General features: G+C 42.6%; 1 protein-coding gene across 2 annotated transcripts; it reads left to right on the top strand.

Moving 5' to 3' along the window:
* Positions 1 to 57,502: 57,502 nt before the first annotated feature.
* On the top strand, positions 57,503 to 287,592 carry prex1 (phosphatidylinositol-3,4,5-trisphosphate-dependent Rac exchange factor 1). Of its 2 annotated transcripts, none has more exons than XM_070896114.1 (40): positions 57,503 to 58,093; positions 120,284 to 120,355; positions 122,005 to 122,127; positions 128,893 to 128,997; positions 129,779 to 129,880; positions 146,998 to 147,159; positions 152,782 to 152,915; positions 154,305 to 154,420; positions 159,493 to 159,642; positions 178,256 to 178,403; positions 180,214 to 180,314; positions 191,824 to 191,927; positions 193,184 to 193,233; positions 194,733 to 194,808; positions 197,365 to 197,437; positions 198,930 to 199,072; positions 204,736 to 204,828; positions 210,815 to 210,963; positions 215,535 to 215,620; positions 222,359 to 222,495; positions 225,113 to 225,227; positions 229,869 to 230,035; positions 233,212 to 233,373; positions 234,470 to 234,680; positions 248,209 to 248,485; positions 253,130 to 253,333; positions 261,164 to 261,252; positions 262,297 to 262,379; positions 264,370 to 264,460; positions 265,527 to 265,655; positions 267,480 to 267,521; positions 269,905 to 270,122; positions 271,328 to 271,430; positions 275,222 to 275,365; positions 275,967 to 276,072; positions 276,851 to 276,917; positions 277,589 to 277,779; positions 281,109 to 281,211; positions 281,337 to 281,404; positions 283,930 to 287,592. In XM_070896114.1, exons 1-40 carry the CDS (start codon positions 57,953 to 57,955, stop codon positions 283,970 to 283,972), a joined length of 4,878 nt encoding a protein of 1,625 aa, XP_070752215.1. In that variant the 5' UTR covers positions 57,503 to 57,952; the 3' UTR covers positions 283,973 to 287,592. The 2 variants fall into 2 exon arrangements, with proteins under 2 accessions (XP_070752215.1, XP_070752214.1); XM_070896113.1 differs by having other exon boundaries at positions 225,113 to 225,299.
* The last annotated feature ends 766 nt before the right edge of the window (positions 287,593 to 288,358 follow it).

Genomic DNA, 288,358 nt, shown 5'->3' with positions numbered 1-288,358 from the left:
CCCCACTTCTCTCTCTCTCCACCGCCCCACTTTTCTCTCTTCCCATCGACGCACTTCTCTCTCTCCCCGCTGACCCCCTTCTCTCTTGGGGCTGCAACGTGGTGTTTGGGGCCGGGGTGCATGCGCAGAAAAGTGCTGGTGTAAATTGCGCTGGGGGGCGGAACTGGTAACTATATGTCCTAACTCTTCTAGTAATGCGCAGAAGTGAGAGTTAGGAGAAATAGTCACTCCGGTATTGTATTGGCAGCTGGAAAAGGTAAGTGTTCTATTGGCTGACATCTGTGAGACGGAAATTAGCATTACTAACACCTGTGAGACAGAAAGTGAGAGAGAGGCAGACAGAGAGTATGAAGTTCCTCAATCTAATTTGATTTATTTTGAACTTCTGTCTCCAGATCATTAGTCCAGACCTTGTCCAGTAAGATAACCACTATGCTACTGTACCACTTGGTGCTAGTTATACTGTTGAAGGTGAGGGGTCCTTTTCTTGTTGGAGATGGTCATTGCCTGCCTTATGTGGCACAAATGTTACCTGCCAGTTGTTAGCTTAAGCCTAGATTTTGTCAAGGTGCTGTTGTCGGCTGACGTGGGATCTTTCATTAATGGACAAATTGTGAAATGAGCTGAACATTATAGAAGCTTCAGCAAGCAGCCCCACTTCTAACCTTATTGTTTATAGTTAAATAGAAAAACCTATATCCATTTGGGAGTTGTTTGGAGCATCAGAGCTTCTCTGCCATTTCGAATGACAAGCTGGCAGAAGCAAACCTGAAGTGCTACAGTGTCACCACTGCCGGGAGGGTGTAATTAAAAAAACTTGGGCAGTTTCTGATGTAACTGTGGAACAATGTTCCCTGTTGGCTGTGCAGCCGTGTAACTGTTCACCGGTCCCGCACAGACCGGGACCGGCATTTTCAATGTTAAGTTTCGCACATGCACAAAACTGTCAATGGGCCATGCACCCAAAATAAATTAGGGGGAGCAGTTCTGTGGACATAAGATTTTATAATGGGAAAAATATGGCAAAAATATAACAGCTGGCAGTAAGGTTTTGTAGATAGGAAGTGCATGCGCATACAGATGTAAATTTTAAAATATATTATTGAGCTACTGTCATATAACTTCTCGGCTCTAAGACTGATGTTGATTTGTTTTTAAATTTAAATACTTAGGACTTGCAGCTTTCAGCTGAAGCTGTAAAGCAACTTATGTGTGCCGAATTCCACAGAATGTGCCCATCGTCCTCTGACCTCTATCATGAGTCAGTTAATCTTTTCACTTCAAAAGGAAAGAATATCCTCCATACATTTATTTTGTTTATTATGCACTTTCCTTCCGACTGACAAAGCCCTCTACCTAAAGTATCGGTAAAGATTTATGTGCCGATTACGATTTTGTGAACCTGCAGGAAATCTGTCCATAGTGGGTATTGTTTGCTGATTTAATACCACCTGAGGGCAGTGTAGCAGAATGAATGACTTAGGGCTCAATTTTCCACATGGCCGATTTTTGGCACAGTTGCAGAGGTACGTCCAATTTTTTTGTGACCTGTCTGCCAAAAAAAGTACCGAGTTTCGCCGGAAATAACTTTGAATTTGGCACGGCACACATTGGCCTTAAGCTCTGTGAGTGGAGCTTAAGGCCTGTGGCAAAAACTGATGTTGCCTGGGTAACGAGGGACGCTTTGAAGGGCTGAGGCTAGAAACTGAAACTGACCAAAAGCTGAGGCTGGACTGGAAACGGAAAATGACGCTGCTCCTATCCCAGGCCGAATGGCCTCCCGCCCCCGGTGCCGTGCCGCTCCTATCCTGGGCCGAATGGCCTCCCGCCCCCGGTGCCACTGTCATCCTGGGCCGAAAGGCCGCTCCCGCCAGTGCCGTGTCTTCAGCTCGCCTAAAACAATGGCGTCTTCTCTCCGCCGATTTTCTCTTATCTGCGCTGATTTCCTTGTGCAGGTAAAGTTTTTCAGAAGGGTGCAGTGTGCTGTTTTAGAAAAAAATCTTACTTGGCTAAACTCTCTTAAATGGCCAGCAGTGGCGCACCCAGCAGGTTCCGCCCCCAGTAACGTAAAAAAATCGGACGTACCTACTTTAGAACGGCACAGAAACTGTGGCGAAACTTGCAGATTCTTAGTCTGCTCCAAAAAGCACAGCGTATGCCAAAAAAACGGCGCAGAATGGTGGCAAAAATTCAACCTAAAGTACTGACTGTTCATTGTAAAAAGTAGGTTTTTACCCCTTTTCTTAAATACATCCATGAAGCAACATACTGTGTGTAAAGTTAAACAGATCATTGAAGACAAAATGATTAGTGCAGATGGAGAAGACAAGAAAATATTTGTGCTCAGTTTATTTCTTAGTTACGTTATTGTTTTGAATGCCATCCAATATCTATTTAATTAATTGCAAAAGTAAGTTAGAATTCTTGACATCTTTATCCCTGTGGTAATATTGGAAAATATACTTTATTTGGCCGATTGCATGAACAATTAAACAAACATCTTTTGTCAGTAACTCTCATTGGGGAAAGTTTAATGAAGCTACATTTTTCAGGCCTTCCCTTTTTTGTGCCCATGCTAATCCCATGATGACTTCACCATATTTCCTTTATTCCTGTTATTGTAATGAATTACAGCTGTGCTTCTGTTGTGCCATGCTGATATGTCACATGGCCTGTGGGCATATTTCATTATTTTCATCACATGAGGTGCTGAGGAGTAATAATGCCCACAGGGAACAATAGTGACTGAAGATACTGAAGCCTCACTGTTGGGATGGAGACACTACTTTGGGAACAATTGGATGCAAGGTACTGGGTTATTTCTGGTTTCCCAGTCTCGGCTAAGATGGATGCAGAGTTTGGCGAACGCATCGATTTTCTCCCACCTTTCTCCTTCACCTTTTCACAAGGCACACGTCAGGAGTGTGATAGCATACTCTCCATTTGCCTGGATGAGTGCAGTTCCAATAACACTCAAGAAGCTCGACACCAGCCCGAACAAAGCAGCTCCCTTGTTTGGCACAACATCCACCACCTTAAACGTTCACTCCCTCCACCATAGGCGCACCGTGACTGCAGTTTGTACCATCGACAAGATGCACTGCAGCAACTCACCAAGGCTTCTTCGTCAGTACCTCCTAAACCCATCTAGAAGGACAAGGGCAGCAGGCGCATGGGAACACTATCACCTCCACATTTCCCTCCAAGTTACACACTATCCTGACGTGGAAGTATATCGCCGTTCATTCATCATCGCTGGGTCAAAATCCTGGAACTCACTCCTAACAGCACTGTGGGAGTACCTTCACCGCACGGACTGCAGCGGTTCAAGAAGGTGGCTCACCACCACCTTCTCAAGGGCAATTACGGAGGGGCAATAAATGCTGCCCTTGTCAATGACACCCACATCCCAGGAACAAATAAAAACAAACTTCCTTTCGTTAATGTGGTGACCAGTGCAGAGGTACAGTTCACAGTTAATGGCAGCATCTGAGTGAAGATCTGTATCACAAATTATTCTGAAAGGTGTTGCTTCATTAAATTTTCCCCAATAAGAGTTACTGACACAAGATATTTGCTTAATTGTTCATGCAACAGGACAAATAAAGTATATTTTCCATGTTACCACAGGGATAAAGACGTATGACAAGAATTCTAACTTACTTTTGCAAGTAATTAAATATACATTGAATGGCATTCAAAACAATAACATGACTAAGCAATCAGGTGAGCACAAATATTTTTCTTGTCATATTCATGTGTGACTCCATATAGTGAGTGTAGAAGCGCTGTTTTCATATGGAAGGCTTCACAGTTGAGCATATCTTTATCCTTACCCACAGTTCACATATGCATATGTCACTGGGCAGCAATCAGGAATGAGAACCTAAACTGAATTTTTTCCGCACCTTAGCCCAAAGAAACTCAAATAAAATGGCAATTCCTCATTGCCAGTTTGTCGAACTTGTTAGTTGCTCCTTTCGTTCAGTCACAATCGATAGGGTAGGGTTGCCAACCCTCCAGGATTGGCCAGGATTCTCCGGGAAGTGTCAAATTCAATCTCCAGGGCAAATACTGCGAGCAATCCTGGAGAAAAATCATAGGGGTAGAAAAAGAAATGTGTTTTCTATTCATTTTCTTTGAACACTTCTGTTTATTAGTTATAAAAATATTGTTTATTAGTTACAAAAATCATCCGATTGGATAATGAAAATTTTTTTCGATTGATGTGGGAAGGTAGTACGCCGAGAGGATGGACGTGTTTGGCGACCAGTGGCGGGAGCATGGGGGCGGGGCAGTTAGAGGCAGGAGGTCATGTGTTGAAACCTCCAGGAATACATCAAGCCAGAGTTGGCAACCCTAAGATAAGGGGCCTGAAATTGCACAGGGGATCTCCCGGTCGCCTGTAGTAACTTCGCCAGGAGACCACCGGAACCCCGAGGGAAATGAAGTAAACGCCTTTGTTTATGATGTTGCTTTGGGAATTCTTCTGGTTTCTTCTGGTGAGAAACTGGGGCAATGCTCACGGAATTTCACAGCCAAGAAGTTTAAATCCACCTGGATTCACCATCATGTCTCCAGTCTAAATTGACACAAATATTGCAAGGAGAATTTGGTTGTGTTATGTATGTAAACATCACCAATGTGTAAGACTTGCCACCGGGGGTGCACCTGTGGGAGATCCAAGGGCCACCTGCATGCCCTGGGCAAGCAGGTATAAAAGGTAGTCTTCCATGCTGCCTCCTCACTCTGGAGTTACAATAAAGAGACCAATGCCACAATAGTTTGAGCTTAACATATACAGTCTTGTGGAGTTATTCTAAATGTAACAATTGGCGACGAGTAATAGATCACGAACTTTCACGCAATTATGGCTACCGTTGGTATTCTTGAGAGATTTGTTGAGGGTATAATTAGAAAGCCTTTGTTGAGCGTCTTGACAGTACTTCATGTCCAATGAGCTGGAAAAGGAAGAAACTGCGATCAAGCGCAGGGCAATTCTCCTCACTGTTTGCGCGTCCATGATATATGGCCTCTTGAAAAATCTGCTAGCACCGACGAAACCAACGGACAAGACATACGAAGAGTTGTGCATGCTGGTTCTGGAACACCTCAAGTCAAAGGAGAGCATCTTGATGGCTTTTATATGCGTCACTGCTCCGAGGGCCAGGACGTGGCGAGCTATGTCGCCGACCTAAGATGCCTTGCGGGACTGTGCGTATTTGCTGGATTTTTGGGGAAGTGTTGCGGGACTTTTTCGTGCTTGGAATTGGCCACGAGATCATTCTTCACAAACTGCTGTCTGCTGAATCCCTAGATTTGAGCAAGGCCATCACGATAGCCCAAGCTTTTATGTCCACGAACGATAACACTAAACAGATATCATTGCAGCATCGGAACTCACCGGCAGGTACTGTGCATAAAATAACGCTTTCAGCAGGCAGAACTGTACATGGCAGAGCCTACACGCTTGCAGAGGCCAGACCTAAGGTGACTCAGGGGCGTGAATGCAAATCCATTTGCACCATGTTGGTGCTGCGGGGGTAATCATCGAGCCCATCAATGTCGATTCAAGCACTATATGTGCAAGGGCTGTGGAACAATGGGGCACCTCCAGCGAATGTGCAGACACGCTGTGACTCACCACGTGGCAGAGTCGGCAGAAGATGACTGACCCGGTGCGGATCACGCTAAACGAGTCAGAGAGGGGACTCAACCCGAGGCTGAAGAGAAAGTGTATGGGGTACACACCTTCACCACCAAAAGCCCTCCGATAATGTTAAAAGTCAACTTAAATGGCATTCCCGTTTCCATGGAATTTGACATGGGGGTGAGTCAGTCAATTATGAGCCAGAAGGCTTTTGAGGAACTGTGGGGCAACAAGGCACAAAGATCAAAAGTAAGTCCGATGCACGCCAAGCTGCGCACTTACACCAAAGAGCTCAGACCACTCATTGGCAGTGCGGCAGTGAAGGTATCATACGATGGAGCTATGCATGATTTACCACTATGGATTGTACCAAGCGATGGCCCAACGCTGTTCGGCAGAAGTTGGCTAGGAAAGATCCGATGGAGCTGGGACAACATCAAAGCACTGTCTTCGGAGGATGACGCCTCATGCGCCCAAGTGCTAAACAAATTCCCGTCGTTATTCGAGCCAGGCATTGGAACTTCACTGGCGCCAAAGTGCAGATCCATCTAGTCCCTGATGCACGACCCGTTCATCACAAGGCCCGAGAGGTTCCATACATGATGCAGGAGAAAGTCAAGATCGAGCTGGACAGACTTCAACGAGAGGGGATCATATCGCCAGTCGAGTTCAACAAGTGGGCCATTCCAATGTTCCGGTGTTGATGAGCGATGGGATGGTCAGAATCTGCGGGGACTACAAGGTAATGGTCAACCGAGTCTCGTTACAGGACCAGTACCCACTCCCAAAGTGGATGACCTGTTTGCAATGCTAGCAGGGGGGAAGTCATTCAAGCAAGCTGGGTGTAACCTCTGCTTATATGATACAGGAACTGGCTGAACCTTCTAAAAAATTGACATGCATCAACACACACAGAGGTCTGTTCATATACCACAGATGCCCCTTTGGGATTCGTACGCCGGCGGCCATCATCCAGAGGAACATGGAGCGTCTGCTGAAATCAGTTCCGCGCACCGTGGCGTTCCAAGATGACATCTTGATCACTGGCAGCAACACCACCGAACACTTGCAGAACAGAAGAGGTTCTAAAGCGACTGGACAGAGTGGGACTCAGGTTGAAACGCTCCAAGTGTGTTTTCCTGGTGCCAGAGGTCGAATTTCTGGGGAGAAATATTACGGTGGACGGTATCAGGCTCACGGACTCCAAGACGGAGGCCATCAAGAATGCACCTAGACCACAGAATGTGACGGAGCTGCGTTCGTACCGGGGTTGAGCACCTTACTGGAACCAATGCATTTATTGCTACACAAGGGTGACGACTGGGTTTGGGGTAAACCTCAAGAGACAGCCTTTAACAAGGCCAGAAACCTGCTATGTCCTAACAAGTTACTTCTATTGTTTGACCCGTGTAAATGTTTAGTACTAGCTTGTGATGCACCTTTGTACGTGGTCGCTTATGTGATACAGCAAGCCAATGGGTCAGGCAAACTGCAACTGGTTGCATATGCGTCCAGAAGCTTATCTAAGGCTGAAAGAGCCTACAGTATGGTTGAAAAAGAAGCATTAGCATGCATATACGGGGTTAAGAAAATGCACCAATACCTATTTGGGCTCCGGTTCGAGCTCGAAACCAACCACAAGCCGCTCATTTAGTTGTTCTCAAGGTATTAACGCCAATGCTTCATCCCGCATCCAAAGATGGGCACTAATGTTATCTGCGTATGATTATGTAATCCGCCACAGACCAGGCACTGAGAACTATGCGGATGCTCTCAGTCGGCTACCATTGGCCACCACCGGGGTGGAAATAGCGCAACCCGCAGACTTGCTCCTTGTAATGGATGCTTTTGAGAGCGAGGGATCACCTGTCACGGCTCGCCAGATCAGGACTGGACTAGCCAGGACCCGGTACTATTCACTGTTAAAAAGCTGCGTCCTCAATGGGAGCTGGTTGGCGGTCCCAGGGGAAATGTAAGACGAAATTAAGCCGTTCCACCAACTTAAGGACGAAATGTCCATCCATTCGGACTGCCTCCTATGGGGGAATCGTGTAATTTTGCCAAAAAAAGGCTGGGAAACGTTTATACGCGACCTTCACAGTACCCACCCAGGCATAGTCATGATGAAGTCTATCGCCAGGTCGCACGCCTGGTAGCCTGGCATTGACTCGGAATTGGAGTCATGCGTACACCAATGCAACACTTGCTCACAGTTGAGCAATGCACCAAGGGAGGCCTCACTGAGTCTGTGGTCATGGCCCTCCAAACTGTGGTCAAGGGTCCACGTAGATTTCGCTGGCTCCTTTCTAGGAAATATGTTCCTAGTAGCAGTGGACGCTTACTCTAAATGGATTGAATGTATAATAATGTCGTCATGTACATCCACTGCCACCATTGAAAGCCTCCGGGCCATGTTCACCACCCATGGTTTGTCCAACGACCTTGTTAGTGACAATGGATCATGCTTCACCAGCTCGGAATTCAATGAGTTCATGACCCGCAATGGCATCAAGCATGTCAGGTCTGTGCCATTTAAGCCCGCATCCAATGGTCAAGTGGAACAGGCAGTCCAAACCATCAAGCAGAGCTTGAAACGTGAGACGGACAGTTCCCTGCAGACCCGGTTATCTCGGATTCTGCTCAACTACTGCACATGACCCCATTCGCTCACTGGGGTTCCCCCTGCAGAATTGCTAATGAAGAGAGCACTCAAAACCAGGCTCTCCTTAGTCCACCAGGATCTCAGTGATCATGTGGAAACCCGGCGTCACCGGCATAACATGTACCACGATTGCGCGGCTGTATCACGCGACATTGAAGTTACTGACCCTGTGTTTGTTCTTAATTATGGTCATGGTCCCAAATGGGTTGCTGGCACTGTGTTAGCCAAGGAGGGGAATACAGTGTTTGCTGTCAAACTTTTGAACAGACAAACGTGCAGAAAGCACTTGGATCAGACCAAACTGCAGTTCACTGACAACCAAGAACAGTTTGAAGACGACATTATCATCATTGATCCACCCACACACACCGAACCAGCAATCAACCTCGCGGTCAACAACGAGGATGAACCCACCATGCCCGACAGTCCGATCAGACCAGCCACACTGCAGTGCAGCAATGATCCGACTGACTCACCCATGCCAGGACTTCAACTCAGGCGATCAACCCCGGAACGCAGAGCCCCGGATCGCCTCAACTGGTAAATAACTTGTACATAAGACTTTGAGGGGGAATTATGTTATGTATGTAAACATCACCAATGTGTAAGACTTGCCACCAGGGGGCGCACCTGTGGAAGACCCAAGGGTCACCTGCACACAATCTGGGTAAGCAGGTATAAAAGACAGTCTACCATGCTGCCTCCTCACTCTGGTTACAATAAAAAGACCAATGTCACAACCGTTTGAGCTTGAGATATAGAATCTTGTGGAGTTATTCTAAACGTAACAGGTTGTTTCCTGGGCTGTTGGCTTGAGGGGACCAGTCAACCAAACCCTTCAAACACTAACAGTATGATTTGTTCAATTATCTACACAAATGACAGCTTTTACTGAATTTAGCTGATAGTTATTTTTTTCCAATCAGTACAGCAATTGTTTTTTGGAATTATTACAGAACCTGAAATGAGTTGCCTGGAACTAACGAAGGGAACAAATCAGGCATGTTAGCTCCCACAATTCGCACGAACAAATCAATATATATATCTCTCTCTCTTAACTAATCCCATGGAGTTGAGGATGACTTGCTTCCACACTAAAAATGAGTTCTCAGGTGACTGAAGAGTCCAATGCGGGACCCACAGTCTCTTTTACAGATGGGGCAGACGGTGGTTGAAGGAACAGGTGGGTGGGGTGCCTGGGTTGCCGCACGCTCCTTCCGCTGTCTACGCTTGGCTTCAGCTTGCTCTTGGCAAAGAGACTCGAGGTACTCAGCGACTTCCCGGATGCTCTTCCTCCACATTGGAATATATATATATAGAGCGAGATATAATTTAGTATTACAAATTGTGAACCATTTTATTATTTTCCTCATATTTGCTGGTCGCTTTCATGTGGCATTGCACATGGGTAGTCAAGGCCAAGTGTAATTTTTAGGTGAAGCACAGATAGAGGGTAGAGCATACCTGGTCCAGGGCATGCAATGTAATTCAGTCATCTTTTTAAAGTCATGTATTCTCCACTAGGGCAGGAGTTGCTATCCAGTGGCCCCATGTTAACACCGATACAATGTGAATACAAAAGATGCAATAGCTATATAAAACCAAAACAAGAGACAAAAATAATAAATCCTGCTCAATGTACAAGTTCAAAACTGAATAATATGTCTAATATAATATATATATTTTGCATACAGGATAATGCATTATTCTAAACTTTTTGAGTTAAATTGAAGTAGGTTAATTTGCATTGATTCTGACTATACCTCTAGGACATTTTTGTGGAAGCTAAAGTCAAGTTAGAGTCAGATTTCATGTCTGACTACAGTGTAAAGGAGCTGTTGTCATCGCTACAAAAAGGTTAGTTAGTAATACTCAATTACATTTAAAACATGTTGCTCTTTTACAAAAGTATCAGGACTATAAGAATTAGGACCAATACACTGCATATCCCACAGCTAGTTTTAGTGACCTATAATTAATGTAATTGGGCTAACTAGTATAGTTCAGGGGAGCATGATGTTGGTAGCAGGACGACAAACGTCTTCTGAGGATGCAGTAATATGCACTCCAACCTGCTGTTCATGGTGTGAATTGAATTTAGAAGTCGTGAAGGAATTTGGGGCTTGTGTCAGATGATGGAGGTAGCTCCAAGGAGAAGAGGAAAAACTAAATCAAACAAAATATCAGTCAAGTTATTATATCTTATCATTTTTGACTTTTTGAAAATATATTTTTAGGTCAATAGCTTGTATCTAGTTCTGTCGAAGACAGGCTCAAGCTGCAAGGGGAAGGATATCCTGCCAACAATGCATTTCCTGACTACTTACTTTGACTTATTCTAAAGTCTAAGATGGCAAAGTTTGGTGACTGAAAACAAAAAGATTATCAATGCATATTTTGATCTAACTCATTGTCATGCATTGATAGCGACAGAATTGTATCATGTATTTTCATAGTTTACTCCTGGAAATACAAATGTTTTGGACATTTAGAACAAATAAGGAGTGAATTACTAAAACAATGTTACACTGTAATTTGGTTTTTATAATTAATTTTTGATTACTTTAATACTCCCCATGACTGCTCAGCCTCTTTTGGCTTCACCTCAACCTCATATAGCCAGCATTATGCTGACAACAAACTTCTTCAATAGAGTTTGACCTGAAGGTTTGAAGCTACATGCAGTAATTGCACCATTTTCTCTGTGAGAGGCAAAGGGACACATCAAGAATAAATACAAATGAGAGATTTTAACAAAAACACAATCAGCAAAGTTAGTAAAAAAAAATGTACAAGACATCAAATGGTTTTAGTGATAGACAAGAGCTGCAGGAAATAATGGTTGCACAATCTAAGCACCTTATCCGATAAATACCTTGCTTGTCATTCAGATTGAAAGAAACAAGACTTAAAGAGGAGAAGGAGAGACAAAGATGAGAAAAATGTGCTGTCTGTGCATAACAAACTTTGCAGAAGTTTCAGAGTACTTTGTGAGAGTATGCTTTGTAAATTGCATTTTTGTACATATTCATTGGACAATCAGCAAGGATAAGTGGACCAAGAACAGATGTCTCATGAATTTGTACTGCTGATTCCTGGGAACACAGAGAGACTTGGGGTAATTGTACCACAGCACTAAAGGTAAGAGAGACATTTCCCATAATGCAATGCACGCTCCACGAACCTTGGGTCAAATAATGGCTGCCTTTGTGTACAAGAGCCAGAACTTCAGGTGATGGCACTGTCTGACAGAGAGTGCGACAGGCAGCTGAACAGTATTTCAATCATGCTCCATTCAGAATCTTTGTATTGCTAAAATATGTTGCCATGGTATTGCAGCAGGTGTTTGCATGGCATGAAAATGAAAGTCTGGCAAGTTTCAGGTGCTGTTCCAGAGGTTTGCAATTTCAGCTACAGACCTTTGATTTTATACTGGTTATACTTAGGTATGGAAGGAACATCAAACAACAGGACCATCAGAACCAAGCACCAGGGTTTATTTCCAGACGTGTAGAATTGAAAAGTTGCGAATTTATGCTAAACCTGTATCGAACCTTGATTAGACCACACTGAGAGCACTGCGTACAGTTCTGGTCACCATATTATAAAAAGGATATAGAGCCACTGGAGAAGGTGCAGAGAAGCTCTCTGATAAGAAGAATGATACCAGAAATGCGAGGGTATACATATCCGAAAAGGATGAAAAGGCTGGGTCTCTTTTCTCCTGAAAAAAGAAGGCTGAGGGGGTGACCTACTTGAGGTCTTTAAAATTATGAGAGGTTTTGATAGAGTGGATACTTTGGGCTCAAGTTTCGGACCCCCACTAGAACGGCGCACATCGGAGAGGCTCGCCTAATTTGCAGAACAGAAATTGCGCCGAATACTTACCTCGCGATCCTCTGATAGCTATAGGCCCCATATCCGGCGCGGCGCGGCGGAGCTACTGCCCTGCGTCAAAAACAGTGCCGGCAGCTGCGCGCGTGCACAGTGGCTCCTGGCCCTCCCAGCGCATCCTGTCTCCGGGTGACGACCTTATCCCAGGTCAAAGAGACGTCGCCCCTATCCCGGGCCGAGTGACCTGACACCTCTTACCTTGTCAGTGGCGGGGCCCGCCCGCCCGGCATCTCCGACTGAAGTTCTCTGCGGCGGCCTGGCTTCTTGTTCGTCATCAGCGGGGCCCACCCACCCAGCATCTCGCTGGGGATGGGCCCCGCCCGAAGTGTCGTCTTCTTCTTCATCGGCAGCAGGGCCCATTCAGCACCCCCCCCCCACCATTCAGCCTCCCCACCCTGCTCTCTACCCCCTCCTCCCCTCCTCTCTCCCCCTCCGCCCTCCCTCCCATTCAGCCTCCCCCCCTCCCCCCTCTCCCCACTCCTCTCTCCCCCTCCCTCCCCATTCTCTCCCCCATCCTCTCCCCCCTCCCTCCCACCACCTTTCCTCCCTCCCCCCTCCCTCACCCCGCTCCCTCCCCCTCCTCTCCCCTCCCACCCCCTCCTCTCCCCTCCCTCCCCCATCCTCTCCCCCCTCCCTCCCACCACCTCTCCTCCCTCCCCCCCTCCCTCACCCCGCTCCCTCCCCCTCCTCTCCCCTCCCTCCCCCATCCTCTGCCCCCTCCCTCCCTTCTCCTCTCCCCCCTCCTCTCCCCCCTTCTCCCCCTCCTCTCCCCCCTCCTCTCCCTCCTCTCCCCCCACCCCCTCTCTCTCCCCACCCCTTGCTGTCAGACACAGAGAGAGAGACACTGACAGAGAAAGAGACAGAGAGAGAGAGACACTGGGGGGGGCCCCATCTAAGCACACTGTTGGAGGGCTCCCAGTGCTGCAGTAGATGAGTAGAAACTTAATTTTTTATTTATTGATTGCTTTTTTATTATTTTTTTTATTTTTAATTTTTTAATTTTTTTTGGATTGATTTATTGGTTGATTTATTGATTTATTTATCACTTATTATTGATGATGGCTCTTTATTTTTAAAAGTTAAGTGTTTAATGTTTATAAACTTCCCTCCCCGCACCTCCCCCGCCCCCATCTTTCATTCCCTATGTCTGATTTATAAGTGTAGGCAAGGTTTTTCTGAGCATACAAAAATCTACACTTACTCCATTCTAAATTAGTTTGGTGCAAGTTTTCGCTGCCTAAACTTGCCAAACAGGCGTAAGTGGCCGGACACGCCCCCTTTTGAAAAAAAATCTGTTCTAAAATGAAACTGTTCTAACTCACTAGAACTGGAGCAAACCAAAGGCCGAGAATTGCAATTTCTAAGATACTCCATTCTAAACTAATTGCTCCAAAAAAATAGAAGCAACTCAGGCCGAAACTTGAGCCCAGAGATAGTGTTCCCACTTGTGGGGAAGAGCATAACTAGGGGCCATCAATATAAGATAGTCACTAAGAAATCCAATAGGGAATTCAGAAGAAACTTCTTGACCCAAAGAATAGTGAGAATGTGGAACTCGCTACCACAGGGAGTTGTTGAAGCGAATAGTATTAATGTATTTAAGGGAAGGCTAAACAAGCATATGAAGGGGAAGAGAATAGAGGGTGATGCTGATGGAGTTAGATGAGGATGCTCAAGTGGAGCATAACCTTGGCATGGACTGGTTGGGCCGAATGGCCTGTTTCTGTGCCATCTATCCTATGTAATCCTATGTAATCCTACGTAATCATCTTAGCATATAATTGTTTTGGATTTTGACAATATGGATGAACTTAATTTGAAAGATATATTAACATTTAGAGGTTTAATTTGCTTTCAATTTGCTCTCAATGGCAGATCAAATGCTTACATTATGTGTATATTTAGGTGTGGTAATGTGGGGTAAGATCTCCAGTAGCAACACTGTAAATCCATTTCCTTTATAAGTTTGCAAAAAATAGATGTGTGATTTGTACCCCTGAGTTCATTACCCAAATGGTCTGCTGTGTATAATAGGCTGCCGGATTCTGCTGTGGGGCATCTGTGCACTTTGGTGTCACCCTTGGCTCACTGGCAGCATTCTTGCCTCTGAGTCAGAAGGTCTTGGCCCATTCGAGAGACTTGAGCACGTAATCTTAGTTGACACTCCAGTGCAGAATTGAGTAAGTGCTTTACTACTGAAGGTGTCATCTTTCAGATCAGATGTTATCTGAAGTTCCATCTGGCATCTCAGGTGGAAGTATAAGATCCGATGGCACTATTTAAACAAGATCAGGGGAGATTTTCTGGTGTCGTGGCCAACTTTTATTGCTCAACTAACATAACTATTCAAATAAGAGCCGGGGAATTTTTCTGGTGTCCGAGCCAACATTTACCATGCAACCAACAAAACTAGCACTTCATCATCATGGGTAGTCCCTCGGGGTCGAGAATGACTTGCTTCCACACTAAGAATGAGTACACCTGATGAACTTATTTTAAAGGGTGGCATGAATTCTTTTAACGTGGGGTAGCCGATGCACACCAGCCACCACTTGGGTTTGACAGAGCAAAGTCTTGGTCCAGTGGCAACGGGTCCAAGATGACTGAAGACCAAGCTCCACCACATGTGCCCATATAAACACACAAACTCAAACATACACCTACTGTCCTTCTGCCTTCCTCCTTACCACAGGACCTCGCTCCGTGGAATTCATAGTACGCAATGTGAGCCTCACGACCTCACAGCCTCGCTATTGGCCCGTGCTGCACCTTCCCTTGGTCTTGTCCACGTTGCTCTACCTCTGGGCTCCGGCCTCTCCGCTCCTCCGTGTCTCGTCTGTCCTCTCTTCGCCGGTCCCGAACTCCGGACCTCGCCGCTCCCGACCGTCGCTCCCGATCTCTGCTCCACGCCGCTCCCGACCTCCGCATTGTTGATTCTGCTGCTGCGGTGGCTAGCTAGCACACAATGTGGCTGAATGTGCAGCTTCTACGGGCATGTATGAGGTGCACACGCATCCGTAGCTGTCCCGTACTTTCTGGGTGTAGGCATGCACTGCGCATGTGCTGAAACCCGCAACTTGCGATCTGTCAAGAATCCTCTTGACGAATCTGACAGAAATGGGCATTCATTGGAGGAGAGTTGGGCTACTTGTCCAACTTCTACCCAGCGAATGCCCTTGAAATTCTTAAGCCTGGTAAAAGCAGGCGTAAAGCCTGTTTTTACCAGCGTAAGACTTTTAAAAATATAAAAATAAAATGTTTTCACTCATTTATATATTAAAAACCCTGTCCATTAAGGTAAGTTTATTTTAAGCCTTGTTAAAAAATAAGGGGCTAGAAATTGACCAGCCTTTGCGTCCGTTTTTTCGGCGATATTTCGCCTTTTTTGACGGTAAAAAGTACTCACCTAAATTGGCCAAAGTTGTGCGCCGACGGTTTTGAAATACCGATGAAAAGTGGACCGCCGGTGTGCAACACTAAAAAAAATGCGACCGCTTAAAATTGGCCATTCAGCGCACCCATAGTTAGGAAGAGAAAAAAACGCCCAAGAAAAGCCTGCTGTGCAGCCCCACAAACAGTATGAAGACCTGCAAAAAAAGTAAGGTAAAGTTTTTATTTTTTAATTCTTTTTCAGTGACTCACTAGATAAGTGTCTTGTGAATGTTTTGTGATTTTTTTTTATTTTTTGTTTTTTGCAATTTTTTGGGGGGTGTTTTCCCTCCTCCCAGGGCCTGTATTTTTAGCGGTAATCGGCCTCGGGCTAAAATTAGTGAGGACCGCGGTTTTCACCGCAAATCCTTGTGCAACACCGCTTTTTTACCATTGGGCGCATTTTGTTGCCAATTTTACCCCTTTAAAAAATAGCGGTATTTTTAATGGTATTTTTGGAGAAAAATGCCCCCAAAAAATCCGTTATCACCAAAAGACCAATTTCTAGCCCAATAATTTTTAATCAAAAAAAAATTTTTTTGCAATATTTAATTAAGTATCATTTTAATTCATTTTAAATATGTAATGTGTTTTTTAAAATTTGTTTTGTGTGTTTGTGTATTTTTAGGGGTATTCCCATTCATACTAAAAACTGAACTCACCATTAAGTATGAATCCCCCTACTTTCATTGGTTGGACTGGCCTGCATGCGAACTTGTGGGGCTGCAACGCAGGCTTTTCTTGAGCGTTTTTTTCTCTTCCTAACTATGGGTGCACTGAATGGCCAATTTTATGTATCCTGTGATACATGGGCCTCTACGAAGGCCTACGCATAGAGGCCCAGGACCACAAGTCGCCAAACCTCCCGGACCACCAGGTAAGTTTGTAGAATTTTACAGATCAGAGCACACGGGAAGCCTCCGAGCACAAATTCTACCCCATTATCTGGTCATTTATCTCATTTCTCTTTGTGGGACCATTCTGTGTGCAAATAGGCTGCCATGTTTCTCAATAATGACTAGACTTCAAAACGACCTTCTTTGGTAGTGAAACACTTTTGGTCATCTTGAGGTCATGAAAGGTGCTATTTAAATGCAAATTCTTTCTTTTTGAGCTGCATTTCCGATTAGTTGCTGAGAGGTACCTACTGCCAAGAACAGGTGGCATCTTGAGAGCCACAACCTATTCCTGTGCCTGCACGCCACACAAGACCCACTTGCATGAAGGTTGTAAAATCTTGTGGAGTAACTGATTATAGGGTAACTGGTATCCATGCCTTTGTGACCTTTAGATGACTATTTCAATGCTCTCCTGCACAGACTCCTATCTTCCACCCTAACAAGAACTTGTATTTATATAATGCCTTTAAAATAGTAAAACATTCCGAGATGCCTCATAGGAGCGTAATCAAACCTCATCCAAAGTACTGCTGCCCGTACCCTAACTTGCCCCAAGTCCCATTCATCCATCATCATCATCATAGGCAGTCCCTCGAAATTGAGGAAGACTTGCTTCCACTCTAAAAGTGAGTTCTCAGGTGACTGTACAGTCCAATACAGGAATTACAGTCTCTGTCACAGGTGGGGCAGACAGTGGATGAAGGAAAGGGTGGGTGGGGAGCCTGGTTTGCCGCATGTTCCTTCCGCTGTCTGTGCTTGGTTTCTGCATGCTCTCGGCGACGAGACTCGATGTGCTCAGCGCCCTCCCAGATGCTCTTCCTCCACTTAGGGCAGTCTTGGGCCAGGGATTCCCAGGAGCCAGTGGGGATGTTGCACTTTATCAAGGAGACTTTGAGAGTGTCCTTGAAATGTTTTCTCTGCTCACCTGGGGATCGCTTGCCATGTAGGAGTTCTGAGTTGAGCGCTTGCTTAGGGAGTCTCGTGTCGGGCGTGTAGACGATGTGGCCCGCCCAATGGAGCTGGTCGAGCGTGGTCAGTGCTTCGATGCTGGGGATGTTGGCCTGGACGAGAACACTGACATTGGTGCGTCTATCCTCCCAGTGGATTTGCAAGATCTTGCAGAGGCAGCGCTGGTGGTACTTCTCCAGCACTTTGAGGTGTCTACTGTATATGGTCCACGCCTCTGAGCCATATAGGAGGGCGGGTATCACTACAGCCCTGTAGACCATAAGCTTGGTGCCAGATTTGAGGTCCTCGTCTTCAAACACTCTCTTCCTCAGGCGACCGAAGGCTGTGCTGGTGCATTGGAGGCGGTGTTGGACCTCGTCGTCGATGTCTGCCCTTGCTGATAGGCTCCCGAGGTATGGAAAATGGTCCACGTTGTCCAAGGCCATGCCATAGATTTTGATGACCAGGGGGCAGTGCTGTGTGGCAGGGTCAGGTTGGTGGAGGACCTTTGTCTTACGGATGTTTAGTGTATGGCCCATACTTTCATATGCCTTGGTGAAGATGTTGACGATGGCTTGGAGTTCAGCCTCTGAATGTGCGCACCCATCATCCTTGTGCTCGCTGACTTACATTGGCTCCCCATCCAGCACCGCCTTGATTAAAAAATTTTCATCCTTTGTTTTCAAATTCCTCCATGGCCTCACACTCCCTATCTCTGTAACCCCCTCCAGCCCTACAACCCTCTGAGATCTTTACGCTCCTCCAATTCTGGCCTCTTGTGCATCCCTGATTTTAATCGCTCCACCATTGGTGGCCGTGTCTTCAGCTGCCTAGGCACTAAGCTCTGGAATTCCCTTCCTAAACCTCTCCGACCCTCCACTTCTCTGTCTTCCTTTAAGACGCTATTTAAAACTTACCTATTTGACCAAGTTTTTGGTCACCTGTCCTAATATCGCCTTATGTGGCTCGATGTCAAATTTTGTTTGATAACGCTTCCGTGAGGCATCTTGGAATGTTTTATTATTTTAAAGGCTATATATAAATGCAAGGTTTTGTTATTGTATTCATATTTATGTCCCAAAAGCTGCTCTACACATGGGGAAGGCAGAGTGGGGAAGCATTGAAGGGAGCAAAGTGCTAGGAATCAAGAAATTGCCTTGGAGCCGTCCTTCTGATGATGGTGAAAAGAATTCAGTTTGAGACACTGAAGAGTGCAGATGTGTTTTCTATCCACAAGAAAGGGGATCCTTGTGTGCCTGAAAACTGCTGAGAAATGTCACCAAAACCAATGGTTGTTAAGGTGGTTCTTTGGGTCAAAGCATACACAGAAGATGCTCTTCACAACAGAGTAATCAGAACACAATGGGCAGAATTTTGTTTTGATGAGGAATATGTAAAACAGACTGTAGCTTTACACAAAATATTTAAACATTTTAATCCATTTTCCTACTGCTTTTAAACCCATCATCATCACCGTCATAGGCAGTCCCTCGGAATCGAGGAAGACTTGCTTCCACTCCTAGAATGAGTCCTGAGTTGGCTGAACAGTCCAATACGAGAGCCACAGTTCCTGTCACAGGTGGGACAGATCGTCGTTGATGGTAAGGGAGGGTGCGACAGGTTTGTCGAGTGTTCCTTCCGCTGCCTGCGCTTGTTTTCTGCATGCACTAAGCGATGAGACGAGGTGCTCAGCGCCCTCCCGGATGCACTTCCTCCACTCAGGGCGGTCTTTGACCAGGGACTCCCAGGTGTCGGTGGGGATGCCGCACTTTATCAGGGAGGCTTTGAGGATGTCCTTGTAACGTTTCCTCTGCCCACCTTTGGCTCGTTTGCCATGAAGGAGTTCCAAGTAGAGCGCTTGCTTTGGCAGTCTCGTGGACAACGTGGCCTGCCCAGCGACAGCGAGTCTTTTAAACCACGGCATTATGCAGTCCATCATGAGGAAGCTGATATAACTTCATGAGCTAAATCTTGAGTTTTATCTGCAATGTGCACTTGGTTGCCAAGATCTGTGTATGGAAAAATGAGCAACTCATTGAATCTATCTCTCTCGAGTGAGGAATGAAGCAAAGTAAGTTGTTTACTGTCGCTCATCCTTTTCAATGTCTTCATTCATTCTGTGGGATTCATAATTGCACACAAACTGACTTCCAGCTTCCCAGGAAAAGAAACAAGAGACTTGCTCGTCACTACATTCTCCTTCATTTCATCATTATCCTTGTGAGATCGCCCTCGGCTGGGATTGTGGCCGTGCTTTACCCCTACACCACAACATGCGCTCATTCTTTAACTACTTCATGTGTTTTTTTCTCATCTGAAAAGTAGCAAATGGAATTTAATCCGGAAAAGTGTGAGGTGATGCATTTGGGGAGGGCAACAAGGCAAGGGAATACACAATAAATGGGAGGATACTGAGAGGTGCAGAGGAAAAGAGGGACCTTGGAGTATATGTCCACAGATGCTTAAAGGTAGTACGACAGGTCGATAAGGTAGTTAAAAAGGCATACGGAATGCTTTACTTTATTAGCCGAGGCATAGAATACAAGAGCAGGGAAGTTATGCGAGAACTGAATACAACACTAGTTAGATCACAGCTTGAGTACAGTGTGCAGTTCTGGTCACCACGTTACAGGAAGGATGTGATTGCACTAGAAAGGGTGCAGAGGAGATTTACGAGGATGTTGCCTGGATTGAAAAACTTTAGCTGTGAGGAAAGATTGGATAGGCTGTAGTTGTTTTCCTTGGAACAGAGGAGTCAGAGGGGAGATTTAATTGAGGTGTATAAAATTATGAGGAGTCTAGATAGAGTGGATAGGAAGGACCTATTACCCTTAGCAGAGGGGCCAATAACAGGGGGCAGAGATTTAAAGTAGCTGGGAGAAGGATTAGAGGGGAGATGAGGAAATATTTCTTCATCCAGAAGATGGTGGGGGTCTGGAACTCACTGCCTGAAAGGGTGGTAGAGGCAAAAACCCTCATCACATTTAAAAAGTACTTGGATGTGCACTTAAAGAGCCGTGACCTACAGGGCTACGGACTTAGTGCTGGAAGGTAACATTAGGCTGGGTCGCTCTTTTCCGACTGGCACGGACACAATGGGCTGATTGGCCTCCTTCTGTATAAAAATATTTCTATGATTCTATCGATAATAATTCACTCACCCCGTGCTCCCTCCTCAAACTCACTCATACCTTCCTAGGTTTGTGTGATTGAACTGGCACTTGCTCCAAATACAATGGGTGAAGCAGAGTGCTGAGGTTATTGTGAAGACCCCCCAGGACTAGTTTCCTTTGGCAGTTCTTGAAAAAAGTAGATGGCACAGGATGGGCACAAGGGCATTGTTATGTATATTGGTGTTGATAGTAGATGCAGTGTTTTGTGGTGGAGCACAAACACTGCCTTGTACCTGCTGAAAGCAAAAATCGTTACCAGAATTAACATAATTAGTTCTCATTGCACAACCTAGGAGCATTATCATTTTCACGAATGTCAGCGTCCCCCAAGTGGCATCCGTGTAAAGGATTTGATTTCCCAAATGCCACCACAAATCCTCACACAGTAGCACCAGTTGAAGGCTGATTTCTTCTGCAACGATAAGAACATTATGCATTGCCTGAGATTAAATGTTTAGAGTGAGGCAGTGTCTGCATTGCTAGTCCAAGTAGCATATAAATGCGAGATACTTTACTCACAGAAGTTACCAAAGCAGAGTCAGTCGTTTTGTTTCGTCATCTCTATCTATGCATAAGGCAAGTTAATGAGCAATCTTTATCAGCTGTTGGCAAACATGTCTGCCTTTTGTAGATTGTTGTGGTCCTTCTGAATTATGCCCAGTGTCTCATTTTGTGCTTGACTTCCAGCAAGATACTGGATAAATTCCAATGAACAATATTTTTTTGTGAGACCGTTCTTGCAATCATAGTTGACACCGACAACCTCTTCATATTGCCATTTCCAATAATCTAAGATCATTGCCAGGCATTTCCATAAATGACAAAGTAATCTGTACAATACAGTTATACCCTTATACAGTAGTGTGAAATATTGACTTTGCTGCTCATTGCTTACCATGGTACATTTCTTCAGATCAGACACCTTCTTCCACACATTCTTTCAAGTACGGTGGATTGTTATCAGTATGTTTCATCTCATAGGCGGTCCCTTGAACGAGGATGACTTGCTTCCATGGGTTCACAGATGTCTCGATGAAGGACCCAATGTTCCAGTCCTGAACTCCAATTGAGGGGGTGGAAGATGCCTGTGCGTGAATTTTTTTAACGTGTGGTGACCGTTGCACACCAGCCACCACACGGGCTTGACAGAGCTAGGTCTTGGTCCAGTGGCAAGGATTAATCAAGACGACTGGAGACCTGCTCTGCTGCACGGACCTAGCACACATATCACAGTGTGGGCTGGCCCATGCTGTCCCTGGGCCCCCAGCTCTTCTGGGCCCCGTACCCTCATCTATCGCACCTCTGTTACGATCTCTCGCCACTACTCCGCCATAAACATTCACCGCATCTCGCCACAAATACTCGCTGCTCCTCCGCCCCGACCCTCCTACTCCTCTATAACTGGGCCCTGTCGATGTTTCTGCCCACGCTCCAAAACGGCGACCACGGTTATGATGATGTCACCCAATCGTCCATCTCAAAATCGTTGCACATCCTTTCAAGAATGGTGGATTGTTATCAGTATGTTTAGCTCCCACACAGTTACCTCCCTTGCTTGCTGGACAGTTTTGTAGGGGTTGTCTTTCTGACCTGCAGAAGATACTTCACTATTCTTTCCTGTTATCCATAGTGATCTGCAGGGTCTCATCTGTGAAACAATCTTTTCAGGATTTCCTTGCTCACTCCATTTATGTTCTAATTAGATTGACACACTGAATGTTCGTTATTTAACTTAAAACATAGTCAATGTGACAAGAGAAAATTAAATTAGTATTCTATTATAAAGTGCAATGAACAGAAACAAATGGATCACCAGTCTAAGGGATTTTCATCTTTATCTATTTTAAAAGACAAAAGTTACAAAGATCTGTGCAACAATAATCTTGTTTTCTTATATATTTTTGTTTGTTTTAATCATTCAAGAAGACATAGACAGGCTGGTTGTAATGGGTGAACACGTGGCAGATGAAATTTAACGTCGCGAGTGCAGAAAAGATTTACGAGAATGGTTCCAGGGATGAGGGACTTCAGTTACATGGATAGATTGGAGAAGCTGGGGATGTTCTCCTTAGAGCAGAGAAAGTTGAGAGGAGATTTGATAGAGGTGTTCAAAATCATGAGGGGTCTAGACAGAGTCGATAGAGAGAAACTGTTCCCATTAGTTGAAGAGTCGAGAGCTAGAGGACACAGATTTAAGGTGATTGGCAGAAGATCCAAAGGTGACAGGAGGAAAATCTTTTTTACACGAGTGGTTCGAATCTGGTGGCTCACTGCTTGAGAGGGTGGTGGAGGCAGATTCAATTGTGGCTCTTTAAAGGAAATTGGATAAATAATTACAGGGCTACGGGGAAAGGGCGGGGGAGTGGGATTAGCTGAAGTGTTCTTGCAGAGAGCCAGCATGGGCTTGACTGGCTGAATGGCCTCCTTCTGTGCTGTAATCATTCTATGATTCTTCTATGATTTTTGTTGACAGTGAGTGAGTGAAAGAAAAATGAATTAATATAAAGTTGAAATTAAAGGATTGCTGAAAGAGACAGGGTATCTTTATCTCTACTGATGTTTGATTTCATCTCATAATGTTCTCCAGCTAAAGACACTGGCCATTACTGCATAAAAAACATATATTTTTTAAAATGAGAATGAAATGCAGAAGTGAAAAGATTTTGAAGGTGAAAGGAAACTCCAGGCTCCACAGGGCATTCCTCCAACATCTGCTGCCTAATTCAATATCACTACACAGTAAAAACAAGTTTCAGAATGGACTTTTTGAAGTTGATTATGGTGCAGATATTGTTACCAGATCATAACTCTGCCCAGCCAATCACTGAAATTATCTGGAAGTCTAGGAGTTCTGGTCTTTTCTTTATTCATTCACCAAAGCACAGGATAGCCATTAATGTGCGGAAAACGCTTCTTTGGTCTAGTTGCTTGTAAAATCCTGTTTTTGCAAAATCTTCCAATTAAAGAAACTTCCTACATTGAGATTTATAGTCTCCCTGTGTATTTAGCCAGCAGCAAGCAGTGCGACATCATCATCTGGTGACAAGGGGCTGCTAACAATCTCTCCACAGCAGTAAATAACTACTTCCACTTAAATGAAAAATAATTACTTTGAAACTTGATTTTCCACTGTAGATGAAAAGATAAAAATGAATAATTGTTGGGAAATAAATATTCGAGGAGCAGCTCCTTTAATCAGAATCCTTTTTAACTGACTTTTAAAAAAAATGGTTACTCATAACATGACTCTATCTTTATAGACATGAAATATTTTTTTCTGAAACTGCCCCATTTATTTGCTTCGCACACAACTTTTGCACCTGGCACAGATGTTACAATGGGGCCATATGGTGCACAATCTGAATACAAACAAATCTTTTTACAATCTTTACTTATCCATGCCACATAGAAATCCAACCAATATGGCAGACTTGTTGTGAGCATTGTATTAATTTTATTCTGCAACCAGTTCCTCAACAGGATATAAGAATTGCCCAGAGAAGATTTTTCCTCTGATTTTCATTCCCTTCCTATTCACATCTCCATTACTCACATGACTGAGTTCACAGGCTCATAGAAACGACAGCACAGAAGGAGGCTATTCTGCCCACTGTGCCGTCCTGATGCTAATTCTTCCAACTCAAACCTAATTTCTCTGCCTTTCCATCCATCTGTATTCTTCCTTTACAAATACTTTTCAAATTCCTTTGTAAAGAAGGTTATAGGCCCCGATTTTAATGTGAGTGCGGGAATGGTGCGCACAGGCCCCGAAGCAGGCGGCACACCTGGGAGCAAGAGTGCCGCCGAGACCCGGATCATTTTAACTGCTGGGCCTCATTTGCGTGCCGCTTGCTGACTGCCCGACCGAACTGGCTGGGAAGTCGGTGGGAAACAGCTGCCTGTCTGTTATTAGAGCTTTTTAGAGCTCGGCTGTTCAGGGATATGGAGCAACGGTGGGTAAATGGAGTTCAGGTTCAGATCAGCCATGATCTAACTGAATGGCGAAACAGGCTCAAGGGGCGAACGGCCTGCTGCTATTCCTATGTTCCTACAATGTTGCTTTGTACCAATAATAAAAATAACAAATTATGTCAATAAATGAAGATATTTGTCTCCAAGTTTTTACATGTAAAAGTGGATGGTACTTTACATCTTCAACAATAATATTTGAACCAGTTGTGTATCTTTTAACTGTCATATTAATTGAGTATGATTAGTGAGCAGTAAATACTAGTGCTTTCATTTTAAACAGATTATAGTTGTAATTAAATAAGATCTTTGTAAAATGAGCAGGCTTAAGCCGTGAGTCTCCTTTTATGCTACAAACACTGTGCACATCCTGCAGCACATCTGGTAAAAATCAGAGATGAAAACAGTAATTTACTGAGCTCAGCTTGGGCTGGGCAACACCTGGACCATTTTGTTTTGTATTGATTAGCATGTTTAACATATATAAAACATATTCCAGTCAGTGAAAACAATGCTCAGTGAAACCCTTTTTGTTTTTACTGAACAACAAGCCTTTTCTTGCTGGGAAGGTTTTTTGCTGAATCCACACGGAAGAGACAGCATTCTTTCCCTAGCCATATTACAGATCATTTCAAACTTTCCCAAATCATTAGAACGCTTCCCAGCTTTATTTTCTCAATGTTAGTTTATTTCTCCCGTCCTCTCATCTGTCCAAGCCATATAATATTCCTCAACAGGGCAGGTCATGGGATGCTGAATTACATATGGTTACGTGAGACAGACTCATCATCCCTCACATCCTCTCTGTGAGGAAGTTTTTGGTTTCTGCTGAGCACTTCCCTCTATTAGCATGGCTGAGATGGGGAACTCAGAATGATTACAATCTTGGTTTGGAACCCACATTGTCCCTTCTGTGGTCAAGAAACAATGTAGTGTGCAGAATGGGACACCGTGCAGTCTTGTGCATCAGGCTTTTCAAACAGTCTCCTTGTAACTTGTTTCTTTAAAATTTCTCGAGTATATTTTTCTGGTTTTGGCAGTAAATACTGCAACTAATTTCAACAAAGCTACTTCATTTAACAAAGAAATATAGCTCAGTATTTTGTGCTTGAAAATTATAGTAAGATAAGAATGTATTTTTCTCTGCGCTTTCCCCCTTCAAAGTTCCTGAGGCCACATACACTGAAAGAGTGGGAGAGAACCACAGAGAATGCTGACCTTTGCCAAAGATGATCTGTGGCTAGTTAACAGAGGGTGCTGAAGTACAACTTGAAGTGAAACCAACATCAATTTTCCTCCTTCCTGCTGGCTAAGCAGGGAACTTTTTCTCAGTTATGTGCCTGAATCTGGCTAGGTTGGGGCTATTTGATTATGTGCAGTAGCTGGGGCTGGGTTTCTAATCTGGGTCACCCAATTCATGTTGCACATGGATCTAGACTTTGGACCACTGCACTGGCCAGGCTTTTGGCTCTTATTTATTAGCTCAGACAACGTAGTTTATGCCGTAGCAGTTATGCTGGACTGCCTACAGAGAATGACAAGAAGACAAACATCTTCCTCATGTAGGCAGACAAACACTATGAGAACATAAAAACATAAAAAGTAGGATCAGGAGTAGGCCATCTGGCCACTTGAGCCTGCTCCGCCATTCAATAAGATCATGGCTGATCTGATTTTGGCCTCAACTCCACTTCCCTGCCCTCTCCCCATAACCCTTGACTTCCTTATCTTGTGAAAATCTATCGATCTCCACCTTAAATATATTCAGTGACCCAGCCTCCACAGCTCTCTGGAGTAAAGATTTCCAAAGATCAACGGCCCTCTGAGAAGAGATTCTTCCTCATTTCCATTTGAAATGGGCGACCCCTTATTCTGAAACTATGCCCTCTAGTTCTAGATTCCCCCTCGAGGGGAAATATCTTCTCTGCATCTATCCTGTCAAGTCCCCTCAGAATCTTATACGTGAGGCCACACCTGGAGTATTGTGTACAGTTTTGGTCTCCTAACCTGAGGAAGGACATTCTTGCTATTGAGGGAGTGCAGCGAAGGTTCACCAGACTGATTCCCGGGATGGCGGGACTGACCTATCAAGAAAGACTGGATCAACTGGGCTTGTATTCACTGGAGTTCAGAAGAATGAGAGGGGACCTCATAGAAACATATAAAATTCTGACGGGGTTAGACAGGTTAGATGCAGGAAGAATGTTCCCAATGTTGGGGAAGTCCAGAACCAGGGGTCACAGTCTAAGGATAAGGGGTAAGCCATTTAGGACCGAGATGCGGAGGAACTTCTTCACCCAGAGAGTGGTGAACCTGTGGAATTCTCTACCACAGAAAGTTGTTGAGGCCAATTCACTAAATATATTCAAAAAGGAGTTAGATGAGGTCCTTACTGCTAGGGGGATCAAGGGGTATGGCGAGAAAGCAGGAATGGGGTACTGAAGTTGAATGTTCAGCCATGAACTCATTGAATGGCGGTGCAGGCTAGAAGGGCCGAATGGCCTACTCCTGCACCTATTTTCTATGTTTCTATGTTTCTAATAAGATCACCTCTCAGACTTCTAAACCCCAATGAGTATAGGCCCAACCTGCTCAATCTTTCTTCATATGAAAGCTCCTTCATCTCAGGAATCAACCTTGTGAACTTCCTCTGAGCTGCCTCCAACGCAAGTATATCCTTCTTGAAATAAGGAGACCAAAACTGCACACAGTACTCCAGGTGTGGTCTCACCAACACCCTGTACAGTTGTAGCAGGACTTCCCTACTTTTATACTCCATCCCCCTTGCAATAAAGGTCAACATTCCATTTGCTTTCCTGATCACTTGCTGTACCTGCATACTAACCTTTTGTGTTTCATGTACAAGGACCCCCAGATCCCTATGTACCACAGCATTTTGTAATCTCTCCCCATTTAAATAATAATTTGCTTTTTTATTTTTCCTGCCTAAGTGGATAACTACACATTTCCCCACATTATACTCCATCTGCTAAATTTTTGCCGACTTACTTAGCCTATCCAAAATCCCTTTGCAGATTCTTTGTGTACTCCTCACAATTTGCTTTCCCACCCATCTTTGTATCATCAGCACATTTGGCTACATAACACTCGGTCCTTGTCAATCAGGCTGCCTGTGGGCGGGTAATCTGTAGAAAGTAACTGCAGGACTTCCGGGTTTCCCAACCTCAAAACAGGCACCCCGCACAGAACATGCCTCTAAGCTATAATCCAAAGCAGACTGACTCCTGCATTTTATAATGTATATAGGAAGTCACTCCTAAGTTACCCACTCTGCCTGTCTAATACTCCCCCAAACCAAGGATTGACTCCAACTTAGTCAACCGTCAATGCATAGTGCTACCACAATGTACAGTTGCAACAACATGCACACATATAGTGCCTTGTTTTCAAATCCCTCCGTGGCCTCGCATTTCCCTATCTCTGTAACCTTCTCCAGCCCCCTAAGATCTAGGTGCTCCTCCAATTGTGGCCTCTTGTGCATCCCTGATTTTAATCGCTCCACCATCGGCAGCCGTGCCTTCAGCTGCCGAGGCCCTCTCAGGAATTCCCTCCCTAAACCTCTCCACCTCGAGCCCTCTCTCCTCTTTTAAGATGCTCTTTATAACTTACCTCACCTGTCCTAACATCTCCTTATGTGGCTCAGTGTCAAATTTTGTTTGTTAATAATTCCGTGAAGTGCCTTGGATGTTTTGCTACATTAAAGGCGCTATATAACTGCAAGTTCTTGTTGTTTAGAGTAGAAAACCCCCAAGGACAATCCTGGTCTGCAACTGCAGTGCCACCATCCACCCTGCTCCCTCTCCGTGAATCCTGCCTGCTTTCCACAGTATGGGCCCAAGTTTCGGGCTGTGCCTAAAACGGCGCAGCCCGGACCTAGACGCCCATTTTTCGCGCCAGAAAGTGCATCTAAAAAAAACGTACCTATTCGCCGGCTCCTTGCAGGCCCTCTGGAGTTGGGCGCGGCGCAGCATGAGCTGTGGGGGGTGGAGCCAGGTCCCTGCGCTGAAAACTGTGCCGGGACCTCTGCACATGCACGCTACAGTGGGCGCGCATGTGCAGTAGCTCCAGGCGCCCAAAACTGTGGGAGGGGCCCGAAGCACGCAGCCCCTAGCCCTGGCCGAATGGCCTCACTGGGGCTGCATGGATAAGGCTCCTCCCACCCGATCGGACCCGACCCGACCCCCGCTCTCCACCCCCCCCGGACCTCCGTGACTCTTCCTCCCCCGGACCTCCGCGACTCTCCCTCCTCATCCCCCCCCCGGACCTCCGCGACCCCCCCCGAGACCCGACGCCACCTGTCTGTAAATCCAGTCCGAAGTCTTGGGTCCGGCCGTTCAGCCTTCTTCTCTCCCTCCCCCCCATCTCTCTCCTTCCCTCCCTCCCTCCTCGCTCCTTCCCTCCCTCCCTCCCTGCCTCCTTCCTCTCTCCTTCCCTCCCTCCCTCCTCTCTCCTTCCCTCCCTTCCTCCTCTCTCCTTCCCTCCCACCCTCCTCTCTCCCTTCTCCCTCTCTCTCCCCCCCTTCTCCCCCCTTCTCCCCCTCTCCCCTCCTCCCCCTTCTCCTCGCCCCTCCTCTCCTCCTCCCACCTCCCCCACCCCCCCACCTCCTCCCCCACTCCCCCACCTTCTCCCCCACCCCACCCCCCTCTACCCCCACCCCAACCCCTCTACCCTCTACCCCCTTCCTCCCCCTCTCCCCCACCCCCTTTCTCCCCCCCACCCCCCTTCTCCCTTCTCCCCCCAACCCCCCTTCTCCCCCCCACCCCCCTTCTCCCCCCCACCCCCTTCTCCCCTTCTCCCCCCACCCCCTTCTCCCCTTCTCCCCCTCCCCCCACCCCCTTCGTCCCTTCTCCCCCCACCCCCCTTCTCCCCCCCACCCCCTTCTCCCCTTCTCCCCCTCCCCCCACCCCCTTCTTCCCCTCTCCCCCTCCCCCCAACCCCTTCTCCCCCTCTCCTCCCCTCGCTGTCAGAAACACAGTCACTGACAGACAGAGAGTGAGAGACACACACACAGACAGACAGATAGAGACACTGACAGACACAGTGGGAGGCCCGTCCCAGCACGTTGTTGGAGGGCTCCCGGTGCTGCAGTCAGTAAGTAGAAAATGTTTTATTTATTGATTTTTTAAAAAATATATATTTTTAATTAATTTTTTTGATTGATTTATTGGTTGATTTATTGATGTATTTATCATTTATTATTGATTATGGCTCTTTATTTGTAAAACTGAAATGTTTAATGTTTGTAAACTTCCCTTTAAAACCCGCCCCCCCCATTCCCTACGCCTGATTTGTAACCTACGCCTGATTTTCTAAAGTGTAGACAAGGATTTTTTGAACGTACAAAAATCTTCACTTACTCCATTCTAAGTTAGTTTGGAGTAAGTTTTCATTGCCTAAACTTTGAAAACAGGCGTAAGTGGCCAGACATGCCCCCTTTTGAAAAAAAAATTCTGTTCCAAAGTGAAACTGTTCTAACTGACTAGAACTGGAGCAAACTAAATGCCGAGAATTCAAATTTCTAAGATACTCCATTCTAAACCAGTTGCTCCAAAAAAACAGGAGCAACTCAGGCTGAAACTTGGCCCCTATGGATCAGTCTACCACCCACCCTGCTCCCTCTGGCTTTGCCTCCTGCATGCAGACCCACCCTGTTTCTATTTCACACTGAGTGAGCCTATACAACTGCTTAAAACTGATACTCCCATGCCTGCTGTTTATTATTGGGATTGCAAACATTGCTGCAAGATATCCCCTAATAGGTCTGATTTTTTTTTAAAGTGCAGACCATTTTGTCCTCTGTAGTACCATTAACTGATGCTTGGAAATAATCCATGTGAATGGGCAGAACTATTTCGCACTAGATGCAAATGGAGCTTGTTATGTACTGTTGAAAAATAGCTTTCAGGTGAAGAATGAAGGCAGACCCTTGCAGCAGTACAGTGTAGGGCCTGTGTGAGTGTAGCTGATTTCTGCGTACTTGGTCTTTTTGCCGACTCGGCAAGGATCCTCTTGTATTGCATCAGTGAGAGTCTGTTCACCTCCTGAATAAAATGGCTCATTTCTGTGCTGTGTGGAGAAGCCATTCAGCTAAGAATTATTCATCAAAGAAAGGAGGCTGTTAAAATTACAGATGTAGAACATGAAGATCTTGCATTGAAGATATATTCCTTCCGTAGTTACTTCAGCTAGCTCTTCCATGGTGATATTTGGCTTAGAAGCTTGTACCAGACATATCACTGTTATATCTCTGATAGGCACGTTGATTTAAAATGTGATTTTTGCAATACGAAAAAATAGATACACTGCATTACTGTTCTGTTATAATGTTCCCAGTCATGGAATTCCAGACAATGAACATTTGAAGATCAAATCAGCAATGAAGATCCAATCATCAAGACAGCATTTTGCTAGAGATTACTACAGTGAGGATGCACTGTACTGCAAATCCAAGGAGATAAACTAACAGTTTTAAATAAGCCTCCTGAAAAAATCTTCTTGGTACATGTGATAGACCTCCATTAGTGTCCTACACACCTGCAGAGGCTCAAAACGACTTTGATTTATGGTGAGCAGATGTATCAGTGTATTAATAGTCTGTCTTTAATCTAATTCTTTGGTTTGATTCCAATATCTATATGGTCTCAGAAGCAGCTGAACTGTCATGAATGTCGAGAAAACACTTCAAAGTACAATACTTCAGTAATATATAGTTGTGAGGAGGAGAAGTTAGCTAAGTGGATTTGTGTAGAGTAGAAATTCATGGGATCAAATACTCAATCAGAGGTGAAGTGGATCTTGGTCCTTTATCTCATGAATACAACTTGGTCCATAATTCAGACCTAGTAGCCAGAAGTTACAGATGAGCGTAGGCTTCATAATCTGGGCACAGCATTAAAATTTGTTACCTTCTGAATCACCGACCTGTCTCAATTTGGACTGTAGGCTTCTTAAACAAGGCACACTACAGAAATAGCCACGCGTGTTCCTTGCATTCCTAGTCACCAGTTGCTGGTTTGATCAATTATTTGCCCATCAGCTTGGTTGATTTAGTTAGCAATATACTAACTTTAAAAGATTAATAAAACCTATGTAAGAATCTTTGGCATTGCTTTTGGATTTGTATGGATTAGACATATATCAAGTCTGCCAGTGTTGGCGGCCAGTGCTCATTCTTCTGAGAGAGTGTAAAGTCAGTGCTGTGTTGATGTCATGGCATCTGTATCCAGTTTTGTCAACCAGGGCAAGGAGGGAATGGAGGCCAGGCCATGGGGCTGGGATGCATTTGTTGCTTGTGATTTATGGTGCAACTGTCTCTGTTGCACCAGATCCAGAGCCATGGCTCTAATTGATATTGGCACATATTACAATCTATATTAACTACTTGGAGGAAGGGAACTGAGTGGAAAGTAGCCAAGTTTGCCGATAAAACAAAGATGGGAGGAAAAGCAATGTATGAGGAGGACACATAAAATCTGCAAAAGGACATAGACAGGCTAAGTGAGTGGGCAAAAATTTGGCAGATGGAGTATAATGTTGGAAAGTGTGAGGTCATGCACTTTGGCAGTAAAAAATCAAAGAGCAAATTATTATTTAAATGGAGAAAGATTGCAAAGTGCCGCAGTACAGCGGGACCTGGGGTAATTGTGCATGAAACACAAAAGGTTAGCATGCAGGTACAGCAATTGATTAGGAAGGCCAATGGTATCTTGGCCTTTATTGCAAAGGGGATGGAGTATAAAAGCAGGGAAGTCTTGCTACAGTTGTACAGGGTATTGGTGAGGCTATCCCGGAATACTGTGTGCAGTTTTGGTTTCCATATTTACGAAAGGATATACTTGCTTTGGAGGCAGTTCAGAGAAGGTTCACAAGGTTGATTCCAGATATCAGGGGGTTGACTTATGAGGAAAGATTGAGTAGGTTGAGCCTCTACGCATTGGAATTCAGAAGAATGAGAGGTGATCTTATCGAAAAGTATAAAATTATGAGAGGGCTTGACAAGGTGGATGCAGAGAGGATGTTTCCGCGGATAGGGGAGACTAGAACTAGAGGGCATAATCTTAGAATAAGGGGCTGCCCATTTAAAACTGAGATGAAGAGAAATTTCTTCTCTCAGAGGGTTGTAAATCTGTGGAATTTGTCGCCTCAGAGAGCTGTGGAAACTGGGACATTGAATACATTTAAGACAGAAAAAGACAGTTTCTTAACTGATAAGGGGATAAGGGGTTATGGAGAGTGGACAAGGAAGTGGACCTGAGTCCATGATCGGATCAGCCATCATCGTATTAAATGGCGGAGCAGGCTCGTGGGACCGTTTGGTCTTCTCCTGCTCCTATTTCTTATGTTCTTATGTTCTTATATGGGAGATTCAGGAATATGTGCGGGTGAGAGAGAAACAGCAGAGTGGGGAGGAGCAGGGAGCTCATGTCAGGAAGATAAAAAGATGCATATGGAGGTGTGCAAGCAATGGACAGTCTGGTTAGGTTCTGTGGATGGGGAGAGTGACAGTGGAGGCTTTGGATCTGAATTTATAGGCGGGAAGGTCAAGAAGTCTGAGCATGGATGTACTAATTGTTTTTTCTGGAAAAATTACCTGAAAAAAGTTGAAAGGTTCTTGCTTTACCTTGTTAAAAAAAAACTTTGGTTCCTCACCGAAAGATGGTTTCTCTGAACGTTTCGGTTCTCAATAATTTCCATTGGAGGAGCTAACTGTAATGGATCTTGGGGCTAGAACTTCCATTTTTTTTGCATGCTTAACACCCACTTAATGCCATTTTACCGCTGAAATTACATATAACGCCCATATATTGCCCATTTTGGCACAAAATGGAAATTGGCGGGCATTTTTTGGAAACTTATCGCTGAGCATTACTTTCCCCATGTGTTTAATGCCGAGAAAAAATATTACTGCCCGCCCACTTTTTTGGGGCAGAATCAGCAGAATGGGCGAATTCAATGCCCATAATATCGCCCAGCCTTATCTTCCACCGAAATTCAATATTAACGTCCGGCAATTGTTTTTTGTCATAAAGAGCATATTTACCTAAACTGGCGGCCATGGAAATCGGCCATTTTCAATTTCACCACCTCGCACACATATCGCCCACAATATCACTCGCCCAAAAAACCGCCCTCAAAAAGTGGAACTAACCGGAACTAATCACAGCGTTATGGACGCCATGTTGTAGATCACATGTCGCATCCTTTAAAAGGCTGCTGTGCTTCAACCTCGGCGGAGTTCGGATATACTCTGCAGGTCATTGGAGTTGATGTGAACATCTCTAAAAATATCTTGACCATACTGTGACCAATTGGAATTGAAGAAGTGTCTTCGTCGGGACATTCCTTGTTTGTGACCAATTGGTGGAAAACAGAGAGCTACTGAAATGGGGCCTGTCCTTTCTCACCCTCTCTTGGTGACCAAATACATGTAGCAGTTTTGACATCACTGAAGGGACGCTCCACTGCATTATGTGCCCAATGTAAGATGTGACAGACTGATGAGGAGGATGAGACGTTACACCCCCCGCAAGTACAAGGAGAAGCATTCTTACTTCGACTTGCCCGACAGCACCTGCCTTCGGAGACTGTGCTTCCACAAAGAGGTTATCACTGAGGTATGCCAGCTGATAAGGACAGATCTGCAGCCTGCCAGCACCATCAGAACTGCACTGTCTGTTGAGGTCAAAGTCACCGCAGCACTGTCGCTCTATGCCTTGGGTTCGTTACAGGCCAAAGCTGGAGACATTTATGGACTTTCTCAGCATGCCACACATCGCTGCATTAGACAGGTTACTGAAGCCCTCTACACATGCAGGAGGGACTTGATCAGCTTCCCTATGACCAAGGAGGCAAAGAATGAGAGGGCACTAGGATTCTCCAGAATTGCAAACTTCCCCAAGGTGCAGGGAGCAACAGACTGTACGCACATCGCGATGCGGGCACCTTTTCCGGATGCTGAGGTTTTCAGGAACTGCAAGTGATTCCACTCCCTGAATTCCAACTGGTTGTCGACCACTCGCAAATTATACTGGCAGTGAATGCTCAATTTTCTGGCAGCATCCATGATGCTCACATCCTGCATGAGAGCACTGTATCTGACTTGTTTAACAATGAGCCACAAGGTCAATGTTGATGCTTGGTGACAAAGGATATTATTTTGTATGATAACTTTTACCTGCCACCAGAGGGCGCAATTGTTGTAGTCCTAATGGTCACAGGCAGACACGTGCAAGCCGTGTATATAATGTTGGCAGCCATGTTGAATCCTCACTTTGAGAAAAATAAACTGGAGTGAGGTCATGCCTAAACTAGCTCACCGTACTTAGCCTCGTGGCGTTATTTGATATGTAACAATTGGCGCCGAGTTAAAAATACGAACTTTCATGCAATCATGTCTGTTGGAATTTTGGTAAGATTCATGGAAGGGTAGGACTGGGAGATTTCACTGATCGCCTCGACCAGTACTTCGTAGCCAATGGATTGGAAGCAACCAATAACGCAATTAAGCGCAGGACGGTTCTCCTCACCTTTTTTGGGTCAAACATTTATTGCCTTATGAAGAATCTACTCTCACCGACTCGACCAATGGATAAGACTTATGATGAATTGTGTACGCTGATTCGGAACCACTTTAAACCGAAGGAAAGCATCACCATGGCGAGGTATCGTTTCTATACGCACAATCGCTCCGAGGGCCAGAATATGGCGGAATTTGATGCCGACCTGAGACGTCTCACTGGGCCGTGCAATTTCGGAGCTGCATTGGAGGAAATGCTGCGGGACTTTTTCGTGCTTGGCATTGGCCACGAGGTCATCCTTCGAAAGCTGCTGGCTGCTGAATCTCGAGACCTGAGCAGGGCCATCATAATCGCCCAGGCATGCATGTCCACGGACAAAAACCCGAAACAGATATCCTCACAGCATCGAAACTCACTGGCAAGTACTATGCATAAAATAATATCATCGGCAGGCAGAGCTGCATATGGCAAGGCTTACTTGTCCGCATTTGTACGACCTGTAACTGCTCAAAGTCCACCATCGGGGGTGAATCAAATCTCACCTTGTTGGCGTTGCGGGGACTATCATCAATGCCAATTCAAGCAATATGTGTGCAAAGGCTGTGCAACAATGGGGCACTTTCAGCGAATGTGTCCACAACCGAGCAAGCGTGCTGCGACACACCACATGGCTGAGGATGATCGATCCAGCGTGGATCAAGCAGCACAGACAACTCAACCCGAGATACAGGATGAAGAAGTGTATGGGGTACATTCTTTTACCAAAAGTTCTCCGATAATGCTGGAATTAAAACGAGGTTCCCGTATCTATGGAATGGGACACGAGTGCGAGTCAGTCAATAATGAGCCAGAGGGCTTTAGAAAAGCTGTGGGACATGAAGACAAAAAGATCCAAACTGAGCCCAATCAATGCGAAGCTGCGTCTCTACACCAAAGAGCTCATACCAGTCATTGGCAGTGCGGCAGTAAAGGTATCGTACGATGGAGCTGTGCATGATTTATCATTATGAATCATTCCAGGCAATGGCCCAATGCTGTTTGGCAAGAGTTGGCTTGAGAAAATTAAATGGAACTGGAATGATGTTAAAACTTTATCATTAGTGGATGACGCTTCGTGTGCTCAAGTGCTGAGCAAATTTCCCTCGTTGTTCGAACCAGGCATCGGCAACTTCATGGGAGCCAAGGTGCAGGACCACCTAGGCCCGGATGCAAGACCCATCCATCACAAGGCTTGGGCGGTTCTGTACATGATGAGGGAGAAAGTCGGATCGAACTGGACAGATTTCAACGGGAAGGAATCATATCACGAGTCGAGTTCAGCGAATGGACCAGTCCAATTGTCCCAGTGTTGAAAAGTAATGGCACGGTTAGGATCTGCGGCAACTACAAGGTAATGATCAATCGAGTCTCGGTACAGGATCAGTACCCGTTACCCAAGGCTGACGACCTGTTTGCAATGCTAGCGAGGGGGAAGTTGTTCACCAAATTGGACCTGACCTCCGCTTACATGAAACAGGAGCTGGTCGATTCTTCGAAAAAACTGACGAGCATCAACACGCACAAAGGACTGTTTATATACCACACTTGCCCTTTCGGAATTCGCTCAGCAGCAGCCATATTTCAGAGAAACATGGAGAGTTTGCTGAAGTCCGTCCCGAGAACCGTCGTGTTCCAAGATGACATCTTGATCACCGGTCACGTCGCCAACGAACACCTGCACAACCTGGAAGAGGTTCTACGTCGTCTGGACAGAGTGGGACTCAGGCTAAAACACTCCAAGTGCGTTTACATGGCACCAGAAATCGAATTCCTGGGGAGAAAGATTGCAGCAGATGGCATCAGGCCTACGGACTCGAAGACAGATCAAACCAACGGACAATCTTACACAGAGCTGTGTACGCTGGTTCGGGAACACTTCAAGCCGAAGGAGAGCATATTAATGGCCAGGTATCGCTTTTACACGCACTATCGCTCCGAGGGCCAAAACGTGACGAGTTTTGTCGCCGACCTAAGACGCCTTGCGGGACAGTGCGAATTTGTAGGATCCTTGGGGGAAATGTTGCGGGACTTTTTTGTGCTTGGAATCGGCCACGAGGTCATTCTTCGTAAACTGCTGTCCACCGAATCCCTAGATCTGAGCAAGGCCATCACAATAGCCCAAGCTTTCATATCCAAGAGCAATAACACAAAACAGATATCTTCACAGAATCGAAGCTCGCCGGCAAGTACTGTGCATAAAATAATGTTTTCAGCAGGCAGAACTGTACAGGGCAGGGCCCACACGGCCGCAGAGGCCAGACCTAGGCCTCGAATGACTCAGAGTCCACTGTGGGGCGTGAATGCATATCCATCAGCACCATGTTGGCGCTGCAGGGGCAGTCATAGAGCTCATCAATGTCGAATCAAGCCCTATGTGTGCAAGAATTGTGGAACAATGGGGCACCTCCAGCGAATGTGCAAACGACCTGTGACTCACCACGTGGCAGAGTCAGGAGAGGACGACTGATCCAGCGAGGATCACGCTGTATGAGCAGGAGAGGCAACTCAACCTGAAGGTGAAGAGGAAGTATATGGGATACACACCTTCACCACCGATAATGTTAGAAGTTGAACTCAATGGCACTCCAGCCTCCATGGAATTAGGCACGGGGGCGAGTCAATCAGTTATGAGCCAGGAGGCATTCGAGAGGCTGTGGAGTGACAAAGCACAGCAACTCAAGCTGATCCCGATTCAGGCAAAGCTGCGCAACTACACCAAGGAACTGATACCAGTTATTGATAGTGCGGACATAAGAGTATCCCATGAGGGAGCGGTGCATGATTTACCACTGTGCATTGTTTCAGGTTATGGGCCAACGCTACTTGGTAGAAGGTGGATGGGGAAGATTCGATGGAACTGGGAAGTGTCATGTATTTCACCATTTTGCAATGACAATAGTTATGTAACTGTAACTCATGCACACTGTACCTGTATCCCTGAAATGCACACCCTGACCACAGGGGGTGAGCTTGCAGGAGACGCTCCTCACCTGGGCTTCCAGGTATAAAAGGGGAGGTCCTACCCAGGGTCAGCACTCTTTGGTCCTGGGGAATAAAGTGAAGGTCACAGAGTGACCATGTCTGATATATCCATGCCTCGTGTGAGTTTGTAACAAGGTGCAGAGAAACTACATCTGGCGACGAGAAATGGGAATCACCGAACCACGAGGATGGCCACCGGTGGCACAAAGGAATGTCACTGAGTGGGTGAGGACTGGGATGACTTTGTGGAAAGACTCCAGCAGAGCTTTGTCACAAAGGACTGGCTGGAAGAGACAGCGGCTGACAAGCGGAGGGCACAGCTACTGACCAGCTGTGGTCCACAGATGTATGCGCTGATGAAAGACCTGCTCCACCCCAAAAGCCAGCGGACAAGTCCTTCAAAGAGCTCAGCCAGCTGATCAGTGAGCATCTCAAGCCGGCAAGTAGCGTAAACATGGCCCGGCACCGGTTCTACTCTCACCGGCGTCGTGAGGGACAAATGTCTCGGACTTCGTGACGGAACTGCGGCGTTTGGCCAGTCTCTGTAAGTTCTCCGATGCCTGCAGGGGGCAGATGTTAAGGGACTTTTTCATCGAGGGTATTAAACATGCCGGCATTTTCAGGAAGCTCATAAAGACTAAGGACGTGATTTTAGAAGGGGCGGCGTTGATAGCTCAGACCTTTATGGCAGGGGAAGAGGAGACCAAGCTAATTTATGCACGCAGCCCTGGTTTTAATGTTGCGATGAACCAGGGAGTTAATGTTGTAAAAGTGATACAGAACCCAGAACACAGAACCACAGGCAGGCAAGGGCAATTCAACACCGCCCAGGCAGGCAGGCAAGGGCAATTCGACACCGCCTAGGCAGCAGCAAGCTCCAGGGTGGGCCCGCAACAGGGACAATGGAAAGGGGATCGGCAATTCACGCCATCACGAGGAACAGTGCATCCCGTGATGGTACCATTCAGAGTGCTTAGAAACAGCCAAATGGGCCATCAGAGAGGAATGCCTGGGAATAGTCCTTTTGTTAACAGCAATCTCAGCTCATGCTGGAGGTGTGGGGGTAAACACACTGCCAAAAGCTGCAGGTTCCAGCTTTACACCTGTAGGATTTGTAATGTCAGTGGACACTTGGCCAGGATGTGCAAAAAGGCAGTAGCGAGGCTAGTCTGCGAGACAGAGGAACCAGACGAGGGGTCTGCAATGCAGGATGAGGCCTGGGGAACGACCATGGATGCGGAAGTTCAGAGAGTTCATGTGGCTGACGTCCACAGCTCATACACTAAAACGCCACCCATGATGATGAAAGTTTTACTGAATGGCATCCCGGTGCACATGGAGCTGGATACGGGAGCTAGCCAGTCTCTCATGAGCGCCCAGCAGTTTGATAGACTATGGCCACACAGAGCTAGCAGCCCAAACTGGAATGCATTGGGATGCAGCTATGTACGTACACCAAAGAGATAATCCCAATGCTGGGCAGTGCAAACTTGATGGTCACGCCTAATGGATTACAGAACCGGCTGTCACTCTGGATTGTTCCGTGAAATGGCCCCGCGCTTTTGGGGAGGAGTTGGCTAGCTGAGATGAATTGGAAATGGGGGGATGTGCACGCCATTTCATCCGTGCAGCGAAGTTCATGCTCGCAGGTATTGCAAAAATTCAAGTCACTCTTTCAACCCGGTGTCGGAACGTTCAAGGGCACTAAAGTAGTGATATGCATCACTCCGGACGCCAGACCAGTGCACCACAAAGTCAGAGCGGTGCCGTACGTGATGCATGAGAAAATTGAAAGTGAACTGGACAGGCTGCTCAGAGAGGGCATAATTTCGCCCGTTGAATTCAGCAACTGGGCAAGTCCCATCGTTCCCATCCTCAAAGCAGATGGCTCGGTTAGGATTTGTGGCAACTACAAAGCCACCATCAACCGAGTGTCGCTACAAGACCAATACCCGCTTCCGAGAGCGGAGAACCTCTTTGCCACGCTGGCAGGTGGAAAGCTGTTCACGAAGCTGGACCTCACTTCGGCCTTCATGACTCAGGAACTGGTTGAAGATTCCAAGCTTCTGACCACCATCACGACACACAAAGGATTATTTGTCTACAACAGGTGCCCATTTGGCATTCGTTTGGCAGCGGCTATCTTTCAGCGAAACATGGAAAGCTTGCTCAAGTCCATACCTGGAACGGTCGTATTCCAAGACGACATCCTTATAACGGGTCGAGACACCGAGGAACACCTCCGCAACCTGGAGGAGGTGCTACGCCGATTGGATCGGGTAAGCTTGCGGCTGAAAAAGGCCAAGTGCGTGTTTTTGGCCCCAGAGGTCGAGTTCCTGGGCAGGAGGGTTGCCGCAGACGGGATCCGGCCTACTGAATCAAAGACTGAGGCGATTCGTCGGGCACCCAGGCCCGGCAACACGTCGGAGTTGCGATCATTCCTGGGACTTTTGAACTATTTTGGGAACTTTCTGCCGAACTTAAGCACATTGTTGGAGCCGTTACACATGCTCCTCCGTAAAGGTTGTGAATGGTTTTGAGGGGATTGTCAAGAACGGGCTTTCAATAAGGTGAGGAACCTGCTGTGTTCCAACAAACTGTTGACTTTGTATGACCCCTGTAAAAAACTGGTTTTAACATGCGATGCGTCATCCTACGGGGTTGGGTTTGTGTTGCAGCAGGGTAACGATGACAGCCGACTCCAACCGGTGGCTTACGCCTCCAGGCCGCTCTCCCAGGCAGAGCGTGGATATGGCATGGTCGAGAAGGAGGCACTCGCGTGTGTGTACGGTGTGGAAAAGTTGCACCAGTACCTTTTCGGGAGACAGTTCGAGCTATAGACGGACCACAAGCCATTAACATCCCTGTTGTCCGACAGCAAGGCTGTCAACGCTAACGCGTCAGCTCGCATACAGAGATGGGCCCTCACGCTGGCTGCGTATGACTACACCATACGGCATCGGCCAGGCACCGAAAATTGCGCTGACGTGCTCAGCAGGCTCTCACTGGCCACCACAGAGGGGGCGTTGGAGCAGAGCGCCGAGATGGTCATGGTTGAGGCTTTTGACACTGTGGGCTCCCCCATCACAGCTCGACAGATCAAACTCTGGACCAACAGGGAACCCTTCCTATCCATGATAAAGAAATGTGTCCTGACTGGGAATTGGGCGCCCACACACAGGGCGTGCCCCGAGGAAGTCAGGCCGTTTCAGAGACGGATGGATGAACTCTCCATCCAAGCCGACTGCCTGTTATGGGGCAGCCGGGTAGTCATGCCCCAGAAATGAAGGGAAGCGTTCATCAGGGAACTCCACAGCGAGCACCCTGGCATCGTGTTAATAAAGGCCATTGCCCGGTCACATGTATGGTGGCCGGGGATTGACTCAGACCTGGAACACTGGGTTCGCAGGTGCATGACGTGTGCCCAGCTGGGCAATGCCCCCAGAGAGCCTCCACTCAGCCCATGGCCCTGGCCCACCAGGCCATGGTCACGCATTCACGTAGACTATGCAGGCCCGTTCATGGGGAAAATGTTCCTGATCGTTGTCGATGCATAGTCGAAATGGATCGAGTGCATCACATTGAACTCGTGCACAACATCCATCACCGTGGAGAGGCTGCGTACGGTTTTCGTGACCCACGGCTTGCCGGACATCCTGGTCAGCGACAATGGCCTGTGTTTTACCAGCCATGAATTCCAGGAGTTTATGTCGGGCAATGGGATCAAGCACATCCGGACAGCACCGTTCAAGCCGGCTTCCAATGGCCAGGTGGAACGGGCGGTCCAAGTCATGAAGCAGGGCATGCTACGCATCCAAGGACCCTCCATTCATTACCGCTTTTCGCGCCCCCTGCTGGCCTACAGGTCCTGGCTGCACTCGCTCATGGGAGTCCCGCCAGCGGAACTGCTCATGAAACGCACGCTCAAGATGCGGCTGTCCCTCATTCACCCAGACCTGGCAGACATTGTTGAGGGCAAGCGCCAGTCCCAAACTGAGCTCCATGATCGAGGCTCAAGGGGGAGGTGTATAGAAATAGATGACCCAGTATTTGTTCTTAACCATGCTTTGGGACCCAAATGGCTTGAGGGCACTGTAATCGGCAAAGAAGGAAACAGGGTCATGGTGGTCAGACTAAACAATGGGCAGATATGTCGCAAACACTTGGACCAAGTAAAGACAAGGTTCAGCATAGACACGGAGGAACCGGAAGAAGAGCATGATGAGATAGCACCCACACCACTGTCAGCGTACGAGCAACAAAGACAGCCCTCAGCATGCACAGTCCCGGCGGCCAGCCCGGACAGGCCAGAATCACCTCAAGTGATAGAGACACATGCTGAGGCTCAGCCACCAGAGCCACCCGATAGACTTAACCTCTGAAACTAAAAGACTTAACGGGGGAGGTGATGTCATTTATTTCACCATCTTGCAATGACAATAGTTATGTAACTGTAACTCATGCACACTGTACCTGTACCCCTGAAATGCACACCCTGACCACAGGGGGTGAGCTTGCAGGAGACACTCCTCACCTGGGCTTCCAGGTATAAAAGGGGAGGTCCCACCCAGGGTCAGCACTCTTTGGTCCTGGGGAATAAAGTGAAGGTCACAGAGTGACCGTGTCTGATATATACATGACTCGTGTGAGTTTGTAACAAGGTGCAGAGACACTAGAGGAAGACCTCTGTGTACCTTCTCCAGCGAAAGCTGTCTCCCCTGCTCAAAGGCTGAGCAATGCCTCAGCTTCAGCTCAACCAGGCATCGAAGTGCAGATTCATTTGCAGATCCCCGCACACAGGCCGCTTATCACCACCACGAGGAGGCGAAGATCAACCGAGCAGCGGTACAGGCGCAGTACCCACCACCCAATGCCCATGACCTCATCGCGACGATGGAAGAGGCTCCAGGTCGACCATGCACCGTGGGACTCTGGCCGGAATGATCCGAATGCGTCTTCCCGATGTCAGAGGCAAAATCCCTGGGGAGGAAGATTGCAGCAGTCGGCATCACGGACATGGACGAGAGTGCGTCCAGACCATGGGACAAGAAGGCGTCCAGACCATGGGCTGAAAGTACTTCCAAACCACAAGACGAGAGAGCGTCCAGACCACGGGATGTCGCCGCAACGGAACAGAGGCATGTGTTGCCCAGCAAAGAAGACAACTGGGTTTGGGGAAAACGTAAAGGGACGGCCGCTGAGAAGGCCAGGAACCCACTACGTTCCAATAAGTTGTTTGCACTATGTAACCCATGTGAGCGTTCTTTCGCGGCCAATGATGTACTATCACATGGGGTTGGGGTGATCTTAAAACGAGCCAAAGTAGTAGCCGAACACCAACCGGTCGTATATGTATCTGACAAAGTACTTGTAACAAGTGATGTGTTATCACACGGGGCCAGGTGTGTTGTACAGCAAGCCAAAGTAGCGGGCGAACCCCAACCAGTTGTATATGTATCTAACAAAGTATTCGTAGCAAGTGATGTGTTACCACACGGGGTCGGGCGTGTTGTGCAGCAAAACAAAGTAGCGGGTGAGCCCCAATCGGTTGTACATGTATCCAATAAGTTAACCACGGCTGCAGCTTGGGTTCACGGGACAAAAGAGACGTACCAAAGAGTGTCCCAATATTTGCTTGAGTCAGACAAGCTGCCCATCCCACGGTTTTGGGAGAGCAGAGGCACCATAATCGATGCATTATTTTGAGAATGTCTAACATTGTCTGTGCACTGCAACATGATCCGCCATGGGCCAGGCATTGAGAACGGCGTTAATGCCCTCAGTTGGCTACCGTTGCCCACTAGCGGGGTGGAAACAGCACAGCCTGCAGACCTACTCGTTGTTGTGGAAATGCTAGAAAGCGAGGGGTCAACCATAATGGCCCCCCAGATAAGGACCTGGATCAACCAGGATCCCACGTTACCGCCTGCCAACGGTGAACCGCTAAACAGGATGTTGCAGCTTATCCGTCGCAAAGACGAAAGGCTCATCCCACCTGATTTCCCCCTATGGTGCAACCCTGCAACGTTGCAAAGAAAGGCAGGGAGGCCACACACAGTCGGCGGTCCGGGGCCTCCATACCATGGCCCAGGATCTGTGGGGACCACGAGGTCTCCCGCCACTACTGAAAGTCTCAAGGCCATATCGGCCATCCTTGGCTTGCCAGACCTTCGGGTCAGCGACAATAGTCTAGAGCGGACAGCCCAAATCACAAAGCCAAGCACCGCACATGTCACGGTAGACTCCCTACAGACCCGGCTATCCCGGGTGCTAGAAGGTTTTGTTAAATAAAAAATATTTAAACCGATCATTAGTCTGAAATCATCAGTATTTCTATACAAACCAACCCTTCTCCACCCCCCACCCCCGCCTTTTCCTCCCCGCCTCTACCCCTTCCCCTCCTGACTCCAAGCCGCCTGGCCGAGGAGGTCCTCAGGCAATGCTTCATTGCTGCAGGGGGTGGGGGGGGGGGGGAGGGGCAGTGACGGCCAAAGCGTGGGGAGGAGGGGGGTGGTGATGGATACGGGAGAGGATGGTCCCGAGTTGGGAATGTGCTCCGAGCCAGAAGCAAGATGTTGCTGCTGGCTCTCATATACGGTTGGCAATGGGGGTGCGTCAACTTGGGGTGCAGTGCAGCGCTCCGGGACCACAGGGAGCCTTCTGCCACCAGTGTTCCTGGCTACCATCTCCAGGGCTTCCTCCATCCATTCCATGTTATATCATATTTGTTGGACAAAAACTCGTTGACAACTATGTTCTTGGTGCTTAGTAGGCTTTTTGCTACTGGTGAATCTCCATCGTGCCTCCCACAACAGCCAGACAAGCACACTCCACAGCCACACATGCTTTCAGTCTCTGAGCTTCCTCTCTCTTTGTCTCCTCTTCTGCGCATGTCATGATAATCCTTGACCTCCTGAATCGCGGGAATCGAGCGTTGCCATGCCGTTGCTAAGGACGGCCACACTTTACGGCAGAGGGTCAAAAAAATGTAATGCTACCGCCCATTTGATATCGCTCGTGGTAATGCCCATTTTCAAAAATGGAAACTAGGTGTTTTGAGAATGGGCGAGAAGTCGGCGATCTGAAAACCCGTTTTTAACACACATGCCGGAACTAACGCCCATTTTTGGGTGATAAGCACAAAAGTGGAGGTTCTAGCCCTTGAAATCTAAATGAACTGAGGGTGAATTGTAATTTGTATGTTCATTACCTCTTTCGTTCTTTTTTTCTTGCTCTTTGATCACAAAATTTGAGGCAATCAAATACAAGAAATGTGTATATATGCGTGTGATGTTATAGAAACATAGAAACATAGAAAATAGGTGCAGGAGTAGGCCATTCGGCCCTTCTAGCCTGCACCGCCATTCAATGAATTCATGGCTGAACATGCAACTTCAGTACCCCATTCTTGCTTTCTCACCATACCCCTTGATCCCCCTAGTAGTAAGGACTTCATCTAACTCCTTTTTGAATATATTTAGTGAATTGGCCTCAACAACTTTCTGTGGTAGGGAATTCCACAGGTTCACCACTCGCTGGGTGAAGAAATTCCTCCTCATCTCGGTCCTAAATGGCTTACCCCTTATCCTTAGACTGTGTCCCCTGGTTCTGGACTTCCCCAACATTAGGAACATTCTTCCTGCATCTAACCTGTCTAACCCCGTCAGAATTTTAAACGTTTATATGAGGTCCCCTCTCATTCTTCTGAACTCCAGTGAATACAAGCCCAGTTGATCCAGTCTTTCTTGATAGGTCAGTCCGGCCATCCCGGGAATCAGTCTGGTGAACCTTCGCTGCACTCCCTCAATAGCAAGAATGTCCTTCCTCAGGTTAGGAGACCAAAACTATACACAATACTTCAGGTGTGGCCTCACCAAGGCCCTGTACAACTGTAGCAACACCTCCCTGCCCCTGTACTCAAATCCCCTCGCTATGAAGGCCAACATGCCATTTGCTTTCTTAACCGCCTGCTGTACCTGCATGCCAACCTTCAATGATTGATGTACCATGACACCCAAGTCTCTTTGCACCTCCCCTTTTCCTAATCTGTCACCATTCAGATAATAGTCTGTCTCTCTGTTTTTACCACCAAAATGGATAACCTCACATTTATCCACATTATACTTCATCTGCCATGCATTTGCCCACTCACCTAACCTATCCAAGTCGCTCTGCAGCCTCATAGCATCCTCCTCGCAGCTCACACTGCCACCCAACTTAGTGTCATCCGCAAATTTGGAGATACTACATTTAATCCCCTCGTCTAAATCATTAATGTACAGTGTAAACAGCTGGGGCCCCAGCACAGAACCTTGCGGTACCCCACTAGTCACTGCCTGCCATTCTGAAAAGGACCCATTTACTCCTACTCTTTGCTTCCTGTCTGCCAACCTGTTCTCAATCCATGTCAGCACACTACCCCCAATCCCATGTGCTTTAACTTTGCACATTAATCTCTTGTGTGGGACCTTGTCGAAAGCCTTCTGAAAGTCCAAATATACCACGTCAACTGGTTCTCCCTTGTCCACTCTACTGGAAACATCCTCAAAAAATTCCAGAAGATTTGTCAAGCATGATTTCCCTTTCACAAATCCATGCTGACTTGGACCTATCATATCACCTCTTTCCAAATGCACTGCTATGACATCCTTAATAATTGATTCCATCATTTTACCCACTACCAATGTCAGGCTGACCAGTCTATAATTCCCTGTTATCTCTCTCCCTCCTTTTTTAAAAAGTGGGGTTACATTGGCTACCCTCCACTCTATAGGAACTGATCCAGAGTCAATGGAATGTTGGAAAATGACTGTCAATGCATCCACTATTTCCAAGGCCACCTCCTTAAATACTCTGGGATGCAGTCCATCAGGCCCTGGGGATTTATCAGCCTTCAATCCCATCAATTTCCCAACTAATAAGGATTTCCCTCATATGTGGATAAAATGTGTGCCAGGGCAACTTATAGATATATAGCAAATCTCCTGCTGTGTAGGTCATGGTGAGTCAGAGAATGTTGCAAGCAGATAGAGGTGCATCTGGGCATTTCAAACAGAAAGAATGACATTTGGAGAGATGTGCTCAGAGACAGTTAAGGAAGTGCCCTTTCATTAGTTCCTGGAAAGTTTGAGGTAATTGGGACTTACTGGATTAGAAATTGGAGCACACTTCACCCGTAAAATAAGCGTTGAAGAGTCCAATGTGGCGGGTGGCATGCTCATTTTACACCGGAAGTACACAATCTGCCATCTTGGCAAAGGCGTCAAGGGTCCCCACGTGAAACAGGCATTAGATTCTTTGCTTATGCAAATGAGGGGACCTAATGCCTATTCGTAGCCCTTACTGTAAGATTGGTTTACATTCAGGAAAACCAGACCTACATGTGGCCGAACAGGCAGTCCTGAATGGGACTTTAAAGGGACCACCCATTATTTTGCAAACAACATGCTAAGTTTTTAAGTGCTGCTCCCGACCCCACATCTGTTGCCTTACATTGATTACCCCCCAATAGATACCGACCACTGACCACCCACCCATGAACATCAATCCCTCACCCCTGACTGTCACCACTCCGCCTCTTGGTTCACACGACTGTCTTGATCGCTGCCACTCCCCCTCAGCCACTGCCACCTCGTGACCCGGACACCAGCAGCTGCCCGTTCTTCCATCATGCTTCGTTGGTTGTAAAGTTCTTCGGGATGTCCTGAGGTTGTGATAGACACTATTGCTCTACGGGTGGGTACGAGTTGCACACACGCCCGTAGGAGCCCCACAAGTTCCTGGTTCAGGCATACACTGCGCATGCGCCTAAACCCGGAACTTGCGATCTGTCAAGAATCCTCGTATGATTCTGGCAGAAATGGGCATTTGCAGGCGGAGAGTTGGGCTATTTGCCCAACTTCTGCCCAGCGAAAGCCCGTGAAATTCTTACATCTGATAAAAGCCTGCTTTTATTAGATTAGGGCTTTTAAAGGACAGAAAAATACTTTTTTCCCCCAATAATTTAAACATTTAAAACCCTGTGAAATAAGGTCAGTTTATTTCTAGACCCTTTAAAATGTATACATTTATTTTTTTTTAAATTTAATTTTTGTTTTAAATAATTAAGTGAATTCCATTTTTATTAATTTTAAATATGTGGTGTTTTTAAAATTTATTTTACGTGTTTTTGTATTTTTGGGGTATTCCCATTCATACTTATGGTGATTCCATACATACGGAACTCACCACAAGTATGAATGGGAATACCCTACTTTGATTGGTTGGGCCAGCCCATGTGATCCCAGGGACGCTTGCAAATGCCTGCGCCCCTGGGATACGTGGGCCTCTACACAGGCCTACGCATAGAGGCCCAGAACCGCAAGTCACCAAACCTCCCGGATTACCAGGTAAGTTTGTACATTTTTTGGGGGTCAGAGGCTAACGCCCTCATTCAGTCCTCCTAAACTCTCTCTCTGACTGAGTGTTCCATTCCTCTTATCAATCCGTAAATTGTCTTCGGACATTTTGAATGTTAAAGGTGCCACAATACAGCAAGTTGTTGTTGATGTCTGAAGATCACGGGGAGGGAGGCAGATTGTGGCAGGTTTACTTGAAGGGCAGCGGGAAGCAAACCTGCTGCTCCTGGCCCATGAGCAGTGCTCTATAAAGCACTGAGCTACTGCAGCCTCCTTTTATGTGCCAGGTTTCCTGAGCCCTGGGAAATCCGGTCGCCCAGCACTAAATTAATACGGTTCCCAAAATCTGAGCAATGGAGTCTCATATTATAATCACGTCTCTCCAAAGTTGGTTACTCGGACATCCCCAAACCCGCTGTTAAACCAGAAGACTGTACATTCATGGCGGGTTGGAGTTGGGCTTCACATATTACCGATTTAAATCGGTAAATGTGTGACCCTCTCCCACCCGTTGTGGAGGGATTAAACTGACCTCCTTTATCTCACTTTTCACAGCTATTTTCAAGAAGTTCCTGTTCCTCCCTTCCTGCTTTCAGAATACATTTATGTTTGTCAGAAATTTCTACCTATGACAGGAAGTCTCTGAGAGGAGCTTCTTGAGATGTTGCTTAAAAGGAAAGGCTCAATCAATGTATTTACATGAAGGAGAAAGACAGATTTACTGTCATGAACAGTCCCAAATGCTCAACCTATATTGGTTACTGTTTTCATGTCTTAGCACTCTTCCCTTGAAGAATAGTATGAAGTAGTGGAACGAGTCATCAGCTGAATAAGAGTCTGACAGGCCATGATGTACACGTTCCCTCCATTGCCATAACCATCTTAATCTTTTGTGGGCTTGGAAAACTTCCACCCCAGGCGTACAGGAAGCTGTGGTCCGAGATTGCGGACAACGTCTCCTCAGCGTCCCAGGAGGCGAGGGGGCCCGTCCAGTACTGGAAGCACTGGAACAGCCTTGTGACGTCAGCTAGAGTAAGTACAGATTTTATATTGTATTGATGAAGATTGTAATTAAAACTGTAATAGTAAATCTCCTGGATTGAATTAAATTTTGTAAATTCTTACATACATACATATGTACGCATATATACATATGCAGATCCAAAACACGCTGATCTTTGTTATAACCGTGCATCAATTGTGGATCTCATTTGCTTGTAGCATTTGAAGTTGTTGTCTACCGAGTCAATTAGCTTATGCTCTTTTCACGTTTGCCAAACCTTAGCCCATTCGCTTAACCTATCTAAATCTCTTTGCAGCCTCTCTGTGTCCTCTACACAACCCGCTTTCCCACTAATCTTTGTGTCATCTGCAAATTTTGTTACACTACACTTTGTCCCCTCTTCCAGGTTATCTATGCATATTGTAAACAGTTGTGGCCCCAGCACCGATCCCTGTGGCACACCACTAACCACCGATTTCCAACCCGAAAAGGACCCATTTATCCTGACTCTCTGCTTTCTGTTAGCCAGCCAATTCTCAATCCATGCTAATACATTTCCTCTGACTCCGCGTACCTTTATCTTCTGCAGTAACCTTTTGTGTGGCACCTTATCGAATGCCTTTTGGAAATCTAAATACACCACATCCATCGGTACACCTCTATCCACCATGCTCGTTATATCCTTAAAGAATTCCAGTAAATTAGTTAAACATGATTTCCCCTTCATGAATCCATGTTGCGTCTGCTTGATTGCACTATTCCTATCTAGATGTCCCGCTATTTCTTCCTTAATGATAGCTTCAAGCATTTTCCCCACTACAGATGTTAAACTAACCGGCCTATAGTTACCTGCCTTTTGTCTGCCCCCTTTTTTAAACAGAGGCGTTACATTAGCTGCTTTCCAATCCGATGGTACCTCCCCAGAGTCAAGAGAATTTTGGTAGATTATAACGAATGCATCTGCTATAACTTCTGCCATCTCTTTTAATACCCTGGGATGCATTTCATCAGGACCACGGGACTTGTCTACCTTGAGTCCCATTAGCCTGTCCAGCACTACCTCCCTAGTGATTGTGATTGTCTCAAGGTCCTCCCTTCCCACATTCCCATGACCAGCAATTTTTGGCATGGTTTTTGTGTCTTCCACTGTGAAGACCGAAGCAAAATAATTGTTTAAGGTCTCAGCCATTTCCACATTTCCCATTATTAAATCCCTCTTCTCATCTTCTAAGGGATCAACATTTACTTTAGTCACTCTCTTCCGTTTTATATATCGGCAAAAGCTTTTACTATCTGTTTTTATGTTTTGCGCAAGTTTACTTTCGTAATCTATCTTTCCTTTCTTTATTGCTTTCTTAGTCATTCTTTGCTGTTGTTTAAAATTTTCCCAATCTTCTAGTTTCCCACTAACCTTGGCCACCTTATATGCATTGGTTTTTAATTTGATACACTCCTTTATTTCTTTGGTTATCCAAGGGAAGGTTATCCCTTCTCTTACCGCCCTTCTTTTTCACTGGAATATATTTTTGTTGAGCACTATGAAAGAGCTCCTTAAAAGTCCTCCATTGTTCCTCAATTGTGCCACCGTTTAGTCTATGTTCCCAGTCTACTTTAGCCAATTCTGCCTTCATCCCACTGTAGTCCACTTTGTTTAAGCATGGTACGCTCATTTGAGACACTACTTCCTCACCCTCAATCTGTATTACAAATTCAACCATACTGTGATCACTCATTCCGAGAGGATCTTTTACTAGGAGATTGTTTATTATTCCTGTCTCATTACACAGGACCAGATCTAAGATAGCTTGCTTCCTTGTAGGTTCTGTAACATACTGTTCTAAGAAACAATCCCGTATGCATTCTATGAATTCCTCCTCCAGGCTACCCCGTGTGATTTGATTTGACCAATCGATATGTAGGTTAAAATCCCCCATGATTACTGCCATTCCTTTTTCACATGCCTCCATTATTCCCTTGATTATTGTCCGCCCCACCGTGAAGTTATTATTTGGGGGCCTATAAACTATGCCCACCAGTGACTTTTTCCCCTTACTATCTCTAATCTCCACCCACAGTGATTCAGCATTTTGTTCATTCGAGCCAATATCATCTCTCACAACTGCCTTGATATCATCCTTTATTAACAGAGCTACCCCACCTCCTTTCCCTTCTTGTCTATCCTTCCAAATTGTCAGATACCCCTGTATGTTTAATTCCCAGTCTTGGCCACCTTGCAACCACGTTTCTGTGATGGCCACCAAATCATACCCATTTGTAATGATTTGTGCCGTCAACTCATTTACTTTTTTTCGAATGCTGCGTGCGTTTAGGTAAAGTGTTTTAATACTAGTTTTTAAACCATGATTTTTCGTTTTGACCCCTCCTGCAGCCCCTTTATATTCATACATATTGTCCCTTCCTATCATCTTGTCGGTAATATGCACCCTTCTGATCTAATAAGCTCAATAGGCTCAATTGTGCTTTGAAGGTCAGCCAGATGCGCAAGCGGAGGCCGCACAGGAGGAGAAGGATACAACCGAGCCAGAGGAGGAGGAGGATGAAGAAATGGAGGAAGTCACAGAGGGGGATGAACCTGCGGCCACTGTGGAAGTTGCTATTGCCATTGCCCGCTGCATGCCGCGTCATCTCGGTACTGGGGGACCAAAACGGGCAGGTGGGGTCCAGGATCTAGAGGGAAATGTGACCGCAGGTAGGGAGGGGGCTGTTATTGTTGTTTTTCTTGTTTTTCTTGTTGTTTTTCTTGTTACTGTTGCTGTTGGAGGGGTTGAGGGTGGGGGCTGGGTGGGGGCGATTGGTGTTTAAAATTGAAAATTGTTAATAATAAAATTTTGTTGAATCTTACAATTGTTGTGCATTATCTTTTAATAATGTAAGCAAAGTTAAGTTAAAACATTAATACAACTGTTGTACATTTAAATATAAATATAAGTACAATTTTGAGTGGATCTATCAGTAAAAGGATGTTAAAAACCCCTTGTTTTAGCAGCCTTCTCCCTTCCTCCGACATTCAAAATGGTGTCCGTAGTGCCATGTTCTGTGAGGAAGGCCAGGAAAAAGCAAGCAACTATTCTCCAGCGATGTTCTCGGCGAGCTATCAGCCGGTGCTGTGCTGGTGCTGTGCCGAAAGTTGGCTGGGCGATGTGCAGGCAATCACCTGAGCGTTCAGCTCGGCGCGATGTGAGCTGAAAGTCAGGGGGATAATTTTTCGGCCTGAATTTCCACTTTTTTGTCAAAATGGATGATGAAAGGCCGTTTTGGGCGATATATGGGCGATATATGGGCGATGTGAAGTGGAAAGTCTAGCCCATAAGATCTTGCACTTTCTGATCTTGATTGAAAAGCAGCCAATGATTTTGCTTTGCTGAAACACCTCCTTCAACTGCCAACATCAATGTCTTGGTTTTTCCTCAAAAATGGCAACCAATTTCTGCTGCCAGCAACAGACAAGAACTAATAGGAAGTCACATTACAAGATATATTTGAAACATAACGTGTAAGTACATGTTTATTTCAGAAGCAGACTGAATTTGCATGAGAGAAGCATGAGATATGACTGTTTAAAACAGGAGAATTTTTTTTGATTCATTCATGGGATGGAAGCGTTACTGGCAAGGGCATAATTTATTGCCCATCCCTAATTGCCACCTTCTTGAACCAGTGGAGTCCAGTGCTGTTCGGGAGGGAGTTCCAGGATTGAAATAATTGCAGAGGGGCAGCAAAGCAGACGACTGCAATTGCAGAAGAATAAAATATGGAAACTACACAAAGGATGATGGTGAGATTGAGAGGAAGAAATGTGGTCATGGAGAGATTGAGGACAGAGATAGAGTTTGGAGAAATGCATCAAGGAAAAGAAACGAGAATAAAAAAATTACAAAAGGAAGAAATGAAAGAAAAATCATCCATTTTCAGAATATATTTTTATAAATACTAAACTTTGTTTGAAGATGCTAATCATTAAAAATAAACACATTACAAACCATAAAATAAAACTATTGAACATGATAAAGTTCCACACAAAAGGCTATTAGTTTAGCTCAATGTTGTGGGGATCAGGGTAAATCTTGGGTCTGGATAAGAAATTGGCTGAAGGGTAGAAAAGAATGGGTACTTGTTTGAGGAGTTTCATCAAGGCAGGAGTAAGCGGTGAGTGGAGTGCCCGGGGATTGATGTTTAGAACTTGCAGCAGGAACCTAATGCAAATTGTTCACATTTTCAGATAATATTAGGAGGAGCAGTGGAGTCAGAGGAAGCAGCTCAGAAATTACAGAATGAGATGGACAAAAAATATTATTGGGCAGAACAATGGCAGATGAAATGCAATACAAACAAATGTAAAGTCCTGCACATAGGACGGAAAAATGGACAACATATCTGCTGTTTGAATGGTGTTAAAATAGTTCAGGATGAAATTGTGATACCTCAGAATCTTAGTAGATTTGATGCTCAAAATATCCAACTGCTGCAGAGCAGCAATCAACGAGCCAATAGAATATTGAACTATCTAGCCAAAACAGTAGAGGACAAGTCGGAGGAAGTTATCATTACGCTCTGTATAGTGCTCTGATCACACCAGACTTGAATACTGTGTCCAGTTCTTTATTTTATTTGTTCATGAGAGTGGGTAACACTGGCTTATTTATTGCCCATCCCTGGCAGCCCTGAGAAGGTTGTACATTTTCCCCTTGAATTGCTGAAGTCCTTGTGCTAATGGTGCTCTCATGATACAGAGTTCCAGGATTTTAACTCACTGACAATGAAGGAATGGTAATACATGTTCAAGTCAGGACAATGTGCAATTTGGAGGGAACATTGAAGGTTGATGGTGTTTGCAAGCTCTTGCTCATCTTGTCCTTCACGGTGGTATTGGTCACTAGGCTGAGAGGCGCTGCTGAAGTAAGCATGGCCACCGAGACACAAAGGAGATATTTCAGTACTGGAGGCACTGTAAAGAAAAGCAACAAGTGTATCCTGATTCTTAGAGGTCTAAATTATTACATAGTATATATAGCAGAGAAACAGGCCATTCAGCCCAACCAATCCATGCCGGCGTTTATGCCCCACTCTAGCCTATGAGGAAAGCCTGCAGAAACTTGGACGTTTCACTTATGAAAGGAAGCATCTAAAAGGTAATCTTACAGAGATAATTAAGATCATAAATGACACGGAAAAGATAAATCCATAAAATTACTTAAAATTAAAATGCAAGAATCGGACAAGGGGCACAGGCTCAAACTAATAAAAAGATAATTTAACATGGACATCAGGGAGTTCTTTTTCATACGAAGAGTAAACAAAATGTGAAATGGACTTCTAGATAGAATTGTGGAAATGGAAATCCTGCAATCATTTAAGAACCAATTGGATGTTTCAACGGGGCAATTTTAGAATCATTCTGTGTGAATGAACCAAATGGCCTTTCTGATCTGTAGTTGTTGTGAGCTGGTGAGGTAACATTTCAGAGTCATTGAATAATTTTTTTGTAAAAAAGGAAAATTTTATGCTGGTTTACTTATTGGAGTGTTAGTAGTACAATGTCTTAACAGTTGTTGCAGGAGGTATTTCTAATGGAGGTGGGTTCCATGTTATTTTAAAGTTCATTTTATTCTGTGGTCGAAGTAATTTTCGGGTGTGTATTGCTCTTGTTCTTGAATGATTCATAAAATGGAAACTAAGGATGCTAACATATTACAGATACCAGTTTGAAACTGCTGAGAATGATATCGCACTTGGAGACCTGAGTTATATTGCCAAGTATGTACCCATCCCCAACCATAGAAAATGGAGTGCCTGTGTCGAGAATTTCACTTGCTCATACCACACGTTGTTAAATTTTGAATCTTAGCAGCGAGCTGACCTGTTGGCTCTCCAGTAATATTTAAAAGATTGGAAACATGACTGAACAGTTGGACTGCAGCCAGTATGAAGCTGAAGTGATACAAGATTATCTCCTGGAGGTTTTCTCACTCTGCCTCACTTTGGATTCTGCGTACTTAGCACCAAATTACATTATACGGTTGGCATCGATATGAAGCAGAAACACTGATGCAAACTGTGCAATTTAACTGGCCTAAAAGCATTTGAGCAGATGGTGCTTGAACCTGGAAAATTAACACTGGGTTCAGAAATGATCCGCCATAAATGCACCATGAATATTCCATTTACACACTTCCAGCTATAGATTGGTAGCACCCTGGACTAAACCGGTTAAACAGGCACAAAAGCAAAATATTGTGGCTGCTGGAATCTGGAAAAAAAAACAGAAAATGCTGGAAATCTCAGCAGGTCAGGCAACATCTGTGAAGAGGAAGCAGTTAAACAGGCTTTGACTTTGTGCTCTAACCCTCATTCACCCAACCAACCTGAGTAGTCCAGTTGGTTGCAGTGTCAGATGAAATTGTGCAGGCGCTCAAGCTGAACGGGTTATCCCAAAGCTAAATACAGATGAGGGAATCCACTTTGCCCATCTGGATCATTATTACAAAGAACTTCTGGTCCCTCCATTGACTGCTTATGCAGAGCCCAAGGTTGAAGCCCCCTTATCATTGCTTGAAGTAGTTCTCCATTTTTGGCTGCACTTTCCCCTAGATGCTCATCTTTGGTCACCTGGTGCACAGACCCAGCAGATATTTCATCAGAGGCACCCTCTCAAATTTAGAAGGGTGCTTGCAGAATATCTGGTGGCATTCGGTACGTTGGTGCCACCACTCTAGCCTTTCTAAAATAGGGCATCTGATTCGCTGTTCAATGACTCCAGAGGTTTTGTATCCATGACCCTACCCAAAAGATCACCCCAGCTACCAGTTACTCTTTGGATGGAAACATGCTTTCTCACATCAATCTTGAACTTGCCCTTTACCGACTTGTGCCTATATCCCTTTTCCTACAGTCATGGTGCGACTGAAATGCTATTCCGCTTAGTATCTTACACATCTCTCTAAGAATCCTCTCATTTGCTACCTTGCGAGGCTGGAGTCTTAAGTTTTTTCTAAGCTGTTCTCATAACTCATTAATTTGACATTCGGATCAGTTTCAGTCACGTTATTTCACCAGAGGGTGGGGGGGGGGGGGAATTGTACGTGTGTCCAAATCCTATGCAGTTCGAAGTTAAACAACCTATTTTACTTAAATGTACTTAATTTTCACAATCTTCTGGCAATATAGGTTTTCTTCACAGCTGGGGATTGTACAGATTTTAGGCAAGTCAGTCAATGAGATCGGTCGACAAAATGCATCTGTAAAGATCGCCCTCTAGAGTAGCAGGGACATAGTCTTACGAATATTAATTATTTGTGTTTCTGAGTTTCTTCCTATGTTTTACCTACGCCATGATAAAATTTAAAAACCTCCACTTTATATTAATGCACACTTCCTCGTTGACAAAGAAGGATCGTGTTGTTACAGAACAGAGCAGCAGATTTATAGACAACATGAAGTCTAAAAGTAAGGGACCATCTCAAACATTACAATTTTCAGAGTTATTCAGAATTATTTTAACTTTAAAATAAAACTTCAACTGGTAAAACTTTATCTTACATTAGATTAGATTTACTGCAAAAGTTAGTTTAGTTATTTAAACCAGCCTTGCACTGGCAGCTTTGGACTTGAACTCATCCAGCTCCATAAAAAGTTTGACCGTATACGACAGGGTCTTTTGTTCTTGATATGAAAATCTCCTGCTTTGAATTTGTCAAAAGTAGAAAATAATGTGCTATTTAAAAAACTGAAGCTTTTAGATGTTGACGCGTTCTCGTTTTAACTAAGTTGCTTTCGGGACCCTCACTGCATGATTCGGCTTGAGTTTGAAATGAGATTTTGGAGACGCTCCCTTCACTCGGTTTCCTGACCATGTGCCTGTTGTCTCATTGGTAAAAAGCGGAATTCGGCTCGACGGTAGCGTTTGCTGCAGATTTCGGCAATTTGTAGTCCGTCAGTTCCATTCTCTCTCTGGGATTGTGTTATGGTGCTTGTTTTTGGCTTTCTTCCGCCAGCTGAAAGCAAGTTGGGCGGAAGTTTGAGAACAAATGTGCAATAACTCATCAGTTTCATGTTGAGTGACTTCTAACGGAGTGCAGTTGGGACTTCTCAAAAGAGCAGTAAAACCGAGCCCTGCTGCCTTCAGATCTCTTGCAGTGTTATTGAACAGAACAGAACGGAATAGGAAAGCCAGCTCAATCAGCCCAGCACTTTCCATATGGTCAGAACCCGATTACAAAATGCGAATGGATCTGAACCAAACTGATTCACAAGTTTTTTAAAGAAGCCGCCAGTTGTGCAACGGGAGAAAGCTGCATTCTCGGTTTTTTCTCCTTTTGAACAGTCTTGTTTACTTCTAATAGCACAGGAACATGGATGAAGAAAGTCACCAAGAAAATGGAGTGGAGAGTGGAAAGGACACGGATCGCCAGCTTCGGTTACGAGTTTGTGTGATGAATGAGATTTTAAAAACGGAGAGGGACTACGTGGGCTCCTTGAAATTTCTAAAGTCTGTAAGTTTTTTTTTGGATCCCGCTGTTCTCCAGTCTCTGTGTAGTTGTCTTGCTTTAGTAACTCAAGGTGGGCGCACCGACATAATGTTAGCCCCAACTTCATTTCAGATGGCCAGGGCTTTGTCATTCTCGTTCAATTACTAACCTATTAACTCCTAAATTGCTGCAATCGTTGTCATTTGAAACTCCGTGTCAAGAGTCAAACTTTCTTTTCAGGCCGATGTGCGTGCTGCTGGGATCAACATAACTGTAAGATACTTCATTAAAAAGGACTTCGACAGTGCAATTTGGGGAAGTGGCGCTTCAAGTTCCTGCAGTCTGGTTAATTTTAGATCAGGGGAGATGCACCAATTCAGCCAGTGAGCTCAGACAGAATGAGGAATCGATCCATCGGCCAGCTGGAAGCCTCTTGAAATCAAAATTAATAATGGACGTGCAATGAATGTACATCTTTAAATAGGGTTAGCTAACAAAAGCCCAAGACTTTGCGGAGTTGGGCTTTTGGAAGCTAACCCTATTAGCTTAGTTGCATTTCAGTTTAGCAAAACATTTACTAAACTGAAATACAACTTTTGTATCTTCCACCTTTTTAAAAAAAAAATTCAATATAACCACTCACTTCACATTTTTCTACTGGATTATTGTGGGATAGCCATTCCGAAATCGGTTTGCTGTGTCCTTATTCTGGTGCAGTAATGAAGCCTACTTGTTATTATGTGGTTTCCTGTTGAGGGAGAGCGACATCTATTAGAAGGTTCGTTTGCTGCGATAAGGCGTACTGGGGGCTGCAAGGTGTGCCATATGGTTTGTGTAAAGTTAAATGCGCGCTCTCCAGACACAATGAGGTTAAAGGGAAAGGCGCTGTAAATCAGTCTCAGTCCTTCCTGATTGAACATCTGAGCATTTGGCCGCAGCCCCTCGAGCAGTCTCTTGGGACCTAAATCAACCTGAGTCCATTTGCAGCATCTCTGACTGAACAACCCGACAGCACAACCAACATCAGATCTGCAATACTGATCATCTATTATATAATATATATATTTTTATATATGGGTAAAACTAGGTTAAGGTTTCATTTAGAATCTGATTTGTAATGGATGTGAGGGAGCATCTGGTGAGCGTTTGCCTCTCCCTTGGCTCTCTTCTTTCCTTTTCCCCCTCCATCAGTTCGCTAAGCGGAGTGGATTTCATAGTGCATTGCCCCGCTAATGGTTGGCTGTCAAGCATGGATGATATTTATACCAAATTCCTAAAAGCTGCTCTAAGGGAAGTGTTGGAAGTGGGGTTGGGGAGCTGATCTTTGAGATCAGTGTTGGGAATTGCCAACTTACTTTGGAGCTATCCAGGATGCACGAGTTAATGCAATTGTTTTGTTGGAGTAGGCAGGTGAATGGTAGATTTTGTGAGGTGTTTACTCCAGCTCGAAGACACTTTGGTGTAAGTGTAGTTAGAAGGTTCAAATGGAAATTACAAAATGCTTCAGTACAGCGGGACCTGGGGGTCCTTGTGCATGAAACACAGTTAGTCTGCAGGTACAGCACTAATCAGGAAGGCAAATGGAATGTTGGCCTTTATTGCAAGAGGATGGAGTATAAAAGCAGATAAGTCCTGCTACAACTGTACAGGGTATTGGTGAGACCACACCTAGAGCACTGCATACAGTTTTTGGTCTTCTTTAAGGAGGGATATACTTGCATTGGAGGCAGTTCAGAGAAGGTTCACTATGCTGATTCCTGAGATGAAGGGGTTGACTTATGACAAAAGGTTGGGCCTATACTCATTGGAGTTTAGAAGAATGAGAGGTGATCTTATTGAAACATACAAGATACTGAGGGGGCTTGACAGGATAGATGCAGAGAGGATGTTTCCACTCGTGGGGGAATCTAGAACTAGGGAGTATAGTTTCAGAATAAGGGGTCGTCCATTTTAAACTGAGATGAAGAGGAATTTCTTCTCTGAGGGTCGTAAATCTGTGGAATTCTCTGCCCCAGAGAGTTGTGGCGGCTGAGTCATTGAATAAACTTAAGGTGGAGATAGACTGATTTTTGAGTGATAAGGGTTATGGGGAGCAGGCAGGGAAGTTCAGCCATGATCTTAGCGAATGGTGGAGAAGGCCCGAGAGGACAAATGGCCTACTCCTGCTTCTATTGTTCTCATTGAAACTATTACTGAAAGAAATTAAGCCAGATTGGCTAGTTTCACCGTTTGTTTGCTATCTTCATAAATTATATTTTCCAAGTGCCCATTCCCAGTATTTCTGAAGGAACTGCATTGTTTTTGTTGCAGGTGTTGTGTTTGTGGATTGACCTGGGATCAGGTATACTCTACTGACTCTTGAACAGTGAACTTAATGGTGGGATATTGTGCCAGGTGCAAAAATGCCATCGTTTGGCTTTTCACTATTCAAGTGGGAATTTTGAAGGTATCGACTGGAAGACACAAGGGACGTCTGTCCCAATTGTTGATGCATCAATACCGGAGATTCTGGTAGATGTCGCCAGCAGCTCAGACAGAGTTCTTTGCAAGTCCACTGATGAGCGATCCAAGGTGCATTGAGTTTTCTGTCATTTTTCAGTAACCACAAAGTCCTAATGCAGGCTAAGCTTGTAGTATATAAGGTATGTCCAAATAGTTGTACTTAATATTTTAGAAGTTGAAGGTATGCAATCAAAGGGTTCCATGTGGCAAGTGCTGAGACCAAGCTGTGAGGTGAATTTCGGGTTTAAAAATTGGCAGTTGTTGCAGCACGAGTGGGCTCTGGCCGACATGAGACTCACTTCATACCCTAGAGGGGGAGTTACCTTCACAGTGGACGCACCACTTTGTCAAAACTTCTTGTACAAGAACTTGCATTAAACAGTTGGGTATAAGTAGCCTAGTACCTAGCATTGTATGTGGATGCCTGGAACATCAAAGTGGCTGTGTGTCAGTGTCTTGCATCAGTCTTTGAAGGCACATCTCTGTCATGCAGCTGATGAGGAAATTCTAAGCCTTGGCACAAGAGCTGCTGGTAGGTGTTACTTATAGGCTGGTTCTAAAATGATTGCCTTTGCTTCTAACTCCAGGGTTTTATGTGTACCATGACTGGATTGCAGAGGTAAGCAGTTGTTGCCTCATGTGTTAAATTGGTGGAATCATGTGTGTATTTATGGTGTGTTTGGGCAGAGGGTGATGTGCACTTTGAGAATTTCTTGGAATTTACTGTCTTTCAAATGGAGCACTGAGCCTCGAGCTCAGTGGTTGTCCAATGATCAACTAGTGACTTTCCTCTGGAGGGTGGGGGATGGGTAGGGTTCGCTCTTTGCTATCATGTTCACCTGTAATACAGCGCACCTGCTGATGAACAATTGGAACTGAGCCAAGCCTCTGTGGTCATCTGAGCCACGAAGGTTGGCATTTGTCCCGTGTACTGTTAATGTAGCTTATTAATAGGACATAGAGGGGTAGATCTGTCATAGGAAGCTGGAATTTTTCCCACTCTGCTCCAAATAACCCTCTGTGCTGTACCTGGTAGAATGGTCCTAGCTGGACATGTAGCTTTGTGCTGGTAAGCCATGTGCTTTTAGGTGGTTAAACTTCCAGTATGAAAGTACACTTTTCAGGATTCCCAATCCTTGGCTATTGTCAACCTTTGTCCAAATTCCCTAGAGCTGGCTAAGTGTGTGTGTGTTCCATATTGACAAACAGAAATTTTACTTGTGTGAATTTCTCAGTTTGGTTTGGAGACTCTTAAACATAGTGAGAAGTTTTTGAGTGGGTCAGATTCCTGGCTGGGGAAAAGAAGGTGGTACTTTACATTTGACACTCCATCCTCCTTAACCTCTGCTTTCAGTCCAGTGTGTTGGAGCCTAGAATCTTGTGGCTGATTTAATTTAAAATGGGAAAATATGGTTTATTTTACTTGTATAAATGAAGCCATTGATAGTGCAGCACTTAGCTTCCAGTGTGCATTTTACAGAAAGGCTGCAGGGGGAAGTTTGCACATTATAAATTTGTTAAAATGGAGTCCTGGGTTGAAGACTGTTAAAGTTAGAAAATGTGCTGTCCAGAAGGCAAAAATAGTTTTTTTTTGCCTTGGCATTTGGAAAGTAATTTTGGGTATTGTATTAGCATTGTTAAAATGAGTTTTTAGAGTCAGTTGGTCAGATTGGAAAATGTGACTGGATTGTAGTGCAAACCAAAACAACAGAAACCCACAACGCCCATGTGTAGAAGTTTTAAACTTGACTTATAAACTGTAATTGATCGGTTCCCAGACACCCTCTTAAATGCCAAGGCTGGTAAAGGAAGGCTTCAGTATCGGATTGTGGGCCACTTGACTTTTCTCGGGACGATATGAGAAAAATGACATGGGTACATGTTTGAGATTTATTGGTGGCCAATAATTGTTTGACCTATTATATATTCTCAAATAATGTAATTGTACAATGGTGGCATATGTTGGTTGTGTTTAAAATGCAGTGCTTTCTTAAATACATAATTGGTTTGTGCTGGTGAAGTATTTTTCAAGTTACTTGTATCCTTACAACCTCTGGGACGTCTTCTGGCATTTTATGAAGCAGAGTTGTGATACTAAATAAAATTTCCAGCACTCAATAAGAGATCTTTGTGTTTTTTCACATTTTGTGAGCCTTGATATGGTTGGTCACCTTCATGTTTAACTGTGTTCATTCAAAGGGTCTGATCCGCATCTGTTTAACTCTTTGAGTAAAGCTTTTTCTATGGAATAAAAGCATGCCAAAAAGCCCTCCTTTTCACAGTCGAGTGATCAATAATTCCTCCTTTAATTAAATCAATAACTTGTCAAATTACACCGACTGATCCACTTGCCTGTCTTTGCTGTTGAAGATTTGAATTTCTCTGTTTTTGTGCTTTTGGTTCCTTGGTTTTAAATATCAATTGATTTTTTTTTAAAAGGCTTGACCATGTGCATTATTAATGCATTTTGAAATAATTAAGAAGATATTGACCTCTGGCTAAGTTATCTTTGGCTCCCAGTGAGTGGTTACCAACTGTACCAAATGCAACATGAATGAATATCTATGTATGCTTTTTTAAAAAATGATTTGACACTAGTTTTAAACTTTTTGTTTTGAGCTTCAAAAGCTTGCTGCGGGCTCTTTGCAAATTGTTTAACCTGTGTATTATCAGCATTAACATTTGATGACGTCCATTAAGCCCCATGACTTGGTGAGTAAACGCACTGTATGATACTGTACTCAGCCATACCAGTCATGAAGGTTTAATTTTCAATCCATATTTTGTACTGTATGATATTGCAAAAGATATCACCTGAGGCACATCCTCAGTACACTGGGATGGGGCTGGAGGGAGATTGATATGGATTCCTGCTCCCATTTAATATTTAACCCTGTGCTGGAGATGCATCTGTGGGACATTGGTTCATGATAAGGCTCAGTTTGGTTGTGATGTTAAAATAGCCATCCAGCACTTGGTATCCAGGTTCTTGAAGAATGGCCATTTGGGTGAGGTATTGGGTGCTGGTACTGTTCTTGCATCACTGCCTTCAGGAGAGAAATGCGAAGGCCAGAAAATTGGAAGGGAAAATTTAGCAAAGGTTTCTAAGAGGTAGATATGTTCAGTTTTGATCTTAAAAGCTGCATATTTCTCTCTTTCTAACTTTATTTTATTATTCTTTGACTTTTAATTCAACCCCTTGTCAGTTTTAAACATTTTTTTGCTTCATGTGCTTTTTTGAAGGGTGTTAACATGCTCAAAGCTGTAAAGCTCCACAAGCAGATTTTGTAGTCTTGATTTTGAAAGTTAAATCAAAAGCTGTTTTGAACCTCACTACTGTGTATGCTTACAAATGTCACTTGTCATCTGGTTCTCATTCCTTCAACGAGAATTCATGATAAATGGGGAGTATTGCCACGTTTTTAGATTGTACCATAGGGAGCAATATTGATTGCATATGACTATTGTACATTTTCAAACAAAATCTAACACTTGGCCTTTTTTAAAAAAAAAATGAGGATACAGGAGTTTGCCTGGCTGCGAAAGCTATCATGTAGTGCTATCCTTTACTACTCTGGCATTGTTTCTTGCATGTTACAATTATCGTTCCTTTTTATATATATGTAAGCGAGTGGTTCACTTCAGAGAATTGGGATCGATTTGTGTGATGTATCCGTTTCTCCATACGGCTAGCGTTTGTAATCTATAAGGGTTTGTCTAACTGATGCATACTATCATGTAATATTCATAGATTTAACCTTGACTAATTTAAAGTGCAGTTGCCCAAGTCATGAGTATGCTAGCTAGCTCTGCTTTGTTTACTGGTACAGGGCTATATACTTTGATAGAAAGTATGCCTGTTCTTGGACACAGTGGTTTCAGCATTGGGGTGGCTGGTGGGTAATCCTGCCATGGTAAATTGTATTTAAATTAACTGGCTGCCTTTTTAATAAATTCATACACCTCAAGAGACTGCTGAGTCTGTGATTGGTCTTCTATACATGGAAAATTTGCCTATTCATTTGAAAATAAGATAAATACTAGACACAGTTCATGTACGTCATAAATAAAATTGTGCATGGATTGATTGAGTAATGGTGCAACAAATCCTGATATTCCCATGTTTTTCAAATACAGGCACTCCTTGTCATTGTTGGTACAAAATATCTAGCCATGATTTTAGTCTTTGAGCTCTTGATGTTGTGCGCCATTGGCCTATGTCACTCCAGAAGTCCGATTTAATCATTTAAAATAGCCCAGCTTATATACAAGTGTCGTTTTGATGCTGGATATAGAGTTTCAATGTTGTAGTAGGTTGCGATAACAAAGTTCGCATTCATTAATAAAAACTGCCTGGTTGTGTGAGTCAAAGTACAAAGACATGGTTTGTTTGCAACTGCTGAAATTGGTGTCAGAAGAACACTAATATATTTAAAAACTTGTCAAAACTATAATCTTGAATTGTAATGTTTCTGTGAATAATTAGGGAAGGAAAACTCCAAATTTAACATACAAGTTGATTAACAATATTCGTACAACTGCTATTTCAAGCCGATGTGCCATTTTATGCTTGATGCATGCATTTATATTCCTTGAAAATGAAAGGACACATTTTTCAAGTGTAAAAGGCCAATTGCATATCAAACATGCAGCAGTCTGAGGTGTATATACGTTTCTGAAATTGGTGACACAATTTTTCTAATGAAGTGATATATGTGCAATTTAACTACTTGTGCATATGCTTCAGAATTTGTCCTGTTTATGTAAACAATTAGTTTAATAAAGATCACTTTTTGCCTGGTCAAGTTGCATTAACATTAATAAACATTAACTTGGAAATGCAAACTTCACATGCATAAACTGTTGCTTTGTATTTACCTTCATGTGTTTGTCAAATCGCCTTAGTTATTTTTGATGGGATATTACTCTGCCTGGAGCTTACTGACCAGTTTGGTGATGAGAAACATGCCATTTCTCAATGCGACATGTCAAACTTTTTACATTGACCACAATTTTCCTGGAAAAGGTGATTTGGTAAAGTTATTACTTTTGGATGGGAGAAGACCTTTTTGGATGATCTGTGATTTGTCACCACCATATGTATCTGCAAACAGATGAAAAAGGTTTGCCAGACATATATTCTTTTCACAAAGACATCGTCACTTTAAGTTTCCTTCAGTAGGAGGAAAGCGTGCATCCAGTTTTAACTGTTCAAAACTCCAGTCATGAATAAATACTTCATTTTCTGGTATTTGCCAAGGAACACTGTTGGCTATTGGAGTGAAAAGGGGGAAGTTTGCTGTCATTCACACACACCATGGAGCAACTGGGCCTTTGTCCGACTCTGCTGGGCTCTTGGACAATAGGGTTTTTATTCCATTTCATGCCAAAGAGCAGACAGGCTTCTTTGACAAGAGATGAGTTTCATTAATGAGCCAAAAATGGACTCAGTTAAAATAATGAGTTTATTGGTAGTGCATTTTCTGAGTAACTGGTTTTGTTGAACAGATTTAAGTTTTGTACATGCCTGTAAACAAGATGGCAACTACTGCTTGTATGAAAACAAAACATTTCTTTTGATCAGCTGTTCTGTACAATGTTGTAGATCATAAGAGCTCTCCTGTGATTCATTGCTTAGTTACCAGATTTACTTTAGTAATGAGTTTATATTGTGTGGAGAAAAATGAATTATTCTGGAAACTGTACATCAAGAATACTTCCAAGGGGATTTATGTGAGAAAGACCCTGTATTATTCCCAGTTGTTCCATACACTCTTTGAGACATGCACTGACTTTGCGTGCATGAATTGAAGAGTTGATCAACAACGCCCTGTATTATAGGAAGGCTGTGGCATGAAGAGTGGCATCGATCACAGTTTTGATTGGTTTTAACCATGTTTTTTTTTGGTCAGACTTAAATTTGTCTAATTTCTTCTTTAAACTGATTGCAATAAGTTGAATAGTTAATATTTCCCACTGCACTATTTTGAAGAGCAGCAAAGTTATCCCCGGTGCCCGGGTCAATATTTATCCCTCAATCAACATAACAAAAACAGCTTATCTGGTCATTATCACATAGCAATTTTTGGGAGCTTGCTATGCACAAATTGGCTGCCATGTTGCCAACATTGCAACAGTGACTACACTACAAAAAGTACTTCATTGGGTGTAAAGCGCTTTGAGACGTCCAGTAGTCGTGAAAAGTGCTATAGAAACGCAAATCTTTTAATGCTTTGGAATGAAAGCAGTACAGATTTAATCCTGCATATGTATAAAATCCAGGATGAAGAGCATTAAGAAAATATTAGTTGTGAAGCTTGCAGTTTACCATTATGACTATTGTATTGGAATTATTTAAAAATGTAGTCCCTTGCATTGTAGCACGTGTCATTTGAAATGCACGATTCCAAATCTTTTGATTAAATCCTTCCTGCTGGAGGTTTAAGCTGGATTTCACTTCTTAAGATGAGAATTCTTTCTTTCGTTTGAGATGTGAACGGTATCAAGTACGGGTATAGTATTGGATGCTCAGGCCTTATTGGTCACTGTACTATTGGAAATTCTACATTTTTGCTTCTTGTGGCCGCCCTAATTTCTGCTTGCTGTGCGCTTTGCCTTTGGCTGTAGAAATAGAATGGCTGTCCGAATGCAAAATTAATGCCGTTATGCCAGCAATACTGACATTTTTAAAGTAAGGTTCTGATAATGGATTCAATCCATCATGCTAATGGCAATTCTGGGTAAATGAGTTGCTAGCATTGCCAGTAAACAGCCTTTTAAAATTCAGCGGTTTGTGTCAAGAGTAGATGTTAAGCCAAGCAAAATTGATTCCAATTTCCAAACAAGAAATGTTGAAGTGGTGGTGAAGGAGAATCTTGAGTTGAAGGGCTTAAAAACAAGTCATGCCAATCTGGGGGACTAACAAAATCTGACGAACCACTTCAACAACAACAACAACAATTGTAATTATATAGCTCCTTTTTAATGTAGCAAAATGTCTCCAGGTACTTACCGAGCGATATCAATAAAAACATTTTTGACATGAGCCACTGAAGGCGATATCAGGACAGATGACCAAAAGTTTGGTCAAAGAGGTATATTTTAAGGCGGGAGAGTGGTACTAGCTGAGGTCCTCTTATTGAGAGTTGGTAAGGGCTCGATGGGCCGAATGGCTGCCTTCCATGCTGTAATCATTCTATGATTCTAAGAAGTGTCTTAAAGGAAACGAGTGGTGGAGAAGCTTAAAGAGGAAATTCCAGAGCTTGAGGCCAATGCAGCTGAAAGCACAGCTGCCAATGGTGGAATGCACAAGAGGTCAGAATTGGAAAAGCATAGAGATCTCAAAGGCATAGGTTTGGAGGAGGTTATTGAGATGGGGAGGGGACGCGGCCATAGAGGGATTTGAAAATGAGGATGAGGATTTTAAATTTGAGGCAGAGGGGTGATGGATGAATGCGACTTGGAATGAGTTAAGATGTAGACAGCAGAGTTTTGGATGAGCACATGTTTATGCTTCAAAAATGTTCACACAATCCAAAAAAGCTGACTCTGCAAAAAGTGTCTTCAAGACTTAAACGAGGAATTTATTGAAAGTGCAGAGGGGCATCAGTTTTTCATAACTTAAGACACCGATATGCCCAACATTCTATTACACGGGGTGGGAGGGGGAACACTGAAGTGTATGAAAATGAAACTTACGGAAGTGGTGAATTTAGGAGTTATTGAAGGGATTGCATGAGATGTATTTCCCAAAAAGGTCCGGAGGCAACCCCCGCACCCCTGGCTCTTAATTGTTGCATTTTGAAGCTTTCTGTGATCATATTAAAACTAAAACTATTTTAGCCTTGAAGTTACATATATTTTAAAAGTATAAGAATAAAAGTGGTTTCATTGAATTCAGTACAACTTTACAGGATCCAGTTCCTTTTGAGTGGGCATCTAATGTTCAAACACTGTTAACTTGTGAACTGAAACCTTTAGCAACATGCGTCTCCAATAACCACAACCAGCAGTGCCTTATACATTAACACAATATAACTAGCTCCCTGTCTCGTCTGTCCCTGTCCTCGCCCTCGTGATAGCCCAGAGGTTGGTTAGGAATGCCTGAATTGAGGGATCAAACTGTGCAAAATGATAAAATATACATTTTAAGTAGCTTTAGGATGGACTAAAATTATCCATTACTATTGGATGAAAAGATTAGAATATAGTTCTGATGAAGGGCCACAACCAAACATCAATTTGAATTTAAAAAAAAGTTGATGAAGTTGTGCATTTCAAAAAAATCCTGTTGTGAAACTCCTTAAATCATGAGGCCAGAAATTTCTGTTGACAAGAATAGTATGTGAAATTCCTCTGTTACTTTAATGGTTTAAACCTATTTAAATAAACCAGTGAATGTTGCATTTAAGATAGCAAGAATAACATAAAATGTATTGTGTTGGTCCACTACTATTGGCAGCAGTAATTTCTAGCCTAACTTGCTCTTTTGATCCTGTTGAAAATGTTTTTCTGTACTAGAAATAAAATATTCAAGTACGCCAAAAATGTAGTTAGTAGAGACAGCTACAGCGAGCTGAATTGTCTGCTGTCATATGGACCTGACTCCTGACTGCAGTTACAGGTTGAATCTCCCTTATCCAGAACTCCCTTATCCGGAACCACCCCTCATCCTGAACCATTCCCGCGGGGTGGCACATGCGCAGAACTCCGACATGAACAAATTGAAGTCCTTCCTCGCTGCTAACTCCCACAATCGCTGGCCTGACTCCGCGACCCGCACCCTCCTCCATGATCTTTTTGCTGCACTCCCAGCCCCAAGCCAGCCAGCCCCGCTATCCCCTTGCTCCGTGCCTGTACCATCCAATTGAACGTGACCACCCCTCATCCTGAAAAATCCCTTACCCAGAACAGGTCAGGTCCCAAGGGTTCTGGATAAGGGAGGTTCAAGCTGTATACTATTTCATTGATGCTACTCCTGTTGACTGCTCTATTGCAGACGGCGCAGGCTAACAAAGGGGTTTCCATTACAAATGCATGAAAAACAAAATCTTAAAAACTGCTTTCAAAGTTAGTGAACAGTCCAATGGTTTGCATCAAAGCGATACATTTGAAAAAACCTAAATAAGTGAATCTCCAAGTATTAATAAATAAAATTCCACCATTCCAAATTCATTTGCTTTGTTTTATTTCCAAGCCTTGACAATTCTGTTGTAGTTACAGGAATGTCCAAATAAAGCCAGATAATATATTCATAGGTAACTTTGGCCTTGTCTCTAAGAAGTGGCTACAGTTAGCCTTGAAGAAAATAAACCTTCATGAAAGTTGCAACAGCTGGCATGCTAAACAAGTTTTTAATAGCTGCATTTCAGCAGCTTATTTGTTGTATATAATTTGGGAGCCAAACACCATGGCCCCAAGTTTCCACACGATAAAAAACGGGTGCCCCTCCGAGCTGAGCTCCCGTTTTTCGCGCCAAAATCGGCGCCGGAAAAAAAACGTGCGATTCTGGAGCGCCCTGCAGCTCCATGTCTGCTTGGCGCGGCGCCCAGGGGGGCGGAGCCTACACTCGCGCCGATTTTGTAAGTGGGAGGGGGCGGGTACCATTTAAATTAGTTTTTTTCCTGCCGGCAACCCTGCGCATGCGCGTTGGAGCGTTCGTGCACGCGCAGTGTGAAGGAAACATTGGCACTCGGCCATTTTTGTAGTTCTTTGTAGCTGTTTAATTTTTGAACATTTTTTAATAAAAGCACATTGCCATCAGCACATCAGCACTGAGGCTTCTTGCAGCAGTGAGAAGGCTGCAGGAAGCCTCAGAAAGTTGAGGCAGTCATTTCCCGATGGCCTCCGCCCCCCCCCCCCCACCCGCCATCGGGAAATGGCTGGTGAGGCTTCCTGCAGCCTTCTCACTGTCTTTCCCCCCGCCCGCTGTCGGGAACGGCTTCCTCCCTCCCCCCCCCACCCCCCCCCCCCCCCCCCCGGCGGGAACGAAAGGCTGCCTCCTCCCCCCCCCCCCCCCCCCCGCGGGAACGAACGGCTGCCTCAACTTGTGAGGCTTCCTGCAGCATTCTCCCTGGCTGAAGCACTTTCACACAGGTAGGAAGATGGTTTATTAAAATCTTTTCTTTGCTTATAAATTTTTATTCAGGTTGGATTTATTTGTATAATATTTGTATAAGTATAAATAAGGATTTATTATAGAATTTAATGACTTCCCTTCCCCCCCCCACCTCGTTCTGGACGCCTAATTTGTAACCTGCGCCAGATTTTTTAATGTGTAGACAAGGTTTTTTCAGTTCTACAAAAATCTTCACTTGCTCCATTCTAAGTTAGTTTGGAGTACGTTTTCACGGTGGAAACTTTGAAATCAGGCGTCAGTGGCCGGACACGCCCCCTTTTGAAGAAAAAATTCTGTTCCAAAGTGAAACTGTTCGAACTGACGAGAACTGCAGAAAAAAAAATGTGGAGAATTGCGATTTCTAAGATAGTCCGTTCTCCACCAGTTGCTCCTAAAAATCAGGCGCAAATCATGTGGAAACTTGGGCCCCATACACCTGCAACTCCCAAATTATTAGTTTATCTTAAATCTTTCTACTTGAAGATATTGTGCAGTTAACAGTGGGAGAAAGTGATGGCTGCTTGGTTATCAGCTGTGTAACGAGCTGTAGTCCTGTCTTCAGTTAATTGAACCTGACAACCTCCAATCTCAGTACCAAAAAGCACATTTTTTTTTTATTAACAAGCTAACACGTGGGTTCAAATGCTGAGGGTTGTTTTCTATGCAAATACAAAGCCTAGTCATTATTACTGACCCTTCTTCAAATAGCAGGCCACAGACTGCTATTTCAGTGCAATAGCGAGAGCTATGTCGGGAGTGAAATCTGATACAACAGTCAAATCAGCTGTAGAAGAGAAGATGGACTTGTTAATTATCTAAATCTTGATTCTGGAGAAACTGGAAGCTTGGCACAGAAGAGAACTAGGAAGCTGTGGGAACTCGGGACAGTTAAGAAGCAGCAAGAGACGAGGGCGAGTTTAGGCTGGGAACATGGAAACTCTCCAGCAGCTGCAACCTTATTTTCAGAGGTAGTTCAGGAGCAAGCGTGAACATTGTTGTGTTCTTCTTGTGATTGCTTTATGCTAACCATGCGATCAATAATACTATATGGGCTCCCCAAGACCTACCGATTTCATTCAAAAACAACATTTAAAGCAAAAACTACATTTTTCTCAATAACAGATTTTTTTTAACATCTCCATTTGTGCCACCATTTTTGTTACTGTTGAGTGATGAATGCAAAGATGTCATTATTCCATATTGCATAGTAATTTAATATTTTGTACAATACTTTATTACTTTTAATGCTAAAGCCCTGCTTAGAACAGTGATTAAATGAATGGCTGCTTGATATGCTAGGTGTTTTTGTCTGTTGCTGTTCCATCCAGAAGTTTTGACATCTGTTCATTGATTAAAATTCTCTCCCCCAGCCTCCAGCAATGGGTGAGTTTTGCTCGGTCTTTCTTGACTTCTTGGGCCAACAGATGAAATACTTCCAGTGACTTGAGTGTTTGATCTCTGTGCCTGGAGTGTGCTGAGTGAAAGATGATGCACGACAAAGATCAGTGTTGGTATGCAGAAGTACATTTCCTTCTAAACAATCGCTAGCATTGATAGCTGCAACAGAGCTGTCTGCAGGTCAGACCATCCTGCTCTAAACAGAAAGAGGTAGATGGCAGAGAGTTTGAAGAAGCTAAAATGCTTAAAATACAAATTTAAGGCACCCCTTTCAAGATAAAATGTCATGTCTTGTATTGGATGTTCTTTTGCTTATTGTGCTTACAAGAAACTTCAGAATTTCTAAACTTTTTACGATTATGGAATCCAATATGAATGCATGAAAAAAAAACACTCAAGCCTCATTATTGCTTTGTAACTCCCAAAATGAGAAACTATACAAAGGAAGTTTCTGAGCAGTGCTTACTGGTGCCAGTAAGTGGTGAATCTGCTTTTTGTTATTGTACTGGGTCTGGAGTTAGCTCTTTCTATGTAATAAAAGTTTCAACGTCTGCTCTGAGATACACCAATACAAATGAAAAGCACGATTTGTTGTACAAATAATGTTGGCCATTTGTAGGGGTGTATGTGTGTGACCATGTTTATGCATGATGAAAACGATCTCGAGGCTCACTCCCATTTAAACTGCAATTTTACCATTCTTCTTTCTTCTTTCTTCCTCCTCCTAAAAAATGATACTTCCATAATTAAAAAATCTTATTTTTCTCTGATTCCAGTTAAGTTCTGTTTAAAATTAAGGTGCTTAAACCTTACTAAAATGCTGAACTATGTATGATCTTTCTAATTCCCTAGAATTTGTAATAAAGCAGTAATTCATCAATGTGGTAATTGGCAGTACTACTGATCTTGTAAACCACACGAATAAAGCTTGGGATGTTTTTAAATGACCTCTGAACCCCAATAGCTTTAAAACATATTCCCTGTAACTAGGTCAGAGACACTTTGAAGGAACTGTGGGTCTTTTTTTTTTAACGCAAATTACATTCAGAATGACATGAAGTTTATAAAAGCTGTTCTTCTCGGCATTTGTGACTTTAATGTAGGTTGAATTATAGGGAGCAGTAAGCTTCTCCTGCAGAATTTGAGCAGTTGTTTCACTGACCCTTTTCTAAATGTAGAATCCTGCTTTCTCCCTCCTTATGCTACCAAGTGAAACACAGATGGCTACGTCTCGGGGTTTGACTCCTTTTTAAATTTAAAGTTGGGACAAAAAAAATCAAATATTTTAGTAACATTAATTGGTGTAAGTTTTCAAATTCGGATCGGTGAGGTCAACGTCATGTCCCATCTAGGGCCATGTACACTGCAATTCCCGAGAAATCCCATCATATTTTTCTGAATTTTGTTGAGTTACCAGCACACAATCTTTGTTCTCGTATACAATGACATGTTAGCACAATTCTCCTTTGGGCAGCTGACACTATCTTTCACAAGTTAAGACAGCAGTTCCCTGCTATTACATCAACAATAACAAGTTGCACCTAGAAAGGGGACTCACAGAAGCTTTTCGACAAGGCAATATATCGTTGTTCCTTCATAGTTGCTGGGTCAAAATCCTGGAACTCCCTACCTAACAGCACTGTGGGTGTTCCTTCACCACACTGACTGCAGCGGTTCAAGAAGGAGGCTCACCACCACCTTGAGGACAATTGGGGATGGGCAATAAAAGCTGGCCTTGCCAACGATGCCCACATTGCATGAATGAATAAAAAAAAGTTTAATAGAGCAAAATAAATACCAAGCCAAAAATAAGATATTGAGAGTAATAATTTAACCTTGATCAAAGAGGTGGACTTTAAGGCGGGTGTTAAAGGAACAAAGGAAGTTAGAGAAGCGGTTTCGGGAGGTATTTCAATGTGAGGGTCAAGATGGCTGAGGGCACACCTGCCCATTGTGGGGCACAGCACGTGAGAGCCACAAAAGGGCAGAGTTGGAGGAATATAGAATTCTGAGGGTTGTAGTTCTGAAGTGGCTATAGAGAGAGGTTGGGATGAGGCCAGTGAAGGATTTGATCACGAGGATAAGACTTTGAGCGACGTGAGCCAATGTAGGCCGACTAGCAGAACCTGGTGTAGGATAGAGGTTTGGATGAGCTAAAGTTTATGGAGGTTGCAGGATGGGAGGCCAGCCAGCACAGCATTGGAATAGTAAAGTCTGGAGATGACCAAGGCATGGATATGAGTTTTAGCAGCAGCTGGATGGAGACTGACTATGTTATGGAGGTGGAAGTAGGTGGTCGTTACTGAATGTCATTATGATGGAGAGAATATGGGGTCAAATAGTCAATATTTGAGGAAGATCCTCACCCATCAGATTGTGTTTTGACATTCAGTAGAGACTTAAAAATGATTTTACAGATGGGGCCCAAATGGCTTCAGATTTATCATGTCATTTTTGTTTGGCTGCTGAAACTTGGATTGGTTTTACTGTGTTTTAATCTGTGGTAACTTGCATATGTGTTGGTCCTTTTCTATGTTCGTTTTCTGGCTTGTCCATTAAAAAGTGTAATTTAAGTGGCAAAAATAAGGTTGAACTTCCATATGATTTCACTCGGCCAATAGCTCATCTTGGATTTTCTAACGATGAATGTCGCTCTGCTTTATGCTTTTGAACTAAAACAAAGCAGCTACGGAACGTCTCTGTGCTTCTTTAGCCGAGACTATCCTCTCCCTTGAAACATTGGTTTGCAGGGTTATCTGGAGCCAAATGGTAAGAATCCCAACTTCTCAGAAAAATGTTTACCCCAATGAGTTTTAAAAAAAAAATTCATTCAAGGGATGGAGACATCACCAGCAAGGCCAGCATTTATTGCCCATCCTTAATTGCCCTCTAAGGTGGTGATGGGTCATCTTCTTGAATACAACTGAGTGACTTGCTCGGCCATTACAGAGGGCAGTTAAGAGTCAACCACATTGCTGTGGGTCTGGAGTCCCATATAGGCCAGAACAGGTAAGGATGGCAGACTTCCTTTACTAAAAGACATGAGTGAACCAGCTGGGTTTAAACAACAATCTGGTAGTTTCATGGTCACCATTACTGACACAAGCTTTTTATTTCAGATTTATTTAATTGAAGTTAAATTCCCCAGCTGCCATGGTGGGATTTGAACTCCTGATGATTAGTCCAGGACTCTAGATTACTAGTCCAGTAACATAACCACTATGCTACCGTCCCCTGTACCTTGAACGAGCGAAGATGGCTGATCAATCATTAATGATGCCTTCGAATCTTGCGGACTTGATTGTTGCAGAATTGGTTTAAAAAAAAACCTGAATCAGAGATTTGATATGGTTCCAAGCTTTCATCAGCAGATCTGTCCTCTTGGAGCCATCTTGACCACAGAGACTCCACCTACCTCTTCCCCTGAAGGCTGGCACATTGAGGACGCAGCAATTCTCCAAGATGTTGGAGCATAAGATAGGCTCGTATTGCCTGACCTCCTTTCCCAATTCAGTCTATAGTTGATGGAATGTAAGACAGGGAGAAGGAAAATGTTTTTCAAGGCTTGGAACAGAGGAGGAAATAACTCTTACCACTTTTTTGTTACTATAAAATAAGGCACAGTAATATACATGTTTCAGTGGCATGCGGATAGGAATTAATGCCTGAACTTGAATTTGTATCTTGCTGGTCATGACCTCGGGGCGTCCCAAAACATTTTACAGCCAATTAAGTACTTTTTTTTGTTGTTGTGGTCACGATTGTAATGTGGGAAATGCGGCAGCCAACCTGCTCACAGCTAGGTCCCACAAACAGCAAAGTAATAATAACCAGATCATTTGTTTGTCATGTTGGCTGAGGGACAAATATTGGCCAGTTTACTGGTTGAACTCCTGTGCTGCTCTTCAAAATAGTGCTGAAATTTTTTACATTCGCCCAAGAGAGCAGATGGGTCCTCGGTTTAACATTCTCGCCTGAGGACGATACCTCTCGCAATGGAGCAGACACTCAGGACTGCACTGAAGTGCGAGATTTTGTGCTCCGTTCTCTGGAGTGAACTAAAATCTGTGACTAATTCCTATTAGTGTGCCACTGAGACATGTATATTACCGTGCCTCTATGGTGCTGGAAGAGGAGACCTTGTTTGAATTTGAGGATTTGATCAATTGACGGGGAGAAAGAATGGCCTAATTTAGATTGTAGATAGGTCTGACATGTTCAACTTCATCACCCATTTGATAAAAAACCCTATAGAGAAGAAAAATGAGTTTATCTATGAGTAACGTACTGTTTCATGCCAAAATAATTTGTTGTTATAGGGTATGTTCTTTGTGGTCACTCTATGTAGGTCACACTGACAGTAGCAAACTACACATAATGTCAAAATGACCACAAGTGAGGTAAAGCTGCAGAAAAAAAGAACCAAAATTACTGATGACTGATAATTTAATGCCAATCAGTCATTACTTTGCTGCAAGCACTGCAATTAATACATTATCTACAAACTGGTAAAGGTTAAAATAAAATAATGTAATTGCTCTAGAAACAGGAAAATGAACTGGAAGCTGAAATGGTCAATTCAGAGACTGAACCTCCTGAATTTCCCATCTTGTCTTTTTGTTTAAACTGAGAATTACTGTGCTAAGCAAGACCACTGACGACTGCTTCAGGAAGACTATTTGACTCTCAACAATATATCCCAAGTGATTTTTTTTCCAAAGTTTGAAATTTCAACTGCAACTTCTCTGAATATTATGTTAAAATAGATGCTTGAATTGAGAAGTTCAACTGCTGAACAATTATCCTTCCAAAATACAGATAAACTGCCAGTTTTTTTGGCAGATTCCCAATATTAAAAAAACCCACAGCAGCTGACATTTGTATAAATGGGTGCCAACAGCTAAGTGCTTTCAGTGGGAAGTTGAAGTGAAGTGTTAATGGCTGGGCAATTACAGACTACTGTCACTACAGGGTTGTAATTATTCTTTATCCCCACCCCTTTCCTCGGACCACCTCAGAATATTTCTTTTAAACTGGGTCTAAGGCGGAAGTTGTTTATTGGCCTTTGATAACCAACTTGTTCAGTGAGTAAGATGAGAGATTTTTGTTTGAGGAAGATTGTGTTTTGTTTCATGTTAGTTGGCCAGTCTTAATCTGATTGATTGAACCAGAGTTGTTAGAATATGTCTCAGTTGTACCATTTTAAATCTCCGGTTTTCTTTGTTTCACTCCTGTTTTGTTTTCTTATAGCCTTTTTTAAAAACAAGGCATGATATTTGTGGTGGAAACTCAACTTTCTTGGGAAAAGTTTGGTTCACTTTTAAATGATCGTCAATTGAAAGAAACCAATTTACATAATTTGAAAGTTACTGTGGGTTTGAAATAAACATATTTGTAATATATTTGAATTTATTTCCACTTTGATTCATTTCATGTGACTCCTGTCTTCAGTCAGGCGGGTACGATTATCTGAATCTGAGGTATCCATGGCAGTTATCAAAAGCACTGTAATTGGGTGGGAGCAGCTGCTTCAAGGTAACTTGAGCCTTCCCATATTTGTCCACTTCCTCAGCCGAGAGAGATCTTTGCTGTGTTGTGTTCCAGTTGGCGAACTGTTGGAGGCACATCAAGTTTGGAGGAATGCTTTTGGCTTGGTAGTCTGACACACTCATATTCGAGTTCTGTGCTGGTCATCTATACTGCATTTGTGTTTTTTACCATCCAAAGTACTGGTTGCTGGATGTTGCCCATAGATTCTTGCATGAACAGTCTGTACTACATCAATCTTGTATTCAGACTCTGATTGAGAAGGCTCGAGTTAATGGCCATGTTAATGGTGACATCATCCAGAATGGAAACTAGATTGAAGCTGCCCAAACTCATATTTTATTTGGAACTTTAAATCACCAAGGAGACTTTCATAAACTTAATCAATAATGTATGCCAACTGAACTGATCTTCAGCATTTAAAAATGTTGCCACAGAATCTTCACAGAAAAAGGGGTGGAATCTCTCATACTCTTTCTCACCCCACCTTCTCCGTCAAAAAACTGTTGAGGTCAATTGGAAAAGTTAAAAACACAGATTGATTTTTTTGTTAGGCAAGGGCATTAAGGTTATGGAACCAAGGTGGGTAGATGGAATTAAGACACAGATCAACTATGATCGAATTCAGTCGCTGAATGGCCTACTCTTCCTAATCTTGACTTGAGAACAAATTAATTTTACACATTTCACATTATAGTCTGAGGTTTTTTTTAAGCAAGGAAATAGATTTTTTTGATTTTACTTAACTTGGCTCTAGAATTCCAATGATTACAATTATAATGTAAATTTATTTTCCTTGGCAGTTCTTCAGGATTCAACCTAGTATTCATTAACAAACTCCATTCTGTTTGACTGTTTCTGGTAAAACTAGTTTGCGTCAGTGAAATGACATACTGACTGAAGGACCAGTGGACTTGGGTAAAACTGGTAAAGGGCATGTTCAAGACTGATATATTAGGAAGTACTTCATGCAGAGAGTGGTTTTAATACCTGAATGGTTTCCCAGCTAGGATATTGGAGGCAAAATCTGTGGGACCAGCCAACATACAATTGGCAATGATGAGGACTGTAGATTGCTTTGGTCAGGATGAGCTAGATGTGCTGAGTGGCCTGCTGTTGTGAAAGGAAGTCGACTGCAGTCACCTTGTGCTTGTTCTTCTGTCCCTCAATGATTTATTGGAAACCCTGAAAATAACCATCTACATTGTCTCTAATGTATACATCTAGTGATTTTATTCACCCTGTACTGCATGAACTGGGTGTATGGTCAGCAAAGATAGATCACAAAATTAAGTACAGGTAAGGAAGGCCATTCAGTCTATCTAGCTGATCCTTGTATTCAAACCTACAATTCACACCCCCACCCTGATCACACAAGATCTAACTGCCTCTTGAATGACTTTTTAGAGCTTTTGCCTACAATATTTGATGTGGAAGATAATTATTTTATTAATCGCTCATTGTATAAAGAAATTCAGGACTCTTGTGCTGCAGTCCTGTTTACTTAAAATAGTGCTGTGAATCAACCTTTTCAACTCCTACATTACAACAGTGACTACATTTCAAAAAGTACTTCATTAGCTGTAAAGTGCTTTGTGACGTCCAGTGGTCGTGAAAGGTGCTCTATAAATGCAAGGCTTTCTTTTTCATACACCTAGGCCAAAGAGTCGAGATTTAAAAAAAAAATATATATATATTTTCCTCATAGCTCAGTCCTCCAATAATAGGGATCGGCCTCATGTCTTTCCTACCATTTGCAGTGGATAGTGGACAGATAGATGGTTCGCACATAACTCCGTTTTGGGAGTTTTGATCAATTTGAAGTGTTTTGTCCAGAAGTATTTCCAAGAAATTCAGACAGTTCCTGCTCCTCGGGCAAGGGAGTGAGACACAACTGAATTTGAATGAGACAGTTTGAAACGGCTTAATGTGAGAATTGTGTACTCATGGCTTGAGCAACCAATATAACTCGACTCTTGGATACGTTAAGCAGTTACTGCTTCAAGAGGTATTGCAATCTTCAGTTTTATTCTGTGACATCGGGGTAATTATATAACATGCAGGGTATGTAGTAAATTGACTGGCACATGGGTAGGTTGTGACACTTTAGAGTTAAAGTGCTTAAGGCATTCTACATTTTGGTTATGAAACTGTGGCACAAAGGCATTCCACCTCAAAGTAATGAGATGATGATGATTTCCATGTATTAGAAAGTTTAGTGATTTAAATTGACTTAAATAGAATTATAGAATGAAGTAGCACATAAGGAGGAAATTTGGCCCATTGTGGCTGCGCTGGCTCTTTTGAAAGGGCTTTGCAATTCGGTTCTCTCTTCTGCTCTTTACCCATTGCCCTTCAAGGATTTATCAATTCCCTTCTGAAAGTTACGATTGAATCTGCTTCCATCACCCTTTTCAGGCAGTGCATTCCAGATCATAACTTGCTGTGTAGTTTTTTTTCCTCATGTTGCCTGTGGTTCTTCTGCCAATTACCTTCGATCTGTGTCCTCTGGTTACTGATCCTTCTGCCACAGGAAACTCTTTCTTCTTATTTACTCTCATCAAAACCCTTTATGATTTTGAAAACCTTTATCAAATCTAAAGAGGCTTCTTTAGTCTTCCAGATAACTGAAATACTGCACCCCTTGTACCATTCTAGCAAAACTTCTCTGTACCCTCGTCAAGGCCTTAACATCCTTCCAATAGTGTGGTGCCCAAAATTGGCCATAATACTCCAGCTGGGTTCTAACCAGTGTTTCATAACGTTTTAGCATAACTTCCGTGCTTTGGAACTCTCTGCCTCTATTTATAAAACTATTGGTCCCATATGCCTTTTTAATGGTCTTCTCGACTTGTCCTGGCACCTTCAAAGATTTGTGTGAGTACACCCCCAGGTCTCTCTGTTCCTGTGCCCCCTTAAAATTCTACCATTTAGTTTATATTAATTATGGTAGGACGATGAGGAGAGGTATCACTTGACACTTCTCTGTTAAATTTTGTCTGTCCATTTTACCAGTCTATGACCTCCTGAAATCTGTTAATGTCCTCCTCACTGTTTACTACATTTCCAAGTTTCATGTCATCTACAGACTTTGAAATTATGCCTTGTATACCAGATACAGAACATTAATGTATATCAAAATGGACAGTGTCACTAATACAGACCCCTGGGGAACACCACTGTATACTTCCTCTCTGAAAAACAACGATCAACCACTGCTCTCTGCTTTGTCTCTTATCCAATTTCATATCCACACAGCCACTGCCCCTTTAATCCCATTGGCTTGAATTTTACTAACCAGTTCATTATGTTGTACTTTGTCAAACATCTTTTGAAAGTTCATATACACATCAACTGCACGACCGTCATCAACCCTCTCCATTACTTCACCAAATAATTCAATCAAATTGGTCAAACACGATTTGCCTTTAACAAAACTTGGCTTCCATTTATTAACCCATATTTTTCCGAGTGCCAATTATTTTGTCCTGAATTATTGTTTTTACAACGTTTTCCACTACTGCCGTCAGGCTGACTGGCCTGTAGTTGTCAGGTTTATTGTGCTCTCCTTTCTCGAACAGGGGTGTAACATTTGCAATTCTCCAGTCCTTGGCAGCATCCCCATATTGGAAAGGAGGGTTGGAACATTGTGGCTCGAACCTCTGCAATTTCCATTCTTTCTTTTCCTCAGCAACCGAGGAGGCATCCCATCCGGATCGGGTGACTTTTCTACATTAATACATCTGTTGAGCAGACCTATATTTCTTGGGGTTGGTGGATTAAAACTTGAATGCTTGGTTTTGAATATTTATATCCTGGAAAATTAGTAAAAATATTTTCACAGAGCTTGTGACTAAGTGAGTAATCACCTTTTTTTGTATTGGGATTAATGTTTTTGAATTTTCTTTGTTTTAAGAACAATTTCAGGAAATAGTACAAAAGCTTACCCTTGCGACTGACTGACTGGAGAGTTTTTGGAAGTCAAAGAAGACATTTCCTAAAAAGATGTTTCTGACCCAACAATAATACTCCTTATTCAGTAAAGATCAGTGAAATGTTGATGTTTTTTGTGGCTGTTAAAGGTTACAAAGGCTATGTAAGCTGTCTAAACAATGTCAAGTTGCAAACAATAGCAAGCCAGTTCTATTGGAAAATGTGCAGCTTAGTTATTACAATTCTCTTGATTTTTTTTTAGAACAGAATACTTGAGGGAAATGTTTGTTTTTCCATGTACTTGGGATTGTGTATGTGCATTTACTGATGGTTTCTTCTTTGCCCCACCTCTCTCATTTAAAACTGACAATACACAGGTGTTGACTGATTGTGCTGATTTGATGCAAAGCAATGTCAGCTTTACGTCCATGGAATATGTGTACAACTCCGTGCTGAGGCTCCTCAAATCAAATTAAAACAAAGGAGTACAACTGCAATCGGCATAAATATAAGGACATAAGGACATAAGAACATAAGAAATAGGCCATCTGGCCTCTCGAGCCTGCTCCGCCATTCAATAAGATCATGAACTCAGCTCCACTTCCCTGCCTGCTCCCCATAACCCTTTATTCCCTTATCGCTCAAAAAAATCTGTCTATCTCTGCCTTAATATATTCAATGGCCCAGCCTCCACAGCTCTCTGGGGCAGAGAATTCCGTAGATTTGAGAGAAGAAATATCTCATCTCAGTTTTAAATGGGCGGCCCCTTATTCTGAGACTATGTCCCCTACTTTCAATATCCCCAATGAGTGGAAATATCCTCTCTGCATCCACTTTGTCGAGCTCCCTCATTATCTTGTATGTTTCGATAAGGTCACCTCTCATTCTTCTGAACTCCAATGTGTATAGGCCCAACCTACTCAGCCTATCCTCATTAGTCAACTCCTATGGGCACCAGATTAGCCAGTTTCCAATCTACAGGTACTCTCCAGTTTCCACTGACTTTCTCCTGATTGCCAGCGCTGCACAAGTTCCCACCCTGGAGTCTCTTAGCACTCTGGGATAAAGACCATCTGTGCCTGGGCATTCATTTGTTGAGTCCTTTTTAGCGAGTTCAGGACTTCCATTTCATAATAGATGTTGGTTTTACTTGGGTTGGCTTTATTTGGGGGAGCATATCTATTTGGAGGAAGCAATCTTTCAGAATGTTTGTCCACAGTTTCAAGTCCATTTTGCATCTTTTCACTGCTTCTGACTGCCGCCCCCCCCCCCCCCCCCGCCCCGGCCCCCATTGTTGTACAACTGAGTTTTTTTAACAAAAGTTTTATTTAGTCTTGCTAGGTGTCTCTAACCACTCTGATCACTCTCTACCATCTTCCTGTATTTTTTTTTGTGACACCCCCTTTCCCCCCCCGCCCTTCCCCTTTTCTCCTGGAACATTTGTAAAGGTTGTATTTCCTCATTTCCATTTTAATTTGTTTGCAAATGCGTTTAGGGTTATGTTTGTTTTCAGTATGCTTGTTCATTTTAGGAATATACTTGTCCTGCATGCTCAGCAATATTCATTTTGTCCTTTGCTGAATTTTCATTAGAGAAACCCTATCCCAATCCATTTGCTTCAGTTCCTTTTTATTTATTTGAATTTGGTCCTTTTTAAAGTTTATATAGTTGACTCCTGGTTGTGGGTATTTGTGACTCATAGATCATATTGAACTTGATCATTCTGTTCCATTGCCATCAGGGGTATTACAGCTTCTATTTACGACACATTGTCTGGGTCCTTACTAAATAACAGTGCACTGCCTCTTGTTACTTCTTTGACACGTTGAATCATGGAACAGTGGTGCATAACATTGACCAACATTGACTCCAAATCACTTGTTTCCCACTTTATATCTGAATCATTGAAGGCTCCTATGACAATAACTCTCAAATACCCTTCTTGCCTCTAAAGCAAATGGCCCATTTTTTTTTTTAGGCAGATACCTAGTGTAACCTTGGATTTAAAAAAAGAGAAGTTTGCAGTTTTCTCCCTCACCACAAGATCACGTTTTGACTCCTGGGAGTCCCTTTTCTGTGCACATAATTTATTTTTGAGCATCCTACACTCCTGAATATTTAACTCATTCCCATCCTCTGGTTTTAGCCACGTTTCTCTGGTTTATCTTACCTATACCCACCATTTCCTACCTTCTACCCTGTAATCCATCATATCTAGTCTCCTTCCTGTCCCCTCCATTAAATATTGATTGCTGCCTCAATGCTCTCCATAAGTTTTTATTTCCCTGCTGCTTGTTTTTTGTGCAGCCTGCTCTCTTCTACCAGTCCACTTTATTCTGAAAATATTTCCCATTTATTTATGAAGGTGCCTTTGTTATCTCACCATGGTGGCAGCCATTTATTTATATCTTTAGTTTTCTTGGTGAACTGTCCTCCTTTCCCAAACACTGGAAGTGTATCAGAGCTTTCCTATGTATCCTTATCTTTTGATCTTGGAGACCATTCTTGTGCATGTGACTTTTAAGGCTGACATATTACATCTCCGTCATTTATCCCTGCTTGGATTTAACACCTCTGCACCTTTCCCTGTCTCATTTAAGTATCGTTTCTAACTTTTCCTCAATATGTACGTTTAAGCTCTAGCTAGACTATCTTTACAACACGTGGGTATCGACTTTCCTGAGCAAAGAATTCTCTGTGTAAACTGCGTCTTTGTTAAAGTTGTCCTCTCACTTTCCAGTTCCCTATTCTTTGAGACCACCTTTCCTTTTGCAATAATAGACCCTGGGATCTGTTGATTGGTGCAATCTCATAAGTAGCTTTACTTGTTTTCGTACTACATTTACTGCTTCAATCCATCCACAACTTTAATTTTTTTGGCTTGGCACTAGTTTTTATTTCATAGCAGCTCTGTCCCTGATGAAGCTGATTCCCTGCTCCCATCACTGATGGTTCACCTGTGAGGTAGGATGTTATTTTGGGCATTTCACTAACCTGTAATAACTTTATTGGTGCTTTCTTTCTTGTTTTCCTTCTTTGTTGCCTTTGAACCCATGTGACCCCTATTCCTCTTCCTCTGCTTCAAGGTCTTCCTTGTTTCTCAGTGGCCAGGAGTGAAGCACTGTACAATTTGATTATGATTTCCTGTGACTTTACAGTACAAAGCCAAAACAGTAGAATTTAGCAGTCTATTGGCTTTTTTTGATTGCTCTACATTGGTTGAATCTTGGGACAAGTAAAGCTCTTGGGTCTCTTTGAATTTGATCTGTAGATGTTTCAACATCATTCGTGGAATATATGTTGCTCATTTTCCGTTCTATGTGCTGAACTTCACTGATTTAAGTATTAAGTTTTGCCCCACTCAAATATGTTCAGATAATTCAATAATTTCAGGGCTGTCTTCTTCGATTCCACTGCCCTTCAAGGATGATGAGTGCAACTTTGACTACTTGGCAATGATTTTCTGAATCCAAGTTATTGACCTAAAAGTTTAGAAACAGCAGTGGTTCCAATATATTGATCCTTGTGGCATCCTACTTCGTACTTCCTCCTTCCCACCCTGATATTTGCCTTCTGACTATTGCCTATTGTTTTCTACCCTTCAGCCAATTTTTCCCCAAGTCCCCAAAGTTTTGAGTTTAGTAATCTTTTGTATGAAACTATTAAATGTTTTTGGGAAGCTGAAATACACAACTTCGTAGGGTTTACCACAGAATTGTCAGTTCCTCAAAAAAATCGAGGATGTTGGTCATTTGTGACGTCATTTCAGACGTCTGAATTTTTTTTAAAGCAAAATAAGACCGCAGCATGGGCTGGCAGGATTGTGCTTTGAGCCACTGTGACAATCTGACCTGTAACAAGTAATTAATCTTAACATGTATTCTGGGGCATGTAACATGCTTTCCTGAAATTAGACTTTTTTTTCTTGCAGTGTTTTTTTAAAATACAGTCTCTTGATGGACTATATTGCACAATGCTTCATTGGTTCTGTGTTTGTATTGAATTCTTGGTAAATGTACTTGTAATCAGTTATTATACATTATCAAGCAAGAATATATCAACATCGGCTATTGATTCTCTTTTGGATGCCTTTATTGTAGATGATTTGAATTTGAGGTAAATGACTTTTGTGTGTAAATAACGTGTCATGAAACCCCATGCATTTTGAGTATGCCAGAACTTGCAGTAAATGCAGAGCCCTTAAATGATAAGTGTGCTGCTTAGGGACAGTACTGCATCTCTTATCTGGAGGGAGGAGAGCATGCTGGGGGATCTGAGATGCAGTGATCGTGACCCATCTTCAAAAAAGGGGACAAGTCAACTGCAGCAACTACAGAGGAATCTCACTGCTGTCGGCCATTGGGAAAGTCATTGCGAGAATCCTCCTCAACCGTCTTCTCCTTGTGGCTGAAGAGTTCTTTCCAGAGTCACAATGCGAATTCCGTCCACTAAGGGGTACAATGGACCTGATCTTCACCGCGCGACAACTTCAAGAGAAATGCAGGGAACAGCACCAGCCCTTGTACATGGTTGCCTTTGACACTGTCAACCATGAGGGACTATGGAGTGTCTTCCTCAGTTTTTGCTACTCCCAAAAGTTTGTCACCATCCTCCGCCTGCTCCACAATGACATGCAAGCCGTGATCCTGACCAACGGATCCACCACAGACCCAATCCACGTCCGGACTGGAGTCAAGCAAGGCTGCATCATGACACTAACTATGTTCTCGATCTTCGTCGCTGCAATGCTCCATCTCACTCTCAACAAGCTCCCCGCTGGAGTGGAACTAAACTACATGGGAACCTGTTTAACCTTCGTCGCCTCCAGGCTAGATCCAAGATTGTCCCATCCTCTGTCGTTGAACTCCAGTACGCGGATGACGCTTGCGTCTGCGCACATTCAAAGGCCGAACTCCAATCCATCAACAGCATCTTCACCGAGGCGTACGAAAGCATGGGCCTTGCACTAAACATCCATAAGACAAAGGTCCTCCGCCAACCTGACCCCACCTCGTAGCACTGGCCCCGGTCATCAAAATCCATGGTGCAGCCTTTGACAACGTGGACTGTTTTCCATACCTCGGGAGCCTACTATCAGCAAGGGCAGACATCGACAATGAGGTCCAACACCGCCTCCAGTGTGCCGGCGCAGTCTTCGGTTGCCTGAGGAAGTGTGTGTTTGAAGACCAGGACCTCCAATCTGGCACTAAGCTTATGGTCTACAGGGCAGTCGTGATACCAGCCCTCCTATATGGCTCAGACGTGGACCATATACAGTAGACACTTCAAAGCAATGGAGAAGTACCACCAGTGCTGTCTCTGCAAGATCCTGCAAATCCACTGGGAGGATAGATGAACCAGTGTCAGTATTCTCGATCAGGCCATATCCCCGGCATCAAAGCACTGACCACACTCAACCAGCTCCGTTGGACGGGCCACACCATCTGCATGCCCGACACTAGACTACCAAAGCAAGCGCTCTACTCAGAACTCTTAGAAGGCAAATGAGCCTTGGGTGGGCAGAGAAAATATTTCAAGGACACCCTCAAAGCCTCCTTGATAAAATGCAACATCCCCACTGGCACATGGTAATCCTGGCCCAAGACTGCTCTAAGTGGAGGAAGAGCATCTGGGGGGGGCGCTGAGCCCCTATCTCGTCGCCGAGAGCATGCAGAAACCAAACTCTGACAGCGGAAAGAGCGTGTGGAAAACCAGACTCCACACCCACCCTTTCCTTCAACCACTCTTGTTCCACCTGTGACAGAGACTGCAATTCCCCTATAGAACTGTTCAGTCACCTGAGAACTCGCTTTTGGAGTGGAAGCAAATCTTCCTCGATTTCGAGGACTTCCTATGATGTACTGCACCAGAGAAACTGACTGCTCGGACACAGGTTCATGTCTATATTCTCCCACATGTGATTCCCTACCTCAATCCTGCTCCTATTGGGAGTCACCAGAGACCAGATACTTTCTCATGACAGAAGTGGATGATTTGATTTGGTGTCCTTTTTCCAGTTGCAAAGTATGAAGTGATGTGGGAGACTAGTGATTAGTCAGCTTTCGTTTAAAAACCGTGGTAATCATTCATATTTCTGATTGTGAAAGGGGTTCAGAACTTAAAAGATCAGTTACAACCTGTTCTGCCATGCCCCTCACTGTAATATGCCTTTGTATGGCTCTGAGACAGCCTACTGGCGAGGGTCAACTATGTTGCAGTTGCTCGATAATTAGACTGCAGCGTAATGTGTTTAAAATGTTTTGTGGCCATTGTTCTTATTTTGCATATTCCAATTTGCATTAAACGAACTGGTAAGCTTGATGCAAGTGGAAGTGACTGCAATGTAAAGCATGGTTGTACACTTGCCAGGGTAAATATTTGAGGCAGTGTTGCAAGTTCTCACTCCTACCAAAACATGGTGTTTTCCCGTAGAACCACCTTTTACTTCAGAATATGCTGCTGTGTATCGTTTTGGGAATTTCTGCAAAAATACATTATTTTATATTCCTTAACCCAAGAGTTTTAGAAATTCCGTTTTTTTTCTTGCTGTTTAATTCTTCAAATCTGTGGCTTTTCTCGTGGACTGTGATTGCAGGGTTTTTTTCTTTTTCTTGGAAGTTGTTTGCTAATCTTTGCGGGGGGGGCCGGGGGAGGTGAGGGTTTTAACTTACAAAATTGGAGGATTTCATTCCTGTTTGTTTGTTGCTACATTAATTATCCATGGAGTTATGACTTGTTCCTGTTATGAGTATATGCAATTTGGCCTAGTAATTGCAAGAGATTTGCATATGCATTAGTGTGACAGCACAATGTGTGCTCAATGCAACATTTTGTTATGAATTTTTATTGCACGTATAAACGATGAATGAAAAGGTTTGTAACCATTCACCTAATTATAAACTCTACATTTTATGATAACAATGAGGGCTTTTGCCAAGACCACCCTGAAGTAGCAGACATGAGCAATATTTAATTACAGAAACATACTTGTGAAATGTATTTTTCAAAATGGGTGAAATGTTATTTTACTTGTTCCTCCCTGCTCTCATCCTGAGTGAAGAAGATCAAGAGCAGGCAATCTGCCAATGTGGCTGTGTAACACCTGTCGGGAGTAGGGTGTGAGTGATGCTCTGACAACATCTGCTTAAACCTGGGTTCACTCCTTCTGAGTTTGGTACATGATACCAGCGTGTCCAATAATTTCATGAGCTATTGCACATTGTTATGTGAAAGGGTTAAATCTCTAGCTGCACATATCATTTCATAGACCATCAGTGCTATTATTAAAAAGACAAGTTTATGAGGAGGAACAGCTGTGCTGTTTCTGTTTTTAAGTAGCCTGTACGATACTAGAATTGGCAATTCACAACTCGAACATGTGGGTTCTCTTTTTGTTATTGACATCACTCTTTTTAGTTCAGATACAGTGTCATTTTCAAAACTGTTACAAATTTTAATTGTTTTGTATAGTTTCTGGGCATGTAGTAAGGTTGATGCAGTGGGAGACATGTTCCTGTTTCAAGTGGTATCAATATTTTTAAGTCAATGGTCCCAAAGGAGAATCTGAATATTTAAGTCTATAATTGTAAATATAAAATATCATTCTTTACAAGTGATCTCAAACTTGCAACTTCATAGGATACATAATCTCATTCACAACAATATAGATAGTACTGCAGCTGTGTTATCGCCACCACTCTGAAATTATGTAATCGTTCCACTGTGATACATCCAAAGTAATAAAACCAAAGAAAAAAAAAATTAACTATTTCAGCCCCTCTCCAAGTTTCCCTAAAATGTTGTTTTGAAGTTGGAACTTTCTTTACATCAACAGTATTATATCTGGCATAAGAGTGTAGATTTGTTACTGTAATCAAGCTATAGAGTTACTTTGCAAAATGGTTCGTATTTATAACTGGTTTACAGTCACTGGAAAACTAGCTTGTAGTACTTCATCCAGTTTGAGATACATTTAATAAACATTGTGCACAGCAAGGGGGACTGAAGTTATTGGTCACAGAAGCAATCCGCTCCACAGCAAAATGACCAGGATTCTACAGCCGTATCTGCTCACCGGTGTTAATTTTACCTGCTGTATTGGCATACTCTTCATAATGGTAATGACTCATAAATTCACATATCTTTATAAGCAAACATTAAAATAGTTTGTTGACTTAATTGTGTTTTAACTAGACTTGAGATGTTGCCATTATCCATGGGATTCAATCCAGATCTTCCATGCATCAAGTATAATGCTGACCCTTCTTCTGGAACACGAGGCCAGTCCTGAGTCAGACAGGAGTTCTGGTCCATGTGATCTTGAACTCTGCAGGATCCTGGAAGCCAAACAAGTTGAACTATATTGGAAACAGATGACCATTTAAAATGTTGTGCAAGCTCCAATCGTGTCCTTTTTTAATATTAAAAATTAATTATACAACTTTTGTACTGCTGTTTTATAGAATTTTTATACGAATGTGTTGCAGTTGCTTTTTGGGAGCAAGTGAACTGGTAGTAGCAACAGCTTGCATTTACACAGCACCTTGATTGTAATGAAAAGTACCAACGTGGTTTACTGAAATAATGCCACGAAACTTGATCTGGATGTGGCTACTTTCCCCAACTACACACACAACTGTGTCATCATGGTGCCACTTTACCAAACCAAAGATACGACTTCCATGGGTATCAAAGTTGTTTGAATTGTTAATGCTGCAACTCCTTCATGTAAAAGGGCAGATGGAACTTGTCCAGGGAACGATAGACCAGTTAGCTTAACATTGGTCGTAAAGAAAATATCTTTACTCAAAGATGGAATAGAAAAACGTCTAGAAACTGAAAATACAATAGAGTACTCAACGCAGATTTGAAAAGCGAAGGTCATGCTTGACCCTATTAAATTCTTCGAAGAAGTAAGAGAAGGAATTATCCACCATAATGCAGTAGTTCCAATATACTTGGATTTTCAAAAGGCCTTTAAGGTTTTGCATAGTAGACTCATGACCAAGTCCGAGCATGTGGAGCCGGGGATCAAGTAGTAGAATAGATAGTAACCTGGCTACCAAAACCAAGAACAGAGTAAGGGTTGAAGGTAGTTACTCAGATTGGCGTAAAGTGGTGTTCTACAGGAATTGGTGCTGAGATCACTGTTGCTCACCATTTACATAAACGATTTGGACTCAGGAATCAGAAGTACAATTTCAAAATTTGTGGCGACAAGGGATCTGAGGGTACAGATTCTCATCATTACAAGCAGCAATGGAAGTCAACAAGATCACAAAAAAAAATACATACAAAACATTGGGGTTCATTTTTTTTAGAAATAGCATTGAAAAGCAGGGAAGTTGTTAAACTTGTAGAACCTTAGTTTGACCACACTCGGAGCACTACACTTTTTTGACTCCATATTACAAAATGATAGAAGCATTGGAGAAGGTGCAAAAAAGATTTACAAGAATGATACCAGAACTGATGAGTTATAACTGTTGGGAACGATTGATCAGGCTGGGGCTCTTGTATCTGGAAAAGGGAAGGCTAAGGGGTGAACCAAGAAAGAAAGACTTGGATTTATATAGCACCTTTCACGACCACCGGACATCTCAAAGCACTTTACAGCCAATGAAGTACTTTTGGAGTGTAGTTACTGTCTTCAAAGTTATGAAGGGGTTTGACGGGATAGACCTAGAGAAGATCTTTCCACTTGTGGGAGAAGACCAAAACTGGGGGCCATAAACAAAAGGTAGCGACTAATAAACCCAATAAAGAATTCAGAAGCAAGTTTTTTTTTTACACGTGGCGTGATTAAAATATGGAGTTGCTATCACGTGGAGTAGTTTAGGTGAACAGCATAGATGCATTTTAGGGGAAGCTGGACAACTACATGTGAAAGGAATAGAAGGATGTGGAGATGGGGTTATATGAAGTAGGGTGGGAGGAGGCTTGTGTGGAGCCTAAACATTGCCACAGATCAGTTGGGCCAAATGTTCTGTTTCTGTGCTGTAAATTCTATTTCATCCATTCATATTCTGTTGACCAGTTGACACTTCCATCCTGGAAGGTTTGAGGATGCAAAATGCAGCTATTCATTTCAGAGCAATAGTTTTATGAGCAATTGGTGTGAAGTTACACCAATATTTAATTTGAAAATATAAAAAATTATCATGAGTTCTCATTCTGATGTAATTTCTAATGAATTTAATTCAAAAGCTTGTGTTTCACAAACGCCCACAATTAAAACTGATTTGGAAACTTACCCCATATGGAAAGATGCTGTTCTCACTGCTTTATAGCTCACAGAATTTTATACAAGTGCAACACTAAAGTTATTTAAATGTCATGGTCGAAGACTTGTATATCTAATTAGGATGTCGAACAGGATTAGCGGAAAGGTGTATTACACGGTATTAAATATTTTCTCATTTATTTATGTACGTGTGTGCCAATTTTCATTCATGAATAAGAACATGGGAACTTTGGCCCAATTTTAACTCCGAATGGGTTGTCCCTTTTTAAATGTAATGGTGCACCACTCTCTTTCCTAGTTTGCACCTTTTCTGCTTGTGCATAATGTTTTCCTATTTCTACATTGCTGTTCTGCGAGCAGAAGATGTGAGTTTTTATTGAATTTGAACATCTGCTTTTCTGCCTTTCGAGTGGCTTTATGTCTACTTGTGCATGCATCTACATTGCTGGCAGCTTTGTTTGGGGGTGTGTGGCAGGAGAGACAAAGGGAATATGAAGGAATTATCCAACAGACTCTGGTGATGTAAGAATGACCGAGCTTTGTCCATGTTTTCTGACTGCTGGGGACAATATTGGTAATTGTGCTACACGTGGAGTTTTTTTTAGATTTGAAGTTTAAAATGCTCATGCTTTGGTAAAATATCTACTGACCAACTTTCTTGACGAATTATCTAACTGTCTCGATGGTTCCCTTACATTATGCTAAGAAGTAATTGCTGGTCTTTCCTTTTTGAGAAAATATGAGTTTATGGACATTTAACTTTGTAGAAGCTTTGTAACCACAGGTCTGTTTTAACCACGTACCTTGTTGAAATTCTACAGCTGTTGTTAAAACTCCGTCGTCTTGAATTCTGGAATCCTAAATTTTTGTAGCAAAATGTGTCTATTCCATCTGCACTATTTCACTGGATGATGTTACAAGCTGGACAGTGCCTTTTGGAAGTTTTACTACAGTAAAGGTGCTAAATAAATGCAGGTTGCTGTTGCATGGTCTTCAGTCCACTGTAACAGGCATGTCCAAGCTGTGGTTTGTGAGCCACTGAAGTCAAACAATTTGGCCTACAAAGCCCAGACAAGTTGGCCATGTTTGTATTCCTATTTCTTACTCACTGGTTTGTTCTGTTTGAATTTTGCAGACCTGATGATTTGGAGAGGGTTGTTATTCGAGCTGTTGTCTCATTGATATATGAATCCTAAATTAGAATCTGGCTACAAATTCGGTTCTCGGCAATAATTGTATTTTTTCGCCAAAATTACCGTTATCGCAACGGTATCGCTAAGAGGCCGTAAATTCAAGGTTTAATTTGCACAGTGGTAAAAATCGGCGTTGCATAAGGATTCATGGCACAAACTGCGATCCTTGCCAACTGTCGTCCGAGGCCGATAACGCTGCGAGTTGGGCCTTCGAAGGGCGGAAAAACACCTGAATATAAATTGGGGGGAGAAAAGAAAAAAAAATTCACAAAGCATTTACAAGACACTTACCCAGCGAATCGCTGTAAAAGAATTAAAAAAAAAAATAAAAACTTTAACTTACTTTTTTTTTTTGCAGGTCTTTGTACTTACCGCTGATCCAAAGGCTGCAATGCAGCTTTTTCCCTGGCGGTTTTTTCGTCCTAAATATGGGTACGCACCAAGCCAAATTTTTGGTGAAAACGATATTTCGAGTCTTGCACGGCGGTGCTCCTCTTTCCAGCGATATTTGAAAAGCGCCACCGCAAAATGTCTTCGGGTTTTCGCCAAAAAAAGGTGAAATAGCACCAAAAACCCAGTCGCACAGTCGCCGAATTTCTTGCCCAAGATCTCTAGTCTCAGTAGCTTGAGGTGTATGCAAACTGATGTGAATTTGGATGTAAATTTTATGTGGCTGGAGGCTAATTGGCCTACAAAATGCAAGGATTCTGCTGCATTATAGCACAAGTGGATTTGTCATTTCAGTGTGAAGAAACTGCTTAAATCTGATAAAACTGGAGACACAAAAATAAGAATTTAACCCATTTTTTAAACATTGAGGTTTAATTAAAAGTCTGTGATTTAGCAGCATTTCAAAAACCTGTAGTTTGGGAACGTGGTTTAAAAAAAAATCATATGTTTAGAATGTGATGCCAAATTAGGGAAACCAGGCTTTGCAGAAAGGTTACAATATAGTGCAGTTAGGTGAGATAATACATTTGTCTTGTGCTTCTAATTTGTGTTAGGAGCAGTGTAATTCTACCCAGGAGGAGAGGCAGTTTACATAGTATATAGTACAAAATTGGGTGCAGTAATTGAATTGCTTGGAAATTGAAGGTAATGTTTCCTTAATCTGATTCCTGAACAATAACTATTGTTCAAGAGTTGTCTATGTCTAAAAATAAATCTGAATCTGTCGAAGCTTAGCAGACAAGAAGATGCAATTTACTGGACCGAGACAATGGGGAACTCCCTTCAGTTTGTCCCCTTTTGTTACCAAGTTTATTTTGTCAAATTGCTTGTGAAGTGACCACTCTAAATTTTATCATTTTCTGGCTGCCTCAAATGTGTATTGTTCACAGCTGTATCTTGTCTCCTTTCATGAGGCAGATGTATCTTCCTTCAACACTTCATGTTCAATTTCTTTGTTGAGGTTAAACAGTGTTGCATTCTGAATGAGTTTGGGGCTGTTTGTAGCAAACGACTTGCTCTAGCTAAAGGCTAGAAATATTACCGAATGGATATTCAAGCTTTAAAAAAAAATTAGGAGAGAACTTTTTTGTTTTGAGAGATTGGCCTGGTTCCAACAGCTCGGGTTCATCAAATCATTCTTGGTGGTCAGGGGTTTTATTTTGGAAATATGTAAATGATAAATCAGTGCAGTGAATGTGACTGCATTGGCTGGCTGATTCACAATCCAGTCTATTGTTCTAACAGTCATTTCTGTCAACATCTGAACAGGAGATCTGCCAGTGTTGTTGTTACATTAAACCTCAAGTATCACTGGAGGTCTGTCAAACTTTGAAGATAATGTGGTCAGGACTGGCATTATATTATCAGCTGAATTAGAGTTGCCTGCAGTCAGTGAACTTGATTCCAAAAAAAATGAATTTGACTCTTTTCAGTGAGGTACTTATTGGAAGGGAATTACTTGTTGCACAAATTGGGCTGTTAGGTTGAAGTAGATTGAAGCATGTTGTAGCCTGTTGGTGCAAAGAGATAATGGTATTCTATCACTGATATTTTAAGAAATCCAATCTCAATCTATACATGAAGACCTGTGAAGAATAGTAATATTCAGTTTGGGAGGAAAATCGTTAACTGGGTCTATTATTCCTTTCTGCATGATTGCTAATGTTTAATTAATTACAAATGAGTGAAATTTTCCAAGATAATTAGCTACAGAAATGCTGGTTGTCAATGTTTTCCTAAGGGCTATTTAAAAGTGTATCTAATTAGTACAGTGATAGTATGATTTGGCTCACTGGTTTAATTTTGTCACCTTTAGGATTGGGTGCGATTAAGTCTCCAATACTTGAATTAAAAAAAATCTACAGCTGCTGGCTATCAGGGCTATATCTGAAATTAGTTTGAGCAATCTGCACCAAATTCCTAGTTTGTGTGTGTGTGTGTGTGTGTTATAGCTCAGACTACTTGCAAATGAATAATCTTCCTCAGAATTCATAATGGCTGTTGTGGGAATTGGAAAATGTGAGACTAGTGCAGCAACGACTGCTCTAGTGCGTTGGTGTTCACCCCATACAAATTTTAAGTATAAAGCAGCTATGACTACTGTTTTTCTGGAAACCTGTTGGCTTACTATTTATCTAAAAAAAAATTTAAGCAGCATTTTAACTTTGATTTAATTGATCAACTGACTGGAGGCAGAGGCGCCATGAATATCCCTATCCTCAATGATGGCAGAGCCCAGCACATGCGTTTGCAACAATCTTCAGCCAGACGTGCCGAGTGGATGATCCATATTGACCTCCTGAGGTCCCCAACATCACAGAAGCTAGTCTCCGTTCACTCCACATGATATCAAGAAATGGCTGAGTGCACTGGATGCAACCAAGGCTGAGACCCCCGACAACATCCCGGCTGTCATGCTGAAAACTTGTGCTCCAGAACTAGCCGCGCCTCTAGCCAAGCTGGTCCAGTACAGCTGGAATACTGGCATCTATCAGACAATGTGGGAAAACTGCCCAGGTATGTCCTGTCCAAAAAAGCAGGACAAAACCAATCCGGCCAATTACCATCCCATCAGTCTACTCTTAATCATCAGCAAAGTGATGAAAGGTGTTGTTGACAGTGCTATCAAGCAGCATTTACTTACCAATTACCTTCTCACCGATGTTCAGTTTGGGTTCTGCTAGGATCACTGTGCTCCAGACCTCATTACAGCCTTGGTCCAAACATGGACAAAAGAGCTGAATTTCAGAGGTGTGGTGAGAATGACTGTCCTTGACATCAAGGCAGCATTTGACTGAGTCACATTTGACCGAGTGTGGCAACAAGGAGCCCTAGTAAAATTGATTTTAATGGTATTTTGGGGTAAATTCTTCACTGGCTGGAGTCATACCCAGCACAAAAGATGATGACTGAGGTTGTTGGAAGCCAATTATCTCAACCCCATGACATTGCTGCAAGAGTTCCTCAAGGTAACCATCTTCAGATGCATCATCAATGACCTTAACTCCATCGTAAGGTCAGAAGTGGAGATGTTCAACAATGGTTGCAGTGTTCAGTTCCAACTCCTCAGTTAATGAAGCAGTCCATGCCCGCATGTAACAAGTCCTTGAAGACATTCAGGCTTGGGCCACATTTGTGCCAGGCAATGACCGATTCGCTCTAGTTGGAGATTAACGACCGCCCCTTGATGTTTAACGGCATCATCGCCGAATCATCCACCATCATCTTTTGGGCCACCAATGACCAGAAACCTAACTGGACCAACCATAGGATTAGATCAGAGGCTGGGTATTGTGTGGCAAGTAATTCACCTCCTTGATGCCCTAAAGCCTTTCCACTGTCTACAAGGTACAAGTCAGGAGTGTGATGGAATACTCTCCACTTACCTGGATGAGTGGAGCTCCAACAACATTAAAGAAGCCAGGATAAAGCAGCCTGCTTGAGCAGCACCCCATCCACCACCTTAAACATTCACTCCCTCCACCACTGGCGCACAGTGACTGCAGTGTGTACTATCTGCAAGATGCACTGTAGCAACCCGCCAAGGCTTCTAAGACAACACCTCCCAAACCAGTGACCTCGACCGCCTAGAAGGACAAGAGCAGCAGGCGCATGTAAACACCATCACAGCCAAGTTTCCCTCCCAGTCACCCACCATCCTGAATTGGAAATATATCACTGTTCCTTCATTGTCGTTTTATTACAATCCTTGAACTCCCTCCAGAACAGCACTTCAGGAGTACTTTCACCACATGGACTGCAGCAGTTCAAAGTGGTGACTCATCGCCACCTTCTCAATGGCAATTGGGAACGGGCAATAAATGCTGGCCTTCCCAGTGTCGCCCACATTCCAGAAACACATTTAAAAAATAGATCCTGAATATTTACTCCTATTTTTATCAGGTTATAAGTTTTTGATTTTGGTTTCGCTTGAGCATATGTTGGGATTTGCCTGTTTTGGACATACTTTTAAATTATCTGTTTCTTCATGGCTTTTAAATACAGTCCTGGTAGTTTAGCAAATGAACATCAGATCTTTCAGTGCTCCTGTGTTTGCAATTATGTTTTTGTAATGCACTTCAGCTTTGCATTTTCTGTTTTCTATGCTTATTTTGTCATGCTGAGCAATGAGATCTTTTTATATTTCTTCAGAAGACCAGTAAAACACCCATTGTCACTAATAATGTGATTTACCTCCTTGTGAGTAAATACATTCTGTCTAGATTGTATTTCAGTGCACATACTTCAATTATTTTAAGTGAGGAAATGGCGAAGAAAGATTAATGATGTGTTTCTGCAGTGCTATGTTTGGGCATTATTGGCTGCTTGACCTGCAGGAGGTTTTCGTTCCAATATGTTTGTGAACTTGTGGTCAGGCTTTTTGAGAGTTAATTTTTGAGGATCTAGCATCCATTCTGTCACCTTGATGGGGCGAGGCAGACTGGTGCTACAGAGACAGTGTGGTTTAACATGTTAATGGACTTGTCTGAGATTTGATGAGGTAGTTATTGGAACAGTTATTTTTGAATGAGGCAAATGGATAAATCATTTAAATACTTCCAGTAAACATGCACATTAAAAACTATAATGTTTTATCTTTATTTTATTTCATGATGCCCACACCTGGGCGAAAGCAGTAACCAGTTTATTTGGCAGCAATACTGGTCAACCCCTGGACAAGGAAGGAGTCTGGGTCTAACTTCCAAATGACCTGCTGACAGTCACCACAAAAGAATAGACCTACATTTTCCGAATCTGTTGAACCAGGCAGCCAAGGTCTAGGCAAGTCTACCTTTAGAGCTGACCACTCTGAGCCTGATTCAATGATGGGGCTGAGCAAATAAAAGCATTAATAAACAGTGAACCAGCACAGTGTGATATATATTTTTTTTATTTTTTTTTGCATGGAGACACACTTCTCCAGAACTCATCACAGTCTTGATCCAGGCTGAATGCCAGCGGAGAGGTGAGAGGAGCTGCCCTTGCCAACAAGGCAGCATTCAATCGAGTATGGCACCAAGATCCTCCAAGACTCTAATGAATGGGTATCAACGGAGAAACTCTCCCATGGTTGGCGCCCTAACTGACGCAAAGAAAGATGGTCGTGGCCAGAATCACACTCCCAGGGCATCACGGCAGTAAGCTCTGCAGGGCAGCATTCTAGGCCCAACTATTTTCAGCTGCTTCATTAATGGCCTATCCCTCTGACAAACCCGCAGTATTCAGCTCCATTCAGAACAACTCCAATAATGAGGCACACCATGCCAGCCTACAACATGACCAGGATAACATCCAGAGTTGGGCTGATGAGTGACCGGTAATGTTCATACCACTTTGAAGGGTAATGACTACCTTTAACAAGTGCAAGCCCAGCCAGCTCCCTTTGATGTTGAATGGCACAGTCTTTCATCTGCAACACCCTGGGTGTCGCCATTGACTAGAAACTGAACAAGCAGCCCCATCAACACCATGGCTTAATGAGCAGGACAGAGGTTGGCTACTTGGCAATAAGTTGTACTGACCCCTCAGTCACGCCACCATCTATAAAACTCAAGTGAGTGTGATAGAATACTGGCCACTCTACTAGATTGATGTAGCTGCAACAACACTGAAGCGCGACAGATCAGCTCAATTAATGGTACCACTGGACTCGATATTTACCCCTTCCACTACTGCCACATCCTAGGATTCTCAAAGAATTGTCTGCAGAAATGGTGGATGCATTCGATGTGAACTTCCAAATTCCCTAGATTCTAGCATGGTCCCAGCGGATCGGACGGTAGCAAATGTAAACCCGCTATACAAGAAAGGAGGGAGGGAGAAAACGGTAACTACAGGCCGGTTAACCTGACGTCAGTTGTCGAAAATGCTGGAATCCATTATCAAGGAAGTGGTAATAGAGCACTTCGAAAATCATAAGTGGACAGAGTCAACATGGTTTTATGAGAGACAAATGGTGTTTAACAAATGTATTCTTTTTGAGGATGTAGAGACGATAAAGGGGAATCAGTGGATGTATTATATTTGGATTTCCAAAAGCCATTCGCTAAGGTGCCACGTAAAATGTTGCGATGCAAGATGAGGGTTCATGGGATTGGGGATAATATATTAGCATGGATAGACGATTGGTTAATGGACAAAACAAAGAGCGGGGATAAATGGGTCATTTTCTGGTTGGTAGGATGTAACTAGTGGGGTGCAGCAAGGATCAGTGCTTGGGCCTCGGCTATTGACGATCTATATTAGTGATTTCAATGAAGTGACCGAATTCAATGTATCCAACTTTGCTGATACAAAGCTAGGTGGGAGAGTAAGCTGTGTTGAGGACACAAAAAGCTCATTGAGTGAGTGGGCAGTAAGGTGGTAGATGGAGCATAAAGTGGGGAATGTGAGGTTATTGGATTTGGTAGGAAGAATAGAAAAACTTTTTTTTAAACGGTGATGTACTATTAAATGTTGGTGTTCGGAGAGATTTGGGTCTCTTCGTACAGGAAACACAGTTAACATGCGGGTACAACAAGCAGTTAGGAAGGCAAATGGTATGTTGGCCTTTATTGCAAGGGGGTTAGAGTCTAGGAGTCGGGAATTGTTGCTACAGTTGTACAGGGCTCTGGTGAGGCCACACCTGGCAAACTGTGCAGAGTTTTGATCTCTTTTAATTTAAGTAAGATGTACTTGCAACGAAGGTTCATTAGATTGATCCATGGGATAAGAGGGTTGTCATATAAGGCGATATTGAGTAGATTGGGCCTATACGCGCTGGAGTTTTGAAGAATGAGAGGTGATCTCATTGAAACATACAAGATTCTGAGGGGGATTGACCAGGTAAATGCTGAGAAATTGTTTTCCCTGGTTGGAGAGTTTAGAATGAGGGGGCATGGCCTCAGGATAAGGGGTCGACTGAAATGAGGAGGAATTTCTTCACTGACGGTTGTGAATCTTTGGAATTCTCTACCTCCCAAAGGGCTGTGGATGCTAAATCGGTGGGTATATTCAAGTGTGAGAGAGATAGTTTTGGACTTTAGGGGAATCGAGGGATATGGGGATTGGACAGGAAAGTGGAGTTGAGGTTGAAGATAAGGCATGATCTTATTGAATGGTGGAGCAAGCTCGAAGGGCCATATGGCCTCCTCTTGCTCCTAATTCTTGTGTTCTTATGGCTGCAGTATGTATGATCTACAGGATGCATTTCAGCAATTCACTCAGAGTTACTTCAACACATCTCCCTCTTCTTTGTCGTGCAGAGGAATGAGTAGTAATGTTGTGGGACGACCATTGCCTTCAAGATTGACTCCAAATTGTGCACACCATTATGACATAAATGTGCATCGCTGTACCCTTATTGCCAATGGATCAAGGTCCTGGAGTTCAATCCTAACACTGTGGGGGAGTACCATCAGAAGAACAGCAGTGGTTCAAGGAGACAGCCCACCATCCCCACCATCACCAAGCAATTCGCAACCGACCATGACTGTACCTTGCCCGGTCACCCACATCCCAACAACAAATTTGAAAAAAAAAAAGTCAAGTTGAAGTAAGGCGAGATAAGATATGACTCTTGTATGTTCACTTACTGATTGAAAAATGAAGCCGCATAACTGTTTGAATCTGGTCTTGTCTCATCTGAGTGTTTATCAGCCTGCCTTTTGGAAGATTGGAGATGTGATTGTGAAGATGTGTATGAGGATCACTATGCGCAGTTTATACAACAAGCCAGTCTCATTGTTAAATTGTTTCAGGTTATGCTATCCTATATCTAGACATCGGGTAGCAAAAGTGACCGAGGGTTGCAGGTTCACGAATGGAATAGACCATTGAGGTTAACTGGAGAGAATATTTTGGGCAGATTCAAAATTTGTAACGGGTGCATAAAGATGTCCCATAGTGTTTCAGATCCAACAAATTATTTTTGAAATGCAGTCACTGTTGTGTAAACAAACATGGGAGATGGACGATTGGTCCACTTGGTTTTGATGGTGCTGGTTGTGGGAAGAACACTGCCCAAGATGCTGGGAAAACTCTCTGCTCCTCTTCAAATCGTGTTCTTTTGCGTCCACTTGAACAGGGAGACAAGACCTTGGTTTAAAATCTCATCCGAATGATGGCATCACTGACAATGTATAAGCACTGAAGTCTTGGAAGGGGCTTGAGCCCACTACCATCTCTCTGTGTGAGGGTACGACTGACTGAATTGACCTGAAGTTCATTATATCAGATATATAAAGTAGTATCAGTTTGGTTGGTTGCACTTTTAATCTGGAATTTATATATTCATCATTGGAAATCAAGCACTTGTCCCAGTGTGAACATGTACTTATCAATAATTTTACCTGTAAAGTGCTCATTCTACTGACCCCCACAATGTGGTTTGGTATCGTTATTGTACCAGCATGAGGTCCACCCCCACGCTCAGACTTTGAGCTTTGAGTAACATTGTCAATTCAATGCTAGTTAATGCTGTGGACTTGGATTCACTAAACCATTTTACACAGTAAGTAGATGGGAGATTTCCATCTCATCAACCTCAAGGTGACGTGTTACTGCAAGTCTATTACAAAACTGTTACAATATCAAACAGTCACTTTATGAAACTTTAATCATTCCTGTAATACTGCAATATCATTTGGAACAATTTATTTAAGAATCTTTTATAGAACTTCAGAAGGTTCAAATTACTGCTTCCTGGGGGTTAATGCTGAAGAAATATTTAGAACACAGTTGAAATGTCAGCCAACAGGATGTGGTAGTAATGGAAAGTAGTCTGCAAGTCCTATCTGTGTTGTAGTTGTGTTTCATCTCAAACTTTCTTTGAGGCATTTTTGTGCTGCAGTCTGATGCTTCCATTATCGGCTTTTCCAAAATGAACTAGCTCAAAATAACTGTGTAAATAAAGTGTGAATACTTTACATCTACTTTCTCTGACCCACATTCATCGCACACTTAAATAAAGTCCTCTGATTGGACTTGGATGACCAATAAGGATTGAAATTGAATAAATTCAGACTTTGAATTGAAATTGGATTTAGCCTTGCCAAAAAAAAACATAAATTCAATTCAAAGTCTGAATTTTCAAAACAAATGTTAGTTGAGCTAGTTTATAGCGAGGTCCTTTGCTCACTACCACATAACATGGTCAGTTATGGATGGACAATGCTGCACACAGCCAAGGAAATCCAATGCAGTGGCTGGAAAGAAAACCCTTTTCCACTATGAAAATATACTCAGTTGGTCAAATGGCAGACCAATGCAAGAAATAGCTTGGTAAACACACTTGCTGTTGTATACTACTATTCCAGTTGTTGACCCGATAAGTCAAAACAGCTTTCTGGCCTTGTGCATTCAAAAGCTGCAATTTATCTTGAGCTTGCTCTATATTGTTGTCTTAAGGGAACAAACTGCAGCATCTCAACAGCAACATCCCAAGTGAGTCATGTTTGGATTTCTCTAAGTTTTGAAAAAAGATAGTGGAGATTTAATATTGCTGTTCGAGTTTGTGGAACCATCTTGGTCACTTGTAATTTTGTTGTGCTTTTTGCAGTAATTTTGGATGTTAAGAATATTCTTAAAATAAAATAATGCTTTTATATTGTGCTTTTTCTTTAACCACTGAGCTCCAGTATCATTTGCAAAGGAATTAAAATCATTGGGCTGGCAGTTCAGGGAGGTGACCAAAGGCTTTGAGGTGACTCTTGAAAGCCAAGACTGTAATGAATTTATATTGTCTTGGTAATCATTCTAAAACTCAAATGATCCAGCAGCTGCCTTCAGGAGTCAATAAACTGATGAAAATCTAAGGTAGCTGCTTTATTGATAACTGTCGGCACCATATTTGCAAACCGTTTGAAGATCAATGTGTTGTGCACTTCTGTGCTGTACTTGCAGTTATTGTAAACAGTGAATATTTTGGCAAGACATTCTGTGGGTCGAGGTTGAAGTGGTAGTTTTACTTGACAGTAGGAATTAAGTTGGATTTTTGAACACATCATCTATAATTTGTTCCATTTAAATGCAACTGCTCTGGAGGATGAATAGTTCTAGAGGATGAATTTATCGTACTGCAGAAGCTTAAAATTCCTGGCAGCTATTTATGTGAGAGACTGCGTGGGCTACATAATTTCCTGGCCGCTTGTGCATTTGGCTTTGAAAGTATGCAAGAATAAGTGGTATCCGCCCTACTAATTTCTACCTATCCAGATGCCACGCACTGGCAACTGCTGTCTTGTATGGATGAATGTTTTTTTCTATGCACACACTTGGTTTACTCAGCATTTCAGATCAATAGATCCAATTATTAATGATATCCCTTTGTTTGTGCTTGAGGTGAAACATGAAAGGGGGAAGTGTTCCGATTTAAGGAAGGGAAATTGTAACCATACAATTAAAATAAGCCTTTCTGTGACTGGTAGGTGTTAGTCAGCTTGTGTGGATGTAGCTGGTGGACTGAGGCAGAATTGAACAGCCTATCCAACTGGATGAAATGCAAAGAATTCGGTCTAGATTTTCTTTGCTCCCCGCAGCCCCCCTCCCACCTCTCCCCCTAACAATTTTCTGCTGACCAGATCTGGCAGCTTCAACTGCACCTGCCTATAGAGGGCAGGCACATAAAAATTTAATTGAAGTGAGGGAAATATGGCTTCTGTTGTTCATCTTGATCGAACACTGGAGCCGTTTGTTAGGCCCCTTGTCACGTGTTTAAAGGTCATTGGAGCGGGCTCCGGAGGCAGAATTGTCCAGGGGTCTGTGCTGGTGGCTGTGCAGAGGTTCTAACAACAGCACGATATATTTTTTTTAGGTTCAGCTTTGTGGCTTTCTTCTTACTTCCCCAATCTAGCACAACTCCCCAGCCCACCTTCTGTTTGTGAATGATCAGAAATACAGCCAGGGTCAGAGAGGCATCTTGGGGCCTTGCAGAAGTTTCGCCATACTGGAAATGCTCTGTTAGTACTTAGTTGCGTAACCCCTTGTGCTCTCTAACTTAATCTTCGTTTCTAAGGGCCCAAGTTTCGGGACGCAGCCCGGACCTGGACGCCTGTTTTTCGCGCCAGAAAGTGCACCTTAAAAAAAACTTACAGATTCTCCGGCTCCCTGCAGGTCCTCTGGAGTCGGGAGGGGCGCAGCATGAGATGTGGGGGCGGAGCCAGGTCCCTGCGCTGAAAACAGTGCCGGGACCTCTGCACATGCGCGCTACAGTGGGTGTGCATGTGCAGTAGCTCCAGGCGCCCAAAACTCTGTGGGAGGAGCCCAAAGCACGCAGCCCCTAGCCCTGGCCGAATGAGCTCACTGGGGCTGCATGCATAAGGCTGCCTCCCACCTCCTGCTTCCTCCTGACCCAACTCGACGCCCGCGCCCCCAGACCGGACCTGACCCCGACCCAACTCCCACTCTTCCCCCCCCCCCCCCCCCAGACCAGACTGGACCCGACCCGCGCTTTCCCCACCCGCCCCCCCCACCCGGACCCGACCCAACCTGACCTCCCTCCCCCCTACCCGACCCGACCCGCGCTCCCTCCCCGAACCAACCCAACCCCGGACCCGACCCGACCCAACGCCATCTACCTGTAAATCTGGTGCTGGGGACGGGCCCTGCTTGAAGTCTTGGGCCCGGCCCATTCAGCCTCCCTCCCCCTCCCCCCTCCCCTTCTCCCCCCTTCCTTTTCTCCCCCCCCCTTCCTTTTCTCCCCCCCCCCTTCCTTTTCTCCCCCCCCCTTCCTTTTCTCCCCCCCCTTCCTTTTCTCCCCCCCCCTTCCTTTTCTCCCCCCCCTTCCTTTTCTCCCCCCCCCTTCCTTTTCTCCCCCCCCCTTCCTTTTCTCCCCCCCTCCTTTTCCCCCCCCTCCTTTTCTTTCCTTCCCTTCCCCTTCTCCACCCTCTCCTTCCCTCCCTCCCCTCGCTGTCAAAAACACAGACACTGACAGACAGAGAGTGAGAGACACACACAGACAGAGAGATAGACACACTGGGGGGGATCCCAGCACGCTGTTAGAGGGCTCCCGGTGCTGCAGTCGGTAAGTAGAAATTTTTTTAATTATTGATTTAAAAAAAAATTCTTAATTTTTTTAAATTGATTTATTGGTTGATTTATTGATGTTTTATCATTTATTATTGATGATGGCTCTTTATTTGTAAAACTGAAGTGTTTAATGTTTGTAAACTTCCCTTTAAACACCCCCCCCACCCCCCCCCCATTCCCTATGCCTGATTTGTAACCTACGCCTGATTTTCTAAAGTGTAGACAAGGTTTTTTCGAACGTACAAAAACCTTCACTTACTCCATTCTAAGTTAGTTTGGAGTAAGTTTTCACTGCCGAAACTTTGAAAACAGGCGTAAGTGGCCGGACACGCCCCCTTTTGGGAAAAAAAATTCTGTTCCAAAGTGAAACTGTTCTAACTGACTAGAACTGGGGCAAACTAAATGCCGAGAATTTGAATTTCTAAGATACTCCCGTTCTACACCAGTTGCTCCAAAAAATCAGGAGCAACTGAGGCCGAAACTTGGGCCCTAAGATTCTAAAATGCATCTTTGCAATCCACTTCATCCCACCTCCCAACACTTGCTGTTTGAATCGCCTTCACTCTGATTTCTATGCCACCTGCAGAGACTGCCCTGCCCAAAGTCTTCAATGATATTTTATGTGATCATGTGCATTGGCTCTCCTTGGTTTCAGTTTGGTTGACCACTCCATTCTCTTCCTGCTTCTCCATTTTCTCTGGTCCACTATTGTTGTTGTTCCCTGTTATAGTTAATCTCCCAAGCTGTATGGTTGCTGGTGTGGCCTCCTTTGTCGTTTCCTATTCTGCATGCAGCTTCTTGATGACGTTATCCACCAGAATGGCATCAAGTTCCATATGTATGTCAGTGACACTAGGTTTACCTTTCCACCACGACCTTTGACTCCACAAATGTTGCTGCTGTTTGCCATCAAGTTGGGATTTCTTCCAACTCTAAATTGGCAAGACAGAAGTGATTCTCTTGGGCTTCTTGCAGAAACTTAGCATTTTAATCCCAAATTCTCGGTCTTTCTCTTCACTGAGGCTGAAACTAATAATTGGCAATCTTCCGCTGCTCCCAAAACCCTCTTGCATGTTTTTCGCTAGTTTCTGAGGTTTCATCTTCTAGAGACTCTGACAAATACCAATCTATCATAGATTCATTCTTGGTTTCAGTGTTGCTGTTTTTGTTTTGTAACTGTATCACATGGCGGAGCAGAATTGTGGGGCCGTATGGCCTACTCCTGTTCGTATTTCTTGGGTTCTTGTGTTCATGTACCTTATTGACTCTCACTGTCCACATGTAATGATTATGTTACTGGACTAGTAATCTACAGGCCTGGACTAATCACCCAGAGGAAGTGAATTCAAATCCCACCATGGCAGTTTGATAATTTGATTTTGGTTAAATAAATAAATAAAATCTGGTAATTTAATAAAATCTGGTATCTGAAGATGAAACTCACACTGTTGTAAAAACCCAACTGATTCGCTTATTTCCTTTTTAGGGAAGGAAAGCTACCACACTTGGTCGGCCTGTATGTGACTCCAGTCACGTGTGTGTGGTTGGCACTTAACTGCCCTCTGAACTGGCCTAACAAACCACTCTGTTGTATCAAAAGATGAATTGGTAATAAATGCCAGCGACGTCCACATTCCGAGAATGAGTTGTGTTTTTTTAAACTATTTACTTGTGTGATGGCAGAACCCAGGGATGTAACAATGTGTCCCCTTGGCAAATGAACGAGACATTTTGTCTTTCGCATGTACCAGCAAGTGTGCTGCTTCAATCTCTGTCGGTAGACTGTTTACACCCAAGTGCAATGAGGCCAGAACAAACCGTTAAGTTGTTTGATTTATCAATTAGAGAGAGGCTAATGAATTGATTTTGTCTCTGGGGAAGTTCATTAGCATTTTACACAATTTTGTCTTGTGTGAATACACTAAAGCAACATTGCCAAATATTTGCTGTGGAGAAATGGCCAAAAATGGCTAAATGTAATTCTGCAATTTGTCGATAATTAACTCATTTCGATTACTCATCTATATTCCCTATTCTCCTTGAACCCACTGGCTACTTCTTCCCAAACTTCATTCTTTGAAAATAATTTCTCATCACTTCGCCTTGTTCTGCATCTGCAACTGTCTTTGAACTCTCTTTTCGATTGCCCTGCCCTTCTGACTCTGGCCTTCTATCTCCTCCTCCCTTAACCCATTGGTGGTACGTCATTCAGTCATCATATCCCGAAACTCTGCCACATCTCTCTGCTTTCAAAAGTTCCCTCAAAGCCTTTGGTCACCTCCCTTCACTGCCATCCCAAACTCCTGCTCATGGTATGATTTTTTTTTTTCCACCCCCAACCCTCCTCATTCAAGTTGCTATATATTCGCAAGTCACTGCAGAAGACATATTTTGGGAATATGATTTTTTTTTAAATGTGAGCTGGTAATGTCCTTTCCAATTGGCATTATATTTTCTAAGTTTATGTTTTTTCAGTTTTTAAAAACTGCATTAAATTGTCGGAAGCAATTTTCCTCGGTACTTTGATTTGTGTTTGAGCCTTTGAAAAAGTTAATTTAAAAACAGCCTTAATTGTAGGAATGAAGATTTGTCTAATTTAATTATATAGTTCATGTCCCTGCAAAGAATAGTTTATCCTCACTTAACCCTCTTTCTGCTGGGAAAAGAGATGGTCTTCGGTCAAAGACTGCTGAATGACTATTGTAAACAAAACTTGTGACTCGCTCACCAGTGGTTTGTTGATAGCAGCTAGTATAACACCCATTTATCCTATAATGAGGTATTTGCTTGCAGAGGATTCCCAATCCAGGGTGAGGAATTCTTGGCTAATGAAGGCTTGAGTGACCTTAAATGATTGACAGCATTTAGGCCTGCATCCTTGACTAGCCAATTAAGGTGTTTTCGGGTGTTCCCAGATTGAGCTACAGAAGTTTTGAGCATTTTAAATTTCCCAGATTTTTCTAATAGATCTGCCCCTCGGACTTGGTTCAGTTTGTTAAATGATCGCAGCTAATAACACAAGAACATAAATAGGAGCAGGAGTTAGGCATGCGGCCCATTGAGCCTGCTCCGCCATTCAATAAGATCATGGCTGATCTCCTACCTCAACTCCACTTTCCTGCACTATCCCCATATCGCTTGATTCCCATAATATCAAAAAATCTATGAATCTCTGTCTTGAATATACTCAATGACTGAGGAGCCCACTATATGGATAGTAGAGATGTTTATTAACTAGTAATTTGGCAAGTTGATGGTCAGAAGACAATGAGGTGCTCTGTGAAATGCTGTGGATGAATAACATGTTAAATTTGCAGTCAAAATACCGCAGAAGCTACAAATTGGTCTGAGCAGCTCGATGTAACTAACTTATGAAGGGTAAATGTAATCCATGAAAAGGACAAGAGAATTGTTTGAGTGGTTAAAGTTGATTTTTGTGCATTGTGATGTCATTCACCCTATTCAATGCCATATTTGTCATTAACAGGGTGCTTATGTTTTCATAATATTATACTTTTATATTGCACTTAAGTTTGGTTTGACAAGCCTGACACGTCGAACCTGGCTCTTCTTGTTAACTGGTTAGCGAGCATACGGAGTGCGTTACAAGGCCAGAGTTGAAGCAGGGCATGGAGCTGGGTGGATTTTGCATTTTCTGACGACTCTCCGCGACAGTGTCTCTGGCCCAAAATGTTCTTGGAAGTGTTCCTGGGGTGAGACTGGAACAAAGGCTGATGAGAATAATGGAGGTCAGCACCGAATTATATTTAGGAGCATTACGTTATTGTTTGTTACAGGTCTCTCTGAGGAATGACCATTGAGTTAAGGGAGTGGCGGGGAGGGGGGTACACAGTTGGTTATTGTCATCCTATCTTTTTCTATTTGAGAGGATAGAGCTTGTCCTGGATGGTCCATGAATGACCAGCCCTGCTGTCAATTATAACATGCCTTAGACATCCACTTGCGTCTCAAAATGTGGAAGTCATTTATCTTGGAAAGGAGGAGTCTTAATTGCTCCTGCACCTGTTTGCTCCAGCTGTAAAATTTTGCAGCACAATTGATGTGCAGTAGGTGGGCAATTAGCCCAACATTTTCAATTTCAGTGAGGAATTGAAAGTCGCAGCAGATCATCTGTTTATTTGGAACTTGACAGATCACAAGTTTGGGATTTGTTGCCTGCGCCCGAACGTGTGGACAATTTCAAAGCTGGTATGACTAGGTACTATGAGTACGTTGTCATACCGACCGCAAACACAGGGAGAGTATGTTTAGTTGTGAACCTGGCCTGTCCCTTTTTTAAGTTTGTTAAAAAGAATTTCAAAGCTTCACTTGATGTAACAAATGAAACTCCCTGTTACGTGAACTTGCACGTGTCTCACACCCGCCTAGTATGTTTTTCATATCTTCCAAAAGATGGCCTGACAGAGACTGTTTTTTGAAATTAGGCCAATTAGAAATGAATATAAGAACATAAGAATTAGGAACAGGAGTAGGCCATCTAGCCCCTCGAGCCTGCTCTGCCATTCAACAAGATCATGGCTGATCTGGCCGTGGACTCAGCTCCACTTACCCGCCCGCTCCCCATAACCCTTAATTCCCTTATTGGTTAAAAATCTATCTATCTGTGACTTGAATACATTCAATGAGCTAGCCTCAACTGCTTCCTTGGGCAGAGAATTCCACAGATTCACAACCCTCTGAGAAGGAATTTCTTCTCCCAACTCGGTTTTAAAATTGGCTCCCCCATATTTTGAGGCTGTGCTCCCTCGTTCTAGTCTCCCCTACCAGTGGAAACAACCTCTCTGCCTCTATCTTGTCTATCCCTTTCATTATTTTAAATGTTTCTATAAGATCACCCCTCATCCTTCTGAACTCCAACGAGTAAAGACCCAGTCTACTCAATCTATCATCATAAGGTAACCCCCTCATCTCCGGAATCAGCCTAGTGAATCGTCTCTGTACCCCCTCCAAAGTAAGTATATCCTTTCTTAAGTAAGGTGACCAAAACTGCATGCAGTACTCCGGTGCGGCCTCACCAATACCCTGTACAGTTGCAGCAGAACCTCCCTGCTTTTGTACTCCATCCCTCTCACAATGAAGGCCAACATTCCATTCGCCTTCCTGATTACCTGCTGCACCTGCAAACTAACTTTTTGGGATTCATGCACAAGGACCCCCAGGTCCCTCTGCACCTCAGCATGTTGTAATTTCTCCCCATTCAAATAATATTCCCTTTTACTGTTTTTTTTTTTTCCCCAAGGTGGATGACCTCACACTTTCTGACATTGTATTTCATCTGCCAAACCTTAGCCCATTCGCTTAACCTATCCAAATCTCTTTGCAGCCTCTCTGTGTCCTCTACACAACCCGCTTTCCCACTAATCTTTGTGTCATCTGCAAATTTTGTTACACTACACTCTGTCCCCTCTTCCAGGCCATCTATGTATATTGTAAACAGTTGTGGTCCCAGCACCGATCCCTGTGGCACACCACTAACCACCGATTTCCAACCCGAAAAGGACCCATTTATCCTGACTCTCTGCTTTCTGGTCGCCAGCCAATTCTCTCTCCATGCTAATACATTTCCTCTGACTCCGCGTACCTCTATCTTCTGCAGTAACCTTTTGTGTGTGGCACCTTATCGAATGCCTTTTGGAAATCTAAATACACCACATCCATCGGTACACCTCTATCCACCATGCTCGTTATATCTTCAAAGAATTCCAGTAAATTAGTTAAACATGATTTCCCCTTCATGAATCCATGCTGTGTCTGCTTGATTGCACTATTCCTATCTAGATGTCCCGCTATTTCTTCCTTAATGACAGTTTCAAGCATTTTCCCCATTACAGATGTTAAACTAACCGGCCTATAGTTACCTGCCTTTTGTCTGCCCCCTTTTTTAAACAGAGGCGTTACATTAGCTGCTTTCCAATCCGATGGTACCTCCCCAGAGTCCAGAGAATTTTGGTAGATTATAACGAATGCATCTACTATAACTTCCGCCATCTCTTTTTTTAATACCCTGGGATGCATTTCATCAGGACCAGGGGACTTGTCTACCTTGAATCCCATTAGCCTGTCCAGCACTACCCCCCTAGTGATAGTGATTATCTCAAGGTCCTCTCTTCCCACATTCCTGTGACCAGCAATTTTTGGCATGGTTTTTGTGTCTTCCACTGTGAAGGCCAAAGCAAAATAATTGTTTAAGGTCTCAGCCATTTCCACATTTCCCTTTATTAAATCCCCCTTCTCATCTTCTAAGGGACCAACATTTACTTTAGTCGCTCTTTTCCGTTTTATATATCTGTAAAAGCTTTTACTATCTGTTTTTATGTTTTGCGCAAGTTTACCTTCGTAATCTATCTTTCCTTTCTTTATTGCTTTTTTAGTCATTCTTTGCTGTTGTTTAAAATTTTCCCAATCTTCTAGTTTCCCACTAACCTTGGCCACCTTATACGCATTCGTCTTTAATTTGATACTCTCCTTTATTTCCTTGGTCATTCACGGCTGGTTACCCCTTCTCTTACCGCCCTTCTTTTTCACTGGAATATATTTTTGTTGCGCACTATGAAAGAGCTCCTTAAAAGTCCTCCACTGTTCCTCAGTTGTGCCACCGTTTAGTCTGTGTTTCAGTCTACTTTAGCCAACTCTGCCCTCATCCCACTGTAGTCCCCTTTGTTTAAGCATAGTACGCTCGTTTCTGACACAACTTCCTCATCCTCAATCTGTATTACAAATTCAACCATACTGTGATTACTCATTCTGAGAGGATCTTTTACTAGGAGATCGTTTATTTTTCCTGTCTCATTACACAGGACCAGATCTAAGATAGCTTGCTCCCTTGTAGGTTCTGTAACATACTGTTCTAAGAAACAATCCCGTATGCATTCTATGAATTTCTCCTCCAGACTACCCCGTGCGATTTGATTTGACCAATCGATATGTAGGTTAAAATCCCCCATGACAACTGCCGTTCCTTTTTCACATGCCTCCATTATTCCCTTGATTATTGCCCGCCCCACCGTGAAGTTATTATTTGGAGGCCTATAAACTACGCCCACCGTGACTTTTTCCCCTTACTATCTCTAATCTCCACCCACAATGATTCAACATTTTGTTCATTCGAGCCAATATCGTCTTTCACAACTGCCCTGATATCATCCTTTATTGACCGAGCTACCCCACCTCCTTTCCCTTCTTGTCTATCTTTCCGAATCGTCAGATACCCCTGTATGTTTAATTCCCAGTCTTGGCCACCCTGCAACCATGTTTCTGTAATGGCCACCAAATCATACCCAGTTGAATGGAGTACCAATTAAAGAGTTTGAACTTATATTGTCATGCTCCTTTTAATGAAGAAAATAAAGCATGCCACACAGTAGAAGACCGTCTTCGCACCTGAAACTGGTCGACTTCCTTAACGTATCTCAAAGACTGTCTGCAGACTATTTCTTGGCTGTACGGGAAGGCAAAAACTTGACTTGGGACCCTCTCCAGCTCTCTGTTCAGGGTTTGGCTGGTTGAACTGCCATTCAAACTGGCTATCCCTTTACAGGAGTGGGTTCCTGCCAGCCAACCATTAACTCCGTTGCAGTCATATACATGCAGGCAGACCATGTGAATATGCACTGCAATTTGTTAACATGTCTAATATCTGAAACTGATGAGGATGACTGTCTTGATGGCTCTTCCAATTCCTTTCATGAGAGTTTGTTGACATACCTGGTCCTTCTGTCCCAATTTAAAATAATGATCCCGGACCTTTTGGAATTAATCTTAAGAATTCTGAATCCAACTTGAAAGCAAAAATGTATTGTAGCTTGAACCAAAAATCTCTTCTGTGTAAGTCCCCAAAAAAGATGTACAGTTCATAAGAACATAAGAAATAGGAGCAGGAGTCGGCCATCTGGTCCCTCAAGCCTGCTCTGCCATTCAATAAGATCATGGGTGATCTGACCCTGGGCTCAGCTCCACTTCCCTGCCCGCTCTCCACAATCCTTCACTCCCTCATCACTCAATCTGTCTATCTCCACCTTGAATATATGCATGCATTTATTTGTTGTTGTCTGCTTAGGCAGTGCCCCATAGGAGTCGAGGATGACTTGCTTCCACAACAAAATGAGTTCCACGGTGACTGATGAGACCAATGCGGGCCAGGTTCCAAACTTCATATTTAAAGGGTGGAAGATGCCTGTGCGTGAATTCTTTTAATGTGGGGTGGCCATTGCACACCAGCCACCACACGGACTTGACAGAGCAACGTTTTGGTCCAATGGCAAGAGGATCCACGCACGCACGCATGCGCACACACACACACACACACACACACACACACACACACACACACACACACCTCAATTGCCCACATTGGCAGAGAGAGACCCCATTTGGGGCGGGGTCCGGAGGAGGACGCAGGTGCCCTTAAAATCCAAAATTCTATCAATCTCTGTTTCGAATATACTCGAAGACTAAGCCTCCATAGCCCTCTGGGGTAGAGAATTCCAAAGATTCACCACCCTCCAGGTGAAGAAGTTTCTTCTCCTCAGTCTTAAATGGGCAACCCCTAATCCTGAGACTGTGACCCCTGGTTCTAGAGTCCCCAGCCAAGGAAAACATCCTCCCTGCATCTACCCTGTCAAGCCCTATAAGAATTTTGTATGTTTCAATGAGATCACCTCAATCTTCTAAACTCTAGAGAATATAGGATGAGTCTGCTCAATCTGTCCTCAGTGGACAATCCCCATCCCAGGAATCCGTCTTATTGCACTCCCTCTATGCCAAGTATATCCTTTTTTAGGTCAGGAGACCAAAACTGTACCCAATACCCAGTTGCAGTCTCACCAGGGCCCTAATTTTATTTGTACTATCTGAATGGCAGCCATTTCTCTGGCTCTCCATTATCACATGAAGTATTGCTAATTGGTCCCCTTGGAGGATAACCCACACCCTGAATATATTCTCTCTCTCTCTCTCTCTCTCTCTCTCTCTCTCTCTCTCCTCTCCCCCCCCCCACCCCTGGCCCCCTCTCTAGACTATTGTGATTAAACTCAAACTCCAGTTAAACAAATTGTAGTGATCTTATTGGAGGTTTACTTTTCTGCAAAATCTGAGGGTGCTAGACAGTCTCAGTAATAACAGGAGCTTGCAGTGGTTATTGCATTTGCATTACTGTTGGTGCTCTGTCAGTTACATGGGTGTGACTCAAACCACAGCCAGATATCAGACTGGAGAATGTGATCTGGAGATTAACTGCAATAAAGGTCATGTTTTTACGATGTAATTCTGGAGCTGTGTTTAAAACTTGAGTTATTTTAGGCAGTATTTTTGAAATTTAAATTGACTCAAACCAGTATCGATGATTGCTCACGCAAAATACTGTGGTGATATTTTGTTTGTACAGGTATAGCAGTTGTTGAATCCAAATTTAGAGAATACAAAGCAAAAAAAAAAGCGGTGTTGAAAAAAATAGTTGCCGTTGTTTATGAATGGCAGTGAGGTTAACTGGAAAGAAGCGATTTTGACCTTCTAGAGGAACGTGATTTCATCTGTTTCTGAACTACCCCAAAAGTTCAGTTTTATTTAGGATCTTGTTGTCCAAGTCAAAAGCATTACTAGGATCAATATTGATTCAGTGCATTTAATTGCTTGCTGGTATCGATTAGCCGTTGACCTCCTTGACATTGGCACTTGGTTTTGTAACGATGCAGTGCCAAGCATCACCAACAGAACGGTTTGCCTGGATCCAGATGTTCTGAAAAGTGCTTGAAATGCACAGCAGCTCAGCCAATGTGTGTAAAAAGAAAGATAAGTCGCCATTTTGTGTGTAACCCTTCCTCAACTCTGAGGAAACGTATACACCTGAAACTTTAACTTGTCTTTTCTCTTCACAGATATGCAAATATCTAGTGTATTTTCAGCTTTATTTCCTTTTTAAATTTTTTATACTGTTCTGTAAAATGGCCCAGTTGTATTGGGTATTTAATTATCCTCAATCAGATCCTGTTCGTGCAGCCATGAACTCTACCTGGACTCTTGTAGTTGGCAAAAGGCCCATGCATTCAGGACAACTCTGCCAAGACTTGGATTATTGATGATGCAATTTGTGACCTATATTTTCACCACTTTCTAATGAGGTGCTGCTAACTTTCCTGTTATCTTCTAGACAAGTTATTTTTCTTCACACAGATGATGCGCGCCATTTAGTATGGTCTCAAAATCTTGTCTCTTATTGTCTCCTCTTCCATCCTTTTTCTTTTGCTTTTCAAACCTTTCATCTGTTTTCAGCATGAAGTCCTACTATATTCTGGCATACATAATGAAAAGTACAAATCAGTGTCTAACCATTGTTACTCCTGGTCTGTGTAGTATTCACACAATTACCATCAGCAGCATTCAGGGACTGTTGAATTTTGTATGTTCAATGCTAACAACTTCAAATTTTAAAGTTTACTTTTCTTATTTGTCTTGGAGCAGCAAAGCTAGTGCAGAAAATAAGTTCCATCCTGTGCTCCACCTGAACAAGTATCAAACATATTCCTGTGCATCATTGGATGTCACCAGCTGTTTTATTTTGATGTCAGTGAGTTGATGGGTGACTAGGATTGCTGTTGGTTGCATGAGAAGTGATGGGTGATTGGGGTTGCTGTTGGCTGCATGAGACCCAGTCAGATTTGCTAAGGCTGGCATCCAGGAAGACCTGCTTTTATCTTCCAGAGTCTGTCCCCCAATTGTTGCTTCCTCCAGTGTTTAAAAACGACACACATTTCAAGGATGTACCTCCTATGCATGAACCTGGAATTTAGTATTTATGGCCAGCTCACATCCCAACATGCAAACATTTGCTGTGGGAATGTTTGATTGGTGCCAGCTGATTGAAAAGTGTAATTTAAAAAAAAAACCTAAATTAGTCAAATTTATTTGACTATTAACTTAGTTTGTTGAAATCTGTCCAAATGTTTGACCATGGTTAGCTCATCAGCTTGGAGTGTGAAGGCTGCACAATTGAAGAATATTTTCGCTTGTTCCTCGTTCTGAGCTTTATAAAGTCACGTTCAATTGGATGCGCTCTTAGTCCAATCATCACCAATCCAAGGTTAATCAGCATGTGACACCATAAAAATAGAATCAATTAATCTGAGCACTCGGTCAACAAAAATTGAGTGCAAACGTTTCAAATTGCATAAAATGGAAGTGATTTTTTGGGGGTACAAACATGGGAGAGAAAAAAAATGGAAGTACAGGCCAGTTAGCCTGACACCAGTTGTTGGAAAAATGCTGGAATCCATTGTTAAGGAAGTGGTAATCGGGCATTTAGAAAATCATAACTTGATTCGGCAGAGTCAACATGTTATGAAAGGAAGATTGTGTAACAAATTTATTTGAGTTTTTTTCAGGATATAACAGCAGGGTAAATAAAGGGGAATCAGTGTATGTTGTATATTTGGATTTCCAAAAGGCATGCGATAACGTGCTACAAAGGTTGTTAGGCAGGATATGGGCTCATAGGATTGTGGGTTCTATATTAGCATGGATGGAGGATTGGTTAACGGACAGAAAACCAGGTATAAATGGGTCATTTTCAGGTTGGCAGGCTGGAACTAGTGGGGTGCCACAAGGATCCGTGCTAGGGCCTCGGCTATTTACATTTTATAGTAATTTGGATGAAGGGACGGAGTGTAATGTATTCAAGTTTGCTGACAATACAAAACTAGGTGGGAAAGTAAGCTGTAAGGAGGATGCAAAGAGCATGCAGAGGGATATAGACAGGTTAAGTGGGTGGGCACTAAGGTGGCAGGTGGATTATAATGTAGGGCAATGTGAGGTTATTCACTTTGGTAGGAAGAATAGGTAAAAGCACTTTTTTAAAAATGGTGAATAACTATTAAATTTTGGTGTTCAGAGATTTAGGTATCCTCGAACAGGAAACACAAAGCTAGTATGCAGGTACAGCAAGCAATTAGGAAGGCAAATGGCATGGTGGCCTTTATTGCAAAGGGGTTAAAAATCTTGCTGCAATTGTACAGGGCTTTGGTGAGACCATACCTGGAGTACTGTGCACAGTTTTGGTCTCCATGTCTGAGGAAGGGTATACTTGCCAAATGAAGTGTAAGGGAAGGTTCACTACATTGATTCCTTGGATGAGGGTTGCCCTCTGAAGAGAGATGGCGTAGATTGGGCCTATAATGTATGGAGTTTCAAAGAATGGGATATGATCTCACTGCAACATGTAAGATTCTGAGGGGGACTGACCGGGTAGATGCTGAGAGATCGTTTCCTCTGGCTGGAGAGTCTAGGACTAGGGGGCATAGTCTCTGGATCAGAGGTTGGCCATTTAAGACTGAGATGAGGAGGAATTTCTTCACTCTGGTTGTCAATCTTTGGAATTCTCGACCCCAAAGTGGTGTGAATGCTCAATCGTTGAGTATATTAAAGGCTGAGGTAGCTGAAGTTTTGGACTCGAGGGGAATCAATGGATATGAGGATCGGGCCAGAAAGTGGAGTTGAGATTGAAGATCAGCCATGATCCTATTGAATGGCGGAGCTGGCTCAAGGCGCCATGTGGCTTGTTCCTGCTTCTAATACTTAGGATCAATATATCCATTTGATTTTGGCCATATGGTATAATAAACAAGTTTAAAAGATGATGCATTTTCACCATGTAAATTTAAAAACTATGGCCCCAAGTTTCGTGCCGCGGCGAAAACGGCGCACCTCCGAGCTGGGCGCCTGTTTTTCGCGCCGAAAACTGCGCCTAAAAGAAAATCCGATATTCTCGAGCTCCTTGGAGCTCGATGTCTGCTTGGCGCAGCGCGCTCTTCGCAGCAGGGGGCGGAGCCTAACACTCGCGCCGATTTTCTAAGCAGCAGGGGGCTGGTACAATTTAAATTAGCCTTCGTGGTGCCGGCAACCCTGCGCGTGCGCGTTGGAGCGTGCGCGCACGCGCAGTCTCAAACAAACATTGGCACTTGGCCATTTTTAAAAATACTGCAGAAAAAGTGAAGATTTGTTTCTTGGACCCCTGCAAAGGCTTGTAATTTAATTTTTTTTGATATTTCTGTGTGTGAGGGAGTGCTTTTAGCAGCACTGCTGAATAAATCACCTGCTGAAATCAGTGAGTTCAGCTTTTCACTGCTAAACTTGCAGAACCGGTGCTGCATTGGTGCATGCAAATTAAGGACTGTGTGTTTGGAGAAATAAGAGTGCCAATTCAACTTTGCAATAATATGTGGTGTTGACAATGCAGCACCCATTCTGCAAATTTAAATATAAAACTGTCGATGTGGCTGCCTCTCCCTGTCCAACTGGCTTCAGTCCCCCTCACAGCTCGAAGGCTGCTGCTGTATCTTTGGCTGCCGGCCAGCCACTGACGCCGCCCCTAAAGCGTGGCCGAATGGCCTCAAGAACCTTAATGAGCTGCGTGTGTCCTGCGTTGATTCTTCGGCTGCCGGCCAACCACTGACGCCGCTGCTATCTCATGGCCGAATGGCCTCACATCGGTCCGCTGATTCTTCGGCTGCCAGCCAGCCACTGACGCCGCTGCTATCTCATGGCCGAATGGCCTCACATCGGTCCGCTGATTCTTCGGCTGCCGGCCAGCCACTGACGCCGCTGATATCTCATGGCCGAATGGCCTCGGGTCCGTCCGGTGCCGCTTCTTCGCGGCCAGCCACGAAGAGAATGAAGGCCTGCCTCAAGCACTGCAGCTCAGCTCGAAGCTTGCTGCCGCTGCCGTCGAGACACTGACACCACACCGCTGCCTGTCTCCAACATGAAAGGCCTGCCTGAAGCACTTTCACACAGGTAGGAACATGGTTTATTTAATCTTTGCTTATAAATTTTTATTCAGGTTGGATTTATTTGTATAATATTTGTATAAGTATAACTAAGGATTGATTGTAGAATTTAATGACTTCCCTTCCCCCCCCCCCTCCCCCCCCACCTCGTTCCCTACGCCTAATTTGTAACCTACGCCTGATTTTCTAAAGTGTAGACAAGGTTTTTTCGAGCGTACAAACATCTTCACTCACTCCATTCTCAGTTAGTTTGGAGTAAGTTTTCACTCACGAAACTTTGAAATCAGGCGTAAGTGGCCGGACACGCCCCCTTTTGGAAAAAAAAATTCTGTTCCAAAGTGAAACTGTTCTAACTGACTAGAACTGGAGCAAACTAAATGTGGAGAATTCCGATTTCTAAGATACTCAGTTCTACACCAGTTGCTCCTAAAAATCAGGAGCAAATCATGTGGAAACTTGGGGCCTATACAACAAAATGTTTGATTTAACAATGAGGACTTCATCATCATAAACTGGTATTCAGCCCAATTTTAAGGCTTGTTTTCCTTGAAGCTTGAGTGTGTCACATCATGGGGTGGGGGCAGGGCAAGGGAAAATTCTCTAGCTGTAATGCTCTTTTCTACCTTTCCTTGATTTAATGAAGGATCTTCTGTGCAAAAACTCTGTGGTTTAGTCCTGTGCTAACACATAGAAAGGTGCGTCACTGTTGTATCTATCGATCATGAACTGATGTACTCTTCAAACTCATTCTGTTAAATTATATATCTATTTTTCTGGTTAAAGTCAACTTCCTTTTTAACACATGCTGTTCTCGCCTCTGGGCAAGATTAAACCTGTGACCAAAAACATTTAAGCTTTGGCTTGTGCATTGTATTTCCTGTTTTCCTTTACCTAAATGCTGATGTGCTGATAACAAAAGTTGTTGTAAAAAGTGTCAAAACTAAACGGCTTTCAAAATCATTGAACTATTTTACTTGTTTGTACCTTGAATTTCTGAAAAGTAACGCATCCTTTTTTAAAAATATATAGTCATTCCTGCATAGAAATCATCAGAATGATGGAGACAAGTCAGAAAAGCAAATCACTCAAGAACACCTCAAGGTATGACCTTAGTAAACATTTAAAACATATCAACAGCATTTCTTAAAAAATAATCCATTGTGGTATAGGACTTTGTGGTCATTCTGGGTCCTGTGAGAAATCATTAACAGTGCACCATGTTCAAAGATTCGTTGAATTTCTAACTTAGTGTGCGTTTTTAAAATCTCATATGCAGATTTAAAGCAAAACGCCCCTCGTGCTCATTCAGTTAATGGCCCAGATTTTGCGGTGGTAATGATGGCGAAACTGTCAGCATTACCCCTCTAAAACTGACTGCAACTTCAGGATTTGGCGCATGTGCAGATAAACGTGTAAATCCTGAAGTTGCAGTCAGCTGTTCACTGCTCCGCCACAGCTTGTGCTGTGGAACTCCAGAAAGCCGACTTTACGTCTTGTTGAAAGCGGTGTAACTGTTTTTTAACGGTGTACTGACTGCTGAACAACAATTCTGGCCCTAAAAAAAAAAGTTATTTTTATATTTTGAAATATTACATTTTTCCATTAATATGATTTACAAGATTTAAATGTTTTCAGTTTATTAAATATTTCAACATTGATCTTTTATGTATATGTACGAATCATTATTTTGCTCTTTGTAAAATTTATTAAAAAGTAAATTTGAATCTCTGCACTTTACTTCCTGATTTGCTGTCTGAGAATTCTTCAGTCTGATTGGCTGCTTAGCCAGCTTGATGACGTCACTATTGCTCGACGCTGAGGATTTACTTAATTTGACACCAGGTTAAAATTAAGGTCGGGACTTTTGAAATTGACACCAGAGATCTCACGATCTTTGTCGGCAGCTTTCTTCGAAATCAGCAGCGAGCACTGTCACCTCGCTGTAACCGCAGATTCCGGGCCAATAATTTTTTTGCTCCTCTCCTTTCTCCATTTGTTATCTGAAAGGGTTGGTAGGCAATGTATGTGTAGGTCTCTGCCAATAATGCTCTTGTGCATGGTAATGGACTTTTATTTTTTGATTTTTGTTCCCCTCCTCTCTCCCTGAAAAAAGCTGCCCACAAACACCTAGTGATCTCTGGTGTCAATTTCAGATGTCCCAACCTTGGTTTGAATCTGGTGTCAAATTAAGTACATCCTAAGTGTTCAGCAGTCGTGATGTCAGTATCAGTTTTCACTGGCACTTGCTGGAATAGTTGATGTAAAGGCCTTGTATGATTGTCGAAAACTATGGTTATAAGCCATACCTTGCTGCACTGTTGTATGTTTTCCTTGCACCAGTAACTGGAGTAATGTCTTGCTTTGATTGTGAATTTGTTTAATTCTGGTTTATCCAGAAAATGAAGGGCACAACCTCAGCAAAAAAAAACTATATTTGCTGCTGCTTTCCTTTTTATGTCAAAATCAAACATCTGTACTTTCATAACTTGTCAACTTTGTAGTTTTGAAAACACATCTGAGATGTGTATAACTCGGCACGATGAAGGTTACACCCAAACAGTTTTATTTTTGTTTCCTATGCAAAATGGGGCTTCTAATCTAATCTAATCTAATCTAGAAATTGGGGTGGATTATGAAGAATCTTTTTTGTTAACCTTTTTTCTCATGAAACAGATGCTCACTAGAAAACACTTTTATATTGGAAAAAAAAGTATGTTTGTATCCTGAAAATGACTCTGCTCTGTTTTCAGATTTTGTTTTCTAACATTGAAGAGATACTTGATGTGCATATGCTGTTCTTGGCAGCTCTTGAGTGCCGTTTACAACCAGAACCACAACCTCAGCATGAACTTGGAAATATCTTCCTTCAGTTTGTGAGTAGTAGTTTGTGTTTTATTCTTGCTCTTTTCCTAATCCCATTTCCTGTCACTTGACTTCAACCTTTTAAACTTGGCAGCCTTTGGAGTTTAACTTTTTCCTTGCCACCAGTATAGATACCTGATGGCAACCTGCAAATCGGTGTCTGCAAATACTGGTCTTGTGGCGGGGGAGAAACTGAAAGGCTGTCCAATCAATTCAACATCTGTGTTTGTGTAACATCTTAAATTCTTAACACACTGAAATTCATGCCACAGCTGTTTTGAACCGGTAAAATATTGACTTTTACTTACTGCCGTCAGTTGGGCACCATTAGCCCTTGTTCGAGCCTTGCTATTCAACCAACATTCACCTAGGATTTTCAGCAAGGGTTCCTGATGATGGTATTTTTTTTTCCTCCCGAGCTGAGGGACACCACAGCTAGCTCTGGTATCCTCCTCCTCCATCCCCTGCCCCACCCCCTCCTTCCCAAATGCTGTCTTAGCTGTGATCAGTTAACTCAGCACACATCAAAAGTTGAACCTGGGACCAGCCTTGGTCTGTATAAATCAGGTGACTTTTTTTCCCCCCTGGTTGAATATCATCCCTATGGAGAATAGTTAACCGATTTGGTCAAGAGGGTGGGAGGCACCATCTCCGTTAAACCAAGGCCCATCAGCCCTCTTTGGTGGACACAAGATCCACTGTTCGAAGGAGGGTGGGTGTTCCCCTGGAATCCTGACCCAACATTTATCTCTCATCCAATGCCATCAAAACAGATTATTTGTTCATTTATCTCATTGATGTTTGTGGGACCTTGCTTTGCACCAATCGGCTGCTGTGTTTCCAACACTACAGCAGTGACTACACTTCAAGTACTTCATCGGCTGTAAAGTGCTTTGAAGCATCCTGATATTCTGAGACTTTTTTAAAAATGCAAGCTTTTCTTATTCCTCTAACTGGGGCTTTGGAATGTAAACAGAGAAGATTTTAGTATTAATCGCTTCTCCGATTTCCCCGCCCCCCCCCCCGTCGCCCTGCTCCCCAGTCCAAGCAAGTGGTTTGAATTCAGCATCATTAGGGATGGAAGAACAAACTTGCATTTATCTTTTCACATCCTTGTGCTGTCCAAAAGCATTTCACAGCCAATGAAGTAGTTTTGAAATATTGACATTGTTGTAAAGTCAGCAAATATGGATTACAATTTGCATACCGCAATCAGATAAATGATCAGATGATCTGGATTTAGTTGGTGTTGGTTGACTGACAAAAGTTGGTCAGGATACTGGGAGAACTCAATTGCTCTTCGTCACCCTGTGCTTTGGGATTTTTTAAGTCCATCTGAAAAGGCTGGTTATACCTTAGTTTAACATTTCATCTGAAACATGGCACCTCGAACAATGTAACACTCCCTCAGCATTGCACTGGATTATCAGCGTACTTTGTGCTCAAGTTCCTTTTGTGTGGGGCTTGAACCCATGGTCTTTTGACTCTAAGGCTCCCAGCCAAGGGTGATTACCTATTAGCCATTACTTTGATCATCATGCTCAGACTTCTCTATGATCTTCGCACCATGACATGATTGCTTGTCATCGGGCAATATTATTTTTCGTGGGCTGAAGAAGCAGTTTTTATCAAGGCATGTAAATAATTTGAATGTGAGATAAGACACGTAAAATGAAGCTGTATTTTTCTTTCTCCAACCCCATACCATATATATTATTTAGCAATTGACTAGTTTCCCAGTAACCTGTGTGATACTCTCATCGACCCACAAAGAATCTTAGCAATGCATTATATGAACTTCGCACATTGACCAGCATCGTTACTTATTGTTCTGCATTAGGAATCCTATCCAATACTTCGGCTTACTTTTTAAAAATAAAATTACATTTTTATTAAAATGTTCTGCTCTTTCTTCGTACTTCTGTAAACTCTGTGCCTCTAGTCCGTTGACATGATACTTTGTATGCTCGGGGACCTGAACAAATGAAATAGACTTTAGAATTGATCACGGTTACTTGGTGGGTGTGATCACTTATAGTTATGGAGTATTCATATCATGGTGACAATCAGAAATCAGAAGTAGATATTCTAAGTAGGAGAGCTGCAAAAGTTAAAAATTGTTTTTCAAAACAGTCTGAACCACAAGTTTGCGGAACAAATGCTGGTTCATGTACATTTCTGTTGTACTGGCTTGCATCATTTCTCAGTTCCCAGCCTCGCCCCCATTTTAAACTGCTGGAATAATAGTATGTATTATAACTATTTGTCCAGGATTAAATGTAACTCATTGGTACTTTAAGTATTACAAGAATATATAACTGTATTTTAAAATTAGTGGGTCATCAAGGCAGAACTGAAGGGAGTGTGCACCCATCCCTGCAATTTTGTGGCGAGACTGTACGCCAGGATTGTCGATATTTTTCCAGTCTTTACAGTCCTATTGAGCCACTGAGGATATTTTGTAATTAAGATATTTTTGAAGTATCTGTTTGGGACTGTGCTTGCCTATAATTTGTAACTTCAAAAACCCCCCCTGGAGCGAGGTAAAATACACTTTACATTTTTAATTCTGGTTTCTTTGTTATGTACTTGCTATAACAGTCCTAATGAAAATTTGAAGCAGTTTAAGTCTTTTTTTTTTACTGCACTTGTCTAAATGAATAGAAGATTAAATGTATTTAATTCCAGAGTAAAACCAACATAACTGCCCTGTCTCTGTTTCCTATACTGTGCAGCTATCCCCAGTCATGGAAATACATTCAGTTTAGTAGCTGTGTCCTGGATCCTCTCCAGTTGCATTGCACTTAACAATATCTGCTGCATTTCTTAGTTTGTATGGAGAAGGAATTATTGGAATGTAATAAATTGCGAGATTATAAAAGGGATAGAGTATAAAAGTAGGAAAGTCTTGGTACAGCTATATAAGGTATTGGTGAGGCCACACCTGGATTACTGGGCCCAAATTTCGGGCCGCGCCTAGAACGGCGCAGCCCCGATCTGGACGCCCGTTTTTCGCGCCACAAAGTGCACCTAAAAAAACTTCCAGATTCTCCGGCTCCCGGCAGGCCCTCTGGCCCTCGACGCAGCGCAGCAAAAACTGTAGGGGGCGGAGCTAGGTCCCTGCGCTGAAAATAGTGCCGGGACCTCTGCACATGTGCGCTACAGTGGTTGCGCATGTGCAGTAGCTCCAGGCGCCCAAAACTGTGTGGGAGGGGCCCGAAGCATGCAGCCCAGTGGCCTCACTGGGGCTGCGTGAATAAGGCTCCTCCCAATCCCCAGCTCCTGCTTCCTCCCGACCCGACTTGACTCTCGCTCCCACCCCCCCGACCCGACCTCTGCTTCTCCCCGCTCCCGACCTTCCCCCCCCCCCCCTCCCCCCAACCGACCTCCGCTCCCGACTGATTCCCCCGCCCCGATCCGCGCTCCGGACCCGGCGCCACCTACCTGTCAATCCGGTAAGTCTAAGCTCGAAGTCTTGGGCCCGGCCCGTTCAGCCTCTCTCTCTCTCTCTCTCTCTCTCTCTCTCTCTCTCTCTCTCTCTCTCTCTCTCTCTCTCTCTCTCTCTCTCTCTCTCTCTCTCTCTCTCTCTCTCTCTCTTTCCCCCCCTCCCCTCCCTCCCTTCTCACCCCCCCCCTCCCCTCCCTCCCTTGTCACCCCCACTACACCCCCTCTTCCTCCCCCACCCCTCGCTGTCAGAAATACAGACACTGACAGAGTGAGAGACACAGACAGACCGAGAGATCGAGACACACTGCGGTGGGGGGCATCCCAGCATGCTGTTGGAGGGCTCCCGGTGCTGCAGTCGGTAAGTGGGAAATGTTTCATTTATTGATTTAAAAAAAATTATTTCTTATTAATTTTTTTTTGATTTAATGGTTGATTTATTGATGTTTTTATCATTTATTATTGATGATGGCTCTTTATTTTTAAAACTGAAGTGTTTAATGTTTGTAAACTTCCCTTTAACCCCCCCCCTCCCCCATTCCCTATGCCTGATTTGTAACCTACGCCTGATTTTCTAAAGTGTAGACGAGGTTTTTTCGAGCGTACAAAAATCTTCACTTACTCCATTCTAAGTTAGTTTGGAGTAAGTTTTCACTGCCCAAACTTTGTAAACAGGCGTAAGTGGCCGGACACGCCCCCTTTTGAAAAAAAAATTCTGTTCCAAAGTGAAACTGTTCTAACTGACTAGAACTGGAGCAAACTAAATGCCGATAATTTGAATTTCTAAGATACTCCGTTCTCCACCAGTTGCTCCAAAAAATCAGGAGCAACTGAGGCCGAAACTTGGGCCCATTGTGTGCAGTTTTGGTTTCCATATTTACAAAAGGATATACTTGCTTTGGAGGCAGTTCAGAGAAGAATCACTAGGTTGATTCCGGGGATGAGGGGGTTGACTTATGAGGAAAGTTTGAGTAGATTGGGCCAATAGGCATTAGAATTCAGAAGAATGAGAGGTAATCTTATCGAAACATATAAGATTATGAGTAGGCTTGACAAGGTGGATTCAGAGAGGATATTTCCTCTGATGGGGGAGGCTAGAACTAGAGGGCATGATCTTAGAATAAGGGGCCGCCCATTTAAAACAGAGATGAGGAGAAATTTCTTCTCTGAGGGTTGTAAATCTGTGGAATTCGGTGCCTCAGAGAACTGTGGAAGCTGGGATGTTGAATAAATTTCAGTCAGAAATAGACAGTTTCTTAAACGATAAGGGGTTATGGGGGAGCGGGCCGGGAAGTGGAGCTGAGTTCATGATCAGATCAACCATGATATTGAATGGCGGAGCAGGCTCGAGGGGCCGTATGGCCTACTCCTGTTCCTATTTCTTATGTTCTTATTAGAGAAAGCACTTGTTTCCTCTGGGAGATGTCTGCTTATGAACTCTAAAAGTAAAGATGTATGTATATTGCATTAATTAGACAAATCCATAGTGAATTCTGTTTATGGAAAGTTTGATTACATCTTTTCCTTGGATAAAGAAGCAATCTTCTGTGAAATTGTTGAGAGTTTGAAGGCTTAAAAGTAGAACTGCCTACTTTAGATCTAAGGTGCTAGATTATTTTTTTCTGCTTCCTTCAGGAATTAGCCTCAGACAATTTTTAATGCAAGAAAGTTTTTTTTTTAAATTGCTTAATTGTACACACAATCTTTCTTTCTTGGCCAACTATTGATAATGGTATTTGAGTATTTAGAATGTATGGTTATATTTAATTTTTAGTATTGCTTCAGTTGAGAATTTCCAAAACTTAACACAGAGTTTTTAGATATCAAATTCACTTAGTTTTGGTAAAGAAAGTTTAATTTATAAATTCAAACTGATGTGTTATGCTTTCAGCCAACACTTTTTAAATAGCATGGATGTTGGATAAGGTATGAATAGAAAGTCATGTGACCTCCAGATTACCAATATCTTCCTTTTGACTAAACAATCACAGATTTTCAGTGAAGTTTGAAGTAAAGGTCGTTTTTAAGACTGTTTATGCAGACTCGTTCTTGCTATTGTACTGTGGGCCTAGCCCATGAACGACATATCAGAATTTGACTCCAAAACTCAGACCCATGTAAACATTCCGCAGGCATACTGGCACCCCATTGTATTTTGCATCGAGAATATGACTCTGGAGTCAAACTTGATTTCAATGGCACTGGATAAACTCTAATTTCTTCTGTAGGTTGCTTTATTTTTTACTTTTTTCTGAACTCGAGAAGAATCACGAGTAATATTTCCAACACACAAGTTCTTTCAGTTAGTTCAATTCAACATGGACAGGAGTGGAAGCAAAATAATTTTGATGAATTTCCAGTGTAAGTGGGTTGTGAGCTAACATACCGATGATGCTTTACAGTATAATTGAAATCTAATTCTTCCTACCAATGTGGCCAAGAATTTTATAGCGTAGGTATTCGCAAATGCTTGTTATGAAACTGGAAAACTGGACTTTCCCGTTATGATTGATTTTCAGGACTGGTGCTATGTGTAAATGGATTTTTTTTTTCTCTTTACCCCATTTCACTTACTTTTGCTTTTCTGTGCCCTGTATCTTCTCTGACCGGAAAGAAACAGTGATAAATTTGTTCCCAGGTCTCGGCCAATAACATTCTGACCAGAGTGACTAGGAGTGACCAGCCTCCACACTGTGCCATCCAAAGGTGGTATGGTGAGATTATTACAAGCAGGCTGTATGGGAAATTGGGATGCAAGCACATGTATTGCACTGTGCAGTGTAGCAGGTTAGAGTTGTTGTATGTTGGATCACACTGTGACCTTCTGCATGCTGAAAGCACTAATTAGTGTTCTTATGTACACCATATAATCTGGTTAACACATTCTGGTTGCTGTTTTCATCCATGATCTTTCTAAAGAAACCGTAACCACAGCCTAATGTATGACCAAATGCATTTGTGAAATTTATAGAATAAACATTTTATTATGGGCTGATGTGTTAATGTATGAATCGTAAAATCATACAGCACAGAAGGAGGTCATTTGGCCCATTGCGCCTGTGCTGGTTGCCAATTGTTGTAGATACCTTACAACAAAAATGAGTGGGGGGAGGGCAGGGGATGTCCATTAATCCTCAACTTGGAGCACTACCCCCTCACCAACTGCTCACAATGCTGCTTCTTTCTAAAGAATGCTTATTTACCATACATAACCCAATGTGTCTTTCTCCAGCAGCACATACTCCAAATGCAAGCTAAAATTAAGCCAACTTTGAATTGTTGCATGTATATAATTTCTGTAATGCCAATGTGATCTTTGTTTGTGATTGTAGAAGGACCGATTTTGTGTCTATCAAGAATATTGTAGCAACCACGAAAAAGCTTTGAGACTTTTAATGGAATTGAACAAAATACCTGAAGTGCGGGCAATGCTTCTGGTAAGCTGCGTGCTCTCTCCTCAAATTCACATGGAAGTATGTTTGTTGAATAGTATCTGTGCAGTTGGTTAAAATTGGACTACCTAATCGTGTTGTCCTTCCTCCTTAAGGCACTGCTATAACAATTGCTATAAATCTGAAATAGTCTGCAGAAAAACTAAATTGGTCAGTAAAACTTAATTAATGTTGATTTTAATCCAGTTTCATGAGATCTTGGTTAAATGTATAAAATAATCTAAGAATTATATATAGTTCTTCAAATATTTTAATAATTTAGTGAGTATGTAGTGAATCTTAACAGGAGGCAAATTAAGAAATTCATTAATAAAATGTGTATACTAGAAACATAGAAACATAGAAAATAGGTGCAGGAGTAGGTCATTCGGCCCTTCGAGCCTGCACCACCATTCAATATGATCATGGCTGATCATTTACCTCAGTACCCCATTCCTGCTTTCTCTCCATACCCCTTGATCCCTTTAGCCGTAAGAGACTACTTTAAACTTGTAATTTGGTTCAAGTGCTTTCAAATGAGTGAAAATTGTGTAAATATTCTTAGTTGTTAAATTGGATGCTTGAAACTTCAATTTCTTTGAGAGTCTTGGAGAAAAGTTCTGATTATAAAAATTTGAATATAAGAATTCCAAATGGAAAATTCCTATTCCTAGCATAGTCCTTGTCTGTCTCCGAGATTCACATAATCATCCTTGGAATCAGTTGTTCAGAAGTATCTGCTTGTTTAAAATTGCTTGTGTCTCCTAACAGTTTAACTTTCATTTAGAACTGCATGGTACTGGGAGGAATGAAGACTACAGATATTCCATTGGAAGGTTATTTGTTAACCCCAATACAGAGAATCTGCAAATATCCTCTGCTACTTAAGGTAAATAATTGTGGAATCAAAATCAGTAATAAATTTTGAATCCTCTGTGTAGTTTCTCACATGAGTTAGTATGAAACTTTCTTCCCCCAGTTTGATCTGGTTGGATTCCCACAAGAAAATTGAATTTGTAATTTTAATATTGTAAAATGTTTATAATTGTTCCATTATTTAAAGCCATATTTTGGACTTTGGAAATTTCAGTTACTGGGAGGAAAATAAGAGACAATTTATTTTTATTTAAAAAGAAAAAGCTGACATTCAGTTGGTTCATTAACACAATGCAACAATTAAATATCTACATCTGATTTTCTGTTGTAATATGTTGACATAAAGTGTTTAAGGAAGTAATATTTGTGGACAAGAATTGCAAGCCAAGATTTTTAAGAATATACTTGTTGATCTCCCTGAACAATGTACATAAGAAATTAAGACCAAACATAATCTTCAGGCGAAACAGGGTTTGAGGGCATAGATAATTGGTTCAACGCGAACAGAATGTACTACAGCATTGCAGTGAGAGGGTGCAATTACAGCATGACTAGGTTACATAATCAGTTTCCGTTCTGAATGTGAATATAGGCACTTCCGTTATCAACGTTTCCATTATAAATTTCTAAGAGCTCGCACTGTATAGCTGACTAGAACTGATGCATCCTGGGATGTTGTGTACATGCTCCACAAAATCACAGTTCTGGGTGATATCCAGTTTGAGCCTGGGCCTTTTTGAGAAGCTGATGCCTTTAAGTAAAAGCTTTAATGAAGGCACAACAATATAATATGAATTAATTAAATGTTGGGAAGGAAGTATTAATGTTTAAAAAAATGGTGCACCAGCCTTTTATTTTGCCTATTAGATACTTCAGTTCAGAGGGGCAAAAATTCGGACAGTAACCTGCCAGATTCTGCAGCCTGATATTCTCTCAATGTAAATAGCAGTCAATATGAGTCATGCAGCATTACACCTTTGACATTGAAAAGGCCTTTCATATCCAACTGCAGAAGTAACGAATACTGCAGGCATTTGTACTGAGTTTTCAATGAAACACATGCCTCCAGTGCCACATTTAATAAATAACTAGTTGACCTTGTGTAGCATTGCTCAAGTGAAGTCACGACCAAATATAGTATTCCGGTTTAGTGGGCAGGGGTATAATTAGACCCAGGTTGGAAAGGGGAGGAGATAATGGGTGGAAAGTGGAGGGGAGAGAAGAATTGGGACAGTAGGGAATGGAAGGGGTAGCAAGAGTGGAGATGAGGGAGGACATGAGATGGGTAAGGGTGACACACTCTGTCGGGTTGGAGGGGGTGACATTGCTAAGTTGTCCTTCCATGTCCCGGATTTCTTTCTCACTAAATGGTGACTTGATTTCCCCCTTTTCCCAATTTGTAGTTGGTGGATGACACCATCATTGCATTATCAAGGTGAGGGCTCACCAGAACACTACAGCTTCAGGATGACCTCTCCTGATTTGGCGATAAAGTATAGCATTTCAAGTTAATCTTGTTAGAAATGTCTTGTCAATAAACAATTGTACAATTGTACAACAGCTACGGTATTTGTAAGGTCATTTCTGAAGACCATTTTCAAAATATCCTCCACATCCTCTTGGTTTGAAAGAAACACTAAAATACCACCTTTTGGATAAATTGTCTCTGGCTATGTAAATTTATGATCTTAAAACTGAAATTTAAATCCACTCTGGGTCATTTTCAAAGCACAGGACTTTTTTTTTCTACCTGTGATAGTTGAGTGTCCATGTTTGAGGTATAAGCTCTGGACACGACATACCATTTGCAGTGAAATATATATTATCTAAGAGGTGGTGTCTCCTTTCTGTCAGCAGGTAAATTGCCAATCGTTCAAAAATAAAAGTTGTGGCACAAGTTGTTGAGGAATTGTCCATTTTTACTCCATGGGCCATGTAATCGCCATTCACCATTTTTGGAAAATGTGAAACTCTAGATGTTGACCAGTCGTTTTCAACTTTACTTTAAACTAATATGTTATGTTTTTAAAATCTGTTGGTTTCCTGCAACTAATTTGATTGGTGTAATACAATACTAATTTAGTATCTGTGCTAACCTCTAAAGCTGAATATTTTGTATAAAACAATATATATCTCGTCCCTAGATAACCGATGGTCCATGTCCAGTAACAGTTGATCCTTAATTCAAGAAACCTGATTTGTGTTTTCATTGTATTACATCAGATTCCAAGAATTATCTTGTGACCTGTGATCGTTTTTCAATACAGTACAACAGTTAATTAATACTGAAAATACCCATGTGGCTGAACCCAAAATGGTGCTGAATACACAGGAGCTGACACATGCAAATCATTGGGCTATTTTTCAAGACTGAGATTAAAACAATATTTTGGTATGTTAATGCATCCATGACAAAGTTGGATGCCTTGCTTGTTTGGGTTGTCACTGAAGTGTAAAATAGATAAATAAATCACAGTAACTTGAAGATTTGTTCTGTGACTGGTTGGCACAACGGACAAAAAAATTTGAGTAATACTTGCTGTTCCTGCTTACTTTTGTTGAGTTAAGGGATTTCCTTATCCGGTGTTCCCAGATCCTTCAAAATAAACAGTCGAGTTACATTAAGAGAAATGTATTAGCATTGTTGAAATGTTTGCTTCTAATTCAATTTGGGTATTGCACTTCCATGGTTAAGATACATAGGTCAAGCTTATCCAATTCTCATTTAAGCACAAAGTCAAACAGAGTCGTGTTGAAAATTGGTGCCTTACGTATTTTACTGTAAACATTATTCAACATGCCACAAATCCGGACTATCCATTGATCCTTCGAATTTCCTCTGCGGTTGGGTTTAAGTTTCTTTCTTAGTTTTCATAATGACTTGCCTTTCATTTTCTTTATTACTGAAATGGTTCGTTTTCACCTCGCCCTACTCCACTTCCCTACTCCCGTTTATTAAAATAGTAATTTTATTTGAAATGACAATATTGCAAGTACAAGAGTGGTCTGCTTGAAGTGTCCCCTGCGGATAATGGACTGATTTGATCTTCGTCTCCCTTGTAACCTTGGTTACTATTTTTTTCAATAGTTTCAAAAACATCTTCTATGCAACTTAATGGCTCGGAATTTGCAGTGGGTAATAACAGTGAACGAACAGCATTCATTGTCATTACCCCTGTGAAACTGACCGCAACTTCAGGATGCAGCACATGCGCATTCTGACACGGAAATCCTGAAGTTGCGGTCAGTCATTCACTGCTCCGGCACTGGCTGTGCTATCCATCACCCCCCCCTCCAAAAAAAAGGCAGCACAATGTAATCTGTCAAATCATGGAAACTGATGAAAACCTCGGCTCTTCTGCAATCATACCACTGTTACATACCACATTAAAAGATTGACCCTTTTGGATCTGGTTTTAGTAGATTTACGACTGATGAGCAAAGGTTATTGCTCTGAAAAACGAATTCTAATTTTGTGCAGTGTCCAATTTAAACCATTTTAATAATAATAAAAATTGAGATTAATTTTTTCCAACTTTTTTTTATTTGTTTAACTTTATTTCAGGTTTGCCATTTCCCTATGTGAGAGCCCAAATCTTTGTTTTGCTCGCGCTAAAATTTTAAAAAGTTATAATCAAAGGAGCTTGCCCACTTCCTGGTTCGCTGTCTGAGAATTCTGCATTTTGATTGGCTGCTTAGACAGCTTGTTGATGTCACAGCAGCTCGCATTCAGGATTTCCCATTAACTTGCATTGTTTTAAATTATACGTCAGAAATGCCGAATTTCTTGCCATAGAAATCAAGATTTTTGTGGGCAGCTTAGTTCAGGGCCAGCGGCTGATGGCAAATTATGGGCCAATGCTTATGGTTACTTTTCCCAGTCACAGCAATGATTAGCATAGTATATTGAATTAAATATATCATACAAGGGGCCAAATGTTCTCACTCTATTAAATATTTGTGGAGTGGGAAACATAGAAACATAGAAAATAGGTGCAGGAGTAGACCATTTGGCTCTTTGAGCCTGCACCACCATTCGATAAGATCATGGCTGATTATTCCCTCAGTATCCCTTTCCTGCTTCTCTCCATACCCTTGATCCCCTTAGCCTAAGGGCCATATCTAATTCCTTCTTGAATATATCCAATGAACTGGCATCAACAACTATCTGCGGCAGGGAATTCCACAGGTTAACAACTCTCTGAGTGAAGAAGTTTCTCCTCATCTCAGTCCTAAATGGCCTACCACTTATCCTAAGACTGTGTCCCCTAGTTCTGGACTTCCCCCAACATCGGGAACATTCTTCCTGCATCTAACCTGTCCAGTCCCGTCAGAATCTTGTATATTTCTGAGATCCCCTCTCAGCCTTCTAAACTCCAGTGTATAAAGGCCCAGTTGATCCAGTCTCTCCTCATATGTCAGTCCAGACATCCCGGGAATCAGTCTAGTGAACCTTCGCTGCACTCCCTCAATAGCAAGAATGTCCTTCCTCAGATTAGGAGACCAAAACTGAACACACTATTCCAGATGAGGCCTCACCAAGGCCCTGTATAACTGCAGTAAGACCTCCCTGCTCCTATACTCAAATTCCCTAGCTATGAAGGCCGACATACCATTTGCCGCCTTTACCGCCTGCTGTACCTGTATGCCAACTTTCAATGACTGATGAGCCATGACACGCAGGTCTCGTTGCACCTCCCCTTTTCGTAATCTGCCACCATTCAGATAATCTGTCTTTGCGTTTTTGCCCCAAAGTGGATAACCTCACATTTATCCACATTATACTGCATCTGCCATGCATGTGACCACTCAACTAACCTGTCCAAGTCACCGTACCACACCACCACCCAGTTTAGTGTCATCTGCAAACTTGGAGATATTACACTCAATTCCTTCATCCAAATCATTGATGTATATTGTAAAGAGCTGGGGTCCCAGTACTGAGGCCTGCGACACTCCACTAGTCACTGCCTGCCATTCTGAAAAGGACCCGTTTATCCCGACTCTCTGCTTCCTGTCTGCCAACCAGTTCTCTATCCACGTCAGTACATTACCCCCAATACCATGTGCTTTGATTTTGCACACCAGTGGTAGATGACTAATGGAAAATTAAGTCACTGAAAAGGCAGAAAGAAGCTTCAATGGAAAGAGAGGTTATAGATTTGAATGACTGCTGGAAGATCAGATTATTTTTCCTTTTCATTGGAGAATGAAATGTGCTGTTGGCAATGCTGAGAAGAAGAAAGGACATTGGGTAACACACCGGACACTCTTGTAGTATCTCATTCTTAGCACCAATTCATTTTTATTGTTTCATTCTTAAAAGTAAAAATCATTTTTCAAGTGGAACTTTTTAATTTACCCAAAAGCAGGCATGTGTTTGCTTTGGTGAGATTAAAATCATGATATCTTGTTTCTTGATGCTGTTCAATATTGGGGTTCAGGTTTGTTTCCTTTCAACTAGAATGCAAGATAGTTACTGACATCCAGGAAACTGCTTTTCTTATTTTCTTTCTTCAAACTTGAGTTTTATTTTTCCTCGACCCTAGTTCGACGGGAATTATCACCAGCATCAACGTTTCTTTAATGAGAACATCTTGGTAGTAGAAAATAATGTCCCCTTGATTCAAACACTTGACAGTTAAACACTGAGGAACAAATTAGCACCTGGGAAAATGTTCCTTCAAAATGACCATTCCTGTTGATGGATGTATCCTGTGTCGGCACCTACAGGAAATGAGGATTCCTGATGTTTAAATGATTGTAATGCATTAGGAGTTTATCTTTGGGGTTAGACCCAATAGCATCTGTGTTTGTGTCGAACTTTCTACCACTGGGTACCATGGGGAATCCTGAAGTGCTCATATTTTGACCTGCCTTCTCCCTTCAGCTGAGTTTGAAGGAAGTCCCTGGTGAGAATATGGGATATTCAGCCTTGCGTTTTATTCTTTTGTGTAGTGCACTCCTAAAGTAGGTTCATTTGCATAGTGCTGACCCTCTCGTGATGGCCATTTGACAAAACAAGAACATAAATCATTGTTCCTTTAAGTCACACAACTTTCATTTAGCAGGAACAGAAAAACATAGTTAAGTGCAAATATTTGTGGTTTGCCTCTGTTTTAGTTGAACACCACAATCTGCTTTTGGGGAACTGAAGTCCAATATGTGCAGAAGTGATTTGAAATACCCAGAAGAGCCTGCTGAATAGTATTCATTTCATGTCTCCACGGAGTTACTGGACAGTTAGACCTATATATTCCTGTTCATCACTAACCTATTTCCTAAATGTTAAATTTACTATTTTCATTTCTGTTACAAGCACTTGTGTATTCAGTGACTTGGAGTCAAAACTTTTTATAGGGAATGTGTTGCTCAAATGAAGTTCAACAAACCTCACAAAAAGGAAGGGCTTGTTAGTGTTCCGTGTGTGGTAATCGAAGCACCTTCAGATCGTCATGAATATTATGAGTGGTGTTGTACAAATAAAACCACTTCTCCTCCAGTTTTTGCTACTTTTGAATTCCTTCAACCACATTGTACTCGAACAGAAATTCATGAATTTGAATCATGGGGGAACTTTAATCTACATATAGACTGGGCAAACCAAATTTGCAGCAATAGTGTAGAGAAGGAATTAATGAAATGCATACAAGATAGTTGAGGATGTTGAGGAACCAACTAGGGAACAGGCTATTTTAGATCTAGTATTCAATGCGAAAGGGCTAATTAATAAGCATGTAAATGTGGATCCCTTACAGGCTGAGACAAGAGAAATTATAATAGAATTAAGGAAATGGTAGAGAAATTAAACAAATACTTTGTCTTCACGGAAGACGACGCAAAAAACTTGCCGGAAATAGTGGAGAACCAAGGGTCTAGAGAGAATGAGGAACTGGAAGAAATTATTCGTCAAAAAAACATGGTACTGGAGAAATTAATGGGTCTGGAAGCTGATAAATCCCCTCGACCTGATGGCCTACATCCTAGGGTTTTGAAAGAGGTGTCCATTGAAATAGTGCATTTGTTGTCATCTTCCAAAATTCCATAGAATCTAGAATGGTTCCTGCAAATTCGAAGGTAGCAAATGTAACCCCACTATTTTAAAAAAAGGAGAGAGAAAAAATGGAAACTACAGACCAGTTAGTTTAACATCAGTAGTAGGGAACATACTAGAATCTATTAAGATGTGGTAACAGGGAACTTTATGAAAAAAAAGATTGGGCAGAGTCAGCTCGCATTTATGAAAAGGAATTCATGTTTGACAAATCTGTTTTTTGAGTTTGTGGTTGTGGCAGAATAGATGAGGGTGTATTTGGATTTTCAGAAAGCATTCGATAAGACGCCACACAAGAGGTTATTAAACAAAATTGTGGGTAATATACTAGCATGGATTGGTTAATGGACAGAAAACAGAAGAAAAATGTTTGGGTTGGCAGACTGTAACTAGTGGGGTACCGCAAGGATTGGTGCTTGGGCAATTTATATCAAGATTTGGATGAGGGGACCAAATGTAATGTATCCAAGTTTTCTGATGATACAAAGCTAGGTCAGAATGCAAGTTGAGGAGGATGCAAAGAGGCTTCAAGGGGATATAGATGGGCTAAGAGAGCGGGCAAGAACATGGCAAATGGATTGTAATGTAGAGAAATGTGAAGTTATCCACTTTGGTGGGAAAAATAAAAAGGCGGAGTATTTTTAAATAGTGAGAGATTGGGAAATGTTGATGTTCAGAGGGACCTGGGTGTCCTTTTAAATGAATCACTGAAAGTTAACGTGCAGGTACAGCAAGCAATTAAGAAAGCAAATGGTATGTTGGTCTTTATTACAAGAGGATTTGAGTCTAAGAGTAAAGACGTCAATGCAATTATATAGGGTCCCGGTGAGACCACACTCTGGAGAATTGTGCACAGTTTTGGTCTCCTTACCTAAAGAAGGATGTACTTGCCATTGAGAGAGTGCAACGAAGATTTGCTAGACTGATTCCTGGGATGGGTGGATTGCTTATGAGGAGAGATTGAATGGACTAAACCTGTATTTTCTGGAGTTTAGAAGAATGAGAGGTGATCTCATTGAAACATACAACATTCTTATGGGGCTTGACAGGATAGATGCAGGGAGGATGTTTCCCATGGCTGTGGAGTCTAGAACCAGGGGTCAAAGTCTCAGAATAAGGGGTCGGCCATTCAGGACTGAGATGAGGAGACATTTCTTCACTCTGTGGGTGGTGAATCTTTGGAATTCTCTACCCCAGAGGGCTGTGGAGGCTAAGTTGTTGAATATATTCAAGATAGAGATCGATAGGTTTTTGGATATTAAGGGATATGGGGATAGTGCAGGAAAGTGGAGTTGAGGGGGAAGATCAGCCATAATCTCATTGAATGCTTCTATTTCTTGTGTTCTTATGAATAGCCTTAAAGGAGCTCTTTGTTTTATAAAGGCATCCTTCGTGAGTTTCCCAAAACAAGCCAGCCTGTGGCCAGCATTTGTTGCTCCCTTTTTAATTGATCACTTAATTATCCTGTAAGTCTACAGATCCTGCAATGCATTGATGCCAAGTATTGCTGAAGATCCTATGATTAATCTTTCAGAGCTATGGATTATATAACTTCAGCAAATGAGAGAATACTGCTGCAGTTTGCAGCTGGTGGTATTTTATTTCTGTAGAGTAGCAGAGTTGTTGCAATCTCCATTGGATTTTATTAATCCCATCACAACTAACCGTTTACTGAAAAACATGTGATTGGTGAAGCAGCTGATGTGATTCTGGTTCCTTCCCTTTCTCAACATCCCCCTCCCCCACCCTCCAAAATTTAGACAGTAGCATCTTTAGCATTGTCCCAACTTTGTGTTGAAAGTTCCTCCTGGGCTGCATCGATGTGCCAATGTCATTGAGCTATTCCATCCATGTTGATGCTGCTTAATCCTAGATCTACCTGAAGCTCCAGGATGCCACAACTTGAAATTTGCATTGGGCAAAGTTTTAAATGTTGAGAGCTTTCGAATCTCAGTATTGATCTGCACCATATTTGTAGCACTTAAATTTATTTTCACTTTTCCCTGTACGTTATCGATAAATGATGGCGTCTCCAGAGCAGTGCTAGCAGGATTGCAAGACCCTGAGAAGTCTGTCTCGCTTGCTTAGGGAAGATTATGGGATAATCTGTTACTGTTGGAGTCTGCTGTACTTCCAGTGCTCTGGTTTCAGTTGCATGTAGTCCAGCGTTCCACTCTGTCCTGATGGTGCTGGAACCAGTCTGTAGTCAGTGATCCGAGCTTCAAGTGACATTCTGCTATACTTCAGCTGCCTATCTTTCTAAATGTTCTCTTTTTAAAAAAAAAAAAATTCTCTTTTTTATTAAACCCAGGGCACAACAAAAAATGTGGTATGCAGAATGCCATGACACAATATGAAAAGAGAATCAGTGTTTAGATTCTCTACAATTTTCACACAACAAATTCTCCTGCCCACCCTTTACTTTTGCCTGTACACTCTCATTCTCTTTGTCTCCCTTCTTCCCCCCACCCCAATGATGTAGCCGAAGTCAGGAATTTGTTACACCAGGACTCTGAAATTAGGGTATCCATGTCTGACCACAAAATGGATGTAATTGCATTTACACACTTTCATTGAAGATTCTGGGGATGATGGGCCCAAATTTCCCCAGGAGTTGCTCTGTTTTTTTTTGGAGCCGCTTGATTAGTCTGGAGGATCTTTTTAGTTGCAATTCTGGCCATTTAATTTGCGCCAGTGTAAGTGAGTTAGTTAGGTTTTTTTTAGTTTTGTTTTTTTTTCAAAAGCAGGTGTTACCAGTCATTTTTGCCTGTTTTGGCCATTTAAGCAAGTTTAGCCAGCTAAAAGTTACTCTAAACTAACTTACGCCAGCATAAGTGCACACTCTTGTACGTTCAGAAAATCCTTGCGGTGACTCAATCAGTGCAGGCAGCCAGAGATAGGGGGGGCGGGGAAGGGGACCTTGCAAAGCACTAAACACCTTCATAACATTAAAGAAGTATAAATACATTTAAAGCACCAAGCACTAAACAAAGCACAAAAAGTAATCAATTAATTAACAAATAAAAAAAAATAAAAGGAACCCTGCACCTAAAACACCAAGACCAAAGTAATAAGCAATCAATCAATCAGTGAATAACAAAAAATAGAAGTCCTACCTTAGGGAACGCAGTGGGCCACCGATGAGGGAGCCCATTCGGCCAGGGCTAGGGACGGTGTGCTTCAGGCCCCTCCCACACAGCCTGCAGCGTGCACTCACAGATTCGGCCTGCCAGGAGCTACTGCACATGTGCAGAGGTCCCGACACTGTTTTCAGCGCCGGGACCTGGCTCTGCCCCTAATCCACTGGGCCATGCTACGCCGCCACCGAGGAGAGGCTGGGGAGCGGCCAGAATCGGAAGGAAGATCTTCGGTGCGCTTGGAGGCGGAGAAAAACGGCGCACCTCGGGTGAGGGCACCAGAAAAAGGGGTTGGGGAAATTTGAGCCCATTATTTTTTTTCCCTGGGTAAATAATGGGAAATTTATCTTAAAACACTTGTAGGTCAGGTTTGATGAAAACTGGAAATGCTGCAATGACCAAATCATTTTTTTGTAGACTTTTTTACGCAGTTTGCTTAGAACACTTGTTACGTAATGCACTGTGGACTTCTACACATACCTGAATAACTTCTAACTGATTGATGGAAGAATCCACTTTTACCAGAATTCCAAGTGTGAATTGGTGCTGGGGGAATTGCTGTTTGCAATGTATATAAACAGTTTGAAATTGGGGCCGGAAACAAAGCTGTATTAATTTTGCAGATGAGATGAAATCTGTGGGTGGCGAAGGAAATGGGTAAACGAAAGACAAAAGGATCAGGATAGGCTGCAAAAGTGGCTTAAAGAGTAGTAAGTGATGGTTAATTAGGCCGCATACAGGGTAATGATTAGTGAAGCTAAATAAACAATGAGGCTGGAAATTAAATGACTCCAGGTTACAGGACACAACTCCGAACAGGTATTGGTGGGTAGTCAATTGGAGCTTGAGATACATAGTCAGAGGTTTCAGCACAACTTGTATTTACATCCAAGGTGGTAACATGTCCATGTCCATACAAGACACTGGTATGGCCACACCTACAATATCATGTACAGTTCTGGTCACTGTACTACACCAAGGGTATCCAAGCATCAAAAGTAATGCAGAAAAGGACACCCAAACTGGGAAATAGGTAAAGCAGATGCAAAATGACAAGAGGTTGTGGAGCCAAGGATTGTGTAATCTGCAGAAGGTAAATAGAGATATTGTGCAAATATTCAAAATGATTTAAGGAATCGATATATTGAACTCCATAAATAGGTTCAAGATTGCCACAAACCCTGGAACAAGGGGCGTAAGAAGAGGAAGATAGCATAGAGAGTCTTGACTTAACTACTTCATGCAATAAGTGACGAAAGTGTGGGAAGCAATGCCGACAGAGGCTGGTTGTGTGAAAAATTTGAATGAGAATTCGATAGATATTTGAGGAAGTGGCCGATTTTAGAGGTATTGGATTTGGGACTGGTCAGATGGACTGCAGACAATATTTCTGGTCCTGTATTTCCTATATACCACTGTGGAGAAAGGATGCTATTTATAATATTCACAAACAATATCTCAAAACTGCCTCGAGTCTTTTAAATAAAAAAGGGGCTAAAAGTATATGTCAAAAGAGAATAATGAAAAGCTCCTTTTGCTTCTCATGAGTTAGCCTTTATTTTGTGTTCAGATCTGTTGTGTATCTGTAAAGCATGCCTTCCCATGTTCCGCCACCAGGGAGCTCATCCCCTGAACTCCCAGCAACCCTTGGGAGCACTGTATAGAAGCCGGCCCCGAAGGCCTGTTCCTCATTCTGGAGTGTCTTAATAAAGACAGAGGTCACTGTTACTGTAACCTCCCTGTGTGCATCCTCATCTGTGTAAAGAACACAATAACTGGCGACGAGAATACGAATCCAACGCAAAGATGCAGCAAACTGTGGGCATCCTGGAGAAGTTCTCGGAGGGTGAGGACTGGGACGCCTATGTCGAACGGCTAGACCAGTACTTTGTAGCCAACGAGCTGGACGGAGAAGGAAGCGCTGCAAAAAGGAGAGCGGTCCTCCTCACGGTCTGAGGGGCACTGACCTACAGCCTCATGAAGAATCTTCTGGCTCCGGTGAAACCCACAGATAAGTCGTATGATGAGCTGTGTACACTGGTTCGGGAGCATCTTAACCCGATGGAGAGCGTGCTGATGGCGAGGTATCGGTTCTACACGTGCCAGCGATCTGAAGGTCAGGAAGTGGCGAGCTACGTCGCCGAGCTAAGGCGACTTGCAGGGCAATGTGAGTTTAATGGCTACCTGGAGCAAATGCTCAGAGACTTTTTTGTACTGGGCATTGGCCACGAGACCATCCTACAAAAACTTTTGACTGTAGAGACACCGACCCTCAGTAAGGCCATTGCGATAGCACAGGCGTTTATGTCCACCAGTGATAACACCAAACAAATCTCTCAGCACACAAGTGCTAGCAATGTTCATAAATTAACTGGAACTGTGTTTGCGAGCAGAAATGTACAGGGCAGAAACCATGAGTCTGCAACTGCCAGCAGGCCTCAGGTGACCCAGATGACTCGGAGTCTGCAACAAAGGATGAATGCAAGGCAATTCACACCTTGTTGGCGTTGTGGAGGCTTCCATTCAGCCTATTCATGCCGCTTCAAAGGGTATGTTTGCAAGAGCTGTGGAACAATGGGGCACTTCCAACGAGTTTTCAGATGAGCTGCAAGCTCTGCAAAACTTGCTAACTACAACGTGGCAGAGGACGATCGGTCCATGGTGGATCAAAGCAATTTCGAGCCTCAGAGGAGGCAGATGCTGAAGTACACGGGGCGCACACATTTTCGACGAAATGTGCACCTATAATGCTAAATGTAATATTGAATGGCTTACCTGTAGCCATGGAACTGGACACTGGTGCTAGCCAATCCATCATGAGTAAAAAGATGTTTGAGAGACTGGTGCAACAAGGCACTCGGACCAGCCCTGAGCCCCATCCACACGAAACTGAGAACGTACACCAAAGAGCTCATCACTGTCCTGGGCAGTGCCATGGTCAAGGTCACCTACGCGGGCACGGTGCACGAATTGCCACTCTGCATTGTCCTGGGCGATGGCCCCGCCTTGCTTGGAAGGAGCTGACTGGGCAAAATCCGCTGGAACTGGGATGACATCCGAGCGCTATCACATGTCGAGGCCTCATGTACCCAGGTTCTTAACAAATTTCCTTCCCTTTTTGAGCCAGGCATTGGAAACTTTTCCGGCACGAAGGTGCGGATCCACTTGGTCCCAGAGGCACGACCCATTCACCACAAGGCGCGAGCGGTACCTCACATGATGAGGGAGAGAGTGGAAATCGAGCTGGAAAGGTTGCAACGCGAGGGCATCATCTCCCCAGTGGAATTCATTGAGTGGGCCCGCCCGATTGTTCCAGTACTCAAAAGTGATGGCACGGTCAGAATTTGCGGCGATTTATAAAGTAACTATTAATCGTTTCTCACTACAGGACCAATACCCGCTATCTAAGGCAGACGACCTATTTGCGACGCTGGCAGGAGGCAAGACGTTCACCAAGTTCGACCAGACTTCAGCCTACATGACGCAGGAGCTGGAGCAGTCTTCGAAGGGCCTCACCTGCATCAACACACACAAGGGACTGTTCGTCTACAACAGATGCCCGTTTGGAATTCGGTCGGCTGCAGCAATCTTCCAGAGAAACATGGAGAGCCTACTCAAGTCGGTACCACGCACGGTGCTTTTTCAGGACGACATATTGGTCACGGGTCGGGACACCGTCGAGCACCTACAAAACCTGGAGGAGGTCCTCCAGCGACTGGATCGCGTAGGGCTGCGGCTGAAAAGGTCAAAATGTGTCTTCGTGGCAACAGAAGTGGAGTTTTTGGGGAGAAAGATCGCGGCGGATAGCATTCGGGCCACGGCCTCTGTCTTGGTGTCTATCAGGAACGCGCCCAGGCCACAGAACGTCACGGAGCTGCGGTCGTTCCTGGGATGACTCAACTATTTTGGTAACTTCCTACCGGGGTTAAGCACCCTTTTAGAGCCCCTACATGTGTTATTGCGCAAAGGTGAGAACTGGGTATGGGGAAAAAAAACAAGTAATTGCTTTTGAGAAAGCCAGAAACATTTTATGCTCCAACAAGCTGCTTGTATTGTATAGCCTGTGTAAAAGACTTGTGCTAGCATGTGATGCGTCGTCGTACGGAGTCAGGTGTGTATTACAACAAGCTAACGTTGCAGGAAAGTTGCAACCTGTTGCCTATGCCTCCAGGAGCTTGTCTAAGGCCGAGAAGGCTTACAGCATGATTGAGAAAGAGACATTAGCATGTGTGTTCTGGGTAAAGAAAATGCATCAGTACCTGTTTGGCCTCGAATTTGAGCTGGAAACCGATCACAAGCCCCTCATATCCCTGTTCGCTGAAAACAAGGGGATAAATACTCATGCCTCAGCCCGCAGACAAAGGTGGACACTCGTGCAATCAGCGTATAACTATACCATCCGTCACAGGCCAGGCACCGAGAACTGTGTGGATGTTCTCAGTCGGCTACCATTGCCCACCACGGGGGTGGAAATGACGCAGCCTGCAAACTTATTGATGGTGGCGTAGCCTGCAGACTTGTTGATGGTCATGGAAGCGTTTGAAAATGAAAATCACCTGTCACGGCCCGCCAGATTAGGACTTGGACCAGCCAAGATCCTCTGCTGTCCCTAGTTTTTAAAAAAAACTGTACTGCATGGGAGCTGGGCCAGCATCCTCGTTAAAATGCAAGAGCTAATCAAGCCGTTCCAGCTGCAAAAGGACGAGCTGTCCATTCAGGCAGAATGCCTGTTGTGGGGTAACCGCGAATGCTACCCAAAAAGGGCAGGGAGACGTTCATCTCTATCACCACAGCACACACCCGGATATAGTAATGATGAAAGCGATAGCCAGATCCCACGTGTGCTGGCCCGGTATCGATTCTGACTTCGAGTCCTGTGTATGGCAATGCAGCGTGTGCTCAGTTGAGCGAGGCACCACTAAGTTTGTGGTCCTGGCCCTTCAGACCATGGTCGAGGATCCATGTCGACTATGTGGGCCCATTTCTCGGTAAAATGTTCCTGGTGGTGGTGGCTGCTTTTTCAAAATGGATTGAATGTGAAATAATGTCGGGAAGCACTGCCACCATTGAAAGTCTGAGGGCCATGTTTGCCGCCCACGGCCTGCCTGACATACTGGTCAGTGACAACGGGCCATGTTTCACCAGTGCCAAATTTAAAGAATTCATGACCCGCAATGGGATCAAACATGTCACGTCGGCCCCATTTAAACCAGCCTCCAATGGCAGGCAAAGCGGACAGTACAAACAATCAAATAGAGCCTTCAACGAGTCACAGAAGGCTCACTCCAAACCTGCCTGTCCCGAGTACTGCTCAGCTAACGTGCGAGACCCCACTCGCTCACAGGGGTGCCCCTGGCTGAGCTACTCATGAAAAGGACACTTAAAACCAGACTCTCGCTGGTTCACCTCAACCTGCATGATCAGGTAGAGAGCAGGCGGCAGCAACAAAATGTAAGCGATGGTTGCGCCACTGTGTCACAGGAAATTGATCTGCATGACCCTGTGTATGTGCTAAACTATGGACATGGTCCCAAGTGGATCGCGGGCACGGTGATAGCTAAAGAAGGGAGTAGGATGTTTGTAGTCAAACTAGACAATGGACAAATTTGCAGAAAGCACCTGGACCAAACGAGGCTGCAGTTCACAGACTGCCCTGAACAACCCACAGCAGGCAGCACCTTTTTCAAGCCCACAACACACACCCAAAGGATCAACGACACTACCCCGGACCAGGAAATCGAACCCATCACGCCCAACAGACCAGCAAGGCCAGGCTCACCTAGCCACCTTGCGGGGCCAACAACACACCAGAACAGACATTTGTACCGAGGCGGTCCACCAGGGAAAGAAAGGCTCCCGACCGCCTCACCTTGTAAATAGTTTTCACTTTGACTTTGTGGGGGGAGTGATGTTGTGTATCTGTAAAGCATGCACTCCCATGTTCCGCCACCAGGGAGTGCATCCTCTGAAGTCCCAAGGGATCCCAGCATGCCTTGGGAGCACTGTATATAAGCTGGCCCCTAAAGCCTGTTCCTCACTCTGGAGTGTCTTAATAAAGACTGAGGTCACTGTTACTTTAACCTCCCTGTGTGCAGTCTCATCTGTGTTAGGAACACAATAAGATCTCTATTGATTTTCATTCTGTAACTGGATGATATCTTAATTGAGGAACAGTTTATATTTTTCTAATATAACAATGCAACAGAAATGGGGAATGAGAGATATTCTTCATTTTAAATGATCTTCTTTATGAATGCAGTGTTGGATCAGAGTGTCCAATAAGATGCAGAACCAGAGGTGACTAGTCCTTCAACCATTTGCATCGCAGAACCATATCACCAATTAGATCTCCGAATTATTCTAAATTGTCATTTTTGATTTGTTCCCTGTTTGACCTACGGTGACTGTATACACCTTCGAATAAAGCATACAACACGTTAAAACTTTATTAGAATAACAAAGATTGCAAGATGAGCTAGCAGAGAAAATGAAACACGCTATTAGATGGAGGCCAGTAGGGAGACACTTGGAAGGAGAGACAACTTGAGAAAAAAATATTGCCCTTTGTATGTTGTATCATGGCATTCTGCATAACATGCGATGTTTGTTGTGAAATGGTTTTAAAAAAAAGAATTTTTGAAGAGAGAATTTAGAAAAATAGGCAATGTAAGTATTGGAGAATCACCTGAAGATAGGATCACTGATAGACTGGTTCCAGCACCGTCAGGACAGAGTGAAACTCTGGACGACATGCAACTGGAAGCATGATGCTTGTTGGTTAATTTTAATCTCTCTCTTTTCATTTAATTTTTTAAAAATTATTTGAAAGGAACTGTAATTTTTGTTGGAGGGTTTGTATTGACACTGAATCCAGTTTTAATCCTATGTTCAAGTATTTGGTTCTCTGAGAAGTTTGATGTGCAGTTTCTATATTTGCAGGAATTGCTAAAACGGACCCCCAAAAAGCACAGTGATAACTCCGCGGTAGAGAAGGCCTTGCAAGCAATGAAAGCTGTGTGTACAAATATTAACGAAACAAAGAGGCAGATGGAGAAACTGGAAGCCTTGGAACACTTGCAGTCGTCAATTGAAGGATGGGAGGTATGATTTACAAAGGGTCTGAGGAAGTGACAAGCATTTCCTTGTTACTGGATTTCATTTGAAATGTTCAATAGTCTATTTTTGAAGTCATTATTCAGATGTGCTGGAAGAAATACTTGATTCTTGCATTTGTAAATCCATATACAAAATGTAATTTAGGGAAATCCCTTTTTTTGATGGGTTCCATTGACAGTTATTTTTTTCATTAGAAGGTATTTTTCAGAGGTGCACTCATTTAAAATTCTATAACTAGGTTGACGGTACAGAAGTATCTTTGTATATGACATTTGCTGGTGGAACCCTCCTTGTGTATCCAGTCCTTTCTGTTTCATTTCACAAATGCAAGATTTAATATTAGTCTAATTATTTATATCTGCAATATAAAAACTTGTATTAGATAACATTAGCCACTATCCTGCCAATTGGATACGTTTTTTTGGGAGAAGTGACACAATTCTCGGTGTGTACCTGTCTAATCATGCACCCTGTTGACAACGCTGTCCTTCCCTAAAATGCCCCAGACACAGCACAATTTGATGGGCCAATAAGTGCTAGTAATCTTATTCATGTGGCAGCTTAAAATGTGTGCTGTAAAATGCAGCAGCACTTGTCATTCTTGTATGATAGTCATTTCTAATGTGATATATATTTTGTTGTGAATGTCCCTTTGTTGAAGAAATGAAGATCATTGCAGTTTCAGCTCGTGCTTTGTATCAGGAGCAGCTGCAAAGATGATGTAACCTTCTGACTGAAGGAAGTGCCTTCTCTACTGTCTTCACTGAATGCTGGGCAGTAAAATGACCTGCTGAACATTTAATGAAGCAGATCAGACTTATTTAGTCACACAACGACCAGTGGCAATACTGGTTTATTTTAATCCTTGAACAGAGGGATGTCATTCTCTTCAATTTATTCTCATGTTCATAAATAGTGATCTTAATTTACCAACCCTCTCTTTCCCAAAAATGGCAATATCTAACACGAGTAAATTGGAATCATTTCTGAACTTTTAACTTTCCTATGGTATAACTTGAGCCACTGGGTTGAAAGTTCTCTTTCCCTATCCCCAATAATTGAAGAAATATCAAAATGTATTTTGAACATGTTTCTAAAGAGAAATAATGTAAAAGCAAAACTAAGAACAATTCTGAATGAGTTTTGTCCCAATTTTCATCAACTAAAGACTGTGATTGCATGTGCAAAAACTTGCATTTTTTTTAGCACCTTTTAATGTCATAAGACGTCCCAAGGTGCTTTGCAGGAGTATTAGCAAACATCGAGCCACTTCAGGAGATATTGGACAGATGACCAAATGCTTGGTCAAAGAGGTAGGTTACGGACCGTCATCGGAGGTAGAGAGGCGCAGAGGCTTGGGGAGGGAATCCAAAGCTTGGGGCCAAGGCAACAACAACTTGCACTTCTATCAAACCTTTAGTGCTAGATTTTCATCGGTGAAAACGGTAGTTTTACGCTAAAATTACCATTTTCGCTGAGTTGCCGTTTTTAGGCTGAACTTTCGGCCTTTACGTTGGTAAAGGAGGCGTTGCACAACGATTCACATGCAAACTCTGAGTTTCGGCAACTTTATTCGCGGGCCGGGAGCGCTACGAGAGAGGCCTTGAAGGGAATTTTTTTTTTTTTAAATTTCGAAAAACATTCACAAAACCCTTAGCTACTAAATCGCTGAAAAATAATGAAAAAATAAAAGCTTTAACTTGCCTTTTTTGCAGGTTTTCATACTTACCGCGGCAGGCAGGGCTGCACAGACAGGTTTGACCTGTCGGTATTCTGGGCGTGGAGTACGGGTTGGGAGAGTGTCAAAAGTACAACGCAAACGCAATTTGCGTCGTCTCACGTCGGCGCACTTTTCCCTGGCGGTACTTGGAAGCGCCACCGCAAAGAGGTACCCGAGGATCCCGCCGACCGGGGTTTTGCCGCGGAGGGTCAAATCGCGGTGCAAACCTGCCGCAAATTTGCCCCTTAACGTAGTAGTGATTCATGGGAGTGCTGTTTTTTAAAAAAAAAAACAACAGCTGAAGGCACGGCTGCCAATTGTGGAGCAATAAAAATCGGGGATGTGGAAGAGGCCCAAATTGGAGGAGCGCAGAGATCGGAGGGTTGTAGGGCTGTCTGAGGTTATAGAGATGGGGCGGGCTGAGGCTGTGGAGGGATTTGAAAACCAGGATGGGGGACTGGGAGCCCATGTGAACACGGGTCATGGATGAATGGGACTTTGATGCGAGTTAGGATATGGGCAGCAGAATTTTGAATGAGCTCAAGTTTACGGAGGGTCCAAAAATAATATTGGTGATTAACAAGTCATAAACCGTGTTTGTTGTTATAAACAAAAGATTTGCCATTAAACTGCAGGATGTACATTATGGCTTGCAGCTCTCGTCTATATAACTGTATGGTATACAGTATGGGTTATTGCTCATGGCTTTCATCCCTAACTATGGTACACAATGCGGCCTAGTCTGCCTGTTTATCCTCATTCTCTCCAGAGGCATTTCAGGATATGTCGGAACCGACTGTGATTATTATTTCAGTGTTTAAAGTAATGAGGTATATTTTGTTCTGCAGTTAGGCATAGTACTTGCAGGAATAAAAACAGAAAATGCTGGAAATCTCAGCAGGTCAGGCAGCACCTGTAGAGAGGAAGCAGAGTTAACGTTTCGGGTCGATGACCCTTCGTCAGAACTGGAGAGTGTTCGGAAAGAACAGATTCTTAACGAGCACTGAAAGGGGGAGGGTGAGAAAAGTCTGTGATAGGTTGGAAGACAGGAGAGGTGAGAGAGACAGAAGGGATGATGGCCAAATTCAAATGGTAATGCCAGGAGTTAGAAAAACATTAGTCAAGATAGGGTGTGAATGGCGGGATGATGACCAAGGGGGTGGATGCAGAGGGTGGGGTTGGGGGGCGGGAAGGGTGCCAAAGATTGGCAGCGGTTACAGTGTCGGAGGCTGAGGACAGAGATGTTAGAGTGGAGAATTAAAGTGACAAGCGACCAGAAGCTCAGGGTCACACTTGTGGACTGAACGGAGGTGCTCCGCGAAGCGCTCACCCAATCTACGCTTGATCTCCCCATTGTCGAGGACACCACATCGTGAGCAGCGAATACAGTATACTAAATTGAAACCAGTACAAGTAGATTGCTGTTTCACCTGGAAGGAGTATTTGGAGCCCTGGATCATGGGAAGGGAGGAGGTAAAAGGACAGGTGTTGCAGCTCCTGCGCTTGCAAGGAAGGGTGCTGTGGGAAGGGGAGTGGGTGCTGGGGGTGAGTGCGGAATGGACCAGGGTGTCGTGGAGGGAACGGTCCCTTCAGAATGCTGAGAGGGGAGGGGGAGATGTGATTGGTGGTGGGATCACGCTGGAGGTGGCGGAAATGGCGGAGGATGATCCGTTGAATATGGAGGCTGATGAAAGGTGAGGACAAGGGGATCCCTGTCATGGTTCTGAGAGGGAGGGGAAGGGTTGAGAGCAGAGGTGCAGGAAATAAAACGGATATTTGTCGAGGGCCATGTTAACCATGGCGGATGGGAATCCTCTGTTGAGGAAAAAGGAAGACATGTCGGAGGCACTAGTGTGAAAGGTGGCGTCAGAGCACATGCGATGGAGACGGAGAGACTGGAATGGAGGCCATGCAGGATGCAGGATGGGAGGAAATGTAGTCCAGGTAGCTGTGGAAGTCAGTGGGCTTATAGTGGATACTGGTCGAAAGCCTATCCCCAGCATTTTCTGTTTTTATTCCAGATTCCAGTATCCGCAGTATTTTGCTCTTATAATGGGCCCAAGTTTCGGCCTCAGTTGCTCCTGATTTTTTGGAGCAACTGGTGTAGAACGGAGTATCTTTGAAATTCAGATTCTCGGCATTTAGTTTGCTCCAGTTCTAGTCAGTTAGAACAGTTTTACTTTGGAACAGAATTTTTTTTTTCAAAAGGGGGCGTGTCCGGCCACTTACGCCTGTTTTCAAAGTTTCGGCAGTGAAAACTTACTCCAAACTAACTTAGAATGGAGTAAGTGAAGATTTTTGTACGCTCGAAAAAACCTTGTCTACACTTTAGAAAATCAGGCGTAGGTTACAAATCAGGCGCAGGGAATGGGGGGGGGGGGGGTTTAAAGGGAAGATTACAAACATTAAATACTTCAGTTTTACAAATAAAGAGCCATCATCAATAAATTATAAAAACATCAATAAATCAACCAATAAATCAATCAAAAAATCAATAAGAAATAATTTTTTTTTAAATCAATAAATATAACATTTTCTACTTACTGACTGCAGCACCGGGAGCGTGCTGGGATGCCCCCCCCCCCTCAGTGTGTCTCTGTCAGTGTCTCTATCTCTGTCTGTCTGTGTGTGTCTCTCACTCTCTCACTGTGTTTCTGACAGCGAGGGGGAGGAAGGCAGAGGGGGAGGGAGGGATGGGGAGGAGGGGGAGGAGGGGAAGGGGAAGGGGGGGAAGGGGAAGGAGAAAGTGGGGGAGAAGGGGAAGGAGAAAGTGGGGGAGAAGGGGAAAGAGAAAGGGGGAGAAGGGGAAAGAGAAAGGGGGGAGAAGGGGAAGGAGAGGGGGGGAAAGGAAAGGAGAAGGGGTGGGGTAAAGAAGGGGAAGGGGGGAAGGGGAAGGAGAAGGGGGTGGGAGGCTGAACGGGCCGAGCCCAAGACATCGGGCAGGGCCCATCCCCAGCACCAGATTTACAGGTAGGTGGCGTCGGGTCGGGAGCGCGGGTCGGGTCGGCGGGGGGCGCAGAGGGAGGTCTGGTCGGTTCGTGTTGGGGGCGGGGGGGAGGGAGGTCAGGTTGGGTCGGGTTTGGGGGGTCGGGAGCGCGGGTCGGGGGGGTGGTGGGAGGGAGGTCGGGTTGGTTCGGGTCGGTGGGGGGGGGAGGGGAGGGAGGTCGGGAGAGGGAGGTCGGGGAGGGGATGGGGGGAGTGCGGGTCGGGTTCAGTCTGGGGGGGGGTCGGGTCCGGGGCGGGGAAGCGGGAGTCGAGTCGGGTCGGGAGGAAGCAGGAGCTGGGCGTGGGAGGCAGCCTTATGCACGCAGCCCCAGTGAGGCCATTCGGCCAGCGCGCATGTGCAGAGGTCCCGGCACTGTTTTCAGTGCAGGGACCTAGCTCCGCCCCCCACTGCTCGTGCTGCGCTGCGCCGCGCCTGGCTCCAGAGGACCAGCAGGGAGCCGGAGAATCTAAGTTTTTTTTTTAGGCGCACTTTGTGGCGCGAAAAACGGGCGTCCAGGTCAGGGCTGCGCCGTTCTAGGCGCGGCCCGAAACTTGGGCCCAATAATACTTGCAGGTGTTACATGATGGGGAAAATTGAGGATTTGCAACAAATTTAGCAACTTTGCCACTTTCTTCTCTGTCTTTTAAATATAAAACATGAAAGTTGGTGTACAGCTGAGATGTGTGATTGATAAAATTCAGCTGTATACTTCCTCATCTATTAAAAGCCGCTTTGAGTGCAAGAAATGAAAAATGTAGTCAATAATCAGGCAATTTGCTGCTTGCAGTTTTTTCACTGTACTCTTATTATTCCTTGTACTTTGCTTAAGTACACGTGCATGTATACTTAAAATCATTAAGTATACAAAATGCTGAATGTTTCCAATATTTTTTTTTGCCAGGGTTCAAATTTGACAGACATATGCACTGAGCTGCTGCAACAAGGACCATTGTTGAAGATCTCGGCTGGAAATATTCAGGAACGAGTGTTCTTTTTATTTGATAACTTGCTGGTGTATTGCAAAAGGAAGTCCCGGTAAGTCATGACTTGGATCTGTCAAACGGCGTCCTAAACCGTTGCAGAAATTGCTGACTTTCAGTCTCCATGAAATGAATTCTGTTGGGGTTGCGGAATCACAAACTCAGCCGTACATGGTGGATTTCACCACCTGGAGCATCCACCGTCTTAGTTGAAAGTATGTAATTCGGTGACCTAAGGTCGTCCACTTGAGAGCACAGCCTGCTCCATCAGTGGAATGTTCTTGGTATGTGCCTCTCCAATCTGGGCCTGCTGATTTTAGGGAGAAGTGAATCAAGTCAGCTGTGGGATTAATGGCCATGAAGTGCATGATTAGTGTTGTAGTAAACTGATAGACTTATCGAGTGAAAGGCAATCTTGTGCTTTTGTCTCTGGTGAAATCACAGCAGAAGGAAGGAAACCAATGGTTTCAAGCTGCCTCACCATTTACAGAAGGAATGAAAAGTAATACCTTCCTTACATTTTCTGCAGTGCTGATGTGGCATTTGGATCTGTCTCCAAGATCAGCTGATCATTCCCAACAAAAGGCTTTATTGGCCGAAGGAACCTTTGGTGAACATTGCTCATTCGAAAGCTTCCTGTTTGTTAATACTTACTGGCAAAATAGTTGAGAAACTCGACAAACTTGCTCTACAGAACCTCCTAGTGGCCAGAGCTTACAATTACAGTGACTGTTGACATTAAATCTGAATAGGAAATGCTGACATTGTACTTTTACAATGGTAAATGTTGACACAGAAGCATGACACTTTTTGGTGTCTGTCAGGAGTTTTGTAAGATTTCTAAACAGGATGTGCACACTCTACTCAGAATTGTTAATATATAGGTAGGCGAGCAGGTGATTTGGGAGGTTTTCTTTGGTTAAATTTCAGAATAATATCTGTAGTTAGATTGGTTTGGTGATGTCCTTCAGTAAGAATCCTTCTTGATTTAAGTTATTTGGTGCTGAGTCTGATGGCCTCAGTCGAGACACAAGACAGATTGTTGGTTTATCAGTTCAATACAAACTAAGGCATTATGTTATCAGTAAAATAGTTTGCATTTTTATCTTGTATGTAGATTGAAAGTGCTCACTTTTAATTACTCAATTTGTTATAAACTTCAAACCAGTTTGAATCTTAAGAATAGATGTAGGCCATTTGGCCCACTTAAGCTCCCAATGCAGCTCTGTCTCTCCAATGCTAATTACCTGACTTCTCGCCATATCCCTTAATAAGCTTACTTCCCAAGTAAGTACTTGGCTCTCTTATAAACTCCTCAATTGACAGGCCTCTGGCAGCACATCTTCATGTGAAGATGTTCTTTGGATTTATTTTTAAGCCTGATGATTAAGCTTTGGAATTTGTTATCTCTTTCTAAATGCTTATTTCCTCGCTTTTTGTTCAGGGTTGCAGGCAAGAAATCAACCAAGCGCCCCAAGTCTATGAATGGGGCCCAATACATTTTCCGTGGAAGAATCAACACCGAGGTGATGGAAGTGGAGAATGTTGAAGATGGAACAGGTATTAATTTTACATGCCAATTTGCACTTCTGATGTCCCCTCCCTGATGATCTGAAGATGATTGCTTACTGGAATATATTTCCATGGATGCTACTCGCCCTTTGGTACCTTTCCCAAGTAGCCATTGGAACATTTACCAAATAGCCTCCGTGGCAGGCTATTTGACTGAACAGGGCTTCAGATCCCAACCAATTCTCGTCTCACTTGGGGCTCAAGTTTCGGACCCCCGCTAGAACAGCGCACGTCGGAGAGGCCCGCCTAATTTGTAGAACAAAAATTGCGCCGAATACTTACCTCGCGATTCTCCGATATCTGTAGGCCCGTTTCCAGCTCAGCTCGGCGCGGCGCAGCAGGAGCTGCTGGGCGCGGAGCTACAGCCCTGCACCAAAAACAGTGCCGGCAGCTGCACGCTTGCGCAATAGCTCCTGGCCCTCCTAGTGCGTCCTGTCTCCGGGCGATGGCCCTATCCCAGGCCAAAGGGATGTCGCCCCTATCCCGGGCCGAGTGACCTGACACATTGTACCTCGGCGGCGGCGGGGCATGCCTGCCCGGTCTCTCGCTGGGGGGAGGGCCCCACCCGAAGTCCTCCGTGGGAGCCGGCGTCGTTGTCGGGGCCCGCCCGCCTGGCTTCTCGCTGGGCCGGGACTGAAGTCCTCCATTGGAGCCGGCGTTGTCGTCGATGGGGCCCGTTCTGCCTCCCTCCCTCCCGCCCTCCAGTTTCAGTCCTCCTCCTCCTCCTCCTCCTCCTCGTCCCCTCTCCTCCTTTCCCCCCACCCCCACCCCTCACTGTCAGGCAGAGAGAGAGACACTGTAGCGGGGGAAGGGCGGGGGCAGTCGCAGCACGCTTTTGGAGGGCTCCCGGTGCTGCAGTCAGTGAGTAGAAACTTAATTTTTTATTTATTTTTTTTGTTTGATTTATTGGTTGATTTATTGATTTAACATTTATTATTGATGATGGCTCTTTATTTGTAAAAGTGAAGTGTTGAATGTTTGCAAACTCCCCCCCCCCCCCCCCCCCACCCCCAATCTCTCATTCCCTATGCCTGATTTATAAACATAGGCCAGGTTTTTCTGAACATACAAAAATCTACACTTACTCCATTCTAAGTTTTTAAAAAAAACTCCAACTTGCAAACAGGAGTAAGTGGCTGGACCTGCCCCCTTTTGGGAAAAAAAAATCTGTTCTAAAATGGAACTATTCTAACTGACTAGAACTGGAGCAAACTAAATGCCAAAAATTGCAATTTCTAAGATGCTCCATTCTAAACTAGATGCTCCAGAAAAATAGGAACAACTCAGGCCGAAACTTGCGCCCAACATGTCCACATGTGTGCACATCCAGCAAGGGCTTGATACTGACATTGGGTGCGACATAATTTCCCAGCAGTAACATTTCCCACCTTATTGAGCACAAACCTTTACTTCACACTATAATTAAGAAAGGGGTGCAGATGGTGGAATTCTTCCAACTCCTGTTCTAAAGGTCGGTGACAATCTTCGGTGGGGGTGGGGGGAAACAAGATTTTGGTGTACTTTTTCGGTTCTGAGCTGGAGAGGTTGACTCAAAGAAAGAAAGGCTTGCACTTATATAGTGCCTTTCATGATCACTGGATGTCTCAAAGCACTCTACAGCCAGTGAAGTACTTTTGGAGTGTAGTCACTGTTGTAATGTAGGAACGCTCAATAAAAGGTGCTCCGTGACGTTGTTTTTTTCCAGCCAGCACTTGTCCAGTCTGATGTTCCAACTCAGAAACCGATGATTAATGAAGTACAGATTATATCATTAAAAAATGGTGCTCCAATGTATGGGAGGCCAGGGATTTCTTCAGCATGGTGCAGTTCATTGTTCAAGTAGCTTTCTTTGTCCTGATAATGTTCTTCTTCCGAAATGTTAATTACAACTGTTAATCATCGATTAAAGATTCTCTAATTTAAAAAAAAATCTAGTTTCTGCTGTGGCTATTCATTGTAGAAAGCTGAACAAATAACTTTAAATTGTAGTCCGCTCTACCAAGATTAAAGGTCTAACTTGCAATACATTTCCTGGCATGCTGCAACTTGAGTTCTCAGAACTTGCAGTTCTATTCAATTCAATAAACTTTGTGGTTTTAGTGATAAATTTACTGCTAAACTGATGCAAGTTCTTTAGTGTAACATTTTTAAAAGTGTTCTGCTCCAAGGAGCAAGATGTTTCATTGCCTTCTGGACAACATATTAATAAATTAATTCATTAATTGTCAGTCTGCTGATAGATTAAACAGAGTTGAAAATGTATTTATAGAGTTGAGGTTCAGAGGAGGTTCCTGTTTGAAATATTCAACTGTCTGTCTATTCTGTAATAACTATGCTGTAGCAGTCTCTACTGAACATATAGAACTGGAAACCTGATCGGTTTCTGTAACATCAACATGAAATGGATCTTTTGCCAAGGGCCTATTTATTTCTTTCTTGTTTAGCAGCTGTGGTCAAGGCAAACAGCGGCCTCTGAACTTGGAAGCTGAAGACTCCGATGAAAGCCATGTAACCTCATGAGTTTTCCATCCATTTTTGCTTTGTGATTTGGATACTCATTTTTAAATGCCATTTGGAGATTGTCAATCAGAAAATACATTCAAAATCAGTCCGATACTGGTTATTTTAGTGAAAGTTGGAGTTCACCACACTGTAGTTCAAGATTTATCTTGCTTAAGAAAAGAGGACAATCTCACATTGGGTAACCTGGTGAATTTACGGTCGAATTTTTGTTTTCTTTCTATGCTAATTCAGTTGCCAAATAGTCCATTTTTTGGGGCCAAGTTTCGGCCTGAGTTGCTCCTGTTTTTTTTGGAGCAACTGGTTTAGAATGGAGTATCTTAGAAATTGCAATTCTCGGCATTTAGTTTGCTCCAGTTCTAGTCAGTTAGAACAGTTTCAGTTTGGAACAGATTTTTTTTTGCAAAAGTGGGCGTGTCCGGCCACTTACACCCGTTTTGAAAGTTTAGACAGTGAAAACTTACTCCAAACTAACTTAGAATGGAGTAAGTGTAGATTTTTGTACGCTCATAAAAACCTTGCCTACACTTAGAAAATCAGGTGTAGGTTACAAACCAGGCGTAGGGAATGTGGGGGTTTAAAGGGAAGTTTACAAATATTAAACACTTCAGTTTTACAAATAAAGAGCCATAATCAATAATAAATGATAAAAACATCAATAAATCAACTAAAATCAATCAAAAAAAAATTAATAAGAAATAATTTTTTTTTAAAAATCAATAAATAAAACATTTTCTACTTACCGACTGCAGCACCGGGAGCCCTCCAACAGCGTGCTGGGATGCCCCCCAGTGTGTCTCTGTCAGTGTCTCTATCTGTCTGTCTGTGTGTATCTCTCATTGTCAGTCAGTGTTTGTGTTTCTGACAGGGAGGGGGGGAGGAGGGAGAAGAAGGGGGAGGAAGAAGGAGAAGGGGAGAGGGGGGGGAGGGAGAAGGAGAAGGAGAAGAAGAAGGGGGAGGGAGGAGGAGAAGGGGGGGAGGAAGGGAGGGGGAGGGGGGGAGGAGAAGGAGGGAGAGGGGGGGAGGAGAGGAAGAAGGAGAAGGGGGGGAGGGGGAGAAGGAGAAGGGGGGGAGAGGGAGGGAGAAGGAGAAGGGGGGGGAAAGGGAGGAGGAGGGGGGGGAGGGGAGAGGGAGAAGGTGGGGAGAAGGAGAAGGAGAAGGGAGAGGGGGGAGGGGGGAGGGCAGAGGAGAAGGGGGAGAGGGGGAAGGGGGGAAAGGAGAAAGGGGGGGTGAAGGGGAAGGGGGGGGAGGGAGGAGGGGGAGAGTGAGCGCGGTCGGGTCCGGGGGTGGGGTGGGAGGAAGGTCAGGTTGGGTCGGGTCCAGTCCGGGTGGGGGGGTGGTCGGGAGCGCGGGTCGGATCGGGGGGGGTGGTGGTGGTGGGAGGGAGGTCGGTTCGTTTCGGGTCGGAGGGAGGTCAGGTCGAGTCCAGTCCGGGGGCGGGGGGGGGAAGCGGGAGTCGGGTCGGGGTCGGGGGGACGCGGGAGTTGAGTCGGGTCGGGAGGAAGCAGGAGTTGGCTGTGGGAGGCAGCCTTATTCACGCAGCCCCAGTGAGGCCATTCGCCCAGGGCTAGGGGCTGCGTGCTTCGGGCCCCTCCCACACAGTTTTGGGCACCTGGAGCTACTGCACATGCGCGCCCACTGTAGCGCGCATGTGCCGAGTTCCCGGCACTGTTTTCAGCGCAGGGACCTGGCTCCGCCCCCTACAGCTCATGCTGCGCCGCGTCCAGCTCCAGAGGACCTGCAGGGAGCCGGAGAATAGGTAAGTTTTTTTTTAGGCGCACTTTGTGGCACAAAAAACGGGGGTCCAGGTCGGGGCTGCGCCGTTCTCGGCGAGGCCCGAAACTTGGGCCCATAGATTTTTTTTTTAAACCTAGTCCAGTCACACACTAATTTAGATTGCCGTTGCCAGCTTCATTATAGAACCTATTAACCGCACAACTGTGAAACCTGCTTCTGGCTGAAGAGATCAAAATAATAGATTTTTTAGTTCCAGTGGCGTATGCTCCGTGATGGGGTGGGATTTTCACCGGACTTTATTGACCTATTTCTGACCTTGGAGAACTTTGTTGGTGGGAGTTGTTTCTGCTTGTGGGGTGGGGATGAGGGAGCGATAACAGAGCAGAATAATTCTGCTGCCAATATTGGCAAAATCTACCTGAGTGGGAATTGTGCTCCTGCGATCGATGGCACTTGAGGGTGTGGGCCTACTAATAAATGTCCTGCACTATCCTTGGCAGTTGTGGAATCCAACTAATATCCATAGAAGTAAGTGTAACTTATGACGTTGCACCATTGTTATTGCATTGCTATAATGTCTTTGCATGGAAATAAATGAGAGCAGGCGCCATAAGCAATCATTTCCAACAGAAAATCTGAAAAATGGTGGCGGGAACCTGCTGCAGTACCGCCTGAAAGTTGGCGGCAAAGCCACTGGCACAGGGAGCAACACCCCTGCTTGAAGTGTGTGTCTATATTGATAAATTTGACCTTTCATGGCTGCATTCTACTGTTCCTTCACCGGCTGTGTCCACTGTTTGCAGCTGATTACCATAGCAACGGCTATACGGTGACAAATGGTTGGAAGATCCACAACACAGCCAAAAACAAATGGTTTGTCTTAATGGCCAAAACTGCTGAAGAGAAACAGAAATGGTTGGATGCAATTCTGAAAGAACGGGAGCAGAGAGAGAGTGAGTAATTTCTAATCATTACTCATGTTTTATATGAGCAGAACTATCGATCTTGCCCCACTACATGAGCCAATTATCGATACGTGCATACATAACTCATTATTTTCTTGAATGTATTAAACCAGTTAATTTTTAATGTACTTATTTAAAGGTTGGATCTAGATGTTTGTTTAAGGGCCTTCTGTTAGGTTAAATAGCTTTCAAATACAGTTTTAAAGTTCTTGCAATATTTTCCAAAGTTGGGTAACCCGATTGCAATTATTTTGATGAACATTAAGGCGGCCAGAGTCTTGACGAGTATCTGAGAGTAAGTCTTTCGGACTTGTACATGTCTATACATTTCTTTGTACTTGGTGTGTCACAACTTTGAATATGTCTCTGGTTCAGCAATAGAACTACTGTGGTAGAAACCATTGTTGGTCCAACTGTGGCAGGGGTGTCTTCGGTGTTTTCTCTCTCCTACCCCCAAACTCACGTCAGACCTCATTACAACCTGCACTACAGGATTTGCAACTTTAACAGACAAAAAAACATGTTATTTATTTGTTCTGGAATGTGGGAGTAGCAGCTGCCATGTTGGCAACAGGCAAAATCATGGGTTTTAAAAGCTGTTGAGGGGAGTGGAGAATGCCACCATCAGTTGGATTCCCAGCTATCAAAAGGCATTTAATTATATTAGAAAAGTTAAACCTGGAGCAGAGCAGCTTGTGCATGTTTTGTATGGCGCTGCATTAGAAAGTGGGACATGCAAGATGGCAGTGGAGCTGGTGATGGGAGACATATCTGCTACACCGCCACCAGTGGTGGGAGGGTTGCAGTTGTCAATCATGATAGCTGACATCGAGAAATTCCTTGGGAAATGTTGGCACAAGCATTTATGTGAAATATTGATGGTTTGACCAAAAACCCTGCCAATAGGAAGTTGGCAAGTAAGGCTTTGTGGTCAGAGAGTGCATTCCTATGCAAGATCTTAAAAAAAAATGATTTAAAAAAAATTTTGATATCAGTAGTTGTTCCAATGACCCCTTGTTCGCATTCTTGTCTATGGAAAACATCCATCAACCATTATTGTCTTTTGACCTTTAACTGACTTCATTTTGCTATATTCCTTTTAATGTAATGTGCTTGCATTTTATCATTGAGCTTCCAACATGGCACCTTTTCAAACATAGTTAATCTTGTGCATATAGATTTATTAAAATATCAATTTGTGCTGTTTATTTCTTTATCCATTAAATTTGTCAGATACACCTTGCCTGTTACAAATCCATGTTATCTATCTTAATTAAATGGTGTCTTTCTAGGTGAGTGTTCGTTTTAGCCCATACAAATTGGTCCTTACCCACTATCAAAGTTGGGGTAACTGGTCTGTCGTTGCCTAGTTTTATCCCTTTTCGTATTTTTTGACAAAGTGTTAGATTGGTGACCCTTCAATCCTCTGGCACAACTACTGTATCTAAAGGTATTTGAAAGATTGTGGTCAGAGCCTCTGCTATTTCCCCTGACTTGCCTCAGCATTTTCGGATGTATGCCACCAGGGCCCAGTGCCAGTTTCACTTGTATTTTCACCAATTTATACAGCACTACTTCCTTGTCAATAGTTATCCTAATACCAACATCTCACACACAATTATTTGGACATTTGTCTCTTGGCTCTTTTTCCCACATGGGCTAGAATTTCCATTTCTTCGCCGCCTGGTTTCTCGCTGGTATTGGCCATTTTGGGCAAGAACCGGGTCGGTGAAAAATTCCCCAGTTGAGTTCCACCGGCGGTTTCGAAGTACCGCTGGAGAGCGGACCACTGCTGTGCACTGTCCATCGATCGCCATGGCTCAGCGGTGGCTCGTAGGTAAGTTTGGAAAAAAAAAACGTCCACCAGTATCAGCGGAGCTAGGCGGTAGGTTAGTAGCCCTGCAAGAAAAAGCTAAGTAATTTGTTTTTTACTAATTATTTTAAAATTCTCTTGCAGTAATTTAAGTGAAAAGAGTCCTGAGAATGTTGTTTGTTTTTATTTTTTGTTTCTTGAAAAAATAATTGTGTTTTTCTCCTCCTAGGCCCGACCTACAGCCTCGGTGTAAATTTTTATTAAATTTATTAATTAACACCCATTTTGTTTAAGAACCGCCCAATCGGCCGAAGATTCAATTTTTTTAGCTGAGAATCGGGGTGCAATGTGAGTTTTTTCTTTTTTGGGGGGAATTTTTCGCCAGCCATAATTTTGGGAATCTTTGCGGCAATCGAGTGCTGGCGGGTTGTTTGGAAAGTCTAGCCCCATTTGTGCAAATTAGCCGCTGTGTTTCCTGACTTTGAAACAGTGACTATGCTTCAAAAATATTTAATTGGCTGTTGTGCTTTGGGGCGTTCTGTGGTCGTGAGATGTGCTATATAACTACACATTTTCTCATCTATCTTAATTGCTGCACCTCTTTTGTGCTAGAACTGTAAAAAACACTAGTTAGGCCATGGCTTGAGTACTGTGTGCAGTTCTGGTCACCACATTACAGGAAGGATGTGATTGCACTGGGCAGGGTACAGAGGAGATTTATGAGGATGTTGCCAGGACTGGAAAATTGCAGCCATGAGGAAAGATTGGATAGGCTGGGGTTGTTTTCTTTGGAACAGAGGAGGCTGAGGGGAGATTTAATTGAGGTATATAAACTTACGAAGAGCCTAGATAGTGATAGGAAGGACCTATTTCCATTAACAGAGGGGTCAATAACCAGAGGCCATAGATTTAAAGTGGTTGGGTAAAAGGTTTAATGGGGAGATGAGAGGAAAAAATTACCCAGAGGGTGGTGGAACTCACTGCCTGAAAGGTAGAGGCAGAAACCCTCATCTCATTTTTAAAAAGTACTTGGATATACACTTAAGAGCCATGACCTACAGGGCTACGGATCTAGTGCTGGAAGGTGGGATAGTTCTTTGTTGGCCAGAGCGGACATGATGGGCCGAGTGGCTTCCTTCCGTGTCACAATTTTTCTACGATCTTCTTTTATTCCCACTACTGCACTCTGGTGAAACATTGTGTTCAATTTAGTGTCTCAGCTGTTCTCTCAACGTCCACAGGCAGACTTCATCATAATGGTCCATCGTTACTATTTTGTGCTTCTAAAAATCTGTTGTTACCTATCTGTCTTCTATCATATACGCTCAGCTTTCCTAATTTTTTTGCATCCCCTCTATACTTTTTATACTCTTGAATCTGTCTCATTCTCTTTGGTGTTAGTGACCTAGATTTGTTTTTTTTAAGTATCCTTTTAATGAGTTTCTCTACTCGTCAGAGGAACTGTAGCTTTTGCTTGTTTGTGGGAATATTTCCAGTTTTCTCAGCAATTTATTTATGATTCCTCTTTTATCTGGTTGAAATTCTCTCTTTTGGTCAAGTTAAAGAAAGAACTTCTACTTATACAGTGCATTTCATATCCAGAAGTATATCCAAAATTATTTGACAACTAATTAATTATTGTTCAAGTATGGTCACTGTTGTGTAGACAATGAGATACATGAACAGATCATCTGTTTTAGGGCTGTTAATTGAAGGATAAAAGGGGTTGGGGAGATTGAAGAACCAAAGGTAGCTTTGTAGCTACTGCAGAGGCTTTTCACATACTAAATAGTTTCAGAATAGCTCGTTCTGCAAAGTACAGTTACTGAATGTTAAACTAAAGTGGCTCTCAATATGAGTACCACTTCCAAGGCATTCTGGCAACAGACTTTGAAAAAGCAGCTCTACATTTAACAATATATATACTACACCAGGGAAGTCTTGTCAGAACCTATATAATCTCACTTAGAATTTGCTTTGCATTTTAGTTTTCAAGCACACAGTATGACTTTACATTGGATTTATAGGAATAATTTTAGAACCCTCCTGGAGAAGAACCACCAATCAGGTGGAGCCTAATGGACTGTAACAACGATTGGAAACACATGGAGATGTGGATGCATTTATTCTGGAAAATGATTTTTTTTCCCCCAGTATTTTCAAATCACACATTTTCTTAAGCAGTTGGAAATTCTGAAGACTATTGCACAAATTGACAAAATTAATCAATTAAATTCTTAATGGGACCTAAACCATATGTATTTTGAGATCATCAAAAATTGGCCTTCCAACTTAAAATGGTCTCAAGTGGGAAATATTATCCAACAAAATAAGTTGAATTGTTTGAAGTAATGGGCCATTTTGCACTGGGAAACTATATTATTTGACAACTAATTAATTATTATATGAACAGATTTTCTGTTTTAGGGCTGTTAATTGAAGGATTAAGGGGGTTGGGGAGATTGAAGAACCAAAGGTAGCTTTGTAGCTATTTTCACATACTAAATAGTTTCAGAATAGCTTGTTCTGCAAAGTACAGTTACTGAAGTTATCTTGGAAGCAGAGAGTGGGTAAAGTGCTGCATTCGTGTGTGAATAAATTGTAGTCCATGGATTAGTCAGCAGTACCTCCCATATGGGCTAGACTTTTGGCATCTATCCGCCCATTAGCGCCCATATTACTACCGAGATGCTCTTTACCGCCCATATTTGTATATAAATGGAAACTACCGCCCATTTATCGCCAATGATACATTTCAGCATTCAATTACTGCTGGTGATGAGCCAGACTGCCCGCGCATTTTTTTCCTCAAAAATCTGACGTCATCGTGTACTGCCCAAAAGAGTGTTTATAATGGAAACTACCACCCAAATACCGCTCAAATTATTGCCGAGCGCTACTTTCGGCATTCAGCCCATATACCGCCTAAATTACTGCCCATCCAAAAAGATGCTCAGAAAAAGTTGCACTCACCTGACAACCCGGCGGTATGGACATCATGTTGTAAATCGGATGAAGTTGAAGAAAAGGCTGCTTAAAGTTGAGAGCATTGAAGTAATTTGTGAGTGATTTTTAAGTGTGTTTTTGAAATCTTTACAATCATCTGAGCACATTGTGGTTAATTTTGAGTTTATATTATGTTTGGTTAAGGACAATTTTAAGAATTTTGAAGACAGATTAGGGCATTGAAAGTAATGGAGCCTGTAATTTCTCAGCCAGTATTGCTGCAGAATAGAGATGTGAGAAGGCTCATCGAAGAGCATTATGTGCCCAAAGAGGTGGCAGACTGCTGAGGAGGAGGAGACCTTACACGCAACACATTTACAGGGAGCAGCGTTCATACCTGAACCTGTCCGATAAAGTGTGCGTTAGAAGGCTGCGATTCCGAAAAGAGGTCATCAGTGAGACATGCCAGCTCATTGATGGAGACCTGCAGCCTATCAACACCATCAGGACCGCACTGCCCATTGAGGTCAAGGTTACTGCGGCACTTTCCTTCTATGTATTGGGCTCCTTTCAGGCCTCAGCTGGTGACATTTGCTGCATCCCGCAGCAAGCCACATATTGCTGCATTCGCCAGGTGACTGAAGCCCTTTACGCATGCAGGATGGACTTTATAAACTTCCCTATGACCAGGGAGGCACAGACTGAGGGCTTTGGATTTTTAGAGAATAGCAAACTTCCCCAAGGTCCATGGTGCAATAGACTGTACGCCCATCTCCATGCGAGCATCTTTTAGAAGAGTCAGAGATTTACCGTAAGCAAAAGGGATTCCATTCCCTGAACGTGCAACTTGTTGTCGACCACAAGCAAATAATCATGGCTGTAATTTGCCAGGGGGCATTCATGATGTGCACATCTTGCATGAGAGCACTGTCTCCGACCTTTTTAACAGTCAGCCACAAGGTCAATGCTGGATGCTTGGTGATAAAGGATATGGCCTCGCTACCTGACTCTTGACCTTCCCCCCCCCCCCCCCCGCCCCCCGCCCCACCTCCCTCCGTAAGCTCCAGACAGATGCTGAGCATCACTACAATCAGAGTCATAAAGCCACACGCAATATCGTCAAAGACAATTGGAGTGCTGAAGCAGTGCATTCTGGAGGCAGCCGACAATATCACCCTGAGCAGGTCGCTGAGTTTATTGTGGTGCACTGCATGTTGTATAATTTAGCCATCAGGAGGGGACAGGAATTGCCAGATGGGACTGCCGGTCCACTTCAGGAGAGAGGGTAGCCGGAGGAGGAGGAGGACGAGCACCTCTGGGAGGACAATCAGCCTGGCGATTAACTCTGATTTGGAGTAACATAGAAACATAGAAAATAGGTGCAGGAGTAGGCCATTCGGCCCTTCTAGCCTGCACCGCCATTCAATGAGTTCATGGCTGAACATTCAACTTCAGTACCCCATTCCTGCTTTCTCGCCATACCCCTTGATCCCCCTAGCAGTAAGGACCTCATCTAACTCCTTTTTGAATATATTTAGTGAATTGGCCTCAACAACTTTCTGTGGTAGAGAATTCCACAGGTTCACCACTCTCTGGGTGAAGAAGTTCCTCCGCATCTCGGTCCTAAATGGCTTACCCCTTATCCTTAGACTGTGACCCCTGGTTCTGGACTTCCCCAACATTGGGAACATTCTTACTGCATCTAACCTGTCTAACCCCGTCAGAATTTTATATGTTTCTATGAGGTCCCCTCTCATTCTTCTGAACTCCAGTGAATACAAGCCCAGTTGATCCAGTCTTTCTTGATAGGTCAGTCCCGCCATCCCGGGAATCAGTCTGGTGAACCTTCGCTGCACTCCCTCAATAGCAAGAATGTCCTTCCTCAGGTTAGGAGACCAAAACTGTACACAATACTCCAGGTGTGGCCTCACCAATGCCCTGTACAACTGTAGCAACACCTCCCTGCCCCTGTACTCAAATCCCCTTGCTATGAAGGCCAACATGCCATTTGCTTTCTTAACCGCCTGCTGCACCTGCATGCCAACCTTCAATGACTGATGTACCATGACACCCAGGTCTCTTTGCACCTCCCCTTTTCCTAATCTGTCACCATTCAGATAATAGTCTGTCTCTCTGTTTTTACCACCAAAGTGGATAACCTCACATTTATCCACATTATACTTCATCTGCCATGCATTTGCCCACTCACCTAACCTATCCAAGTCGCTCTGCAGCCTCACAGCATCCTCCTCGCAGCTCACACTGCCACCCAACTTAGTGTCATCTGCAAATTTGGAGATACTACATTTAATCCCCTCATCTAAATCATTAATGTACAGTGTAAACAGCTGGGGCCCCAGCACAGAACCTTGCGGTACCCCACTAGTCACTGCCTGCCATTCTGAAAAGTACCCATTTACTCCTACTCTTTGCTTCCTGTCTGCCAACCAGTTCTCAATCCATGTCAGTACACTACCCCCAATCCCATGTGCTCTAACTTTGCACATCAATCTCTTGTGTGGGACCTTGTCGAACGCCTTCTGAAAGTCCAAATATACCACATCAACTGGTTCTCCCTTATCCACTCTACTGGAAACATCCTCAAAAAATTCCAGAAGATTTGTCAAGCATGATTTCCCTTTCACAAATCCATGCTGACTTGGACCTATCATGTCACCTCTTTCCAAATGCACTGCTATGACATCCTTAATAATTGATTCCATCATTTTACCCACTACCGATGTCAGGCTGACCGGTCTATAATTCCCTGTTTTCTCTCTCCCTCCTTTTTTAAAAAGTGGGGTTACATTGGCTACCCTCCACTCCATAGGAACTGATCCAGAGTCAATGGAATGTTGGAAAATGACTGTCAACGCATCCACTATTTCCAAGGCCACCTCCTTAAGTACTCTGGGATGCAGTCCATCAGGCCCTGGGGATTTATCGGCCTTCAATCCCATCAATTTCCCCAACACAATTTCCCGGCTAATAAGGATTTCCCTCAGTTCCTCCTCCTTACTAGACCCCCCGACCCCTTTTATAACCGGAAGGTTGTTCGTGTCCTCCTTCGTGAATACCGAACCAAAGTACTTGTTGAATTGGTCCGCCATTTCTTTGTTCCCCGTTATGACTTCCCCTGATTCTGACTGCAGGGGACCTACGTTTGTCTTTACTAACCTTTTTCTCTTTACATATCTATAGAAACTTTTGCAATCCGTCTTAATGTTCCCTGCAAGCTTCTTCTCATACTCCATTTTCCCTGCCCTAATCAAACCCTTTGTCCTCCTCTGCTGAGTTCTAAATTTCTCCCAGTCCCCAGGTTCGCTGCTATTTCTGGCCAATTTGTATGCCACTTCCTTAGCTTTAATACTATCCCTGATTTCCCTTGATAGCCACGGTTGAGCCACCTTCCCTTTTTTATTTCTATGCCAGACAGGAATGTACAATTGTTGTAGTTCATCCATGCGGTCTCTAAATGTCTGCCATTGCCCATCCACAGTCAACCCCTTAAGTATCATTCGCCAATCCATCTCAGCCAATTCACGCCTCATACCTTCAAAGTTAGCCTTCTTTAAGTTCTGGACCATGGTCTCTGAATTAACTGTTTCATTCTCCATCCTAATGCAGAATTCCACCATATTATGGTCACTCTTCCCCAAGGGGCCTCGCACAACGAGATTGCTAATTAATCCTTTCTCATTACCACTCGGTGTGCCCTTAGCCCCGCAACTTCCTCGGTTGAGGAAGAGGTGACCACAGGTAGATTGGACCCCTGAGTCCCCGAATCCCTCTCCTACACATTTTGTGTTGAGCAGCATGGTTGAAGGTTACCCATCCGATCCTCCTGCATCTTTGTGGTCTCGTCTCCGGTGGTGAGCACCACTTGAACTAAAAGGAGCGACGCTCCAGGGGGCACCTGGGCAACTAGAAAACATAATATAAGAGGTTAGTAGAATAGGAGGGGAGGGCCAGGGTGACATGAGAGTGATTACGCTGCGCAGGCATATGTAGGAGGAGTAACACTACTGCATTAGATATCACCAACAGACATTACATTTAATTAACATGAACAGAAAGTACGGAAACTGCATGGCATTATAATATTTCATGATGCCAGCATTAATTACATTACATTATTCATATAATTTAATGCCATTTCAGTATAATATATTCAATTACCGGGGGTTATACATGTAGCGCCACAACTGGATCTGTACCACCATGCGTGGCCGAGCAATTATGGATCCCAATGAGGGTTGCGGCCCGCTCCTCCTGGATGATGAGCAATAGCAGCTCTGCTGGCCCTCCTTCCATGCGCTGATACTCAGTGCAATTTGCAGATATCTTCTGCAAAGAAGATAAGCTAATTGCTCAGGTACTATTACGGAACACACCAAAATTATAATCCACAATTAGTCATCGCCAATGCTTTTCATCAATGTCCCATTAACGTTATATGGCAGATTTATATTTTAAGTAATGAGTCAGTGCATGATTAAAGTTAGTACTTGCTCTAGCATAAGCAACCAGGTCGTTCCAGTGCTTGCGGCACTAGCTCTGCTCATGATAATCGTGCGTCGCCAATGACACCACCTCGGCGATCTCTGCCCATATGCGTTGGTACACACTCTGGCCCACCCCGGGTCAATTGGCTCCACCTCGTGGCCTCATCCAAAAATCTCTTGGCCCTTTTTCTCCCTCCAACCTCAGCCACCTCACCCTATCACTCATAACAAGTTCCTCAATGTCCACAATTTATATTCGGGATGTCTAATAATTATTTTTAAACTTTAAAGCCTCTCAAAATCTACCTCCGCTTGGTCTGGCTGCAAAGCTAGTGTTTTGCGCGCTCTCTCCCTCCCTTTATCTTCTGCGCAGGTGACCCCTGACCTCCCAAATCATGGGAAAAGATATGTACCGAGAAAAAATATTGCGCATGTGCAGAACGGCTGTTGTTAGGGATTTAGGCCTTGTACGACTGAATAGATCGCGACCGCCCACTTCAGATCGCTACCGCTACGCCCAAATGAAAAAGGCGAAACTCGCGTTTTTAAAAAAAAAAATGGGTGATATTCCGGCAGTTCTTAAAGATTGGACAACCACTATCACCGGAAATATTGCCCATATATGTGCGGTAGCAATCTAAGCCGAAAGTCTCTCCCTATAGTTTTGAACTTAAGGCAGCTTTCTGTCTGAGCAAAGTATTAAACTTGGCTGATTTTGAATTGAATTTATTTCATTGCTTTGTTCTATTTGTGCATCTGTAACTGTTTAAAATGCAGCTGTGTCACTCTAGTTGTGAATGTACTAAAGAAAATGACTATGTATGTGTTGAAGGTTTATCTGGAATAAGCTCTGCAATGACTTAAGTTTCTGCTGTATTCAGAGGACAAGTTCACACACAGTGTTCCTGAATATGTGCCAACTTGCATTTATATAGCATCTTTTAATGCATTGAAAGTCCCAAGGCGCTACATGTAGGATAATGTGAATACTGATTGGTGGTACGAGACATTGACCAAAAGCAGTGTTGTGAAGATTGACTTTGGGAAGGCTTTTTAAAACCATGGGAGCAGTAGAAAGGCAAAGATTATGGGAAGGTGTTGTAAAGCGTAGGCTTTTACGACTGAAGGTTTCACAACCGCTATAGGGTCAAAATCAGAGGTCTGAAGGGAACCGGTTTCAATGCAAGGCTGAACAAATTTGCAGAGCTCGTATAGGATGTGGGCATACAGCGAGTTGTAAGCCAGGATGAAGATTTTGGACTCCAGTTAGGCGGAAGAAAGCCAATGGAAGTTGACCAGGATCGATGCAAAATGCCCGTGATCTAGTGTAGGGTATGATGCAGGTGGCAGAGTTGGTATAGGATAAAGCTTGGGAGTTTGTCTTTGGAAAAAGTCTGAAGGTCAGCAAAAGCTTCATGAGTTTGAGATAGAATGGTGACATAGAAACATAGAAACATAGAAAATAGGTGCAGGAGTAGGCCATTCGGCCCTTCTAGCCTGCACCGCCATTCAATGAGTTCATGGCTGAACATGCAACTTCAGTACCCCCTTCCTGCTTTCACGCCATACCCCTTGATCCCTCTAGTAGTATGGACTTCATCTAACTCCTTTTTGAATATATTTAGTGAATTGGCCTCAACAACTTTCTGTGGTAGAGAATTCCACAGGTTCACCACTCTCTGGGTGAAGAAGTTTCTCCTCATCTCGGTCCTAAATGGCTTACCCCTTATCCTTAGACTGTGACCCCTGGTTCTGGACTTCCCCAACATTGGGAACATTCTTCCTGCATCTAACCTGTCGAAACCCATCAGAATTTTAAACGTTTCGATGAGGTCCCCTCTCATTCTTCTGAACTTCAGTGAATACAAGCCCAGGTGATCCAGTCTTTCTTGATAGGTCAGTCCCGCCATCCCGGGAATCAGTCTGGTGAACCTTCGCTGCACTCCCTCAATAGCAAGAATGTCCTTCCTCAGGTTAGGAGACCAAAACTGTACACAATACTCCAGGTGTGGCTTCACCAATGCCCTGTACAACTGTAGCAACACCTCCCTGCCCCTGTACTCAAATCCCCTCGCTATGAAGGCCAACATGCCATTTGCTTTCTTAACCGCCTGCTGTACCTGCATGCCAACCTTCAATGACTGATGTGCCATGACACCCAGGTCTCGTTGCACCTCCCCTTTTCCTAATCTGTCACCATTCAGATAATAGTCTGTCTCTCTGTTTTTACCACCAAAGTGGATAACCTCACATTTATCCACATTATACTTCATCTGCCATGCATTTGCCCACTCACCTAACCTATCCAATTTGCTCTGCAGCCTCATAGCATCCTCCTCGCAGCTCTCACTGCCACCCAACTTAGTGTCATCTGCAAATTTGGAGATACTACATTTAATCCCCTTGTCTAAATCATTAATGTACAGTGTAAACAGCTGGGGCCCCCGCACAGAACCTTGCGGTACCCCACTAGTCACTGCCTGCCATTCTGAAAAGTCCCCATTTACTCCTACTCTTTGCTTCCTGTCTGACAACCAGTTCTCAATCCATGTCAGCACACTACCCCCAATCCCATGTGCTTTAACTTTGCACATTAATCTCTTGTGTGGGACCTTGTCGAAAGCCTTCTGAAAGTCCAAATACACCACATCAACTGGTTCTCCCTTGTCCACTCTACTGGAAACATCCTGAAAAAATTCCAGAAGATTTGTCAAGCATGATTTCCCTTTCACAAATCCATGCTGACTTGGACCTATCATGTCACCTCTTTCCTAATGCGCTGCTATGACATCCTTAATAATTGATTCCATCATTTTACCCACTACCGATGTCAGGCTGACCGGTCTATAATTCCCTGTTTTCTCTCCCTCCTTTTTTAAAAAAGTGCGGTTACATTGGCTACCCTCCACTCGATAGGAACTGATCCAGAATCAATGGAATGTTGGAAAATGACTGTCAATGCATCCGCTATTTCCAAGGCCCCCTCTTTAAGTACTCTGGGATGCAGTCCATCAGGTCCTGGGGATTTATCGGCCTTCAATCCCATCAATTTCCCCAACACAATTTCCCGACTAATAAAGATTTCCCTCAGTTCCTCCTCCTTACTAGACCCTCTGACCCCTTTTATATCCGGAATGTTGTTTGTGTCCTCCTTAGTGAATACCGAACCAAAGTACTTGTTCAATTGGTTCGCCATTTCGTTGTTCCCCGTTATGACTTCCCCTGATTCTGACTGCAGGGGACCTACGTTTGTCTTTACTAACCTTTTTCTCTTTACATATCTATAGAAACTTTTGCAATCCGTCTTAATGTTCCCTGCAAGCTTCTTCTCGTACTCCATTTTCCCTGCGCTAATCAAACTCTTTGTCCTCCTCTGCTGAGTTCTAAATTTCTCCCAGTCCCCGGATTCGCTGCTATTTCTGGCCAATTTGTATGCCACTTCCTTGGCTTTAATACTATCCCTGATTTCCCTTGATAGCCACGGTTGAGCCACCTTCCCTTTTTTATTTTTACACCAGACAGGAATGTATAATTGTTGTAGTTCATCCATGCGGTCTCTAAATGTCTGCCATTGCCCATCCACAGTCAACCCCTTAAGTATCATTCGCCAATCTATCCTAGCCAATTCACGCCTCATATCTTCAAAGTTAGCCTTCTTTAAGTTCTGGACCATGATCTCTGAATTAACTGTTTCATTCTCCATCCTAATGCAGAATTCCACCATATTATGGTCACTCTTCCCCAAGGGGCCTCGCACAACGAGATTGCTAATTAATCCTCTCTCATTACACAACACCCAGTCTAAGATGGCCTCCCCCCTAGTTGGTTCCTCGACATATTGGTCTAGAAAACCATCCCTTATGCACTCCAGGAAATCCTCCTCCACTGTATTGCTTCCAGTTTGGCTAGCCCAATCTATGTGCATATTAAAGTCACCCATTATAACTGCTGCACCTTTATTGCATGCACCCCTAATTTCCAGTTTGATGCCCTCCCCAACATCACTACTACTGTTTGGAGGTCTGTACACAACTCCCACTAACGTTTTTTGCCCTTTGGTGTTCTGCAGCTCTACCCATATAGATTCCACATCATCCAAGCTAATGTCTTTCCTAACTATTGCATTAATCTCCTCCTTAACCAACAATGCTACCCCACCTCCTTTTCCTTTTATTCTATCCTTCCTGAATGTTGAATACCCCTGGATGTTGAGTTCCCAGCACTGATCATCCTGGAGCCACGTCTCTGTAATCCCAATCACATCATATTTGTTAACATCTATTTGCACAGTTAATTCATCCACCTTATTGCGGATACTCCTTGCATTAAGACACAAAGCCTTCAGGCTTGTTTTTTTAACACCCTTTGTCCTTTTAGAATTTTGCTGTACAGTGGCCCTTTTTGTTCTTTGCCTTGGGTTTCTCTGCCCTCCACTTTTTCTCATCTCCTTTCTGTCTTTTGCTTTTGTCTCCTTTTTGTTTCCCTCTGTCTCCCTGCATTGGTTCCCATCCCCCTGCCATATTAGTTTAACTCCTCCCCAACAGCACTAGGAAACACTCCCCCTGGGACATTGGTTCCATCCGGTTTGTACTGGTCCCACCTCCCCCAGAACCGGTTCCAATGCCCCAGGAATTTGAATCCCTCCCTGCTGCACCACTGCTCAAGCCACGTATTCTTCTGCGCTATCCTGCGATTCCTACTCTGACTAGCACGTGGCACTGGTAGCAATCCCGAGATTACTACTTTTGAGGTCCTACTTTTTAATTTAGCTCCTAGCTCCTTAAATTCGTTTCGTAGGACCTCATCCCTTTTTTTTTTAAACCTATGTCGTTGGTACCAATGTGCACCACGACAACTGGCTGTTCTCCCTCCCTTTTTAGAATGTCCTTCACCCGCTCCGAGGGGCAGAGGTGAGCACTGTTGCAGAATTAAGCTATCTTGACGGTTAAGATATGAGATTTTGAACTCCACTTGGGATAGAGAGGGTTAGTAGTGGTCAGATATCTGGGTTAGACCGATTGATGATGGACTCTTTGTTTCAGGACCCAGATTATTGTTGAGAAGTGTGGGCTGAATTGGAGGGAAAGGGAACTAGATCTGGCTGGTGTACGGAGGGTAATCTGAGCTGTCCGGGGGTTGCAGAAACACAAACTCGCAGTTAAGTTGTGCTCCGGATTCAGCCATGCTTTATTTTCTTGGACCAGTTTCAACCATTTGTATGTGTGGCACTCGCCCCACTGAGGCATAGTGCTGGCTCACTGTGATTTTTCCTTTTTTCGCCCCCATGCCATTTTCCTGTGTGGATTCACTCTGCAGACTTGGGCAATTTCTCTCGATGAATTTCTCTCCAAATGAAATTATCTCTGCTTCAGTTTCAGTATCCTCGAACTTCTTTGCCTCCACTGAAACTTCTTGCATTCTGTGAGAACTCTGGTTAGAGTTTTCTGGCTTAGATTTACTCCATGTTCCTGAATTCTGTCTATTGAATGCATGCAGTATTCCTCATGCAAAAATCTTTGCTTCACTGCGATTCATCTTGTGTTCCTTCTTTGCCCAATCTCAGATTTCTGGAAACCTTAACTTTTATGTTACTTGTGCTCTCCTCTCGACAATCGATAATCATTGATTTTTCCCAAGTTATCAGAGAAAGATAAATGACTGACTATTCTTTACATTTGATGTATACTTTGTGATTCAAGCAGAGACTCCGTTGTGCAGGGTTGACGTGAGACAGATGAAGGGATACAGTCAATCATTGTTTTTTTTCTGATTGCGTTGCATGCAACGAGATTGCCTCATTAATTTTAAATACTTTATGTATTGCTCCTCCTCCATCAATTGTGATGGTTCATTTCAAGGTTTGATTGATGTGTTTGGCAAATCAGATGGTGTCCCTTATGTACTTGTTTAAAACAAAAAGCTGAAGTTCGAAGTATTGGTTGTAATTTACCTTCAGAGTCCTCTCAGAACTTTAACAAAAAGCAAAGAACTTGATCAGCAGAGTGATAGCTGTGGCAATCACCACACATGCGTCGTCTAAATAGTTGCTTGGCCATAATTTATTTTTGTTTTAAGAAGTTTGTAAATTTTGCACCAAACAGTTACTTAGCACCTACTTTTTAGTCACATGTTTAATTGGAGTGCATGTGGTCTGCTATGTCATGTCGGAGTTTGACCAGAGCTATGACATTTGGAAATGGAATTCACTTTGCAAATTAGTACTTGTGATCCAGGCATCATTACAGAATTAAAAACTGAAAATGCTGTGAATATTCAGCAGGTCGGGCAGCATCTGTGCAGAGAGAAACAGTCAGGTCGATGACCTTTTGACAGGAGTTAACTCATGAGCAGAGGCTATGGCAGACAGATCTACTGTCTGACAGATCTAATAGTTGGAGATCTTGTCAGTGGCCTAAGGTTGAATCCTAGTCTTTCAGTGTTGCACCTTTCTGAGCATATTTGATCTTCTCTTGCTCAGGTTATGAGGCTGAGTGTCATACACCAGTGTAGAAGTCTTGGAACGAGAGAAAGCTGTCTAAGCTGTTGTCTCACCCCAAAATATCCATCTCTGGTTAATTGTACTGTAATATGCAAGGTTTGAGGAAACCTCTGGATGAGCCATTCCTGCTAATTTGTTGAAAGAGGACATCTGAACAAGTTAGGTTAAGGTGTAAGGGGCATGGAGGAGGACAGTGTGAACAAGGATTAAAATGTTTATTTTTATTTTTGTAGACTTAGTTTTCTTTCCCTGATTAGAAACCCATCTGCACAGAATGAGAATTTTTAATGAATGAAATGGGACTTTCTGTACCACAAATCTATAGTGTGCCTACTTGCATGTTTCACATACCTCAGCCTGCAGCTGACTTTGTAGCACTGAAATTGAAAGCCAGGTCCCAGGTAAAGTGCAGTGGCTGTGTGTCAGTAAAGGGAAAATGACAGGAACCTGGGATATACAAAAATTGCACACCAAGGTCTAACTATACATACCAGAGACTCTAATTTACTTAGTTGTTGGAGGGCAGTAATCGACTTCCTGTTACTTAAAAAAACAATAAAAATTGTTGCATTCTGTATCCTCTCCACATGACCATGTTTTGAGACAAGAAATGAATGAAACTTTTCAAGAATTTTGGTTCCGAAATAAACATCTGCTGTAATGAATTCTAGCTTCATTGAAAGTGACTGATAGTGTGTCCAAAGTGCAAACTTGTGTCTATTGCTAGCACCACTGAGCTCCATACATTTCCAGGAAATGAATGCAGACTTTTAGTTCTACAGTGGAGCCCAATTGAAGAGGGAGAGTCCTACTGCAGGGGTTATATATTTAGACGGGATAGTTTTTGTAACATTAAGAAATTTAACACAGCAGAGTGCTGGCTGAAATTGGATTCCGCTGATTTGTTGCATTTTGTACATTAGCTTTCCTCCCCAAATTGATGATCACATTTTCATCATAGGCAGTCCCTTGGAATCGAGGAAGATTTGCTTCCACACAAAAAAAAATCATTTTTAGTTGATTATTGAGCTCATTACTCCCAAACACACTGCTCAAATACTGGTACTTGCGGTATCTCCATTTATTGTACTGATCAAATACTGTAACCTCTGAATTCCAGCATCGCTGTACATCGTGGTTACAGTGCACCTTGAGCGTACTCGGTTTGCCTAATGGGGAGTACTCACCTTTCCCTCTAGGGGTAAACCCCATTGACCTAAATCCAGAGCTTGTATGCAGGATGGCAGAATTCATGCTTGGTTTACCCCCTTAGTGTTCATGTACTGCTGCATTTAACCAGCTAAATTATGTAACCCATCAGGCATGGCATTGCTCAGCCTTGCTGCTTCATGTACAGTTAGGATCACCCTATATGTTCGCTCTGGACTTCACTCCCGAAACCTCTTTGCCTCTTCCACCTCTCTCTCCTTTAAGACCTACCTCTCTGACCAAGCTTTTCGTTACTTGGCCTAATGTCTCCTCCTTTGGCTCGATTAATATTTTCTGTCTAATTAGGCTTCTGTGAAGCACTGTGGGCTGTTCTACTACATTAAAAGGTGCTATATAAATGTAAGTTGTTGGGATACCAGCTAGTTCAGTGAGATGCAACCCAGCATACAGAGAGGGGTCTGTCCTTCTGGGTTTCATTCATGAGGCAGGTCGGCTCGAGAATGAGCAGAACTGTGAAGCTCCCCAGCTTGGATATGATTGGAGTCTGCCACAGGAGGCTGACTTGGTTTCAAATTGGTATGGCTCGGCATGTATTCTGGGAGTCATCTGAATCCTCATGAGGCCTCCCTTTCTGTTACCACTGCGCCCCCTGCCCCCTACCCTAGCCAAGGGTAGTCACGAGTTAATCATCAGACAATTGGAAGATGTGAGTTTGAGGTTGCGCTAGGTGGAGAGCAGGAATCACCAGTATCACATAAGCACCCTGACGAGTAGCGCAGCTCGTCACCAATTGTATAAGCACATTGCCACCATCTTCCTGATCACAGCGTGCATAAGCGAAAGATGGCTGCAGCTGTTGAAGGTGTGGAACTAGCAACTTGCATTGTAACCGTAGCAGGCACTGAGCCCTGGTTGAGTGTATGTTCATACTTGGCCTGAAGGTAAAGCCTTTCAGCTGTTGTCCAAAATCTCACTTTCCTTAGATTTCATGAGCAATATTGATGGGTATGTACTTTTCGCATGATGATAGGATCTGCACAGGCAGTTAGCTTTGTTTCTGCCACCTTGATATTTTGGGCATTTAAGTTCAGTGCTAAATCCAGGTCCAGCTGACGAATTCTGACTTGAGATTGACTCTTCTCTTTCAAGCTGCCCTTCTATTTTTCTGCCATAAATCCATCTGTTTGATCCTGGATATCATTTAGAGTCAGAGGAAGCCTTTGCATTGTATGCCTTGGAATGCTAAATGATGCGGCAGAACTGTCTGAGCTTGTTTTATAAGCCAGAAGCTTGGGACTGCAATAGGACCTTTTGAAGTATAATTGGCATGAGTATAGTGCAGTTTGTTGTTTGGAGGTTGGTATTGGCACATTGTTCAAACTGTGAAGGGAACTTTACCCTACATTTAACTTGTGCTTGTACCTAGCCCATGATTGCTTAGTGAGAATGAATGTTCTGTTCTGTGTTGACATGCCTTGATTACAAAAAAAAAAGCACCCAAAAGCTGTAATTTAAACAAAATGCTAATTTATATTCAATGGTATTCGAATGTAGAGTTGAACACTTAATTTGTTTTCCATTTTTAAGCAACTCATGGCGTGAAATCATTCACTGCCAAGCTTGGTCTATGAATTGGTCGTGTGATGTTCTCTAACCTTTGATTTCTAGGTCTGAAGTTGGGCATGGAGCGTGATGCATATGTCATGATCTCTGAGAAGGGAGAGAAGCTCTATCACATGATGATGAGCAAGAAGGGAAATCTTATAAAGGACAGGAGGAGAAAGCTCTCTATTGTCCCGAAGTGCTTTTTTGGCAAGTAAGGCAACATTCATTTTCATGTCCTATTCATGCAACTTGAAAGACTATACACTTGATTTCCTGAAGACTTCATTTTGGTTTGCCAAATCAGATATAATTTGATGGGCCCTAATTGCAAAGACATTACTATCTATTATTCAAGCAACAGCAATTAATCATTTTTGTCTTGCTGCACGCTTAGTGGAGATTGCGTGGTGTAGCAAAGCCACATATTTTCCATCACACTAACATAAAAATTGCAGAGAACACAACTAAATGTTTTATAAACACTTTTTAAAAAGAATGTTACTGCACACACAGCTTGTGTTAGTTAGATGTATATTAATCCAGGTCATACTACATTCAATTATAAATCATCAGGAAACTTATGCTATGGTAACTGCATTGCATAGTAAATTAAACCTGCTGTAATTGGATTGTATGCGTTCTGCTGAATGTGGTAATTTGTTTTCTGTATCTGCTCCATAAAGTACATGTTGCATTGAGAATTATCTTGCCAATGACATTGAATTGAGAGTATGAAAGATCCCTAGTGTATAATCACTGTAGATAGCGAGTTACAGTTTTCTACTGCACGAGCGGAAAACACATTTGGAACTACATCAACAATGATTTCATTTGTATGTTACAAGAACCTTAAATGGGTCCTCAGATAATTTCTGTTTTTTTTCCTGCTGCTAATTGTAAAGTGTTGCATAACATTTGTGAAATAATTTATCTTTGAATTTTGCACGAGAACATTTGTACAAAGACTGAACTGACCAATGATGCGAATATAAATTAAAAGATTTAAATAGATGTTGCCCCTGCATTATGAATCTAATTGGGTCTCTTGAAGAAATAGGGAGATGAAAATGTAAGTGTAGGCTTTCAACTATATCATCTATGAGAGAATACAAGCTCTACTGTTCCCTTCAAATGCACTACTTAAAAAAAAAAAACCCTCCAATAATGAAAATGTCATCTGGTTTAGATATTCACCTGTCTGTCTATGACCTCATGGCATCAGTGATATCCTATGTATAACAACTGCTGATGGTATAGACTTGTTCGTTATTGTCTATGGTTAAATGCCTCAGATTGGTTCATACCAATTGGTGCAACTGAGTAACCTGATGGAAATGCTGAAAGGATATTTCATTAACCATTAAATATGACAGTCAAAATTTTGAAATGTTTATCCTTTTTTGCACATAATTTGGATGTACTTGCAGTCAACATGCGTTGCTAGTTGCTGTGTGTCAAAAGGTAATGTTTGAGTGAAAAACTGAAATTTGTTTTTGGCTTTTGAAAATGCTACTGACTGGCTGTGGGCCAAATTCAACATAAAAGAAGCCTCATCTGTTTAAGAATTAGGCACTTGTCAGAGCTTATGCATTGTGCCAAAGGAATTCTTGGGTTTATGTACTTCAGATGAAAACTAGGTCTCAGAAATGAGCATGCAGCTTAAATTTTTTTTAAAGCTATAGTAGCTTGCCTGTTGACTGAAGACATTAACTTTTTAAAAAACTAATTTATGATAAAAGCTCGATTTAAAAAAAAAAAAAAAATAATTATCCAATTAAAATTTATAGACTTTAGCGTTTTTCAGTAAAGTCCTCATTTATAAACAGCCATGTAATTCATTTAATACCTTGAGGCTTCTTGTGCAGATTTTAATCAGATCATATATGAACATTCAGCATGAAGTTTTGTATTGCATGTAAACTGTATGTGTGCAAATTGTATTTGTACCATTCAAATACTGGAGATAATTACTTGCCTTTGTGCTAGCTGTATGAAGTTCTTGTTGAATATTGTGTTTCCAGTGAGTTTGTTTCCTGGCTGATGGAAATAGGAGAGATCAGTAAAGCCGAGGAAGGAGTGAATCTGGGTCAAGCATTGCTCGAGAATGGCATCATTCATCATGGTGAGTACATCCATGCAAACTTTTAAAGTGCATTGCAAAGGAAGGCTGCGCTTTTCATTGAGGTCTGAGGCTGCTGTCAATGATGTGCCTTGAAATGATCCAACTCAAATGAACTGGATAAATTTGCTGGCAATCTGAGTGAACACAGCTTCACTTAAAGGGGAATTTCATTCACTCCAGTTGTCAGATTCACTCGAGTTGTTATAAAATGCATACAAACTGTGCTTTTCATTAAAAAGTGTAAAATTTTTCTTGACCAGTCTCACCTAGTGCAATATCTTGTGCAGTTTATATCTAGCGACTATTTCCTCATAGCGCAGAGCCGTTCACAGTGCTATTTGTGAGTATCTCCACATAGTACAATGTCTTGTACAATGTAAACATGGGAAATTCATTTAACAATTGCTCTCTCTCCCTCCCAATGCACATATGGACACATGCATACAAGGAAGGGTCACACATCCAAAAGTGTTGCGTGATGTGGGGTAACTTTAACCAAACCCACCTTGTGGGTATTTGACTGCATCAACTGGCCTGCCATTTTACACCCCGCCCGATTGTACTTTCCATTGACTTCAATAACCATCTAATAACATTAACTTCAGCTACTGAATAACGTTGAAGAATTGCACTTGCAGCTAATTAGTGTTTCCTCACATCTTTCAAAGTGCTCACAGGGAAAAGTGGCAGCCATTTTGTGCACAGCAATATACCACAAGCAGCGATAGGAAGACTGATGAATTAAACTATTCTTGATGGTATTGGTTCATGTGTTGCTCTCAGCTTAATTTTAAACATTCAGTTTACAATTTAATTGGGAAAGAAGTAGTTTAATGTTCACTAATTGGAATAGCAACCACTTTCATTAAAAACAAATCAACGTTTTCTAATTGACATTTTAAAATAAAACAATTATCCAACACATTGTGTTAGATTCTATAGGGCACTAATGTTTTTTACAGAAAATATTTCAGGTAGAGTGACCTGATGGAGATTTTCAAGAATACAAAAAGTTACAGCAAGGTGAAAAGTTAAAAAATTATAAGGGAATTTTAAAAGGTACTCACAAAAAAGGGATTAGAATATAGAATCTCAGCCTCAATCTACTATTAAATAGTTCAGACAATTTTTTTTTTAAATTTGTGAAGAATATTAGATTGTCTAGAAAGTGAGCAAGAAGATGGAATTTATCTAGTTGGCTGAGGAGTAAAACACTGGCACAGGATCGGAGAGATCAGTGGCCTGTTTCGTGCTTTAACATTCTATGATTCCATGAACATTTACCAATTGTGTCCACCCTGGTAAATGGCAGAGTTGAAGTTGAATGGTTGCTTTTTAGGGATCGATTTCAAGCTGGCTTGAAATTTATTGAGAAAACCACAATGGTTGCAGAAGAAGTCTTTACCAATTAAACAATTTCTACCATTCTCTTAGTTTTGTTCTAAATGATTGACTTTTGGACCAATTTCTTCTCTGGTCTTGAAACGAGGGCAACAGAGGAGTTGTGATGCTATACCCAGATATCTCATGGCTGTGATGGGCTATGAAAAGAGCAAAGGGAATGGTGAGAAAATGCAGATAGATTTGTTTTGGATCCCAGGTATTTGTCAAAAACCATTATAATCCTAGAAAGTCTCCATGCTAAGCTACTGACAGATCTACATAAGTGGAGTTGCTGTTTCTCTGATGTGGAGGGCACACACTCTCCCTGGAGGGACACACTCCATTTGAACCCAGCGAACTTGACTCTTGCTAGCCTGTGCTTAGGGATCGCCAAGTATGCACAAGGAGACTGTTGGAGTTTAACCAGCAAAACCACACAACTTAATGGAACAGGGCACTGTTGTCCAGCTGGAACCTGCCTACAATTTGGGGTATTGGCTTGATGAGTAATCTAGAGCTAAATGGGAAGAATCTCTGTTCCCAGTAACAGATCGCTACGTTCTAACTATAGCCCTGGCTGACTGAACAATGTTCTGGAATACTACAGACCTGCTTGGCTTCGATTTTGGATTACTGCAGCAATGGGGAGAAGGGATAAGGACCGCAAGTTGTTAATAGGTGATTGAGATGAATTATTAATGGAGCTGCTTTTACAAAACAAAAAAAAAGATAGCTTGGCATTAAAATTGAGTGCTAATGGAAGGAAGTGAATTGATGAAATTAGACCTGGGTACGAAGACTCATGAGGAAATAATAGAATCAAAGGGGTCAAGTTTCGGCCTGAGTTGCTCCTACTTTTTTGGAGCAACTGGTTTAGAATGAAGTATCTTAGAAATTGCAATTCTCGGCATTTAGTTTGCTCCAGTTCTAGTCAGTTAGAACAGTTTCATTTTGGAACAGATTTTTTTTTCAAAAGGAGGCGTGTCCGGTCACTTACGCCTGTTTTGAAAGTTTAGGCAGTGAAAACTTACTCCAAACTAACTTAGAATGGAGTAAGTGCAGATTTTTGTATGCTCACAAAAACCTTGCCTACACTTTACAAATCAGGCGTACGTTACAAATCAGGCGGAGGGGAGGGGGGGGGGGCGGAGGAGGGGAGGAGAAGGGAAATAATTAAATTCTACAAGCATTCAACAGTCTTACTTATACAAATTAAGAGCCATCCTGAATAAAAAATTATAAACAAAGCAAAGACAAAATATTGAATATTCCTATCTTTGAGAAGTAGCAGCAACCTTCGAGCTGCGGTGTTTCAGGCAGGCCGCCTTTCCATGGAGGAGACAGGGGCGGCGGCAGTGGCTGACGGCAGCCGAAGAAAAACAGCAAGCAGCCTTCCAGCTGCGAGGGAGACTGAGGCCATTTGGCCAGGGACAGGGAGAGGCAGCCAGATAGCCAGGTTAAAAGTTAAATTTGCAGAATGGGTGCTGCATTGTCAACACCACGGATTATGCAATGATTCGCCAGCAATTCACTGCATAGGAGAGAATTGATTCGAGCTCACCACACCGTAGGCTGATGGGCAGGAGACCTTACCCACGTTGGCAATATCGAGCCAGGCGCTCATACCTGGACATGAGCGAGGCTGATTGTATCAAAAGGCTGCGTTTCCGCAGAGAAGTTGTCGCTGAGGTCTGATATGCTGAGAGCAGATTTTCAGCCCAGAAGCAGAACGCCAACTGCCTTGTCTGTTGAAGTGAAGGTATCAGCTGCACTTGCCTTCTATGCCTCAGGATCGTTTCAGGCTACAACTGGAGAAGTGTGCGCCATCTCTCAACGTGCAATACGTGCCTGCGTTTACCAGGTCATGGCTGCACTGTATGCGTGGAGGAATGGCTTCATCAATTTCCCAATGACCGCACAAGCGATCCATGAGAGGGCTGTGGGCTTCTTCAGGATTGCCGGCTTCCCAAAGATACAGGGCTGCATTGATTGTACTCACATAGCCTTGCGAGCACCTGTGGAGGATTCCGAGCAGTAAATGAATAGAAAAAGTTTCCACTCCATCAATATGCACCTCGTGTGTGACGACAAGCAGCGCATCATCTGAGTCGATGCTAGATACCCTGGTAGCACCCATGATGCGTTCATCCTACGCGACAGCTTTATATCTGACATGTTTGAGCAGCAGCCAGAAGGGCAGAGCTGGCCACTGGGAGACAAAGCATACGGCCTGACCACCTGGCTCATGACGCCCACGTGTGACACGGACAGAATCTGACCGTCAATACAACATTGCGACACGCAGCATCATTGAGAGGACCATTGGCATATTGAAACAGCATTTCCAATGCCTGGACCATTCCGGAGGCCACTTGCAATACTCTCCTCAGATTGTCGGTCACTTCACTGTTGTGTGCTGCATGCTCCATAACTTAGCCATCATGAGGCAGCAGGAGCTGGTAGTGGAACCAGAAGACCCATGTGAGGGTCCAGTGCATGATAGTATTACAGAAGAGCAGGATATAGATGATGATGACGATTAGGAAAGCATGCAAGTGCCTGATGCCGGAGCATGAGGTCGGAGGAGGGCCGTCCATCGTGCTCCTTTAACGATTACTCGGGCCCAGTGCCAGCAGCTCATCCGTGAACACTTCATTACTGATGCCTGAGGGCTCTGCGACCACTGTTGCACATGGACATGTTTATTCTTTGCAGTTATTCCTACGTTGTGTTGTGTTAATGGAAGATGATTCAGTTTTAATCAAAAAATATTTTATTGAAAAGTTAACGTCACTGTAATAAAATATTTGTCTCAAACTTTACTTTATAATATGATCTTGAAGATCACTTTTAAACTTCAAGATCACTTTTTAAATGCAAAATTAAATAAGATACAAAATGTGAGAGCAGTTACACTATGAGCACTTAAAAACCCTAAGATCACTTATAAGTTGCAAAGTTACAAAACTTACAAAACAATTTCAATTTGAAAAATGTTACTAGAGCTACATCAAGAACAAGAACAAAAGCAGCAAAGAAAGGCTGCAACCATCTCTCATTCACATCTCCGTGAATGTTCACTTCTTCATGGGGGTGTCATTTGATTGGCGGGGCTGTGTGCCCTTATTGCAGCAGCTACCTCCCTGACGGCCTGTGCCGTTAATTGCATTCCCTCCCTAAGCTCCCGTGTCATTACTGCTATTTCTCCCATCAGGACTGTCATCTCTTCACCCACTGCACTGATGCTACCGATGAGTGATCGGGTAAGCTCATTGGTCTCCATACCCAATGCCACAACCTGAGCTGCATCTGTTGCACGCTGCATCTCAGGAGAGTGTGTCTCCAATCTCCTTGTCCTCTGCCTGGGTCTGCCTCGTGGCACCACTACACTGGGAGGCGCGGGCTGGGATGGAGGGACGCTTTGTGTTCCAGACGGCAGTACGAGAGAGAGAGGCACGGGCTGGGACGGTGGGGCGCTTGGTGTTCCAGATGACAGCACTCGAGTGCGAGCCGTGGACTGGGATAGAAACATAGTGGGTGAATGGGTGTAAACTGCTCCATTATATCACCAGCACCACTGGGACCCGCAACACAGAATCAAACCCATGGAAGGTGGAACCAGAACCTATGCAAGGGGTTGAAACTCTGATGCCCCTTAATGGGGGCTCATAAACATTAATTTGGAAGCTCTCCCCTGTCGACATTCAGTCGTCGCCGCCATCATCCAGTCTGGATCATCCGCACCTGGTTGTACTGGTTCTTGTTCTGTATCTTCAGGATCCTCAGGGTTGGCAGCAGCAGCAGCATCATCATCTGCAAAATACATCAGAACAGTCAAATGTTTAACAGCAAGGGAGGGGGCAGGATGGATGACATGAGTACTCTCACACATAGCAGGCCAGGCAGTAGGTTGATTTGCAGGACCACAATGCATTTTCAGGACTTACCCTCTTCCTCGCATGCGGGCCCAGCTTGTGCTGTACTGATTGCTTTTCTCCATGTACGACTCATCATAGCAGCTACCCTCTGTTCCAAGGCTGTCAGTGGATGCAGATTGGGCGTACCTCGTCCTGTTCGAGTTGCTTCCCTTTTGTTGTGGGCCAATTTCTTCTGCAAAGAGTAAAATATAACTTTTTACAGAGTGTGTCTTTCTGCAGGGTGGGACATACAGATAGTCACATTACAATTATGATTACATTAAAAATGGAAAATATTACTTACACTAACTACTTGACCAAAGTTGCGCCATTTCTTTGTACACTGGCTTCCAGATCTCATGGTATGCACCACTGCGCAGTAATCTTCTGCAACTTGGTTCCAGCGTTTCTTCATTTCTTTCGGTGGCACTTTTATGTGACCTCTGTTGCTGGTATCGAGCTCCTGCCATCTCTGCTCAATGATGTTGACTAATATTTCCACTTCCTCATGCAAGAAATTCTTTGTTCTCAGTGGACGTTGTTCCATTGCTGTATTGAATTGACACTGTTATTTTTCAAAACACACATTCCTTATTTTGCATGCACCAATGCAATATCTGTTCTGGAAGTTTAGCAGTGAAAAGCAGCACTCACTGATTTCAGCAAGTGATTTATTTAACAGTGCTGCTAAAAGCACTCCTTCAGATACAAAAAAAAAATCACCAAAATTCAATCCCAAGCCTTTCCAGGAGTCCACGAGACAAATCAACACTTTAAGTCCCTTTAAAAATGGCCGAGTGCCAATGTTTCTGGGCTACTGCGCATGCGCGCGCACTCCAACGCACACGCACAGGGCTGCTGGCACGACGTTGCCTCATTTAACTTAGCCCCCCCCCCCACTTGCAGAATCAGCGCGACTCTGTGGCTCCACCCCCCGCTGCTGTCTGCGCGCCGCGCCGCGCCGAGCTCCCAGGGACCAGCAAGGAGCCGGAGAATTAAGAGGTATTTTTCTGTCGCATTTTTAGGCGCGAGAAATGGGCATCCAGGTCGGGGCTGCGCTGTTCTAGGCGCGGCCCGAAACTTGACCCCATTGAAACTGAGAAGTAATATCCTTGAAGAATCGATTTTAAATGAAGGAATTGAATGCCTAATTAATTGCTAGAATTCCTTTTCTTGTTAAAATTGTCTGCAACTGGGTAAAATAGTCTGTGAAATGACGATGTGCTGTTCAGTACCTTTACCTCAAAGTTGTACATGTTCTAGTGCAGCATGTACTCTATCTACATGATTAAGTGTTTCGGCTATCGAAGCTAAGGCAGACCAATTTAATTTGGGTGTGGCTTGATCTAAAGCATCTCTGCTGCAGCCATGTCGAATTACTATGATGATGATGATCATTCTTCAAGGAAAATTAAACCTTTGAATTGCCTTTGTTGCTTCACTTTTAATTGGCAGCTTTTATACAACTTCACCATTGGGCAGAGGAAGAGAGAGACACAGCATTTCACCTGCAAGTTGTCTTCTAAACTTGGAGAGCATCTTCTTTACATGCATGCCATTGCTGTTTATTCATCTGAACTTGCCTCTTCTGGCTTGCAGAGGGATGTCTTTAAACCATAACATTGCCTCATGTATAGCAGAGCAACTTTGCATGGCATAACCCCAGAATAAAATGGCTGAAGTAAAAGTACCGATTTGGAGACTATATTGGCAATAATCAGCTAAATTTGAAGCTACCAATTTAAATTTTATCCCTTCAAGACCTCGCCCATTTCTATCTCCTAACTTCCTACAACTGTCTGAGATCTCTGCTCCAACCTCAATTTCCATTGGTGGCTGTGTCTTCAGTTGCCTACCCCAAACTCTGGAATTCATAGAAACATAGAAACATAGAAAATAGGTGCAGGAGTAGGCCATTCAGCCCTTCTAGCCTGCACCGCCATTCAATGAGCTCATGGTTGAACATGCAACTTCAGTACCCCCTTCCTGCTTTCTCGCCATACCCCTTGATCCCCCGAGTAGTAAGAACTTCATCTAACTCCCTTTTGAATATATTTAGTGAATTGGCCTCAACAACTTTCTGTGGTGGAGAATTCCACAGGTTCACCACTCTCTGGGTGAAGAAGTTTCTCCTCATCTCGGTCCTAAATGGCTTACCCCTTATCCTTAGACTGTGACCGCTGGTTCTGGACTTCCCCAACATTGGGAACATTCTTCCTGCATCTAACCTGTCTAAACCCGTCAGAATTTTAAACGTTTCTATGAGGTCCTCTCTCATTCTTCTGAACTCCAGTGAATACAAGCCCAGTTGATCCAGTCTTTCTTGATAGGTTAGTCCCACCATCCCGGGAATCAGTCTGGTGAATCTTCGCTGCACTCCCTCAATAGCAAGAATGTCCTTCCTCAAGTTAGGAGACCAAAACTGTACACGATACTCCAGGTGTGGCCTCACCAATGCCCTGTACAACTGTAGCAACACCTCCCTGCCCCTGTACTCCAATCCCCTCGCTATGAAGGCCAACATGCCATTTGCTTTCTTAACCGCCTGCTGTACCTGCATGCCAACCTTCAATGACTGATGTACCATGACACCCAGGTCTCGTTGCACCTCCCCTTTTCCTAATCTGTCACCATTCAGATAATAGTCTGTCTCTCTGTTTTTACCACCAAAGTGGATAACCTCACATTTATCCTCATTATACTTCATCTGCCATGCATTTGCCCACTTACCTAACCTATCCAAGTCACTCTGCAGCCTCATAGCATCCTCCTCGCAGCTCACACTGCCACCCAACTTAGTGTCATCCGCAAATTTGGAGATACTACATTTAATCCCCTTGTCTAAATCATTAATGTACAGTGTAAACAGCTGGGGCACCAGCACAGAACCTTGCGGTACCCCACTAGTCACTGCCTGCCATTCTGAAAAGTCCCCATTTACTCCTACTCTTTGCTTCCTGTCTGCCAACCAGTTCTCAATCCATGTCAGCACACTACCCCCAGTCCCATGTGCTTTAATTTTACACATTAATCTCTTGTGTGGGACCTTGTCGAAAGCCTTCTGAAAGTCCAAATATACCACATCAACTGGTTCTCCCTTGTCCACTTTACTGGAAACATCCTCAAAAAATTCCAGAACATTTGTCAAGCATGATTTCCCTTTCACAAATCCATGCTGACTTGGACCTATCATGTCACCTTTTTCCAAATGCGCTGCTATGACATCCTTAATAATTTATTCCATCATTTTACCCACTACTGAGGTCAGGCTGACCGGTCTATAATTCCCTGTTTTCTCTCTCCCTCCTTTTTTAAAAAGTGGGGTTACATTGGCTACCCTCCACTCGATAGGAACTGATCCAGAGTCAATGGAATTTTGGAAAATGACTGTCAATTCATCCGCTATTTCCAAGGCCACCTCCTTAAGTATTCTGGGATGCAGTCCATCACGCCCTGGGGATTTATCGGCCTTCAATCCCATCAATTTCCCCAACACAATTTCCCGACTAATAAAGATTTCCCTCAGTTCCTCCTCCTTACTTGACCCTCTGACCCCTTTTATATCCGGAAGGTTGTTTGTGTCCTCCTTAGTGAATACCGAACCAAAGTACTTGTTCAATTGGTCTGCCATTTCTTTGTTCCCTGTTATGACTTCCCCTGATTCTGACTTTACTAACCTTTTTCTCTTTACATATCTATAGAAACTTTTGCAATCCGCCTTAATGTTCCCTGCAAACTTCTTCTCGTACTCCATTTTCCCTGCCCTAATCAAACCCTTTGTCCTCCTCTGCTGAGTTCTAAATTTCTCCCAGTCCCTGGGTTCGCTGCTATTTCTGGCCAATTTGTATGCCACTTCCTTGGCTTTAATACTATCCCTGATTTCCCTTGATAGCCACGGTTGAGCCACCTTCCCTTTTTTATTTTTACGCCAGACAGGAATGTACAATTGTTGTAGTTCATCCATGCGGTCTCTAAATGTCGGCCATTGCCCATCCACTGTCAACCCCTTAAGTATCATTCACCAATTTATCCAAGCCAATTCACGCCTCATACCTTCAAAGTTAGCCTTCTTTAAGTTCTGGACCATGGTCTCTGAATTAACTGTTTCATTCTCCATCCTAATGCAGAATTCCACCATATTATGGTCACTCTTCCCCAAGGGGCCTCGCACAATGAGATTGCTAATTAATCCTCTCTCATTACACAACACCCAGTCTAAGATGGCCTCCCCCCTAGTTGGTTCCTCGACATATTGGTCGAGAAAACCATCCCTTATGCACTCCAGGAAATCCTCCTCCACTGTATTGCTTCCAGTTTGGCTATCCCAATCTATGTGCATATTAAAGCCACCCATTATAACTGCTGCACCTTTATTGCATGCACCCCTAATTTCCTGTTTGATGCCCTCCCCAACATCACTACTACTGTTTGGAGGTCTGTGCACAACTCCCACTAATGTTTTTTGCCCTTTGGTGTTATGCAGCTCTACCCATATAGATTCCACATCATCCAAGCTAATGTCTTTCCTAACTATTGCATTAATCTCCTCTTTAACCAGCAATGCTACCCCACCTCCTTTTCCTTTTATTCTATCCTTCCTGAATGTTGAATACCCCTGGATGTTGAGTTCCCTGCCCTGATCATCCTGGAGCCACGTCTCCGTAATCCCAATCACATCATATTTGTTAACATCTATTTGCACAGTTAATTCATCCACCTTATTGCGGATACTCCTTGCATTAAGACACAAAGCCTTCAGGCTTGTTTTTTTTTAACACCCTTTGTCCTTTTAGAATTTTGCTGTACAGTGGCCCTTTTTGTACTTTGCCTTGGGTTTCTCTGCCCTCCACTTTTCCTCATCTCCTTTCTGTCTTTTGCTTTTGTCTCCTTTTTGTTTCCCTCTGTCTCCCTGCATTGGTTCCCATCCCCCTGCCATATTATTTTGACTCCTCCCCAACAGCACTAGCAAACACTCCCCCTAGGACATTGGTTCCGGTCCTGCCCAGGTGCAGACCGTCCAGTTTGTACTGATCCCACCTCCACCAGAACCGGTTCCAATGCCCCAGGAATTTGAATCCCTCCCTGCTGCACCACTGCTCAAGCCATGTATTCATCTGCGCTATCCTGCGATTCCTACTCTGACTAGCACGTGGCACTGGTAGCAATCCCGAGATTACTACTTTTGAGGTCCTACTTTTTAATTTCGCTCCTAGCTCCTTAAATTCGTTTCGTAGGACCTCATCCCTTTTTTTACCTATGTCGTTGGTACCAATGTGCACCACGACAACTGGCTGTTCACCCTCCCTTTTTAGAATTCCCTCCCTAAATCTCTCTACTCCTCTCCCCTCTAAGATGCTACTTAAAAGCTACCTTTTTGACTAAGCTTTTGGTCACCTGCTCTAATCTCTTTGTGGTTCGCTGTCAAATTTTGTTTGATAACCCTCCTATGAAGTGCCTTGGGACATTTTACTACGTTAAAGGAGCTATATAAATGAAAGTTGATGTTTTTACTGGTAATGTAGTTGACATTCTTCACCTCACCTGAACCCCCACTTCAAAATATAAAATGTGAAGTAGGTTTAAAAGCTTCACAATATGCAGCACAGAGATGGCACTGGGGGAGGGAAGACCAGCTGGGCTGTTGAATGTTATGTTAGCATTTTTTATTATGAATGTTAAGGCCTATTTTGCACATTCTCCAGTACCTCTATCCTTTTTGTAATATGGAGACCAGAACTGTTCACAGTACTCCGTGTGGTTTAATCCAGGTTCCATGCTAGTTTAACATAATATCACTGCTTTTCAATTCTGTTCCTCTAGAAATGACCCCAGTGTTTTTTTTAATGGCCTCATTACCCTGTGTCACTAACTTTAGTGATTAGTGTATCTGTACCCCTAGATCCTTTAGCTCCTCTAACTCTCTTATTTAACCAGTATGTGGCCTCCTTATTTATCATACCAAAATCTACCTCCTCACATTTATCGATGCTGTGAACTTAGAACTCTCAGAAATATAATCTAGAAAATGGCAGCACTTGTAGCTGTTTAACATGTACTGTACTTCCAAGAAATGGTCCGGTTTCATAACACAGCAGTGTTGCAATCTAACCATACTTAAAAGTGTAAGTCATTTTGGGATTCATGGGCAAATAATTATGCATTTTATAACTCTAATCTTGTTTTCTCTTGTGGACATTTTTATGTTTCAGTTTCTGACAAGCACCATTTCAAAAATGAGCTGGTACTCTACAGGTTTCGGTATGATGACGGAACCTATAAGCCTAGAAGCGAGATGGAAGATATCATATCTAAGGTACTGCTTGGCCGTTGCTATAGATACATGGGGCCCAAGTTTCCACATGATTTGCGCCTGATTTTTAGGAGCAACTGGTGGAGAACGGACTATCTTAGAAATCGCAATTCTCCACATTTTTTTTTCTGCAGTTCTAGTCAGTTAGAACAGTTTCACTTTGGAACAGAATTTTTTCTTCAAAAGGGGACGTGTCCGGCCACTGACGCCTGATTTCAAAGTTTCCACAGTGAAAACGTACTCCAAACTAACTGGAGCAAGTGAAGATTTTTGTAGAACTGAAAAAACCTTGTCTACACATTAAAAAATCAGGCGCAGGTTACAAATTAGGTGTCCGGAACGAGGTGGGAGGGTGGGGAGGGGGAGAAGGGAAGTCATTAAATTCTATAATAAATCTTTATTTATACTTATACAAATATTATATAAATAAATCCAACCTGAATAAAAATTTATAAGCAAAGAAAAGATTAAATAAACCATCTTCCTACCTGTGTGAAAGTGCTTCAGCCAGGGAGAATGCTGCAGGAAGCCTCAAGTTGAGGCAGCCGTTCGTTCCCGACGGCGGGCGGGGGGGGAGGGAGTTGCGAGCCCGACCGAACGCAGCGGGGGGGGGAGGAGGAAGCCGTTCCCGATGGCGGGCGGGCGGGGGGGGAGGAAGGAGACAGTGAGAAGGCGGCAGGAAGCCTCAGAAGTTGAGCAGCCATTCCCGACGGCAGGGGGGGAGGCCGTCGGGAAACGGCTGCCTCAACTTTCTGAGGCTTCCTGCAGCCTTCTCACTGCTGCAAGAAGCCTCAGTGCTGATGTGCTGATGGCAATGTGCTTTTATTAAAAAATGTTCAAAAATTAAACAACTACAAAAATGGCCGAGTGCCAATGTTTCCTTCACACTGCGCGTGTGCGAACGCTCCAACGCGCACACGCAGCGTTGCCGGCAGGAAAAAAACTAATTTAAATGGTACCCGCCCCCTCCCACTTACAAAATCGGCGCGAGTGGTAGGCTCCGCCCCCTGGGCGCCGCGCCAAGCAGACATGGAGCTGCAGGGCGCCCGTTTTTTATCGTGTGGAAACTTGGGCCCAACGTGTTTGAATAGATTTCTCAGTTTGTGGCACTTGCATGCTGTGTGGGGAAGGAACTTGTAGAATTAGCCCATTTGACTTGTGCTGGATACAGATGAAGAGTGTTGTACATTTCTGAATAAAATGAAGGGACAGCACACTGGGTTTTGCATATAAAGGATATTACTCTTTTTTCTTGACAGGGCGTGAGGCTGTATTGTCGACTACACTGCCTCTTCACTCCTGTGGTAAAGTAAGTTGAGCATTTTTTTCCCAGTGATTTTTGATTTCATGAGGGGTAAAGACTAAATAAACATCTGTCGATCATTGTGAGTGAAAAGAAACATCCTTGTATATTACCGATTAGCTATTCAATTTCAGTCTGTTTTTGTCTTTTTTATTCAAATTGTTTACAAATTGGAAAGCATTTGTTTGCATCTGTGGATTTACTTTTGTGCTTGAAAATAAACTTCCACATGCCACAAAGTAATGGTACATTTATTTGAGCAGAGTTCCCAGTATTGATGCATTGCTCCAACTGCTTCCCAGATGTAATTCAGGCACAGACTGTTGTACATCTTTTATGATTCAGATTACATCATTCAAACGTTGTCCTTTTGCAGTTGATGAAACTAATCTTGCTCTTGGGACTATATCTAATGGCCCTGTGTCCAGGTTTGCCAGATCTTCTTGTGTATAAATTGTTTTGTTACTTTGTAAGCATTGAGTGTCAAGAGTATGCAGTTATAAGTGCTAAAACAGTTTGGAAAAGCTATGTCTGCCATTAATTATGAATTCCCTAAAATGACAACCTAATTAATTAGGGGTTGACCGAGGACATGGGACAGTTGAGACTAATCTATGACTCATTTTAAGAGATTAAAGTAGATGTATTATGTGCTGAACTTAGCACTGTTGACTAATTGTGCACAGAACAATAATGAGTAAACATTATGAAGTATACAAGGGTGAAAGTAATGGGTGTGTAGATGCTAGATGTCTGCTGGAGTCTTTTTTGGTAACTGCCTTTCATTTTCAGAGTCCATGCTTTTGGTACAGGAAGCTTTGCTGTACCTTTAGCCCATATTACTTCCACATGTAATTCAGTCATGTTATTTCATTAGCAAAGGAAATAAACAATGCTCTGTACTATGTAAACTGAGAGGGGTCTCTTTTTCTTGTATAAAATCAGACTGAAGAGACAAATATTATTGGCATGAATTCCCTAAATATTTTCTTCAAAAGTAATTTAACGCTTTCCTGCCCAGACATTTTGAAAATTTTGATGAGAAATGGCAGCTCATTTTGATCACATTGCTTGAGTTCCCAAAAAGTAGCTTTCAGATTGGATTGAATGTTCAGCGCAGTTTAAGTGACAGTAGGATTAGAATTTTATTCATAAGCTTGAAAGACTTAGAACTTTGAGCCTGGAACAGTTGAGTATTTCAGGTCTTTTATGAACGTGAGCTTCCTGCTGACATAGTGGCACGTTCTTGTATTGCGATTTCTTACGGGTTTAAAACTTGCTGTTTGGTTTTATTTGAAGAACTGCTCATTTCATGTATGTTGAAATGCACAAACTGAATTTTTGGATCCTGTAAATAATAAACTTAAGTGCATCAAATATTTAAAATAAATTGATCCCTTTTTAATTTCAAGAAAAAATAATAAAGTTTCACCAGCATTGCCTATATCTGTGAACAAAGTGCCCAAACTAATAAAGGACAAATCATCATGTTTTGTATCAAACAGAGACCGAGATCACCATCTCAAGACCTACAAGTCTGTGGTGCCAGCAAGCAAGTTGATTGATTGGCTCCTAACGCAGGTAAGGAAAACTTGAGAGAGGACAAGATGGATGCTTTTAGTCACAATTTTTTTTTCAGTTCTCTGGGTATTGAAGTATCAATCTCATGCCAAAATAGTTCAAATTTGAATGATATGTGATCGCTGGCATCTTGCTATACTGTTGACTGTCTCAAAATGGGATACAGGCTCTCCTTCACAAATAGCAATAGGAGAGGTCCCACAGCTCATCTCGTGTCCACTGGGAAAGATGTTGAGTTGAGGGAGAAGGAAAATCAAATTGACATAGGCCCAGATTACGCTGCCAAAATAACGGTGAGTTTAATGGCACACACTTACTCACGTGTAAATTGTCCAGTGGTTTGTGGGGAGGAAGAGATGCCCATGATTTGTGAGTCGTCACAAGTTTCTGGATGATTTGTGTTGCTCTGCCGTTAGCCTCACTAAAACGACAGCATACCCTCAACCTTCCTGTGAGTTTCAAGAAATTTCTGCATTTGTGCATTAATTGGCAATTCAACTTGCATACAATTGGGGCTGGTACTTAACAGCACAAGTATCTTTTTAATAACTAGCTTTAACTTCTTAGCAATGCTACCCAACCTCTCTGGCTCAGAAAGGGAACAATTAAAACTGTGGAATCTTATTCCATCATGTTGAGATTTTTAAACTTAATTTTTACTTTTAAAATTTATTTTCCTTTTTGTCTCTTACCTCGCTCCTAATCCAATCTTCCTTTCCCTCTCTTTATTAATCTTTCTGCACTTGATTTGAACTCCTCAATCATTCCTGTTCCTTTCTCAGTCCTTTAATCTCATTGGTTGATGAGATAGACAGTTGGTCCCGTTATTCACTCGGGTCCTAGTTGGCGTGTAATCAGCTCGGCAGGAACTTGCAGGGCACATATTTTTTTCGAGCTGAATGGTGAGCTCAAAAGTGTACAGGGCACACTGCAACATGCCCCGCTCCAGCAAAATCTGAGCCATAATGTCCAGATGCTGTTGGCCTCCTAGTTGCCAGCTGGACACAGCTCGACTGTCCATTCTCTTGTGTGTGCTGGCAGGGCAGTGGAGTTTGGGGACCAGAAAAATGGGAGAAAATTATCTCCAAGAAAGGACCAGATATAATATTGACTGATTTCTTGCATTTTTGTGGAATCTTAATTTGTTACAATTTTTTGTGATTATCCCCTGCAAGTAAGTGTATTCTGAAAGCCACAGGTATGCAGTACTCTGAGTTAAATGCAGTTGGCAAGAAAGTTAAATGTCTGTCCAGATTTGACTCTGCCACTGCTTGCTGAGGGGCGTGAGTGTTCATTTCACCTGCTACCAGTTTGGCCCCACAATCCTAGCCACCCCTTGTAACAAGTTGGCAGTTGTAAGTGTTAGAATTCTTTCTTCCCTTCTCGTGCTGCACACAGTTGTTCAAGGAGATGGATAGTTGGCCACTCCCAGGCTTCACGCAAAGCCGAACCATTCTCTTCATCGAAAGGTTTGTGGGAGAGGCCAGGATAACCTTTCCCATTTCCCCCCTCTTTTCACTTCTAGTTCCATGCCTCTGAGATGGCATGCCTGACATCTGGAAATTGTTATGGGTGTGAAATAACAGAAGAGACCGTTTTGCTAACTTTGTACAGCTTTTTAATACGTTTTTTTGCATTTTTGCTGAGGCACTTGTGCATCTACCAGCTATTTAAAAAGCGAGAACTTTTACCGCGTTCAGGATACTACTTGTTTTTTTTTCAAGTGTGCACCTCGGGAGTTTTACTGTGTTCCAGCTACTTTAGTAATAAATCAAATTGAGCTTGCTGTCACGGTCAAGCCCAAGTGTGCTTCTAGCTGCTGTTTTACAGAGAATTTAGGACATTAGTAATCATTGTGCATCTAGACTGAAGAGAGAAATACTTTCAATTGCAGACCAGTTCTGCAGTGTTTCTAAGGGGTTATCACAACAGTATGAAACAAAGAATGAGTCTTTCTTTGCTTTTCTAATATGACATTCTCAAAGTGGAGGTATCCTTTGAAGATCATTGGTCAAAGCTAATGACAAATATATGAATATCTTTGGGTTATCTTTGACTATAGTTAGTTTTCTAAGAATAAATTCTGAATTCTTCAGTGAATAGATATTATCATTCTGATTAACACCTTCCAAATTACCAATGTATCTTTTTTTTAAACAATTTACCGATGAGACACTGACCTCATGTTCGTAAGAGCTGCTTGCGGGTACTTCTGAAAAACTGGGTGTCTACTGTTTAAAAATAAACTTTGCCTCAGAAACCAAAATGTAAGTCAGCTGTTTTATCTGAAATCATTGACAACTCTGGTACGAGCCATAAACAAGTGAACTTTAGATAATTGCCTCCAGACGCAGTTCTTTGTCCTCCAAACTTCCTTTGCAAGTATTCATAGCTCGAGATTTGCTATTTTGAAACATCAGCGGAAACCCCTGCCAGTTCTGCTAAGGTTATTGTTTGTAACAAGAAAAAGCACTTTGCTTAACTTAGACTTGCAATCACAAGCAGTTGTTTCCAAAGGAAATTTCTCTAGGTATAAAAATGTCATTTTGTTGCTAGGGCGACTGCCAGACCAGAGAGGAAGCGATCACACTTGGTGTTGGACTGTGTAATAATGGCTTCATGCATCACGGTAATCAATCGAAGAAACAAAAAAAAAATCTTTCTTCAAATGTATATTCAATGTGACGGCCGGGAGTTTATCATAATTAAGTTGACAGTACATAAGGTGTCCTGCAGTTCCCCTTGTTAATTACAGACTTTTTAATTTATGTTTCATAATTGAATTGATCACGCCAACAAATGCCTCCCCCCACCCCCCCCCCAAAAAAGCTAGTTCGATCACACTAGTCGCAGATTTGACTCTCTCAATTGACCTCCCCAGTTGTGTTGGAGAACTATGGGGGCGAGGGGGTTTGTGTTTGGCTTCGTGCATTTTCCGTCTCCTCTTCCCCCTAAAGGTGGTTAATTATCTTCTTCGAAATGTTCAACCCAAGCATTCAGTCAGGAGCTCATGAAACATACCACTGCCTTTTGAAAGCTTTCATTGAAACCCACAATTACAGGGTGAGCATCAAGTAACTCTTTGTTACTGACATTGCTTATGCCCATTTCCATTTTGTTTATGACTGTACATTGAAACAGCGAAGTTATTCTATCCATTAGCTTGGCTGGGAGCTTAAACCAATTCTTTGCACACTTTTGGTTAATAAATTGGAGCAGAGTCTCGTGATATTGTATGACTTTGTTTGTGAAAACTGCCTGGGGTTTATCTCAAATGGTGTATATTTGTCAAACAATCTACAGTGGAACGACAGCAGTGATGATGCTCTGTGAAGCCTTGTGGTTTGGCAATGGTTGTAATATTCCTGCATGTGCATTGATGCCACTTACACTGGGATAATGGCACTGCACACAGTACTAACCCGGTCACACCACAATCCTGCAAACAATGTGATGTATGTTGGTGATCATATCAAATATTGTTGGCAACATGGCTGCTCCCTCTGACACTCTCTCCCCCACTCAGACCAAAAATTGACCTGAATTGAAAATCAGCATTAGCTAACTGGAAGGAAAATTGCATATTTGCAATCCTGCAGTAGAGTATGTTACTCACTAGTTATTGATGCTTCTAGATTGTAAACAATTGCCATTCCCCAAATTTTTGTGGTAAGAAATGTTGTTTTATGTTTGGTAAAGGACTAATTATGTAGGGGTGAATTCAGATGTTGAGGCAAAAGAAAAAATAATGTTTATTTTGATGCTTGAAATGAACCAAAATGTTCAGGCCACCCATTTAATCTGCTTTTTAGGGATTTTTTCCTCCATTAATTATCGTTATTGCTGTACTTCACTGAATTACATGAAGGCAAACCGATTGACGACTGAACCATCAGTTATTTATAATGGGTGTTTGATTTCTGCTGCTTTTGTTTTATGGTAACATTTCGAATCGGCAGTTGCAAAATTAGTTGTTGAATTCGATTATAAAAGTGATTTAATTACAATTCTCGTAATTTTATGAGGATGTATTTTTTAGATGAAGTAGATTACTGATTTCCTTTTGTTGTATTGGGAAAAGGCATATGTTAATGTTCAGTTTAAATTTTTAATTGTAACAGTGCTAGAGAAAAGTGAATTCAAGGATGAATCCCAATTCTTTCGCTTCTATGCTGATGAAGAAATGGAAGGAACCAGCTCCAAAAACAAACAGCTGCGCAATGACTTCAGATTGGTTGAAAACATCCTTGTTAAATCCCTTCTGGTAAGCAGATAAATGATTGTTTTTGCATTTGATATGGGAGACTTTTCCATGCTGTTATCCAAGTGTTGCAGCTGATGGATTGGTGAAACTTGAACTAAGTGCTTTACTCAGACAGATTAGGTCATTGCATGGGAAGTTAACCTTCTAGGCACTTGACGCTTTTCTTGCAATTGTATACATTTTCAATTACAATTTTAAAAAGCACATAGCTCTCTAATATTGTGAAAAGGGCACACAGTTTTGTTGCCTTGTTGCATTGGGCTTGATGACAAGCAAATAGGAAATGTACAATATGTGTCTAATAGTTTTCATTGCTGCCTTGTGTTTAAATGAAGACTGCATCATGAATCCTCATCTCTCATTCCTCCTCAGTTGTGAATTTGATTCTTTGTGTACATTGTCGAACCTCTTTGTTCCCTCCCCACACTGTGCCACTCTTTGCAATAAAGAGACTAGGAAGAATATTTGCTCCTCTGCTCTACCACTTCTGATCCAGATGCTGGGAGATCTATAAGGGTGATTTGAATAAACCTTTCTCCACATTTACTTGGTTGAAAAGAAATGCCTTGCCTCCAATGACATTTTCCAATCCATTTGACTGGTTTCTGGTGATCCTCATTTTAGGCAAATATGGTTGCAAATCTAAGTGCTGTGATTCAGTACACCAAAGTGGTGTTGCAAATGCAAGAGGTTTTGCACAGCATGTGGGTAGTGGTACAGTTGAGGGAAAAGTGAAGACCAGGGTGGGATTCGACGATAAAACTGACTTAAGCAGGTTATTAGGTGGTCTGGATGTGATCTTCGCTGACTTTGAGGCAATTCCAGAAAGCAATGATTGTGTCCTTTATCTGGGAGGATGGTCTTAATCTGCAGTACTGCAGCTGGTGGTATCTCCGCCAGCTTTAACACTGCTGAAATATATTTTTGGTAAGTTATTTGCTGCTAGATTTCACAGCTCACCTGAATTAGGTTTTTTGGCTTCAAATCTAATCTATTTTAAAGATTTTATGTTTTTTCAACATTCATGATTGTCTGTTGGATTACCCTGGCACAGTGCTTGATGTTGCATTCTCCCTTTTTGTTAAAACCTGCAGAGGAATACTTCAAGGGAAGGCCCAACAAAAGTGATATTAAAAAAAAAACTGCGTTCAGTATTAAGCTTGTATTTTAAACTGTGAAGGCAATGATTGATTGATGTTGGAGTAAAGTTACACCAAATGATTTTCATGCCTGACTGAGTCTTGATCGACTATTTGTGAAGAAATTCCATCCACGTTGGATAGTTTACTCCCCCAGTACCAGCACATGTAGATGCATACTTCAGTAGCGGTCGGCGGATGGTGCTGGGGACCAGGACCACTGTCTAATTTTGTTTTCTCCTCTCTAGACGTGGAGTGATGAGCCCATTTGTAGTGTTTCTGCAGCAATCTTAGCTGAAATGAGCAGCTGCTCGTGGATAACAGATTAAACCTGGGAATTTCCTCGTCTGTTTGGATCAGTAGCGTGCCATATGGTACAATTGTCCACTGAGCCGACAGGATGTCCTGTATGATGTTTTCAAGTGCATAAGTAAGCCTGAGCAGGGCAAGCTTTTCTAGACCAAGAAATAGTGTACATAATCCCATGCACCATTATGGGCAGATATGCAGTAAGTTATGAAGTCACCCACAGTGGAAAGCTGATGGATCAAATGGAAGCTCTGCTGCCTGATCTTTTTCCCCCAGAAGCAAAGAAAGATGTTGCCCACTACCAACAAAATGGTTGTCACAATCCCCAGTGGATTTTGCTTTATTGGAAATGCAGGTAATTTGATTCCAAAGGGTCTCCACTGGATCTGAATTCGGTAACCCGTGAGACATTTGAATTGTGCTTCAGTAGCTTCAGATTTCACAGGCACTGAAAATATGAGTGTAACATGCAAGGTTAGATAGCATTATTCGTGGTATATTTTTAAACTGTGTTTAAGAGATCATTGCATATCAATGCCTAACATGATTTTTAGTTCAAAATGTAACTTTTCTTGTTGTTTCCAGGCAACTTTACTTGTTTTGGTGGATGGGAACATTTAGACCATCTAACCAGATTTTAAACGTTGAAGTGGGATTGGATTACAGTTGTCCTAGCTTTACTGATGCATGATTTTTAGAGGAAGTGGATGAGGAATGAAGAAATATTTGAGCTGGAGATATTATGCTGACGAGTGGCAGGCTTAATATATCGCTAGGCCTCTTGCAATAGCTGAGTTGATAAAGGCACTGTTCAATGTGGAACTGAGCCAGCCAGATGAGGAAGAACTCTGGTTCAATCACTGCTCTGTGCTGCAGTGGCTGATCTCGAGCTGGGTCGTGGTCGGGATGCTAGAATTGGTCCCTTACGCTAAGGAAGGAAAGTTTCAGCTAGGTTCCTGCTCCTGATCGCTATGCAGTAATTTCAATTGATTGAATGTTTGTTGAGAACAAGATCAGGCTTGGCAGTGAAACCCTTCACGTGTCGAATAGAGTGCTGATATTATTTAGGCTCACACATGAATAATAGCCAACAGGGCAAAGTACTGGAAAGAATGCTTGATGCCTGCTAAAATGTAGACCTTCATAGAATATTCCTTTATAAGATCATGTAACGGTTAACCTAACTGTTTTCATGCTTTTTAAAATTGAACTTAAATATTGGTTGTTGTGCCCTTAGCATAATTGCTCTGATTGGGAATTATTTGTCATACTTTGAACACTGAATACAAATTCAGTGTATTCCAATGAGTTTTATAGTCCTGTTCTTAAACACAGTTTGAAACAACCTCCTTCAGATGTTCATATCTACATCCTGATATTGTTTTGGACTCATCATCTGATGGCAGTGGGTCTCCCATTGTAGCCATACAAAGCTTTTCATTTCTTTTGGCTGTTGAGTTAAATTCTCCAAACAGAACTGTGTGCAGGTGTGCAGACTCCTTGGATAGGAGTGCGATTGGAAGTGGGGCTGAAACACTAAGTCACATTGGCCCAGAAATTGTGGTCAGAGGCTTCCCGCAGGACAACCCACACCGCCCCCCCCCCCCCGACCTCTGGTGGCCCAACCGATTTCCCCGACCCCTCTGCACCCCCCCAACTGGACCTCCAGCAGCCCTCCCTTCCCCCCCCCCCCCCCCCCCCCCACCCCTGGCTTTGGTCCAAACACTGTCCCATCCCTACCTACCTTCCCCCCCCTCCACTACCTTACATATCTCTCTCTTTCCTCTTCTCCCCCCCCCCCCCCCCCCCCCCCCGCCCCTACCCTACCTACCTTGGCACAGACAAAGACGTTCCGACCTTTGGAAATACCCAGAAGGGTCTCGGTCTCGAGGTTTCTGGATTTCAGACGTCACAGCTGTAGCGATGTTGGTGATGTCAAAGATGAGTTTGCTAGGCTTATAAATTTCAATTTATTATGGTTGAAACAATCTGAACTTTAATTTGCCAAAGTTGTCATAGGCAGGCTTTGTAGCAGTGAGTGCAAAATGCTGGACATATAAGCCTAGATTTTTCTAAACGGCAATATTTTAGCACTAGCTACATTATTTTTAACGGGTTGTCAGTGGTGTTAAAATAATGCTAATCAAAATCAAGGCTGTGGAAAGTCAAACAGAACAGTATATTCATTGAAGTACAAGAGAAAGGTTCAAGCCCTGGAAGCTTGTAGAGCAAAGGCCATTAAACCGATTCTATTGTCAAAGGTTTGATTTGTGTGAAAAGGTGGAAAAAAAAAACAACTCTTCAAGCATTGAGAGGGGCCTTATAGATGTATGTAAAGAACTCGGAGGAATATTTAACATTTATCTGGAGCACTCTTTCAGTTTAACGATGATTGCAGGACAACGAAACATGGCTGCAAAGTGGTTCAAGGCAAGTTCAAGATTGATGTCTGGAAGAGTGTCACCTAAAGAGTCATTAATACCTGGAATCATCTCTGTATGGGCACTGGGTACAAAAACCTGGAAATCATTCAGCAATCAGATGTTTAAGAAAGGATATACCTGCAGTTCAGAGAAGGTTCACTAGGTTGATTCCAGAGATGAGGGGGTTGACTTATGAGGATAGGTTGAGTAGGTTGGGCCTCTACTCATTGGAATTCTGAAGACTGAGAGGTGATCTTATTGAAACGTATAAGATTATGAGGGGGCTTGACAAGGTGGATGCAGAGAGCATGTTTCCAGTGATTGGGTGAACTATAACAAGAGGATATGATCTTGGAATAAGGGGCCGCCCATTTAAAACCGAGATGAGAAATTTCTTCTCTGAGGGTTGTAAATCTGTGGAATTCACTGCCTCAGAGAGCTGTGGAAGCTGGGACATTAAATACATTTAAGACCGAGATAGGCAGTTTCTTAACCAATAAGGGAATAAGGAATTATGGGGAGTGGACAAGGAAGTGGAACTGAGTCCATGATCGGATCAGCCATGATCGTATTAAATGGCGGAGCAGGCTCGAGGGGTCGTATGGCCTACTCCTGCTCCTATTTCTTATATTCTTATGTTGTAATGGGAGACTCGAGGTTTTTATTGCAAGATAGGCTGAATGGCTGTCTTCATCTATGATCCACTGTTACACTTCTCTCAGTGATGGTTGACAGCACACAATGTTTGTTTGCCCTCCATTCCCTCCTCTCCACCTGGGCTAGAGAAGGTTTCAACTGTTTGGCTCTCCAATAGAGCAGCTGTATTTTAAAAAACGTATTGATTGTTGATTCGCTTTCAGTAATCAGTCGTTGTCACAAGTTATCCTTTATCATCCCTTCAACTTTGCACCATTCAGCTCACCTTCCAATGTTTATGATTCTGTATTGAATAAGTATTTGCAAAGGAAGGCCGGAAAGGGCGAGGAGGTCAGATTAGAGGAGCTCTAATTGAAGAGCAAGCAGAACCATAGGTGAGATTAATTCTATGATTTGATGCTCTTTTGTTCATCTCAAATTGGGGACCTTGCATAATTGCCTTCTGTTTGTAGCAATAATGAATCATTATGCATGTTTTATGTTTGTGAAGGACAATTAATAACTCACCAGCCCTAAATTTAAAAAGGTGTAGTGGGGAGCTGTTGACTGTGGAGTTTTAAAATTGTCTCGGTCTGTGTTTGGCTTTCTCTATTCTCATGATTTTTCCCATAGACTAATTTATTGTAATTTTCTGACGTTTGGGTAGAGGGGTTCTCCCTTGGAGTAAAATGTAGCAATGACCAGCTGGGGTAAAGAAAAACTCTGCAACTAGGAGCTAAAATCTAATTTCGGCAGGGATATAAAACGGGCATTAACGGATCGACCACCATGCCTGATGTTCTTTTCAGTTGACTGTAGTGGTTTTACCAAGTAAGTGCGTCTGAAAAGGCATTAAACCAGTTCTTTTTTAAAGCTGAGATCTGATTAGAATTATTATATGGATTGTATTTAAACCAAAGATGAGTGCTCCTCTGTGGCAATCAACATGTGCTGAAAACCCACCAGTTTTGCAGTTTGTACAGTTATATATATTTCCCCATCTCTCATTCAAATTGACTTGTTTGGGCTTGGGTGAGCTGTGAATTAGCATGCTCTGGACAATGGTTTAAATAATTAATACTTCAAGTTTTCAAATATTTCATATTGTGCACAGTGAATGTGGTATTTGTTCTAAAATGTTGTTTTCTTTTCCTAGATTTTTCCTGAAGAAGAGAGCTACGGGTTTGAAATTGAGGAGAAAAATAAGACTATTGTAGTGAAATCTGTACAAAGTGGCTCTTCTGCTGAGGTAATTTCTCAGTTTTTCCTCTGCTGCCCACATTGAAATTCAGATCCATTGAACAGAACAGGCCCAGCGATATGGCCACCAAGTTATCTGCCACTGCACAAAAAGACCTGTAATATTTGGCCTTCATGTAGCAGTCGTGCACTGTTGGAGTATTCAAGTGTCTAATTTAGGACCTTCCATTTCAGCATATTTAAATAGGAGCATCTTGAAGGGTGTTGGAGAGACAGCGAGGTTTAGGGAGGGATTTCCAGAGCTTGGGGCCTAGACTGCTGATGGCACGACCACCGATAGTGAGGCAAAGGAAGTCAGGGATGCTCGAGCCAAGTATTGAAGGAACATGGGTTTCATGGGCAGTTGTAGGGCTGAAGGAGGTTACAAAGATAGGGAGGGGCAAGGCCATGGAGGGATTTGAAGACAAGGATGAGAATTGTGAATTTGAGGCATTTGTAGATAGGAGCCAATGCAGGTCAGCCAGGAGCAGAGCAATGGGTGAATTGGATGGTGCAAGTTAGGATATGGGCAGCAGAGTTTTGAATGAGCTCAAGTTTATGGAGGATGGGAGGCCGGCCAGGGGAACATTGGAATAATCAGGTCTGGAGATGACAAAATCATAGGCGACGGTTTCAGCAGCAGTTGGACAGATGGACACCGGCGATATTAGAGGTGGAAATGGGTAATCTTGCAGCTTAATGATTCATATTCAGGCTTGTGTCTCAAGCATTTGCTTGGTCTATTGAAGATGCATGTGTGAAAGACACTAGTTCACACTTCAAGGGGATACATTTGTAATGCCCCGGGTTACACGATTGTAGATATAGGGCAGTGCAAGTCAATTCCCATGAAAGTAAGATGCCATTGAAATTTGTAAAAAGTAGTTCAATGCACTAGATTTAAGTCAAGAAAAGCTCTTCGTAGCAATTGAAGCAAACAGCAGCTCATTTAATGTATTTTCAACAAAATAAACAATTTTGAGCCAGAGGAACTGCTAGATTAATGAATGAATACAAAACAACAGACCCATGAAGTATACTTGTAATTGACACACACATCTTTTGGTGGGCTGTTACCTTATAAGATGAAAATTATTGCATGGCCAAATTAGGGTCATCGTGAAAGCCAATGAGTTTGCTATGGCTTGCTAATAAGAACATAATAAGAATATAATAGGAGCAGGAGTAGGCCATTTGGCCCTTTGAGCCTGCTCTGCCATTCTTAAGATGATGGCTGATCTGATCCTGCCTCAACTCCACTTCCCTGTCTGCTCCCCATAACCCTTGACTCCCTTATCTTTCAAAAAACCTGTCTATCTCCACCTTAACTATATTCAATGACCCAGCCTCCACAGCTCTCTGAGATAAAGAATTCCAAAGATTCACGACACTCAGAAGAAATTCCTCCTCATTTCCATTTTAAATGGGCGACCCCTTATTCCGGAACTATGCCCCTTAGTTCTAGATTCCTCCATGAGGGGAAACATCCTCTGCATCTACCCTGTCAAGCCCCCTCAAAATCTTATATGTTTCAATAAGATCACCTCTAACTCTTCTAAACTCCAATGAGTATAGGCCCAACCTACTCAACTTTTCATCATATGGCAACCCCTTCATCTCAGGAATCAACCTCGTGAACCTTCTCTGAACTGCCTTCAGTGCAAGTATATCCCTCCTTAAATAAGGAGGCCAAAACTGTATGCAGTACTCCAGGTGTGGTCTTACCAACGCCCTGTACAGTTGTAGCAGGACTTCCCTACTTTTATACTCCACCCCTCTTGCAATTAAGGCCAACATTCCATTTGCCTTCCTGATTACTTGCTGCAGGCTAATATTTTGAGCAGGTTTAAAAGCTACAGTCTGGTTTGCATATTTGATACTGTTAGCAAAACCTAATTATAAAAGTTATATTGGGCTCCCATAAGCATATTTGAAACCCCTGGTCAGTGAATAATTTCTTCTACAAGCTGATGCACTTGAAATCACAAAATTTCAAAGGCAACTTATGGTAACTGACTGCAATGCAGTTGGATATGCTATAATTTGCCCGGTGGGGTTTGTAGTTGGAAAGATTATGGTAACCTCATGGAACCAGAATACTGTATCAAAACTTAAGCTCAAATCTACACAAGAATATACAGTCGGCTCCAAGATCTATTCAAATGTAGAAATGCAGCTATAAAGGATCCCCTCAGAATGCATGATCATAGCATGATTGAATTTCAAATTCAGATGGAGGGTGAGAAAGTTAGATCCCTAACCAGTAAATAAGAGACTGTGAAGGTATGAGGGCAGAGTTGGATATAGTGGACTGAGAAAATAGATTAAAAGTGTAGGACGGTTGATGAACAGTGATGTGCATTTAAGGAGATATTTCACAATTCTCAAGAAAAATATATTCCAGTGAGGAGCAAAGATAGCCATCCATGGCTAACTAAAGAAATAAAGGACGGTATCCAATTAAAAACAAGGGCATACAATGTGGCCAATGTGGGAGGACAGAAGACTGGGAAGCTTTTAAAAGCCAGCAAAGAACAACTAAAAAAATGATTAAGATAGCGAAGATAGACTATGAAAGTAAACTCGCACAAAATATAAAAACAGCAGGAGTTTCTATAGGTATGTAAAAAGGAAAAGAGTGGCTAAAGTAAATGTTGGTTCCTTAGAGGACGAGACTGGGGAACATGGAGATGGCAGAAACTCTGAACAAATATTTGTTCAATCAGTCTTTACGTTAGAGGACACTAAAATATTCCAACAGTGGATAGTCAAGAGGCTATAGGGGGGAGGAACTTAACACAATCACAATCACTAAGGAGGTGGTACTCAGTAAGATAATGGGACTAAAGGCAGATAAATCCCTTGGACCTGATGGCTTGTATCTTAGGGTCTTAAGAGAAGTAGCGGCAGGGATTGTGGATGCATTGGTTGTAATTTACCAAAATTCCCTGGATTCTGGGGAGGTCCCAGCAGATTGGAAAACTGCAAAAGTAACACTCCTATTTAAAAAAGGAGGCAGACAAAAAGCAGGAAACTATAGACCAGTTAGCCTAACATCTGTGGTTGGGAAAATGTTGGAATCTATTATCAAAGAAGCAGTAGCAGCACATTTAGAAAAGCAAAATTCGGTCAGGCAGAGTCAGCATGGATTTATGAAGGGGAAGTCATGTTTGACAAATTTGCTGGAGTTCTTTGAGGATGTAAAGAACAGGGTGGATAAAGGGGAACCAGTGGATGTGGTGTATTTGGACTTCCAGAAGGCATTTGACAAGGTGCCACATAAAAGGTTACTGCACAAGATAAAAGTTCACGGGGTTGTGGGTAATATATTAGCATGGATATAGGATTCGCTAATTAACAGAGTCGGGATAAATGGTCATTCTCTGGTTGGCAACTATTAACTAGTGGGGTGCCGTCAGGGATCAGTGATGGGACCCCAACTATTTACAATCTACATTAACGACTTGGAAGAAGGGATTGAGTGTAACGTAGCCAAGTTTGCTTTTCCTCCTATCTTTGTATCATCAGCAATGTGTGAGGAGGATACACAAAATCTGCAAAAGGACATAAACAGACTAAGTGAGTGGGCAAAAATTTGGCAGATGGAGTATAATGTTGGAACATGTGAGGTCATGCACTTTCGCAGAAAAAAAATCAAAGAGCAAGTTATTATTTAAATGGAAAAAGATTGCAAAGTGCTGCAGTACAGCGGGACCTGTGGGTACTTGTGCATGAAGCACAAAAGGATTGCATGCAGGTACAGCAAGTGATCAGGAAGGTCAATGGTATCTTGGCCTTTATTGCAAAGGAGATGGACTATAAAAGCAGGGAAGTCTTGCTACAGCTATATAAGGTATTGGTGAGGCCACATCTGGAATAGTGCGTGCAGTTTTGGTTTCCATATTTACGGAAGGATATACTTACTTTGGAGGCAGCTCAGAGAAGGTTCAAGAGGTTGATTCTGGGGATGAGGGGGCTGACTTATGAGGAAAGGTTGAGTAGGTTGGGCCTCTACTCATTGGAATTCAGAAGAATGAGAGGTGATCTTATCGAAACGTAAAAGATTATGAGGGGGCTTGTCAAGGTGGATGCAGAGAGGATGTTTGCACTGATGGGGGAGACTAGAACTAGAGGGCATGATCTTAGAATAAGGGGCACCCATTTAAAACAGAGATGAGGAGGAATTTCTTCTCTGAGGGTTGTAAATCTGTGGAATTCGCTGCCTCAGAGAGCTGTGGAAGCTGGGATATTGAATAAATTTAAGACAAAAATAGACAGTTTCTTAAACGATAAGGGGATAAGGGTAGTGGGGAGCGGGCGGGAAGTAGAACTGAGTCCATGATCAGATCAGCAATGATCTTATTGAATGGCGGAGCAGGCTCGAGGGGCCGTACGGCCTACTCCTGCTCCTATTTCTTATGTTCTTATCAGCGTCCAGCAATTTCTTTCAAGTGCCATACTTCATTTGACAATAGAATTGCCTAATTCCAGCATAGCAGTAGCATTTCCACAGCAAAGCATTGTTCCAAATGGGTTAGTTTAATAGTGATGCACAGGAGCTCTGTCTCTTTGTCTCCCATAATCCAAAGGGAAGAGGGGTGCTTTGAGATTTTCCTTTTAACTTGATGTGCACATTTCCTCGACCAGGTTGTATTTGTTATTCAGAAAGATGGCAGCTGTGTCTGTTTCCTCAATAATAACCTACCAGTTTTAGACTTCATACAATATAAATGAAAAGTAATTTCATGCTGCTCTAATTCAAAAAAAAAATACTCCAACCTAAAGCATACTTCAAAAATCTGAGCTGTGCTAATTTGTGGTTTGAAAAAGATTTGGGGTGAACTAGATTGTCGTGGTGATGGTTGTGGTGGATTTGTTTGTGGGGATTAATGATTTGAAATCAAACAGTAGTTATTTTGACGTAACTTCAGTTTATCTTGTGCTCTTTCCCCCTCCCCCTTTTTGTTCTTTTAAAGCATCTCTTGGATGTCTATATTTTGCAAACCAACCTCACTTATCCCTGAGAGACCACTGATTATTTTGTTAACTTCCAATTAGAATTCATATTTCCTGTGGATAACCAATTACTTAAGCCTGCCGTTGAAAATTCTCATAAGGGCCCATTGTTTACAGGCATCACATAAAGAAGCAGATACACGCAAGGACTGTATATACACTGAAATATAATGACTTTGGAAGGTCGCAGGTGTCTTTGCTAATGAATGTTTTGCTCGTTAAACCTATCTTGGAGAAGTTGAGTGTTAAATTTTTTGGTTGCTTTCAAAGCTGCACGTTGACGTGGTGAACACAGCTGACAGGAGACTAGAATACTAAGCACAGATTGCCCAGTCTGGCAATAAATGACAAAGCCTTTAACGATGCTGGTCACAGTGTCTCAACTACATTATCATGCAACAGGCTTGTTATGTACACGCTGAGCAGATGTGCTTGATGTAAACCAGGATATCAGTTATTTTAGAACAGGAAAAAAAACAAATTTAATTAAAACTACATGTTTGCTGTACAAATTCTCCGTATTGATGTATTGTTTGGTTTCAGTGAAAAGGCCCACTTTGAATTAAGGGGACATCGACTTGTTTACCAGTCTGCTGCAGCTAAAGCCATCTGACTTAAACTGATTGGTTTCAACATATTAGACTTTCCCTCGTATAGTGCGCATTACCTACAATATCTGCATTTGCTTATCCCCTATTATGGAGCTGGTTGCAATGAAAACAATTCTGAATATAACCTGGTTCCTATTAGTGTTCATAATGTAGGGTGAACTTGACTACACTGGAACAACTGCACAAGTGCAAGAGTTACTTGTGCAGGTTGATTAAAAGCCACGAACCTTTGCTATCATCATTGTTGTTTCATTTATAATTTATAAATTGGGCGCAGGTGACCACAGTTTTAGAATATGTGTCATGATGGTGGCTAATCCATTTTAAATGGACAGTTTTTGAAAATCTGACATTTTATTTGTATTATAGATGGCTGGTCTTCAGGTTGGACGGAAGATTTACTCTCTCAATGAGGATTTGGTTTTCCTTCGACCACTTCTGGAAGTGGAGACTATTTTAAATCAGTTCCATTGCAGTCGGAGGCCACTGAGAGTGCTGGTTGCAACAAAACCCAAAGAGTGAGTCACCTCATGTGATCAACTAAAGAAGAAGTTTGTGCAAAACTAATGCGCCATTAGTAATACTCTTTTTTTAAAAAAAAAAAGAACTTCATATGGAATCCTATCACATCCGTTTCTGTAAGCTGCTTGGCATTTGGAGGGGTTTATCTGGTTTAAAATTGTATAATCACAACCAATGTATTTCAATAGTTTCTGGTTGCTTTAGTCATAAATTTGCTTGAATTTTGGGGTGTTGGTGTTACAGATTGGAACATTTCTACATCTGCTGTTGCCATTCACAACTTCTCGATCAGTTGTAGTTTATATTGAGAGTAAACCTATCTGTACACTGTTACATTTTAACACAAAGGCAAAATACGACGGATGCTGGAATCTGAAATAAAAACCGAAAGTTCTGGAAATCTCAGCGGGTCAGGCAGCATCTGTGGAGAGAAAAACATTTTAACCTCGGTGGAACACCTTCGTTCAGTCCACAAGCATGACCCCGAGCTGTCATTTTAATTCTCTCTCCCACTCTGACTTCTCTGTCGTCTGCCTCCTACGCAATTCTAATGAAACTTGAACATAAGAACGTAAGAATTGGGAGCAGGAGTAGATCATTCGACCCCTTGAACCTGATCCGCCATTCAATAAGATCGTGACTGATCTTCTACCTCCAATCCACTTTCCTGCACTGTCCCTATATCCTTTAATTCCCTTAATATCCAAAAATCTATCGATCTCTGTCTTGAATATAATCAGAGACTGAGTCTCCACAGCCCTCTATAGTAGAAAATTCCAAAGATTCACCACCCTCTTGAGTGAAGATGTTTCTCCTCATCTCAGTCCTAAATGGCCACCCCCTGATCCTGAGACTGTGACCTCTGGTTCTAGGTGTCCCAGCTAGAGGAAACATCCTCCCTGTATCTACCCTGTAGCCCTGTTTTAAAAAAAAATGTTGTATGTTTCAATGAGATCAACTCTCATTCTTCTAAACTCCAGAGAGTATAGCCCTAGTCTGCTCAATCTCTCCTCATGGGATAATCCCCCCCCCCTCCCCCCATCCCAGGAATCAGTCTGGTGAACCTTCATTGCACTCCCTCAATGGCAAGTATATCCTTCCTTGGGTAAGGAGACCAAAATCATGCACAATAATCAAGGTGCAGTCTCACCAGGGCCTTGTATAATTGCTCAGGCTACCATCCCCAGTATTGAAGCACTGACCACACTCGATCAGCTCCGCTGGGCAGGCCACATTGTTCGCATGCCAGACACGAGACTCCCAAAGCAAGTGCTGTATTCGGAGCTCCTTCACGGCAAACGAGCCAAAGGTGGGCAGAGGAAATGTTACAAGGACATTCTCAAAGCCTCCCTGATAAAGTGCAACATCCCCACTGACACCTGGGAGTCCCTGGCCCAAGACCACCCTAAGTGGAGGAAGTGCATCCGAGACGGCGCTGAGCTCCTCGAGTCTCAACGCTGAGAGCATGCAGAAATCGAGCAGAAAGAGCATGCCACCCACCCCTTCCCTCAACGACTATCTGTCCCACCTGTGACTGAGCCCGTGGCTCTTGTATTGGACTGTTCAGCCACCAAAGAACTCACTTCAGGAGTAGAAGCAAGTCTTCCTCGATTCCGAGGGATTGCCTATGATGATGACGATGATGATGATATAATTGCACCTCATTGCCTATAATAGGCACTTTACAGCCTTTGGAACACAACATCGAGATCAAGGATTTCAGATCATAACCTTTGCACCCATTTTTTTTTTAAGAACGGCAGCTCTTGATTCTGCTATTCCCATTTACACCTCCTAGACCCACCTTTTTTGTTTCTTTACTTGTCCCTTTACCATCTCCTTTTGCCTTGCACCATCATCCCCTTTGTTATTTAATCTTTTACTTGTCATTTACTCTCTCCTGTCTTCCACCCCTATCACAGAGCATCACTTTTGTCCTTTCCTTCCTTTCCCCGTTCTCGGCCTCTGTACTTGCTTAAAACTTGTTGCATCTCTAGCTTTTTCCCATTCTGACGAAAGGTCATCGACCTGAAACGATAACTCTTTCTTTCTCCAAAGATGCTGCCTGAACTGCTGAATATTTTCAGCATTTTCTGTTCTAATTCCCAATTGTGCTGGTGTGACTCTCTTCACTTCCTACGTCTGCCATCATTATGGTCTGATTGACACCATTAACTTAATGCTTGTCCAAACTCTCTCTCACTTCAGACTCTTGTAAAGAACAGTTTCATCCCATTAGTTGGGTTCTGGATTCAAACCCAAGACCCAAGTTCAAAGGACAGTATAGTAACTCAACTGCACCTTCTATCAGCCATCAAAGTTCTTTTCAGTCATTTAAAAAAAAAAAATCTTCCTAGCCATTCTCGAGGCTTCGAACATTTCTATGTTGAGGTGCTCCTCCAAATATCAGGTCGGAATTTGCGGTCGGAGTCATACCTCAGGAGTACTCCTCCGACCTGGAAAAAAAATCTGTACCTACCTGCTAGCTCCCGGGCTTCAGAGTCTCCGGCCTGCATAAAGGCCCACGGATCCCAGGGACGCAGGCGATTCGGAAAGCTCCATGGGATCACATGGGCCAGGTTCTCCTATCAGAAAGGAGGATTCCTCATGTGCTTATGAGGATTCCATTTACGAACTGAATCCCCATAAGCATAACCACAATCCTCAAATAATTAAATAATTTACAAGTGGAATAAAAATAAATGTTTCCCTTTTTCAAAAGTACTTAAAAGTCCATTTAATGAAGCATTTACAATATAAAAAATTAAATTTTTTGAAAAATAATTTTAAACATTTTAATTCAGGCCAAAATGTATCTAAACAAATTATAAATGTTTGGGTGATTTTTTTTTAAAATAATTTTTTAACATTTATGTTGCCCATTATGCTCTTACCAGGCATAAGGGTTTCGTGGGCAGTAGTTGTGCACTCCGTCCCAGCGGAAGTGATTTTTGGGTCAATTTGTATGATCCGTCGAGGCACGTGTGAAAACCCAGAACTTGCTCGGCCTTTTGTGCGTGCGCCACCATCAGCCCCACAAAATCCGGGCTATTGACATGCTACTGGATACCATCTCGCCTAATCTCTGAAAGGGAAAGGCGAACAGCCTTTTCATTGCGATATTATAGGTAAATGATTGAGATACAGTTATGAAGAAATTTATATAAGTTTGTTGCTGTTAGCAAATTGGGGCCATGGCTAACTGAAGAATGCAGAAGAGTGTGGTGAATGTCACACAGTTGGGTGTTTGAAGCATATGCTTATTAAGGAACCCACCTGATTTTCCTTCATTTAATTAATTTAGACAAGGAAGTTGGAAACATTGAGTTAAGGGTGCATTATGTTCCTTTGTGGTTTTGTTCGAGTGCAGTAAGAGTACTAAATATACTTCAGCTTTGTGGTGGTTATGCAGTGAACATTCTCTTGGTGACATGCCAATTGATGTAATTTTTTTTTAAGCTTCTCAACACATCTCCAGCAGTATGCTTTCTCTCTGAAAAAAGGCGTAATGAAATCCTATTAAGTAATATAAAATCCATTTGAGTGTTTGAAGTTTAATGTAATGTTCTGACAGCATTATGTAAAACACAATGAGTTGTTCACGTTCAGTTCTAGCCTGCCAAAGAGCCAAATCAGCTCCCTGCATTAGATGAAATAGATTTTAAAGTCTAATGAACAAACTGAAGCAATTAAATCTGGAAAAAGTGCGCTTAAGTGGTCTATAACCATGTGACCATAATTAATGTCTCCTGTAGAGTTTCTGCAGCAATGTATGTCAGGCCTTGGCTGGTTTGTGCTTTTAATATTTTGGGTTTGATTACTTGAACTTTGTCCAGTGTTAATTCAGGCCAAAATGTATCTAAACAAATTATAAATAACCTTTTAGTCATTATGGCCAGAAGGAACCATTGTTGAAAGATGGTAAATTCTTTGACATGTGTTTACTTTCATATGAAATTATTTTCACAAACTACCTCAGGAACAGAAGAAGATAATTTTCCTCCCATGTGCACAAATGATGCAATGAGGTATTTTGATACAGCATGTGTTGTATCGCAAACTGGTTTGCTAAAAAAAATTATTTAAGATAGTGGACCTTTCTTAAATTCCAGCTTTAGCTTCACTATTCCTGTTCATCTGACTTCATCTTGTGGTATCATCACTTAAACTGTTGCCATTATACATTATTCCATGCTGTGAAGTCTTTGTTCAAAGTTGGTGCTTGCCATATTTCTTCGGAAGTTTGATGTTATGATGTACTTTAAATGGTCCAATGTTGAAACCTCACCTGATGACTGAGCTTATGGAGAATTAGAAACCTTCGGTTACTTTTTCAGGAGCTGCAGTTCATTGGCTCAAATTTTCTGATTGATCAGAGTCCAATTGCAGCATTTTGTTCTGTTTGAATTCTCATCACAATAGGATGTTGTAGGGAAGTCCTTAAAGAAGCAGAGTACCCAGAGTTATGACTAGCCTGGGAACGTTACAACGTTCTACTGATAAATGGAAGGTTGAGATCAGCTAGCTGAGTGTAGTTATCCAACGTTTATTTGTATTGTTGATGCAGGATAATCAAAGTTCCTGACTCCTCTGAAGGACTGAGCTTCCAGATCCGTGGAGCTGCCCCTCCGTTTGTTCATGCAGTTCTGAAAGGTAAGACAGTCGAGATGGGAATTTGTATTGGATTCTACAGATTTGATGTAAACATTGTCTTCATTGCAATATCAACTATTAGAAATGTTCCTAGGCCATTGATGTGCATTGTGATTTTATACAAAGGTAACTAATATTTACAGAATACACATTTGGACAGTACCAAATGCATCTTAAATCTTTGAGTTGTCAAAAGGAGAAAATTTGTCAAGTGTTCATTTTTCGTGGTTGATTCAAGAGATTTTGTTCAACATTTCTCTTGACAGCAACGTTTCAAAATCATCTTTTTTTACTGAGCCCTTCTGTGAAAATTAATTTATTTTTCTCCCCTTGCACATGTGCTGTGTCCTCCCACCAAGCAGATGCAGTTCTGAACAGACATTGAGCAAGAGTTGCTGTGTTAATTGTGTTAGTGTGTGTGTGTGTCTGTGTGTTTGTGTGTGGGGGTTGTGGGTGTGATATGACGGAGGGCATCTGGTGGTAGACTTGTTTTTTTTCTCTTGTCTCTCACTTTCACACTCCAATTCTACTTCCTGTTCTATACCGAGAACTCTCAGACAGGGGAAGAACCCAAGTCCCACCACTGTGTCAACATGCCAATGTGTGCGACACGAATTCCCATCCTTTTCCCCCAGTTTCTCTGTTTTCTAAACAGGGTCCTGGAAATGTGGGACTGTGCTTAGCTTGTGTTCTTCCAAATGTCTCTGATTTTAAAATCACTGTATTCAATTGCTGCTATAATTCTTGCATTTCATTTTTGTTTGCTTTTTTTCTCCCTCTTCCAAGAACATGGGATCACACGAGGACAGGCAGAAAGCCCCCGTACACTCTAACACTGCCTTCCGTCAGCAGCTAAAAAATGCCTGCCCCCACCCCTGCCGCCCTGTATCTTTAAGGTCCAAAGTTTGTCAAGTGGGCAATCGTCTTGCAAACCCAGGTCCTATAGCGGAGCATGTTGCTATATCAACACACCGTTCCACTTTCATACAATCTATACGAGGTACAAGTTCCAACATGATTTAGAATATTTTTCCACCAGCTTTCTAGTATTACTTCAATTATCCTTCATTCAGGGCTTCAATAAAAAGCTCAAAATACAGCTTTTACACTTCTACAATTACGGTAACCTTTAACTTTCAAACGCTTGCATGGTGACCTGCAATTTAACTTTCTTTGTACAATGAAAAAAATAGTTTGAACTTGCAGAGAAATGACATAATTGTAAGCAGGTGAGTAGGAGGTGCTGTGTTATTATTGCTGGGAAAATGAAAGATGGTTCAGAAATAGCAGAAACATTGGTGGGTGTTAGTGCGAATTTTTTAAAGCTTTCAAATGCGTTTTGTTTGAACAAATTTTTGATGTGTTCTCTTTTAGATTGATGATGGGTTAGAATCTCAGACCTTGCTGCTTTCTTCAGATGTATTTCTGACTCAGGAAAGAAACAATATTCAAATCAGCATTAAGTGTAGTACATGTAGTTTTTGAACTGTGAAAAATAAGGTTCATGTTAACTTTTGTATTACCCAGATAGTTTTCAAATGAGATTCATTTTAACTTTTTTGAAATGACTGTATTCTGAATGAGAAAACCGTTCAAATAAATGTTTTGGCAATGTAGGTCTATATTGATGCCACTATAAAGTTATAATGAACAGTTAAGAGCTGAAGTTGCATGATCTTCTTAAAATCTCCAGCAAGGTTTTGAGTTGACGTGTGCAGTCTGCTTCAGATAAACATGTACCTGATCCAAACATAATCTGTGATTAAAGCATGAAATTGTAAAGTTCCAAATCCTTTCTGCTTCACTTGTACCATCTAGACTTTCTAATCTAGTATCGGTACTTGTCTACTCAATTCTGATGTGGACGTAAAACTGTTCAAATTATTAATTTTTCCAATGGACAAGATTTCACGTTGCCAACTACAGGGCACTTCCATCTATAGATCGCAATTTCTGCTTAAATTTGTTTTCCTCATATTAGGTTTGGTAGAGAAACAACAAAGTCACTTCATAGTGGCATAATCAGGGATAGTTTAATGCCGAGCCAAAGGAGATATTAGGAGAGGTGAGATCACAGGTGGTTTTATGAGGGCCTTAATAGGCAAGAATGCAGGGGTAGTCAGCGTTATTAATATCTTCTTTGGCTCATTGACGATTTATTTCTAATTGGGACTCTTGCCATGGGATGTTTGTCTACATTAAAGGCACTATATAAATGCAAGTTGTTGTCGGTTGTTATGTGAAACTTGGTGTGGGAGTGCAAGTGATCCCTTTCAGAAGGAATGGCAAACTAGGAGGATTGAACTTAACTGAAACCACACTAAATAGCAATTATTGGTCTACTGTTCAGGTGGTTTCACCATCCTCACTGAACAAATTAGCTGTTCACCGCATCTGAGCCCACCCCCTGCTGAAACATTAATTTACACCTTTATCACTTTATTGTTGTCTGTTTCCAGTGCTCTGCTTGCCGGTAGCCTTGCTTCCATCCTCCATGAATCGCAAGCCATCCAGAAGCCCCATTCTCACCTGTACAAATTCCCATCATCCCTGTCCTCACCAAGCTCCACTGGCATCCTATATCCCAGAGAGTCAACTTTAAGATCCTTATCCTCAACTTAAAATCCCTCCAAGGCTTTTCCCTTTCATGAGAACATAAGAAATAGTGACCGGGGTAGGTTATTTGGCTCTTTGACCCTGTAGCACTATTCAGTAAGGTCATGGCTGATCTTCTACCTCAACTCCACCTTCCCGCATTATCCCCATATCCCTTTAATATCCAAAAATCCATCAATCTGTCTTGAATATACTCAATGACTCGGCGTCTACAACCCTCTGGATAGAGAATTCTAAAGATTCACAACCCTTTGAGTGAATCTCCTCATCTGTCGTTAATGGCCATCCCCTTTATTCTGAGACTCTGACCCCTTGTTCTCGACTCCCCAGCCAAGGGAAACAAACTCTCAGCATCTACCCTTGTAAGAATTTTATGTTTCAATGAGATCATCTCTCAATTCTTCTAAACTATAGGTAATATAGGCCTAATCTCCTCAATCCTCATTGGGCAAACCCCTATCCCAGGGTTCAGTCTGCTGAACCTTTGTTGCATTTGCTCTAAGGTAAGTATATCCTTCCTTGGGTAAGGAGACCAAAACTGTACAAAACTCACCAAGGCCCAATATAATTGCAGTAAGACTTATTTACTCTTGTACTCCAATCCTTTTGTAATAAAGGCAAACATACCATTTTGCTTTCCCAATTGCTTGCTGTACCTTCATGTTGACTTTGTGATTAGTGTATAAGGACACCCAGCTCCCTCTAATTACCAACATTTCCCAATCTCTCAACATTAAATTCACATTCCTCCACATTATATTCCATCTGCCATGTTCTGCGCACTCACTTAACCTGTTTGTCCCTTTGCAGCCTCTTTGCATCCTTCTCATCTGGGATCTCCTCCAGCCTTGTGCCCCTGCATGCTTCCTTTATTCCGTCAACACATGCTTGCTTCTCCTTCTCTGCTACATTATTGGTGCTCACTCCTTTAGTCTCTGTGCTCCCACCTTCTGGAACATCTCCACCTTATCACCGCTCTCCCTGCCTTCAAAGGCTTTTTTCATGTCCTGCTTTTGTCCTCTCAGGATCTGTTTTCCTTTCTTCCTACTGCTCTGTGTCTACTCTCTATCCAACATGCTATAAAGCACTGGAATGCTTTTATTTATAATGAGAACAGCAGAAATGTAGATTGTTAAAGGATGGCAGTCAGGGGAGTGAATGAACAATTGATTTCTGCCCCTTAACTTAAGTTGGAAAAGGTATCTCCTCAGGACTGGTTAGCTATACTTGTGGTTAATACAGAAAAATCATTAATTAAGGCTCGATTTAAAAACCTTTTCAGGTTGGCACGTTATAACAGTTTTTTTCTGTTTGGATCCCATATACAAGATGGGCTATTTTCATAGAAATCATAGAATCAGAATTTACAGCACAGAAGGAGGCCATTCGGCCCATTGTATCTGCGCTGGCCAATAAAGAGCCATCCAGCCTAATCTCACTTTCCAGCTCTTGGTCTATAGCCCTGTAGATTACGGCACCTCAAGTGCACATCCAAGTACCTTTTAAATTTGGTGAGGGTTTCTGCCTCTACCACCCTTTCAGACAGTGAGTTCCAGACCCCACCATCCTCTAGGTGAAAACATTTCCCCGCAAATCCCCTCTAAATCTCCTACCAATTACTTTAAATTTATGCCTCTTGGTTGTTGACCCCTCTACTGAAGGAAATAGGTCCTTCCTATCTACTCCTATCTAGGCCCCCATAATTTTATATACCTCAATAAGGTCTCCCCTTGCCCTCCTCTGTTCCAAAGAAAACAACCCCAGCCTATCCAATCTTTCCTCGTAGCTAAAATTCTCGTAAATCTCCTCTGTACCCTGTCTAGTGCAATCATATATTTTCTGTAATGTGATACCAGACCTGCATGCAGTACTCCAGCTGTGGCCTAACTAGTGTTTTATACAGTTCAAGCATAACCCCCCTGCTCTGTGCAAATTCAAGGCATAGAATGCAAATCAAATCCATAACTTTCCCAAAGCGTCATTGAAGGATGTTGTTATCCTTTCTGTGGCTTATTTACTGTAACCTGTTGTGAAAATGTTTGAGTTATTCCCCTAATTTAAAAAGAAAAATCCTAAATTTTAAACCAAAGTGAGTAATTTGCAGGTTAGATTTTGTGCAATGGATTACAGCAGGACATTGCAGAATACTGGCCAGCATTGTGCAATGATGATGGTAAGAGCTATTTATATAGAGAAGTATGAGCACTGGGATTCCCAGAACTATTGAATGAAAACCAAAAATGCAAAACTTCTTAAAAACAATGGGTGTGAAGGGTTTCAGGAGATTATGTAGATCAACACAATTCTTGGAGTAAGGTTTCACTGAGACTTTGATTATGATTGGTTTGAGTCTGGTTGAAGGGGTGGATTTCAAATGTAAAAAATATATTTTCAAAGTGCATGTCTCTTCTTCTCCCTGCAAAACAACCCCGTTCTGTGATATTATAAAACACATGGGTAGCTTACAGAATATACAATCTATCTTTGTCGTATCAAGATTTCACACAAGCGCAGGAAGAGGTCAGTCATGACATACCATCTTGCCAGAAGCTATGCAGCTGTTGGTCTGTTTTACTCCCTCTCCTCCTTCCCTTTTCACCATTATAGTGTCGGCCATGGCCGCGGAATTTGAAGAAAGAAAGACTTGCATTTATATAGCGCCTTTCACTACCACCGGACATCTCAAAGCGCTTTACAGCCAATGAAGTACTTTTGAAGTGTAGACGCTGTTGTAATGTAGGAAATGCAGCAGCCAATTTGCGCACAAGCAAGCTCCCACAAACAGCATTGTGATACTGGTCAGATAATCTGGGTTATTTTGTAATGTTGATTGTGGTTGATGAAGGTTGTGGATTCAAATCCCGTGAACAGGGACTTGAGCACAAAAATCTAGGCTGACACTCCAGTGCAGTACTGAGGGAGTGCTGCACTGTCGGAGGTGCTGTCTTTCAGATGAGACATTAAACTGAGGCCCTGTCTGCCCTCACAGGTGGATGTAAAGATCCCATGGCACTATTTCGAAGAAGAGTAGGGGTGTTATCCCCAGTGTCCTGGCCAATATTTATCCCTCAATCATCTGGTCATTATCACATTACTCTTAGTGGGAGCTTGCTATGCGCAATTTGACTGCTGCATTTCCTACATTACAACAGTGACTACACTCCAAAAGTACTTCATTGGCTGTAAAGTGCTTTGGGATGTCTAGTGGTCGTGAAAGGCGCTATATATATGCAAGTCTTTTCTTTCTCTACTCTTCCCACTCCTCAAGTACAAATTGATTTAAACATTCCATCTTTATGAATGAATGTGAAGAACTCTGAACAAATTAAGGAAGTGGAAAATGGTGCATGTTGGAGCCGATCTTTGAGTTATTTATGGTCACAGTGCAGGTGCATTTGACTTGAGCCTTTTCTCCACTGTGCCTGTGTGTGGAATGGCCAGGCCTGCTTGTGATCCTTTTCATCAGTAGATTATTTCTTTACTCTCTCTTCCTTGAGTTCATTTTGGTTCATTACCTCATTTGCTTGTTGTGGCCCATGTCGGCTATTAAACTTACCAGCTTGTGTTTATATTTTGGGACACGTACCTGAAGTGATAACTGAGAAATAATTATGCATGAAATTCTGAAGATTCAGTTCCTGAGACTGTTTCCTGTTGGTAACGGGGAAAATTCTGCCTGTACTACTTATCTGGCACACTTGGTGTGAGCAGCTTTAATTGGATAATGTATTTAAAAAGGGAGTCTTGAGGAGAAGGTGCTTTTGGTTAAAAGTTCCCTCCACCTCATCCCAGCTTTCACCGAAATATATTTTATTCACAGTACCTGTGGTAAATTTGATGGCTCCTTCCCCGTGATGGTTCTCCCATACCTCCATCTGTCCAGAGCTGTTCCAGTGCCCTGCCTCACAGGAGCAATCAGTAACCCCAATGACGAGAGCTGGCACTTTGGACTAGATTGGGATTGATCCGGAGCCCCCACACCCTGGACAGTGTTATCAGCTGGGCATTCAGCATAATCCAGTCAGTAGACTGCTTTCCAATGTTTGTTGTCGGGTTGTGCAGCTTTTTTTATGGACTATAAACGGTTTATAAGACTGTGCTGAGATTCTGATTATCTTGCAGGGTCTGGGGCTGCAGCAGCTGGGCTTCTCCCTGGCCAATGTATTTTGAAAGTCAACGGGAATAATGTCAGCAAGGAGAACTACACTGAGGTCCTTGAACACTTCAGCGCTTATCGAAAAAATGTACAGCATCTACTGGTAAGTAGCAGTAATACAGCACACTGCCGCAACCGTGGGTTTACTCTCTAACGAGGCGCGGATTAATTGGTCTCGTCAGTGTATACCATCATAAATAAATTGAAAAGGAATAAGTTTACCATTTCCCTACACATAACCAACCAGAGCAAATCTTCCTCTCCCTGTCCCTGCCCCCCTCCCCTTTGCAGATTTAAGTGAATTGAATTGGAACTGTTTATAATGTTCGACAAGAATCTATTGAACAGAGAGACTAAAGGCCATGTTGTGTTGGAATTCTAAAGCGGTGTGCTCTATAGTGGTAGAATGAGGGTTTGTTTTCCAAGTTTGTCATGAAAAATATATGGTTTTGGCTCCACTTAATTTTTTTTTTTAATTGTTGAAGGGATGTGGGTAATACTGGCCATGCTGCATTTATTGCCCATCCCTAGTTTCCTTGAGAATGTGGTGTTGGACCACCTACTTGAATCGCAGCGTTCCTCATAGTGATGGTGCTCCCACAATGGTATCGGGTCAAGAATTCGATCAAGGAATGGTATATGCCCAATCAGGATTGTGTGTGACTAGGACTGAAGTACTGCTGTGTAGAGAGATTGCAAAGCAATCCACCCTGGCTGCAATGGTTCTGCTGATCACCAGAGGCTAGGTGCTGTTCCAAAGGTAGGGAGTTGGGGCAATGCCAAGCTACCTGCCCAACAAAGCCCTTGAGACTGTTCGCAACCTTGGTGTCATATTTGACCCTGAAGTGAGCTTTCGACCATATATCGCAACATAACTAAGACCGCCTATTTCCACCTCCGTAACATCGCTCATCTCCGTCCTTGCCTCAGCACATCCACTGCTGAAGCCCTCATCCATGCTTTTGTTATCTCTAGACTTGACTATTCCAACGCACTCCTGGCTGGCCTCCCACATTCTACCCGATGTAAACTAGAGGTGATCCAAAACTCGACAGCCCATGTCCTAACTCACACCAAGTCCTGCTCACCCATTACCCCTGTGTTTGCTTCTGGTTAAGCAATGCCTCGATTTCAAAATTCACATCCTTATTTTCAGATCCCTCCATGGCCTCTCCCTTCCCTATCTCTGTAACCTCCAGCCCCGCAACCACCCCCGCGATGTCTGCGCTCCTCTAATTATGCCTCTTGAGCATCCCTGATTATAATTGCACAACCATTAGTGGCCGTGCCTTCTGTTGCCTAGGCCCCAAACTCTGAAACTCCCTGCCTAAACCTCTCCGCCTCTCTATCTCTCTTTCCTCCTTCAAGACGCTCATTAAAACATCCCTCTTTGACCAAGCTTTTGGTTACCTGCGTTAATTTCTACTTATGCGCCTCGGTGTCACATTCTTTATCTCTTAATACTCCTGTGAAGCGCCTTGGGACATTTCACTACGTAAAGATGCTATATAAATACAAGTTGTTGTTGAGTAGCTGAAGAGCAGTTATTGGCTATGGGTTGGGAGGTGTTCAATGGTCTGTCTTGGGGCTCTGGATAACTAAGGGGTTGTAGGGAGGGCAGGGTGCTTTTGGACAAATAAAATTAGACTGATGTAAAGTATCACTCTTAACTCTGCATTCCTTTGCATTTCATTTTTTATATTACCAATTACATTGTTTGGAGTGAATACTTACAATGTGGAACTATGAAAAAGATGGCATTTCATTGTTTCTGCACAATCATGTAAGAACATGCTTGAGGGAACACAAACTTGTTTAGCTTCCAGTACTAAGAAATTTAACTTGCCTTGTCTTCATATAGTGCTAGTCTATGTCAGTGCCTCTGTACAGTTATTAAGTTCCTTGTCTTAGTCCCTTGTTTTGTTTCAAAGAGCATATGCACAAAAATGCGAACCATATGCATGGACATGTCAGTCTCTGGAGTATTAGGTAATGGTTTCAATCAGCAAAGCTCAAAGAATCTGTGTAGCATCCTCTGTGTAGCACCAGCCTAATGGCCCCTGACTGAGGTCACATAAAGGGGCATGTGTCACGTTTCATGGAAAGTTAACCGATTTAGTCTCTGTTCAGTTAACTTTTATTTGTTGCCGTTGCTTGCTTCGGGATGTTTCCGGTTTTTTAATCTGTGTGAAACTTTGACATGGTGCTACAACTCCACCAAGTCTTCCAGTATTACACCCTGGAACAATAATTAGTTAATATTCTGCTTTGCGTATTTTAGTTATAATCGTGGTAACCCATTAATCTCCATTTTATACTTATTTTGAAGATTATCTCAGTTACTACAGCAGACCCAAGATATGTTGGACCAAGAAAACAAATATATACTGCCCCCACCCCTCACCACTCCCCCCCCCAAACCAAGCTCTGGTGTAAAAACCCAAATAGTTGTATTTTTAAATTTTTTGTATCTTTCCATTCCTGCATTCCACTCATTTTCCTACAAGTACCTGCCTCCTAAAACAGTGCAACATTTCTTAATCAATTGTGTGAAAAGGCTCAACTTGAGCAAATGCCAGCATTATTAACGAAGGAAAATAAAATAAAACATTTTGTTGTTTTTTGTTTTAAAACTTAGTTTTAGACTCAGACATTTCGAATTTCTTCAAATAACAATGAGCGATCCTAATACATTCTTGCTCTCTTTTCCATTATTCAAGAGAAAACGATCCAGTCAGTGGATATATCGGACTGTTGAAGATGTAGATGAGGAGGCAACACAAACAAAAGCCAAAGCAGATTGTCTTTGCAGTCTTTCTGATCTATCAGTGCATGGTAAGCTGTTAGATGTCTCAGCCAATCAAACTAAAGTATTTGATCATATCAACGAGAACAAACAGGAGGCAGGTATGTTGTGGTTAATTGCAAACGGAACCTGTCTGGCTGAACCATTTTTTAGAAGCCTGAATGTGTTTCACATTTTATGTTTTAAAATATCTAGTGCACAGGGTTTAAAATTTAGATAGATTGCTGGCCACTGTAACATGAGTCAAAGAATTTCTGTTTGAGTTGCTTTAATCTCAAGAAGCATGTGTAGAACCACAAAGTTGAACATGTAAAGAAAAGAATTGGCTACGGTACACTGAGTTTTTTTTTCCTTGTTTACATAACTGGCTTCAAACAAGTATGAGTTTCAGACAAAAGTTGGTCGCGGCATCTAGCGATGTGCACATCAAGCTGGTTGTGTACATCTATCCGGTAATGGTTCAGCTGCCATGCATTGATATCTTCTGACTAATATCTAGGAAATGTAAATTCATCATGCACCGATCCATGCATTATGAACAGATCAAACACCTTGATAGTGGCTTTTCATGTTCTTTCAGCCTTTACAGCTGCTGTGCAAAGGAAGATGATAAACCACTTCTGTTTTCAATGTTAAGCTGCATTTCCATTGTGTGAGAACCATGGTTGTACTGCGGTTACGTGCAATGTGAGGATCTCACAGCCGGCTCAAGTGGCCACAAATCCGTCAATCTGACTGGGAGGGGAAGACCCATTTTCAGCAGGTTTTCCAGGCCGTTGATCAAGAGTCCTTGCAGTTTCATAGTCAACTTTCAGCTGACTGCTTGAGGCTCGTGCTTTGGGGACCGGTTGCGTCAGCAAGATCTTGTAGTTTTATAAAACCAGCTGAGATTGCTGTTATGCTAGAAATGCTAGGACCAATATTTGGCATTTTTCATGTTGCTCAGCTAGAAGATCTGAAGTGTATTGGCAATTGTACCTCACGCTGAGCTAAGCAACAACAGAGATCTGCACACAACGCAGGTTCCCTGGGCATCTAATTTTTGTTAGTCATGAGAGAATTGCAGGGTTAGGGGGGAGTAGGGTCGGAACAGAATGGTGACCTCTCGTGACCATTAGAGTGAAAAATATGGTTATAAAATTACCTGGTGCTATATTGTCCATGTGGTATGAGATCATCTATTGGAGTTCTTCAATTAGTGCTTTTGGGAGTCAGATCATTGACCTGGCTTACAAGTTATACTGTCACTTGCCTGTCCACACAGGCTCAAATCCAAACCACTTTCGGTTTTGAACGATCTTATTTTCCATCAGAATTTTATTTTCTAAACTAGCATTCCTTCAAAATATTTTATGCAGACTAGTCTAGAATGAGGGAGGGAGAGTATGAAATCCCTCATAAGAAAATGGAAATTTTGAATTTGTTTTGGGCATTGTTCCAAGATATTTCTAATCCTTTACAGTTGCACTCCATCCTGTATTCTTCTTTTATTTGTATATAGCAGGCCACTACATTCAACAATCTCAGCTCTGACATTTCCATATTGTTTCACACATGGTAATCCTGACCTTTTGTCTGTTCACTAACTTCTGGAAAGAAGTTTTTAACCCTGTAATGGCTCTCCTTTGCAGCTTGCAATGACTTCACATAATCTAGTTTATATAGTTTATGCTCAAAGATATTTTTTCTTGATATCTAATGTTTAATATGGCTTGGTGATCTCTGGGGTCCCAGAACATCCTTTGGAATAAATAGTTGAGATGATCAATGTAAGTAAGCATTGTTGGTACTAGAGAAGGGAACATTTTTTGCTTAGCATCAGTCACCCCTAGGTTAGATATGGTATGCATTAGTTGCACAGCCAAGTTCTTACCATTTTAATTTGTAACATCCCTAACCTCTAACCTCAGAATAGCATTACCTAAAAGGTCAACATTATATTTTGTAGAAACAGGAGTGGGCCATATAGCACCCTGAGCTTATTCCACCATTCAATTAAATCATGGATGATTTGTACTCTCATTCCATTTACCTCGCCTTCCTCCATCTTCTTATGCCATCATGCTCCACATCCCTTGATATCCTTACCTAGCAAGAATCTATCAAATTTGGTCTTAAAAATTCCAATTGACCCAGCATCCACAGCCTTTTGGGAAGCGAGTTTCAGATAGTCCCCACTCTTATGCTGGAATCTTCCCAGCCCTGCGAGTGCAGGTTTGAAGGCGGGCCCGCTGTCAAAATGGCCCTGATCGACAGGGGGTTGGAAGTTCACTCTAAACCTGCCTCCGTGTCAGTTTCTCAAGTGCCGGGTCTGCCTGCGGATCTCAGACCCGACAGTGAGCAGCGGGCCAGTCAATTAAGATGCTTAACAGGAACGTTAAACATATTTAAAAGGATTTTAACCAGACACTTGCCATTTTACCAAGTTTTTATTGAGTTTGCTGCTCCTCGGGTTGTCAGTGACTCTCCATTGCTTTGACTAGTTGTCAGTTACAGAAGTGGTATAATAGCTACCATTTCACAGCTGTTCACTTTCCAGTGTCAGAAGCTGAAGTCTTCAGGATTTGGAAGATACTTTTGAGATGTATGCAGTTTGGAAGTGTTTGCAGTGAACTCTCTATCCACTGTCACCATTGACAGATTGCTTCTGTCTTCTCAACTTCACCTGCCTTCTATTCCAATAGCATAGGTACCCTTGAAAAAATATCTCTTTGGTCCACAGAATCCTACCACGATCAGCCCCAACACCAACATCACTCAACACATCAGCATCACTAACAACAACACCAACCTTCTCCACAATCACCTGATGCTGCACAGGACACAGGGCATCATTACCCGACCACATTGCTGCCCGGGACACCAGGGATGACCTCACCATGGCCACATTTACTTCACTTGACACTGTACACCCTGGCTGCCACATGATGTGCCAGGTTGGCACCACCCCATACCAGCTTCATAAAGCATCCCTGCAATGCCCAAACCATTCCTTTCACACACATCACCATTTTCTGGGATACCCTTGTGTCTGAACATTCACTACAACTCGCTAAGCCACTTTCAAAGGTGCACACCAATCTGTCCAATAACAAAGTGTTGAAAATAAAGATTTCAATGTTTGACAACGCATCAACATAAACTTTTCAAGAACATTGGCTGAAGGACCCAAGTGCCTACCCTTGTGTGTTGAGTTGGTATGATTGAACACAGTGAATCTGTGAAATTCTCTTCCCAAGGAAATAGTTGAGGCTAGCTCATTGAATGTATTCAAATCACAGATAGACAGATTTTTAACCAATAAGGGAATTAAGGGTTATGGGGAGCGGGCGGGTAAGTGGAGCTGAGTCCACGGCCAGGTCAGCCATGATCTTTTTGAAGGCGTAGCAGGCTCGAGGGGCTAGATGGCCTATTCCTGTTCCTAATTCTTATGTTCTTATGCTCTTATAACATAGATGAGAGTATGTGAGGTGGCTAGTGAGATGGGAATGTGATAATGTAGAGAGAGAGAGAGAGAGAGAGAGGGGAGGCGGGGGGGATGGGTGGAGGTGCAAGGTAAGTTGGTGTGAGTAAGGATGTGCAGGAGTAGGGTAGGGAAAGCAGAGTGATGGGGATGTGATGAGTGACACAGCAAGATGAGGTTGAGTGTGGCTTTGCAATAACATTTTGTGATTGACTGAGATCATTAAAAGGTTTGCGTCACGGCACCCAGGCCCTCTTGACCCTGCTTGTGCCCTTCTGTGCAATGTGCAACCAGACTGTGTTGGTGTCTGGGGAGGTCTCTTCCGCCCATTAGAAGGGAAGAGGACCTCCCTGTGTACTGTGACTCCCTCCATAAGCATCTGGAGAGATTGATTGGAAAGCCTGGGTGCAGCTGTGCACCTCTGCCGTGCTCGTCAGTGTTTGCAGCACCTCAATGTTTCTAGCTCATATATAAAATCAGCTTGGCTTGACCTGTAAAATAATAGTGCGTCCGCTCTGTACGCAAGTGGCAACTCGATAGGATATGGAGTTTCCCAAGTAAATTGTCAGTAGTTGTGGTACAGTGTTAATTAATTAAAATGTTACACTTGTTTTAACAGGAATAAAGTTTGCTCCCAATTTTCTACAGTGTTGGCGAGCTTTTTCATATCAACTGATCATTTCTAATTTTTAGTAATTGAAACAAGAAATTGCCATAAAGAGTCAGTTGATGTGAGGACAGATAGATAGAAAGAGAAGAAATTGTTTAATACCTCATCACATTTTATGATGTCCTGAGAATGCTTCACAACCAATGAGTTACTTTTGAAGTGCAGTCACTTCTTGTTTTGGCAAATGGCTGAAAGATAATGTTCCAGATAGATTCATGGACTAACTCTCTCCGGGCTTGCTGGTTTTCAAATCCTTTCGACTCCATAATAATATGATGCTATCCTGGTTTGTACAAGAAAACCGCTATATACAGCTTGGCTTGACTAATTCTGTAAATGTATCTTTCCTCCCTGTGAGGAATGGTATTTTTGCTTCTTTGCTTAACCAAGCTGCCAGTGAAGCAAAGAGGCTTACTTCCAAATAGTAAAAGGCTGATTGCAGTGTGTAATTAAACCCAAATCTCGAGTGAATAACTGAGGCTTGTCTTCAGTCAGTTTTTTAACCCAGGAGAGGTAATCACTTATCGATCCTTGCAGACCTACAGTTAAGCACTGATGGGGCAACCTCTCATATCAACATGACTGTGGATAATGTGCATCTGGAGCATGGTGTTGTCTACGAGTACGTCAGCACTGCTGGAATAAAATGTCACGTCAAGGAAAAGATGGTGGAGCCCAAAGGATGTTTCAATTTAACTGGAAAGGTACAAATTATTCAATTAATCCTTCAACGACTGATTTCTTACGCATGTTGTGGAATTCTAATATATTTTCCAATTATTAAACAAGACCACCTATAAATTACAACATTGGTTTATATAATAGAGATCTAGGTGCTGAGGAATGATTTGGACTTCAATGCCTTCATTTCAGGTTATCAAATGGAACTTAATAAATCCTAGTAGATGTACAAGTCAAACCTCCCTGGCCATTGGTGAACTCTGTTGACCCAGAGATGGCCCACTTTATTGACTGGGATTGGGTGCCAACACTCTCCTTCTTACTCAGACTAGCTTGGAATTACCATGAAATCTGATGGATTGGTTCTTTGCAAAATAAAAAGAAATGTAAGCTATTTAAAATCTAGTGATTCCTTTTCACACAAGTCATTTGGTACCGTTTCCTTAAGGGGAATAATTTGCTGCCACAGAGGTGACCCCTGCTTAGTGGTGACTGGACTGGAAGAAGGACCAGGTGGTGAAGAAACAGCTGTGTGTTTTTGGGGTGGAGGGGTGGGGTTGAGTGGGAAGGGAAGAGAGATGGACAGGTGTGAGGCACCAATGGGCCAAGACATTTCATGAAAAGTCCACTTTGACTCAAAGTAGAGTGTTTTAACAATGTTGGTGTCAAGCTGAGTTTAGGACAATGGGTCCTGTGAGAAATACCCCAAACCAGTGAGCCCTTGTGCAGTGGGGATTCTGGCTGTAGTTTCAGAGTGAATATCAGTGGGTAATACAATTACTATTAGTTACAGGTAGAATATTGGGGTGTTACAATCATTTATTAAACATTTTTTTTTTTTAATTCATTCATGGGATGTGGGCATCACCAGCAAAGCCAGCATTTCTTGCCCTTGAGAAGTTGGTGGTGAGTTACATGTAGACTGTCAGTGAGTTATTATATTACCGTTGGTTATGAGGGAATTTGAGTGGTAACAGTATTACTATTAGTTACTGGTAGGATCAAAGTTCCTCTGACCTCCTGATTTCCCCCCCCCTGTATATCCCTTCCCCACCGTTGGTTCCCTTCTTCACCTGCTTGCAGGTGACTTCCTGCTTCACAGAGCTTCTTGCACAACAGATGTTGACACCAAACTATGAGCAAAGATACTCAACTACATGAGGCCTGACCTTTAGAAGGTAAATGTAATAACATTTGCAGATGACAAGTTGTCAGATTATCAAACCTCCAAGAATGCCTCCAACAAAAGTTGGCAACTCTCCTGGGAGTTAGCATCACGAGCAATTATCATTGTTACACCATGTGGAAAATGGATGGACCTGATGGTCTTGCCAGATTGTTTATATTTTATGCAAATGCTCATGTCCCATTGCTTCCTCGGGGCTCGATTTTGGCCGAGCCCATTCTTTGGCGCACTTAGCGGAGTTGCACCGCTTATGTATGTTCCCAGATGCGTCGAAAAAAAAATATTGGAACTTTGGCTGCTGCCTGGCCTCTTCACTGCAGTTGCGCAGTGTGGCCAGTCATTCTGTGCTGGAAAATGTGCCGGGATGTCTGCACATGCGCAGTGGTGATTCGTGATGTCCACGCATGCGCAGTAGCGCTGCGAGTCTGCAACAACAGTTCCAATTTGTTAACATACTGACGTAGGTCACCTGTCAGTTTGAGAGCGTGGCGATGTTCTTCCTCCCTCTCGTCAGCCTTGTGCTATTTCTCCTCATGCTGCCGCTATTTTGCCATCTCATTGGCGCTGAATTTACATCGTTCCCTCTCTTCGAATCTGTGTTGCTCTTGTTATCTCTCTCGCTGAAACTGGGGCTCCCTTAGGTAAAATTCTCTCATAAATTCTGCCTCATTTGTTGGGCTAGGGCCGGGCAGGAGAACTGATAATGCTGCTACCTGTCGGTGTTTTCTATCAGTTCTCCTGCCCGGCCCTAGCCCTGGCCGAGTGGCCTCCCGGTGCATTGTCCCGCTCCTAGCCCAGGCCGAGTGGCCTCCCGGTGCGTTGTCCCGCTCCTAGCCCAGGCCGAGTGGCCTCCCGGTGCGTTGTCCCGCTCCTAGCCCAGGCCGAGTGGCCTCCCGGTGCGTTGTCCCGCTCCTAGCCCAGGCCGAGTGGCCTCCCAGTGCGTTGTCCCGCTCCTAGCCCAGGCCGAGTGGCCTCCCGGTGAGTTGTCCCGCTCCTAGCCCAGGCCGAGTGGCCTCCCGGTGCGTTGTCCCGCTCCTAGCCCAGGCCGAGTGGCCTCTCGGTGCGTTGTCCCGCTCCTAGCCCAGGCCGAGTGGCCTCCCGGTGCGTTGTCCCGCTCCTAGCCCAGGCCGAGTGGCCTCCCGCACCGGCCCATTAACTTCCCGGGCCGAGTGCAGGAAGGTGAATTGCAATTTGAAGATGAAGGTAGGACTTCCATTTTTTATTTCTTATAGATTTGTTAGCAGTTTTTGTTTGCAAACATTGCTAAGGGTTAAGGCTTGGTTGGTTTAGGTGCAGACCCTCTCCGCTACCCGCCCTCCGACGTACCTATCTGCGCCGACTTCTTCAACTCTCCAAGGGTTTTCTGAAAAGGCCACATACGCTGGCCTAAGTAGAAACAAGTAACTATTAGCTGACCAAAGTTGCTTAAATGGGCAGAACTGGCCTAGGTGGCTGGTAACGCCCCCTTTTGAGAAAAAAAAACTAACCTAAAAAAAGTAACGAAATGAGTTACGCTGGTGCACATTGATTTGGGAAACTGGGGATTTTTAAGTTGCGCCAGAAAAAGCAGGTTATTCCAAAAAAAAGGAACAACTCCTGGCCAAAATTGAGCCCTAGCTATGCCAGCCAAAATTATTCCACTAGTAACTCAGGTAGCTTTGATTGCCAATATGTAAATTGGATTTTCCCACTTTATATATTTTTTTAAAACTCCATTGTGTGCCATGTTTTGTGACAAGAGAATACTTAAGTACAATCTTCTGATTCAGATAAAATTTTGAAGACTTACTTTTGTGTTTTAGTTTTAATTACAGAAATAATCCCCTGATTATTTCTGTAATTAAAAAGCCCCCCAACCCCACCCTTGTTCTTTCACCCATCTAATCTAACTATTTAGTAAATTAAAACTGTAATGTTCCTGGTCCCACAGTAACTATTCCAACAAACTGATTTTTTCCAATCACTTTTTTGTTGTTCAAAACACCTCATTAACGATCATTGCTTCTTTTTCAGATTTTAGAAGCTTTAGCAGCTGATGATCGTCAGTTTATAAAGAACTGCAGAGGATTGATATCTTCTAGGAATTCCATTATCTTTAAGTCCCAGTTTGAATTCAGACATCTGTGTGAGTCCAAGCTCGACACCATTGGCAAGCGAATTGCCAACTATTCACAGGTACTTACAACAAATTTGTTTGCTGAATTGCAGAACCCAACCAGTTAAATCTGATTCATGCAAGTGCTCTATTTAACTTTTAGATGAAGCTATAGTATTGTTACTAATATTTTGGGGATCAAATTCTGTGATTCCATCTGTTTTTCTATGTAAGCTGCAAATCTGTGGCCTTGATAAGAGCTGAGCTTTCTCCATTCACTGGAGTTTAGGTATGTGCTCATTTTGCTTCAAGCCCAGCACCATAGTTTATTATGATTTGGTTCCAATCTTGCATTCTGATTTTGATGCACGTTAATGAGAAATGGGAATTTTTTTTTTAAACAAAGCTCAAATCCAATCTCAAAGTGGGAGAGCATGCTCCAATATATAGGGATAAGAAATCTGATGTAGTGACATTGTTATAAGCATTTGTGAAGTTAACTGGGGAAATCTTCATTAAATAATTCTAAATATTGCTGCATATCGTCACCAATGGGATCTCTGCCCCCGTTCAAAATAAACAACTAGCTGTTTTATACATTCACTATTTAAAATATCTGAAAGTTGCAGCAGTCGTATAAATAATAGTCCAGCATCTCCTTTTTCTTCCCCATCCTCCCAAGCGTTCCCTGCTTTGTACCAGTTTAAAATGTATTTTCCTGGGGTTTTTTTAAATGCACAGAGGGTTTGTCAGAACATGGAATGTCCTACCAATAATCCATAATTGCTTTTCAAAGAAAAATGGATAAATATTGAAAGAAAAAAAAATGACTTGGGAAAGGCACAGGAATGGAATTAAGTGGCTAGCTCTTAGCAGCAGTGATGGACTGAATGGTCGGTTGTTTTCTGTGTTGTATGATTCTATGATAAACCAATGTACTTGAGGGTAGTGATCATGGAAACAAATTCCATTCCCCAGCACTGATGTTCTTTATGTTGATATCAACAAATGATTTGAAGAATATTTATTATTATTGAAGTGCAGTCTGTACATACAACCTTGTGCCTCAAAGATGCGCACACTCTATTCTGTTTAAATTTTTGGAAGCTGTTGTCATGTTGGGAATTTTCATAAATGTATTTTTATTGAATTCTGTTTCTTTGTGGCTATCTTTAGTTTGCCCAGGAGTTGAAAAACAGAGCATGGCCCTCCTTCAAGCAAGCTTCAACCAATTTACACCTGTTAAACAGTACTGACTTCTGTCCAACCAACTGTCACGTTAATGTCATTGAAGTGTCCTGTCCAAAAAGTACTACCTCTCTTGGACGATCTTTCAGCATACGCTTTGGTCGAAAAAATTCTTTCCTCGGCCTGGAGCAAGAGCAAGGTAATTAACAAGTTGCAGTTTTAAAATTAGTTCTAGTTTTTAAATGTAAATACATGCTCAATTCCTACTTGACTGTAAATGTTTACTTTAAATTCCTGTTGAATTTTATCCCACTGACCAACTTGATTACAAGAGGTTCTGATGCGTGCTGGGGTATGGTTCCATACATAGATACGTTAGCAAGGGGGTCGTCGAGGGAGCTAAAGAGTACCGACAGCAGCTCAGGAAACGCAGGAAAGAGTGGGTCACAGCTACTGCCAGCCAAATGCTGGCAGATAAGTTTATATGTGATAGCGCTATCAGGTTCACAAGATCCATATGTTGGGAATCACCATCACTACATTATTTAATGTAGAGGAACCCTAAAAAGAACAAAGAACACCTAAAAAAATTAATAAAAAGAAGAGGATGAAGCTGTACATGTTGTTGAAAATGGACTTTCGGCTTAGCATGACTCCTGAAACACAGCCACGTCTCCCACCAATTTTGCTGCTAGGAAAGCCCAACCAACATTGAATGAATGCGACGATGGAAGCAGTTCACTCCAGTCTTCAATGCTTCCCAACTCATAATGATGTTGAGTGCCTCTCGGGTAAGATGAACTATGATTGATGGATGTTTTTGCGATTGGAAGGATGTTTCCAGTGGGGTTCGGCAGGGCTCAGTACTAGGTCCCTTGCTTTTTGTGATATACATCAATGATCTCGACTTGAATATAGGGGGTATGATTAAGAAGTTTGCAGATGATACTAAAATCGGCTGTGTGGTTGATAACAAAGAAGAAAGCTATAGACTGCAGAAAGATGTCAATGAACTGGTCAGGTGGGCAGAACAGTGGCAAATGGAATTTAATCCAGAGAAGTGAGAGGTAATGCATTTGGGGAGGGCTCACAAGGAAAGGGAATACACATTAAATGGTAGGATACTGGGAAGCATAGAGGAACAAAGGGACCTTGGAGTACATATCCACAGATCCCTGAAAGTAGTAGGCCAGGTAGATAAGGTGGTTAAGAAGGTGTACGGAATGCTTACCTTTATTAGCCGAGGCATAGAATACAAGAGCAGGGGGGTTTTGACATGATATTTGCAGCACGATAGCTGCAGGAAAAATGCAGGGAGCAGCGCCAGCCCTTAGACATGGCCGCCTTCAAACTTACGAAGGCCTTTGACACTGTCAACTGCGACGGTCTATGGAGCTCTCATCCTCCGTTTCAGATGCCCCAAAAAGTTTCAGTATCCTTTGCCTGCTCCATGACAACATGCAGGCTGTGATCCTTACCAACGGATCTATTACAGACCCAATCCACATCTGGACCGGGGTCAAACAGGGCTGCATCATCCCTCCAACCCTCTTCTCAATCTTCCTCGCTGCCATGCTCCACCTCACAGTCAACAAGCTCGCCGCTGGAGTGGAACTAAAGTACAGAACCAGTGGGAAACTGTTTAACCCTCACTGCCTCTAGGCCAGGTCCAAGACCACCCCATCCTCTGTCGTCGAGCAACAGTACGCGGACGACGCCTGCGTCTGCGCACATTCAGAGGCTGAACTACAGGATATAGTCGACGTATTTACTGAGGCATACGAAAGCATGGGCCTTACATTAAACATCCATAAGACAAAGGTCCTCCACCAGCCTGTCCTCTCCACAGAGCACTGCCCCTCCCAGTCATCAAGATCCACAGCGCGGCCCTGGACAATGTGGACCATTTCCCATATCTCGGGAGTCTCTCATCAACAAAAGTAGACATTGATGAGATTCAACACCGCCTCCAGTGTCCCAGCGCAGCCTTTGGCTGCCTGAGGAAAAGCGTGTTCGAAGACCAGGTCCTAAAATCTACCACCAAGCTCATGGTCTACAGGGCTGTAGTAATACCTGCCCTCCTGTATGGCTGAGGCATGGACCATGTACAGTAGACACCCTCAAGTCGCTGGCAAAATACCATCAACGATGCCTCCGCAAGATCCTACAAATCCCCTTGGAGGACAGATGAACCAACGCTTGGTCAGCTCCGCTGGGTGGGCCACATTGTCTGCATGCCAGACACGAGACTCCCAAAGCAGGCGCTCTACTCTGAGCTCCTTCATGGCAAACAAGCCAAAGGTGGGCAGAGGAAATGTTCAAGGACACCCTCAAAACCTCCCTGATAAAGTGCGACATCCCCACCGACACCTGGGGATCCCTGGCCAGGGACCATCCTGAGTGGAGGAGGTACATCTGGGAGGGTGCTGAGCGCCTCGAGTCTCATCGCCGAGTGCATGCAGAAAATAAGCGCAGGCAGTGAAAGCAACGCACGGCAAATCTGTCCCACCCTTCCTTACCCTCAACGACTGACTGCAGCACCTGTGGCAGGGACTGTGCTCTCGTATTGGACTGTTCAGCCACCTAAGGACTCATTCTATGAATGGAAGCAAGTCTTCCTCGATTCCGAGGGACTGCCTATGATGATAATGAGATACAATGGATAGAAAGGGCCTATTTCCCTTAGCAGAGGGTTCAACAACCAGAGGGCATAAACTTAAAGTAATTGATAGAAGGTTTAGAGGGGATTGGAGGGGAATTTGCTTCATGCAGAGGGTTGTGTGGTGGTCTTGAACTCACTGCCTGAAAGGGTGGTAGAGGCAAAAATCCTCACCAGGTTTAAAAAGTATTTGGATGTGCACCTGAAGTGCTGTAACCTGCAAGGTTACGGACCTGGAGCTGGAAGGTGGGATTAGGCTGGATAGCCTCTTGGTTGGCACGGACACGATGGGCCGAAATGGCCTCCTTCCATGCTTGTAAACTTCTATGATTCTATATTGACAGCCCTCTGGTCCCTCGAGCATGTCTGCATTTTCCGTGTGTGAGCCAAGACACCAATTGTCAGCAGGTGAACTGACTGGTTCATAACGGGAAGCCTGATCCTGTCCTCATCTGACCTGCAAACACACCTGATTCTTTTGCAGCAGGAGTCACTGGATACCATCAGAAACCTACCAGATTTTTCAACTCTGTGGCCAGTTGCTGAGCACACTGCCACCAGATCTGATAGTTAATTCAGCACAGAACAGGGATTAAATCTGGGAACTTCTTGATTTGTAGCACTAACATACATTTATTTAACCACTAAATCTTTTGGAAGGATGCATTCATCGGCCTTAAATAAACAAATAGATAGTAAATAAAAACTCCTCTGCAACCTTGTGCCCCAGCTTTACCCAACTATTCTTTTGAATTTGGAATATTTTATATCTCCTTTTTGTCCTGCCATAGTTGGCAAGCATCAGCCAACATGCCTCTTTTGTCTTCCTAAACTCTGTGCTCTCACTTTAAGCCTACCTTATCTCTTGTGACTCTTCTCTTGCCCAATACCCATTTTCAGCTTTTATTTGGCACCTTGGGATGTTTTGCTATGTTCAAGGTGCTGTTAAAGTGCTATCCATGTTCGTCCATCACCTTATCTGTATCCAAGCTTGTCTGGTTTGCATTGTGCAGATTTTTCTCATTTTTTAGTTATCTACCAAAGTAAAATTTGGCATTAACAAAAGAAAATGCTGGAAACACTCAGCAGGTCAGGTGACATATGTGGAGAGAGAAACAGTTAACATTTCAGGTTGACGCCTTTTCATCAGAACTGGAAGAAGTTAGAGATTTAACAGTTAAGAAGCAAGTACAGAGCCAGGGCATAACGACGGGTGGAGTGATTTTGATGACAAAAGAGATGATGGTGCAAGACAGAAAGGGTGTAATAATGGGACAATAACAAAACTAAGTCTAGAGGAGCAGTACCAGCACATGCTGTCTGAGAAAATGGGAGTGGTGGCTATGATCTAAAATTGTTCAACTCAATGTTGAGGCCAGAAGGCTGTCAAGTGCCTAATTGGAAGATGAGGTGCAGTTCCTTGAGCTTGCATTGAGCTTTATTGGAACAGTGTAGGAGGCCTGGGGCAGAGAATTAAAATGGTAATTGAAGGGAAGCTCGGGATCTTATGGACAGAATGGAGGTGTCTCCTCAATGTAGAGGAGACCACATCGTGAGCAGCGAATACAGTATATGAATTGGAAGAAGTATAAATAAATCGCTGTTTCACCAGGGAAGAGCTTTTGGGTCCCGGACGGTGGGAATGGGGGAGGTTGTAGAAATTTGGCAAGCTATCAATTTAATTATTCTAAACCTGAGATTGATGGATTTTTGTTGGACAAAATGTATAGAAGGCTACGGAGTGAAGGCACGTGGATGAAGTTAACATACAGATCAGCCATGCTCTTATTGAATGGTGAAACAGGCACGAGGGGCTGAAAGGCCTACTCCTGTTCTGACATTGCTATGTTACCCATTTTAAGAGTTGGATCTCTAGTTTACAGGTTATAAACTTGCTGTGATTTATATCCCAAATTTTGTAGCAGTGTATGGTCAATTGTTGAAATAAATCTTTTTGATAAATGGGTGAAAATGGCAGTCTTCAGATTGTCAACAGCACTTGATGTCAGAAATGAAAATTGGCTTAGAAATACTTCTTGGAAATTGAAGATGAGTTGGTGGGATCAGATTTTGTGGAAGTTATGATTTCAAGTAGATTTTGAAGGAAAATTAGATTTTTTTTTTGAGTTTTGCTTCCTCTTTACCTACTACTTTTGTTGAGGAACTATGGGCTCCATTTTCCCCAGTGATTTGCGCCATTGTTTTTGGTGCGCGCTGTTTTTTTTTGGCCTAAATTTTAAAAATCCAAATTTCCCCGATCTTTGTGCGCCAGCGTAACTCAGAAGGTTATGATTTTTTTAGGTTAGTTTTTCACAATTATGCAAGTTTGGCCAATTTACATTTCTCCTAGGACGGCGTATGTGACCACTTCCGAAAAACCTTCTGGGCACTTAAGGAAAACCAACGCACATCAAAAAATCAGCACAGAAAGACCCTATTGTTTTTAGGCAAAGTTTTGGAGGGAGTCAAGAACACAAATATGCATAATCAAGCTTAAACTTTTCAAACTTAAAATGCAGGAAATGGAAGTTTAATAGAATTCTTTAAGTTTGGATTAAAAAAAAACTGACAGGCCACCACCGAACGTCTCCAAACCGGGCTCGAGGGTCGGAGCGTCGGCCGGCAGAATCGGTCCCTCGCCCGGACATGGGCTCGGCTTGAAAAGAAACCCACGGGGTGGGGGGCTGTGGAAGGTGAACGGAAGGCATGAGAAGCCTTGCACTATGCATCAAATAAAGTCCGGGGTGGGGGGAGGGGTTTCCCGATCATTGTGTATGCTCAGACCTGGGTGTGGTCCATACTAGGGTGTCGATCTGGGAGGAGTGGGGGGGGGGAGACAGAGACAGAGAGAGACACAGACAGACAGACAGAGAGAGAGTCATACCTGCACCTGAGTGATGGAGGCTGTGTCAGAAGGCTCCATTTCCACAAAGAAGTTCGAACTGAGATTTGTGTTAGTAAAAGCAGACCTGCAACCTAGACTTATCAGGAGGTCTGTCAGTTGAAGCGAAGGTTACAGCTGCACTTTCATTCCATGCATCTGGATCATTCCAGGCCACAACTGGGATGTGTGCTCCATTTCTCAAATGCAACACATATCTGCATTCAGCAGATGACTGCTGCACTATATGCCCGGAGGAATGACTACATAAAGTTCCTCATGACCACCCAAGCAATGCTTGCAAGGCTGTGGGCTTCTCCAGGATTGCTGGCTTCCAAAAGCTACAGGACTGCATTGATTGTACCCACATCATCTTGCGAGCACCTTTGGAGATTCTGAGATGTACAGGAATGGAAAAGGCTTGCACTCCATTAATGTGCGGCTCGTGTGTGATGACATGCATCGCATCATGTCAGGTGATGCAAGATACTCTGGGAGCACCTATGATGCATTCATCCTATGCGAGAGCGCTATATCTGCCATGTTTCAGCAGCAGCCAGAAGGGCAGAGCTGGCTACTGGGAGACAAAGGTTATGGTTTCGCCACCTGGCTCATGACGTCCCTACGCTTAACCCAGATGGAAGCTGACTGGGAATACAACATGTTGCACATTGCCATGTGCAGCATAATAGAGAGAACAATTTGCATCTTGAAACAGCGTTTCCGATGCCTGGACCATTCCGGAGGCTACTTGCAATACTCCCCTGAGATTGTCGGTCAGTTGTGTGCTGCATGCTGCATAACTTAGCGATCATGAGGCAGCAGCAACTGGTAGAAGACCCACTTGAGGTGAGAGTAGCTGACGATGAGGAAGATGCAGATGATGAGAAGGAGGAGGGGGACAAGGAAGCCAAGCAGCTACCTGAACCCGGAGCACGACGGCGGAGGAGGGCAGGCCGTCGTGCCCCTTTAACGATTGCTCGAGCCTTGTGTCAGCAGCTCATCCGTGAACACTTTGCTGCCTGAAGGCTCAGCGGCAACTATTCCACATGGACCATGTTTACTGTTTGGACCTGTTCCGTAATGTTGTGTTGTGTTAATGGAACAAATAATGGAAATGATGATTCTTTACTAAAAAGGTTGTGTAAATATTGGAAATGATTGTTATAATTTAAAATATATTTTATTCAAAAGGTTAACAAACACTTGTTTGTACTTAACTTTAATACAAGAATATTTTAACGTTTTCAGTTAAGATCACTTGCAAACTTTAAGATCATTTACAAACTTTTAAACTTGTAAGCTTATATAACTTACAAAAAACTTTACATTTGAGAACAGTTACAACAGTAACAACAATAATAATAACAGCAGAAGCAAAGAAAGGCTGCACCCATCTCTCCTCCACCTTATTCTAAGACCGCCCGCTGCGCTTGGTCTTGTTGACTCCACCCCTGCTCCCAGGAGGTGGCGCAGCGTTTCTCGGGTTGGTACCAAGCTTATTCTTTTGAACATCTCGGGTAATGCGCACTTCTTGATTTGGGGGTAGCGGGGCAGGCGGTAATGTGGAAGGCCTGGCTTGGGCCTCTTCAGAGGCTGGACTGGGGCTTGGAGTGAGAGTGGCAGTTGATTCTGTCAATGGCCGCGGGGTCTGGGCGTGTCCCCTTATTGCAGCAGCTAATTCTGACATTCCCTCCCTCATCTTCCCGGACAGTGTTCCCATTTCTCGTGAGAGTGTTGTTACTTCTCCCAACAGTCCCGATACCTCATCACCCACTCCACCCATGGTGTCCAGGAGTGATCGGGCAAGGTCAATGCTCTCCGCACTCATTGCCATCATCTGAACCACATCTGTTACATCCTGCACCTCAGGAGAGCGCTGTCGAGCTCTCCTTCACCCTGGGTGTGCCTTGCTGCATCCCACTGGGACCCGCAGCCTCGGACGGTGGGAAACAATGGAATGTCCCACCAGCACTCGTATCACTCAGGGAAGGGGCTGGCACCTCAATGGCTGGCACCTGCACCTCCTCCAGAGTTAGTATAACAGTGGGGGCTTCATCCTCCCCCTCCCCTTCATTCCCATGCTCTTGGTCTGGAAGGTGGGATTGAAAGATATTTTCCTTCAGGCTCGACCACTTCTGAATGATCTTCTGCATCGGCTTCAGCCTCGTCAGGGTTGGCCTCAGGTTCCACAAAATAAAACCGAACAGACAAATGGTTTGCAGCAGAAGAGGGGGCAGGGTGACATGAGTAGGCTCACAACGCAGGCAACAGGCTCATTTGAAGGACCACGATGAATGATAGTACATCGCATCAACCGAAGCGTAGCTGACGGAGACATTCCCATGAACCAATGCATAGCTAGCCCGCGCAGTACTTAACATTTAGCAAAGCCAGACGGAGGAATTTGCAGGACTTGCCCTCTCCCTCGAGTGTGGGCCCAGCTTGTGCAGTGGTGATTGCTTTTCTCCAGGCAGGACCCACCAAAGCAGCGACCCTCTCTTTCAAGTGTGTCAGTGGGTGCAGATTTGACCGGCCTCCTCCTGTTCGAGTTCTTTCCCTTTCTGTTATGTGCCACCTTGCTCTGCTAAGATGAAAATATAACTTTTTTGAGAGGGTCTCTTTCTGCTGGGTGGGTCATATACTGCTGGTCACATTTACAATTGCAATTCCATTGAATAAATGAAACTATTACTTGCACTAACTACTTGACCAAGATCCTGCCATTTCTTGCATTGGCCTCCAGACCTCTGGGTGGTCACCATTGCACAGTAATCTTCTGCAAGTTGCTTCCAGCGTTTCTTCATTTCTTTTGGTGGAATTTTTGTGTGACCTCTGCTGGTGTCCAGCACGTGCCATCTGGCCTCGATCACAGTAACTAGTGCTTCCACTTCATCCTGTGAGAAAATCTTGGTCCTTGCGCGCATTGTAGCTCTGATTTTTCCAATGAGAATTAAAGTTCTCACACTCAACTGGCTCTTTAAAAATGGCTGAATGCAGACCGGGAGCGGTACTGCGCACGCGCGCCCATAGCAGTCACGTCAAAAAGTCCCTTTTTTTTTTTGCACATGCGCAGAAGGGAGGGGAAGGGGCATTGTTTTTTCGGCGCAGACGTTGGGCTCCTCTTTCCATCCCCCCCCCCCGGAGTTTACAGGACAGGCTGCACGGTGCCAGTTTCAAAAAATAGAACGAGGAAACTTGCTACTTTTTTGGGGGGAGTGGTTGGGGCCAAAAAAAACAGGCGTAACTCTTGCAATACACCAAAAAAATGGTATTGGGGAAAATTGAGCCCACTCTCTCAATTAATACAGCCTGGGGCTTCATTCTCAACATTGAAAATTGTATGGAAATGTTCAAATCCTTTGGATAAGTTCTGTGTACGAGAGAGGGATCCATCGTAAAATTTATAATTTTTTTTTCCTGCTCCTTGGTAATTGCAATTCCTTAAGTGTACAACCTATGTCACATGTTGATCAGGTGGAAAAGTTACAGATGATCTAGTCATCTGTTTGTGGCCCTGGTCATTGGAGATTTGATGGTCAGTAAAACCTCCAAGGCAGTGTTACACCAACCGCTTCAGCAAGAGCTATAAATGCATTGTGGGGGGTGGGGGAGGGGGACATAATGTTGTAAATACCTGAGGTTTAAAAAAAAGGTTGTAGTGAGGGAGGAGCAAAGAATAAACAAATGGGGTTCTTGTGTCCTAAGCAAGTATTGCAAACACACCATGGGAAGTAGGGCAAAATAAATCTCTCATTATACAAATAACAGAATAAGAGGTTTTAGGGACTGAAGAACCAACTAAATGACTTGCATTGAGCAAAATTGTTGATTTTTGTCATGCCTATTTGCAGTTTGCAAGCATCAAGGTTAGGAATAATTGAGCATAATTTCTGATGCAATCTACCTGCAGCAGTAACTTGTCCATCATTATAATATAGCAAATTTAACCAAGCAATGTATCACTTGATAGACTCAAGGTAAAAATATTATACACCTCATTAATACTGAGACACACCATTGCGTCTGGGTGCCCTACCACTATAACTATTGGAGAAAGAGGCGAATGCTAGAAATGCCTCTCTCACCTGGTTAACATTGCTACATTGAAGATTTGGCTCTTTTCTGCTGGGGCGAGACCCAGTGTAAAGGGGTCTCGATCCCCATTTCCCTGTTCTTTGTGCAAGAAGAATGGGAGCAAAGTTCAGGAAAACTGGCCCCTCGGTATTTTATTCATTTAATTTTAATACTTATTATAGATTTAAATTTTTTGAAAATCGGTGTTCACTGCAAGCATAAAAACATTGGCTGACAGACCCTAATCTTGAGCCCATGGACTATATACAGCAGGCACATCAAAGCACTGAAGAATTACCATCACCGCTGTCTGAGGAAGATCCTGCAAATCCATTGGCAGGATAGGCGCAGCAACGTCTGTTCTCGCGCAGGCTAACATCCTCAGCATTGATGATGCTCGACCAAATCCGACCAAATACGAGACCCGCAAAGCAAGCGCTCTACTCAGAGCTCCGAAAGGGCAAACGAGGCCCAGGTGGGCAGAGGAAACTCTTCAAGGCCTCCTTGAAGTTCAACATCCCCACCAACCCCTGGGAATCACTGGCGCAAGATCACTCAAAATGGAAGAGAATAATCTGTGAGGGCGTTGAACACCAAGTCTTTTTGCCAGGAGCAAGCAGAGACCAAACACGTACGGCGGAAGGAGCGCATGACCACCCAAGCACTTCAATCAGCGTCTGTCCAACCTGCGACAAATCCAATGCGGGAGCTACAATCTATCAGTCATCTAAGAGCTCATTTTTAATGTGGAAGCAAGTCATTCTCGACTCCGAAGGACTGCCTATTATGAAGATGATGATGAACATTGGCCCAGATTTTGCTGTGAGTGGCAAAGGAAATGCCTAGAGACATTGTGCAAACTTGTCAGCAGAGAGTTTTAGTAATAAGGCGTCCACTGCATAGGATCTATGACATCTGTGAGCTGATTAAGCAGCGGGGAAGTTCTTCAACCAATCAGATGGAAGAAGCTTCACTGAGCCACTGAGTCCAAACCAGGAAGTAAAACTACAGAAAATATAAAGTTGCATGTAAATCATGTTCTGGAAGCAAAATAAAGATTGGGGAATACAGATGTGATTAAAGGAGAGAGACAAAGAGAAAAAGGTTTTTAAAAAAATTAATTTTTTTTATAAATCTGTAACTAATTTTCTTAGCGATGAGACTCCACACTTGTAAAATTAATTTTTCAGGGCCAGAGGTCGTTAAGCAATAATCACTTATTGCACCATTTAAAAAATTCCTTTTACTCCTGATTGCACTAGTCCTAACTTTTTCATCCGTCTTTAGTGTGAGATTAGTGGCTGATTACACTAAGTTCATGCCATTACAGTGATTTCTGTGGAGATTCCATTCATAGAATAGAATCATAGACATTTACAGCATGGAAGAAGGCCATTTCGGCCCATTGTGTCTGCATCGGCCAACCAAGAGCTATCCAGCCTAATCCCACTTTCCAGCTCTTGGTCTGTAGCCCTGTAGATCACGGCACTTTAAGTGCACATTCAAGTATTTTTTAAATGTGGTGAGGCTTTCTGCCTCTATCACCCTTTCAGGCAGTACGTTCCAGACCCCCACCACCCTCTGGGTAAAGAAATTTCCCCTCGTATCTCTATATCGCCCCCAATTACTTTAAATCTATGCCCCCTGGTTGTTGACTCCCTCGCCAAGGGAAACAGGTCCTTTCCATCCTATCTATCCAGGCCCCTCAAAATTTTATGCACCGTAATCAGGTCTCCTCTCAGCCGCCTCTGTTCCAAAGAAAACAGACCCAGCATCTCCTAACTTTCCTCATAACAATATTCTCCAGTCCAGGCGACATTCTTGTAAATCTCCCCTGCACCCTTTTCAGTGCAATCACATCATTCCTGTAATGTGGTGACCAGAACTGCACGCAGTACTTCAGCTGCAGCCTAACCAGTGTTTTATACAGTTCAAGTATAACGTCCTTGCTCTTGTATTCCATGTTTCGACTAATAAAGGCAAGTATTCCATATGCTGCCTTATCTACCTGGCCGCCTACCTTCAGGGATTTGTGGACCTGAACACCAAGGTCCCTTTGTTCCTCTACACTTTTCAGTGTCGTACCATTTAATGTGTATTCCCTTGCCTTGTTAGACCTCCCCAAATGCATTACCTCACACTTAGCTGGATTGAATTTCATTTGTCACTGTTCTGCCCACCTGACCAGTACATTGATATTTTCCTGCAGTCCGCAGCTTTCTTCTTTATTATCAACCACTATTTTACTGTCATCTGCAAACTTCTTAATCATGCCCCCAATATTCAAGTCCAAGTCATTGATATATACCACAAAAAGCAAGGGACCCAGCACTGAGCTGTGTGGAACCTCATGAAAACAGCCTTCCAGCCACAGAAACACCATCAGTCATTACCCTTTGCTTCCTGCCTCACAGCCAGTTTTGGATCCAACTTGCCACTTTGCCCTGGATCCCATAAGCTTTTACTTTCATGACCAGTCTGCCATGTGAGACCTTATTAAGAGCTTTGCTAAAATCCATATACACTACATCATACGCACTGCCCTTATCGACACTCCTGGTTACCTCTTAAAATTCAATCAGGTTAGTCAGACACGACTTTCTCTTAACAAATCCATGCTGACTGTCCTTGATTAATCCATGTCTTTCCAAATGAAGAGGCAGAGGTGGCCACATCGCAGCCTGTGGAGGAACAGGGTATCACTGATAGCAGCAGCATCCAGATTTCTGTGTTTGGCTGCACCTGTGCGGATGCCAGAAGTTGCTATCTGATTTACCCTGTAATAAGGACAAGTGCTGGCTGATGGCCTCGCCATTATTAGTGCAGCAAAATCTGGGTCTTCGAAGTGCTCCTTCCAGCGGGCCCTGACTGCCTCGGTGTCCTTGATGAGTGTTTCCCCATTCTTGGCCAGCAGTGGAGTGGGGCCTTGGGTGTTTGTCCTGTAGGTAGCCTTGACTGCAATGAAGAATCCTCGCACATCATGGTTGTCGGCCAGCTGCTGCATCTCCTGTGCTTTCTCCATCCACCACCTGTTCTTTAGGTCCCAGGTTTTTTGTTGGACCTCAGCCTTGAGCCATCTGTAATGCTGCTTTGCTGTTCCCAATTTGGGTGGTTGTTTAAGGTTGTTGTTTAACATCACCAACGATGTCTCCGCAAGATCCTACAAATCCCCTGGGAGGACAGGCGCATCAACATCCTCGTCTAGGCTAACATCCCCAGCATTGACCACACTTGATCAGCTCCGTTGGGCAGGCCACATAGTTCGCATGCCAGACACGAGACTCCCAAAGCAAGTGCTCTACTCTGAGTTCCTTCATGGCAAACGAGCCAAAGGTGGGCAACAGAAATGTTACAAAGACAGCCTCCGAGCCTCCCTGATAAAGTGCAACATCCCCACTGACTCCAGGGAGTCCCTGGCCCAAGACCGCCCTAAGTAGAGGAAGTGCATCCGGGAGCACCTCGAGTCTCCACACAGAAAGCATGCAGAAATCAAGCGCAGGCAGCGGAAAGAACGTGCGGCAAACCAGTCCCACCCACCCCTTCCCTCAACGACTATCTGTCCCACCTGTGACAGAGTCTGTGGCTCTCCTATTGGACTGTTCAGCCACCAAAGAACTCACTTAAGGAGTGGAAGCAAATCTTCCTCGATTCCGATGCCTATGATGATGAAAATCTGGGTCATTGAACTGGTGCTGAGAACATTCTGTGCAAACCAGTAATGTATCTGACTTTACTTTCTGCTCCATTCAGCCCTCGGGATGTGCGCTTCTCCATGGGTGTTGTAAACACGTTTTGGATTGGCAGATAGAATTTACACTGATTCATTTTCCTCCTCTGGGATTGGATCCTGTGCTACATCTTGCTGCAGTTTGCAAAACCCTTGTATTTTTGGAGGTGACTTTGACATTTAAGGCTGGAACTTGGAATCTGTTCCTCAAAATAATATCTGTGATTTATTGCTGTCAACATTGGGTGCTTGATCTTGCCCATTTTTTGTTTTATTCATTTTTTGTTCATGATCCCAGAAATGTGTAATGTTCAGTGGTACTTTAATTGGTTGCCAAAGTAATCACTGGGGGAATATCAGTAAAATATCATTTTTGTTTACAGGTATTATAAATCCCATGAATTACACTCGGCACAGCATCACCACCATGGCGGCACCTCTCTGGAAGTGTCTAGTTAGCGGGGAGGGAGAAACTGACCAACAGCTGGATCCAGATGAATTGGTAAATCAGCAGAATGGAGAGGTTACCCAAGAAGGTGGCGGCTTGAGCTTTCTATTGAAGCAGGAAGACTTGGAGATTCAGGACTATTTCTTTCAGCTTTTTATCAAACTGGAGATTTCTTCGAAGGAAATGAAGCAATATGTAATGCAAATAAATGTGTAAGTAGTCCATGGCTCTGAATTGAACACTAATGATTACCCATTTTACAAAAATCTACTTTTGTGCCATTACAGCAAATTGGGTTTTTACTTCACTTGTTAACTAAAAAGGGAGGGAGAACAGCCAGTTGTCGTGGTGCACGTTGGTACCAATGACATAGGTAAAAAAAAGGGATGAGTTCCTACGAAATGAATTCAAGGAGCTAGGAGCTAAATTAAAAAGTAGGACCTCAAAAGTAGTAATCTCGGGATTGCTACCAGTACCACGTGCTAGTCAGAGTAGGAATCGCAGGATAGCTCAGATGAATAAGTGGCTTGAGCAATGGTGCAGCAGGGAGGGATTCAAATTCCTGGGGCATTGGAACCGGTTCTGGGGGAGGTGGGACCAGTACAATCCGGACGGTCTGCACCTGGGCAGAATCGGAACCAATGTCCTCGGGGGAGTGTTTGCTAGTGCTGTTGGGGAGGAGTTAAACTAATATGGCAGGGGGATGGGAACCAATGCAGGGAGATAGAGGGAAACAAAAAGGAGGCAAAAACAAAAGACAGAAAGGAGATGAGGAAAAGTGGAGGGCAGAGAAACCCAAGGCAAAGAACAAAAAGGGCCATTGTACAGCAAAATTCTAAAAGGACAAAGGGTGTTAAAAAAACAAGCCTGAAGGCTTTGTGTCTTAATGCAAGGAGTATCCGCAATAAGGTGGATGAATTAACTGTGCAAATAGATGTTAACAAATATGATGTGATTGGGATTACAGAGACGTGGCTCCAGGATGATCAGGGCTGGGAACTCAACATCCAGGGGTATTCAACATTCAGGAAGGATAGAATAAAAGGAAAAGGAGGTGGGGTAGCATTGCTGGTTAAGGAGGAGATTAAGGCAATAGTTAGGAAGGACATTAGCTTGGATGATGTGGAATCTATATGGGTAGAGCTGCAGAACACCAAAGGGCAAAAAACGTTAGTGGGAGTTGTGTACAGACCTCCAAACAGTAGTAGTGATGTTGGGGAGGGCATCAAACATGAAATTAGGGGTGCGTGCAATAAAGGTGCAGCAGTTATAATGGGTGACTTTAATATGCACATAGATTGGGCTAACCAAACTGGAAGCAATACGGTGGAGGAGGATTTCCTGGAGTGCATAAGGGATGGTTTTTTAGACCAATATGTCGAGGAACCAACTAGGGGGGAGGCCATCTTAGACTGGGTGTTATGTAATGAGAGAGGATTAATTAGCAATCTCGTTGTGCGAGGCCACTTGGGGAAGAGTGACCATAATATGGTGGAATTCTGCATTGGGATGGAGAATGAAACAGTTAATTCAGAGACCATGGTCCAGAACTTAAAGAAGGCTAACTTTGAAGGTATGAGGCGTGAATTGGCTGGGATGGATTGGCGAATGATACTTAAGGGGTTGACTGTGGATGGGCAATGGCAGACATTTAGAGACCGCATGGATGAACTACAACAATTGTACATTCCTGTCTGGCATAAAAATAAAAAAGGGAAGGTGGCTCAACCGTGGCTATCAAGGGAAATCAGGGATAGTATTAAAGCCAAGGAAGTGGCATACAAATTGGCCAGAAATAGCAGCGAACCTGGGGACTGGGAGAAATTTAGAACTCAGCAGAGGAGGACAAAGGGTTTGATTAGGGCAGGGAAAATGGAGTATGAGAAGAAGCTTGCAGGGAACATTAAGACGGATTGCAAAAGTTTCTATAGATATGTAAAGAGAAAAAGGTTAGTAAAGACAAACGTAGGTCCCCTGCAGTCAGAATCAGGGGAAGTCATAACGGGGAACAAAGAAATGGCGGACCAATTGAACAAGTACTTTGGTTCGGTATTCACGAAGGAGGACACGAACAACCTTCCGGTTATAAAAGGGGTCGGGGGGTCTAGTAAGGAGGAGGAACTGAGGGAAATCCTTATTAGCCGGGAAATTGTGTTGGGGAAATTGATGGGATTGAAGGCCGATAAATCCCCAGGGCCTGATGGACTGCATCCCAGAGTACTTAAGGAGGTGGCCTTGGAAATAGTGGATGCGTTGACAGTCATTTTCCAACATTCCATTGACTCTGGATCAGTTCCTATGGAGTGGAGGGTAGCCAATGTAACCCCACTTTTGAAAAAAGGAGGGAGAGAGAAAACAGGGAATTATAGACCGGTCAGCCTGACATCGGTAGTGGGTAAAATGATGGAATCAATTATTAAGGATGTCATAGCAGTGCATTTGGAAAGAGGTGACATGATAGGTCCAAGTCAGCATGGATTTGTGAAAGGGAAATCATGCTTGACAAATCTTCTGGAATTCTTTGAGGATGTTTCCAGTAGAGTGGATAAGGGGGAACCAGTTGATGTGGTATATTTGGACTTTCAGAAGGCGTTCGACAAGGTCCCACACAAGAGATTGATGTGCAAAGTTAGAGCACATGGGATTGGGGGTAGTGTACTGACATGGATTGAGAACTGGTTGGCAGACAGGAAGCAAAGAGTAGGAGTAAATGGGTACTTTTCAGAATGGCAGGCAGTGAGTAGTGGGGTACCGCAAGTTTCTGTGCTGGGGCCCCAGCTGTTTACACTGTACATTAATGATTTAGATGAGGGGATTAAATGTAGTATCTCCAAATTTGCGGATGACACTAAGTTGGGTGGCAGTGTGAGCTGCGAGGAGGATGCTGTGAGGCTGCAGAGCGACTTGGATAGGTTAGGTGAGTGGGCAAATGCATGGCAGATGAAGTATAATGTGGATAAATGTGAGGTTATCCACTTTGGTGGTAAAAACAGAGAGACAGACTATTATCTGAATGGTGACAGATTAGGAAAAGGGGAGGTGCAAAGAGACCTGGGTGTCATGGTACATCAGTCATTGAAGGTTGGCATGCAGGTGCAGCAGGCGGTTAAGAAAGCAAATGGCATGTTGGCCTTCATAGCAAGGGGATTTGAGTACAGGGGCAGGGAGGTGTTGCTACAGTTGTACAGGGCATTGGTGAGGCCACACCTGGAGTATTGTGTACAGTTTTGGTCTCCTAACCTGAGGAAGGACATTCTTGCTATTGAGGGAGTGCAGCGAAGGTTCACCAGACTGATTCCCGGGATGGCGGGACTGACCTATCAAGAAAGACTGGATCAACTGGGCTTGTATTCACTGGAGTTCAGAAGAATGAGAGGGGACCTCATAGAAACATTTAAAATTCTGACGGGGTTAGACAGGTTAGATGCAGGAAGGATGTTCCCAATGTTGGGGAAGTCCAGAACCAGAGGTCACAGTCTAAGGATAAGGGGTAAGCCATTTAGGACCGAGATGCGGAGGAACTTCTTCACCCAGAGAGTGGTGAACCTGTGGAATTCTCTACCACAGAAAGTTGTTGAGGCCAATTCACTAAATATATTCAAAAAGGAGTTAGATGAGGTCCTTACTACTAGGGGGATCAAGGGGTATGGCGAGAAAGCAGGAATGGGGTACTGAAGTTGAATGTTCAGCCATGAACTCATTGAATGGCGGTGCAGGCTAGAAGGGCCGAATGGCCTACTCCTGCACCTATTTTCTATGTTTCTATGTTTCTGGTTATTTTATTAAATGGCTTTGCTGCACTGATTGTTTTTAAGCAACTTTAGATGGACAGTTTCTCTTGAGATTTGTTTCCTTGGCTCATCCACCCCAAAAAAAACAAAGTCATGTTTATTTCTGAGCTGGTGAGGCGACCTGTTTCCATACCATTCTGCAGATGCTGCTCTTTAAACAGTTACTGGGAAATGCTTGGAAAAGCCTGGGCTCATTTCTCCTATTTTGTTTTTTTTTCACTTTTGGAAAACTCGTAATCTTTTTCTCGGTTTCCTGACTGGTCTTGGATCCTCAGCCAACTTTCAACTGCTGGGTGAGATCATTTAACGCAGCACAAACTGGGGATCAGTCGGCTCTCAACTGTGTTTAGTCTGTATGGCTCAGCTATTCGCTGCTTTAACCGACTTCAGACAAAGAGTAATCATAAATACAAATCCTAATGACAGCGTCAAATTTAATATTAATCTAGTCATTTATTAACCTGCAGCAATGATCGCCAAAGAAAATGTTGCCCTTAAGCACCAGATGATTTGTTTTGCATCGTTGAATCTGTATATGGAAAGAAATTGATCACTATTTGTATATAGTGTATTCGTGCTACAATTATTCTGCAGCCCCTGATTGGACATTGAGGCAAATTAACTGGAAGATACTTTGTGGTCAGCTCACTCGGAACTCGTGTGCCGTGAGAAGTCGACCCAACCCAGATACCAAACTTGGAAGCCTAAGGAAGCTGGGAGATAAAAACCAACTGAGATTTGAGCTGTGATTTCTCAACTGTTTCAGACAAAAGGCTAATCTGTTTGCAGGCCAGCCATCAATGACCTGGAATAAGTAACATTTGTGCATTTACTGCCATTACGGTCAAACCGTAACTTGAATCATTCTGTCTTGTCTTGAATTGCAGTTTTCACCTCTAAAGTGAGTTCCATGTGTCCCTCAAATGCAAGAAGTGATGCCCGCTCTATCTGAAATGCAAGCTGATTGTTTCCAGGTGGCTTGACAAAGAAAGAGAGAAAATTATTTCCATATGCAAAGCATTTATCGTAGATCAGAGGGTAACATTGTTTCTATTGTGTCTGCAGCCTGCTGTCCTCCATAACCGAGCCTGCCCAGTCTGAGAATTCAGAGCACACTTCAGACCTTGCACTGCCCCCATCAATTCTGATGGAAGAAAATGATATTGACAAAGCTGAACACTGTGGAACAAAGAGAGTCTGCTTTGTGGTGAATGAAGAGGAGCAGGATGACTCGGGACACGATACAACAAGTTATAGGGATTCCTATAGGTATGAATCTCTCCTGATTCCCTTAATGAGATACCAGCAACCAAATAATTAGTTCATGATCGATCTTTTAATAGTTAATATTTTATTTGTACAAATATTGTAAGTTGGGTGTTCTTTAATTGTCGAATGTTCCAGCACAGAAACACACCATTTGCCTCGTTCAGTCTGCACTAATTTTCTTCCTTCACCTCAGCCACCTAATTCCATCCTCCTGCTCGCTCGTTGCACCCTTCAATGTTCCTTCTTTGTGCCATTGACCATTACCTGGCTGACTGAAATGCTGGCAGGATTCTGTTTATGGCGCTTTATAATAGGTCGCTTTTAAATAAGAGTGAGTCTGGAGTGATGTAGAACAATCAATCTGTCGGCAAGTTTTCTGTGTCTCTGTTTTTGGCTTCCCCCTAGTGATGCAATCTGGTTACCCAGCTGAAATTGTAAACGCACTTTGTGGGGAATCGCTGGGTCGAGCCAACATGCTACATCTGCACAACAAACATTAGGGCGCCGACCTCCTGTGTCACAAGGCCATTTCACCAATATCTATTTATCTGTTTTATAGTACGATGTATTGGCTCACTAATAGAATAACCACGGTGTATACTGTTGCCTATGTCTCTAAATTGGTAAATTAACTTGGGTGAAATACAACTGCAGAATATTTTGCAAAGAAAAATGATGTTTTCAGGTTTGATGCTGCCCACTGGGTTTATGTGCATAATTCACTCCGCACTGCATTTCCAATCTTGTAGAGAGGTACCAAGTAAATGGCAGGTGCTGACACACAGGAAGGGACTAAAAATAGATGGTCTTGTTCCCTGGCTACTTCTGTGCGTTTATAGAAGCCAATTATAGATTGGCATTGGTGGGAGTCCAACACTGGGTCATCAAACTCCCTTCTCGGACTCGGGTGACATGGGATGATCAGGGAGGTGAGAGTGAGTAAATACCTTGAGTTTAACAAATACTATTCAAAATCCAAAATAATCTGTATTAGAGTTTATTCGCCACAGTCAAAGAACGTTGCGCTGAACAACCACACAATGCGGTTTATGCCTGACTGTTGAACACGAATTCAGTTCTCAGCACTTGGGCTGAGTTGGGTATAATTCTCACTATAAAAGCTTCTCGCCCAGATCAGTTGCTGTGTTTGCAGTATGAGAAGGAAAATGAATTCATTACTTTTGCCATGTATGTTGTTGTGGTTGTGCAAATGTTTAGCAGCTAGCATGTATTTCTGCAATATCTATGGTAATTTCTCCTGTATTAAGGTTAAAACCTAACTTGCAACTTTCTCAACGCATGTTGTATTCTGTTGTGCTTTCCTCTTGCTCCCCCTCCCAAGCAGTCGTTGAATCAGTACTAAATTTCAGATAGTTTGGAGCTGTGGAGTCATGGGTTTCCTGGACTAAGTTTATAGTTCCTTTGACTTTTGATTCTGGAGTGACGTAAAACTGCGCATTACAGTGAATGAAGAGACGATTTGTATCAGAATTACATGCTGAACTGCTTGTCCATCACCATTTTCCCCCCCCCCCCCCTTTTTTTACTACTGACTAAATTTATTCTCATACTTCAGTAAGTACTATTGGGTGCAAATAGCTGAACAGCTTCCAATTACAGCATGAAAGTATGCTTCCTTTCCTCTAGTGTTTCAGAATCTCTGCTAGTTTGTTTTAATTGAACTGCATGCCAACTATGAAATGAACAATCTCTTATCTGCCAGTTTCTTAAACTAAATCTGTAAAATGTGCACAGGAATGTTATAAGCTGTGCTGTTTATGTGGTCTATAAGAATTTAAAGCAAGAGTGAAGCATGAAGTAGTAGTTCTAAATTTGTTTTCTTCTTTCCAAAATGCAGACACTACAAGTTGAATTAATCAATTGCTCCATTGTGCGCTGATTTGAAACAGATTTATTTCTTGCAACTTGTTCATGCTTGGTGAAGGTTTGAAATACCAGCTGTTTGAAAGATTTTTTTTTCACCAGTCTGTGAACAATTTTTCTCACGAGTTCAATTCCAAACATTGAAAGCTTTTTTTTTTAAATGTTTGGCTCTTGCAGGTATTTATGCAGAATGGTGAGGTGAAAAAAAATGTTTATTCAGGTGTCTTCCTGAAACCATTTTTCACAATCGCTGCTATTTGCACCAAGTTTCTGATTTTGGATACAAAACATTTCTCAAATCAGTTCTGAGTTTCATAACCAGTATTATAAAACATTCCTCACATTGTTCCTTGAGTAGGAAGTGTGTGAATTATACATTTTTTTTATTGTTGAGTCCTATAGAGATCTGAAAATTATAGGCTGCCATTAGCTGATAGTGGTTCTTAATGGGTCGTTTGGTTTGGTTTGGTTTCAGAGATGGTATGTAATGGGCTCCAATCTGTGCTTTTTTTCGTGAGGAGAATTGGGTCATAGTAAATCTAACAGCTACCTCAACAAAAATCATTGGGGATTCCTAGGAAAATTCTGTGGCATCACTCAAGGCCCTTCTTTGAAACCTACAAGCACCTAGTTCCAGTGCACTAGTAGAGGCCCTGGTCTCACATTCTAGATGAGGGACACCATTCAGCCCATCGAGCTGAAACATTCATAGAAACTTATAACACTTTCCATTATGTTATGAATGGATGAAGCATAGCATAGACTACTGGCCACACTATTTTTGCATCCAACAATTAAAGGAAAAAATAGAAAAGTTTGTGGAGAACCAACTACTTTCAGGTGTGTTTGAGCTGTTGGGTCCCATTGCCTACTATTTGAATGTTTCCATCAGAATAACTGAGTATTCTCCTTGTAGGATGATCGAGCCGTGGCTGTCATCCAGTCAAATAACAAACCAGGTTTTCGATAAGACAGCATTTATGTCATGGTGTGACATCAATAGTGGATACAGTTGGTGAGAGGAGTTTACACATTAAAACTGACATTTATGAATGATGTGGCACAAAAGGTTCATTCTCTGTAAAGCCTCAAACTTCATGCACAGTTTATTTATAAAGCACATCAAATATTTCATGTTTTTGGCTGTTAAATGATGTGCAACATTGTGAGGTACAACAATGTGGTTTTTTGTGTATTTTTAATGTCCAGTTGAGATCACAGTATGATATCAAAAGATTAAACAAAAAATGGGCATCAGGATGTCTAATTGAGGTCACAGGATTATATCAAATGATAAAAGTGGGCTATCTTGAGATACTAGGATTTATTTTGTTGGAGCAGAGATGATTTAATAGCTGTTTTTAAAATTGTAGAGGGTTTTTGTAGGGTGAATAGGATTGGTGAGGGAATGACAAAATGTCCTCAATTTAACATGGTCATTAAGAATCAAGAGAAAGGTTAGGAGAAATGTCTTTATTCAGAGTTTTTAGAGCATGGGATGTTTTGCCACAGGGAGTAATTGGGGCAGTGACTATTGCATCTTTTAAAGAAAGAGTAGATAAACATTTGACTTGGTGCGATACAAACTTATTGGGAGAGGGCAGTGGCATTATTTTTGGATTACTCTACCAAAGAATTGCACAGACCCAGTAGGCTGACTGGTCTCCTGTGCTGTAAACCTCTGTGGTGATGGACAATGGCTGGATTTTGCAGTTCAACATTACGGTGAGGCTATCTGAGCTCACCACCATTAGAGTAAATTGGGCAGCAACTTCGGGCGACCTCACTCCATATACCTGCCTTTTCCCCTTATCCCTTAATACTTTTAGTTAACAAAAATCTATCGCTCAGATTTAAATTTACAATTGACCAAGGTCAGTTGTTTGCGGAAGAGAGTTCCAAACTTCTACCACCCTTTGCGTGTCATCATCAAAGGTCTGGCTCTAATTTTTAGGCTATGCCCCCTAGTCCTAGACTCCCCAGCTAACAGGGTTGATAGAGAGACATATTTCTATCAGTTCCCCTTATTATCTTGAAAACTTTGATCATATCACCTCTTAATGTTATAAATTCCAGGGAATGCAACCCTAATTTGTGTAATCTCTCCTTTTAATTTAACCCTTGGAGTCTAGGTATCATTCTGGTAAATCTACATTGCATTCCCTACAAGGCCAATATATCCTTCCTCGGGTATGGTGCCCAGAACTGCTCTTAGTGCTCCAGATGTGATCTAACCAGGGTTTTATTTAGCTGTACCATAACTTCTACCCCTTTGTATTCAAGTCCTCTAGTTATAAATGCTAGCATTCCATTAGCGGTTTTGATTATTTTCTGTACCTGTTCATGGCATTTTAATGATCTATGTACATGGACCCCCAAGTCTCTTTGGGCCTCCACTGCTTCTAGCTTTTCACCATTTAGAAAGTACCCTGTTCTATCCTTTTTAGGTCTAAAGTGGATGACCTCACATTTGCTTACATTGAAATCCATTTGCCATAGTTTTTCCCATTCACTTCATCTATTAATATTTCTTTGTAATTTTATACTTTCATCTACACTACTTACAATGCCACCTATCTTTTATCACAAACTTGGATATGTGACTTTCTATCTCATCTAAGTTCATAAATATGGTGAATAGTTGAGGCCCCCACACAGATCCTTGTGGGATACCACTAGTCACATCCAGCCAATTGGAGTGCTTGCCCATTATCCCTACTCTGTCTCTTGCCGCTCAGCCAATTTTCGAACCAGGTCAATAATTTTCCTTTCATTCCTGTAGTGGGCGTTGCGCTGAAATTTGATTTCTAATTACTGCAACTTCCAGTGCAAAAGCTCATAGAAAGTTCTGTGGGCAAGTGCAAGTGTCATGAATGGCGTGACATCAAAATCCGGCCCATTGTATTTTTCAGTTCCCAAAGATTATTCAATTTGGTTTACAAGCTTGCATTTCGTGAATGATGGCTATGATGGCACTTCAGATAAAACAAATATTTTCATTGAGCAGCATTAGTTTGTTAATATATTAATTAACGTTTGATAGGATAGAAGAAAATGCTCTGGTGGTCATCTGTGGGATGTATAAACTGCGGTTATTTTATATTTTCTTGAGTTTTTCTCTCTTCTGCTCGTGAAAGTGCTCAGTCCTTGTTTAGCATGCGGTTCTGTAGAGGCAAACTGCCTTTCAGTACCTCATCCAACTCCTCATTATTCATGTATAAGCCTTGACTAACTATTGCCAGGATATTCTACTATGGGTGGTATCTTGGCTGAATCCCATCCCCTTTTCATCCGGCTTCTATGCACATGCATTCCGGGAGTCTGCCAAAGATCATGTTAATTCATCTTTGACCAGATACAGCAGACATCTCAAAGCGCTGGAGAAGTACCACCAATGCTGCCTCCGCAAGATCCTGCAAATCCACTGGGAGGATAGACGTACCAATGTCTATGTTCTCATGCAGGCCAACATCCCCAGCATCGAAGCACTGATCACGCTCGACAGCTTCGTTGGGTGGGCCACATCGTCCGCATGCCCGACACGAGACTCCCTAAGCAAGCTCTACTCTGAACTCCTACATGGCAAGCGAGCCTCGGGTGGGCAGAGGAAACGTTTCAAGGACACCCTCAAAGCCTTCTTGATAAAGTGCAACATCCCCACTGACTCCTGGGAATCCCTGGCCCAAGACTGCCCAAAATGGAGGAAGAGCATCCGGAAGGGTGCTGAGCACCTCGAGTCTCGTTGCCGAGAGCATGCAGCAATTAAGCGCAGATAGCGGAAGGAGTGTGCGACAAACCAAGCTCCCCACCCATCCTTCCCTGTCCCACCTGTGACAGAGACTGTAATTTCCGCATTGGATTGTACAGGCACCTGAGAACTCAGAGTGTGGAAGCAAGTCTTCCTCGATTCCGAGGGACTGCCTATGATAATTCAACTTCGTACGAAATTAGCTTGTTGGCTCAGGCGCAGCATATCTTGTCACAAGATTCCTAAAAGATTTATACAGGGAACTGTTCAACTTTTCTTGTGTGAGTAGGAGTTTCTCTGATTCACAGATTATGCAGCCATTAATTTAATTAAACTCTAAAAGACAATTACAGTTGTCTCTGTCCTTTTCCTAAGAGCTCTGACGTGTTTCTCCAATTGTTCTATAAAGGCACCAATCAAAATTAATCAGTCCTTCTGAAAATGCAAAATAACTTTTTCTAGCAATTCCAGGTAATCCGTAAGGGACAATTCCCCCCACACTGCTTTCCAGGATGTTGTGAATACTGAAACAAGCAGTCCTTAATCCAGTCTGTCTGTTTCTACATACCTACTCTGTAAGCCCTTATTACTCTAATACCAGCTAATTGCTGCTGATGATGATTCTAAAATTGTCTGCATCTCTTCATTTCATTTTGTAAATTGCTCCAACCTCCATCCCCAAGGATAAGACTGAAGGTAGCTTTGTACTTTGATTGTGTTCTGTGCAATATCTTTAGTTGCTTTACAAAGCTATGAATTAATGCACAATTTGCAGTAATTTCATCATTACCAGTAATTTATTTCTCTTTTGCAAAAAGAGTGCATGTAGATCAGAAAGCAGGTGGTCTCATTTGGTAAATTCAGAATATTTGGATTTCAGTGATTTTATCGTGATCAATGATTCAGAATGGATCTATGTACTCTCTTCTTCTGAGTCGTGTTTTCTATAATAAAGCAAACACTTGAGTTAATTTACTTTATATGCAACTTATTTTTTTATTTTTCTAAAAGAATCGGCATGAAGGTAACTGGTATTACCCAGAGCAATAGAGGGAGGATGATTTAGTCAGTCATGAAGTCTAATGTATTTTAAAGAAATGAGGCATAAGTAAGTTAATATCTGTTTTATTTCCCCCCGTGTAACATTCCTGTGCAACTGCAGCACAGTTTGGTATGTCTGTGTATATGTGTGCTTTGGATAAGAAAATAGGGGGTCTTTGATATATTGCCCTCTGGAGGCAAATAGAGGAATGGTGTGAATAATTTCTTGTCCCAATATTTCTGCAGTTTAAGCCAAAAGGTATAATAAAGGCTTATGAGCTACAAAGTTACAAGGTGCCAATTTGAAGTAAATTATCTAAAGATGTTATAAAGTCAATAGAGTGGAATTTTGACTCCTAAATTTCAACATGGATTCTCACTTAGTTATGGAATGCAAGTAGTGTACTGTGGTATTCACACAATAATACAAGTGGTTGTTCCCAGCAATGATTGCGTAGACTTATGGAGCTATATTTAATTATAAATTGAAAACTGAAGTGATAACTTGGATACTTTGTACAGGATATTAAGAATTTTATAGTCTATAAATCGAGTATATCACTGACTGGCACTTGAATTGCTTTACCATGTAAAAGACTGATATCCAAACCCCAATGTAAAAGCTACATCCTTGCCTGGTAAGATTCTCTGTTGTTGAGGTTTAGCTCCTGACTTATATATTATGGCTTATTGTGGGGCATTTTTATCAATGTTTTATTTTATATATTTTTAATGCAAAGTACCTGCTTCACAAGGGCTGAATGAGTGGGCGTAGAGTACAGCTCACTATGTCCTTTCTGGAAAAAAATGCATGATAGATTACGTGACATGGATTTCATTATATCGACTTCAGTTTTGTGTTAAATCACCAGGCTTTAAACATTACTGTTTTATGTGCTTGTAAATTACTTATTTTATGCACTGAAATGACCAGCAAACTACTGTTGGCTTTAGAAAAACAAAAAGAAACCTTGCTCAGTTGCCAAGATTTTATACAGTTTTTGTGAACATAATTCAGAAAAGTTTCAATGGATATTTGAATGGGGACTGGTCTCAATTTGAATTTCAGACCATTTGTTTGATGGGAAGGCGCCATTGGAAATGTGTTGAGGATTTTAATGCTCAAAGTTCCAAGCATTTTTGGTCATGTCTTGCAGTGAATGTAACAGCAACCGTGACTCAGTGCTGTCCTACACCAGTGATCGCAGCAGGAGCTCCTATCTGGGCAGTGATGAAATGGGATCAGGTGAGATTTTGCTCCAAGTAAAATGTTATGAAAGCATTTAACTATTTTTAGGACTGCAGTATTATTTCTCTCTTCAATGTAACCCATTTATTTTTTGTGTAGTTTTTACCACAAGTGAATGTGTAAGGTCAGCAAGATGGTCGTCGTCATCTTCTTTCATATGGTACTAGCAAATCAAATGTCAATATCTAAGTTAGATATCCAGGCCAAAGCTTCCAGTGTAATGGCATGGATATCTTATAAGCTGTCTGTGAATTTCCTCTGAGGGCAGTGATTCCAGGGTCTGATTAGGAGCTCCACAGTTGCATGATGGAGATGCTTTAATCTACCATCTATGACGAAAGTGGCAGCATCTACCATGACCAGTTCTGAGGCGGTTGATGGTTGTCCACTCTGGATGATGACCGCCTTCTCATGGCTCACCCTGTTACATGATCTTAGATCACAACTAATGTCGTCTCAAAGGACACCGAACTTGTCGTTAAATTGACCTCCCGGTGACGGTAGCAAACCAAGCAAGATGGTGACTGGCATTTAGGAGAAGAAATCTGCCATGTCTCATCATTCACATTTATAATCATCAACAGTTACCATAGTGCCATTTACTGGCAGTCCATCTTGTTCTAATGGTGCAGATGTCTTTTTTGAAATTGAAACTAGAGTCTGACTGCACCAACTGGGGTTCACTCCACAGTTGATGGATTTTCCATACATGCTTCCATATGGATTTCCATATTCACTCACACTTCCTTCTTCACCACTAAAGCATCTGTAAAGTTTATTTCTTTACTATGTAATGCTAATCAGAAACTTGCAGAAAATTGTAGATGTTTACATTAGTCGCCCCTAAAATGTGCAGTGACACTGTATGTTGCTGGAAATAATTATTCATGTGACTTCAGTGATTCAGATATATTTTCTATCATATCCCACTATGCAGCACTAGTATATGATTTGAAAATTGATCTGATGAAGAAATGTTGGAAATTCTTTCATCTACCTGTGGAATTTTATTTTCATAAGTTGAAATCTACTTTCAAACAGGGGATGAACTGCCTTGTGACATGAGAATTCCTCTTGACAAACAGGACAAGTTACATGGCTGCCTCGAGCATCTTTTTAATCAGGTACATGCACTTTGCCATCAAATACATATTGGTTGCATCTAATAGGTCTTTGTCTCCTCACACTTGGTGTCGCCCTTGAGAGGCGCCATGGTTGTCCATGCAAATCTTTGGCAGACTTGCATATGTTGGCTCAAATTTTACTTTCATGAAATTCCAATTGCATAGTTAGGAATTTCGTCATCAGACAAAGGTAAAGCAGGTAGATAAGCAGATTAACTTGCAACGAAAATCTACTAAGGATATATGTAAACAACCAATCCAGAATAAGCAGCCCACAAAAGTTACAACTGAAATTGTTCAAAAGGTTTGTAATTATAAGGGCATATTACAAAATTAACATTTTACAACTTGCCTGTATAGTCCTTTTTCCTGCATTCAAAATGCCTCCAGCAACATTTTCGATCCGCCTCCTGTACTAGTCTGAGAAGCCTGAGTCTTGTTCTTGGGGATGCCTCAATCAGTCTCCCTCAGCTGACGGGATTCCACAAGAACATAAGAAATAAGAGTAGGCCATTCGGCCCCTCGAGCCTGCTCTGCATTCAATATCATGACTAATCTACCTCAAATCCACTTTCTTGCAATATCCCCATATCCCTTGATAGATTTTTGGCTATCAATCTCTGTCTTGAATATACTCAACGACTGAACATCCACGGCCCTCTGGGGAGGAGAATTCCAAAGATTCACCAACCTCTGAGTGAAGACGTTTCTCCTCATCTCGGTCCTAAATGGCTGACCCCTTATTCTGAGACTGACCCCTGGTTCTAGACTGCCCAGCCAGGGGAAACATGCTCCCTGCATCTACTTTGTCAAGCCCTGTAAGAATTTTGAATGCTTCAGTTAGATCACCTTTCATTCTTCTAAACTCTAGGGAACATAGGCCCAGTCTATTCAATCTCTCCTCATAGGACAATTCCCCAATTCCAGGAATCAGTCTGGTGAACCCTCGCTGCACTCCCTCCATGGCAAGGTAGCAGTATATAGTCCCATCTGTGCATTTGTTTTCATGAGTGATAGCAAGACTAGCTATTCTTAGTTAGCTGGGATATGTTGGTAAACCCATCCCCTCCTTCACTCCGGTGTAATAGTAAAGAAAATGATTGAAGACATAAACCATCTTGGGAGTTGTGAAAATAACTGCAGTTGTTCATTTGTATAAGCAGCAAAACTGACATGAAGTTTCTTCTTTTTTGAGGTAACTTTTAAAAGAAAAAACATTTTATATATTAGACAACTACGATTGGCATTTCAAGTGAGCTTAAACACCCATGCTGGAGGAGAAAACAAGCAAGTAGGGAGGAATTGGGGTGGGAATGGCTAGGAGTTGGTCTTGTATTTTGTAATGTATTCTAAGTGCTTGCACAAATTGAATTTATTTTTGTTATGATCAGTGATTAATACAGTAGTGAGTTCTGGAAGCATTATAGCATTACTTAAGTTTAGAAGAAGACATGGTCCTGATTTAAACAAGTATATTTAAACAGCCCATTTTGGTAACATTGTTTGTGATGTGTGGTAAAGAAAGAAAGATGCAAATTAATTTAAACATCATTTAGTTTTGCCTTTTCTTAGGCTTTTATAGTGAAAGCCAAAAAATATTTAAAGCAACACCCTAAATCATCAATAAGAACTGTATACTTCTATTGCACTCGGAGATGTATTTATTTTTGAGTATTAAGTGAATAGAACCAATTTATTTATTTACCAGTAACAACTAAGAAAAATACCAATCAAAAACACTTGCTTCTCTGTCTTTGTAGATCTCTTAGCACCTCTTTCCAAATTATATCTCGACCTCTTTTTCCCAGTTCAACATCCTAGCACCTTTTGCAACAACTTAGCCTTTGTCTCACGGTGATCAACACCATGGGTGATCGTTTAGTATTTGCTGTGCCTGAATTACGAAATAAAACATGAAAACCAAGTATTGGAAATTTAAATGACATGGTGACATGACATGACATGCTCACTGATATTTGAATTCTTACAGGTGGACTCCATTGATGCACTCCTCAAGGGGTCAGTTATGGCCAAGGCCTTTGAAGAGACAAATGGCATTAGCACAGAGTACAACATACAAGGTAACATAGGCTTTCATGGTAATAAAATCCAAGTAAGAGTTCTCTCTCCATTTTTAAAATGATGGGTACATTAGTGGCCATTCTCATAAATCTTTAGGTGCCAGTCATGTGTGAATTGGTGTACAAATGCTTAGTGAGTTGGATCACACAAAGTGAAAGCTGACTAACCATCAGGGATGGTCCCTGGAAGCATTCCAGCTATACATCTGTTTATATTACTTTTGTATACAAATGACTGTGGTGTAAATTTTATATTTAGGATTTATGCTATTGTGTAAATATGGAAGATCACAAAATTTGGGGGGAAATTGCCCTCAACATAAAACATTCCAAAATGTGGAGGGAAATCTTAAACCAGGACTTTCATAGCCTCGGAAAAGTAAATCCTACATATGTTTTGATTGATGCCATTACAGAATTGTCCTCACAGACTGCCTCAAATGATCTAACAGTGTTCAATGCTAATTTTCTCAACAGTAAATTCACAACTAGTTCTTGCCTTCTGTGCTTTTTGCTGAGATTGATGACTGTAGAAATGAATACTCATTCAATCTCTTGCCCTGGTTAAGTACAGAGCAGACTGTTGAGGTAGATAGTTTTAATTTGTATTTCATTTCATTTGATTTTTCTGCATTCTGCTCTGTGGTTAAAATGGCCAGTACAATTTTAATTCTGATTCTAATTGCCAGCGATTTGCACAGATATATAACTTCAAAGCCATGACCAATGCCTCACTTAAAAACAGTCCACCTGTACTTTGTTACCTGCCTCACTTCTTGGGTCAGTGTCCACCATACCTTCTCCCTCCATAAAGTACCTTGGGTTACGTTGTTAACTCAAAGGTGCTGTGTTAAATGTAACTTGCTCTTGCATTACTCTTTCCATAGAAATGCAATATGTGAGAAATAACAACAGCAACAAATCAGAATTTCCCATCATGCACAACACAGTGGTGTACCAACAGACCATATCCTGCTTGCCCAATATATATAGTCGCTCCATATGAGAAATGGTCCCAAAGACAGTAGTAAGATTGTGATCACTAACTCCCAGAATATCTCTCTAGAATTTCAACAGAAAGTTGACCGAAACATAAAATGTCGAAGTATAATTCAAACAAATATGCAGGAAGACCCTTGGAACTTGCCTTGTTCAATCAATGCCTTAGTGGACAATGTACAGGAGTATGTGGAAGGTTAGTAATGCATTTACTTTGAATTTTGGGACTAATTCCTCCATGCATCTTGTACAATGGTTTTAAATTCATGGATAGCAGTTTGTTAAACTAGTAAAATCATTTTTACTCACCTTCACCTTGCGTTATTGTAACTGGACCATTGTACAAAAGCATGTCCACTCAATTTGGGTTCAGTACACAAGGTTGTGTTTGACATGAGTTAAAGTTAAGTTGAAATAGACCCTGGTGGAAATGCATGCCTTGTCAAGTCATTACTGCCTAGAGCCCTGGAATGTTTTGTGCTTCGTGATTTTAAAACATGAAATTAATCTACAGACCGCCTTTGAATTTAATCATACTTCTGAATGTCATTCCATTGCGTTTTTACCGACTAGAAACTCTGCTGCTGGAAGGGAAGACATTCTAAGCCTGAGTAAAACTGAAATTATTTCAGCAGTAATGAGAGACATGTATATGTTGTGTATTTTGCTGTGCCATGCATGCTTTGTGATCCAATGTATAACTGCTATTGTAAAAACCCTGTCTAAGCACTTTATAGATTTATTATTTCCATTCAATCACTAGGATTCTTCATCATCTCACATTTGCATTTAAAACTTACAGTTACAACAGCAGCAACCATCGATAGCCAGCGGCACTTTCTCTTTGATTGAAATAAAGATCCACTCCTATCCCTGATGGTCAATCCCATTTTTTGTGGTATTCACAACTAGGAATTAATGGCACTTATTCCTTTTGAAGTGTTGCATTTTAATAACTTTTATTACACGTAATGTCTGAAAATTTCAACGGTTTCACATTTTTTCTTTTTTTTTCAAACCAATATTTTTCACCATATCTAGGGATACCATCACCAAATGTACAGGTATCTTGGTTGCTGCTGTGCTCTGCAGATTTGTAATCTGTCATTAGATTTCTGCATTCACCAACCTGGCATTTTGTGCACTGCAGGATCTGTATGGCTTTTAATTACGCATACATTTTCAGTAGGTAGTAACCCGTGTTTATATAAGTGTATTTCACGGGGCTAAAGATAATGTTTTATAACTGTGTAGAAGTTTCAAAATAAATAACATTTTGAGCCGTAATGAATGGTAGTTAACGGCACAGACTCTCAACATTTTTAATCTCCCATGTTTGCACCATGGAATATTGCACTGGGTGATGCATTCAGTTAAGTTTTATGATGGTTTGGCCACGCATTTCTTTCAAATTGAGATTGTCATCTTGAGCCTTTTTTGTTTCCTGTGCTGGTGTTTAGGAGGGAATTCAGAGAAGATGCTCTTAACATGGCTGAAAGTACTTAAGTGTACTTAAAACATTGGAGTACAATTGACAAGTGATTCTCCACTGTGTTGTGCATAGAATACTGAGCACACAATGGAAACCAAACAGCTTGATATTTCTGCTGGTTTATAGCATCAAATGATGGGCAATGACACCCCTGATGATCCCAATCCTGCAGTCGTTTTCCCAGACTGCTAGAGACCTTTGGAATATCGTGATGTTTGAATCATTTTAAAATGATAAGGCTCCTGTTCTTAAAGACCAATGGAAGTGCAAGGTCAGAAGTACAGCCCATATCATTAGATACCTGTTTGTATATTGATGACATCAAGAATTTTAAATGTAGCCTGGAGAGAAGCAGTACTTAGCTGCCAGATTGAGAATCATCACTTCCTTCATGGCAGATCGATTAATATTTTGACATTTTACATTATCAAGTATCCTGAGTAAACATTACATTTACAACCTATTTTCTTAACTTCAAGATGTATAAATACTGACATTTCAGCAACATCTGTATAATTGCTTCCACAGATGGAAAGAATCAATTGCTTTTAGCTCTACTTCACTGCACAGGTAAGATATGTTTTAATCACTACAATTAAGGTCAGCCAAACTGATGTGGGGAAAAAAGTATGTGCATTACTTTATTACTCCTTATACCACTGCCCAATAGAAACTATATGATGAAAGAACCAAGGTTAATGCTAAAAATTTTATTTTCGAAGTCTTGGAACTTAAATGCCAACGTTAAGACAGAAGACCCATCTGGAGCAATGATTTGTGGGTCAGATACAATAATTTACTAGCTTATATAGTTTAATATTTTCAGCTATTGTTTGTCTACGTTCCATAGCAAATGAAAGCCAAAGGGTTTAATTCCAATATGTAGTAGTATTCCTTAGAGGAGCATACTGAAATGAATTGTTTCTCAATTTAAAAAAAAACTTGCTGTAAATCTATGGTAATGTTACGTTGCCCACTTGGAAGATTCCTACTTATCTGGCTGGTGTGAGAATGTGTAAAACGGGATAATACCCAAGAGTTTTCAATGGACTTGGGATTTTAGAACATTAAATGGAATGGCCTTTGCGTACTCCCTTTTTAACTTTATTTTGGTTTATCTTTCAGCTGTCATGTAAAGTTAGTTATTAAACAAAAGCTTCAGAAAGATGTATAATATCTACTGCACATGGTTAAATTATATTGTCGGCTTTTGTCAAGTCATTAATTTTAATCTTTTTCCGCGGTGACAAGTATTTTCCTTTTGTTTTCTGTTGTGTAAATAAAATTCAATCTACTGATGAGATTAAACCTCATCTTTCCCATATGATGGGGAGCAAATTAAAGGTCATTATTTCATGCATTTGAAAGCATTACTGCTTATGCTAGCCTTTAGATTTATTTATTGTACCTGGTTTTATGCTGTCCTCCAAAATCCAACTACATTAGTTTTTTCCCCCTCCATAAAGCTGCTTTGATCTTGAATGCACCAAGTTTGTAGTACCAGTTTGGCTGTTAGTGACTGGATTTATTTTTCTGCCACAAAATGCTCTTCCTAGCAGTTTATTTATATAGTCCAGAATCCACTTTGGTTTTATTTCTTTGTTTGGATAGGGCAAAGTTTGGTTTGTAAAGGATGGAGCTCGGAGACCTCGGATTTTTCGAGGTCGCATTATACTTCTCCTCTACTTAGTTTAAAAAGATGGAGAATTTTAAGTATGAAGAGAATGTTTTTTTAATGATTTGGTAGAAGTAGTGATTCACTTTTTTTATTTTTATAATCTACTTTCAAACATTTTTGTGGCAGTAACTGTTTACATTTTCTAAACCATGTTGTAAACAAATGTCCCTCGACCATCCATCCAGCTATTCATTCATCAGATTCAGGTGTACTGCTTTTTCTTAAAATATCCATAAGTATGAGTGGTAACTTGTGGGCTTGATGTCGTCGGAGACAACTGCCCATTGGTTGAATGAGGAAGCAAGCACCCAAGTCAATGTTCAAAAAATGCTATTAAGAATATTTTTGTATGTTTTCTTGGTTCCTGCTGGCCCAAGGAATTCTATTGTGGCTTGTTACCAGGTTGAGTAGCCCATTTGTGAGCCCCTGGATGTGCATCAAGGGCATAGGTTATTTAAAGAAAAATTGCAAAAATTCAGTTATATCTCTCTTTACCCCCCCCCCCCCCCCCCCCCCCCAAATTCTCTTTCTCTTGGTCTCTCTTCCCTCTGTCTCTCTTTCCTCCTTCCTCCTTCCTCCTCTTCCATGTGTGTTTGCTGTGGTTCAGTGGGTAGCACACTCACCTCTGAGTCAGAAGGTTGTGGGTTCAAGTCCCACTCCAGGAACTTGAGCACATAAATCTAGGCTGACACTCCAGTGCAGTGCTGAGGATGTGCCGCACTGTCAAAGGTGCCGTCTTTCAGATGAGACTTTAAACTGAGGCCCTGTCTGCCCCCTCAGGTGGACGTAAAAGATCCCATGGCACTATTTTGAAGAAGAGCAGGAGAGTTGTCTCTGGTGTCCTGGCCAATATTTAATCCCTCAATCAACATAACAAAAAAAGATTATCTGGGCATTGCTGCTTGTGGGAATTTGCTGTGCGCAAGATGGCTGCCATGTTTCCCACATTTTACAACAGTGACTACACTTCAAAGTACTTCATTGGCTGTAAAGCGCTTTGAGATGTCCGGTGGTCGTGAAATGCACTGTATAAATGCAAGTCTTTCTTTTCGCTCTCTCGAACGCTCGCGCTCTCTCTCTTGCTCTCTTTTCACACATCTCTTTTCACAGACACCATTATAAGACCACTAGCTGAGGTATAATTGTAGCCTAAATCATGTTCGGTTCTTGTACTCCAACAAAAAAATTGGAAAATACATTAACTGTTCACTGCAACAGTGCAGCACTCATTTTGATTACAGCTTCTGACTCTTTTTTTTGTTCTCCTCTCGACAGACCTGGAGTTACAATTACGCCGAGATGTCCTCTTTTGTCAAAGCCTTGTAGCAGCCATCTGTACTTTTTCTGAACAGTTGCTGGCTGCTTTGAATCACCGGTATAACAACAATGGAGAATATGAAGAGGAGAGCAAAGAGGCCAGCAAGAAGTGGCTTGAGCAGATAGCTGTTACTGGGGTCCTTCTCAACTTTCAGTCACTGCTTTCTCCAAATGTGGTAAGATTTATAAACTATCATATATGAGTCTACTAGAACATAACATAAGAACATAAGAAATAGGAGCAGGAGTAGGACAAACGGCCCCTCGAGCCTGCTCCGCCAATACGATCATGGCTGATCTGATCATGGACTCAGGTCTAATTCCCTGCCCGCTCCCCATACAGAGATAGAGATATAATGCTCCGTGGGGTTCAGGGCATTACCTCAATTTATTTAGGAAGAGAAAGAACTTGGATAATTCATGATTGAAGTAGCAAGCGTGTTATAAAAATGTTACAATGGAATAAATATTCATTGATTTTGTTGCTTATGTATTTTTGCATTGGAGGATGCAACTGTGTCGGCAAATGTTGAGATTTTTCAAGTTAACATTTGAAATGGGAAATTTGTATTTTTTAACTCTGCGTTGTGTCATTAGGTATCGAATGACTGAAATTTCTGTGTTCACTAATTTTAGTGGAAAAGATGCGTATTCAACTATTCTTTGTATCAATTTTCTAATAAAATTAGAGCAAACAGGAATCCCCTGTCCACATTGTGTGCAGACAACTCATTTTATGGCCTCGGTCTGGAGCATTCATGTATTAGCCCTAAAACAGCATTTTTGACAGACTGACTGACACCCTTGAGAAAGGAAATTAATTTTCCTCATCGCACATGTGAACCTCTGCATAACAATACCTGTACCTCATTGCAACCCTGCCCCTGGTTTGCTTGACTTGCTGGGATCTCCACCCCTGCTGGGTGTGTTCACTTGAAATGTTCTGATGCAAAGAGGTACTGCTTCAAAAATTAACCTTGATGGAGGCACAAGTGAAGTGTGCGGGCAGCTCAAATGGAAAGGCCATGTCGAGCTTTCATGCCTAATTACAATATGCTGTCGATAGACAAGTGAGATTGAATCCCAGAAGTTACTATTTCATACATGGAATACAAGATTCCTTCCCCCTCCCCCACTTCCTATCCACCCCCCCATCCCCGCCCTGTGCATGATCTGAAAATCTTTTATAACCATGTAAAGGGCACATTTTATGTTGTCTAATTTATGCTAAAATAGAATAATATACACAACGTATTCATTTGAAGCAGTTGCCTGATGGATGCCCAGGCCAACTATTGGCTTCTCTTGTTTCTGCAGTCTGGATTTTACTTGCTTATTTCTGTAAAGTGGAACTAATAATTACTGTTTCACTTCTGCACAGAAAGATGAGCGCATCATGCTGGAAGACACCAAGGTCGCCTTGTCTGATCTGGATAATGTAACGTTCTATTTCAGACAGCTGGAGCATGAATACCCAGTAGCAAGTAAGGATTTCAGATACTGTATTATCTGGAGAATATTAACCAAAGTTATGGTCAGTACTGAAATTGCTTTCATAGAAAGGTGAAGCACTGCAGCAATAATTATGAACCAAAATACAAGCATAACCAGAGTAGAAAGGTTTTGTTTCAGGAACATTGTGCTTCTTGAAGTTTGAGTTGCCTGTCCCTTTCTAACCATCTTTTTAAGAATCAAGTATTTAGGAGATAGTGTGATGCAGTAGGTTAGGTGCTGTTTTTTTTTCTTGTTTGCAATATGGGTTCCAATCCAGTCCAAACTGATGGGATAAACATCTCATGCTGGCTTTGGGAGTTGTTTGTGATCCGAGTTTTGGAGCCTTAATGGAATTGCTTGTGAAAATAGATGAGGCTGCTAAACTGGCAGTTGGGCTCAGAGAGAGGCTAACGGTTGTGGAAAAATACCTCATTGGTGCAATAGTAGTCACCCTTCTGAGCTTGGAGCTGAGATACATTGTTTGTGCAGGGAAGGGGAATTACACTCTGCATCTAAACCGTGCTGTACTTGACTTGGGACTGCTTTATCCTGATATAGGGTATGTAATAGGTAGAGTTCGGGGGTGGGGGTCAGACTCCCAGAGAAAGAGAACTCGCTGGGCGAGTGTGTTTCAGGAAGGGGGTGATAGAGGGAAATGCATATACAAACAGCTGTCAGCATAGTAGTAAATATTGGAATTACACAAAATTCTCCAAGTCTCCATTACAAAGTTATTAATTCTATTTCATGCTTTTCTACAATTTTTCCACCACTGAATATGATCATCCTATCATTAGAATGAACCTGAACCTGAAGTTGTTCTGCAGTGTAAACATTAAAGTGCTGCCTATAGAGATTCTATTTTTAAACATTGAATCACTCTCTGGTGTACACTTAGTTTTTTGAGATTCTTTTAAAATCATCTATTTTTAGTACAATTTTCCTACCACTGACTCATACGAATAATTTCAGCCATTTTTGACATGATAATTTTATTGAAGACCCTTGTGAATTAACTGAAACAATAGGTGCTGACTACTGTGAAACAACAAAGGGACGCAAGTGCACTCAGACTTGATGTTGCAAATGGATGGATCTGATTTAGTCGCAGCTCATTAAAATCTAAAATTACATTTAAATGTGTGTTTAAAAGAACAATGGTATCTGACAGGATCCTAGATTATGGGCAGTTTGAATCTGCTGACTCTGTAGAGACCGATCAGAGAATCAACAAACAGCATTATTAGTTGTGATTGACGAAGTGCCTCCACTTTCAGTTTATTGTTAGGATCTCCATTTTAACATAAATGTGCATGCCTAGTCATGACTGAAGGAAGTAAGAATTAACATCACTACAGTAAAGTGTAATTTTCTCTTGGATTGTGTCTTAGAACATAAGAAATAGGAACAGGAGTAGGCCATACAGCCCCTCGAGCCTGTTCCGCCATTCAATAAGATCATGGCTAATCTAATCATGGATTCAGCTCCACTTCCCTGCCCGCTCCCCATAACCCCTTATTCCCTTTATCGTTTAAGAAACTGTCTATTTCTGTCTTAAATTTATTCAATGTCCCAGCTTCCCACAGCTCTCTGAGGCAGCAAATTCCACAGATTTACAACCCTCAGAAGAAATTTCTCCTCATCTTGCACCTTGACTATCGTGTAAGCCAAACTGTTGAGGTTAAAGAGAAAAGTTCTAAAGTTACGCAATTTGTCACCAATAATGAGTTACACTCAACATATCAGAAAAAATATATTTCTTTTAGAATTTCTGTATGGTTGAAATACTAATATATCTGTCGAGCACTGTTTTGGGACATATTCATTGTGTAATCCAGGTGCTGAAATGGAAGCAAGTTTTCAACAATGGGCATTGGCTTATCTTTGAAGATTTATGCCAACTGCATATTATACTGCTTTGAAATATCTCTAATTATCCTTTGTTTCCTACAACATTCCAAAATGAAAACTGACAGCTGAATCATTTTCATTACTAAATTCATAGCTCGGGACTAATGCAGCAGAATGGTGTTTAGTCGAATCTATTATCGGTGTACAATTAAACCAAGAATTATAAATCTAGTACATTTTTACTTAGTTATGAACTGAAGGAGTGAACCCCCATACATGTGGGGCATTTCGGAAAGCGCCAGCATTAACTAATGGGCCGTGAGAGAGGATGCGCCAGCATTAATAAATTAGGGAGAAAAAAGTGTGAGCATAAACTGTTGGGGGTGGGAAGAACCAGCATGACATTGGGGAGGGGGAATGAGTGCAAACTTGAGCTTTGAGGCAGAAAAGATTATTAGCTTGAATAGCAGATGGGAGCAAACAATTGCTGGCATGAATGAAGTGTGTGGAACAAGAATGCCAGTTTGAACTGGGTTGCTGGGTGAGAAGTGTCGAGCTGGATTGATGGAGAGAAAGGAGTGCCCAGTTATGTTGAGGGGAGTAGAGTACCAGCCGGAATGGGGAGGTTTCATGGAGGTGGGAGTACCTCTATTGAAGAGTGGAGCGTTGGCATGGGGTATAGTGTTTCTGAACTGCAGGGGGTATAATGCTCTTGTAAACTGGGTTTGGGAGGGTTGAAGGTGCGATTGTAACTGTTGAGCTAACTTCTGTTGGGTGAAAATTCAAAAGCCACTTTTTTTTTTCTATGTAGATTAAAAATCTGTTAATGGTGACAAATAAAAGTGCTTAAAATTAACCCGATGTATCATGTTTAATGCAGAATGTTTTGCTTTCAACCTTTGATTCGCCCTCCAGATTTTTGTGTACTTGTGTTTTATTTCCTCCAATGGAAGTGAATAATGTCTTTCATGACCACTGGATGTCCCAAAGCACTTTACAGGCAATAAAGTACTTTTGGAGTGTAATGTAGGAAATGTGGCAGCCAATTTGCGCGCAGCAAGCTCCCGCAAATAGCAAGTGATAATGACCAGATGATGATTTTTTTTGTTATGTTGATTGATGGCTAAATATTGGCCAGGACACTGGGGATAACTCCCCTGCTCATCTTTGAAATAACATTTATGTCCACCTGAGAGCAGATAGAGCCTCGGTTTAATGTCTCAAAAGAAAGATGACATCTCCGACTGTGCTGCACTCCTTCAGCACTGCACTGGAGTGTCAGCCTAGATTTATATGCTCAAGTCCTTGGAGTGGGACTTGAACCCACAACCTTCTGACTCAGAGGCAAGTGTGCTACCACAGAGCTACAACTCTTTTTTGTGGGGGGGGGAAACAAAATAAACATTAGATCAAGTGCCCCCCCCCGATCTGGGGGAACCACAGAGCTACAGCTTGACACATTTGGAGCAGCCTGAACACTTGATTGGGCTGGCAATGCTTTTTCTTGTCGGCATTCTCTGTTTAAAAAAAAAAAGGGTGCCTACCTGGCAGTGTATTTCATTTTCTTCTTAGGAGCAACTGATACATGATGCACCCTCCCTTTTTTCACAGCTGACTTTGCAGAATACATTCTAGTTATTGTTTTTTCTTCTCTTCCTAGTCAAAGTGAACTGCAGCCTTTGTGGTGGACTTGGGTTTATACAGGCTGAGGTTATGCCGGGATCGTATAAGGGCCATCAGCCAATTGTAATTATTGGGCCTTTAAAGCCTTAAAGAGGAGGTCACCCTTCACATTAATTTTCTTTCCGATCCATCATCGAGCACCAGATTGCTCCCATGGTGTATGGAGGAAGATTCTGCAAGATACATAATCTTACTTTGAAATGCGATACCAAAACACAAAGTGATGACTTTGATTTTATTTTTGCAGACAACCCGATCACTTATCATGTAGATGGAAGCCGCCAGCAACTGAAAGTTATATTTTACCTCGAAAGTCAGAACTTTGCAGAGTTACCGTCTAAGTTTCAGAATGGTGGCAGTTTAAAGCTACACACGGTGCTCTTTACTCAAGGTATAATTGCTTTTTTAAAAAAAGTCTTCTATTTTCCTTTTGTGCAAGTATAAAATAAAATGCTTTTATTTGTAACTTTTAACATTTTGTTTTGTCCTAAGCTCTTATGTGTATGTATCAAGTGCTTAACTTAATTGGAAATTTGCTATTGGAAATATGTTTTTCTTTGATCAACAATTGCATCTGTATGGTAATCTGTCACAGCTTCTCCAGGGTGCTTCTCTGTAAACCATCAATTTAAGCTGCAATAGAATCCTCGCCGATACAGAAAGTTGCTTCAAACCAAGTTGGCTTGTTCCCAGATTGAGTAAAACATTCCTTACTGTGAAGAGCAAACTGGTGCTTGGTAACAATTTGCATTTATCAAGATTTGAGTAAAACAAATCAGAATAAACTTTCAAAACAAATTTTAAAAAAATCTAGATTCATGATTCAGCTATTGCTCTCTGGTGTTGCAGTATACTGACAGATTGATCTTCGGTGTCATTCCTGGAAGACTTGCTTTCTGCTCCTAATCAGCGGTTTTGTGTGGTGACTGTATTTCAGGCAGTCACAGCAAGCTTCAAGACCAAGGTAGTAGTAATTCTGTTTTTCTCTCTAGCTCTTGAGGGCCAATGTTCTCCAGAAAATGTGTCGGCAGAAGAATTTCAACAGCAGATCAATTCAACCTCTCTTGAAAAAGTTAAATATTATTATCGAAAACTCAGGTAAGCTAATTTTCTGAATGAATTTAGGGGAAAAAAAGCAATTTGTAACCCTTTGGGTTTTTTGGAAGATCATTCCTTGAGGGAGTATTCTGGTCTGGTCAGAGATTCAGTCCAATCTACCCCAAGGTCCCATGGTGAAGGGGCCAGATTTGTGTAACCTCTGATTTACTTGTAATTTTCCTGGTAGTCCTGCATACGTCAACATTATGGAAGAATCTATGTTGGATGAAGATTGGACACTTCTCTTCCACTTCACACACCAAAAAACTGAACTTTCTTTGCAATTAAATAAAAAAGCAAGATTCAGAATGATTGGAAATGATACTTGATGTGGTGGTTTAGTGTTGGGCATCAGACTGATCCCACACCCCTATCCAAACCCAAGCTTGAATTCCAACCTTGATGGACAAGTTTTGGTGATCGTGATCAATTTGGGGGACTAAATTGAAGCACCAAACAATGGTACAATAAGAGTTGGAATTATAGAGTTGGGCTTAAGGAATATCAGGACAGCATTGTGGGAGAATTTACTCTTGCTTTTAGAAAAAAATCTTTCATTCTCTCACACTGACATCCTTTACGTTCAAGAGCAGAATTATTCACCAGAAAGATGTAAAAGGAAAAGTTGTGTTGAAGGATCTGTTGGTGTCTGTTACCCTGGCAGTCCGGATCCAGGAACAAGCAAAATGTACAAATACTTTGTCATTTTCTAATGTGTGTTCATCACATATTTAATTCTTAATTCGAATTGAATTCTAAGATGTTGATCTTTCCATAGGGCGTTTTATCTGGAAAGGTCTAATTTACCTTCTGATTCCTCGACTGCAGCTGTGAAGATTAACCGGGTAAGATGTCTCCAGTGGTCTCAACAAACTGTTGTCATATTACTAACTGAACACCTTGTATGATTTTGAATAATCTGCGTTTAATGGACAACCATATTAATTAGCATTATCAAGCAATTCGAAGTCACTCTCACCAATGAAAACACAAGCCAGCTTGTAAATCCTGCTATTTGTCTTAAGAATGAGCTATGCCAAATTTGGCAGTGATGTACCACACGATGTCATTGGCTCTCCTTTTTCTTTAATGCAAAGTCATGTAACACCTACATGTGCCTTGCATTTCATGTTTTATGGCATACCAAGATTACTCAACATTGCTTGGAGCATTTTATTGATAGTACATGAGGAAGAAAAGATATGCTGATTGGGTGGGAGGAGGTTCATATGGAGCATTAACACCGGCACATAATTGGGCCAAATGGCCTGCTTCAGTGCTGTAAATTCTGTACAATTATTCAGGTTTTTTTTTGTGCAAGTGAAATGGATATACACACGGAGCTATGTTTGAACCTGCGTAGACTGTTATGTTTCAATATTGCAAGAGGCACAAAAGCAACCATTGGGGGAAAAAAAATTTGAGAATGTCTTGCACAAAGTACAGTGGAATTCTTTGCAGTTAAGAGTGACACAAACCAGATTCGAACGTAACACTTTTTTTTTTAACCTTGCAGCTGCTGCGTCCTCTTAATGCGTTGGAGGAGCTTCGACGACTGATGGAATTGTACATTGGTCCAAAGCATTCAGCATCCACAGCGAGCTCGAGCAGTTCCACTTCTGGAATTGCAACCTTACCGATATCGTCCGAACTCTGCAACCGGCTCGGGGCTTGCCAGATTGTTATGTGCAGCACTGGGATACAGAGGTAATTGAAATCTGTCCAATTACCTCAGTCTTGCAGTTCAAACAGTACAGTGCCTTTGCTGTTCACCCTTGGAATGCTATACAAATTGGTAATGTAAAAATATCAGAATCCGCTGATGCTGTAAGGGGGATGTTGGAACATTTACATCCATTTGTGGCGGTGTGAGCTGTGAGGAGGATGCTAAGAGGCTGCAGGGTGACTTGGACAGGTTAAGTGAGTGGGCAAATGCATGGCAGATGCAGTATAATGTGGACAAATGTGAGGTTATCCATTTTGGGGGCAAAAACACGAAGGCAGAATATTATCTGAATGGCGGCAGATTAGGAAAAAGGGAGGTGCAACCAGACCTGAAAGTTGGCATGCAGGTACAGCAGGTGATGAAGAAGGCAAATGGTATGTTGGCCTTCAGAGCTAGGGGATTTGAGTATAGGAGCAGGGAGGTCTTACTGCAGTTGTACAGGGCCTTGCTGAGGCCTCACCTGGAATATTGTGCTCAGTTTTGGTCTCCTAATCTGAGGAAGGACGTTCTTGCTATTGAGGGAATGCAGCGAAGGTTCACCAGACTGATTCCCGGGCTGATGGCTGGACTGACGTATGAGGAGAGACTGGATCAACTGGGCCTTTATTCACTGGAGTTTAGAAGGATGAGAGGGGATCTCATAGAAACGTATAAGATTCTGACGGGACTGGAATGGTTAGATATAGGAAGAATGTTCCCGATGTTGGGGAAGTCCAGAACCAGGGGACATAGTCTTAGGATAAGGGGTAGGCCATTTAGGACTGAGATGAGTTGTTGTTAACCTGTGGAATTCCCTACCGCAGAGCATTGTTGTTGCCAGTTCATTGGATATATTCAGAGGGAGTTAGATATGGCCCTTACAGCTAAAGAGAAAGCAGGAAAGGGGTACTGAGGGAATGATTAGCCATGATCTTATTGAATGGCGGTGCAGGCTCGAATGGCCTACTTCTGCACCTATTTTCTATGTTTCTAAATCTGTGTAGCTCACTCAGGCTACATTCAAAGCACAATACTGCCCATCATGACACTGCTGACTTCATGGTCAGTGTTGTAACATTAACCTAGTGATGTGCAACACTGCTTGAATAAATGGTAGTTCTCAGTAGCACTGATGAAGGTCAGAAAGCAGAAAATTGAGCCTTTGCTCTGAAATCTGACCAGGAATATAAGTGGGCCAAATTCCAATACACCAACAGTCTCGGCACATTACAGCGGGGTTTTATTGCAGAATCCAAGCACTGTAGAGATGAGGCTCATGTTCGGAAGCACTATAAATGCTACAAATGTTGAGAATCCTGCAGTGCCACGGGTGAGGTGAAATGAATGTGATGCGTGTCCCCTGTTGCTTGTAGATGAGTGCAAGTCACCAAAGTCAAGATAGTGTAAAAAGAACAACAGAGAAGTTCTGTGTCCTGGTCAACATTTATCCCTCCAACACCACCATGTTATAAAAAAGACGACTACCTGGTCATTTATCTCAATGCTGTTTATGGGAACGTGCTGTGAGCAGATTGGCTGCCCTATTTGCCTACATAGGCGACTACATTTTGAAAATAGTTAATTGGATATGAAGAACTTTGGGACTTCCTGTTTACATGAATATCGCTGTTCAATTGTAAGTTTGTTCTTTAGTATAAGCTTAGTAAGTGGAATCTTCTGTTCTACCTGGTTTTTGAAACATCACCTGGATGTGTCGTTATGGCCCTATTATCTAGAGTTGTGCAGAAATACAGTGAAGCTAGTAGGTGGCAGGTGACATATATGTCACTGGTACAGCAGAGCATGGCATCCAAAACTGAACTTCACATTTTTAATTATGTAGTTGTCTACAATAATTGAGTATTTTCAGGGTATTCATTACTCAGTCCAAGTTTTACTTCTATTTTCTAATACCTTATGGACTAGAAATTGGTCTTTTGGTGATGGTGGTATTTTTTCGGCGTTTTTTTGCCAAAGATACTGCTAAACACTCCGCTATTTTTTAAAGGACTAAAATTGGCAAAAAAAATGCACCCAGCGGTAAAAATCGGCATTGCACGAGGATTTGCGGCAGAGACGGTGGTCCTCGCCAACTTTACTCCGAGGTCGATTACTGCTAAAGGACAGGCCCTAGGAGGGGGGAGAAAACACACAAAAAAAATTGCAAAAAGTAAAAAATCACAAGACACTTATCTAGCAAATCGCAGAAAAAGAATTTAAAAATAAAAACTTTAACTTGCCTTTTTTTGCAGGTCTTCATACTTACCGATGTTCCTGGGGCTGCAACGCAGGCTTTTCTTGCCCGTTTTTTTTTCCACCCAGAATATGGGTGCGCTGAACGGCCAATTTAAAGCGATAGCGCTTTTTTTCATCTTGCATGCCGCTTTTCAGCGGTATTTCAAAACCGCAAGACTTTGGCCAATTTACCTGATCACCTTTTTCCGCCAAAAATGGGCGCAAAGCTGGCCAATTTCCAGCCCTTAATATTTTCTTCTATCATTACTGTTTTTATGTAATCTCAAAGTTTAACTTTTGAGTTTCAAACAATTAATATTTTCCTTTTTAAGGTGTCTTGCCAGTGCTGTTTAGAACTGATTTTGCTTTGAAATCACACATCTTTTGCAAATGTATTCTAATTTGTATCTGTTTATTTGTACCATGTCAACAGCTATACAAAAACAAATATCAATGAAAACTTGGTGCGCTATTTAAATGTATTTTGTCACAATTCCCAATTTTATTCTGCCAAATCCGCAGTGCATTCGCCTCAAGTTGGTCCAACCACATGGTTATAATCTGATTTACATCATGTACCAGATTGGCCAGACATTACAGCAACGTGTTGCTTCAACCATTTTCAGCATTTTTTTTTACACTTTGGTAATTGTATAGTGCTGAAGTTGTACTAAGAAGCTGATTTTTTTCCCAAAATAGGGCTATACATTTTCAACACTTTGAGCAAACAATAGTAAATGCCAGCAATTTTCATGCAAGCCCATGAAGCAACATCAGAATCTCCAGATGTACAATGAACTGATTACATTTTTGGACACAGGAGGAGGACAGCACCTAAATTTAGATTTCATGACCTTGGGACGAAAATTCTAATCTTGGGAGAATTCGTCTTGTATGTTGATGGATTTGCTTTAGAAAAAAAAATGGAATGGCTCTTAAAAAGGATTTAATCTCTTTAGTGGGATTTACAGTGTTAATTAATTCATTTGTTTTCTCATCATCTGAGCAGATCGTGCAGGAGGTGATTTGTCTTTGTTGCAGTGTTAATGTAATCCAGAGGGCATGTTAATTGTCCTGATGTTTTCATTTTGTTCAGGAGTACTTTAAGTGTGACCCTGGAACAAGCAGTAATTTTGGCTCGTAGCCATGGACTCCTGCCCAGATGTATTATGCAAGCCACGGACATCATGAGAAAACAGGTAAGATCCTCAAATACTGAATGGATCCAAGATCTGTTCCTAATAGTCTTAAACTCAAAACTGTTATGAATATACAGCCCAATTGCTGTTATTTAAGAACAAAGGACTTCTTTTCATTTCTGCAGGGTGCAAGGGTTGAGAACTCAGCCAAAAATTTGAAAGTAATGGATCAGATGCCACAATCTGTACCAAGGTAAGTTACAAATGCGTATACTGGTAATATAGTATGTGTCAGATTTTAGAAGTTGCTTCAGTGGTTCCTTCGAGTTCAGCCAGCAACAAGAGTACCATTTCAGAATGCTTATACCCACCTAGTCAACATTAGGAATATCAAATATTTCAAGTACCTCAGTATTTTAAAGTGCTATTTGCTCTCAAATCCTTGACTGCGTTGTCTCCTCCCAAATCCATGCCTTTCTTTCCCATAGCCCCAAGTTTGAATCCCTTCAATCAGGTTTCCGCACATGTACAGTACTGAAACAGCTCTTGGCAAAGTCACAATTGACATCCTATTTGACTGACCATGGTAAACTATCCCTCTCTTCCTTCTCAAACTGTTGGCTTTTGACATGGTTGACCACATTATCCTTGTCCAACCTTTCTCCTCCATCATCCAGCTGGGTGGGACTCCCCTCGCCTAGTTCCATTCTTATCTATCTAGTCACAGCTAGAGAATCACCTGCATTGGCTTCTCTTCCCACTCCCACATTGTTACCTCTGGGGTCCCCCTAGGTTCTATTTTTGCCTTCCTCCTACCTCATCTGCATGCTGCCCGTTGGTGACATCATCCAAAAACAACACATCTGGTTCCACATGTATGCTGACAAAAACCCAGCTCCACCTCACCACCACTACCTCTCTCAACTCCTCCACTGTCTCTGAATTGTCACACTGTTTCTTTGACATCCAGTGCTGGACGAGCGGAAATTTCCTCCAACTAAATATTGGCAAGACCAAAGCCATTGCCTTCATTCCCCAGCCACTGACTCCGTCCCTCTCCCTGGTCATTGCCTGAGACAGAACCAGACCGTTTGCGTCCTATTTGATCCCGAGATGAGTGCCCGACCACACATTTGTTCCATCCAAATAGCATCACTCGTCTCTGCCCCTGCCTCAGCTTATCTGCTGCTGAAATCCTCATCCATGCCGTTCTTATCTCTAAACTTGACTATACCAATGTTTTCCTGGCCGGCCTCTTATCTTACACCCTCCACAAACTTGAACTCATCCAAAACTCTTCTGCCTGTATCCTAACTCGCATAAGTCCTGTTCACCCATCACACCTGTGCTCGTTGACCTGCATTGACTACCTGTCAATTTTCAAATTCTCATCCCTGTCTTCAAATCCTTTCATGGCTTCGCCCCTCCCTATCTCTTTAACCTCCTCCAGCCCTACAACACTCTAAAATGTTTGGGCTTCTCCAATTCTGGCCTCTTGTGCATCCCCGATTTTAATCGCTCCACCATTGGTGGCTGTGCTTTCAGCTGCCTGGGCCCGAAGGTCTGGAATTCCTTCCATATGCCTCTTTCCCTCTCTACCTCTCTCTCCTTTTTATTAAAAGACATTCCTTAAAACTTACCTCTTTGATCAAGTGTTTGGTCGCCTGTCCCAATATCTCCTTGTGCGGCTCAGTGTTTGATAATTCTCCTTGGGATGTTTTACTGCATTAAAAGCGCGATATAAATGCAAGTTGTGGTTGCTTAGATAACATTGGCAGAAATGGGGTAATGGTCATCAAATCCCAGCTTATATATTCGAATGCAAAACACAGGCCCACATTTATTTTAAATGAAATTGCTTGCAAGGTATGTAACTAAATCAGTTACTATTTGCCTTTGTCTTTGATTTCAGTAAATGCCAGACTGGGATGTGGTATGATCAGATAAGGCAACTAATTAAGAGCCCAGAACTGTAACATTGCAAGGATGTGTGATCAGCATTTTAGGAGGGTGGAAGCCTTTTTCTGTGTAAGAATCTTCAGCAATCTTGGGCCCAGAGCTGGCTCTAATCACCTAATAGGGAGGGTCTCAGCCTGCTGGTAAATGGTGTGGGAAGAAAACTATAACTATCCGAACACAAATCATTATATTGGTAATCTGATTAGAGATGAGGATTTTAGATTAATTTCCTTGAAAAGGAGTTGAAAAATAAGCCTGAGTTTGTTTGGAAGTTTGAGAAAAATGTGTATTTATTCACACTCAAAAGCCATTCTGCCTGTAGCTGATATGGAATCCATAGAAATGCAGTGAGTGGACAGTGCTCGATAATTTATTTTGTTCTGATTCTAGCATTATAAAATATTGTGAAATAGATGCAGCAAAATTTGTTGGGCAAGGGAGCAAAGGACACGTCTGATTTTCTGCTAATGGGAGTTGTCTTCCATTTGGGATGCAGGAGGTGAAATTGACTTTTGGGGGTAATGTGAAATGGTCAATCATGAGTCGGCAGTCAATGGAAAAGAAAATTGTGCGCAGTGCAAAATGGGCCATCGAAGAGCAATTTCACTGTGTCCTATTCAGTGTAATGTGGTAATAATCTGGGGGACGTATGATCAACTTCATTGGAAGCTCCAAAATACCACAGCCAGCTCTGCTTGGACCATGTTTTTCTCTGTTTAGAGTACTGAAGGACTATATTGCTGTTGTTTCTCCATATGGAAAGATAGATTGTAAATTTGAAAATGCACTTCATTAAGTAATCTTTCTATTTCCTCCTAGACTATACCGGCTCTGTCAACCACCTTCAGATGGAGACCTATGAAAGATGCTTCTTTGCAAAGGCTTCCCGAGACCTTCCAGAGAGTTCAAGCTGGGACATTGTACAATGTTGCGGTGTCTGCATTTTGTTACAGTCAAACTGTGGCGTGTCTATGTATGCACAGCAATACAATGGCAGTATAGCACAGGGACAGAGCTGTCCTTTTTGCCCATATTTCCATTAATAGCATTGTGATAGTTGACTGTTTGGCCCACTCTGCATCAGCTTCTGGATATGTAGTCATACCAACCTATTGAACAGCTACAGAATTAAGGACCTTAGTTATGTGGATGCCTGGTCATGCATGGAATTTTCAGATTTTGGTGACCAATTGTGTGCCAGTGTGGTGATGTGCTTGAGCACGTGTTTTTCCAGTGTTGGAACTCTACTGATTTACATATGCATCTCATAAACTAAGGACTATGCATGGAACTTGTTTTCAGATATCAACCACCTTGCATGTACCTAACTGAAATAAAAGATGTTATACAAATAGGTTGCTGAGTTGGCAGAGAAGCTCCAGCTAGTATTTGTTTTTTTAAAACAAGTACCTGTTACATAATATACACTTGAAAATATCTGCAATACTGTAGACACAGCTATTGTATGTTGTGTAGCTACAGTAGGCGCTCATTAACATTCTGCTTTACCAGAGCACCTGATATATCCTGTACTGTTCATGATTCCTTTTTAAATCAGCAAACCATGTAAACATTCCCTTTATTATAACGCATCCCTTGCTTATTATGCTTTTTTGTATTGTTTCTAAGACAGCATTTTTGATTATGGTTTCCTGGAATGGCCCAGATTGTGTTCATTCTTTTGAATCAATAGTTCCAATTTTCCATTTACTTTCCAAAACCAGCTTATTAGCAGCACAAACTAAGTGTTCAAATGAAAAATAAAAAATAATTTGTTGGTATTTTAGGATAGAATTACAATAAAATCTAAAGCTCCTCAAATGTATCAAAGCCTCTCAATAGGATTTTACAAATTCTGCTTGAATCCTGCGGAATCCCACTTACAAGCCGACAAATGTTGGCAGTGAGCATTGGTATTTCTGACAGTTTTATACCTGTTGGAAGGAGCTTGCTTGTCATGGCTGACAGTATTAGCATCCACGTTTTACATTGAGCAACAGTGGATAAATCGTCAACATTAAATGGCTGTCTCCATTTTTATTTAAACCTTTTTGTGAAATTGTGACATTTAAGTTTACAGTAGTGCACCTTACGTTTACATCCGAGTACAGTTCATAATTCTAGATGCTTCTGGAACACATTGACACATAACCTGTCAACAGTTGGATTAATAAGGGAAGAACTGGAGTCAGACAGACATGTCGTCAAGAAAAAGACAGGCCACATTATGCTAGCCTCAGTATGACTCAAAGTTTTCAGTTTGAAATTGCTGATATTAAGGGCAGAATTATTTGAAAAGGATCTGATTTGATCTAATCTTTGTTCTGCTTTATGTCACAAGTAGCAAGAGACCTTTTCGTAAGAATTTTGGTTTTAGTATTAACTTTTAAAGAATTTCTGTGGTGTATTTGCACAATAGATAAATGTTGAAGCAGTTGTCTCAGGGCAAAAAGGTAATTGGTTAAATTCTGAAGCCCGGTGATAGTGCCTTAAAATTAGAATTATAAGCTCCAGAAATTCACCTGCTTTTGTGTTAGGATAAAAATTTGTTCAATATTAACATGGTAAATATTTTATGATTATAACCTATTTTCTTTTAAATGTAAAATATCTTCTATTGCAATTAAGAGTTGTGCTGATCATTTTACTGGCTGAGTGGGTACTGAATGTGTAGCTTTACTTCTTTGTACATATGTTTTAAATTGTGATTTCAAATAACTTTTGTTTTAGAATTGAGGAAGGGGGTGTAAACAAGTGAAGTAACTGCATTTAATTTAATTCCAGTTCAGAGCTCACAATTTCCTAATGTTCCATGATTTGTAATCCAGTCATTTCCTGCAGTGACTGTAGTCCAGGGAGCAGATCATTGCCTCACCAAAATGTATCTTCTCCTCCATCTTCAGTGAAGCAGTGCAGGTAGTAATGGATTGAGAGATACATGACTGACCCATGTGCAAATGCCCAAGATGCTTAGTTCAGCTGAGCCATATGCATATGTGAAAATTCATAAATTCCAGTATCTCAACAAAGAAACTCTGCAACCTTTTCATGAGCTCTATATTTGAGCAGTTTTGGATGTCTTCAGTGCCGTTCTACTCCAGAGTAGTGGCAATTTAGTCCTGCATTTCTCAGCAGAGTTATAACAACAGATCTGAAAATTTATCATGGCAGATTAGTGAAACGGTATCTATGTGATGAATTAAATGCAAGTGCAATACTTCAGTTCTTTTTCTTCCTCAATCCTCTTCCCTGCCCAATTTTCTCTTTTCTCCTAAAGGCCCTTGCTGGGTACAATTACACAGCTGTCTGACATCCTCTTGCATCCCACAAGTGTTCATTGTTTGTGTGAGCTAGATGGGGATTGTTGGCAGACTGTTCTACCTTGCGCTCGTTACAGTTGAGTCTGGTCCTGCCATCACCCAGTGTCCACACAGGCATACTTTCTACCAGGTCCCACTGGAGGATAGTGATCGAGACTTTTTCCCCTTGTTAGCCCAGCATTGCTGAGTCACATCATGCCTTTTATTGATTTGGATTAGACTACAATGTACATTATGGAATTTTTCGGCACAATAAATGACTCAATTAAGAAATAACAGGCATTTTTAACTCTTGACTCCCAGTTTGTTTTTCCTGCATTGCACAACATGGAAGATCAGTTTATTGTGGCTAAATAACGTATCATTTTTTTCCTTGGCTCGTTGTGTACCAGACTAAAATTCCAAATTTGTTAAGAGAAAATGTAAACTTTGACTGGACATTTTTAATCTCATGTTAATATAAATGGATATTTTAGCAACCTCACATGACTTGATACTTTCTCGTCTACTCAGTATGTATTTAGGCCAAATATTGACTATAATATGTTGTTTGTATTCAGTGAAAAATGAAGTATCAAATGAATTTGGATCCCAAGTAGCAATCCATTGTAGTAACACATGTCTGTTAATAGAAAAATTGTACATATAGTTACACACCCAATTTAAAATGCTTAATCCTGTACAAAAAGAATGGTATTGTTATTCTGACTCTTCTATCATCGCTGTTTACTGGTATGCTGCAATTACTTGTTTTAAACATTCAGGAACATTAACACAATTCTGTCTCATTTATAGTCCTAGATTGCACCTCTTGTTTGGAAGATGTCAATTCACAGATCTGTAAAAATAAGACAATCATTTCTCCTGATTTAGATTAAGGAAGGGACCAAGCCCTTGTAATAGTTTCTGTCATTACCAGTGCAATACTTTCTTTTATCAAAGACCAGCAAGGAAGAAGTGCACTTTCATCCAGTGACTTATTAAAATTTGACAGAAAGCCTTTGTTGTTTATAATGATTCTAGTAACCATTGTTTTGCTAATGTTGTAAATACATCAGTTCATGATGTAGTTTTTCTTCTGTAATTCTACAGTTGTACAGTGAGTTTGGTTAATTTTAAATGCTATTTTATTGAAATACTTAGGTTGTCAGTTTTAACCTGTTAGCCAATAAATTTTTATTTACATTTGAGGATTGTGTGTGCCTTAATCCTGCTTTCATTTAATAACTGAACTGCATAGTATTTAAAGAGAATTTTCTATCCCAAAATATCTACAGCAGCGTGGCTCATCAATCACAGCACAGCATGCGTTCTTGTTGAAATGTCCGACACATTAATCATTTTACAAGATACAAGTTTACTTAATGAAACTATAAAACTCCTTTTTTGTCGTGAAGATTCTCTGCAGCCATTTTCTGTTTACATCTCTGATCTGTTGCACTAGTTTCTGCCAAACAAAGCCAAAATGCATTTACAGAGTGGAGATTAATGACATTTTTAAGTAAGCACATTGCAGAATATAATTCTTTGCAAAAACATAAGCTAGTGCTTGTTCAGGGAATGACACGTGCTGAGATTGGCTGCATTCTCCAGTCTCCGAGCACTAGCTACTGTGATACTGTGCTCTTTTATTCAAAACCTGAATTGGTGCTCGTGCTCAACAAAGTAGAAAATCATCAATGGCATGTACTCATGTACAAAGAAACTGGGACAAGTCAGTTATTTGTTGATTGATGAAGAGCTATAGAGGGTATGAAATATATTAGAAATTAACTTAACTGAAACCGTGGTTGGATAATGTCTTGTACTGAGTATATCTTTCCCTGTAGTTTCCCCTTTTAAATTGCTGAAATCCTGGAACAGGGGAGATTTACAGTGCCATGCTGGGAATAAGAATTGTATATCCTTTGCAATGCAACTACTTTGTG

The sequence above is a fragment of the Pristiophorus japonicus genome, chromosome 12, assembly GCF_044704955.1.
Source record: "Pristiophorus japonicus isolate sPriJap1 chromosome 12, sPriJap1.hap1, whole genome shotgun sequence".
Taxonomy (NCBI): domain Eukaryota; kingdom Metazoa; phylum Chordata; class Chondrichthyes; family Pristiophoridae; genus Pristiophorus; species Pristiophorus japonicus.
Note: the sequence above shows the minus strand (reverse complement) of the source record. Positions and strands in the feature narration are given on the sequence as shown.

Bases quoted from the DNA above. Each gene is read 5' to 3' on its own strand.
- prex1 (XM_070896113.1), top strand. From the start codon at position 57,953: ATGGATGAAGAAAGTCACCAAGAAAATGGAGTGGAGAGTGGAAAGGAC. The intron at 210,964-215,534 runs GTGAGTCACCTC...TTGTTGATGCAG, and splicing joins GTTGCAACAAAACCCAAAGA to GATAATCAAAGTTCCTGACT. The intron at 225,300-229,868 runs GTATGTTGTGGT...CGATCCTTGCAG, and splicing joins CGAGAACAAACAGGAGGCAG to ACCTACAGTTAAGCACTGAT.